The following is a 288,358-nucleotide window of genomic DNA, read 5'->3' as shown; positions in this document are numbered from 1 at the left end:
TCCGTCGCGGTTTTTTGGTCGCGAGCGCAGAGGGCCGTGGCGTGATCGCCCAAACACTTAACACATCGGGGGCGCGCGTGACAGTTACGGGAAGAGTGCCCGTACAATTGACAGTTATGGCACTGGCTAGGAGTGCCTTTTTTATGGGGGGCTTCGACAGCGATACCAGAGAGCCTACAGACGGTCTGTGTGTTAAAGATTTTCTTACCCTCGGGGGTAGGCTGGAGAGCGACTAGAACCATATTATATGGCTCCCTACCGCGACCGGTGTGCATGCGGTGTACGGAGTTAACCGGTAGGCCTTGTTCGAGAAGGTCGGCCTTGATTAGCTCGGCATCCAACTCTTTAGGGATGCCACGTATGACGACACGGAGTTCGCGCTCCTCCTGGAGCGTATACGTGTGGAAACTTATACGCTCCTTACGGAGGTAAGAAGAGAGGGCCCTATGGTCGTCGGGTGTTCGAACCTTAATTTGAATGCCGTTCGCGAAGTTACGGGCATTCGTGAAGTTGATATTTTTGGCCTTAAGGGCCAGGGAAACTCGATCCCAAGCTGCCTTCTCTTGGAGGATTACCGGGGGAGGGGTCTGGGTTTTATTTTGTGCCACCGGACGCGGCGACGGAGTGGCACGGGCTGGGGGCGCAACGGGAGTCTGAGGGCGGGGGCGCGACGCGTTCACGGCTTTGCTAATTTTAGCGGCCGCGGGAGCTCGAGACTCCGCGGCACGCTTCTTACCCTTCTGTACCAGGGTGAATCCATCCGTCGATGAGGCGGGGGCGAGGTCGACTTCCATGTCTGAGTCAGAGTCGGAGCACGAGGAGGCGGGTGCAGGTGACCTACGAGCAAGTGTAGGTGTTTTAGAGGGCGCGACGGAGGCCGCGGATGATCGCTCAGCTGAAACGATGGTCACGGCGGACGACGCAGCAGCTTTTCTCGCCAGTATAGGCGACACGGGAGCGGCAGGCACGACAGAGGCTGCGGTGCTCAATGCAGAAGCTCTGCACGCAGGTACAGGCGACGCAGGAGCAGCGAGCGCGGCGGAGTCCTCGAGAGGGCTCGCAGTGTGATTGGCCTTGAAGGCCAAAAACTCCGAGGCGAGCTGTGGGTGGCGAAGTCGGAGGAATTCCGCGAATACAGCGTCCATGATCGCTGAGTACCCAGGTGGGGCGGCCCCGGGTCTTGAAAACACTCGCCTTGCGGCGAGGCCCCAACTTCTCGGACCTCAGCGGTTCTATTGAACACAGGTGGCAATGCGGCGCGATTACTACAGGACAAAGAAAAAGCACAACAAAACAGAAATTACGAAAAGAAACAAAACAAATAAATACTTGCAGGAAACCACTTTGTCGGCAGATGTACCACGAACACAGAAACAACAAAAGGAAACAAAACAAATAAAAACTTCCAGAAAGAGCACTTAGTCGGCAGATGTACCACAAACACAGGCCGCGCGAACAATGGCCGGGCTAACAAAAGCCGGGCTAACAAAAGCCGGGCTAACAAAAGCCGGGCGAACAAAGACCGGGCGATCGAGTGGACGATGAGCACGTCCGCACGTGACGGGTGCCTCTATCGGAATGATCAAACTGATGTACGAGCCAACTCTAACAGCTTTGTTTTAACCCGCGGAGTTTCTCACCGGATCTTCTCAGCGGGTCGCGATTCCGATCCGGTAGTAGGTTCATTCGTGAAGCTCTTGCTCTTGAGTTGATAGGTCTCCTTCGGAGGCGCTCGGGTACCCCTCCTGGCTGAGCCTTTGCTCGCTCACCTGTCTTGGTGAAACTGGAAAGGCCTCCGGGCCATCAGTAATCCTTCAAACATAAAAAAAGCTTTGTTTTTTCTCGTATTACGTATTACGTAGGTAGTTCTAGTTGTGGTTATTATTCTTTCTCTCTCTCGATATCTGTTGATTGTTGTATATTTAGGTTAAGTTAATAAAACTGAAGAATCATTTCAAAGTAAATCTTTAGAAAATTATCAGGATCCGCGGGTGCTAGGTTATTTAAAGTTCACAAATTTTCTATCAATATGTAAGTTATCGATAATATAATATGTTTATGCGTACTTTATTATATTAACAAAAATGCTAAGTTTATTGTAAGAAATTCATATTTTGGGGGTAATAACTATGGGAAGATCTTTCAATGAGCAGGTGAAATTGCTCGGTAGACTGACAGTCCAGGTGTTGTGGTTTCGAACTTGTATAGATCTAAGTTTGTCATGAAAATGTCAAAAGCGAGATTCAGGCATCTGCCAAATATCTTGTGTTCCATCATAGCTACTGCCACACACCCAATAAGACATTCTTTGCGTAATCCTTGTGGGCAGGGAATGCTTCAGGACTAAGTTTTCTAAAATTATAAAATGTATAAGGAATTCCAATAAGACTTTTCATTTTGAATAGCCTGCCATTTTAAGGTATGTCACGAGTCAACTTGACTACTTGACAGATGATGAGTAATAGAAAAAATAAAAATGGAACGATAGGTACAAGCTTCGACAACGCATTTAAATTAATAAAATTTACTAAAAATTTCGGGTAGCAGTTCGCAAAACAAAATTATTTTGTGTCATCTCAGCCAGCAATTGTGAAACTGGTGGAAAAATTTGAGCTATTGATAAAAGTTTGTGATGTGAAGAATCGAACTCATGCATGGTTAGGTAGAAAAAAAGGGGTAATTGGTGAAAAGTTTCCTGACCGTGTGATTTCTCGAAGAGGTGATCTTAATTGACCATCGAGATCTGGTGATTTAACATCTAAGACTTTTTTTCTTTGGGGCTACGTGAAAGATAAGGCCCACGATCGATTCCAAGACTTCAAAGATGGAATTCGTGAAGTTATTCAGGATATTCAGTCGCAAATTCCCAAATTGGCAATGGAAAATTTCATGAAAAGATTATGTCTCTGAAAGCGAAGCCGTAGCGGAAATGTAGCTGTAATTGTTTTCCATTATTAATGTAATACCCTCCGTTTTACAATGAAGTAAACATACGATGATTTCGCTAAAAACAGTCGTTTTTTTACATCAAAACGAAACCTGTTAATGAAAAACCCTATGCAATAAATAAATAAAAAATATCAACGTGTGATTTCAAGCAGAGTTCTGTATTCTGCCTTGGCTAGAATCAAACTAAATAGTTTTATTTTACATTTTTTATCATGCCATCAGCAACGACTGCTTTCATTGTAGCTTTAGCTGCGAGTCTACAATATAGTACAGTATAGTTCTTTAAGAAGACATTCGCAGTTTAAGTATAAGTTCTATATTTTTTATTTCTACTTTATGGATATCGACGCTTGAAAGGCAAAACTGGAGCCCATAGACACCTACAACGTAAATGCGCCACCCACCTTGAGATATAGGTAAGTTCTAAGGTCTCAAGTACAGTTACAACGGCTGCCTCGCCCTTCAAACCGAAACGCATTACTGCTTCACGGTAGAAATAGGCGGGGTGGTGGTACCTACCCGTGCGGATTCACAAGAGGTCCTACCACCAGTAACTATGCAAATTATAATTTTGCGGGTTTGATTTTTACTACACGACGTTATTCCGTCACCGTGGAACTCAATCCGTGAACATTTGTTGAGTACGTATTTCATTAGAAAAATTGGTACCCGCCTGGGATTCGAACACCGGTGCATCGCTTCAATATGAATGCACCGGACGTCTTATCCTTTAGGCCACGACGACTACTTAGCGACAATAACTGCTTTATACATAAATGATAGGCAATAACTATATTCAATGCGCAAAAAAAAATATATTTCTAGGTCTATTAAAATCATTTCAATCCTACAGCTAGATTCGTTAAAATAGATTTTTTTTCAGGTATTTAAATTTTAAATTAGTCTATTGTAAAGTTCACGCATTGTCGCTTAGTCACGTTTGCCTTCCAAGCGTCGATATGGTCATCCAATAGTGAATGATCACCGTCGCTTCTATAGATGTCAGCAATCTCAGGGGCACAGCCAAGCTGCTGCTAATACCGAGGATCCTCTCTAAAACTCATTATGAACAAGAAGTTGTCGTGGCGCTCGCGAAGCTTAATTGTGGTAAATGCATTTCAAAGCCTGATAGATTGTACGTGTCAAAAAAGGTGTCTTAAAACTCACTGTGAATTGGTTCTAGATGAATGGATGAACTACTCTGTTTCGGTGGTAGGTAGTGCAATGTTAAAAATAATAATATGAAGTTATCAATTATGAACAATTTCTCAGAGCATTCGCGTTAACACTCGTAATTTGAATGGAAATATACTTGCATTACGAGTAAGTTAACCAAAAAGATTTGCTAGTTTTTAATGCCAAGTTCAATAATTAGAGAAGAGAATAGTGATCTGTTTGTCATATTTAATTATGTTTGAATACCATATTTATGATATTATTGGTATTTTCGGCGCTGCGACCTTAATACGGTTTGGACGTGGAATGTAGGAGGGTCATCGTTCTAACTATATTGAATTCTTCCTTTTCGTGGTATAAAATACAATTAAAGAGAATATAAATAATGTATTTGTTTGTCAATGATTCTCTTCTGCCAAAAACAAGATTCATGAAACTTACAATGGATAGATAATTTTTTGAGAAAAGCTCCGGGACATAGGGTAATAGAATATTTCCTCTGCGAATACAGTCCCGCTCAAATAACCAGAAAATTAAAACGATAATGAAATTCTATATTACTAAAGCCTTTAATTTGGTTCAGTTTTCGGAGCTTAAGGATAAAATTTGTCCGCTGTGAGTTCTCTGGATAATGTTAGTGCCTCTTACCCTTTGACGATTGTTATGATTGACTTAAAACATAACACATAAGATTTCTTGTGATTTTAGAGAATTACTAATGATTATTGAGGCAATTGTGATTGCATTAAACTTTTATATATTATGATTGTTATGTATGTAGTAACTTTTTGTCAGCGTTAGCTTTGCAAAAATTAAGTAACCTTTTATCTTCCCAGATAGGGTACTAGAAAACAGAAGTAATTATTTTAGTTTTTATTTACTTGTTTTTATTTCATTTTATTGCGTAATTGGGTGAGCTTAATGTAAGTAGATCAATTTATTGCGTAGATTCGTTTAGATTCCTCGATTATATAGACTGGTAGATCGTCGCCCCTGGTACGAAAAGCCTTAGCTTCTATCCGAAATCCTCTCGGGACTCTTATCAAGTTTCTTAAACCCAATTCATCCCACTGCAGGTGAACACATGGCAAAATAATAAATTGGTTTATTTGAAAGTTAGGCTTAATTTTGTGGCGAATTTTTTTTCTCCTATACATTTTCTACATAAGGATCGATCGATGATTTACCTGTATAAGTACGTAAATTTGTAAATGATAAAACTAAAATGTGTTAAAGTTACAAAAGTACTGCTTTTCCTTAAACTGTGTTAAATATATTTTACTTCGTGACAATTTTCATAATTACACACATTAACGCAGTCTAGTCCAATGTTTTTATAATGTTCTTAGACTCAACAAGTACTGATTGGTTTTCAAATATTTTTAACAACGCTTATTTTGTAGGCCATTTGGCTGATTACTAATTGAATTAGAAAAAAAAATGAATTAAAAATAAAATATTTGCACGGCATAGATTTTCAAAGTTCGAATTACAATTTACCTATCTTTTTTTTGTTAATTGTGTGGTGTAAAATTATAGTTTTTGTATACTTTTAATTTTAGAACAAGTTAGCAGTTAATTTCCAACTTATGCCACAATGTGCAACATACAGTGGGGCTATTTAATGTGAGAGGGAATGTTACCGGTAGTAGGCCTGCTTCAAACTGAGATTACTCAATAGAGTATTGTTGAGGAAATTGGAACAAAAAAAAGTAATATTATAAAGTAATCTTTATAATATTACTTTTTATAAGGTGTTATAAGGTGACAATAATTTGTCACCTTATAACGTGGACAATCAAATATTATCGCCATCCAGTCAGTTCAAAGGCTCCAGTTATAGCGACAGTTCCGTGTGGTGAATAAATATATATTTTTTCATAATATGTGAACGGAAGTATAGTGTTCTATAGATATTTACGAGTGACAAAATATAGTCATTTGTTGGTTGAATTGACTAGCATAGAAAGAAAGTAGAAATTTTTATGACGATTTTACGGCATTAATTTTAAACACCTCTAGAAAACAATATTACACATCGAGAAAATAGGCAGATGGACACAAAATAATGTGGTCCTATACTTAAGGGTTCCATTTTCGCACTAAGTATTGGAACTCTAAAAAGTATTATATTATGTGAGATAATTTCAGTTTTTCATCTAGAGTGAGTTTCCGACGCACTGTTTGAAATTCAATACGGATAATTTAGTACGAAAAATGATGAAAATCTCCGTAGTTTTTATGCGAAATCATTCAACAGTAATAGTAACGTTATCGACGGACAATGCTATCAGTTTTCACATCATTAGTTTTTCTGTGGTCACATCTCACTTTTTTGTATACTATCCTGTTTCCAAAAGATTCAGAACAAAGATAAATAGAAAGTTTTAAACGATAATAGTGTTACTGAACAAAGATGAGCTTTATATGTTATGTCATATTTAATTATGTTTGAATACCATATTTATGATATTATTGGTATTTTCGGCGCTGCGACCTTAATACGGTTTGGACGTGGAATGTAGGAGGGTCATCGTTCTAACTATATTGAATTCTTCCTTTTCGTGGTATAAAATACAATTAAAGAGAATATAAATAATGTATTTGTTTGTCAATGATTCTCTTCTGCCAAAAACAAGATTCATGAAACTTACAATGGATAGATAATTTTTTGAGAAAAGCTCCGGGACATAGGGTAATAGAATATTTCCTCTGCGAATACAGTCCCGCTCAAATAACCAGAAAATTAAAACGATAATGAAATTCTATATTACTAAAGCCTTTAATTTGGTTCAGTTTTCGGAGCTTAAGGATAAAATTTGTCCGCTGTGAGTTCTCTGGATAATGTTAGTGCCTCTTACCCTTTGACGATTGTTATGATTGACTTAAAACATAACACATAAGATTTCTTGTGATTTTAGAGAATTACTAATGATTATTGAGGCAATTGTGATTGCATTAAACTTTTATATATTATGATTGTTATGTATGTAGTAACTTTTTGTCAGCGTTAGCTTTGCAAAAATTAAGTAACCTTTTATCTTCCCAGATAGGGTACTAGAAAACAGAAGTAATTATTTTAGTTTTTATTTACTTGTTTTTATTTCATTTTATTGCGTAATTGGGTGAGCTTAATGTAAGTAGATCAATTTATTGCGTAGATTCGTTTAGATTCCTCGATTATATAGACTGGTAGATCGTCGCCCCTGGTACGAAAAGCCTTAGCTTCTATCCGAAATCCTCTCGGGACTCTTATCAAGTTTCTTAAACCCAATTCATCCCACTGCAGGTGAACACATGGCAAAATAATAAATTGGTTTATTTGAAAGTTAGGCTTAATTTTGTGGCGAATTTTTTTTCTCCTATACATTTTCTACATAAGGATCGATCGATGATTTACCTGTATAAGTACGTAAATTTGTAAATGATAAAACTAAAATGTGTTAAAGTTACAAAAGTACTGCTTTTCCTTAAACTGTGTTAAATATATTTTACTTCGTGACAATTTTCATAATTACACACATTAACGCAGTCTAGTCCAATGTTTTTATAATGTTCTTAGACTCAACAAGTACTGATTGGTTTTCAAATATTTTTAACAACGCTTATTTTGTAGGCCATTTGGCTGATTACTAATTGAATTAGAAAAAAAAATGAATTAAAAATAAAATATTTGCACGGCATAGATTTTCAAAGTTCGAATTACAATTTACCTATCTTTTTTTTGTTAATTGTGTGGTGTAAAATTATAGTTTTTGTATACTTTTAATTTTAGAACAAGTTAGCAGTTAATTTCCAACTTATGCCACAATGTGCAACATACAGTGGGGCTATTTAATGTGAGAGGGAATGTTACCGGTAGTAGGCCTGCTTCAAACTGAGATTACTCAATAGAGTATTGTTGAGGAAATTGGAACAAAAAAAAGTAATATTATAAAGTAATCTTTATAATATTACTTTTTATAAGGTGTTATAAGGTGACAATAATTTGTCACCTTATAACGTGGACAATCAAATATTATCGCCATCCAGTCAGTTCAAAGGCTCCAGTTATAGCGACAGTTCCGTGTGGTGAATAAATATATATTTTTTCATAATATGTGAACGGAAGTATAGTGTTCTATAGATATTTACGAGTGACAAAATATAGTCATTTGTTGGTTGAATTGACTAGCATAGAAAGAAAGTAGAAATTTTTATGACGATTTTACGGCATTAATTTTAAACACCTCTAGAAAACAATATTACACATCGAGAAAATAGGCAGATGGACACAAAATAATGTGGTCCTATACTTAAGGGTTCCATTTTCGCACTAAGTATTGGAACTCTAAAAAGTATTATATTATGTGAGATAATTTCAGTTTTTCATCTAGAGTGAGTTTCCGACGCACTGTTTGAAATTCAATACGGATAATTTAGTACGAAAAATGATGAAAATCTCCGTAGTTTTTATGCGAAATCATTCAACAGTAATAGTAACGTTATCGACGGACAATGCTATCAGTTTTCACATCATTAGTTTTTCTGTGGTCACATCTCACTTTTTTGTATACTATCCTGTTTCCAAAAGATTCAGAACAAAGATAAATAGAAAGTTTTAAACGATAATAGTGTTACTGAACAAAGATGAGCTTTTGTAGATTCGCTTGAATGTTCATAAATTTATAAAAAATAACTCAATTGCTGCGTTTCCTCATGATTTGAAAATATGATGATATAATGCGTGATGACCCTTTTTGAGTCGCTGTTGTAGATATAAGTTATAATATAATACTTCGACAATTATATTGTGTATTATTATTTATTATTATCTGGCCAAAGATAAATAAAAGCGTTTTCATTAAAAACTATTCAAACAGCTTGGGGCTTTTAAAATGGAATGGTATCTTAAATTTGGTTAATGTAAGAAGATTAATTTATTTCTTGTTCATGCCTATCTATTACTTGATCTTAAAAATAATTGTATATCTCAGTTGAACACACTACGCGTAACCTACGGAACTTGGCGTTTTTATCGGATTTTAGTTCATCCTCATAAAAGGAGGTGGTATCCGCTTTGAGACATCGTATATCATTTTTTATGATGTAGGTAGTATGGTATCCTGAGTGCTATAAAAATATGAAAAGATATAATATTTCGAGGAATTTCAGAGGAGGAATATAACGAATAGTACCATAGTGTTACTATAATTTGATATTGCGTCGGAGAGTCATCATCGGACACGAGTTATGTTGTAAAAAATGGCGTTACAAATTCAATTAAATGTGACAACTCTCCATTCCAGCTTATTAATTTGTTATAAAAAAATCCTTTTGTGGATTCAATTATAATATTCATTTATAAGTCCGTTTGAGTTAGAGCTAGAACCAACTTGCTCTCAATTGCCATACCCCCTTGGGAAATTCAAGAACGAGTAATCCAATGTCTAAGGCAATATGGCGAAACTAAGTACTACACAATATCAAAAAGTAATTTATTGTTATAATTAGTTAATTAATACTTAATTCGTTACTGGTGCCCAGGGTGCTCCAAAAGATATAATGAACATAATCGTCGGTCGGTATGTTCTAATATTTGTTTAAAACACTTTTTTACGGATTTGTATAGTTTTCTTAGAGCTATGATTAAATATAATAAATGTATAAAAATATTACAATTAATAAGAGCTCTAATTTGATCGCATATTGGAACGACAACATCTTAAATAAAGTATATATATTGGTATAATGTATTATAATATAAAGTAAGTATATGTGTGTATGTTATATATATATATGGGTGTGTGTGTGTGTGTGTGTATTTGTATGTATTTATATTGTTTTGTATCTTGTAATATGTATATATTATTATATGTAATGTTTACTGTATGCACTAGGTTTGTGTTCCTAATTCTTCTTTCCTTTTGCGGGCCTACCGGAAGAGATTTCAGCATGAAATAAGTAGTGCCCTTGTACTCTGTATCCTTATTGACGTGTCTTTTCTAACAGCTGTGTGTACAAAATATATTAAATAAAAATAAAATAAATAAGACAATTTAATAAATTTAAATCATGGTTTGTAGTTGAATTTAATGGCTATAGTGTCGAAAATCAACGGGTATTAATTTAGGAAAGTAGTTAAAATTTTGTACTGACCCGATCTCTGTCAAGATTACTATAAATGTTTGCGTTTTACCATTTTAAGGAGAAACTATAGTTTACAGGTTCTCGTTGCGTATGGATGAAATGAAATAGTTCGTGTGGTTATTGATTTTTTCTTTACCAACTTCACTAAGTATTAGCTGATCTGAGGAAATAGCAAAGGCCGTATAGTTAAACCCGCACGGATAGGTACCATCCGCCTGCCCATTTGTGCCGTGAAGATAATGTGTTTCGATATTAATGTGGTTAATGTCAATGGGTTCTGGTGACCATTTGACACCAGGTTGCCCACGGGCTGGTATAGCAGTCGTAGCCTAAAAATATAATATAATGTAAAAAAAATACAAGGCTCCTCGTACGCTGTTAAAAGTTTATAATGTGTTTTTTAGAATATAAAAAAAACATTTCCGACATTGATACAAAGTATCTAAGGTTAGCAGCGGAGAGGTTAATGAGAATGAGACTCATTTCGCATCCCGTCTCGTGGGCCGATGTGGGGCGAGTAATAAAGTTTTACGCTACGACCCTTATTACCCACCGCTCCCGACATTCGCCGTGCTCTTCGCCAGACAAGGTGATTAACAATACTTAAATTGATTCTCTTGCCAGATTTAATTGCATTGTTTACAAGTTCAAAAAAAAACATTCTAAATAATATATTACATATAGGTTGATTTTAGGGTATAGAGTTTATAGCGTATTAAGTAGTAACCGGAGACCGTAGGCATGGCATTTAATTTGAGAAATGAGATTAACCTCTTGCTTTCGAATATAGGCTAAATTTATTGTTAGTCGGAACACGTGATTGCTTTGTAAGTTACCAAAATAGTGACATTTACTTGAGGGTTTAGAACTCTCTACCACTGAAAACGAAATTTGAGCTAATGATTGAATTATTTTTTTTAAGAAAAGTCATTTAGGTTACAATCAGAGCTGTGTCTCGAACAGACGTATCGGCAAGGGGATGTCGGTTCATTAGGTCTTGCAAGCTAAAGAGTTACGTTGGTTTCCCCGCTGCGTCAGCGGCCGCCCCTCGTTACCCTAATGATAACGATTCTGTTCCACCGAAGGCGCACTTTTAGTTCTGTAGAATCGTTTACTGTTACCCTTCGTTAATGGCCTAATGTTTCGGGCTACTTCACGTTTATTTTCTTACTCAATCACTTCTATCTGGGGATAGGCAATAAACATTTATGTTCGATCTCAAAGTGATTAACGTATTTCGATTAAATTATACGCATTTTGCTGCTATTTCAATATAACAATCATTTATCAATAAATATATGTCATGTATTCTAATTATTTTCGTTCGAAGATATTTCGCGTTTCACAAATCGTTCGTCAGGTATGCATACCCTTTCCAAATTATGTTTATTTCAAGCTGAAAAACGACAATGTAACTGAATAAATTAAATCTTCTGACCCAAGATCATTCTAAGCAAATTAATTTGTACCTTTTTGTAAGCTTTGGTTTAATTTATACATAATGATGATTATGTACTTTGGAGTGAATAATTAGTGATGTACCGAACGCATAGATAAGACTATACTGCCTATTCCTGTTGCTTAGCAGACTTTTTGCCCGATTGAAAGATAGAGGAGGATACAATATAATTGATAATTCTTCCAATTCCTTCAAGTTCTCGTCTCCTTGGATTCCGGTAGGACTAGGAGGCTGTGAGTACGTCTCCTAATTAAGACCAATAGGCTTTAGTAATGTAAGCGTTGCTTATGAAATCCAAAATGCCATTTTAAAAAAAAGGACGTTTGTAATACTATTCTTAAAATTTAATGAATCAGGAAGTTCTTTTTTGCATTATGTAACAAATTCGGATTTTTTCCTTCATGAAAAATTTGAAAATAAATCTATTATACATGGTGCTCTTATACTTTTGTTATATTATATTATACAGTAAAATTTGGATTTCAAAAGCAATTACTTGAAAAAAATTAATGATAAAAGTAATTATTCACGAACAGCACAAAATGCTTTGAAGGCGTTTTTGTTTTCTTTAAAAGAATGTCTCTAAAACCAAAAAGACTATATCGATTTTTTACATTAATTGTTAGATAGAGCATTCGCCTGTGTCCAAGTTTGATATTGTATTTGTGGGACACAAATGTGTGTGTTTTCTTAGGCAGCGGCTTGGCTCTGCCCCTGGCATTGCTGAAGTCCATGGGCAACGGTAACCACTCACCATCAGGTGGGCCGTATGCTCGTCTGCCTACAAGGACAATAAAAAAAAACCCTATTTATGTACATGGTATATGTATGCTTGAGAATCATTAGGTAGTTTTGTAAGAGCTTTTCCTTTTTATTCGCTTTAGTGCGAGCGCCGTCATTTCCTGACTATGATTTATCTTGCGGCCTCTGAGTTGAGGGTCACTTTAATAAATGTATTCGGGAAAGGTGCTCCCAGAAATGGATGGGGAATGTTCTGGATGCAATAACCTAATATACAGAAGATATACGTCTGCTTGGCAGAATGAAGAAATATTAATTTATCTTTTTGAGGGGGAAAATAAATAAAATGTGTTACAATGAAGAGCGGACTTTATAGAGTTAAATATAAAATATAGTGGATACTTTAAACACAATGTGGAATGTATGATTCGTTTGTTTGTTGTTTCATTGTGTTGATCAGTTTTTTAAATAAATATTTAACGCTATATTATAATTATATTTTTAGTTTTTAGTTTTATACAAAGTAAAAAACATTATTCAGGTATATAAGACGTAATCTGTTTCCATTAAGCATCAAAAAGAGTAGTACTGCTTTCTTGCAAACGCAGAAAAGTTAGAAGAACAAATGCCTTTTAAAAATAAAAAGAGTTCGCGAAATAACCTATTATAAAAACACTGTGTAAATAAAATTCCAAGCAAAGTTTAAATAACCCAAATTAAAGAGCACAACAAATAGGACACTTCAAAAGCCTTGCCGGAGTTATTCATGAGAATGCTGGTCGAAATTTTTGGGATAAGATGTTAAAAAGCATAAAGAGTTAAAAGAAAAATAAAACTGCTCGGGATTTAAAACTTTTGTTCCTATTACATTATTACATAATGAACAACAATATCTTGTACAGACTTGAATATCTTAACGTTCTCGAATATATTGGTATGATCAATGTATGTGTACCGGCGAAAATTAATGTAAATACAATAAAAATAATTTAAGAATGAAATCATAATTTATAACGGAATAGATCCAACAGGGAGCAATCTCTGCCTCAGTGACTGAAAAATATATCGCATACTTACAAATACTCGTCCTCAAAATAACATATTAGGGAGTGCCGAGTATGACATAAATAGTGGCGGTGTGGAAGTCAGTTGACTATATAAAAATGAGGTTGTGAGGGATGTAACGATGGAGGCAGAGCGCCGGCGCCGAAGTTCGCTCAGTCGGATTCATACAGAACGTCGGCAGACTCGACGGCGCCGCAAGTGTCAGTGAGCGCAGTCTTCGTAGTCGCTCCGCGCCGCGCTGTCCCACGTTCCTTACGAAGATTACACATTTTTCGGGGTTCCTTGCCGTACATTATACACATAATCCGTTACCTGTTTTCAGTTGTACGCTGTGTGACGTAAATAATCCCGGAATGAAGGACAGTAAAGTTATAGTACAATTAAATTAAGTGTTTGTGTTTGTGTGAAGTAATTTGGAAATATGTTATGGATGAATGGAAGATTAACAAGCAGTGTCATGATTTGGAGCAATATGCGACATGCAAATAATTTTCAGTATCATATTTTACTGAATCCGGCATAAAACTGACCTGAGCGGAAAATTTTAAGATGGCCTTGTCGCTAAAAATATTTTTATTCGTCGCTATTATTTCGATGGTTAATGTAACAAATACTGTTTCAACCTTTTTGGAACCATGGGAATGTTCTGATAAATATACGTCGTGCGACAAGTGTTCTTTTACCATAACTTTAACGGAGACAGCAGTAGGGCACAATCATGTATTAGTTTGTTGCACTGGAACAGGAGAACAAGATTGGATTCAAAAGCTCACGAATAAAACCTACGTAGAAGTAGATATACACCTTGATCTTATTATGTGCAATGTGAGCAACATTGATTTCATGGTACCTAAATTTGATACGTTTTCGATAGCTATAAGAAATAACAATATAGCAAATATAAATTTAGACGTTAAAAATAAAAATTTACAAAGTATTGATATGTCTTCAAATACATTAAAATTTATTACCAAAGGCTTGTTTAATAAATTTTCAAACCTTCGAAAATTAATATTGAGTCAAAACAGTATCATTGATATATTTGATGGGAGTTTTGATGGGCTATCGAAATTGGAATCTCTGGACCTATCTGAAAACAAATTAACGATATTAACAAATGTTTTTACGCCACTGAAAAATCTCCAGCATTTAAATTTAAGTAGGAACAACATTGAATTTATTCACGAAAATTATTTCAACAACTGGTTGCTGCAACATTTGGATGTTTCACACAACAATTTAAAAAAAGTGGCACCAGGAGCTCTACAGCTTCTGCCAAACTTAGCACGACTTTTGCTGACAGATAATCCGCATTTAGGCATTACGCAACTAGACACACAACTATTGGTTGGCACTGGCCGTAGATTGCAGCAAATAGATGCGTCAAGGATTGGCCTGTATCAGGTTCCAGAAGCGTTTACACACTCTGTTCGTTTCCTGTCGCTAGTCGGAAATAGAATATCCGCAGTAAGGTGTGGAGATCTTGATAGCTACCCGTTACTACAATCGCTTGATTTTTCGGATAATAAAATAATGTTAATCGAAGATGATTCACTTGGTCGTTTGGAAATGCTTTTATTTTTGAATTTAAATAAAAACTTATTAACGGCCATACCAAGATCATTGCCGGATGAACTGAAATATTTTTCTTTGAACAATAACTTGGTAAAGAATCTTTCCATTCCTGATTTCAAAGGGTTACCAAACTTGCGCATAGTTCTGTTACAAAATAATAACATCAAGTTTATTGAAGATCATGTTTTTGATGATCTGTTGTCTCTCGAAATCTTGGACATTTCTAATAACCCAATACAAACATTATCGTCGAGTTCATTTGACGGCCCCCTATCTCTAAGGGATTTAAGACTATGCTATTTAAATCTGTCTTTACCAGTACAAGATGGCACTTTTCCGATTTCTTCCCCAGAAAATGTACAGATGCTTCATTTACAGTCTAGCCCAGGGTTAGCTAAACTTTTCCTGGCAGATTCAGCCGCCTTAGCCGCATTTTCACATTTACAATATTTAGACTTAAGAATGAATGATTTGCCAGAAATCAGAAAGGATTTATTGTTTTATTTAAGCCAATTGAAAACTTTAAGATTGCACGGTAATAAAATAAATTGCAATACTGAATTATGGCTCAAAGATTGGATGAATTGGAATAATACTTTGGCTGCAGAAGAGACATGCTACTACTCAAGTACGGAAGCGAAAACTGAAGTAACAAAGTTCAACTGCACATTCCCTGAAACATTCACAATCAGCGATAGCTTACCGCCAGTTAATTTATATAGCACTGAAATGATTAACAAGCTATTAAGATATTATGGATATTTAAACAATAAAACTGAAAGAACTAATAAACGTGGAAATCATCGACATAAAAAGAATGGCAAACAAGTTTTTGACAATCAGATAAACAATATTCCGAACACAATTGAAACTACTAAAGATTTAACTAGCTCCGAAAATCTTTTTAATAAATCTCAAGATGAAAACTTACAGCTGATCCAATATTCGAAACACGAATCATATAAATCGAAAAGTATCTTCAGGAAAAAAGATGATTCCATGGAGATATCCAAAAAAGGTGGATTGAGTAAAAGTTTAAATACTGCAATTAATGTATCTAAGAAGATTTTTGTTAATAGTTCTCAAATAAACATAACCAAGAAAAATGGAATTTCTAAAATGGTTGGTTCTAAAATTGGAGATAGGGTTTTGAACGAAAGTACATCAAGTCAAAACCTGAAGACGGAATACTCACCATACCAACTTAATCACCATCAATACGCTCAATACATTGGCATGTCCGCAGTATTCACCTTGATAATAATAGCTGTAATTATATGGGCGAGTTTTCGATTTAGGCAAAGACGGCGAGTTCCAGTCGTCAGCCCACAAAACGACGACCAAATAGAAGTATCAAACATTTCCGGCAGAGTGCTGTGGTGACATTTACGAGCAGTCGACCCGACACCTTTCGAATATGATTCTCTTCTGACGTAGCATTAATGTAAGTATAAGCCTGTTGTAACCTTATGATATTAATCATTGTATTATTGTATACTGGTAGCAGACAATGCAACGAGCCAGCATGCGCTGATAAAGCCCATCTGTCTTGTCTCGCTTACATTTGAGATGAAAAATAGGCGATATGAGAGAAAATATCTATTTGTGCTACCAGGCAATCATACCTTCCAGTTTGAAGGCTGGGGCAGTAGTTGTACAATAAAGTGGAAACTTCGACTCTGAAGTTAGGTAGCCAAATTCACATTATGATGCCAATGAACACCCTTAATCACTTAAATTCCAAGTGAGCTATTCGTCAGCCCATACAAAGGAATAAAATAAAAATAAAAATATAGTTGAGACCATTTTTCTGAATTCTGTTTACTGGTAGTTGGTCTACATAGCTTGTTGCTGCAGTGCATTAATTCTGTGCTACGTTATCAATGCAATAAAAAAAGTTTAACGTAGTGTTCTTTCATAATACTGTCACTTTGCGTGGAAATGTTACTTTCGATTTTAGTATTGATATTAAAATATTGGTGAATTTTTAAATTCGTAACATATCATTGGTCGCCTACATAAATTTAGATTGTATCATAATTATACCAATAAATAGTGAAGATATTTTTGTTCCAGTTCGAAACGGGCGACTGCGAGTAATATAGCTACGTTTGTGATAGACGTGGTAAATATTTTTCTAACAAATAAGTACGAGTACAAATAGAAAGGTCAGCCGAGAAAAAAATGTTCAGCTGAGTACTTTGTAAATATTAAAAACATATTTGTTCAATCATATAGGGATTTATTTTTGTGTAAAATCTTGGTAGAGTTGTTACGATAGATTTAGTTGGTGTGCATATTATGTACATAAGTTGAAATACGACGCTTTGGTGTACAAAAATGCTTCAAAAATGAACGATGTAATAAGTTCAGTAATTAGCGTGTTAGTAACAGTTAACACGGAAAATGGATCTACCATATATGTATTGTATGCATCAATTAATGATTTCACAAATACAAACGATTGATATTGTAGAATAACGCAATATGCAACGTGAATGTGTAAAAACTTTACTAAAAAGTCATGTCTTCCCTAATTATCCTTTATAGCTGTGAATAATAATTAACTCTTTACTTATAAGTGCCAAAAGTTCATCAGCCTTTCAGTATATACGTTATATATTTCGTATTTTATTTGTATCTTGAAAAACTACGCAGTTTCTAAATGTAAATAACAATGTAAAGTATTTTTATAGTAGAGTGAAATTTAAATACATGGTGTGACATTCATTATTCCTCTTGGTTAACGAATTTTGTTTTTCAAATGAATTTTAAAATGCAGTGGCCGAACATAGTGGTATCACTTGTAAATACTATTTATTAATATATAATGTGAGGTATTATATGCATACATAGTGTATCTAATTTAACGTGTTGCTAAAAAACTGGCCATGTTTAGAAGTTTAATTGAAAAATTCAAGCACTTCCAAATTTCATTACTTTGTCTGGAACTTATGGTTGTAACTTGATGTGTAAAAATTTTTCTGAGAATTATGTATAGATTAACGTTTTTTACGTGACAGTAGTTTCATATGTTATATTATAAAACCGAATAGCCAAAGATTAATAAACAATAGAAATTAAATGTGAGTTTTTTTCATGTCGTACATTCCAACTTGATAGTTAATTAATCTTGTTTTAAATTTAAGGATTGCTTATTAAAATTTGTATGAACAGAAAATAAAGGCCGTTTTTCGCTGTTATTTGTCCATAGAATGCTTGAATAATTTTTGTAAAGGGTCAAGAAGAAATTTCGGATATAGAACTTAATTTATAATACGGATTATCCTCATATTATATTATCGTGTTCCTTGTATTTTAGAAAATAATAAAATTTATAGAATAGAATAGAATATTCACGTTCTATGGGTTCTGGTAACCGCTTAACACCAAATGACTACAACAATAAAATAAAAACAAAAGCAAATTAATATTTTAAAAGTAACTTAAAGTACTTCAAAAGTTACAAATACAATGTTAGCTCATTCCACTAGCTCTTCAAAAGCTACACGTAAGTCAATTTACAAGTATTTAATTGCGTGCGGTCTAATTTTGGTTTCTATTTCGCATAGTCAAATGGTCGCCGACGCGAAGTTATGATGCTGTAAAACCTAACCTACATTCATTCATACGAGGCACGATGCGTGAAAACGTTAACAAGGTTATTTCGGATTGTTTACAGTGAAATGTAAACAGCCCCTTAGCTATTATGAGTCGTTGGTGCACAAGACAAACATTCTTGGAGCGGCGTTTGTGTCTCGTTTAAATATTGATATTGGGGCGCACTCCCTACCCCTCAGTCATTCAATCTAGGGTAGCGGCTTAGAAATAATCATTCAATTATTTTAATAATTCCGGAATATTAAATACGATCCGTGAAGTTGGGATGTTAAATTAATTTTATTGAACAGTTCGAATTTGAAATAAAGCTACGTAATTTTACATTGTGCTTTTATAAGTATAGGTTGTAATTATTGTAGAAATTAAAAAACATTTGATAGATATATTATATGTATAGAACACTGTTTGGTCTTAATATTTCTGTAATTGTTTAGATAGAGTAGTGTATTAAAAATGTAGACCGACTGATTTATTACAATTTATGTCATTTTGAATGTTAAAGTAAAGAAATTACTATTCGCAGTGTGATGGGCGGTATAATCCAATAACCGCCATCGTCGACCTGAAGTTGAAATCCCTATTGAATTGAGACAACTGGTTTCTTATTCTTTAAACGGGAATGTGTCTTTTTTTCGCAGCAGAAATAATACCGTATTTTCAATCTGTTCTAGTACCAATGCTTGTGACAACCGTTAGGCTACAGCTACAGCTACAGGCTACAGCTAAGACGTTTAATTTTAAAGTGTTCGAGTAATTGACATTTCCTCTTAAAAATGTCTAAGTCCATTTTTCTTGTCAATCTATTGGGTGGACACAGGTTGAAGAAGAAAGTAGACAAGTATACGGCCCACCTGTTGGCGAATAGTTACTGTCGCTCATAGACATCAGCGATGCCGGGGGCACAGCCAAGCCGCTGTGTACCGGTCTTATCCGGGAACCTCATTTGAAACAAGACGTTTCATACCAAAAGCCGGATGGTATGACGCAAAAAAGATCTCTGGAAGCGTACGGTGATTTATCTTTTGTAAAGTATGCTGATGGCTGCCGTTTTGTGGTAAACAAAACTTTCTAAATTTTATACTACTTAATCCATTGTTTTTAAAGTTAATGCATTCATTAAAATTTGCATATATATTTATGTGTGGAAGTTTCTTCGTTATGCACGATATTCTCACTACTTTGTACCGCTGTTTTTTAAAATAGTTTTTTTATTGCTCAGTACAAACTCACGACCTTACTGGTGTAAAGTTGTTATCAAACTATGTTGCTATATGTTGCTATACAACATGAATATATCCGTCCATCTGAGACATGAGCTATAAGCCTCAAATGTTTTTCATAATGTCTTTCCCCACCATAAAACCAGAAAGCATGAAAGCCTTATTGTGGAAATAGGCAGGATCGTGATACCTACCCGTATGGCTTTATAACGTGTCCTAAAATCACAATATTTAGGCGATTGAAGGAACCGCTATTAATCGTAGAAATAGCTTAAGCTTATTTTGAAGATGAAATGTTGTATTACTATTCTGATATTTCTAAATTATCATGAGGAATCAGAGCGCAGTTGCAATAGTTTTGAGATAATGGGGTAACTAATCTGCACACACTGAAGACGGCATAAATGGCCAGCATCTGGGTAGCTAAATCCGAACTCAAAATACATTATATCAGGTACCGTAAAATAAACGAATGTTTTAAGGATTTATCGGCGCTTAGATATCCGTGTAAATTTGTTTTAGTTTAATTGTTAGATACTGTAAATCATAATTGTAGAAGACAAAGGTCGTTAATCCTGAATGGTTTTAATTACCAACCCCTTTAATCCTGAACTCCAATAAAAGCATTTAATTAAAATGGTAGCCGTAAATACATCAACAAGGCAACGCGCCGTAGGAAGCCAGGACTGTGAGGTAAAATTTAATAAACACCGCAGAAAGTGATTGGGTTACACTGTAATTGAAGATGCTTTCAAATTTCACCAATAGGTTCATTATCGTTATGGCGCTTAATTTGTTTTGTTGAAATACTAGAAATATATTATATTTACGCCGGAATCAAGCGATGGGAGTACCTGATGATAATTAGTTACCGCAATCCACGAAGACTGCTCCTGGCATTGCTGAAGTCCATGGGCGACGGTAACCACTTACCATCAGGTGAGCCGTACGCTCGTCTGCCTACAAAGGCAATAAAAAAAAAAGACCGGAAACTATAGAGACGTAGTCAAGACGTTACCGACTCTAGAACACTACAAGTAATTAATTAACGTTACCACAAACAATTAGTCTCAATGTCCATTTAACTTATTATTATCTCATTAAAATTATCTATTTTGAATAAGATCCAGATTTTTCTATTTAATTCATCCTAATAAATTCGGGATTCTTCAAAGAAGGTAAGATTGATCTTCAATACAAAACTGACACAGCATATTGGAGCCCGACGATAGCCCGGGCCGTTTCGCTTGTAAGGCAATGAATAATTCATACTCCTACTCCTAACTATAGTTGCGATTCATTCTTTTGTCCCAGAAGTTAGCCTACATAAATACATAATATAAATATTATATTAATGTCGATTCGATCCTAGAAACCATTGTTTCAGGTTGTTCCGTGAGTCAGCAGATAATTAAGATAAGAGAGAAGATTGTTAATTAAACATTCAGCGCCTTCTTTCAAACGAACATTGTATTTCGAGTATTTATCGGCGTAAATGTTTGAATTTGTATACAAATCTGATTCAAATATTTGAAGCTAATTGAAAAAGAAAATCTTGCTTTTAATATGCTGTGCTATAATTTATTAAAAAACATACATTACAATTGCAGATACATTTAATAGACACAGATTCACGTCTTATCAATAAATATTTAAGTTAGAAACTATTTTGAGGAAACGTCTACGGAGAGAAGCTGATATATAAACCAGCAACACAATAAATTTTAAAATGAGTTACCCGGATGTTACTTAACGTCTAATGGACCCAAGTGCTTTTGTCTTTCCCACATAGTCCTTAGAATATTGTAGAAAGCATCAAAGTAACTATGTACCTGTTGTAGCGAAGTAGCTTCAGTAGGTATAAATTATAATTATTAATTAGTAAATACGTAATTAATAATTAATTAGTAATCACCAGAGCAAAGAGCTAATTTCATTGTTTTTCACTAAGAGAAATAATTACTATTAGTTTCATAATGCTATTAGTTCAAATTTTGTTCTCGAATTTTTATGAATTTCGGTAAATACTGAAAACTGAAACTGATGTTTTGTCCTGCAAAAAATTCCGTACAATCCGGCACGTATTTAAAATTGTGGCTTTTTGCATGTTAAAAAAATTGTTTTTGGATAAATCTAATAGCTTGATCAAGGGCGGATCCAGGGGGGGGTCATGGGGGGGGTCATGGGGGTCATGACCCCCCCCCTGAGCTGGTCCCAGGACCTAGGTGGACCACATATTGAACATAATGATTTAAGGACACAATACTTAGTCTGGCCATAAATACTGTTACAATTAAAAATAAACAAAATATTACATTTGAATTTGGAATCTGTCATTTTTATATGATTGCTCATTGAGTTTTCTCATTTTGGCGCCAATACATTGTACAATATTTTGAGATATTAAAATGGAGTGGGGTGATAAAGAAAACCGAATCGCTGTGATTGCATTACGCAAAGTAGGTATGGAGCCAAATGCAATTTTTAAAACTCTCCATACGCTTGGTATTAGTAAAATGTTTGTGTACCGGGCTATTATTAGGTGCAATGAGACCTCCTCTGTTTGTGACCGAAAAATAACTAGCCGTCCACGTAGTGTTCGTACGAAAAAGGTGGTCAAGGCAGTAAGGGAAAGAATTCGAAGAAATCCTGTCCGAAAGCAAAAGATTTTATCTCGGGAGATGAAGATAGCACCGAGAACCATGTCGCGTATTTTAAAAGATGACTTAAGACTTGCAGCCTATAAGAGACCTAGTGGTCATTTCTTAACTGATAATTTAAAAGAGAATGGGGGGTAAAATCGAAACAACTAGCAAAGGGAGGTCACAGAAAAATGTTGTTTACGGATGAGATTTTTTTTACAATTGAGCAACATTTTAACAAACAAAATGACCGTATTTATGCTCAGAGCTCTAAGGAAGCTTTCCAATTAGTCGACAGAGTGCAACGTGGGCACTATCCGACTTCAATGATGGTTTGGTGGGGTATTAGCCATGAAGGAGTGACTGAGCCATACTTTTGTGAAAAAGGTATCAAAACATCGGCACAAGTGTATCAAGATACGATTCTTGAGAAGGTAGTGAAGCCCCTTAACAACACCATGTTCAATAATCAAGAATGGTCCTTCCAGCAAGACTCGGCGCCAGGTCATAAAGCTCGGTTTACGCAGCTTGGTTGGAAACGAACGTTTCGGAATTCATCAGAGCTGAAGACTGACCGTCGTCTAGTCCCGATCTTAATCCGCTGGATTATGATTTATGGTCAATTTTAGAGAGTACGGCTTGCTCTAAACGCCATGATAATTTGGAGTCCCTAAAACAATCCGCACGATTAGCAGTGAAAATTTTTCCCATGGAAAGAGTGCGTGCTTCTATTGATAATTGGACTCAACGTTTAAAGGACTGTATTGCAGCCAATGGAGACCACTTCGAATAAGCTTTTTATACTTTAAATTGTTTTATATTTATGTATTAAACTAACACACTGTAAAAGTAATAAATGTTATTTGCAATAGAATTTTTTTTTTCCTTTGTTTCAGTATTTATGGCAAGACTAGGTATATTGTTGCTCCTTAATTAATTTAATATAATATAATAACTTTGTATGATGGCAAATATTTGGGAACGAACGCATCAAAAATTTGAATTTTACCGCTCCACACTCGCGCGCGCTTGTCGACTACGTAACGTCTAGCTAGGCCTAACCTCAAATTGAATCCTAAACTCAATCCAAGGGCGGATCCAGGGGGGGGGGTCATGGGGGTCATGACCCCCCCCCCTTAGCTGGTTCCAGGACCTAGGTGGACCACATATTGAACATAATGATTTTAGGACCACGGTTATGGAATATAAATAAACTGCCTCATTCCGGGCGTGATAGTGCTTCTCTGGATGTCTTCAAGAGAGGTTCATTGGCCTATTCCGCAAGGGAGAAAGCCGAACTTCTTGGCTCTATCTTTGCGGAAAACTCGACTCTTGACGACAGGGGGAACACTCCCCCTACCATCCCGAGGTGTGAAACCACAATGGCGGACGTCCGCTTCACACAGTGTGCTGTGCGGAAAGCACTATTCTCCCTGGATGTCAACAAGTCGAGTGGGCCCGATGGAATATCTCCTATTGTGCTGAAGGTTTGTGCTCCAGAGCTGGCACCGGTTTTAACGCGCTTATTCAGACACTCTTATGTCCTCGGCGTTGTCCCACATTCATGGAAGACCGCTCTAGTACACCCGATCCCTAAAAAAGGCGACCGCTCAGATCCGTCCAACTACAGGCCTATCGCTATCACCTCCTTACTCTCCAAAATTATGGAATCCGCCGAAATAATCAACCGCCAGCCAGCAATCCGAAATAATCAACCGCCAGCTCATGGGCTACCTGGAAGAGCACCAGCTGATCAGCGACAGCCAATATGGCTTCCGCAAAGGCCGATCAGCTGGTGATCTTCTGGCTTTACTAACTCACCGTTGGGCGCAGGCGGTTGAGAGTAGGGGTGAGGCACTAGGCGTTAGTTTGGACATTGCGAAAGCCTTCGATCGGGTTTGGCATAAAGCCTTACTATCGAAGCTTCCTTCCTATGGGCTTCCTGAGAGACTTTGTAGGTGGATCGGCAGTTTCTTTGCGGAACGGAGAGTTAAAGTCGTCGTAAACGGCTCATGCGCGGACCCCCGGACCGTAAATGCTGGTGTTCCCCAAGGCTGCGTGTTATCCCCGACATTGTTCATTCTGCATATCAATGATTTGTTGCATACCAGTGGCATTCATTGCTATGCGGATGACAGTGCCGTGGATACACTGTATTTCGGCTGCAGCAATATCTCTCGGGATCACGTCGATGAGTGTCGGAATAAACTTCTGTTTGAAATCGAATCATCCCTTGTGAAGATTTCCGATTGGGGGGGACTAAATCTAGTCCAGTTTAACCCTTCTTAGACTCAAGTTTGCGCGTTCACCGCTAAAAAAGCCCCCTTTGTCGCATCGCCACTCTTCGGAAACACTCACCTTTGTGCCAAGCCGAACATCGGCATTCTGGGCGTAGACATTTCGAGTGTTGTCCAGTTTGGCGGTCATTTGGAGAGCAAGGCTAAAATGGCCAAAAAACTCGGAGTACTCAACAGGGCCAAATAGTACTTCAAGCCGGCTCACCACCTTAAACTGTATAAGGGGCAGGTGCGGCCTCACATGGAGTATTGTTGCCACCTTTGGGCCGGGGTTCCGGGTTATCAGCTATCTCCATTTGACCGAATCCAACGTAGGGCATCTCGGATTGTCGACGATCCTGAACTTGCCGATCGGCTAGATCCTTTGGCACTGCGTAGGGATCTATCTTCCCTATGCATACTTTACAGAATTTACAATGGGGAGTGTTCCGAGGAGTTGTTCAATTTAATAGAAGCCGCTGATTTTCGCAACCGATCGTCTCGCCGGAACTATCATCCGCACCATCTGGATGGTTGGCGTTCCACTACAATGCGTTTTAAAAACAGTTTTCTGCCACGCACAGTAAATCTCTGGAATTCGTTGCCATCAGCGGTCTTCCCCAACAACTGCGACATTGGGTTATTCAAGAAAAGAGCATATTCTTACCTGAAGGGTAGGCAACGCACTGGCGTAAACGCTGGTGACCGTGGGCGGCGGTGAATCACTTACCATCAGGTGACCCGTCTTGCTTGTTTGCCACTTAGTTGTTATAAAAAAAAAAAAAAGATGACTATATGTACGCGTATATGTACAAGTTATTATGTGTTAAGTTTTTCAAGTGTACAATAAAGAATAAATATTTATAAGTACAGTACTTACGTACATTAATAAGATACCTACTTTTTACTTTTATCTATTGTTATCAAAGTTAAATTATAAGTTATTGACTTGACAATGACTATGTGACCCCCTCCTGGCACCAAAGCTGGATCCGCCCTTGAGCTTGATAGAGTGGTGAAGGTACTTTGGTATGACTCCAGTGCTGGTAAGCACCGGCGGCACAATATATTATACTTTAAACTTTATTATTATTATTGCTGAAGATATCGTTTAGAACTTAGCTACAATACCTATTTATCATAATCCACGCCCGTAACTAATGTATATATACAAAAAATCCTAATATACCCGCCCGTGTGCCAGTTTCAGAAAGAATCAAATAAAAACACGTTCTGATCTTTGCTATTTAGATAAAAGATCTTGACGTGACTGTCACCGAGTGGTTTCAACTTACTTTCAACTTTATGTACCGTAATGATATATGACACTAGTACTCTTTGCGAGTACTTTGTGGAGTACTCGTTTCATATCTCGAACTGAAACGACAAGCTTCGACATTTACCGCAAAGTACACAGGTAAACTTTTGAAAGAGGATATAATTTGGTAGTTGATTTAACGAATTTTGAAATCAGTTTTTGTGTTAAATTAAAGTAACTTGGAATAGAATAAATGTTTGTTCGTTCAAATAATATGGAAACCCAACTAAATTTTATTTCAAATAAATTTTGTTCTAAATAGAACAAAATTCCAACCTGTAAGGTAAAAGCTCCTAATACGGCGGTAGTCAAAATCGCTTCCTATTACGGTGGTATTTCTATTTTCGAGATTTATTCTTGTTTTATTCAGCTTAAGCTCACCAAAACGGAATCTATTTATTCTAAATCTATTACTTCATAACTTAACTGACGTTTTCAAGTGTAGCATATAAACAACACTACAAGATCTATCAGTTTGTATCACGGCATCAACGTGAGAGGAGTTTCCATACAAACGCGGAAAAAAAATATAAGTACACTAATATTTAGAAACTAAGTTTTTTGTATTAATAAGTCGTTCAACTTTGTTAATGTGTTATTTATAGCATTTCCCTACTATTAAACTTACTTTTGAAATAGCTTGTTTCATATATGTAACTCATTTTTTACTCAAAAAATAAGAAACAAAATACCGCCGTAATACGGTACGAATTTTATAGATTAATCCTAATACGGTGGTATAACTCCGTAATAGGGAATATACTGGGCATATTTAATTGTTTATAACTTTTAATTTATTAAGTTATTGAATTAGTTCCAAGTTTAGTTGGAATAATTATTAATCTTGTAAATTAGAAACCATATTCTGCGGTATGTATTATTCATTAAAAATCTAGTTAAATATGAAAACTGTCGAGTGCAAAATGTTGGTTTCTTAGAAGGGGTAAAAATAGGAACGTGTATTTTAATTTATCACAAATCATTTATTTTGTATAACTGTTGACTTGAGTTTTACACATCTGGGCCAAAAACTGTTATCGTTTGATTAAGTATTTACATTCTTTGTTTATCGAAATTTTGATGGGTCAGAATTAGGATTAAAAAAATACGAGTAGTTTTCCTATTACGGTGGTAGTTATTTCCAGGTAACTCTGTGTTAGGTTCTATGATCTTCTATTACGGTCATATTCATAGAACATAAAATTACAAGTTTTAGGATTCCATAAAAATAATAGAAAGGTTATTTATTTATACTTATTTTACACAAAAAGATATTTTTTTTTTTTTTTTTTTTTTTTTTTATTGCCCTTGTAGGCAGACGAGCATACGGCCCACCTGATGGTGAGTGGTTACCGTCGCCCATGGACTTCAGCAATGCCAGGGGCAGAGCCAAGCCGCTGCCTACCGCTTAATACTCTCCACAAGCCTCGTTTGAAGAAGGACATGTCATAGCGCTCGGGAAACACCGTGGAGGGGAGCTCATTCCATAGCCGGATGGTACGTGGCAAAAAAGACCTCTGGAAACGCACTGTGGATGACCGCAGTGGCTCCAGGTAGTATGGATGAACTCTACTCCGGTGGCGGGCGGTGCGATGGTAAAAACGAGATGCCGGTATCATCTCGAACAATTCCTCAGAGCACTCCCCATGGAACATACGGTACAAAATACAGAGGGAACCGAAGTCCCTCCGCAGACCCAGAGGTTCCAAACGATCCGTGAGACCGGGATTATCGACAATCCGAACGGCCCTCCTCTGTATGGAGTCAAATGGAAGAAGCTGGTATTTGGGAGCCCCGGCCCAGAGATGGGAGCAGTACTCCACGCGAGGCCGGACTTGTGCTTTATAAAGCAAAAGCCTTTGTCCAGGCGTGAAGTACCGCTTCGCTCTGTTGAGGACTCCCAGCATTTTGGACGCCAACTTGGCTTTGCCTTCCAAATGACTCCGAAACTGGACATCGCTCGAAATGTCGACCCCAAGTATCCCAATACTCTCGGAAGGTTGCAGGGATACTCCTTGGAATTGCGGTGCCATGACAAAGGGGTCCTTCTTCGCAGTGAACGCGCAAACTTGTGTCTTTAACGGGTTGAATTGAACCAAGTTCAATTCACCCCATTTGGAGACTCGCCCCAGAGAGTTCTCCACTTCAGACACAAGTTTTGATCGTCTCTCTTGCACCACGCTCCGAGAGAGACTCTGATGGCCGATATATCGCGCATCCCCCGTGCTGTCATCCGCATAGCAATGCATGCCATCAATAGACAGCATGTCATTGATATACAGGATGAAAAGCGTGGGGGAGAGCACCGAACCTTGTGGAACGCCAGCGTTAATGGTCATGGTATCAGAACAGTCACCGTCTACAACGACCGTGATGCTCCGCCCATCCAAAAAGCTAGCGATCCACTTGCAGAGACCCTCGGGGATTCCGTAAGATGGTAGCTTCGACAGAAGTGCCCTATGCCAGACCCTGTCGAAGGCCTTCGCAATATCAAGGCTCACAGCAAGAGCCTCGCCCTTGCTCTCCAAGGCTTCAGCCCACCTGTGAGTAAGGTATACAAGAAGATCGCCAGCTGAGCGACCGTGACGGAAACCGTACTGTCGGTCACTGATCAGCTGGCGATCCTCCAGATACTTCAGGAGTTGTATATTAATTATTCGCTCCATCACCTTGGAAAGCAAGGAAGTTATCGCGATAGGCCTGTAGCTCGATGGGTCCGACCGGTCACCCTTCTTGGGGATAGGGTGGACGTGGGCAGTCTTCCATGAAGACGGAACCCTGTTAGCGCAATAAGAGAGGCGATACAAACGCGTTAGCGCAGGCGTCAGCTCAGGGGCGCACGTTTTCAGAACCACTGCAGGGATGCCGTCTGGCCCGCTCGACTTATGGACGTCCAGGAGTCGGAGTTCCCGCCTGACTGCACACTGTGTAAAGCAGATCTCCGGCAGGGAACTATCACACCGGAGGATGTTCGGTGGTGTGGCACCCCCGTCGTCCACAGTCGAGTTCGAGGCGAAGAGTTTGACCAGAAGGTCAGCCTTCTCTTTCGCACTATGGGCCAGACTGTCATCGGACTTGCGTAGTGGTGGGAGACTAGACCTGCAAAAGTTACCTTCTGCAGCTTTGGCGAGCGACCAAAAAGCACGGCTCCCAGAGGGATAGCTCTTCAGTCGCTCGCCAATTCTAGCAACGTGCTCCGATTTCGCCCTGGCAATAACCTTCTTGTAGGACCTGGAAGCGGCGTTATATTTCCGCCTTTCCTCTGAGATGTTAGGATCCCGACGTCTCCTAGCATCATCCCATGCAACGTATGCGGACCGCTTGAGGTGTGCAGCATCCCTGCTGGCATTGTTATACCAGGGTCTGCTGCGACCCCCAACGGGCACTTCAGAGGAGGGAATAAACAATTCCATCCCCTGGAGCACCACGTCTTTAAGACGGTCCGCACAGACGTCAGGATCAGCAGAGGAAAAGCAGAACCGCCCCCATGGGTAGGATGCGTAAAACTCACGCAATCCATCCCAATCTGCTGACAAATACTGCCAAACTCTTCGATACCTGGTCGTCGTTCGACGACTAGGACGAGAGAGTGGTGTGGCAGCACGGATAAGGCAGTGATCAGACGATCCAAGTGGAGCGTCGACCACCACACTGTATCCGGCTGGATCGGTGGTCAGCAGAAGGTCCAACAGAGAAGGCTCGTGCCCCTCAATATCTGGGACACGGGTGGGCTGTGTCACCAGCTGGGAGAGGCCGTAGGCCAAGGCGAAATCGTAGGCAGTCCGACCCGGGAGGTCAGTGGTTCTGGACCCCAACCACTCTTGGTGATGAGCGTTAAAGTCTCCAAGAACCACCACCTCCGCAGATGGGTACTGCTCAAGCACGCGGTTAGTCCCCTCTTGCACATGCTCTATCAGAGCTGAACCTGCATCACTGCTGTGGGACCTGTACAGGCACGCGTAGACTCGGGTACAGCCCCCGTGATCTACGCGCAGCCACAAGAGGGACAGGTCCCGTTGTTCGAGGCTTCGTAGACGGCGACAACAGACATCAGCCCGGACGAATACACACACCCCGGCTTTACGCAGGAAGTTGTGCTCCAATACGTAGCCGGGGTATTCAAGGTACGAAGTATCATCCGGAGCAGATATCTGCGTCTCCGTCAGAAAAAGAAGGGCAGGCTGCGCCGTCTCAAGATGGTGGTGTACGGCGTCGAGGTTGCTATGTAGACCCCTTACATTGCTGAAATCCACATTAAATGTGGAATGGGGAGTCGCCGACAAAACCCTTTTCCTTTTTCGAACTTTCATTTTTTTTTTTTTTTATTTTTTTTTATTTGGAGAGTGGGATTGGGCGGGGTAGGATGTTCGAGGCGAAATCGTGACAATACCTGAATAAAGCGCGGAGCACAGTACGTGCTCGACCACGGGTTGCGTGAGCGACTGACGCAGGGCATGGAAGGGCCCCCAGTCCACCCTGCGTGCGATCGCCGGGATCCACTCCGGTCTCCGACTCCGGCACGACGACCGCACGACAGGATTTTACACCGGTTGGCGGGACAGCTTCCCGGGGCGGAGTTTAGTAGTGACACCCGGGTTCAGGTCCCCAACTGACCGGCGGGCGGCGGCGAACACCGTTTCACTGGGTCTCCCTATACCCCCGTCAAACAATCACGTCCCGCGAGCTCACACGCACGTCTGCTCCGCATGTTCCAGGTATCGCCAAGATTCACCCCCAACAAGGAAGAGGAAAGGGTAGGAATAACACTGGCTCTCCAACCCACACGCCGGAACACAGCTAGGCTATTTGGCGGCGGACTCTAGTTGGAGGGTGGTCGCCAGCCAGTCGGACAAGTCCTACCACCGATTATGTATTCGGCTCCCGTTTTGCACCACCCAGGGGTTACTTGTAGGGAATCGCGGGTTAAACCTACGGAAGCGGGAAGCAATCAACCCCCATAATACAATAAAAACAGATTTAAAGAATGTCTAAATACTATGTACAAAGGCGAGCTTAACTCTTCATGAGTTTTCTTCCAGCAAACCCTTTTCAGAGAGAAATACGATGTATAAGAGGGGAATAGTGTACAAGTGAAAGGTTATTAAAATATATTAAATACAGTGGAATTCATTAATAACGACCTCGGTTATAGCGACGTCAAACTTACGTCCCTTGAATTTAAAGCATACTTTCGTAAGAAATTCATTCGGTAAGAGCGACTTTGGATACTATAGCGTCAATTTCGGGTATAGCGATTTGTTTTTATGAACCATTTATGACAGATTCTCAGAAATCCCGTACGGATATTTCTATTGAGTCGGCAAAGGCACAAAGACTCATTCATAAAACTATTCAACTTTCTTATCTTTTGTTTACATTCACAGATGGTCAAGCAAATGCTTTGTTTGTTTGTTCCTAAGCAGTCCTCAATAAATTTACCATTAAGTAATTCTATTTTGTTCATCTTAAATTTGTATAGCTGTATTCAGACAGCAGTGGCAGCGGCCGCCGCATCAGCCACCGAACAGTTTTATCCTTTCAAGCGATACTGCTCTATAAAACAATGTAGATAAAGTTTAAAATTCTTTCAAAGCTGAAAGTGCTCTTCGCACCTTTTTTTTCTCCTACCAATGCTGATAGCCTTGACAGGCTATTTCAGCTTCCCCTTGACGTGTAGATGATCTCATGGGGCTCAAACCGGGAGTGTTGCTAACATTGACCCTACGAAGAGCAGTGCTTCACCAACTGAGAAGATCCGGTGAGAAACTCAGTGGGCTGCGTCTATAGGTTGATTTCTTCTTCGAGTTCTTCATCGCAAGCGACGGGTTCGGCGAGGATGGTAACCGGTTCTTGAGGTACCTAAAAGCACCGTTAATGGATCGGGAAGATCCGTAATGACGTGCTTAGGGCGACGTCGACTGTTTACCATTCGGTCCACAAGATCGGGTAGGCCTTCGCATCGCTGCCGACCGTTGCCACCGATGTCTGAATTGAGCCGAAAACTTCACTTACCTTAAGTTTACCATTAAGTTTAAGTTTAAAAAACCTTAGTTACTCCTTATATCATCAGCTATCTATTAGTGAAAGTCTCGTCAAAATCGGTCCAGTCGTTCCAGAGATTAGCCGGAACAAACAGACAGACAGACAATCAGACAGACAATTTTTACAATTGACAACAATTGTAAAAAATGTTATTTTGGTGTATGTACAGTATATATATTTATATGCATGTGGTAAAAAGCGGTTATTTCAATAATACAAACAGACACTCCAATTTTATTTATGTGTATACATTCGAAATTCCCTAGAATTCTCATGTTAAAATACAATCCAAATCACTTTTAAACGCGGTAAAAATGTACTCTTCTTTCCGAGCAGACCTGTGTGAATGCACGGTTATACTACATTTGTATTATAAATTTCATTAAAAGTGGTCAATTAATGCAAAACTTACAATTTAAGTTCTTCACATTTATATTATTTACTTAATAAATATTATATGTTCGGAACTTAATAAATATAATTTCTGACCCTCTGTATTAGGAACCGTCTACCGCAGTAATAGGCTCTGACCTCAATCATACCTCCGTATTAGGGAAAATCGACCCAGCTATTTAAAACATTTTTTAAAATAAGTAATTTCTAGAAAAGAAACATAGACTCAACAGTAATACGAAATTTAAATTCCATTTTTGACGATTAAAAATTTTTCCACCTTTAAAAATACTTACAAATGCCTATTTTTCTTTCTTACTTTCAAATTTTGCGAAATACCTCCGTAATAGGTGCTTTTACCTTATATTCTGTATTCCTGTATTTCTGTATCTTCTTCATCTTCTTTCTAACAAACAACTGACGGTATTATAGTTGAAAGTAGCTCTCGCTTTGTCGTAGGCAGGGCTCTACTGTTACAGATGCACTTCGGCCGGATGACACCAGCGATAAATATTACACACTGCTATTGTAGTAGTTATATGTGCAATAAATTCTAGGTATGTACTCTTAATTAGGTGCACATATATATATTTTATGAATTAAAGAAAAATTAAACAAAATGTTACGGAAGAATTTAAAACCTACGCCAATGTAATGTAGAAACCGTATAGCTAAAGTCGCAAGTGCTACTAAAGCGGTAGAGGAAAAAAAAAAGAAGTCTAAGTGAATTAACTTGTTTCATTTACTGGCACATAAATTACAATGTTTCGCCAAACGAAAAATGAGTAATTTATCTGAAGAATGAGATATCTGGTCGAGTTTGTTTTTAAGTGCGGCCGCTGGAGGCCGACTGTACGTTTCGTGCTCCTGAAGATGCTAAATTATTCAACAGTCGGTTGCGCTTTCATCTCCCTTCCGTCAGTTCCGTCACACTAAGTGTTCATTTTAAAAAAAAAGATGTATTTTAAATTCACCCCTATTCTTTACGGCAGACTTCGTAGTGCCTCAATCGATAAATAAAAGACCTAAACTTTTGTATAAAATATACTTAAAAGGAATGTACTGTATTGCAGATCTTGCAACAACTGAAGTCGGATGCTCTGGGTGTTGATGATATTTCGCTTAAAATGTTGTGTATGACATTGCCCTACAGTCTTACTTCTGTCACCAATCTTGTTAATATGTCAATTAATACATCGATATTTCCTTACACTTGGAAGACTGCTGTAGTTCGTCCTGTTCCTAAGAAACCTAATGCCATGACACTCAGTGACCTCCGACCCATCAGTATATTGCCCTGCTTGTCTAAAATTCTAGAGAAAGTAATATCTTCACAGCTGACGGACTATCTCGAGAAACATAACATATTGCCTGAGTATCAGTCCGGATTCCGGAGATCGCGTGGTACTGCAACTGCTCTCTTAGATGTGACGGATAATATCCTTGCTGCACGGGATCGGGGTATGTGTACGGTTCTGGTACTTCTGGACTTCTCTCGAGCATTTGACAGCTTGAACATTGACCTTCTTCTTGCCAAATTGAGTTTCTACGGCTTAAGTGCGGATACCATTCGTTGGTTCTCAAGTTATCTGACTGAACGATCGCAATTGGTGGAAATTCGTCGCGGTGAGGGTAACGTTCGATCCAACATGGCTAACGTCATTAATGGTGTACCACAGGGTTCGATCCTGGGCCCTTTACTATTTATCCTTTACAGCGCAGATATTGTTGGTCATATCAATCATTGTCAGTACCATATATATGCTGATGACATTCAACTGTACATCTCTTTTAAGATGTCCGAGTTTACAATGGCCATTGAGAAACTTACAGGGGACCTAAATAGAGTGGCGAATTGGTCGGAACAGAACTCACTCTTCTTAAATCCCAGCAAGACTAAATATATTGTGTTTGGAAATGAATCTCGATTGTCTAAGCTTCCATCACAACCTTTCAATGGGTTAAATATTCGAAATGACCCCATTGAGAGAGTATATGAGGTGCGTAACTTGGGCCTACTGATGGACGCAGGTCTCCGGTTTAAGAAGCATGTCACTGAGATGGTCCGCCATTGCTTCTATCGCTTGAAGGTCCTGTACCGCATCCGCAATTATCTCAGTGAAAAACTTCGGATTCAACTCGTTGAGACACTGATTCTCTCGAAACTGAATTATGCGGACGTGGTATACGGACCAAGATTACTTAATTCAACTGGGCGCATATTACAGAGAGTACAGAATGCATGCATGAGATTTTGCTTTAGCATCCCACCACGATCCCATGTTACGTCGATAATTAATCAAAGCAAAATGTTGAATTTAAAGTTGAGAAGGAAGTTGCATTTTGCTTGTTTATTATTTGGAGTCGTAAAATTGCAAACGCCGAATTATTTATATCTTAAGTTGACTTATTTAGGAGATGGCGGTAAGCAATCGCGACAACGCTCCCAAGTGTTTGCGACTCCTCGACACTGCTCTGCTGCTTTTAGAGGCAGCTTCCGCTACTTGGCCTCTAAATGCTGGAACAATATTCCTCCACCTATCCGGCACCAGAGAACGCTAAGGTCCTTTAAAACAAATTTAAAAGTATATCTTTTGAATATACAGGAAAAATTCGAAAATATCAAATATAATTACTCCGTACTATAATCAGTTGTGCTTTGCAACTGCAATTTTTATTTAATTAATTTAATAATGTCATTTTGTTGTCCTTTTCATAACTGTTTTTTTTTATTTTTTATTACTCATGTTCTTTTTATTTTTTAATATATTTTACAATGACGTGTATTGGTCGGTCTGATGCTGGTGTGCGCGTCACTCCGCAGGTGCCGGCGGAAGATCAGCGCCGCAGTACCGATTGTCTCGATACTGTTAGGCATTGCTGAGCCGGTAACCATTTCCAAGCCTCGTTATTTTTGTTATCTTTTTTTATTTATTTTTTGTACTTAATTTGTGTTTGGAATAAATGTTTATTATTATTATTATTATTATAAAACAAACAAAAGGAATCCGTACGACGGGGGGGACACATCAAAGGAAAAACAAATTTTTTATTTTTATTTAATTCCGAGCATTTTTATATTTATTTACCTTTTAAACCTTTTCTGGACTTCCACAAATAATTCAAGACCAAAATTAGCCAAATCGGTCCAACCGTTCTCGAGTTTTAGCGAGACCTACGAACAGCAATTCATTTTTATATATATAAGTATACATAGACTAGCGACCCGCCCTCGCTTCGCTTTGGAAACTAATTTATTATTGATTTTTTTACTATTTAATGGATGTTATTATACATATAAACCTTCCTCTTCAATCACTCTATCTATTATAGAAAACCGCATCAAAATCCGTTGCGTAATTTTAAAGATTTAAGCATCAAAGGGATATAGGGACAGAGAAAGCGACTTTGTTTTATACTATGTAGTGATTATATTATACATACTACCATCTCACTACTATATTATATTATCTAAATACCGACTCAAAAAAGCCCACACTGTTCAACGAAACATTACGTCACGTACTCCCGTGCTTTAAGTAGCAATATTGAAAGCAGTCCGATTTTTAATCCACTTAATACAAAATAATTTAATATCCAAACAAAAGAGAAAATGGAATAAATGAAAGCAATTAAAATCTTGACGCGTGAATGATTATGTTCAAATGTCGACTAAGGGTGAACTAATAGTTTTAAATACGCAATAAATCATCGGTAAAATACAAATAGAACTATAATCTGCCAAATTTTAACGTTATATTGTTACAGATTTATGGCGGTCCTAAAAAGGAAAAGGAATGTGGGAGTATCCTAAATTTTTAAGACGCACGTAAATATTATCGGCTTATCCCTGCGAAGTGGAAGCTCATATCCTCTTCGAAAAATGTTATTTATTTTCTTTGCCAATTCGCAACCCATCGCCATCTAATTTTATTGACTATTGTTCCTGTTATTTATGATTCGGTGAATTGTGTTTTGATCAGACAATAGCCGTGACCGCCCATCTTTCGTAATTGGGTTAATAAATCAGATACGTTTCTTTTGTTGTCGGAATTTAACTGGTATTCGGAGAGGAACGTAACAACACCAATGATTGATTCTGTTGTATGACTGTCGAAATATTTACAATTACTTCTTACCGTTCCCGCTGTAGCTCAAATTCGTACACCCCTATAGTAGTCCAAATATTATTTAACTTCATTAGTATAGATAGGCCGTCAAGGTCACAGCGCAGTGGCTATCAACCATAAAAAGAATGAGACCTGGAGTAATGGAGATCTTTATTACATTGTCATAAAAGCTATCGCTGCCATCTTATTAATCCAAATTACTATGTTATAGTTATACATTTTTTTATTGCCTTTGTAGATAAACGAGGGTTTGGGTCACCACCTACCGGATGGTGAGTGGTTACATTCGCTCACGGAAGTCAGGCAAGCTAGGGATACAACCAAATCGCTGCCTTCATACATAAATTAGTTTTTATATATTACTAGCTGATCCGGCAGACTTCGTAGTGCCTCAATCGATAAATAAAAGACCTAAACTTTTGTATAAAATAAACTTATAACAAACAAAAGGAATCCGTCCGACGAGGGACACATCAAAAGAAAAAGAAAATTGTTATTTTTTAATATATTAATCAAAGGTAGATAAATATGATTAAAATATATACATATTCATATATTTTAATCTACCTTTGAAGCCTTCTCTGGACTTCCACAAACAATTCAAGATTAAAATTAGCCAAATCGGTCCAGCCGTTCTCGAGTTTTAGCGAGACTAACGAACAGCAATTCATTTTTATATATATAGAAGATATATAGATATATTTTACAATCTGTGATTGAATACTTTAACTTGGATTCTGATCTGTTAGTTGCGGGACTCTTTGAAATGTTATTTAAATTTTTTACTCTATGTTATATAGGTGCGACGGATTCAGTCAAGGTCAAAGGAAAAGCTGAAATCTGTAATGGCAAAAGTAGACTGCGCTAGCAAACCGAGATATGAATCCGGAGACTACGCCTTTACTAATTATATTACTTCGGCTCGTTGAACTTGTTACCCCGTTTGGGGTCGTTTGATAACTGACCAAGATGTTCACTTGCGGACAGTTACGAAACAAACGGATCTTTGTGTTGCTATTAAGCCCTTACGTTCGTTGTGTAAGTTTCAAGATTAAAGTCTAAAAATAAGTTCCGTAGACATTTAAAATAAAATAAAATTATAAATAAAATAAAATAAATAAAAATAAGATAAAGTTTAAATGTAATTTTCCTCCATTCGTTTTAGTTTCATAGTTTCATTATAGTAACGCCAACGATCGATTGAACGCAAAATGTCATTTTCTGACTCTAAATAGTTAATTTTTAATAAACGAATTGAATAAATGTTGAAGGAAACCGTTCCAACTTGCGCTAAGTTCCTGTGGTGATTGTTGTCGTAGGTAAGTCAGCCAAGGTGTCAAACGTTAGCCTGATGTTCTCAGGACGGGCGCTAAACTTCGTCAGCTTTGGCAAGTTTGCTCTTGTCTGCCCCCACGACACCTCAGAATTTTAAACAGGCGCCAGGTGAACGAGTTTATTCGAAAATACTCAAATATTTAAAATAACTCTGAGATTTCTTGTTAGAAGTTTCATGTTAACGTATTCTGAAATGGAGGGCCTTAATATTTACTTTAGGTAAGTTTTGATTAGACCTCGAGTATACCCAGTTGACATTGTTTCGAGTTATTGTTTAATTTACGTTTATCAGCGATTGAATAAATTTACTACCTATTTTGTAGGTTATATAATTAAATTATAATTAATATATATAACTATTATTTGTCATACTAAATACGTTAGTCGATAGCTAAACATAAGAACTACAAAGAAAAATCATCGGTAAGCGTTTACCTATACTGGACGTCAGCAATAATGATATTTATCAACCATCTCGGCTATTACGTGGCACGCAGTTTAATTAACGAAAAAACGATACCATTGTTCTTTTTAGAGACGATACGAGCCAAACAGTGGCATTAAATAACCCAATATCTGCAGGGAAATACGATGTGATAGCATCGCAACGCGTTGCCAAATTACACCCTTGCGTTTTACAATAACCACAGCGGTAGAATTAGTGTCGGAGAGGGTTAAGCATCTATCTATGGAAATAACACGCACATTAAATTATGCTTAATTATAAGCAAACAATTCTTCTGTTTTATAAGCATAATCGTTACACTATTTTGCTCACAAATTGTGTTATTATGAAATATTGAATTTAAAATCAACCACGTACTGTTTGAGTGAAAACTCTAGAATTTAATGCGATACAATTGTTTTGTGCAATAAAGCGGAACGAAGAAAATATGTTTGTTTGTTGTTTTAGTCTCACGCCCTAGTTCACCATTGACTTATAGATAACATCCTGTCCAAGTAAAATTGATAGCTCCTGTGACGATCTACACCACATTTTTTGTACTTTTGGGGTTCCGTAAACGTTAAATGGGAAAAATAGTACTTCAATAGCTTAGTTCTATTCGCTCTCTTATGTTTGTCTGCATATCAGACCCATTTTGCTTGTAAATTATGGAACTGTGTCGATAAAAAATAAGTTCTATGAATCGCTCGAGCTAATAAGCCCTAATGACTAATACAATAAACACAGGAATCACGAAAAAATAAGTCGTGGTGTTGGAAATTGATGTTGATTGTAAAATTATTTGTTATAAAATTGTTTTTCTTATTTCATTCACTAAGTTGAGTCTATAAACCCATGCTATTATTAAGCTGATACCGGAATTACACAGAAATACACAGACACCATAACCCACCCAGACAATTTAATTGTCACTGTCACTCGATACATACTATGTTGAGATTAAGGAGGTCTTAATTTTGTGACAATAGCTTTTTAAGTCTTCAATTGGAACACACCATTACTTTTTCTAGAAACATGAAGAATAGTAGCCAAGCCTGCAATATGCCGTTAGTATTTATAACGGCATGTGCAAGTTGGAAGTAGGCAGTAATGCTGGAAAATGATGACTGGTGAATGTAGTGGATCGGTTCGAAATGCATATCATTTGAGATCTACTAACCGAATATTGGCCTAGAGTGTATAGCTAAGTTAAACTGGAACACTAGCAACTTTTGGTATGTTTACAAAGAAATCTGTTTCATAATCACTTTTATTCAAGAAATATTATAGTTGAAAATTTGCGTTTTTAAATCGCAAAACATCGCGTATAAGTACTAACAATATAAAAGCGACGCAAATTTATAAACAAAATATGTTACTGCAAAACTTAAAAATTAGTTTTCAATCAAACAGGTTTCAGTAACATATTATCTGTTATTTCATTTCTCAATTAAATATAACTAAAATATAGGCGATAAAAATCATTTGTTTTCAATTTTTTTTTAAATCATCTCTCACAATCACAATTCAAATAAGCTTCTTTAAAGCTAACTGTCATAATTAAACATAAATTCGATTACATAAATTAACACAACTACGAGTATAATAACTAACATCGAGTTATTGGTCTGAAATCTTCGCAACATCAGTTATTTAGTTCTGGAAAATTGAAGTCTTGAATGTACGGTATATTCGTGGGCATAATATAGCAGCAAAAAGTTGCATCTTTGCAGCTGCCAGGCAATACTTTATGTTTAACAGTAGCATAGTTTAAATAAATCTTCATTAAACCTAACCCGAGGAGATTCTCATATATATTTCAACGTGACGGTTTTAACGTTTTTACTGCTGCGGTAAACGGGTCTAGCAAATTCTCTTTATAATATTTTATCATAAAATATAAATGTTCTTTATTAGGCTTTCTAAGTTGCTTAGCGATTATATCTATGTGATGATCGATTTAAATTTACGACTACCTTTTCAGGTAATGTATATTATTCACAGTATACAGAAATTTGATTTGAAATGGCCACCCACCAACGAAATTGTAAATAATGTTGCGTTTTCAATTGGCTCTTTCAAATTAATAATTACAGTAAAATTGTTCATATTTCTTCCTGACACATTTGCATAGAAACAACATTTTCGATGCTCGCATACATAAATAGTTTATTAAAAAAAAACAGCGGGGCGAGAATACTAACAAAATGGCAATTATGTTGATAAAGGTTTGCAATGAATTTCTCGTATTTCAAAGCAGAATTCTTGGCGTCTAGTGCGTAATGAGATTGTTTCAATTTGACCAAGTTCGCGTCGTTTCCACCGGGCTATCCTTTTAACTTATTAATCAGCTTATCCCACCACACAGATTTGTGTGCGAAATAGGAACATTGGAATTGTATAAGTGACTATCTACTAATTTGTAATACGTGTTTGTCGGCGTACTAGGTTTAATGGATTTTGAATTTTTGAATTTTGTTTCAGCGTTTGCTACAAAAGAAAAACAATCAAAGACTGATTAAAAAGAAAAGGTCAAGTCACACCGAATGGTAACTGAAGTTAGGTGGGAATATGGTTCTTGGGTTCATTTGTATCATCGAGTGAATTCAAGATTCATAGGACAATGTTTTATAATAGTGTATTTAATATTAAAAAAAGATTTTCTGCTTTCTATAATGCCAAATAAACTACTATTCGGTAGAAAAAGGTGATAATGAATTGATGGAGATTTTGTTACAGTTTCTATAATGGTTAAGCGTAGGTATATAAGAATGTACAATATATTATACGGAGCATCTTGTTGAGTGGTTCTTCATATAAGTAGCGGTGTGGAGCACTTACTGTGCAGTTGCACTGCACCGCCACTTTAAAGCTGAATAGAGGCGCGATATTGAGCATAAAGTGCTTCTATGTAGATCGAGCTTGGAAATGTTCCTCGTGATCGCGTAGTATCCGAAACTATATAAACTAATTGCAGATATTTAAGAGGTATTATTATTATCTTTGAAATTATCCGAAGCTGCTATTTAAATAAAAATAAAAATAATGATTATTTAAATACATCAATCATACTTTGACATTTATCTTATATTTACTATTACTTTTATTGTACATAAACGGAAGAGCTTAAGGCCCACCTGGCACGAAGCGATCGTTTGGAAACAATGGAGAGCTAAAACGTAATATCAGCATACACAGTGATAAATAAGATAGAAGTCGTATTTTTTTTTATTGCCCTTGTAGGCAGACGAGCATACGGCCCACCTGATGGTGAGTGGTTACCGTCGCCCATGGACTTCAGCAATGCCAGGGGCAGAGCCAAGCCGCTGCCTATTGCATTGAAACATTGATAATTGTTCTTATCGAAGTTCTCAGTTAATTCAAGCCAACTGAACAATCCAAATGAATTAAAATACACATCGTTCGTCGTGTCACTCGTGAATACTCGTGATGGCATTGACGCGGAGAGCTATCTCGGTACACACACACGCGCAAAGGCGGTGGTTCCACAATAGGCTCTCGGGACATGTCACGTTTTCCACGTGCTCTAACAACAGCCTGATTAGGATCTCTTGCTCTCCACTGTACCGAACGTATTTCGTTGATTGCTTCACCATTGTATTTTCAGATTCAATTTATTAAATCTCATTATTCAATCATCATTCAATTTATTAAATTTTATTATCAGCAAAAGCTTAATGAAAGTGCTATCCGTTTATAATACAATAAAAAAAAATTGTTTGTCGTCGCTCAAGAATGATAGATTTAAACCAGGTAGTTTATAAAAAAATCCAAAAAACACCTTTCACAAAATAAGCAAACTGTAAATAAAAAATAACTAACAATTTATTTTTAAATAGAAATAGAAATAGCCAGGGTAGTGGTGTGAGCCCGTCCGGGATTATAATAGACCATACTACGAAGTATATCATGGTACGCTGGTATAATATTCGAAGAACGCTGCTGCCCATTCTTCACCGTATCTCTTAGTCCCTCGAATACTTACAACAAACACAAATTCACCTTACCTATTTGAAGTGGTAGAATCCAGCCCACTGAGTTTCTAGCCGGAATTTCTCATTGGGTCGCGATTCGGATTCGGTGGTGGATTCAGCGAAGCACTCACTGCTCTTGCTAGAGCAGATGTAAGCAAAGTTTCTCAGGTTGAACCCCCTACACGTTCTGTGAAGATAATACAACCCTTCATAAGTCGTCGTGACCTAAAGGATAAGACGTCCGGTGCATTCGTATCGAGCGATGCACCGGTGTTCGAATCTCGCTGGCGGGTACCAATTTTTCTAATGAAATACGTACTCAACAAATGTTCACGATTGACTTCCACGGTGAAGGAATAACATCGTGCAGTAAAAATCAAACCCGCAAAATTATAATTTGCGTAATTACTGGTGGTAGGACCTCTTGTGAGTCCGCACGGGTAGGTACCACCGCCCCGCCTATTTCTGCAGTGAAGCAGTAATGCGTTTCGGTTTGAAGGGTGGGGCAGCCGTTGTGACTATACTGAGACCTTAGAACTATATCTCAAGGTGTGTGGCGCATTTACGTTGTAGATGTCTATGGGCTCCAGTAACCACTTAACACCAGGTGGGCTGTGAGCTCGTCCACACATCTAAGCAATAAAAAAAAACCCTAAGAGCTTACTAGCAGTAGGTAGACAAAAAAATGCAAAGTAGTATCCGTATCTATAATTATTTTAGTGTTTGCTATATTTGTCAGGGCCCTGAAACTATGATACTTTAAGACAGACTTTACTTATTAATTTTCTGTATGGAAACAGCGACATCTTGTAGCGGTTGCCCCTAAACTTATATGTTTTTAAAATTAAGGCATTTAATTATTGTATAACTAAAAACAGAAAAAAAATATCATTCAAGTCTTTATTTGTTATAGACAAAATTTAGATAAAATTTTATCAATTTGTGGTTTCTGAAAATTTACAAATTCCTTCATTAAAAATAAAATATAGAATAGGTAATAAGTTACTGCCATCTACAAGAGTAATGAGAAACTAATCGAAGCGAAGCCATCTACGGCCGACGCCCGTAAACATTTTTGTTGAGTGCTTGAGTCGCTGATCTATAACTAATTTATATGTATTATCTATGATATTTGTAACATTGTTATAGTAAAATAACAATTGTAACATTTCTATAATTATAGTAAAGTTTCATAGTCTATCACTGAAAATGCTAATTGGCAGCGAATTCATTAAAAATCATGTAATTTTTGCATTGAAACAACAAAACAAAAGCACAACGTATATGAATTTAAAACTGTGTGGGTCTTTAACTGTCTCGCAATAAATGTAAATCACGTCATTGGCTGAACTATATTGGACACTGTGCCCATTGAATGCACTCGGTGCACGGTAAGCACAATAGTGAATTCATTCCCTATTGAATCAGTATTCGATTGTGTTCAACTTCGACAATTTTACATAAATTTTCGGAGTAAACTTCCGGGTCCCACTGATATTTTATTTTTACGTTCTAGTACTAGCTGTTAACGAAATTTTATATTCTAAAGGCTGATTTTTCAACACCAGCTTAAAGTCAGCCGTTTGAATATCAAAAGCAAATTGCATGTCGAGGAAGGGCTCGACGAGCGAGTTAACCCACAGATGCAGCCCACTGAGTTTCTCGCCGGATCTTCTCAGTGGGTCGCGTTTCCGATCCGATGGTAGATTCTGCGAGGCACTGCTCTTGCTAGGGCCAGTGTTAGCACCACTCCGGTTTGAGCCCCGTGAGCTCACCTACAGGTGAAATAGCCTATCTATATATTAATATGTGAAGCAAAAAGTTTATAGACCCCTTTTATGAAAATTGCGACACACACTTATAGAGAATATAGAAAAGTAGTGTTAATTTTTTTTTTTATTATGGTTTAAAAATGCATTAAATCAATTACACACACTACCATGTATTTCATACAACACATATAAATTTATTATTTATATTTATTGTTTATTGTCAAATTTTTGTTATTGTTTAAAGTATGTGATCAAATTGAAAAGAGATTAATATTGTTTGTCTTTAATATTATTTGTCTATAGTGCAGTCTTGGCGAAATCTGTGATTATATGTAGAAGTATAAGTCTTTTACAATAGAACCATAATAATGTTCAAAGTTATAATTTCAATTGATTATAGTCGAATTTCGACTACTGCAGGACCGCTAGTTAATCTATTTTATTTTATTTACAGTAGGAATCAACGCACATTTTACACATTGTGATGCCTTTTATATAACAACTGAAAAAGAGCCTTTATATGATAATCATGTTGCGGAAAACAATATTAAAATATTTTTATTTCAAGATAATTTCATATCAATATTCTCTTTCAAAATTGAATACCTTATAATATAACAAACAAATGAGAATAACATTATTTGAATTGGTACGGGAGGTAACGAAGAAAATTACTTTAAGCATAGAGTTGCAAAGATACTGTTCTGTGAATTTCAAGACAAGTTTATTTGAATTAAAGTGGAAAATTCAAGTTATTCATTAGTCTAATTAAGTCTAATGTAAATACATAGAAGGTTACCAAATTAGTAACTTGGTCTTGCTATCATTATCTATATTTATATTACAAAAAATAAGGCATGTAATCTTATAATCATGCGCGAAAAGCAGATATCATATAGGGCAAGCAAACGAACCGATCGATTAAAAAGAAAGTATGGACTGTCGCGTCTGTATCGACTTAGCTTCCCAAATCCGTGTGTCTGTTACATGGGTAGGTCCCTGCGGACGTCCACGGAATATTAACTCAGAATGGGATAAAAATGGCGGTGGCAGCCCGTGCTCGGCTCAGGTGACGCTGGAATTTGACGTCAGTAATTTGACGCCTTTATCCGGGTCACCTTTTCAACAAATGACGGATAGACGTTGAATAAGCGGAACTCTACGTTTCCCATAACACGACCGCGAAACTTAGAAAAAGTAAATTCGATTGAATACAACATTATCAACATCCTATCTAATTAACTATAAAAATAAAAGTTTATAAAATTTATTGCTCCCTAACTAATAATAATCTTCAGAATGGTTAAGCTAATTTCAAAGTGGCTTTTAGTGATTAACTGAGATCAGCTTGAGAAAACTTAATCAGTTGAAACATACAGGTCAAATGTCCGTGAAGGTTTTCATAGACGGAATTATCTAACGTTCGATTAACGATCGTTTCAGTTTTAAATTTACCGTTGATTGATGCATTTTTAGTTTTTCAAAACTATAGATATATTTATTTAGACTTTATTAAAAAAAAATTTTCAAGGAAATCTTAGATATAAAACTTTAATATTAATAAATAATAAGAATAATAATTTAATAACCAAAATATATTATTAAAAGGAGTCCCCTTAGGCAAGGTTCCGCAGATACTGGCAGCGTTCCCATTTGAATAGCTAGACTAATTCTTTGTCCAAGGTTGCTGCCAGCTCTTCGGTCTCCTGTGGTGTCGACTAACCTTTTTGCTATTTCTTTAAAAAGACTTATAGCGCTAGGACCCCATGGACCAAGGGTCTCGACACCGAATGGCATAAAAACATATTCCGAGCCGAGACCCCTGTATTTGCATGCTTTGGCTTCAGCCGCTTCACAAGCCGCACCTACTCTATTGTTGGTTCCATGTAGATGGGAAGGGGCCAGCGTGTCTGAATAGGTTGCATCCCATACCAGCACCTGGCCGATCTTCCATGGAATCAAACTCATACCGTCCGGTCTCTTGCCGTCATCTCTTGCAAAACCAGTCGGCTCAAGTAGACTTGGCTCGTTGACGGTGGCAAGGGACCGGCGTATGATATCATTAAGTGCGGCATGTCGCGAGAAGCGGCCTGCACTGGTATGACAGTCCGTGATGTCCTAGCTTGTCGACATCACTGCCACAGGGACATTTATGAGGAACACAGACCGGAACCCCGAGCCGTAGACAGGTTGCGATTCGGAGCGTGTCAGGCTCAAGAAATGTTCCTGTATTTGACGAAGGGTACGCGTGAAGCCAGTAGCCGGCAACGTGCGCACCCACAGCCAAAAGCCTAGCACGCGCCGAACCTGTACTACAGCTCAAAAGATTGTTATATGTCAATTTGCAGTTTATGTTATCCCAGCTCTTATGTGAATTTAGAGAAACTGGAAAATTTTGACCTGGGCATGCAATTAAGAAAGCGTTTCTAGCTTCTTCCAAGCCAGCAATCTCGAAGTTTGAAGGGGATGCCCTTAAAATTTTACTTATGAGATTTGCTGAACTATGGACAGAAGATAGGAAGGCTGGTAAAGCGACACTAGAAATTTTGCGAATCCCTAAACCACCAAAACGGATGGGTAGGGATGCTTGAGTCCAAGTTAGCTCGTTTAGCTGCATATAAAATCAGTCCGTGACCGTGCCGCGTTTATTCTCGGTAGACTCTACCCCATGATCTGTAAGCGGAGTAAAATGTCCCTTCGGAACAAGGTGACACTTTACAAAACTTGCATAAGGCCCGTCATGACTTACGCGAGTGTGGTGTTCGCTCACGCGGCCCGCACACACATAGACACCCTCCAATCCCTACAATCCCGCTTTTGCAGGTTAGCTGTCGGGGCTCCGTGGTTCGTGAGGAACGTTGACCTACACGACGACCTGGGCCTCGAATCAATTCGGAAATACATGAAGTCAGCGTCGGAACGATACTTCGATAAGGCTATGCGTCATGATAATCGCCTTATCGTTGCCGCCGCTGACTACTCCCCGAATCCTGATCATGCAGGAGCCAGTCACCGTCGACGCCCTAGACACGTCCTTACGGATCCATCAGATCCAATAACCTTTGCATTAGATGCCTTCAGCTCTAATACTAGGGGCAGGCTTAGGGACCCCGGTAACCGTACTCGTCGAACTCGACAAAGAGGTCGACGTGCAACCTAACCCATGCATCAGCCCGCTGAGTTTCTCGCCGGATCTTCTCAGCGGGTCGCGATTCCGATCCGGTAGTAGATTCATTCGCGAAACAATTGCTCTTGAGTTGTTAGGTCTCCTTCGGAGGCGCTCGGGCAGTTGTTAGCAAATCCCACCCCTCTTGGCTGAGCCTTTGCTCGTCCACCTGTCCTGGTGAAACTGGAAAGGCCTTCGGGCCACCAGTAAACTTTCAATCATAAAAAAAAAATAAAAAAAAAAAAAAAAAAAACCAGTGAACTCCAAGCATTACAGAAATCAGATTTTGTATTAATTATATATAATTTATTATTTATTAAATTATAATATTATGGGTTTACCAATTGTATTTACAAGTTGCTGCGTTATGTTATAAGTCTATTACTTATATATTACTATTACAGGCAAAATATTAAAAGGTAGCAATATCAGAACGAACGTGTAAATTAAAAAAAAAATAAGTAGACAGACAGGGTTTGGATATAGGATAGACCGGTAAACGAACTTACGGCTAACCTAGTGTGAAATCGTTACGAGAACCTACTCGTATGATCCTGTCGCGGCAGAAAGAGTCAGAGGAGAGGTGGTGTTAAATAACTGTGCGACCTACCGCCTTACCGCCAGTAATTATCTACGCAATATATTGTTATGGGTTTCATTTTTATTACACGGTACAGTATTCCTTTATTGTGGAAACCATACACGAAGATTTGGGAAATCACAATGACTACAAATCAAAGAGCAATTAATCGATAATTGAAAAAAGGTGAGTTGTAAAAGCCTTCTGACCATTTCGGAGGAAGCAATCTTCGAAATGACTATAATAGCTGTTGCAGATGAATGATTATCATTGTAGCAAATAAAGTTGACTGTTATGCTTTATATAATGTACAAGCGGCACGCTCCGGCTCCGCTCGAGTCTTTAACAAAAATTTCAAACGATAATTGACATTCTTTTATTTTTTAAAATAAAATAACACTCATTGCATTTATTTTATCATAAATAGTTTTCGCAGAGCACGCGGTGTAAAGAATATTTTAGGTAATTTTACACCTTGGATTATATTATTGGAGTTTTAGTAAGATCCCTAATTTTTTTCAAAAAAGATTATAGCCTATGTCACTCGGGAATAGTGTAGCTTTCAAACAGTGAATGAAATGAATTTTCAAATCAGTTCAGTAGTTTCGGAGCCTATTCAATACATACAAACAAACAAATCTTTCCTGTTTATAATATTAGTATAGATAAATTAGATCATATCGCTTTTAATTCCAAAACTAATAGTTATACAACTTACTCGTAACAGCAACACAAACAATTTTCTCTAAAAATCTTAAGGGTCTTTCATCTTAATCACATCTAAGTTTACCAATGTAATCTAAAAAGTGAAGTATTTGTAATTTTATCATTACATTTACATTACAAATATAAAAAAGAAGACAAAATTCTGAAAAATGATGTCAGAGTAAAATTAGACGAAGCCAAAACAAATTTATTACAGCTAATTTTGAAAATGGAATTCACATTTAATTTGAATACTCGTATTTGAACTCGGAAATGAGGAGTAAGTGTCATATTTGTAACAAAGTAAACAGTACTTAAAATCAGCAATGTCATTGTTATGAGCCTAATTAATATCCGAATAAAAGTGGCAAATCGATTAAAAATTATGTGTTATTTAGTACCTCATTAAGTTAGTACTCTAATTCATAAAATGTTCTCTAAGAAAATGTGTAGTTATATGACTACGTTATATTTAAGATTTTTACAGCTTGTTTAACCTTTTTGCTTTTACTTTACACTAACTTTACTAAACATTTAACTTCAGACGTTGAACTAATAATACAAGTAATCGTATAATTTAGTAAGTATGAAGAATAAATTTACCATCTCAGGCGCGAGCTCAATAAACCAGCGCAATCTGAACCAACTCTCTCGATATTTTCATAACGAAAAAATATCTTCAGATACGAAAAACTTCATCTGCAAGTTTCCTTTTTCCCTTTATTAGCTTCCCGCTCTTAACTAAGATTCTTCTGCTTTTTCTCGAAATTTAATTTCGCATTTTTACGTAGAAACTCACTGTTTTCTTCATTTAAATGTCCACTGCAGCTTTGTTTCGTTTTATAAGTTGGGCGTCTCGAGATACTTAACTATTTTAATTATATATATTTTTTCCTTGCGCAAGTTGCTTCTGTTCTAATTTTATGAAGTTACCGGTGGACATTAACGGAGAAGTTTCGAAGGCATATTAGCCTTCAAGGGCCGGCCGAATAAGTCGCCATCTGTACTCGTATGTATACCTACTACGTGCTCACGAATCCTTCTACGATAATAGCATAATATCGTGCAGCAAAAAAAAAACCACGCACTCCCATTTTGTAAACTTGTATATTTATGCTAGCATGACTTAACTAATCTGGCCATAAAGACTGTTACATAAAATCTTTTATTTTTTTCAACTTTTCAATTATTTTGAATTCTAACGTTATTTTAAAAACTTCTTTCGATTTTACGTCATTTCACATATTTTTTCGTGCTCATTATCAAATATAATATGGAATGGGGTGCTAAAGAAAATAGGATTGCAGTGATTGCCTTACATAAAGTTGGTGTGGAGCCGTTGGTCATATTCCAGACAGTTCAAAAGCTTAGTATCAGCCGTATGTTCGTATATCGTACTATCAACAGATACAACAACAACTCGTCTGTCGAAGACCAGAAAAGATCGGGGCGGCCGCGTACTGTTAGAACTACAAAGACTGATAATGCTGTTAAAGCCAGAATTCGTCGAAACCCCATTAGGAAGCAAAAAAATCTTATCGCGAGAAATGAAGATTGCCGTTAGGACCCTGTCGCGTAATAAACATAAGCTTATTGTTAAAATATATGTTAAGGAGAAGAAATTAGAGTAACAACTTATTAGTCAGTCACAAATCAGTTTTAAAAGAGCACTAAGCTCCCTGATCCAGAGGCCGTATAATTTGGGTCTAATCCGCACTTACAATGTTTGTATTTAAAGCCCTCAAACAATCTTAAGTCTGCTTAAAGATGTGGTTGGAACTATTTCTCAATTGCTGCTTGGGACACATCATATTTTTTTCTAAGAAGCATAAAGCATCAGTACCAATTGGACTACGGTCCACTTTTAATCCATTATCTGAATTGCTGTAAGCTAAAATTACCTTGGTACTAAAGTCCTGGCTACTTTTGCGACATTAACGATGTGGCCCACTTTGAATAATTTGAAATTTGCAGTCAAGCTGTATTTTTGCCAACATATTTTTCGGTAATTCTCAGATTAGGTAAGTCGGAGGTTATCTTAGAATTTTTGGAAATTATTGAAATTCGGCATCGCCATTATTTGAACGTTAAAAATCAACTATAATACTGGAACTGCGAAGTGAAGTGGAGTACTTCAAGTCGGTAAATTTTGAATACATACAGAAAAGGGTCGTTGGAACTGTCGATAGTCCGAGTTCTAAAGATTAACGGTAATTTTTGTGGGTCTATGGTGACTTGGATTCATAGTGATTTCTCTGACCAATTGTTTTTTTTATGATTGAAAGATTACTGGTGGCCCGAAGGCCTTTTCAGTTTCACCAGGACAGGGGACGAATTGTTGGACATGATCTTGTTACCTATCTTTTAACATCATCACATATACCATACCATTAACAATGTGCTGTGAACCGTTATCTTTCATAAAGGTATGTTTCATTTTACGCATCCAAAAATCATCGCTCATTCCTGACTTTTGCACCTGAATAAGACCCAATTTTATGTCACACTAAACGTCCAAAGACATATAAACGTCCAAATATATATTATTATCGACCAGAAGTGAGGTAGTTAACAAAAAGAAATAAATAACACAGAACTGGCCTAATTATATTTCACTGAATTAACAACAATACTTTTAACAAAATGATTTCAATTTACTGTTAACGAAAACTGTTAAAATTACACAAGTCTCAAACATGTTTCAACAAGAACCGCACACACGAACGCCACGCACAAGAAAGAGGCAAAGGCGCAGCGAGGGATCGTTTTTATAGTTTTAGCGCTGGCTCTCGGTCGGGGGTTGCCAGGATTCGGTAACACGGCCGTTCCTGACGGCGAGGCGTCCTCGACCGCTTCATCTCTCAGCAGAAGCATATCTCTTCCAGCTACGTCAGAGCTTGCATCAACAAGGTCACCCTCTGTAACGTAACAAAAAAAAATACACCCAGACCTTAATGCTCTAAAACTTTCTAAAATTTAGAATCCCTACTACAGACGCAAGCGTGCACTCTTACATCTGCAGCGAGGACGAGCCAAAGATAAACATTTGAAGTGAGAAGAATGGATATCGCACAACTGTCCCAAACTGCGCAATTTGAGACACCTGCACGATTCCTTTACTGAGTTAGCCCGTATAGGAAACGTCTAAAACAGTAGCGCGCTGTTGTCGGCAATATTCACCGATACAGATACTGAACATTACCGACACAACACAGCTAAACAGTAGGGACGCAAAATCCGGCCGAATCCGCATCTAACCATACTGCTCAAAAAATAAACGGGAAGTAAAGCACCGTCGTGCCCACCTCAACCTCAAAAATGGGAAGTAAAGCACCGTCGTGCCCACCTCAACCTCAAAAATGGGAAGTAAAGCACCGAAGTGCCCACCTCAACCTCAAAAATGGGAAGTAAAGCACCGAAGTGCCCACCTCGACCTTCACATATTAATTTCGAAGTAAAGGCTGCATGTCACCGGGGTCCACTCGTAAGGATGATGTGGAAGTAGGGCAGCCGTCCCAGCTCCAGTCTGCTCCCACGATGCGAGGCTGCACCACGTGTGGCGGGCGTCCCGCTCGACCGTCCTGATAGATAATCCGTTGGGTAGTCCGCAGTAGCAGGCCGTAGACTAAGCGACATCGCCCTCTGCGTCACTGCCAGTCGTACAGCACCGTGCAGTCGGCGGCATGCGAGCAACACGTGCAGTATGCACGTCAGAAGTAGGTGAGCGCGCGCATGCAGCGGCACGCGAGCAACACGTGCAGTATGCACGTCTGAAGCAGGCGAGCGCGCGCAGGTAGCGGCACGCGAGCAGTGCGCGCAGTATGCGCGCCAGAAGTAGATGAGCGCGCGCAGCCAGCGGCACGCGAGCAGTGTGCGCAGCCAGCGGCAAGCGAGCAGTGCGTGCAGCCAGCGGCACGCGAGCAGTGCGCGCAGCCAGCGGCACGCGAGCAGTGCGCGCAGCCAGCGGCACGCGAGCAGTTATGCGCGCCAGAAGTAGATGAGCGCGCGCAGCCAGCGGCACGCGAACAGTGTGCGCAGCCAGCGGCACGCGAGCAGTGCACGCGGCCAGCGGTACGCGCAGTATGCACGTCTGAAGCAGGTGAGCGCGCGCAGGTAGCGGCACGCGAGCAGTGCGCGCAGTATGCACGTCTGAAGCAGGTGAGCGCGCGCAGGTAGCGGCACGCGAGCAGTGCGCGCAGTATGCACGTCTGAAGCAGGTGAGCGCGCGCAGGTAGCGGCACCGTGCAGTCGGTGGCACGCGAGCATCTCATGCAGTATGCACGCCAGAAGTAGATGAACGCGCGCAGGCAGCGGCACGCGAGCAACACGTGCAGTCTGCACGGCTCTGCGCTCTCCTGCTGGAGCACGGCGCCGACTCGCTACTGACCTCACACGTCGGCGACAACGCCCTGCGTCTGTGAACAAATCAGACAGAAGGCGCCTCTATTGTCAAAGTTTAGATAGCACCTGCAATGCTCCAATAATCCTGTTCGTCACGCCGTCCATCTGCTGACCAGCACTGCTACACACACCCGCCGATTTGCTCGACGCTGTTCCAGGGTACTCAGATGCACATGCGTCACCGCCTTCGACGGAAACCGTTGCTGCTGGAGGCAAAAATAAGTGCGCGTGGCGTTCGGTACAAGAGTGCGACAGCGTATTGCGATCAGACGGTACTGGTAAAGTGGTCATTAATCTCACGATCTCACGAGTATAATTATGTTCCAAACAACGGTTTCACGGAACTATGCCAGGAGACATCCTGCGGCGTAGGTGTCTTGCTCTTCCTACACACAGCACGATCGCGACGATAATAATTGCAACAAACTCCTAAATCAAGAATTCGAGCGGTCATGACAGCGTCGATGAGATTGATCACGCTTGCATTTTCTAGATCGACGTCCCGTCATATTTCAAAAGCACGTGGTTTTATCCCACTTCTGATATTATCGACCAGAAGTGAGGTAGTTAACAAAAAGAAATAAATAACACAGAACTGGCCTAATTATATTTCACTGAATTAACAACAATACTTTTAACAAAATGATTTCAATTTACTGTTAACGAAAACTGTTAAAATTACACAAGTCCCAAACATGTTTCAACAAGAACCGCACACACGAACGCCACGCACAAAAAAGAGGCAAAGGCGCAGCGAGGGATCGTTTTTATAGTTTTAGAGCTGGCTCTCGGTCGGGGGTTGCCAGGATTCGGTAACAATATTATAATTATTATAGTCATAAATAAAAGTAAAATAAACATGTCTGCGTTTGAAGTTTTGAGGATTTGCGGAAATCGACAATCCAAAACTACATATAAAAATATTTTTGATGAATTCGTATTAAAACACAAATCCAAGTTATAAATTTCTTAATGTAATTAGCACAGTACATTAATGGATTTTCATGGAATTTGAATGAGTAGAACATTGGACATGTCTAAATATTTAAGTGTTTGGATCCTTCACAAGTATAAGTTGCGTATAATGAAATGAATGAGCCTTTTCTTTCTGGAACGTGCCCTATCAAGAAGCCTTTTTTGTTTCTGAAGTAAATAATAGTGATTTGGGTGAAACTCTTGTAGCTTTTATGAGACGTGACCAGTCCGAGTTTCATGATAAAATATGACTTTGTATTTGCTTCAAGAAACTTTCGGCTAAACGACATACACATCAAATTCTTATTTTATATTTGAATCATGCACGATTCAAAACTCAGAAAAGACGTTCAACTGTTTCATTTGAAATCGCGCAAAGATTTACGTTTTTGAGAATTTTTTTAAACAAACTATTAACTTATTGGACTCTAGCTTTATAAAATGCAATAGTGTAATTATATGTTCAATACATATATGGCAGTTTTCGCAGTTCTCAACAATTACTAAAGTATTGAAAATTATGTTATGTTAAAGCAGTTAATTAACATTAGCATTAGCATTAGCATAACATTAACATTAACATTTGTTTTTACTGCGACATACACCTGGCTCCCATCGAAGTATGAAGACCGTCATTTGTTTTGAGATTTAAAAACTCAAACGAACTATCAATAGGATTAAAATTCAGACAGACCCCAAAAATTGAAATGCTCGAATATATTTGTTTACGTATTTAGGTATCTTCAATTTGAATAAATTGAAATAAGTCGTACATGTATAGAGATTATGTACCTACAAATTTTGTAAAAATATTACAGTTTTATTGAGACGACGTGCCACGTGACTGATAAGCATCTTCCGAGCGTATCGGAAACCGTTTTTGTAAAGTAAAATACCCGTAGCTAAAAAAATACTAACGGATGCTTTGCGTAGAAAAACGAGAAAGTACGTTTGTAAAGAATTAAAATTCAATAGGGGGGTGTTCAAGTTTTCAATGTTTTTTTAAATGTTGATAATTTTACACTTTACTAGCTGACCCGGCAGACTTCGTAGTGCCTCAATCGGTAAATAAAAGACCTAAGCTTTGTATAAAATAAACTTAAAACAAACAAAAGGAATCCGTCCGATGGGGGACACATCAAAGGAAAAACAAAATTGTTTGTTTTTCTATAATTCCGAGCATTTTCATATTTATCTACCTTGTAAGCCTTCTCTGGACTTCCACAAATAATTCAAGACCAAAATTAGCCGAATCGGTCCAGCGGTTCTCGAGTTTTAGCGAGTCTAACGAACAGCAATTCATTTTTATATATATAGATTTTCAGAGTTATCTAGAAAATTACTTTACAATCTGTTAAGCTGCTATTTTTTAAAAACCATTAAATTAAAAGCAAATGTTTGCTATCATTGTATGAAATGCAGTTGAGAGTGAAACAGAGCGTTAATACTCATTGCAAAAGTATTTGAAACGTCGGAAACGCTCGTTACAGTCTGCTGCTCCCCGTGGTCGGGACTTCAAATAAAACGAAATGAAATCGCACCCATGATGCCACCGCTTATAACTACGCAACTAATACTATAGACAGCCTTTACAGGTATTTAAGTAGCCGCCTCTATAAAGAGGATGCTAATGAAACACAACGAAACATTAAAATATTTCTAGTTGTATTGACATTACAGTGCACATGTATAAATTTTATTATTATGGCTCTGTGTTTGCCGACTGACCGAAATTACCATAATCATTGCAACCTGAAAAATCAGATTCATTTTATGTCTCAGCTTTCCTGTTTTATTATTGATATTTTGAAGAAAAAAACGGCGTTTATTTACTAAAAGAAACATAAATAACACTAATTCGTTCGTTAATAGCGCTACTAAAAACGGGAAAAAGGAAACTGGTTGACAATCAGAGAAAATAATTGTGAGAAAAAAAACAGTTTTGTTTTTGTCTATATATTAGTACTTTGGTAGTATAGTTTGGATGTAAACTGAAATGAGAATCGATTAAATGCTTTGTTTTATTTCATTAATTGTACAATATTTTTATAATATAGTGTTAATTCTTGGTTAAGCCTACATTATTTTATTCATTAAACTGTTTTAAAGCTGTGACAAAAGTTTGTGTCTATATTGTACATGTTTCGCACCTTTATCTAAGTAAAGCATACTGGTTTATTTAAAAGAGATGTTCAGAAAAATATTTCACGTATTTCGGCCATTCCGACAATATTGGACAACGCGACTTTTCCGATCTAGATTTAAACAAGTTCTGTTAAATCGGTTTAACTTGAGCCGTTTGAATGCCGAACTCGTTTAGAGTTGGATGTTGTTGAACAATAAAGCTTTGTATGTATTTAGTTCCAAAGATCGTAGGGAGAGAGCAACGTGCCTTTGTAATTAAGCGTGGTTGTGTTCTATTAGACAGGGGTCATTAAAGCCTATGTGGATTAGCCTTCCACCATCGCTACGTGTATCCTTCGCTGTGTTAGTCCGCTTGCTTTTACGTTTGTTTGACATAGACTTTAATGCAACATTTCAATTGATTCAGTTATAATTTAAAATCAATTGTATTTTGTAAGATATCGTAGTCTAATATTTTCTGGTGGTATATTGGCTGTTATTAAGCCCCCGTTGGTCAAAGTGTCGAGCGTTCCGGCTTTAAAATTTATACCGTTGTCAATAAAGTTGAAATTTTGTCTACATGTCTCTGGGTTAATGGTGACGTCGACTTTGTGATGTGCTCTGATAACAAGAAATGGACGGGTGAATAAGTTCGTTCACATATTTAGTGCAATAAAAAGAACTAAAGTGTAGTTTAGATGATATTCGTTTAATTCCAATGACATACCTCTTCATTTCAAAAGCTCTGTTGGTAGTCATCGCGTTTTGCCACAGCTCCCTAGAATTAAAGACGCGGTAATTGCTAATGCCTAATTTGCTCAGTCGAGGTAATTGACCGACAAAATTAGTGATAATGATAAGCTTTCCAATCTCGTTTAGACAACAGCTCTTCATATAGTTAAGCATAGCTTAGATAGATAGATGGTTTTGTACATACTAATATACCTACTTTATATTTATGGTAGATATAGGTAAGCTTCAGGTAGCCAACTAATGAGAAAAGAGACTGGGGTCCGACGACATTTGAAACTCTTTAATATTGTAAAGCTTCTAGACAGACTCTACTTATGATTCAATCATTGTATTTACTATCTTATTATTGTGATGTCAGCGTTACAATGTAAATCCAACGAGATACTTAGTTTACCTTTGGCTCAGGCTCCACATATTATTATAATAATATCGTTTGGTCTTTATTCTAATTTTATCATCACCTTAGATCTCCGGCGGTGCGTAAAATGAAGTTTAGAAACTTGAAATTAGTTGGGGTCATAATCTCACATCCCACATTATATGAGCGACTAGGCAAACTCAAACTACAAACTCCTGTAGATAAGTTTGCTTGGCTATTTTCGGATCAGCGAGATATTGATAACATGAAGAAATTCGTCATATTAACCTATAATTTTAGTGTTATGTAATGAAGAAAATTTTGAAGTACAATGAGGTTTTTTCTTGTTTTTCGAAATACCTTCTAATTTGAATGAAAGTGATATTTAGAAATAATTTTTCTCGAAAACATTCAATATATTCGTAGCAGACCATCAAATTCTAATGTAACGTAGATATGCGGCCAAGTTTAGATTTAATATATTTTATTGCGATTGCGACAGACGAAATTACAATCTTACTTGAGGTATTAGGCTGGAGTCGCCATTATAGTGCGTAGTAGCTGTCTTCACCATTAAAACCAAAATTAATGTCTACTTCGCCGTACCTATTACGTTAGTACCCAAGCTCATAATACGCTTCTCTCCATCACTAATTACAATTATGTAAATTATATAAACCATGTTTTTTGACAGGTTTTACTTTTTTTTGTACGATGTAATTACTTTTACGTTGTACTAAAAAAGATTGGCGGATCAGAGTTTTTGAGTCCTGAAAAAGGAATCGTAGTTAAGGGGTGTATGTTTTTTTTATTGAGACAGACACCGCTTCCAATTAGACGGGAATAAGAAAAAAAATATAGATTGCCGACATTTGGGGTTTCATGTAAGTAGATCTAAATTAGATTTTCGCTATTTTTTTAGTAAAACGTTTTTCTGAGATAAGCTAAGATCAAGCTAATCTTGACCATGCCAGAAATGAATTACCTGCACTATTCATTCAGACGTGGACTGAAATATTCATATCAAATGAGACCAGGTCCGAGTATCGCATGTCTTCATCGCGTTCTGAATAACAAAGTAGCACAAAATGATTCAAAACAAAACGATAGAACGACCGTCCAATAGTTTACTACGACAAATAAATCTTTGTATCATGATGAAGCAAAACAATCCTTTTTGACAATTGAGTTTCTGTTCCCCAAAAACTAATTTACCTTCTATTGTTCCTCCATATTTACGAAGTTATGACATTACATTTGCCTTGAACAGATATTAAATTGCCTTCTTGAGAGGAGCGACCCTTCTTATAAGATTTGCAGGAGCACATGGGTATAACAAGATCCTATTATTTGTAAGCAATTATAGTTCAATTTATATTGTTGTCGTATTTACTCCGTCCACATAGATAGAATTTTTATGTAGCCTTAAATGACGAACAATTAAGAAATTTTCGAAACACGTTTGTAAACTCTAGTTTCATTGGTTATGAAGTAGAAAAATCTCTCTTAAGTTATAAAACAGATATAAACCTCGCATATTCGTGGTAATTATGAAATAGTCTGTTTCGGTACTTAACATGACTTGGTTAAGGAACGGTACCCATGTGGATGCGGTTTCATTAATGCGCATTGTTTATTGACGTAATTAATGAAAAGTCGACAAAACCATGATTTTCAAACCTCCATTCAAAATTTATTTTAACGAAATTAGATTTTTTTTTTTTTTTTTTTTTTTTTTTTTTTTTTTTTTTTTTTTTTTTTTTTTTTTTTTTTTTTTTTCCTACCTAAGCTGATAGCCCTAGCGGCTATGTCAGCGTAACCTTAACTTTAGTAAGTGAGCTCACGGGGCTCAAACCTGACGATGTTGGTAACACGAACCCTAGCAAGAGCCGTGCTTCGCAGAATCTACCACCGGATCGGAAACGCGACCCACTGAGAAGATCCGGCGAGAAACTCAGTGGGCTGTGTCTGAGAGTTAATTTACTCGTCGAGCCCTTCGTCGCAAGCGACGGGTTCGACGAGAACGGTGACCGGTGCTTGAAGTACCTAAAAGCACCGTTAGTGGATCAGGAGGATCCGAGATGACGTGTTTTGGGCGACGTCGACTGCTTTCCATTCTGTCCGCAGGATCGGGAATGATTTTTTTGCATAGATGATTTGACTATACTCTCAATCACCGGTACAAATGTAAAGTATGTACATATATACACGTATATAAACGTTTGAATTATAATTAGTGAGTTTCATCATCATCATCATTTCAGCCTATCGCCGTCCACTGCTGAACATAGGCCTCTCTGAGTACTGAGATTTCCAGTGCGACCGGTTCATTGCCACCTGCATCCAACGAGACCCAGCGCTTTTTACTAGGTCGTCGGTCCATCTAGTAGGTGGCCGTCCCACACTGCGCTTGCCAGTACGTGGTCGCCACTCCAGGATCTTTCTGCCCCATCGACCGTCCTCTCTTCGTGCTATGTGGCCGGCCCATTGCCACTTCAGTTCACTAATTCTACGGGCTATGTCAGCAACCTTCGTTCTTCTACGGATCTCCTCATTTCGGATTCGATCACGTAGAGAAATGCCGAGCATAGCCCTCTCCATAGCTCGCTGCGCGACTTTGAGCCTTCTAAAAAGATCCCTAGTGAAGCACCACGTCTCCGAGCCGTAAGTCATCACTGGTAACACACATTGGTTGTACGCCTTTGTCTTAAGGCACTGAGGTATTTTGGACGAGAAGACGTTGTGCAGTTTACCGAACGCTGCCCAGCCGAGTTGGATCCGTCTACTGATCTCTCTCTCAAAGTTGGACCTACCTAATCGAACTGCCTGTCCTAGATATATATATTCGTCAACAACTTCAAGAGTAGAGCTCCCAACAGTAACTATGGTGGGTGCAACATGGACATTGTACATGATTTTTGTTTTGTCCATGTTCATTTTAAGACCCACTTGTTGAGAAACCCTACTGAGGTCACCGAGCATACGCCCTAAATCTTCCAGCGACTCTGCCATGACCACGATGTCATCGGCAAACCGAAGATGAGTGATGTATTCGCCGTTAATATTGATGCCAAGTCCTTGCCATTCCAGAAGCTTGAAGGAATCCTCCAGAGCAGTGATAAACAGTTTCGGAGATATCACATCTCCCTGTCTCACTCCTCTCTTTACAAGGATTTCCTTCGTGCAATGCTCCTGTACTCGGACTGACATGGTGGCGTTATTATACAAACACTTCAATACTTCGATGTACCGGTGGTCAATACGGCACCGCTGGAGAGATCTAAGGACCGCCCATGTTTCGACGGAATCAAAGGCTTTCTCATAGTCCACAAACGCTAAGCATAATGGCCGATTGTACTCTTCGGTCTTCTGTACAATCTGCCGCAGCGTATGTATGTGGTTTATGGTACTGTAGCCTTTTCGGAAACCGGCTTGTTCGGTAGGCTGGAAGTCATCAAACCTGCGTTCGAGACGCTTCGTGATGACTCTCGAGAACAGCTTGTAGATATGGCTCAGCAGTGCTATGGGCCTATAGTTCTTCAATAAGGTTTTGTCACCTTTTTTGAAGAACAGGATCACAACACCCCTGCTCCATGTCTGTGGCGGTTTTCCATCGAGCAAAGAGGAATTGAAGAGCTTCTGAAGGACTTTCAGTACCGGCGTCCCGCCCGCTTTCAGAAGCTCCGTAGTAATTCCATCCTCGCCCGGTGCCTTGTTATTCTTAAGCTGTTTGAGAGCCATCCTAATCTCGTACAGGCTGATGTCCGAGATGTCTTCGGTGTAGTGTCGGGTTAGCTTGGCTCTAGGGTCTGCAGCTAAACCTTGCGGTTCAGCTGAGACCGAGGTAAACAGCTGCCCGTAGAACCTCTCTATCTCCCGCAGGACCTCTGACTTATTCGACGTTACACGTCCATCTTCGGTCTTCAGCTTCGTCAGCTGGCTTTGCCCAATAGAAGCGTCTCTTGCGACCACTTTAGAGCCTTGGTTTCGCTCAATCGTCTCTTTGATACGCTGAGTATTAAAGGAGCGTAGGTCGTGTCGCAAGGACTTCATGATACGTCTATTGAGTTGCCTATATGACTCAGCGTCCTCCGAAGTTTGGAGCGTCATCAAACGTCGACTAGCCATGAGGTTTCGGGTGCGGTGGGATAGTTTCTGAGGTCTATTCTTACGGTGGGTTTTGAAAAATTTGGACCCTACCGTACGGACAGTCTCTACCAGTGAGTTTACTACAGTTAAACTGAAATATTCGTAATGCCACGTTTAATGATACAAATCTTAATATTTATGGTACTCTTGGTGGAATACTCTCCAAAACGAGTTATGGTTTATCACGTAGTTTGCGCACACAAGTACATTCGACAAAAAAAAGCATTCATTTAAACAGTAATCAGATGAATAATTCGGCGATCTCAGTAAGAGATGGCTACTGATAATTGAAAATTCACCGACGCAAGTGAGGACTTAGCGGGAACAGATGAGTCAAACCGACGACAAGATAATCCTGGAAGATCGACATTATCTTTGATATTGATATTACAGCTATCATTGTTCTGTTTTTGGTACATAAAAGTAATTTATTTCACTTCCTTTCATGTTACTTTATTATATAACGTTTTAGTGACAATAAACCGTTCAAAATACTTGTATTTAATATATCTGGAACTTTGCATTCCATAAATTATCAGCGAAGATAGCAGACGAGCTCAGGGTCCACTTCCATTATGCAATATCAGTACGCCTTATCACAAAAACTTTACCAATGGAGATATTGCTATCGTGTTTAAACCATAATTAAAATAGACTTACCCTGTTCTCACATATAAGCTTTCATTATTTTTTTTGTTTAGCATCTGATCCTTATTTCCACTTTCGTAAAGCAAGTATTGTATGATATTTAATTGAATGCGTTCTTCTTTGTCTTATATTCAATTTAAATGTATTTTATGGCATTGGAAAATTTGCTCATGGTTCGCCTGATCTCAACCACTCCGGTAACCACTTACCGAAGTCCACAGACATCACAGTGGGAGTCCTCGTACTACCACCTGCCACCCTGAGACATGACTTGAAATTCTCACGGATCGTTTGGAACTTCTGGGTCTGCGGAGGGACTTCGGTTCCCTCTGTATTTTGTACCGTGTGTTCCATGGAGAGTGCTCTGAGGAATTGTTTGAGATGATACCCTCATCTCGTTTTTACCAGCGCACTGCCCGCCACCGGAGTAGAGTTCATCTATACTACCTGGAGCCACTGCGGTCATCCACAGCGTGTTTCCAGATCATTTTGCCACGTATCATCCAGCTTTGGAATGAGCTCCCCTCCACAGAGTTTCCAGAGCGCTTTGATATGTCCTTCTTTAAACGAGGCTTGTGAAGAGTATTAAGCGACAGGCAGCGGCCTGGCTCTGCCCCTGGCATTGCTGAAGTCCATAGGTGACAGTAACCACTCACCATCAGGTGGATCGTATGCTCGTCTGCTTACAAGGGCAATAAAAAAAACCAAAAAAATATTATTTTTATACAGTTTTTTTTTTCAGAGAACAAATGTAAGTAACTATTGACGATTGAACTAATTTTAACACATTGTGACTTTCGGGTAATTGAAGCTTTGCAGTTTGCTAATGATGGTAATTTATAATTAATGTGAAAAGCAAACAGCCTCCACGTTTGGGTGTGCGATGGCGCGGCATCACTGCACCTCGCTGCGTCAAAGAGGAAACTTCACTAATTAGCAAATAAACTAGATTGATCTTACGTTTTTCAAAAAAATCCCTAATTGAGTGAAGTCTCTTCTAACACATTAAAGTTATTCTTTGTTAATTTTAATTTAATCTAGAAGAACATTTGATAATTGATCGCGAGGTTTTCTAAAGAGAATATTAGGCAATTAAATGGTGCAACGTTCTTGATTTATTAACGTGTTAATCTAATTATATATAACGAATTATTTTATAATACAACAATAAAGAGGAAACACGGATGCGCGAAACAAATAAATTCTCCAATTTGAAAGAAAACCCCTCAGTGAAATGACTGGAATAATAAAATAGTTAAAGGCTTCGATAAAAAAAAAAGATTGTGAATATTCACAAACTACACTTCAGTGAACTACCGACGCTGCGCAGGTACGGAATTCATAGTTAATACGTTCTAAAGCCGTTTTTGGTGAATGACAAAGGCCTTTGATAAATTACAGTTGCATTGTATGAAAAACGTACGGTATCGTTTTTTGATTAGGAATACTTTGCAAGTTTGTCAAAAAACTACGTCTACATTCCATATTGAAAAGATCCGGAATTCAGGTACAAAGTTTTCATGAAGTTAAATAGTCAGTACTGTAATAATATAAATTCTAAGGTTTACGATGATACGATGACAACAATTTTAGAGCTCGATAAGATTTTGATTTAAAAACGTATGTATGTATTTAGTGAGTGTCGAGTTTTTCAAATCTCAATAATATGTGTGACCATTGATAGGATATACTGAATTTCAATTATTTTTCTACTGTGCGACGCGTTACTTCAAATTAACAAATTACAAAATATATTTTTTTGTGTTATTAGGCCATGGGGAAGAAATAAGAATGAATTAATAGAGTACTTTTTAACTTACCTTAAAAAAAGTATACAATAAAATACAAAGTCTTCAAATTGGAAAGCGCCCGGCAAAACGTCAAAATGTGATGAAATTAACGATGTTTCAAAGCCATTCGAGTTAGGTACTTATAAGTTTTTTTTGTCGTGTCCTTTGTTGAGGGTTGATAAACAATTCCTAATTTGAACTGTTCGGTTTCAGACACGCTCCCATAAATATTGGATTTGTTAAATTTTCTGAGTTAAGAAAGACAGCCCATTTACTGTCAAAATTGAAATTATTTATAGAAAGAGTTTTCTAAAATTTACATTAACATCAAATTTAACAGATCGTGAATAATCTTTCATCTTTTATCAATTCCAATAGGCACATTCATAGTGGTACATTCTAATTAGAATACAAAACTTTCTAACATGATTCCATAGTCCTAAAAGCTGTAATTTGTAAAATAACGTTTGACATTTATTTAAACTAAATCTGAAAGATATTTGTGGCTGTATTTAGAATTTTTTAAAAACTTCAATCTTGACATGACGTTTTTCAATGATGTGAAAAATAAATATTTGTATTCACAGCAGGCACGAGTTTCGTACATCAAAGGACCTTAATTCTCTGTGGCTGATGAAGAGTAATAGAAAAAAATTACACCAACAGAAATGTTTGTTGTAGGTACGTGTATAGCTGTGTAGGTTATTTAAATGAAACTGATTTACATGAATACAATTGTACCTACAATATACTCTGCTATTCTATCTTGCTTCTCGGAGAGCGGGTGTATTTGACATGGGATTTATGATTTTAATAAAATACAGTCTCGAGGCGATGGAGCTCATGAGTATTAAGTAGGGCGAGATATATATTCTTTCCTTTAAATATTGTGATTAGAAAAACAATATTACAAGTAGGAAGTTTGGTTTTGAAAATATTCGTTTTAAATACGCATTTATTAGCTTCAGACGAATGTATCGTCATGATCGTAGAATAATGTCGGATTTGAAAAAAATCCAAAATCCACTTTTTACCATATTTGGATACTACATTGTCTAAATATTATTGCTACATTAAAAAAAAAATTACATGTATTTTAGATTTCAAATTAAGCAGTCGGTATAATGACGGATTTGATAGACGCTCATAGTAAAATGACGCTTGTGCTTAATCGTCTCTGCACGACGCGCGCCCGGCCCTCCCACTCCCGACGTATCCACGCAACCGACATTGTTCCTCGAAGTTGCCCACGCGTTGTATTTAGATTCAATTTTTGTTAAACATTTACACTAGATTACCTCAGTTACCTTTTTATTAATTATTACGTATCTAGTCTTACGTACCGTGTTAAAAGGTGTGTCACAATGAAACCAGGACGATCAAAGCTTATGTTAAAACTGGTGGAAGAAAGAAGCAAAAATGCACAAATTACGAATTTTACTCATGAAGAGTGCACTGATGAGGAGGACTGTATACCAGGGACTCCAGGTAGGTTAATTAATTATGTATTAACTTTTGGTATTATTTAATTTTTGTATTAAAACCATATTTACTAAAGTAAATGAATAAAGTATCGGTTCTGACTATCTGTCGGTTTTCTACGGAAAATTAAAAATCATTTAAAAAATTTATTTACATAAAAAGAATGTTGGATATCGGATTATACATTATTCTGAAGAGTTTGTGTTATATTTAAAAAAAAATAGAATTTTAAAATTGTATGTAACTATACTACATTTTTCTATGGATATAATAGTGACGGGTGATCACAACCGACGTTATTCAATGAACATGTTTTTTTATCTAATAGTCGTATCTGACCATCCGACTTTGTTATTTGCACTAAATTCCGATCCAGCTTTATTCTACTTAAAAAAATGATTATTTGTATATATTTAATATATTTTTCTATAAAAAAATAATCCTATGTCAGTAATATTTTACCCGTATAAATAAAAAGAAGTAAATTGTTTTATTTCTGTACTTCCGAATCTTTTTGTTCTGAATCAATTTAAGGGTGTAAAACCTCACCTTAGGCGTAAACGTTAACTTGTGTTATTAAGAATTTATTTATTTTTTACATACTGATATGTTTTCAGAATGCCATTCACCTTTACCTCCAGGAGTACGCCATGCAATAGTAAAATGAACGACGTTTATGAGAATGTCTTTGCAGACGTTGTACACCGAGCAAACGAAAGTATTACAGATGAAAATAGGAATCAAAACATACCATCCTCTACTTGTTTTCTTAGAGAAAATCACTTTATAGTTGGATATCAAAATGCTTCCACACCAGATTTACTCTCGTCAGAAAATCAACATACCGTGTCCCTAAATATCAGCCCAGCTTTAAGCCCTTTAAATACCTCTATCTTGATATCAGATATATCACCTTTCCCACAACCGATTAATCGATTGCCATTACCAGCAAAAGGCCATGGCGAAGTCTGTAACGATTTTTGTTGTTGCACTCATGATGAAGCGGACTATAGCAACTGTCCTTTAATCAACACAGTTGTGTCCTCATGCCAGTCGTGTCCTCTAGTGCCTCGTATTCGATGTAGAGGTAAAAAACGAATCCGAAATTACGATGATTGAAAAGAAGTTACTAGAAAGCGCTTAATAATGCCGGGAAATAAACTCCTCCAAAAAGGGCCTTTTTGTTCCTTCAAAAACTATGGGTGCCTACCCAGTACTTGCGCGTGTAAAAGTAAATGTTACACTATGTTGACCCTTGAAGAAAGACAGGGTGCATTTGATAAGTTTTGAGAATTAGGTGATTGTGAGAAACAATGGTTGTATGTTGCGAATTATACTACAAAACAGCAGAATAAAAGGGGTCTTCAAAGAGCTTTAAAGCATAACCGTCAATTCACTAACAATTATTTTTTGCCAAAAGAATCATCAACAATAGAGGATTGTAAAATCATGTTTTTAAGTACATATTCGATTATCGAAAGGTTAGTTCGGACAGCTTGGGATAAGTATGACGGAAGCACTTTGATTGAAGAAGACATGAGGGGGAAACATAAAAATCATAATCGGATTGTTGACGATGAAATGGTAATGTGGGTTTGCACCCACGTTGAATCATTTGTACCAGTAGAGTCGCATTATAGAGCAGCGTCCAAATGGCTGTATTTAGGTGACTTCGGAGACTTCAGCATCGGTCGGATGTTCAATTTATACAAAGAATTGTCTGAACTCCAGCCTTAAAGAAAGCTTATGTAGGTCTAATTCCAATCAGTAATGATAAATATAACAATCTTATTAGTCTTTGCAATTCCTCAATAATACCCACGAAATATCATAAATTTTTCAGAAGTTTAACTCATGGACGTAATGTTACTGAAGCTGGTAATGAATCCGACTGAATAATTGTGCACTAGGGTTTTTTTTTATAATTTTAGTTATTTTATTGTTATTATTTTGATCTCTGAAGTTGTGATTGTTAAGATTTTTTTCATTTTAATAAATGTTTTTTTCTGTTCTTTATAATTAAATTCTATATAATGATTAGTATTTAAAGGGGATTGCCCACTCTCCATAGTGTGCTAGGCCCAAGATGGACATCAAATATTACTATAAAAATGTACTGATTCAAATTCTTAAATGTATTGGATATCTAAAAAATATATTGAAATTGACGCCACTATTATAAAAAATATAATAAAAATAAAAACTCGTTTTGAGGTTAATTTTATATATAAATAAGTGTCGGATTGTGAGATACTTCAAGAACTTGTCTTTTCTTAATGTTTAAGATGTTCCTAATGTATTTTTATCCAATAGGGTATAAAAACACACTTAATTCTTTAAATATCTATATTTTCTTCATCTTCATACACAATTAGTATCATCTAAAAATAGCAAAGGAGAGCATATACACGGTTTTAAATCTCGGTCAGGGTAAAACCACAATTCACACAATGTTTTTTAGTCGTAGTATGAAACGTTATTGATAAAAGTAAAATAAATCGAAGAAAAATCAAAACACATCCATTTTGTACGCAAGCACAACACCACAAGCAGCAAGCGAAGTATTAAATTCAGTGTTGTCAGTATAAAGAAAAATAATTACATGAAATTCATATATCGATTATTTTTTTAAATAACCGATAATTGATTTATATCTTAATCTTTTTTTTACGAGTACACATTATTTTTTATGTTTTTGTTTTAGTTGTACATATTTAAATAACAATACTAGTAAAGTTTTTTTTATTGCTTAGATGGGTGGGCGAGCTCACAGCCACCCTGGTGTTGCTAAGTGGTTACTCGAGCCCACATACATCTACAACGTAAATGCGCCACCCACCTTGAGATATAAGTTCTAAGGTCTCAAGTATAGTTACAAGTTAAAGTCCAATGGGTATGTCTTCGATGTTATTTTATGTGCATAAAATCCATTAAAATCGTTTGATTAATGATAATACTTAAAATGATTTATTTATATGTTTTATTTATATACTCAAAATATTTACTTCATACGTAAAAGGATTTGAAGCTGGCAATATTTTTCCCGCAAAAATAAAAATCCTTGTTTTTTCAATAGAGTTACTTTTTTTAAACTACTTATTGTAAACTATAGTGGCGCTTATTTGCAAGAAAGTAAATGCATATTTATTTATGACAAAATTAATGCACTAAGTATTTTTTCTATAATCTATTGTCCGCTTTGGGCCTAAAATGGGCCATCCCCTTTGTAGGTTAGTAATTTACCAAAAAATCAGTAATCATATCCAAATATAGTCAACATTATAGTCTGCTTAGTCTATATAGTAATAAAAGAATACCTACTATTGATAATAAATACTTAATTTAAGCATAATGTATATCATGTTGATTAAAAAAGAGTAAGACTAATTAGTCTGTGTTTTATTTAAGATATCCTAATCTGGTTACTTACTGACCACTTGCCGACCTATAATACTTACCTGCGGTTAAAATTTAAAATAATATAATATGACAAATAACATATCCGCCAAAATATTACTCTGTAAGTTAATAGAACATGATCATAAAGTAACTTCCGTCATTCCTTCAACAGTAACTTTCCGAGGAACAATGTCGGATAATACTATGTGACTGTATCAACTCCAAAGTAAAATGAAGCATGTGATTTTTCTAGAAAACTGTGTAATTTTAAGTTATTATTTTTATTTTATTTTAAAACGAATCCTTTTGTTTGCTTGTATGCCAATTTTCATAATTACAGAATTTGAATCTAAAAAGTTATGACAAAAAATCTAACATGACTATTTGAAATGGCTGCCCTGTGAAGTTTAATATTTGTCAGATCCGTCACTATTCTACGACTATGACGGTATGTTAGTAAAGGGTGTTTCAGAACGTTTTTTGTTTTTGAATTGACTACTCGATACTGCCATATGATCCGGACTTTTTTGGCTACAGAAATGCAAAACCAGTATGGCTACAACTGCAACACCTTTTTCCAGCAAGATGGAGCCACTTCTCATGTTACAAATGACTCATTAGCTGCTCTTCAAGATTTATTCCCTGGAAGAGTGATAAGTCGCCGAGGAGACATCAATTGGTCACAGAGGAGCCCTGATTTAAACCCTGCTGGTTTTTTCCTGTGGGGCTACCTAAAAAGTTAAGTTTACAATCCATTGCCACCCAACCTGAATGTTTTGAAGCAAAGAATCACGGAAGAAATCAACTCATATTTCTAGAGCGATGCTCCAGCGAGTGATTGAAAATTTTAGCTCCAGGTTAAATGAGTGTAAACAAGTGAATAGTGCGCATTTGCAAACGGTTGTTTTTCATAAATAAACTTCAAAAACTGCTCTTTAATTTAACAATAAATAAAACGAGTGTTAATAAATATTGTTGTTTTTTATCTAACATCGAAAAACGAAAAACATTCTGAGACACCCGTTATGTTAGTAATTAACGGAATCTTTGAACATGATTTTGACCCCCTTCAAAACGTTGGATTAACTCGAAATTTGGTATACTTATTAAGGACTGACGACAATACAATATTAAAAAAATATTTAAAAAAAAAATGAAAAAATTGAAATTCAACAAAAAAATGAAAAATAAATAATAGTTTAAAAAACTAACAAAATACGCTTTTATAGAAAGTCCAACTAAAAAATAGAAAATAAATTTTGTTAAATTTGAATAGTGTAAGAAAAAATGATTTTATTGTAAAAAAAGCGTGGGTCAACCTGTGGTGCATGGTATCAGTAGTTATAAATATTTTATGAACAGATATGAGTAGAAGGGTTATTTTGATAATATCCTGAAAAGCACCCCACGCTTTTTTACAATTAAATAATTTTTTCTCACACTACTTTTAATTCAAATTTATTTTCTATTTTTTTAGTTGGATTTTCTATAAAAGCCTATTTTGTTAGTTTAAAATTAAACTATTATTTATTTTATTATTAGTTTGTTCAGAGACGTTTCCTACAAAAATACTGTTAAATGAGTTGTGCTTTCGATTTCGTATGAGCAAGTATTTATTAATCAAATGATCTTGCCAATCAAAATAACGTGTTGACACTTTTATAATAGTAGGTGTTAGTTGAGATTAAAATTAAATGCTAACTAAGTGCTTGAGCGAACCCGAGAAACTGTTAGTTGGTTTTAAATGTACTGTGGGTAATTATAATTAAATATATCAAGAGATTGTGAGATGAAGTATAAGGAAAGACCGTATATAAACTCGTTCATCAGCTTCTTTGTAAGACGTGGGCTTCAGTGGCGTCGACGGCGGTCACACCACTCAGTCTCTATGAAGATGAAGATGATCAAGAGGCAAGAGCGATAGCTCGCTTTTAAACACGCGAGACCACTTAATTTGGGATAAGTTTTACTAACCTCGTAGGCATATACTACCGTTTCGATTTCAAGAGCCCGTAGGAAACCATCAAAAAAAAATCCCATTATTTTAAGTACACCTTTGAATTCTCTTAAAAAATTAAGAATATAAAAGATAAAAGTAACTTCTACGAGATGGATTCTAGGAATCTGCTGAAAATCGGATTTTGAATTAAACAAAGAAAAGAAATAGCTCTGTGGGTTTAAAAATATCGAGTCGAATTCTGGCTTCCATTTGTATGAGAGGGAGGTCGGGGCGACGACAATGAAACATTAGACTGTAACGTGTGTCGTTTATTTACAGCGGTGGAGTTAATGTTCTAGAAAAGCCTAATACATGTTATCCTTTTAATCCTGCCTGATAATAAACATGAAAACATCGCGTCAGTTACGTGATATGCGAGGATTACAGGCTTAGGGAGTTCATCAAAGTCCACCGTGGAGACAGTGCCGCTCGTAAGTACGGATAATATTTTTTTTTTTTACAATATGAATCTCTGTTTTATCAGGATGTAAAAGTGCTTGAACCAACATTGTAGGAGGTATGAATTTTACTCCCGCGACGTGTTACATAATAGTAGAAAGATAAGATAGTATTAGTAATATAAAGATAGTATTGTCATCTCCAACAATTCTTCAGAACATTCCCTATGAAACGCACAGTACAAAGCACAAAGAAAATTAATGCTGTTCCATAGTCTACACTAGTTGACTTATTCACAAATGATGTATGTTTTTTTTTACTATTAAATGTGACAGTTTTCTATTATATACAATAGTTTAATTGAGTTGATGTGTGACCAAGCCTAGGGTCTAATTTTCTATTAGGTATTATTGCACGGGAAAACGAGCTAGCAGTTCACACGGTGTTAAATTGTCACCAGAGCCCATAGACATCACGATGTGAATGCCGTCACCCATCTTGAGGCATGAGATCAAAGTTTCAATTGCATTGTGTTACAAATGTCTCACACTTCGAACCGGGCGAATTCTTCGAAGACTAATGATATCTATCCGTGTAGGCTTATGACACGACCAGTAAATACTAGTTGGCGATCAGTGAGTAGTTTTTTTACGGCATATGCGAGAAGATAAGTACTAGTCTAGTACTGTTCCAATAAGGTACAAATCGGCATGTCCCGGAGACAGAAAACAAAACCCAAGCTTAAAATTGTTAGATGTGGTTGAGCCTTTGTTGATATTTCATTATCTGAACGTTGTCTATCCCGACTCTGAAATTACATTATATATTTTTGCATGAATTCTGTAAAAAGCGAAAAGGTCGAAAATGTTTTCCATTATAGTCGACCTAATTTTTCTTAATCAAATTTTTAGGTGCCTTCTTTAATTAAAAATTCACTTTAATAATACCTGATAGGTATAATGAGATGGATAACAGTATTTGAGAGCTTTTTCGTTTGAAGAATTTAAAAAAGTTCTGTTTGTACATTTTCTTTGTTGGACTATTCAATTATTTTGTATTAATGGTTCATTTCGAATATTAATATAAGGTTTTTCGAGGGTTCTATCTCATAAGTCAAACAATTTGATGGGTGCGAGCGATGCAGGCGATCAACAATGCGCAGCGGTCGGCATACAAAGCCCCGCCAAGATAATGGATATTGCTTTCCTTGCGAGTTTCAAAGCAGCCTACTTCGAAACCTCTCATAATCCGCTTACAGCTTCTCGCAAGTACGTTGCTGTACTTTACTGGAAATATTTCCTTGAGAGAACTGCAAATTCGCCCTTCCAGTTATTTACAGAAGTATTGCAATTTTGCAAATTGGAAGGATAACGACATATCAATTAATATACTTTATAAATCGTATCATTTGAAAAAATTGGTTTGTATTACCCATGTAAGTAGTTTTCGAAGCTAATTTTATTAATGAAATAGGTTTTGTAAGAGGCTCCGAATGTGTTTGGCAGGTGTCGCAAAGACCACAGTAACTAGAGAGTCGACTCAATTATCCGCAGTGGGCGCCATAAATTTTGTGTCCGCACGCCGACACGGCAATTACTGTCGGCGCTCATCCGCAAAACGATGTTAATAGCCCTCTGATTCCTACATTTATCTCGGTTACACTGTATCTTTTTATTATTTCCATTGAATCATGTACTTCCGACGTAATCTGGACTATAGCAACGGCTTTCGATGTTCGTCTAGATTTCCATCGTGACAAAACTGGCAAGATAAAGATACTTAAAATATTAAATTACGAAATATATTTACTGTGACCTGCGAAATATTTTAAGCTTAACTAATTGTATACCAAACTAAGAAGTTCTAAATATTAATCGAAGCCGTGGTTAAATGAGCTAAAATGTTCATAGTTTGTGAAGCATAAGAAGTTCCAAAACTGGTATTCTATAGATAAAAAAAAAGACATGAAAGACCGATCTGTATCGATCCATTCGGACCAATATAAAAAGTAATATGGCTTGAATACAGTGGGATCAAAAATTGCGGTTTCTATAGCGGAAAGGCGAAAGTTTCGCAGTCTGCGAGGGTAGTACTCATTCGTTTCATCTCGAGGGACGTGATACAACGGGTGAACCGTCTGCTCCCATCATTGCCACCAATATGCCTTTATTTATCCAACATTGTTATGATATTTCCTGACCCGATGCTCTGATAACTTTCGATACAGCTTTCTTAGTTTATTTCCGTGGAAAACGAAAAGTTATTTCACTAGACCAATTTCATTCTGAGAAACGTGTTACTGGAAAAAAGTAAAACTGTATTATCGTCTATTAGCCACTTCTCTTCCTGGAGTCTAAATGTCAACAATAATTTTATTGACATGCAATTTAATACGACAGTAAATTGAGATAAACAAATTACCTTTTACTGAAAAATTCCCCGAACAATTAATTAAATTATTATTATTTTCAAGTTTGTAATCGAAATTGATTCAAAAAAACGAAAACAATGTTTATGAAAATGTCATCATAAATGACAAATAATTAGTTGATTTTGATATGACAACCATTGGAAGCCTTCGTAGAATAATAAAATTTGTGATTGTACTTGTTTTTTGTTTATGATAGCTATTGATTTTGTTTACTGCATGTATTTAATTTTGATCTTGTTGGAAAATTATACACTTTTTTAAACTTTTAACATTTTTTTTTGGTCTTCGCATATCTATTCGGTCAATTAAAGTTTGATAGAAACTGAAGGATCGTGCTTCTTAATGCAAGGTTCCGAAGCACTCGTTACCAAACCTAAGTGATGAATTAATTACGACTATGACATTTTTTAATTACCTCCAAATCAACTAGGAAATTATGTTATATTGTAAGAATGTAATGCAACGACCTCTTACGATAATGTAATTAATATAACTTACATTTACGTATGTAGGTTCTTCGATGTATTTTTTATTGTATAGATGGGTGGACGTGCTCACAGCCCACCTGGTGTTAAGTGGTTACCGGAGCCCATAGACATAACATAAATGCCGTCACCCACCTTGAGACATGAGTTCTAAGGTCTCAGTATAGTTACAACGGCTGCGCTACCCTTCAAACCGAAACGCATTACCACTTCACGTCTGAAATAGGCAGGGCGGTGGTACCTACCCGTGCGGATTCATAAGAGGTCCTGCCACCAGAATCCCAAAGCGTGACACAAATAGGCAGTGGTAGGCAGCGACTTGGCTCTGCCCCTGGCATTGCTGAAGTCCATGGGCGACGGTAACCACTCACTAGCAGGTGAGCCGTATGCTCGTCTGCCTAAAAGGGCTATAAAAAAAAAGTACTTGTTCCTAATTTAGTTAATCGTCATGTTGCCTTGTTAGGTAGGACGGATTACTGGTGCCTCGTAGGCCATTCCAGCTATGGTAGCCGTAGACATTTAGATTCTAATTGCAGCGAGGCAACAAAAGGATGGCCCATTATCTCAACAAAGGTTGTCTTTTGATGCGTTAAATTTAATAATTCGTCTTCTTTGTTAATGTGTAAAAAGTTGAATGTTCGTCTTCGTTAAATGTAGAGAATATTGCTTGAACTTTTAACAAAACTTGCTATAATGAGACTTCTGGAAGGCAAATTTGTATTCACTCAACCTGCACAGTTTTGAAATTTTATAACCGAGTAGTTAGTTACAATAATTTTTTGTCATACTCGTATACTTATATATTTTCATTTGTATGATTTATTTCATTGAATTATTTAATTCATGTCTTTATTTACTTTTTGCATAGATGCGTGAACGAGTTCCCGGCCTAAAATCAGAGTCTATAGATATTACATCATGAATGTTCACTTCACAATGTCTATACACCTTAAGTAATGAGGTCGAAGTCTTAAATGGACTGTATAATGGGTGTCTAGATAGATAGCTAGCCTCACCCCGATGGAAGTTAAAGACTTGATCAAAGACCTACGTCCTCGCAAGGCTCCCGGTTCCGACGGTATATCCAACCGCGTTATTAAACTTCTACCCGTCCAACTCATCGTGATGTTGGCATCTATTTTCAATGCCGCTATGGCGAACTGTATCTTTCCCGCGGTGTGGAAAGAAGCGGACGTTATCGGCATACATAAACCCGGTAAACCAAAAAATCATCCGACGAGCTACCGCCCGATTAGCCTCCTCATGTCTCTAGGCAAACTGTATGAGCGTCTGCTCTACAAACGCCTCAGAGACTTCGTCTCATCCAAGGGCATTCTCATCGATGAACAATTCGGATTCCGTACAAATCACTCCTCCAAATCACTTACTATTCCAGTAGAAACAAGTCCCTAATCGCGAAGAAGCTTCAGAGCGCAGCCCTAGCCCTAGGACAGTGGTTCCGAAAATGGCGCATAGACATCAACCCAGCGAAAAGTACTGCGGTGCTATTTCAGAGGGGAAGCTCCACACGGATTTCCTCCCGGATTAGGAGGAGGCATCTCACACCCCCGATTACTCTCTTTAGACAACCCATACCCTGGGCCAGGAAGGTCAAGTACCTGGGCGTTACCCTGGATGCATCGATGACATTCCGCCCGCATATAAAATCAGTCCGTGACCGTGCCGCGTTTATTCTCGGTAGACTCTACCCCATGATCTGTAAGCGGAGTAAAATGTCCCTTCGGAACAAGGTGACACTTTACAAAACTTGCATAAGGCCCGTCATGACTTACGCGAGTGTGGTGTTCGCTCACGCGGCCCGCACACACATAGACACCCTCCAATCTCTACAATCCCGCTTTTGCAGGTTAGCCGTCGGAGCTCCGTGGTTCGTGAGGAACGTTAACCTACACGACGACTTAGGCCTCGAATCTATCCAGAAATACATGAAGTCAGCGTCGGAACGGTACTTCGATAAGGCTATGCGTCATGATAATCGCCTTATCGTTGCCGCCGCTGACTACTCCCCGAATCCTGATCACGCAGGAGCCAGTCACCGTCGACGCCCTAGACACGTCCTTACGGATCCATCAGATCCAATAACTTTTGCATTAGACGCCTTCAGCTCTAACACTAGGAGTAGGCTTAGGGACCCCGGTAACCGTACTCGTCGAACTCGACAAAGAGTTCGCCGTGCAACCTAACCCATGAATCAGCTCGCTGAGTTTCTCGCCGGATCTTCTCAGCGGGTCGCGTCGCGATTCCGATCCGGTAGTAGATTCATTCGCGAAGCAGCTGCTCTTGAGCTGTTAGGTCTCCTTCGGAGGCGCTCGGGTAGCTGTTAGCAAATCCCACCCCTCCTGGCTGAGCCTTTGCTCGCCCATCTGTCCTGGTGAAACTGGAAAGGCCTCCGGGCCACCAGTAATACTACAATCATAAAAAAAAAAAAAAAACTAGCCGCTTGGGGTTACAGCATTTTTTTAACGCTCTGGAATTCGTTTACGGATTCCCGGTCGAGAGGGGTAACAGATCGGGTTATGTCGGACTCCGGCGCCTCCAGAGAAGAAGAGGGAGAAGACAAAGTCCTCCGCTTCTCCCAATTCCTACCGGGAGACTACGACTTGAGAAAGGCGCGCGAGGCGCTGCGCGGCGTCAACCATGCAGGACCCGCCTCGCAAAACCGACTACCGACTAAGCCCCATCGAGCTCCACCACTCCGACTCCACGAAACCTACGGTACCGCACAGTGCGCGCCGAAGTTTCGCTTTCACCGGTACCCGTCCTGACAATAGGACGGGATTCCATCCCCGGGAAGATCCCGCAGGACGTCGTCTCAGGAGACACACCGTGAGCGGCGCACAGGAGCCACCTTGCGCCGCCTCACCACGGAATTGGGGTTACACCTTACCGAATTTCTTTATAGTTTGGCATTCTAGCTGACCAGATAATCTCATTGTCAACCTGGCATTACGTGATAACTTTTAAATAGTTTGATTTGCTGTACGAGTTTAATACATATAATGTAGTTTATCCAATTTGGTGTTAGTACGAGTGAAATTGAACCCAGAAGATCTTACATGATAAGACTCTAACCAGATTTTAATTTAAATATGCTGATATTCCACCATGGCCCCAAAAGAACCTGTGATTTGTTTTCCATACGATGTTCTAACAAAAAAAAACCTTTCAATCCCGTCGTAACTTTACAATTAATGTCTGCCAACTGAAGGGGGCATCGATGAGCGCGAAGTTTTACTAACACGTTTCGAAATGAAGCGAATAACCCAGCAAGTTCCATGTAGCCAGATAGCGCGTACGTCAGACAAGAATGTCTAAACGAGCGTGGTGAGTAATGGTACAGAAGCTCGAACCATTCGCAGTTGATTAAGCGAGCCTTTGAAGTTGCACGGTTGACGCGATGATTAATAACTGTTTATGACAACCAAAATGGGGCCGAGACGATACAAATACACAAACACAAGTCTTGGGGAAGGTATTCACACATTTTCTCCATTCGAAAGCTTTGATAACGGTAAATTAATATTCAAACTGAATTCAGATCACTTGGGGCTGCGTTACATTTTTTCGGTTTCGCGAGGATACGATACAATTTTGCTAAGTTTCAAATCTCCGTTTTTCTAATCGTTTTTCAAAGTAAATGCTAACGCACCTAACATTTTTCGGTAATAGTTTCCGTCAACAGTTTTTCAGCTTAATTTTCTAATTCTTATAATTAGTAAGGGTGAAAGGGTATGTTGCAAGACCACAGAGCAAAGCTTCATCATGATGTGTATTTCTACTGCGAAGCAACCATGCTTTATGTTGGTATTCTATTAAATAGGTATTATATTTTGTTCTCCAATTTTGTGTCCCAATATCAGCCTTCATTTAAGATGAATCATGAGCTTATATGTCCAGCTAAGCTAGTAGAGAAGTGATTAACCATCTTTCCAATTGAATAAGTTTCAAAAATTGATAAAGCCAAGTAATTATGACAATACGAATATCATAATGATGTATGTACTTCAATGTGGATCTGGCATAATTATTACCTTGAATCGTTAATAGTTGTGGTTTATGTGTGAGCACACCTCGAAATTCTAGCTGTAATTAATAACATTTCCTTTGTATTATGTACTACAATGTAATAATGTGCGTGAATTATATAGGTTCCCGCGCGTATTTTTTTCTGTGTATTAAAAACTTAACGAATAAGCAACATAATTTTATTAGTAAAGTCTTTGAAATAATAAGTTTATTCATAATTTTCCTAAAGATGTGCTCATAAAACTCATGATATCAACTTTCTTTACATTATTATTTACATTTCATACAGGTGTCCGACACGAAATCAGATATCAGACATGAAATACATGTGACTTCAGGAACAACATTTTTTTTTCAGAAGATAAACTGACATTTTTGTAAGTGAAAGAAACGTCCGAATTGTAAGATAGTGTGGATGTAAGTGTGAACATATTCTTCAATAACAGAGGCCGAGGGGTTTTGAAAGGTCTTGTTGGCGATGCGGATCACGTGCGTATTATTGGCAGCCGGAATCAGAGACTGGCGTCAACGCGCCTAGCTACGCCGCACTAAGCCTCGTATTCCACTTCGAGTAGTTTATTTTGTGCTCTAACATACGCTTGTCATACTATATTAATGTGATGTTTACCGTTTTTTAAACTTTCCTATTCTATCTACGCAGAGGAATGTCTGTTTATCGTTTGAAAGTTTGTCTGTTTGGGAAAAAAAATGTATTTAGTAGTTCCCAATAAATACTACAGTAACAAAGTAAAAGTTGGTACATTAGTATATAAAGCATAGACGATGATGAAGGAAGCTGAGAATTCACCATGAATTTATTACAACGAAAGTCTCAATAAAAGATTATTAAGTTAGTTTACTTTTACGTAGTTGTTTACTTTTGCACCTGTTATTCAATAAATAAAATGAGACATCAGTTAGCAGAGTGCAGTGCTTAACAGTGCATTGACCCGTACATTAACATCGCTGACTCGAACCAGATTAGTAAAGAACGCTGTCTCCTACAAGGGCAGGAACTGGATATAAGTCCTTGCTGGCAAAAGTCCGCAGCAGAAGATCAGCTTCTATTTTAGCGACGAAGGCTTTATTTTATTCAATAAATAAAACGAGACATCAGTTAGCAGAGTGCAGTGCTTAACAGTACATTGACCCGTACATCGACATCGCCGACTCGAACCAGATTAGTAAAGAACGCTGTCTCCTACAAGGGCAGGAACTGGATATAAGTCCTTGCTGGCAAAAGTCCGCAGCAGAAGATCAGCTTCTATTTTAGCGACCAAGGCTTTATGTTATTCAATAAATAAAACGAGACATCAGTTAGCAGAGTGTAGTGCTTAACAGTGCATCGACCCGTACATCGACATCGGTGACCCGAACCAGATTAGTGAGGAAGGCTGTCTCCTACAAGGGCAGGAACTGGATATAAGCCCTTGCTGATCCGCAGCAGTCCGCAGCAGAAGATCAGCTTCTGTTTTAGCGACGAAGACTTTATGCTGTTTCTCCCAGGCGGAGCAGACTAAGTGCATAGCGTCCGCCGCGTCCCTGTCCACCATAATGGAAGCGACGGTTGGTTCCCTCTCTGAAACGCAGTCCAGGTAATGGATGTAAAAGCCTGACAGTATCTACATCAATCGGAATGCGAGAGGCTGTTGGTTACGGTTCAGTCAGTCCGTTAAAACCTAGAGCCATAGCCATAGCCCATAGGCTTGACAGCCAGTAAATTGGCCCGCCGAGACTCAAGTGCCGCGCTTAAAATAATCACACCCAAGTATACTTAGTTGCCGCAAGTCATAATGACTTACTTCCTTCTTTGCTCATAGTTACACAGTAAGTTAACAAAAGTTCTAAGCACTATTAGTGGGAATTGTTTGTGCAAGAATTGTTCTTGAACTAAGCACGATGCTATATTATCGCATGAACTAACTTGAACTGGATCGTAGACTTTAGCTACCCCGGGGTTCCACACTCGACTCACAAAGACACACGTATAAAAGAGACGTCATTATCGGCTCTTCGATCGTGGATTATTGTGCTTAGTGTATTATTACGAGGCTACGATAACGCAAAGAGCATCTATGAGACCTCGTGTCCTTTTACTAGAAGTAATTTGGAAAATACCATTCAACTAACATTTCCGTTTACTTTAAATACCTAAGATGCGTATTTAAATTGTTGTGGCTTAAAGGATAAGACGTCTAGTGGATTCAAATCTAGCGATGCGACTGTGCCGGTATTCAAATCCTGTAGGTAGGTACCAATTCTTCTGGTGAAATACGTACGTACTCAATAAATGTTCACGAATGACTTCCACGGCGAAGAAATAGCATCGTGTATTAAAAATCAAACTCGCAAAAAGTATATGTAAATTGCGTAATTATTTACTTCGTGTCAGTTTGACGGGTGGGGCAGCTATTGTTCTGTAAAAACTAAGAGACCTAGAACTCATGTCTCAAGATGTGTGCCGGCATTATATGAGTCATTTTGTTTAATAGCTTGTTTCCATTTTCTTAGTAGTAACAAAATCCCATTGCTGTGAAATTTTGAGATTTCGTATCAAAAACTACGTTATTACTTCGAAGATAAGGAAAAACGATATCCCCGATCTAATAAATAGTGGTGCTGTCAATACATTAGATTTGACTTTGACTTCGTCCGCGTGGAATAGTTACTTTGGGATAACGCAAAATTTTACCCGCGACTTCATTTATGCAGAAGGAGATAATATTTTTGAATAATAGACCGTTAAGGAGTTAAGTTACCAAAATCACCCTTTTTAACCGACTTCAAAAGAGGAGGCTATTGATTCCACCGCCGTTTTTTATCTACAAAATCGGTGTCGATTTCTCGAAAATGCTTGATACTGCCGATACTGATAATTCTACTTAAGGCCATTTGATGCCTATACAGTATTGTTAGATATTAAATAATAAGAAAAGCGATGTATGTTTTAAAGATTCACCCTTGCTCTCTGTAACTGTAGTGAATATATAGAAGTGATGAACAGCAACGCTTCGAGCATTATTAATAGGCACAAGAATGAAATCTCAGTTATATTAATATATTTGTAGGTGAGAATATTTCTTAATTTAAACCATGTTCAGTTAAGAGAAATGTTTACTACAAGCATATTTACAAAACGTTATCACATTGTGTTAGTTAATCAAATTGTTTTACATGTAAAACCGACTGAGTCTGCTTCGGGTTAGGGTTGTAGTCCTGAAACGACAGTAATTTAACAGTCATTATTAGCATCGTAACACATTATCGTAGCGGGCTGTATGCGGGTAATAGTCTGTCAGATTATAGCGGCACTAACAAGTGAACCGGGGTCAGGGGTCTGCGAGGATAACTCTCAGCCCGCGATAACAAACTTGGGGAGAGACGCGTCCGTTCTTGTTCTTAGAACAATACTAAAGATCGTTATCTAACAAATGTTCTTTGTTGACTTAATTAACTTTACAAATTGTCGTCTCTTTTATTGATAGCGTTCCGAAAGTTGAGGTCTCTGAATACGTTATACACGGACGAAGTTAAATCAAAAGGAAACTTTTACGCTGATTCCAATGAGGAAAATGATCGAACGGGTAATCAAAGGGATATAATCCGCAACAACAGGTAGGTACGAAGTAGGCAGAATTTAATGTATGAATAATTGAAAACAGAGGTAAAAGGTATGAGCGGGATCGTTATCGCCATCCCGGCGGGAAATGAAGCCGTACCAGATTTTGTTCGACTGGAAAAAAGTTTTCCGTTTACTTTGCACACATTTAGCTAATTCATTTGTATTTTTACCTTTTTTTATTGACGAGTTTATAGAATTGATGGTGGTATAGAAAAAAGACACTTAAATTCTCGTTAATCGTGGGTATTGTTAAATATTGATGATCACGTTTACAGCTTTTTCCAGTCTACCTGTTTTTCCAGTTTACCAGTCTCCGTCGTAGCATCAACCAGAATTTCTTACCAGGTCGCTATTCCGGATCCAATAGTAGACGCATCCGAGAAACAGCAACCCTAAGTCGTTAGGTCTCCTTAAGAGGCACACCCGTCATCTGACTGCCGGTGTCCCGCAAGGCTCCGCGCTCTCCCCGTTATTATTTAGTTTGTATATCAATGATATACCCCGGTCTCCGGAGACCCATCTAGCGCTCTTCGCCGATGACACGGCTATCTACTACTCGTGTAGGAAGATGTCGTTGCTTCATCGGCGACTCCAGATCGCAGTAGCCACCATCGGACAGTGGTTCCGGAAGTGGCGAATCGACATCAACCCCACGAAAAGCACAGCGGTGCTCTTCAAAAGGGGTCGCCCTCCGAATACCACTTCGAGCATCCTACTCCCTAATAGGCGCGTTAACACCTCCGCCGTTAGCCCCGTCACTCTCTTTGGCCAGCCCATACCGTGAGCCCCGCAGGTCAAATACCTAGGCGTCACCCTCGACAGAGGGATGACATTCCGTCCCCATATTAAAACGGTACACGACCGTGCCGCCTTCATATTAGGACGTCTGTACCCTATGCTTTGCAAGCGAAGCAAACTGTCCCTCCATAATAAGGTAACTCTCTACAAAACTCACATACGCCCCGTCATGACGTATGCAAGCGTAGTGTTCGCTCACGCGGCCCGCACCAACTTGAAGCCCCTTCAGGTTATTCAATCCCGATTCTGCAGGATAGCCGTCGAGTACCATGGTTCCTGAGGAACGTGGATCTCCACGATGACCTGGAGCTCGACTCTGTCAGTAAGTATCTACAGTCGGCATCATTGCGCCATTTCGAGAAGGCGGCACGACATGAGAACCCTCTTGTCGTGGCCGCTGGAAACTACATACCCGATCCTGTAGACCGAATGGTAAACAGTCGACGTCGCCCAAAGCACGTCATTACGAATCCTCCCGATCCATTAAGGGCTCGACGAGCGAATTAACCCATAGACACAGCCCACTGAGTTTCTCGCCAGATCTTCTCAGTGGGTCGCGTTTCTGATCCGGTGGTAGATTCTGCGAAGCACTACTCTTGCTAGGGTCAGTGTTAGCAACACTCCGGTTTGAGCCCCGTGAGCTCACCTACACACGTTAGGGTGAAGCTGAAATAGCCTCTCAAGGCTATCAGCATAGGTAGGGGAAAAAAAAGGAGGCACGCGGGTAGCTTTTAGCAAATCGCAAAATTTCTGGCTGACCCCGTAGTAGCTTGCGTGTCCTGACGAAGCTGGAAAGGCTTTCAGGCCACGAGTTACTTTTCTATCCTAAAAACGGCTTTGTCTCGGGTTTAGAATTTTTGAAATTTGGCATACCTCACAGTTTATGTAAATATCTAGCCTTCCGTGTCTTTCGTACCTGGCTTTAATAAAAACAAAATGTGATTTCATTTGCTTTTTACTCATTGACCTCATTTTTCTGGGTGGCATTCACATTGTAATATCTATGAGCCCGAATAATCACTTAACACCGGACGGCCCGTGAACTCGTTCACCTCTATAGGCTTTATAGCCTTGAATAAAGCTTGTATATTATGATAAATCTTTACCAACAAACATAGCTTTATAGCATTTGCAATTATACTAGTGTTCATTAAAATGAAAATTTTAATTCATTGCGTTTATATGTATTATCTATACATGGTTTTTCCTCTTGAGAAATGAAAAACAACTACTCTGGAAAGTGTAAGACAGATTGTAGAGTAATATAGAGGTAATATTGTAATATATGTATATATTGCATAGTTTAATTATATTGTAATTACTTGATTTAATTTCAGTTGAAGTTTAAAATACTTAAAACTATTTGCATAGTAACAAGAGTTGCGTTATGATATTTTGTGTGTTATATTTCTCCAGGGATTATTAGAACATCAAACCAGTCAGTACTTCTGCGAGATAAGGGGCGGTACTGCTCATAAGAACTTGATTATAAATTAATGTGCGACTAAAAATACTTTCAATAAATATTTTCATCGCGTCAATCAAAACATGATGTTATGTGAATATTTAAGCAATTCTATCTACATTATACAAAGTATACGATGAAATGGAGTGGTTTTTAATTTAATATCAATTTTATGTCTCGTTACAAAACAAATATTTATTACTATATTATTCTTTCTAAATGACATCATTTTGAACATCAGTATATGCATGATGTATTTATTAGCTTATAGAAATCAAACCACACCGAATGTGAAAAGCCATATTCCCTCTGCCATTTCTATTGTTTTGCGGGGGAGATAAAATGAAGGCGTAACGTTTTATATTTTTGTTTTTAATTCACGTAGCTGAAAGCGAAGTTAAAAAGCAGATAATAACCTTTACGCAGAACACAACAGAGCGAGCAAAAGCTGTAAAATGTGATCTTTTATTGCTCTTTTAATTACATTCTCGGCGTTCATGCCATTTCCTTTATTTTTGCTCATTTCATTTTCATAAAACGATCAGTGTTCTGTATTTTACTGTAATTTTTTTGGGTTTTAAGTGAATGGAAATTTCTGTAATTGTGAATTCTAATTGATAAAATTGTACAAAAATCTGTTATCGTTTGAAAAGCAATACGGATTCTAGAACAATATAATTCACAATATAATTAATTAATGTTTCTTTCGTTGCTACAGATAAATTAATAACAAAGTTTCTCGTGCTTATCTCGTCTTCGGGAACACAAATATTGACATAATTAATAACAACAGAGCACGTTCGCTCACTACATGGTTTGAATTATAAGAGATTCGCTTAACTCCTATTTCCTATGAAACGAGTTCAGTATATTATGCGCGGATAATTGCATAAACTTAGGGTCGTATAGATTACTATTGATTTTGAAAGTTTATCAAAGTTGATCGGGACGTGAAACTGAAATTTTTACGCAAACACGTAAAGAATATTTAATGTTGTCTGTCACGAACCACTATGAGCGACATGGAGAGATATTTTTCGGTTTTTCTGTAACGGCTTTCGATTTACTGAATACGAGTGCTCTTTCGAAGGGTTGGCGGAGGGAGGTATCACTCCGCATTGAGTCGAGTACATTCGTCTGCCAAATAAGGCGTAACTTAACTCCACGCCGCGAATTTACGGCGTCTATGAAACGAAAATACGTTTCGGCGCTTTATTTCTGCAAAATTTCAATTTCACACTGCGATGCCTCTTGGTTCTTGTACATCGCAAATCGTAAAACGAAGCGTTAAATTTTTATTTCTGGTACCGTATAGGGGGGTACGATACATTTGCTTGATAATTTAATCTAAAATAAATTTCCGATATTCATTTTATTGTTTTTTTTTTTAAGATTTTTTTATTTATTGCTTAGATGAGTGAACGAGCTCACAGCCCACCTGGTGTTAAGTGGTTACTGGAGCCCATAGACATCTACAACGTAAATGCGCCACCTACCTTGAGATATAAGTTCTAAGGGTCTCAGTATAGTTACAACGGCTGCCCCACCCTTCAAACCGAAACGCATTACTGCTTCACGGCAGAAATAGGCGGGGTGGTGGTACCTACCCGTGCGGACTCCCAAGGCGTCCTACCACCAGTGATACCACCAGTTACATTTATTATTTTATTATGCTTCAGTAGAACAGGTGAAAAGTTAACTTTTATTTTACCATCATCCCGGTGTTAAGCGGTTACCACAACCCACGCATCACAACTAGAATACGGCTGCCCACACTAGAATAAGAAGATTAAATTGTTTAGAATAATGACTGCTCTATATTTCAAATCGGAACGTACTGCAGCTTTACGATATAAAAAAGGAGTTAAGAGTTTCTAGCAGTTTCAGTTTTGTGGATACTGGAAATATACAAGTTGAGAATCGACATACCAAATCTTTTTAAAGATGTTTACTGTGATTCGAAATCGAACTGGGACTTTTATTACCGTTTATCCACCGTTACTGACTACTATAGCAACGAGGTGATCAAAAATTTTTTTTTTTTTTTTATTACTTAGATGGGTGGACTAGTTCACAGCCCACCTGGTGTTAAGTGTTTACTGGAGCCCATAGATATTTACAACGCAAATGCGCCACCCACTTTGAGATAAAAGTTTTAAGGGTCTCAGTATAGTTACAACGGCTGGCCCACCCTTCAAACCGAAACGCATTATTGCTTCACGGCAGAAATAGGCGGGGTGGTGGTACCTACCCGTGCGGACTCACATGAGGTCCTACCACCAGTAAAGATCAAGGATAACCAGGGAGATATTATGAATGTATGTACATATGTGTACGGTCGTATGACGTTTGTGCTATTCCACTTAACAGATAAGGCGAATATTTCTAGCGTACCAACATATCTATAATGGATTGTCCTACTATTTTATATGTACCTAAATTGATTTCTAATAAATTTCAAGTCTGTGATGAATATGAAAAGAGATAACGAGACAGGGCTGCCTCGTTCTGTGATCACTGCCACGAATTATGCGTGTTCGAGCCTTGAATGTTTAATGAGCGCGGCAAAAGTATCTCAATTTTCTTGAACTTACCTAAAATTACAGTTATTAAACCAATCGATTACTCGACAACATTTTCGCTAAATATCAATCTTGAACTTAATGAAAGATGTCAAGTCTATTTTTTTCGTATATAAAAGATGATGGATGTGGATTATGGCTAAATTATGCTTTGATTGATCTTAGGTTATTAAGTATTCGTAATTTTAGAAAACAGGGGCGCGGCTGAGAGAGGAGAGGAGAGCGAATCAGAGAAACATTACGTTGGCACTGTTTTTTAAGGCTTTACGTAAACTCTATGTTAAATTTATGAAATATTTTGTTTTTCTATTCTATTGGAATTCCGGTGTGGTTTGTTTGAGATTAATATGTCTTAGTGAACGAAATAAACGAAATAAAACAAAATATTAAAGTTAATGCATCGCGATTGTTGTAAATGCTATGAACTAAGTTATTAATTGGGCAATATTAATGGAGCCCAGTTTTATTTTGAAAAATAGCAAATTTTAATGGACATTTATATAATAGCTGTTTTTAATAATTAAATTATTGCGGTTTTATAAACAAAATCCGTCTCTAAGGATAATAAAAGGCATATTTAATTACCTTTGTTTGAAACTACATATTTGAAATAGGAGTGTCAATTACTATTACTAGATGAATCTAGTACTAGATTACTATTACTAGATCTATTACTATTACTAGTACTATTACTATTACTAGATGAATCTAGTAATAGTAATTGACACTACTGAATCTAGTCATTGGAAATGATACTAGTAATTGGATCTAGTAATTCTAGTACTTACTCGGAACGGAGTGCCACCACGGGACAGCCTGGCGGAGTGGTGGAGTGGCGTTGACGGGGATTCGGCGGAGTATACCTACGCTCACAGCCTACTCCACTTGGGAGGAACTGCGTCGTGTCCTTATCGAGCAATTAGGCATGGACCGGTTTCTGCCGAACGTTGTGACTACGATGCGTAGTATATCGAATACATATTTATATTTAAATACATAGTATCCAAACACTATAATGAAAAAGAAGTTTATTAAATAATTAATCACTTAGCCTTATCTTACTTGTGAATATTTATAATAATGCCCTCATTAATCACTTCGTCCATAAAATACAGATATAATAAGCCGTAGGTATCAAGGTAGCCTTTGCTCCAACTGCTCACGAAAATCCTCAATGGCTTAATGAAGAAATGATCACTTGGATTTCCTTGATACTCAAAAAGAATCGAAGTTTTACAAATTTTTTTATATGTTAGGATGCTTTTTAGTGGCTTTATTTGGCCATCTCAAACCATGAACTAACCGTATTAACGCTGTCGGGATTTTCTATTACGAGCTATCCTTAACCTACCCGATCGTCATACACGTCCAGATACTTCACTTATTCAGAAGCAGTACAACGTTAGCGGTAGAGCGAACGCTTGCAGTAGAGCATAGAGTTCGTCAACATCCAAAAATACACTTGAAAAAACATTAGAGACTCGATCCAATGGGCAATAACAAGTTGTTATTAATTATAATGTAATATATGTACATTTAAAAGATACGCCATAATATTTTTGATATAACCACTATTACATTTTTTTTTTTTAATTGTGGTCCAATAAATTTGAAGTCTAAAGTTATTCAATTGTAATGTAATAAATATTATATGAAGAATAACGTTGGCTCTCTAGAGGTGCACGTAATCTTAGGGAGACACGAGGTTGGATTCCAGGATTTCGGGATTAAAACGGGACGGTAGCAGACGTCAGATAAACCTCTTCGGATTTAATGTTACATTAGCGAGTTAGTTCCACGCAACCTAGCAGGAACTATAACAATACTATTAAAGTATATATCTAATAATTATTTGTTTGCGAAAGAGATGGGGAGGAGGAAAATTTATATATTATACATACGTAGCTTAAAGTGTAAAAAAATACGTATTAATGGGAAGACTAATAAAAAAGGTAAATAATTTATTTAAACTATGCGATTTTTCTTAAATGGCAATATGTATAAATTTTCATATTAATCGGATGTTTCGAAGTCGGTAAAAATTGGCTTGACTTCGTTAAAAAAAGTTAGAGGTCAACTGAGTTAAAAGTTAATTAAGAATACACATTAAGCGACACAGCAAGCGTTTTTTGCAAAAAAAATCCAACGCTGTGCTTCTAATGTCAAATACTACGTCCACTAGACGGGCAGGTACCACTAGAACCTATTTCTGGAGCAAATCTGTGTTCCAGTTTGAAGGGTAGGGCAGTCATATAAATTCAGATTCCAACCTCATGTCTCAAGGTAGGTGACAACATTCACCTTGTTATATTTATTACCTCCAGCAAACGCCAAGTGAGCCGTGAGTTCGACTGCCGATTTAGAGTAATAACCATGTAATAACACATTTCAAACACGTGAATTTCGAATTAATAGACAGAATAAAATAGAAAAACCAAACTATATAACGAAACAAAACTATAAAACTCGATAATCTGAAATATAAAATAATGATAAGATGGACAATAAGTTAAATCGTAATATTTTTTGTATACTTTGTACACACACTTTTTTATAGGTCTATAATTGTATGGAAAGAGATAAGGTACAAGTTGTTCTGCTTGAAATTAATGAGCGTAGCTAACTGGGAGACGTTCAGAAACGAACAAACATGGGCTGACGATGATGAAATGCAATATAAAATCTTGTTACGCATTTAGCTCATAAGACGTTATTACCTAACGTTGTCTAATATTTTAAGGGGGCTTATATAAATCTGTCAAAGGGCCAAAATAATACCTGACAGCGGTCCCTTTCGATTTATTAGTCGTGTCCCAGGGGGTACTTGTTTCGACTTGAACACTGATTCAGATATTTTAGGATTTTCTCGTACTCTGTTATTTGCGACATATGCAGAATAAGCTTGGTCCAGGTAAAAAGTCTCTAAATAAAATACCACTTAAAAAGATTTCACTAGGCTAGTCAGCTTAATTGATTAGCTATTTCGCTTATTAACAGGCATTCGTTCATACAGCATTTATTGATGAATGAATGAGCCTTTCAAATTTATAAAAAACAAATGGCATCGAAATTATAGTTTAGGAATTGTTTGAGCGATAACAAATAGGAGCCTTATTAATGAGATGAAATGCACAAAACGTACTATTCATATTCCTAGATGACAGTATTTTATAGACAACAGGCTTATTGTTTAACATTTTATATCACCATGAGTAAATGTGAGTAAACGTTGAGAATTGAGATGAATTTAACTCGTCAAAAAAAAGTTGTTGTATCATAATATTTTGTAATTTTGATTCCCAATGACATTAGCTAGTATTTTGGTGGCTTTAGGGTAATTCTCTATCATAATCACATTGATTCAGGTCACTGTATTTTTCAGTATTATTTCACTTTACCAATTCCACACTTCAGAGTCAGGGGAAAACATGTCACTTCGATCTGACAGTGAAAAACAGCCCTCGCATCATTTGTCAACGTCACCTACTCAACGGAGGGCAAAACATAATTTCATAAAGACATCCTTGTTCTTGTTACACGCAGTACCGATCCATTTTTTACGATATACCCATAATGAAATGTCTTCGACGAAATAAATATTCGTATTGATATGATTCGGCAAATTTTACAAAACACGTTATTAGTATTTTTATATACAATGTTTGGGCAAGATCTTCCCACCCAGCGGATGGAATTGCTCTGTAGACCGACGGTCCGAATGTTATTGTTCGGAAGTGCTATAAATGCAAACTTTTCTTGAAACATCGTTAGCGAGATTCAGATATTTATCAAATGCGTAAATGACTTATTATTTATTTATTGCTTAGATGGGTGGATGAGCTCACAGCCCACCTGGTGTTAAGTGGTTACTGGAGCTCATAGACATCTACAACGTAAATGCGCCACCCACCTTAAGATATAAGTTCTAAGGTCTCAAGTATAGTTACAACGGCTGCCCCACCCTTCAAGCCGAAGCTCATTAGTGCTTCACGGCAGAAATAGACAGGGCGGTGGTACCTACCAGCGTGGACTCATCAGAGGTCCTACCACCAGTAAAAAGTAGTTGCATGTCATACCAACTGACTAAAGATGTTTACTCTAGAATAAACCTATTCGGATATGTCACAGACATAAATTTGTTCTGGACTTTCAAGTCGAGGATATTGCGTCTTTATGCATTCATTCAGCTATATATACCCTCAAGTAAATTAGATTAAACAGAAGTAATGTTTGTGTTTATGATGCAAATGTCCAATTTTAAAGTTCCGTATAATTAATGAAACTAAATAGGGTTGGAAGTTTTTTGTAACATAACAATAGGTTTTCATATTTATACGTAAGTCATAAACAATTATTATGAAGGTGTGGCATTTTGTTGGAAATCGCAATGGCCACGGACAACACAAGAGGAAAAATGTTTCATGTTATTTTAGGAATGTTGGTAAGAGAGTATAACTATGAATGTGGAAGAATATAGAGGAACAGGTAGACCTAAGAACGGTTTGCGTGAAAAACGATTTTTGTAAGAGGCGAGTGCGCGAAGAAATGGTATATGATAGAGGAGTATGGAAGGAGAAATGCGCTGCGTATGCGCCGACCCTAGGTGACTGGGAGAAAGGCAGGAGAATGAAATGATGTTATTTTAGGAACGTTACTTATTTAATTCATTCAAAAACATAAAATCATACCGTATCCATTCATTTAAGACTAGATATTGTTTCGATTTTAATTCTGGTTTCTTTAATAAGACTTGAAATAGGAATTTAAGTGACATTAGATCACCAATGACTTTACACAGTTAACTTGATATTATTTGCTTTCTTCAAGTTTCATTGTAAATATAGTGAAATTCCATTTTCTATATTTTCTATAATATCATTTTCTATTTTTTTTAACTCTGCGTGTTGAATGGAAAAAATAAGTGCAACAATCGGTGATCGTTTTGAAGATTGGTAAACCTAAAATAGAGAAATCCGTACAAAGACGACTGATAAATAATTCAAACGCTGCAATGCGGTCCTCAAGGAATTGACGAGACATGTACTACATTGTACACGTTTGTTCGACGCCTCAAAACGATGTAACATAATGGTGCACTTGAGACATATTTGGTGAATATCGAAACCACACTACAACTAACGAGCTACACGAGATCTCCGAGCAGTAAAATTATCTAACTTCTGTTCTACAAGCTGTTTGTACATATTATTGGGATATTATAATTATTGCCGATGGAGATATAGTAATGGTACATACATAGAGCCGAGCTATAGTAGAAACCACTAAATAGAAAGAACTAGAAATAATTACATTAATTAGGCTGACCGACAACTCAATAGGTTATGCTAAAAGAGGCTAAATTATTTTAAATCAATAAATGTACTTAAAGTTCTTAGATTGCCTGCTTTGTCATTAATGAGAATATATAAGTCGATAAATTGAAATGTCTAGCATATTTTTAGGGTTTTTCAAACTCAAGTACACATTTGTGCTTAATTCGGGTCTTGTTGGATACATTGATTCCTACTTCTACGTATTGTTTGTTCTTGTTTGAAATGATTGTATTGGTGGTGTGGCAGCCAATGTAGTTAGTTAATTTGTCTATTGCTCGTCATTGAAACGCCATACAAACCCACAGCCGACAGTCCAGAAGCATAATCGATAGCAATTTAACTCACTAATGTAACTTTTTTATTTTTTCCTGTTAAGCATGTAATACGAAAAATAGTGAACATGAAAACTCAAGTCAAACAAACTTCAAAACGTCAAGATGCTATTAGTTCGTTTTGTTTGAAATTAAACTTAAAAATAAAATTAGTAGGTAATTAATAATTATAATATTCAAATGTCGAAAAATAACACCTTAGATGTCCGTGACCATGAAAACTGAACGAGATAAAGTATTTTAAACGTAGAAAATAAGACATGGATCATTGAGAAATGCGAGATAAAACCCAAAATGTAATTATACCTAGTCAGGTCATAAATTCTGTCACATGTTTAATGTAAAATAATTGAAACAAGTTTATTCATTATGTAGCCATTCATATACCAAAATGAACTTAACAAAACATAGATTCTTATGACACTAAGGTTTATTCAAAATGACCTCGGTGATTTTGAATACAGGCCTTCAATCTGCGCGGCCAGTCGCCTATCGCAGCACGAACGAGGTCCATGTCAATATCGGCGGCTGCCATAATCAAGGATGTCTTGAGTGACTCCAAATTGGGATGAGGCTTTGAGCACGCCTTTTCCTCCAAGTGTTGCCATATCTTGTAATCTAACGGATTCAAATCTGGACTGGAGGAGTGCCAGTCTTCGTGCCGGATGAAGTCGATTTCACGCGCCGCCAGCCAGTCTTGTGTGCTCTTCGCTCTATGAGCTGGCGCCGAATCTTGTTGGAATACCCAGTGCCTGTTATTGAACATGGTATGAGAAACAGGTTCCACAAGGTTCGTCAGGACTGTATTTTGATACACAACTGCATTCGTTTTTACACCTTTCTCACAAAAATGTACCTCTGTTAAGCCCCAATAAGAAACTCCCAACCATACCATGAGCGAGGATGGAAAATGACCTCGTTGGACACGCGGAATACGGTTGCTCGCTTCTTCACTACTGTGTGCGTACACCTTATCATTTTGTTTGTTGTAGCTCTCTTCTACGGTAAACATTTTTTCATCCGAAAAAAGAATTTCCCGATATTTTTTTCCCGCCTACCGCTTCAACAAAGCGCGGCATCTCTTCAGTCTCAGGTCCATTAGACGAGCATTCAAACGATGTCCTGTTTTTCTTCGATATGCCCGAAGCCCTAGGTCTTCATTTAACACCCTTTTCACCGTGGTTCTGCTTAACCCCATCTGAAGGGCCAACAGTTTCTGCTTACGCTTTACGTCCATATTTAAAAATGAGTAAAATTCTAAAAGTATACATTTTTATTTTCATGAATAATTCGAGATTCAAATTCAATAAACTTTTTTGTGGCCAGCATTCTAAAAGAAAGGTTTTTACTGTGTGACAATACTTATGACCTGACTAGGTATCTATGACTCGCGAATACAGAAAAAAATACTATAGTCCAGTCATTTTAGGTCAAATTAGGTGAATATCTCGGTAAATCGACATACCTAGTATATTACCACGTAAAGCTTGTATTTTGGCATCCTAAAACTATTCTCAAAATTGAGATTTATTTGGACCGGCGTAATTTTTAAAGTCAGGGGTCAAATAAATACGATTAAATAAATCAAAATTTCATGGTTATCTAACAAAAAGGTAGTTTCCATTTTATTTTATGAATAGCACATCATCTTGCTACCAGACAAATTATGGTAACATTTGGTGGTTCTGGGAAGCAAAAAGTTAAGTAATTAGCGTTTTAGAGGGAGAGAAGTTAGTTCAATTTGTGTGCACACAAACTGAGACGTAAATTAAATGTTTGTTAAACTATATCACTCACATTACACGCACCGCTCTGTTTAATGAAATAATTTTCTCTGTTTATACTTCTTCTACTTTATAATAACTGTTTCTCCTATTTGAGTCGACTATTATCAAAGGCGGCAATCTGACTTTTGGACAATGATTGGTAAATCAGAAAAACGAATTATTGACTTTGTATTCCATCGGCAGTCACAAAACTCTTCGGAACGACATCTTAGATAAATAACAGGCTAACTATTAACCTTTATTTAATGCAGGTTTTGAACCGTATTCTTTGAAGGAGACGATTATATTCAAATCAATCTGTATTGACATATCAATAATTTTTTTTTGTCCAAATGCACAGATTGCCACCTTTGATAATAGACGACTCATTTACAGAAAGAGGCAAATGCGACAACAAAATAAATGAATAGTTATCTATCTCGCTTCGGCTTATCGATCGATTTTTTCGTTTAGTAACTATTCACTGACTTTATTGATATCAATGAAATATTTTGAAAAAAGGTTTTCGTTTACTTGTCAAAACATATTAATTCCAAAATACTTGTAATATTATACACAAGTCTTAGAGTGACAGTGATTATTGTCGAATTTCGGGCACTGCGCCTTCTAGTGTTTTAAAATATGAGTTAGCGAATAGAAGTTCAATTCTACTAATGTATTTTAAAGGATAAGACGTCCGGTGCATTCGTCTTGAGCGATGCACGGGTCTCGAACACCAGGCACCAGGCAGGCGGGTACCAATTTTTACTAATGAAATATGTACTTACCATTTGTTCACGATTGACTTCCACGGTGAAGGAATAACATTGTGTAATAAAATTTAAACCCGCAAAACTATAATTTGCATAATTACTGGTAGTAGGACTTCTTGTGAGTTCGCACGGGTAGGTACCGTCACTCTGCCTTTTTCTGCCGTGAAGCAGTAATGCGTTTCATTTTGAAGGGTGGGGCAGTCGTTGTAACTATACTGAGGCCTAAAAACTCATATCTCAAAGTGGGCGGCGGCATTCACGCTGTAGATAGATGTCTATGGGGGCTCGGCTACCACTTAACACCAGGTGGGCTGTGAGCTCGTCCACCATCTATGCAATAAAAAAAATTAACAGAAGAGTAACGTATGTAAGTTGCACGATTCGGTGAATGTTTATATTCGAGACCAGAAAGTCTTGCATGATAAGTTTTTCAGGCTATTAATCGGCAATCAGAATTTTAGTAACTAATTATTCAATTTAAATTTAACGACCATAATCCGATATACACCGATATAAATTATACAGCTGCCGAAGTGATTCGTTAGAAACAGCTAACCTTTCTTAATGAATTTACAAGATTTTGAAATTCATAGAAATAATACGATAAATGTATTAAATGAAATTATTACCAAGATTAATTATTAACTGAGTAACCAGGAAGGTTATATCGTCATTGAATATTTAAGAGAGTAGCTTAGCTAATTATTATTCCGGTCAGATTCCGTTAGTTTGGTTAGGGAGCCCTCAAGAGTCTCTAGCGATTCCTTAAACAGGTTACCTAACCACATTTATATCGTCGACGGAACACAAATATTAGCATAATTAGTTCGTATAGCACGTTCCTTTCATACAAATCCTTACTTATCTAAATCTTTGTATGGGTAAAGATATTATTTGAGTTCTTGGCGAGAACGTACGAGCAATTCTACGTCTATAATTACAGTTTGTTTGAAATAAATTTTGCTGGTAATATAATAATTTTAACTGCTTCCCCACAAATGACTCTTCTTACGCGCATAAAGGGGAAGCTCTCAAATAAGAATCAATATTTGTGATTTACCTAAAATGCGTGCTCGCTGTGAATTAATCAAACAAATTTTCCTGGAACACTTTTGACGCTTGCGGGACCGCTTTTGTGTTCCAAATATTCTTCTAACGGAATCTTTATTTAAAATCTGTTATTAAAACACTTAAAATAATTGAAATACTCTCTTAACAAAGAAAACTTTACGAGTTGAAAATATTTCGGTACGATTTTAAAATGAAAATATCTAAATGAGTTTTTAGTTTCTTGGAAGCTCTGGTATTTAAAGAATCAGTTTTTAAGATCTAAGAAACCCTTAATTTTTTACTCATTGGAGTAAAAAAATCAAAAGTATCTTACTTGTTAACAGTTATAAGTTATATATTTCTTTGTGTTTATCAATGATATAATCAGTGTATATCCGTGTACTCGTACATATATATCAGTATATATCAATTAACTACAAAAAAGTAAAAAAAAAAACAAAAGTATTTTCTTACATGTTAACAGTTATACGTTATATATGTCTTAGTGTGTATATAAGTGTTTATCAGTTACACGTAAATGTAACTTCAAAAGTAAAAAAATCTAAAGATTCTTAGATGTTATCAGTTTATTTTTACATTATTCTGTTTACTGTGGTACTGAGTCTTATGTTTTTAAGTGATGGTGATTAAAAATTGAATAGCACCTATTACTCGGAAGTTATTATAGGGTAGATCGGCAGCCGAGCCGATGGTTCTCTTAACGAAAAATCATACTGAAGTGAAGAATAAATTATATCACATAGAGACATCTTCGTCTGTCTTATGTAATTTTAACTGATGATATCCGCTGTGAAAGTAGAGCTATAATCTATTTAACTCTAGATGCAACCTACAACCAATATTAATTAATAATTCATAAAATTATATTCGAATTGCTTTTGTTATTACATTTTCATTTTTTCATTAATTATTACATTGTTATTTTTCTCAGTCCACCCAGTAAAAGCAAGAATATGCTTTTTTTATTGCTTAGATAGATGGACGAGCTCACAGTCCACCTTGTGTTAACTGGTTACTGGAGCCCATAGACATCTACTAGGTAAATGCGCCACCCACCTTAAGAAGTAAGTTCTAAGGTCTCAAGTATAGTTACAACGGCTGCCTCACCCTTCAAACCGAAACGCATTACTGCTTCACGGTAGAAATAGGCAGGGCGGTGGTACCCACCCGGGCGGACTCACAAGAGGTCCTACCACCAGTAAAAAGCACCAACGTGCTTGGTTATATTTAATGAATTAGTGATTTACGTTTTGAAAGTGAAACGTATTTATTCGTTTATCTGAATTTTGTTGTACAATGCATAATATAATACCGGTGTTGGACGTTGCATCGCGATAACGTAACACGCCACGCTAATGAGCCGGCTACTGAGATAAAAGCTAATTTATTAACATTGCACGTATTATTTTAAGAGACTACAATAGCGTATTCTTCTTTCATTTCAAATTCAATTCATTCATTTCTGTTAAAAGGTTTTAAATAAAATTAGGTTATGGTAGACTTTTTTGCACACCAAGAAAACAATTACAAACAAAACAAAAGTACAAGCGGCGGTCCTATCGCTGAAAGCGATCTCTTTAAAGTAATAATTAGACGTATTATTAAATTAGTATTATAGGCATATTTTAAAATTGGTATAGATAGTAATGCTAGATAGTAATGTAGATAGTAATGAGCTGAACCAGAAGAAACAGATCTGCTTAACTAAGCACTATCAAAAGATCTGATCACACAGATCTGATTAAATTAGAAACGTCGCTATCAAATAAAATAATAGGAGGTAATTTTTTTTAATGGGTTAATTACCTCATGTCCACCTGGTTCTTAGTTGGTAGCAGATTCTATAGACATTATAAGGTGAAAGCTGCTACATATTTTGACATCGAAGTCTCAACTGTATCCGTTTAGGTATAAAATAATAAAACCGTGTAGGTATCGAGTAGAGGGAACCCACTCTCTCCTGCGTCAAATCTTGGGTGCGGTTCCGCAAGGCTCCGCTTTCTCCCCATTGCTATTTAGTTTGTATATTAATGGTATACCCCGGTTGCCGATGTCCTACTTAATCCTTCTTGGCGCTGATATGGCTATCTACTATTCGAATAGGATGTTGTCATTCATCCACCGTTAGCTCCAGATTATGGCCGCCAATTTAGGGCAGTGGTAACAGAAATGACGCTCGACATCAACCCCAAGAAAAGCACAGCCAAGATCTTCAAAAGGTTTCGCCTTCCCGACACCACTGCAAGTACCCCCTTCCGTATTAAGCGCGTTAATTCCATTCCCACTTTAAATATTATTGGCGAGCCCATAAAATGCGAAGGCCAATACCTATGAGTCACCCTTAACAGAAGGATGACTTGACAGAGGGTGGTAGATTCGACGAAGCACTTCTTGCGAGGGCCAGTGTTAGTAAAAAAATTTTTTTTTTTTTATTGCTTAGATGGGTGGACGAGCTCAAAGCCCACCTGATGTTAAGTGGTTACTGGAGCCCATAGATATCCACAACGTAAAATGCGCCACCCATCTTGATATACAAGTTCTAAGGTCTCAAGTATAGTAACGACGGCTGTCCCACCCTTCAAACCGAAACGCATTACTGCTTCACGGCAGAAATAGGCAGGGTGGTGGTACTCACCCGCGCGGACTCACAAGAGGTCCTACCACCAGTAAAAAGCGTAGCTCGAATAGCCCTCTAGGCTACCAGCGATTAGATAGGAAAAAGATTATCCAACCTTTCGAACTGAGTGCATCACTGCTTCACGGTAGAAATAGGAAGAATCGTGCAACGTACTCGTGCGAGGTTATAATACACGATGCCACTAGTAATTTTTTAACAATGAAACGTTTAATTTAAACATTGATAATTTAATTTTAATTTTAAAATATAAATTTAATACACTAAATATTAAAATACTATGGTATTCAAAGGTGTATTTGGGGCTCTTTGACCGAGTTTCACGAAAATCGACTGAATAAATTTGGGTTACATTTGGAAAGGATGTTCCAAAAGGAAAAGGGTAACTGTAACTCTTAGTGGACGGATTTTTATGTACGGAATAGTATCGTTTTAAGTTTGAAATAATAAAGTATAAAAACCGTTGTCATAAATTTCATAGATAAGGAAATACGACTTACCTTTTCGGGATTATTAGCATTTAATTGTAATTATATGACCATAAATACCACACTAAATGCTATTTTGGTCGCGAGACGCAGGTTCAAAATTATATAGATGAACGAGCTTGGTCGGTTTCACGGTTCACCTAGTAATTAGATAGTTAGCTGTTCTAATAGGCACCACTGCCGTCTTAGGACATAATATCGAGATTTCAATTATATTGTAGAAAGGTTTTTCCACCATAAAAATCGCAACCCTTGATTTGCTGCTGAAATATGCAGGATGATGCTACTAATCACGCGGGCTTTTTATTATTAAGTTCATATTTAATAAGAAAAATAGGTATCTACTGCAGTGTTTGAATCGTGGTATAGTCGCAACACTTGATCCAAGGACACAGTTCAAGTTTTATCCGTTAAGCTAGAAACGCGGTAAATGAAAAACAAAATTCTGTATTACATAAAAAAATATATGTACACACGTGTGACATATTTATTATTGTCACGAACGACGCCCCAGCAAATTAACATCTACCGTGATTCGAATCAAGTAGCAATCTCTACAGATACAATCAGCGCTGCTTTCAGTAGTTTACAGTAATCAGTATTTTGGACCGCATTGACTAAAGTTATAAAGCTTAAAACCCAAGCGAGTCGTTCATTGTTGAGAATTCCGCGGTAAACGTACCATAAATTTTACGCTCGGGGCAAAGTTAGTGAATAATTTTCTGTGTCTCTGTTTATTATAAGCCCGGAAAGTTAGCCGCGACTCGTTGCTCATAATCAACTCCACGAATGTGAATCTCGGTTCACTGATTACGGCCATTCGTACTAAACACGATAATGCTGTAAAATATAGCAGGACCCGCTCGAGAACTTAACAAGACTTTATCCGTTTCATTACAATGAAATCACTCGTGAAATAAGGCTCGACTCGTTAGAAAACAAGAAAAAGAAACGAGAAAACTTTTCTAAAGAATAAACAAAGTACATATACGATAAAGATAACTCTCTTTCTTTGTAATTGAGACAGCTCTCAAATCCTTTGCAAGAAACTTTGCATTAACTCAGTTACAGGGTTTCCAATTTTCTTTGCCGCAGCCCTTTTTAATTGACTATAATTTTGAAACTTCATTCGAACCTTTGGCTCTTGTAAATAAATGATAGCAAGGCATGTATCGTTGTAGAGCTGTGTAGCAAAATGTTTTTGGTGAAACATTTTTAACTTTAAATCAAATAGATTTACATTTAATATTTGCGCGACGAGCTGTGCAAGCATTGATGCATGCATGTACCACATGGAAGAGCACGATGGGTCATTTAACTGGCTTTATTTTTTTCTTTTTATGCAAAATAGTCCAAAATGTGCTCTGTAAATGTAAGTTGAAAAACATATATTATTTTACATATTATTGTGTGTACATATTATTATATGTACACGGATAGTGACTTGTAGATGAATTAATTTCAAAGCATGTAATTTAACATTGCATTAATAAACTTTAATTTTCATTCTCGATATTGAGGTGCCTTTTTAAGATTAAGTTAAATTTGACAATTTGATATTATGAACTATATTTACACTACTTATCTAATTCGGAAACGAAGTTAATTGTAGCACGCAGTGTAATCTCAGGAGATTCAAACATACACCTCTGCATACTAATACGTATATATATATTTACATATGAATGTACACGCATCATATGTATATACTATACTATACTATACTATACTATACTATACTATACTATACTATACTATACTATACTATACTATACTATACTATACTATACTATACTATACTATACTATAAGTTAAAATAACATGCATTTAAATACAAGTTTTTCAAAAGCAAACTCGCGAACGTTTAAAGAAATAGCAATCTATATGTTTCTTTAATAAGGCAGAGTTTATTTGTACCTACTAATGAATTTGCTTAATTTACAGTTCCGTTTGGTGAGTACGAATATCAAACAAATGGGCAAATAAGGGCAGTTATCTGTCAAACGTGCCTACACGTCGACGTTCAAACGACCCGACATTTGCACATCCCATATTATTTCACCTGTGAAGCAGGAATAATTAATTCTACATAAACCTTTATGTTAGCTTTTGTTTTCGTCTTGTTTACATGAATTAATTAAGCACAACAATTATTTGTTTTGCCAAGCATGGATATTATAATAGAAACTTTGTTTACGTTAGAGTCTGATAATTTTAGCCGTATTAATAATTTCGTTCCAAGCTTCTAGCTATTCTTCTATTCCATTTTTTAGTAACACATTTAGCTGGCCAAATAATGTTAAGAACGCGTGAAATTAATAAAATGCTAATAACATCTTTATAATAGTCAATTCTACGCAAGGGCTCTGTACCGAACATCTTCAGGATACTCAAAATACTATTAAGGCACTTATTATTCACACAGCACACGTACCGGGCGTGGCAAACGGAAAAATCCAATTAACTTCATACGAAGAGTTCCAGCGTGACTCCGCGCAGCCACAGTCGGGCTACGCCGAGCCCGCCACTTCACTCCACTCACACTAACGACTATTTTTCAATAACATTAATGGAATAGCATGCCCATACGCTTTTATTAGTGATTATGACATAGGTAAAACAACATTTATTATGTGATGAAATACAATTCAAGCAGCAAATGTTTTCGAGGTGATTCCTAACATGTTTTAAATTACTGTTTTGTTATGAAACGAAAGAATTTCAGATGTTATTTTAAAATACAGACAACACAAAGGAGGTTTCAAATACAAATAAGACTGGATTGTGACGTGGAACAACGGCAACGCGACCCCGGGGAAGTTGAGACGATGAAAATATGTACTTTGAAAATATGGAATTGTAAAATATTTCTGATGTAACTTAAAATAACACAGTAAAACAAATGTATTTTGACAAATCAAAGAACATCAAAAATATTCTAGAGGTGTCTATTTAATCACCGATAGCACTAATTTTATTTAGATAATGAATTACAGTTTAATCTAGTGATCGGAACTAAGGATCTAAAGATTTTTATCAGTTTAATTATATTATTAATGAATGTGTTACTAACATACTCGTACCACAGATTCTAAAATAAAACTACTAATTTGATATCAATTAAGGCAACTTTTTGTTTGGATGAAATTTGATGACAAATTATGTTAACTATCTGCGACAATACTTTGATTTTAAACGCTTATTATCTAAATAAATATCACATCGAAACTAGTGCGCTCAATACGAGGATTCCAAATTAATATTTCTCCCTTCGCTTCGTTCTGACTGAGCTATAAATATTGCGAATTGGAATACTTTAATCAATACGCTCCCAGACATGCTGCTGTGACAGTAGTAAGGTTAAAAGATAACAAATAAAACCAGCTCAATCGAAGTTAGAGTATAACATCGAATGACTTTAATATAATTTCGATTAACTAAAATCATGCGTAGAGTATAATAACCCAAAATCAGTTCTAGTAAGTTTGACTGTTTGATTAAAAAATTAAAAATTCCGTACGGGTCGAGCTAAATAAAACCGTTTAAAAAAAGATTTTTCGCAAAATATGCAAAGCATAAATAAACTCTTAACGATCATATAAATCTTGTAAAGAATGTTTTGGATTCGTGTGCTGCAGATTTCAAATAAAAAAGTAGATACTTCTTAATAAATAGCATATACTCCGCTTTTCTTCTTCTTGGGCTCTCGACCTGTAAAGACGAAAGCTTTTTATTTCAATTATCAAAATAAATGTTTTCAAAAAAACAATATTTTAAATGTTGTAGGGATAACAGATCATTGTGTAGATTCATAACATTGCCTGTTCGTATTCGAGCCATTCACATATAGCTTGTCTGATTGATTTGAAACTTTTCCAGTTATTGTTGACACTTCAACGGATGGTTTTGACATAGAACACAAACACACGATTGATGAATATCGAGTCGTTTCAATGAATGGGCTTTTTTCATACATTTAGCGATAATTATGGCGAATATTTACTATAATACAAAAACAATGAAGGTTAATTAATTAATCGTATGGTCACAATTAACGTTTCATTGCTTAAGATCAAATAGTATATTTTGGATTGTGGTTGACGCACTTCTGAGTAGTTCAGATTAGTTTGCGGGCTAATTTTAAGACATGCGTATATGACCCCGCCTATCTCGAGCATCTACTATTCACAAATCTTGGGTACTGGTGATAAGCGGTATGATTCCACGGTCTTCTTTATTTCTACAGTGAAGCAATGAAATATTTGTTGATCAAAAATAACTCATCATCTTCATAATATTGTTTGAATTAAAGTACTTTACTAGTAAATATGACTTTTATTTTCGCTATAGGATTCTAGGTAGATAGTTTATTTAATAAATGAAGGTAGAATGAAAGAATTATAACGAGGAATTCACCTGAGAGTTTAATTGAATGCAATTATCGATTGGATCAAGAGTGCTTCGTCTGCCCGATCCACGGCTCGATGGGGTCACGCGACCTGTCATTTGCAAGAGGATTTGCACCCCTTTAACGTTTTACCCGTCGATTTATTGCCAAAGTCGACCCTCCCTTCCGGACTTGATGAATGAAAGTTAGTTTTTTGACTGCAGATCCAATAAATTCTTACAACGATTTCATATAATGCCCCATTTTTCGCCTACAAATAGAAAACGATTCAAAGGAAATAGATTTTTATTTGAAGCGAAATATATCAGAACGCAACAAAGAGCATTGATTTACCTATTCAGAGTAAATCGTTTTTTGTTGGAGGAATGATATAGTAAGAAAATGAAGGAATATTTGAGACGTTAGGCTTGGACTTATCAGGAAATTTCCGGTCATTGAAGCCGTCCGACTATAAAGCGACGTGATTCGACAGTTATACTGTCTTTTTGTGAAGTGTAGTCATTGATGCATGAATTTTTAAACTTTAACTAGTATTACAAATGTAGCACTGCAAGAACGAGATCAGGCAACAAATAGAATTATGATATGATATATTAAAAAAAATCCCTAATTTAGTTAATAGAAAAAACTTCAAAATAAACATTGAACAGATTGAGACAGACGAGAAAAAATAAAAAGCGTTGGTCTGACAAAGCGGCTGATCATCAGAACACAAAGGGTCTACGTACGTCGACTGCGATTAGCAGGCGTATGCCGAACTTGGCAGTTTCCGAGCCTTTTATCTTCAATTGCCAGCAGACCCACCCCAAATATTATCACTATTCCAAATTAAATCAGAAATTGACGCCTTTTCAGGGAACGATCATGCCATTACGATGGATCAGACGAGCGAAAATTGTTTCTGTTCGATATTAAATAAATCATTGCAATTTTCTCAACGTGAGGCAGAAGAAACTCATTTTTGATACTAGAAATTACTCTTTGGAGTAATGAATTTTTACACATCTTTTTTTTACAGATTTTGATTCATAAGTAAACTTAGGCAACATTTATGTTTAGTATTGTTAAAATTCAATATTATTTGTTAAACAATTTACATAATCATTTCGGTATTTCATAATTATAACAGACGATTTAATGCTAATATTATGCTGTGCTATAGTGTATATTATGCATTTTACTGCAGGAAGAACTTATTTTGAGCTCACAAGCAGCTTGACTTAACAATTAGAACATATTCAAAAAAAGATCTATATTTGATAGGATCCGAATCAAAGTGTCGTCTCAGGGAACGAAAAGAAAATTAATGTTTCCAAACCTCGAACACCATTGTGGGATTCCCTCTTTTCCTTGTTTCCTACTTATTACTTACATTTTATTATCGGATTACCCGATTGTACACTTTACTTAACCGCATTCATAATCTTGATAGATGAAATAATTCATAATTTAATCAACACAGAGCATTTAAAAGTTATGCTCGTTAGAGAAGTACAAAATGCTTAATTTTACATTAAAATTTTTAGAATACAAATTCTGTATTTTACCCGCTCCCAAACCGGGTGTTGGTTATAACGATACCAGACGATAATACCTCAAAACACATAATTAAAAAAATCGTCGATTATTTTGTTTCTCTATTTCTTATTTTGTAGTAGTTGTGTGAGGTCGTAGCCGTTTGCATTGGATTAACGTCTATTTCACCCTCGAGACCGGAAAGCGTGCATACTACTAGGCACAAATAGCACGGACGTTAGTATCAACCGTTCGAGTTCACAATCATTCACTTAGCTTACAGTGCTTAGGCAGGAACATAATGATTATCATGTTGTGATGAATATTGGGAAGCTCGCACCAATAGCTAGCGGCGACCAGAGTCGCATAATTGTATCTTCTGATTAATAGACGGACTAATTTGTAATACGATTTGCTAATTTACTCACTAGCCTGTGGAAATAAATGTACAAAAAAAACGTTTTAAACAAATTAATTAAATGCAATTTTTATATAGGTATATAAAATATTATTTTAGACATCGCTAGTATTCGTTATTAGTTAACACTAAAAAAATAGTTAATGCTTAAAAATGAAAATGATATCAAGGAAAAACCTCCGATGCAAATTTTATTTATGATATACCTAAACAAAGACGGTTTAATAAAACTGAGGATCTAAATCTACAAGTCGTAAAAAACGACATAAATTGCACTTGTGTTAGGAGGCACGTTTTTATTATCCATAAGCTAAGTTCAAAAGTATAATTTCTATGAAAAAAAGGGTATAGGATCGTTTACATAATTTAAGACTATGCAGGTGTAAAAATATATTTTAATCAGAAATGATTTCTTTATAACTAATATGGGCTAATGTTGCCTCGGCTCAGTGAATTTTCACAAACAACGAACTTCTCAAAACCTCAAACAATTTGAATAAGTATACCATGTGTTGTTTGGGAAAACAATTTTCTCAAATAATACCTGCCTCTGGATATAATTTATTATTCATACAATTCATTTTCATATTTGCTAGTAACAGAGTGTGAATTGATTAATGACGGTACCAGCTTGTTTTCGACTCCGCTTTTAACGGGAAAAGAAGAAAAAAAACGAAATAAAGTCAAATGTATAAAAAAAAACCGGTATTTGATAGTAAGTCTATTTTACATTTTTATTCTATAGTTCTAATTAATATTTTCTAATTTAAATCGTATATAACTTACAAAATTTACATTATGCGACTTTTATTTTCACTATAGTATTTTGGTCTTATTCAAAATGAGCTATCGGCTTTATAAGCCCGTTGTAAGAAAACTGTCAAGCCGCGATTTCTGTGTATTTTTTTATAATTATGATATAAATTTATATATAATATGTGGTTGTGCACGCATCACGCAAAAACTACAACATAGATTTCGATTTAATCATGATAACTTTATTTAATATTAAGTTTTTTTTAATAGCCTTTTATTCCTAAGCATAGGGTTACAAGAGGTCCCTAAGTTCAGTGTGCCTTTTGGCAAAGACCGCCTCCGATTCTTCCCAAAGGGTCTCCTGTCCCTGGCTACTCTCAGCCAGAATGGTCCCGCTGTCTGTTTCAAGTCATCTTCCCATATTCTACTGTCTTGACGATATTAAGAATTACGAATATTAAGTTAATAAAGTTTTATCTATAGGTGATATTAATTTTCATAATTGCGCTATGGTTATGTAATATAGTTTTATATCTTCTTATTATGTGTTTATTAATGTCCGATTACTAATTTTATATAAGACCGTTTGTACAAAACTAGTTTAGACTAAGAGAATAATTCTAAACTAATACGACTATTGTCATCGTTAAGTGTATACGAATGAATGTAGCATGTCGGTGCGCTGTATTCGGTTTCCATATAATTAAAACTTGAACAATTAAACACAGACGGGAAGGAAAACACAGGGAAATTGAGATAAGATTAATTTCTGACTAGTCCCGCGTCGGAGTTTGCTCAATAGCTTTACGGAAAAAGCTTTCTTTGCGAGGATTGCGATACGTGTATACTAAGTGGTTTCGGAAATTTTTCACTCAGTAACAGCTAGTATGTAGATGATTAAAAATATAGCGAAGAGAACAGTTAATAATGTGATCATTAGCGTAGATCAAATATCTAAGCACTAAACGGAGAAGATTAGATAATGGTTTGCCCGTTTATAAATACAATCACGTCGGCGCTGTGTGTAATTACAAGGACAGGTCACCGGCGAAATAATGAGAGCTGCCGTCGAATAGGTCATTAGTCTTGTTGGAATGAGGTCAAGGCATCCAATAATACCAAGCTCTAGCTAGCGCTTGTCTATTAATTTCTTTTTGAAATTCATTGATAATCTATTAGGGAAATTAAACTGGTGTCAAGTATCTTTACACAAATGCGTATCACTACAAAAATAATGCTAAAATTGTTATGTTTAAATTTTAAGTTACTGCAGAAGGGTAACGCTTTAAACTCTACAAGAAAAATTTATATATTTCTCTTTTTTTTTCTAAATCACAGTTTCAAAGGCATTTTTACTGAAATATAAAAAAAACAAAACTGTGCGTGAGGAAACCATAGTATTTATTATTATGTTTACTGACAAAAAAACGAAATAATGCGATTTTATTGAAATAGACGAATTGAAATCCGTAACGTTGTGTCTCTGTACAAGTTTAATTAGCCAGTACACACAGGTACGTGCGTTTCAATTTAAAGGCCGTCAACGTCAGTACGGATCAGGCTGGGTTGAATCATGGGCGGCCGTCAACCTACTTGTTTATTTATTACTTTATTACCCCACTCAACGTGGAGTGGCAAGTAGAGCCACAATGCGACCCTATACTGATTGAATATTAAACATTCTACTATCTCTACCGGTGAACTTGTTTAAACACACGATTTCTTTTGGGAGGTTTTTTTGTAGGGAAAATTGCATTCAGTAACGTACCTGGTAATTTAAATATAAGCTGTATAGAGTTCGGTTTTGAATTGACAAAAACGGAATTTTGTCTTATTCGGTTGTTTGTATGTTACATACTTTTTTTACTTGGAGGCTATTTTCATATTCTCGTCTATACTAATATTATAAAAAGGAAAGATTTGTTTGTTTGTTTGTATTAAATAGGCTCCAAAACTACTGAACCGATTTGAAAAATTCATTTACTGTTCTGAAGCTACACTATTCCCGAGTAACATAGGCTATAATCTTTTTTGAAAATAATTAGGGATCCTTACTAAAACTCCAATAATGTAATCCAAGGTGTAAAAAATTACCTAAGTCCTAAAATATTCTTTACATCGCGTACCCTGCGAAAACTATTGATGATAGAATAAAATAATGTACGACGACTTTATAGAACACATTATTATATAAAAAGTGTCGCGACAGCACATGTCTAACTATTATAGTTATGCTGCAATAAGTGTTCTTAATGTCAAATATCGTTGAAATTTTTGTTAAAGACCCGAGCGGAACCGGAGCGGGCCGCTTGTAGATATGTATAAGTAAAAATATTTTTCTATAAACACAAATGGAAATATAATAGAACACAAAAATATAACGAAATTTATTAAAACCCACTAGTGTTGACTGTGGCATGACTCTATGGTGCTATATTATATTATTGATTATTATTTTGATTGCATATAGGAATAATACTCAGGGAAGAATATATTTGAAAATAATCTTAAAGCGTAACTGTACAATTTTAAAGTGTTTTAAATACACAAGAAAATCTTATACGAACGTATATTTTCTTCGTGAGAAAAGCGGAGAGGTTGTGTTAAATGTGGAACTGCCAGTCGACATTTTCGGCTATTTAAATTTCAGAAATCACATCTCAGTGTGTTCCTGAGGTACATTTTTACTCCATTGATACGGATTTTTTTTCACCGTCACACACATTTTCACAAGTACTACATGACTTAATCTAGTCGTAGTACTTTTTAGTAAAATATATAGCTATGTGGATTTAATTTAAGAAAGTTTAGTAACTTCGTAGGATACTGAAAAACCATCTAATCACTAAAACATGGAAACCCTTTTATGATGTGCAAACTAGTTGAAAGTATTTAAAGACAAGGATGTCTCGCTACTTATTTATAATAAATCGATAGAGCGGTCGTTTTCGCGAGGAAGCTTTCTCCAATTTCAAATTTTAATTTTCTATAAAACGGTCAGATCCTTCGAATTAAGGGTCCATTGGAATAGCTTCCTTGCCATCCAAGGTGATGGAGAAAGTGTTAAGTTAACTCTCAAACCCTGAGGTATCTTTAGAGTCGTCAGGCACCATTACCGATTCCTTCATGGAAATATAGCTTGCGACCTTCTTGTGTAGCTTCCTCACTTATGTTCTTGCCACATACTATCAGTCTGTGGAATGAATTGCACGGTGATTTCTGAATGCTTTGACAGGTTCTTCGAACGAGATTTGAAATGAGCGACAAGCGATGGCTTATCTATGCGACTGGTTTTGTTGATGTAATAAACAATTATCGCACTGGCCGAACTCAAGCCTATTTATGTCAAAGTATTAGAGATAAGTATAATTCGAAACTCGAAAAAGTTGGGCATCTGCAGCCCTAGCTTTTTAACTTGAAACTGGAACGAGTGGAAAGTCCTGAAAAAATAATGGAACTTAAAGTAAATTTTAAGGGACAAAACGAAAATTGCTAAATTTTGCAGTCTTTTACATAAGTAATATTATGAGCAACAGTAGTAAATATCGTCTTTTCGCATTAAATGTGTACAATATCCAAAAATATTCGAAATTGAGTTTAATATGCGGAATCATTTGGTATCACCAGTATTTTTATCATTAATACTGTCAAAAGAGCTTACTTTTAGTTTACTTATGTTTTGACTACTATTAACAAAATTAATACATAAATTTATTTTATTTTAAAAGACAGATAATGTAACAGGTAAAAAATAAAAAATAAATGTTGCAAAAATGATTAATATGAAAAATATCACATGTTAAACCTTTAAAACACTCTCCTGTAAGATTAGTAAATTTTGAGATTATACAGTTTTAATGTGAGAAGACGATATGACAAGATCAAGGGTCAAGATAACAAGATCATCGTCTGCAAGAGGATACCAAACGCGAAAGTTACTGGTGGCAGTACGTATAGCTGGTGGTAGGACGCATTACTGGTGGTGGGATGTCTTGTGAGTCCGCACGGACAGGTATCACCACCCTGTCTATTTCCGGCATGAAGCAGTAATGTGTTTCGGTTTGAAGGGAGGCGCAGCAGTTGTATAGTAAAAACTGTGATCTTAGAACTCAAAGTGGGTGACGGCATTTACGTTGTAGATATCTATAGGCTCTGGTAACCACTTAACACCAGATGGGCCATGAACTCGTCCAACTATCTAAGCAATAAATGAAAAAGTAGCTTTATACGTTCGGTTTTAAAACTCGCAAATGAACACGTGCGAAAGTGTTACCTTATAGATATACCTGATAGTTATACCTTCCCAGATCTTGTAAGTTATGTCTGTTCAATACTTTCCAATCTTTCCCTGCTTGAACTTTTCAATTGGTCATCCATATCAATTTAACTGGTACTAGCTGGTATCCGACTATGCACTTAATTCGTATGTGTAAAAAAAAATAATAAAAAGGCATATCGTCAGCCTTCATGCCTTAGTACCAGCTTCTTGCCTATTTCCACCGTAATGTTGCTATTTCCAGGCAGTAAAATACTAAGGCAATAATATAACTGAACACTGAAAATGCTTTGACGCAAAACCGTAATAATAGTTAAAATGGATTTCTTAAAACATTTTCTTGGCATTCATTTCGAACTTTTTTCAAAAGGAAAAGTTACAAAGTCAAGAAATAAGGAATCGTTTGCGCGCGAAGTCGGATTAAACCGAAGGCCATGAGCGAACAATGGAAATGAAAGCTCTAACGGGGCCGGCTTACTTAGATTGTGTGGCTTCTTGAAATCCTGGTTGCGGATTAAACTAGACACGTTCCGCCCACAATATAAATTTCGTCTTAACACCTCATACGTTGTACAAGAATTTAACTAAACTTCCTTAAGTAGTGGCTACAGCACAAGTACGTCTCAAGAAACAATTTAACTTGTGCTTGCTTTTATGCTCTTGCTTTACTTTATATTGTATGTGTTTGTCATTAATTGGTCCAACCCCTTTAGAAAGAAAAACAGCTTTTTTCAAAGCAGTTTTTTTGCAAAGACACTAAATAATTGACTGAAAACATTACCTAATTACTTCTTAATCGCATTTATTAGGGGAGGGGGCGATGGATGTGGTCCAACAGTAATGGACCGCACCTATCGCTTCCTCCAAGGAAACCTGAACCACTCCGCCAGAGCTCAGGACATGCTGTCTCAGAGCATGGCGGAGCGGTCCATAGATGTGGCTGTGGTCGCCGAGCCGTACTTCGTTCCCCCAGCAAATGATTGTTGGTTTGGGGACGACGGCGGCCTGGCGGCCATAGTCATACGAAGAGACGCGGCGATCCCCCCCCTGGCGATGGTGACCAGGGGTCAAGGGTTCGTCGCGGTGCAGCTGGAAGGGACCGTCGTGATCGGGGCGTACTTCTCTCCGAACAGGCCTACCGTCGAGTTCGGGCATTTCCTGGGCGAGATCGGGGCGATTGCTCGCCGCCTCGCTCCTCGTCCAGTGATTCTCGCGGGGGACCTCAATGCGAAGTCTATCGCATGGGGCTCCCCCCGCTCGGACGCTCGTGGTAGGCTACTGGAGAGGTGGGCGAACGCGGCCGGCCTCTGTTTGTTGAATAGAGGGTCGGTTGCGACGTGCGTGCGGTGGCAGGGCGAGTCTATTGTGGACGTTACGTTCGCGAGCCCGGCCATCGCGCGCCGTATCCGCGACTGGAGGGTTTTGGAGGGGGCGGAGACGTTGTCAGATCACCGATATATTCGGTTTGATCTCTCCGCCCGCTCCGCAGTCGCGGACGCCCTCGGGGACCACCCCCGTGGTGCGTCCCGGTCATTCCCCAAGTGGGCACTGAAGCGCCTGAATAAGGAGCTCCTGATGGAAGCCTCTACAGTGGCGGCGTGGGCGCCCATGCGTCCACACCCGGTCGAGGTCGAGGGCGAGGCGGGGTGGTTTCGGGACACGATGCGTCGCATCTGTGATGTGTCGATGCCCCGGATCGGCCCTCGACTTCCTAATCGCCAGGCGTACTGGTGGTCGCCCGAAATTGCGCAACTCCGCGTGGAGTGCGTTCGGGCGAGGCGCGAGTGCGCCAGGCATCGCCGCCGCCGCCTGCCGCGGCGCAACGATCCAGTTGCGTTCGCGGCGGCAGAGGCCCGGCTGCACGCCGCATTTCGCGTCGCACAGAGGGCACTGCAGCTGGCCATCAGAAGAGCCAAGGATCAACACATGGAGGGTCTCCTGGAGACGCTGGATGAGGATCCGTGGGGGCGGCCCTATCATATGGTGCGCAATAAAATGCGCCCATGGGCCCCCCCGATCACGGAGCGTCTCCAGCCTCAGCAGCTGCGGGACATCGTCTCGGCGCTGTTCCCGCAGGAGCGGGAGGGATTTGTCGCGCCCGCTATGGACTCGCCGCCGGAATACGACGGCGAAGTCCCTGCCGAGGTGCCCCATATAACGGGGGCGGAGCTCCGTGTGGCCGTGCGCAAAATGTGCGCGAAGGACACTGCACCCGGCCCGGACGGTGTCCATGGCCGGGTTTGGGCCTTGGCTCTTGGTGCCCTGGGGGACCGACTCTTGAGGCTTTACAACTCCTGCCTCAAGTCGGGACGGTTTCCTTCATCGTGGAGGACGGGCAGACTCGTGCTGTTGAGAAAGGAGGGGCGCCCGGCGGATACTGCTGCCGGGTACCGTCCCATCGTGTTGCTGGATGAGGTGGGCAAGCTGCTGGAACGCATTCTGGCAGTCCGCATCATCCAGCATCTGGTCAGGGTGGGACCCGATCTGTCGGCGGAGCAATATGGCTTCCGAGAGGGCCGCTCAACGGTAGACGCGATCCTTCGCGTGCGGGCCCTCTCGGATGAGGCCGTTTCCGGGGGTGGGGTGGCTTTGGCGGTGTCACTCGATATCGCCAATGCGTTCAACACCCTGCCCTGGTCCGTGATAGGGGGGGCGCTGGAACGACACGGAGTGCCCCCCTACCTTCGCCGGCTGGTGGGTTCCTACTTGGAAGACAGATCGGTCACGTGTACCGGACACGGTGGGATCGTGCACCGGTTCCCGGTCGTGCGCGGTGTTCCACAGGGGTCGGTGCTCGGCCCTCTTTTGTGGAATATCGGGTATGACTGGGTGCTGAGGGGTGCCCTCCTCCCGGGCCTGAGCGTAATCTGTTACGCAGACGACACGTTGGTCGTGGCCCGGGGGGGGAGTTTTGCTGAGTCTGCCCGTCTTGCTACGGCTGGGGTGTCGCATGTCGTCGGCAAAATCAGGAGATTGGGCCTCGACGTGGCGCTCAGTAAATCCGAGGCCATGTGGTTCCACAGGCCCCGGAGAGTGCCACCTGTCGATGCCCATATCGTGGTTGGAGGCGTCCGTATCGGGGTCGGGGTGCAGTTGAAGTACCTCGGCCTCATTCTAGACAGTCGTTGGACCTTCCGTGCTCACTTTCAGAATCTGGTCCCTCGTTTGTTGGGGGTGGCCGGCGCGTTAAGCCGGCTCCTTCCCAATGTTGGGGGGCCTGACCAGGTGACGCGCCGTCTCTATACAGGGGTGGTGCGATCAATGGCCCTATACGGGGCGCCCGTGTGGGGCCAGTCCCTGGCCGTGGGGGTAGCGAAGCTGCTGCAACGGCCACAACGCACCATCGCGGTCAGGGTCATCCGTGGTTATCGCACCATCTCTTTCGAGGCGGCGTGTGTACTGGCTGGGACGCCGCCTTGGGTCCTGGAGGCGGAGGCGCTCGCTGCTGACTATCAGTGGCGGGCTGACCTTCGTGTACGGGGCGTGGCGCGTCCCAGCCCCAGTGTGGTCAGAGCGCGGAGGGCCCAATCTCGGCGGTCCGTACTGGAGTCATGGTCTAGACGGCTGGCCGATCCTTCGGCTGGTCGTAGGACCGTCGAGGCGATTCGCCCGGTTCTTGTGAACTGGGTGAATCGTGACAGAGGACGCCTCACTTTCCGGCTCACGCAGGTGCTCACTGGGCATGGTTGCTTCGGTGAGTTCCTGCACCGGATCGGAGCCGAGCCGACGGCAGAGTGCCACCATTGTGGTTGCGACTTGGACACGGCGGAGCACACGCTCGTCGCCTGCCCCGCATGGGAGGGGTGGCGCCGTGTCCTCGTCGCAAAAATAGGAAACGACTTGTCGTTGCCGAGTGTTGTGGCATCGATGCTCGGTGACGACGAGTCGTGGAAGGCGATGCTCGACTTCTGCGAGTGCACCATCTCGCAGAAGGAGGCGGCGGGGCGCGTGAGAGACGCACAGGCCCGCCGCCGTCGAGCGGGGGCCAGGGAGGCGGATATCGCCCAAGCCCTCTAAGTGTTTCGGGTCCCCTCACATGTCGGCCTGGGGACCGGCGAAGGGGGCCTAAGAAGACGACGTGCAAGCTGCTCTGCACGCGTTTTATGCATGAGCATCCGGGTGATGGAAGGCCGGCTATCCTCAACCCACGCTGGTTCTGACCCAGCGGGGTATTCCGTAGGATAGACCATTCTAACCGGCGCCATCTAGGCGGGCTTCGGATAGCCTGCCGACCGAGAGGGCTGGTGGTCGTGGCGCCGACGACCGCCAGTCCGGCGTCCCGAGGGGGAGGGTGATGGGAGAGATGTGCTCCGCACTAAACGCTTCACTTTCCCCCCTTTGCCTTTTCATGAGTTTTGTCTCATGCGAGGTTTGGACGTTGGTTGTTGAGAGACAGGAGGTTTTAGTCGGTTCGACTCCGACATGCCCCGCCCTTCATCCCCAGTGAAGGGCGGAAGTCCGGCGATTTCCTCCTGACAAAAAAAAAAAAAAAAAATCGCATTTATTAACACGAATCACTTACGGGGACATGTTCTATCAATTTTTCAATCGTTCAGTGGGTTTTAATTTCAATTTGAATTTGCAATGAAAAGAAATTGTTTTTCTAATGAAGTCATCAATCTTTTTACTATATTTTTTCCTAAATAAATGAAAGACGAACAAAATGGCTGATGAAAAGCCTTTTAGTTTAGCCTGAAATGAATAGCAATGTTTTTAAAAGTAGCAATTGGTGTCTGTTTCAGAACAAATTGTACATTCAGAATTTCACTAATGAGAACGCGGAGGGAGGGTTGAATTTTAACACAAGCAAAGTAGAGGACAGAGAGGGGGTGAAGCCGGGAACGGGGGGCTGTCTCCAAGGACTATATTTTACGTTTAATTGACGCACAGCTGTCAGCTAATGAGTCCTGGATTTTTATAATTTTCCTTTGAAAAAATCGTTTCCCCGTGTAATTAAAACAACGAGGCAACACAAACTCTCGTAACTAAGTTCGAGAGGTGTTTGAGTGTTTATTAACTGAGCTGCGATGAAAAGTCGATTTTCGTAGAAAATAAAACTCCGTGATTTAAAAACGTGTTCGGAATACAGAAAAATTCCTTTCGGGTTTAGTACTTTTAGTATATATTTATTATCAAACAACAATTTAGCTAGTGACCTCATTCGATATCAAATCAAAACAATGTTGGAAAGATATTATTGACTTAAATAGTAATGTATAAGGTATGATGTGTCAAGGCCTAATCGTTCAAATAAAATCAATAGTTTGTACACAGCATCATATTGATTATTTCACGCATTCTGTAGGTTCCTACTATTTCTGCGTGGTCAGTGACCTATTTCTACGTTATGCCATCCGTTACAATTTGTGGAAAACTTATAGTTCACTCCTTTGCGCATGTGATAATGTTATTTAGTTTTAATAATATTTCTTCAATTATTTGTTAATTTTTGTTTTTAAATTTCAATGTATTCATTAATTATTGCCGTATTTTGATTTACAAAGAATAATAAAAGTTATGTTGTTCATATATATATGTATATCGTATATATATTTATTTATTATTGTGTGTGTTTTAATGTGTTTGAACAGCTAGGAAATTTTATGAGTTTACTTTACTCTATTGTTAGTTTCATTATAATTTTATTCAAAAAGGAAGTCTGAGAAGACTGCCAAGCAATTTGGCAGTGGCGCTTCGTAGATATAGCGTTATTTACAGCGGCTATTGGAGTCGGCGGTATATCGTAACTTCCACTTAAATACCTTGTTACGGCTTGGTCTGGCCTGCAAGTTACGTTTCCTTCATTTACTTTTGTTGTTAAAAGGAACCGTAACCGGTCCAATCTCAAAAACTGTAGGATCATTTCCTTTAAATTGAGTTGTAGCTTCATGAGATGCAAAAAAAAACATAAATCCAACTCCAAATATTAATCATCAATAATACTTGGTATTAGTTGTTGAACTTTTGAAATCGTACTTAGTTCTAATGTAGTTATTACATAATGCATATAGCATTGTTTTGATGATATAGATATCTTGAATTAATTGTTTAAAAATTAAAAATATAAATTTTATGACAAGAGCGAGAAAAATGACAAGGAGAATTAACTGGGTATAAAAACAACTTTTGCAAATAGTATATCAATTATAATATTTAAATACGTTACTTAATACAGTGTTTGTTTGTATATTTTCTCAAACACCAAAATTGTCTAGAATATATATCATAAAATCATTCCCATGGGTATTATTTAATAAAACAAAATTAAGATCTATAAATTTAAATATGGCTGAAGGTGAAACACGAACCGTGCGATATAAATTTATCGCTAAAACATTCCCTTTAAATTGTCTCCAGTGTAAATAAGCCTCTTACGTTAATTAATTAGATCTGCGAGCGTTCAGGTCGACGACGCAATCGGTTTAAACTGCACTGAAGTTCACCCAAGGCGGTGAGTACCACCGATCCCCCTGGGACGTTATTTAACAGTGAATGTTTGAGAATCGCAAAAGCGTTGTAATGTTTCTGTATGTAATAAACGCTCACAACATATGCGGGCTAATGTCTCGTTACGTATTCATAACACAGCCATTGTGTCGAGTAGCACACACACTGTTGATTCTATTAGGTTGCGGAAACGAAAGCTTGTCAGCCAACCGCGCTTGTTTTGTACTACTGTCGGATTAGGCGACGAATATATTTTGCATGATGACTCTGTGTGATAAGATTTTAAGCCTCTACCAGATTTTGAAAAGATTCCATTTTTTTTCCTACCTAAGCTGATATGAGAGGCTATTTCAGCATAACCTTAACTAGTAGGTGAGCTCATGGAACTCAAACCTGACGACGTTGCTAGCACGAACCCTAGCAAGAGACGTGCTTCGCAGAATCTACGACCGGATCGGAAACGCGACTCACTGAGAAGATGAGAAGATCCTTCGAGAAACTCAGTGGGCTGTGTCTGTGGGTTAATTTACTCGTCGAGCCCTTCGTCGCAAGCGACGGGTTCGACGGGAACGATGGCCGGTGCTTGGTGTACCTAAAAGCACCGTTAGTGGATCGGGAGGATCGAAATGAAAAGATTCCATTCAATTCTAGGTTGCAAATGAAATATGGCAAGCTACGGCCATGCCTGATGAATGAGTTATTTTTTTCTTTTCTTTTTTTATTGCTCTTATAGGCAAATGAGCATACGGCCCACTTAATGGTGAGTGGTTACCGTCACCCATGGACTTCAGCAATGCCAGGGGCAGAGCCAAGCCGCAGCCTACCTAGTCTTAGGGTCATACAGCTATACCGGGACTCGATCGTTGGCCTAGTACTACATTATCCAAATAAATTTATTGAATAAATATGGATCAAATATTTGTTAAAAATTTACGAAATTTTTCCTAGGTAAAGGAACAAGATCATGAAAATTAAGCCTGTTTCAGTTTGCATGATTAGATAGTTTTCGCGTTTTGTGAGCCCATACCGATCGGCTAAGAAAGGCTTATTACATTACAACTTATTTATTACATTATAATTAAGTCTTCATCCTTATGTTTTAATTCGTATCCCAACATATGTTTGTGATAGTCTAAAAATCTTAATTTTGTATTAACTCTAAGAAGGAAGTGAAAAAAGATAAATTACTTATACAAATCGACAAGAGATCCTTTAATGAAGGTAAAATGTGTTGACAGATTTACGTTTGGATTAATTTAACTGAATCTTTATAAGCCGTGCTGATTAGTTTGATCCTTTGTTAATTCATCCCAAACTGTTGAAAGGGTTATCTTAGAGCAGGGAACCAGGGCGATAGGCCGGCTCTCGATCAGCCGTATAGTCGATTTGATGGTATCTACGGTAGACGGTAGGAAATACGACAATCCCCTCGCTTTATTCAGTATTATTTCTACGATTAATAGATGTTGACAAATTGTACATAGGAATAAAGATAATTAAATTTCTTAATGGTAGGCAGCGGCTTGCCTCTGCCCCTGGCATTGCTGACGTCCATGAGCGACGGTGACCACTTACCATCAGGTGGATCATATGCTCGTCTGCCTACAAAGGCAATAAAAAAAATTAAAAACTATAAATAATCGTTATCTTTATGTTCCATCATTCATTCCATCCATAAACTCCATTATTGCGTATGTTTGAAATTGTTTTTACCTGAAGATAAGCATTCAAATCTTTGGACATGTTAAGCGTTGCAATTCCGAGTGGATTCACTCTGTCTACCTATGTGTAAAAACATCTATTTGCTGAAACTACTCACGCTTCACCCATCATATTTGAAGATAGTACCTCACAAGCCTTCCCAGAAAACAAACGTACATAGTTTCAACCTTTATTATAGAATCGAGGCGTGAACACGTAAAACGAAAACAAATAAACCAAAAAAAGTTACTGGTGGTAGGACATTTTGTGTGCCCGCTCGGTTTAGTACTTTGCCTATTTCTGCCATGAGGTTATATTATTTTGTTTTATTATTTTTAGTTTATTTTATTTATTGGATCCATCCAACTTATTGTGTTGATGTTGGTATCCATACCAACATCAACACAATAAGTTTACTAATCTTAAACTAAGCGCTAATGCAATAACTGATACCAACTGCATTTGTTATTTTTTATTGCTTAGATAGGCGGACGAACTCACAGCCCACCTTGTGTTAAGTGGTTACTGGAGTCCATAGAAATCTACAACGTAAATGCGCCACCCACCTTGAGATATCAGTTCTCAGGTCTCAAGTATAGTTACAACAGCTGCCCCACCTTTCAAACCGAAAGGCATTACTGCTTCATGGCAGAAATAGGCAGGGCGGTGGTACTACCCGCGCAGACTGACAAGAAGTCCTACTAGACATATTCTCGTTAGACGAATGAAATACACGTTTAACAGCACTATTGACATCTCATTTTACAATTTGGGTGGCCTTATTCACGTTACAATGTGTAGAGGCTCCGCGGTAAGTATTTACCAGGTACACCACGAACAAGTCCGCTTATTTTATACTATAAAAATATATTCAAATAAAATCTTAATTTAAATTAAATTAATCCTAATCAATTTATTTCTATAAAACAGTCGAGAAGAACATTCACTATCAAACCGCAAGTTAAATTAGGAAGCTCTGCATAGCAGACTTCCTCTGAATTCGGATTTCTGACAAAATTGCTCTTTTCTCTTTATCTCGCTTAAATTATTCAATTAAAAGTGAATTTACAACAAAATTCATATCAAGAAAATAGTGGAAATATGTTTGCCAAAAGTTTACGTATACTTCGCAAGCCAAGATTCAAAAGTCGTTACTTCTGGAAAAAAGTTAGCGCAGTATGAATTCTTGCGTGAATTAGGAACGCGATGTACTTTCATCAAAAAAAAAAAGAACATGAAAACAAAAATGCTGAATCATTCCAGTTCGATCCGAAGACTCGTATCTTAAAGGCAATAGAGTAAAAATTTCATTGCACAGAATAAAAGGATCAGCGAATAAAGTCTGTTCGTGATACATGATCTCACTCGAAACTTTTATTTAAAAGTACTCGCAGCCATCTGGAGTTAGGAGGCTATCAAACACCATCGTCGAAGTATCTCTATTACTGTTTGAATTCAAAATTGTGGAATACGCTGAGCGGTACGGTTTGTTTCTGAGAGCAATTTATTAGTAACCGATTCTCGTAAAACTCGTTTTCGTAGTCGTCGTCGTCGTTTTAAGCTACGACGAGATTCATTCTTACTTCGAGATTCATTCTACTTACTTCTATTTCATCTTCTACTATTTGACGTTTAGGACATTTTGATATTCTTTTTTTACTAAATATTACTAGCTGACCCGGCAGACTTCGCAGTGCCTCAATCGATAAATAAAAGACCTAAACTTTTGTATAAAATAAACTTAAAACAAACAAAAAGAACCCGTCCGACGGGGGACACATTAAAGGAAAACAAAATTGTTATTTTTATTTAATTCCGAGCATTTTCATATTTATCTACCTTTTAAACCTTCTCTGGACTTCCACAAATAACTCAAGACCAAAATTAGCCAAATTGGTCCAGCCACTCTCGAGTTTTAGCGAGACTAACGAACAGCAATTCATTTTTATGTAGATAATTCGTTCGATTATATGATTATAACTATTAAAATACACGGGGTTTCTTTATCTGTTAAGAATGATATATTTTATCACACCTATTAGTATGTCCTTAATTTATACTATGATATATTTTCTATGTTTATTTAAATCATGCGTTCATAAACTTATGACTCAATAAATTTATTATAATTAACATCAGCCCACAGTCGTCCGCTGCTAGACAGAAGCCTCCCCCAAATTACACCACTTGTGTATATTGAAACAATAGCTAAGGGTAAATGCACAAAACAAACTTTATTCGACGTTAAAAAGTTTAGACTTAACAAAGACGTCGTGTTGAGATGTTTCATTATTTCAACATAGGTATAAATATGTATTTGAGAACAACGAACTTCTTACGGGCTATACCTTCGATCAACAATAGTAACTAGATAAAGGGATACGTACAAAATTAAAGCAAAAACTGTCCGCGTGAATATATACTTATATAGCTACATTCGTTTACTAACAAACGGAGAAAAAAGATTTGAAACACTTTTACGTTCAAACTAATAACAACTATGGCACCTAGTAATAAAGTCACAAATCTCCAAAACATTATCTAATACTTACGATCATTCGTCACATAAAACGAGCAAAGCAATAAATTACTCCTGTCACTTACCAATAAAAAGACATATTTTAAACAACTTTTAATGTTAAATCAATCTTAAATAGCAACAAATAAAGTAACTTTTCCCTTAACTGCTCTGAGAACTAACATCGTTTTGCTTTATTTATTTTTGCTTCTTGAAATGCCGATTTCTATTTACTACAGGAGGTAAGGGAGTCGCGCTTAACACTAAAATAATTTATTAATGAATTAAAGTAAAAGTTTAGTTGTTTACTTTTTATGTTTTGGAAATGTATGTTTGTTGGTATCTATACATTACTTATTATTTTATTAGCGTTACGTTTTTGTGTAATATATATTTTTAAGTTTTCGCGACCAGTGCACATAATAAAACAACGTTTAAACGGTTTCAAGCGCGGTATTTTTATTACAATGTTTCGGCCACGTTTCAGTAGCCGTGAGCACGGAAGGCAAAGATGTCCAGTGTCAATAAGCGGAGATCTTAGCTGGCTTATAAAAGTCATCTCTTGTTTCTCTGGCGACAATCGAGATCCATTCTGCACACGTGATTGATAGGAAAGCTAAAATAAAAAATGTGTGTGTGTCCGCTCCGACGCACTACTGGAGTTTACTGGATATAAAAAATTAAACGAAACAATACGAGAAATAGTTCTATATTACGACAACACGATACACTACAGATTATTAACAAATTAACGAGACACAAAACAAACGACTAACAAATATATGAAAATACAATAATGAGAGAAACGCGCGATCAGTACGAGGCTTTGTGGCGGACTGCCGGCGCAGCAGCCCGGCGTCACCTGCGATAACGCGGCCGCGCGTTGGCTCCTGATTGGCGCGCGCACGCATCACGCAATCAGGAGCCAATCAGGCGCATAACGCATTTCGTGTGACATGCTAGTACGATTTTCATACCCCGGGCCTATATATGTAAATCGATTCTAAAGGAGTAAACTCCAAAAATGGAAAGCTAAGTATCTAATGAGAGTCCAACAAACAGACACAAAAGCAGCATTAACCAATTTTAACCAACTAATTTTGAAGTGCTGCTAACAAATTTTAAAAAATTATTACAACACAAATCTACTCCATGCATTTACTGTTCTGTTAAGCAAAAGTTTGTCCAAGTGTTGGCCGAGCCTTGGCCAACATTTGTAGCGGTGGTTAAAAATCGGTAATTTTGTTCAAAATTTATATTATTTATAAGTTTAAAGCTTACAATATAGTTTATACTTCATGTACTTACCGAAAGTAAGATATTCCGGCCGTTAAATTGCTTTTTCGGGCCTTATTTTTGCAACTTTTGAATACACACTGCGGTATTGTGAGACGGGTTGACATTGGCTGTGTTTGAAGTGAACTAAACAAAATAACAGCTCACATTTCAAGTGCGCTGTTATTTGACGAGACGGATTTTATGCACCGACCCGAAATCTAGTTACTATTGTTGATCGAAGGGCTATACTTTGAAGTTACGTAAGCACCGACTTCAGACGTAATCGTTATTTATGGTTTCCTCTGAATCGAAACATTCCTTTTGATTCGAGCGCATTGTTAAACTATCCATAGAATAGGTATATAAAATAAATGTTTAAATGTAGATTTAAATAGTCAAATACATATTTGGTAAAAGTACAATTTTCATGAAAAATGTTTCAGAAACAAAAATGAAAATCTTGTGTCTGGAAAATCCAGTTTAGAAATTTGAATCAATAACATATCAGACGAACATAGGCGGTGGTATTCAGTTGTCGTTTCTACGGATACCGTTACCCGAATCCACTTATCGTTAAATGGGCCGGGAACTTATCATCTGGAATACGATGACAAAAAAATCCCAAAATCGAAATGCTAATGAATTATTTTTATTTACTAACCTGGACTAAATTATTTATGGTTTTAACAAGTTCATATATCACGACGAATTTGGTAAGTTGGAAGACAGCTGACGGACATTAATCACATCCGACTGCGCAAATGCTATCTAAAAATACATAATGTTTTTGATACCCTGAACCTTGATGGTTCCCTCTGTATTTTGTACCGTATGTTCCATGGGGAGTGCTCTGAGGAATTGTTCGAGATGATACCAGCATCTCGTTTTTACCATCGCACCGCCCGCCACCGGAGTAGAGTTCATCCATACTACCTGGAACCACTGCGATCATCCACAGTGCGTTTCCAGAGATCTTTTTTGCCACGTACCATCCGGCTATGGAATGAGCTCCCCTCCACGGTGTTTCCCGAGCGCTATGACATGTCCTTCTTCAAACGAGGCTTGTGGAGAGTATTAAGCGGTAGGCAGCGGCTTGGCTCTGCCCCTGGCATTGCTGAAGTCCATGGGCGACGGTAACCACTCACCATCAGGTGGGCCGTATGCCCGTCTGCCTACAAAGGCAATAAAAAATAAAATAAAAAAAAAACCCAATTTTATATATCGAAATTGGATCAATAGTTTGGTTTTAAATCAGAATAAAATTCTGAAATTATGTTTTGTAGTGGTTAAATTGATCTGTTTTACTGCTGGAAGCGGTTTTCAAGTTTTTTTATTACTTTTAATGGGCTTATTTATGGGCCCTTTGTATATTATTAACGGAGGCCATAGATATTAGAAAGCGCCATCGCTGAAAAGGAAATGAGAGTGCTCTTCAGACAGTACATTATGATTTGACCCAAAAATGTGGGTTACGTGTTGTTCCTCAAACATTAGGGCTTACAACAGGCCCTGCCAATACTAAATAAGAAAATTAAGGCTGGGTAGGTATTAAATGTACTTGCAGACGGTATTTTTATTGTACAGATGGGTGAACGAGTTCACAGTCCCCTATCCGGTATAAGAAGTTACTAGAACCTATGTACATAATAAAGTAAACCTAAAAATTTCTGTTTAAAGTAAGCCCACCTTGAAACATGAGGTTGCAGTATCAATTCTGTTGGATGGCTGCTGTCCCAGCCTTCCAACCGTAACACATGACTGCTACCTGACGGAAATAGACAGAAAAGGTACCTTCTGTGGGGGCTTATAAGACACCAACACCAATAGTATTGAAAAATTACTAAATTTTACGGATAGGTTTATTATTACACTGTTTTATACCTTCACTCGTTCATGAACATGTTCAGTGCGTATTTAAATATAAATATCAGTACAAAGATACTGATATTTATATTTTCAGGATGTGAATACCGGCGTAATCGCATCACTTGATAATATACCAGGCGTCTTAACTTTTAAGGCCACGATGACTTGCGAATATTGATTGACAAAGAAAAAAATAATTTATAGTTAAAAAAAACTAACAAAATACGCTTTTATAGAAAATCCAACTACAAAATAGAAAATAAATTTTAATAAATTTGAATTGGATTGGATTGAATTGAGTTGGATTTTCTATAAAAGCGTATTTTGTTAGTTTTTTTTAAACTATTATTTATTTTTCATTTTTAGTTGAATTACAATTTTTTCAATATTTTTTTTAATATTGTCATCGGTCCGTAATAAGTATACCAAATTCGAGTTAATCTGACGTTTTGAAGGGAGTCAAAATCATGCTCAAAGATTCCGCATACAAACATACATACTAACATACATATGTCTGAAGCTAATAAAAGCGTATTAATAAAGTATTCCCATTACTATGTTACATGATATAGAATTATAAGGCTGTGAGTGTATCAACAGTAAATATCGACTTTCATAAAAAAGTTTATACAATATTAAATTTAAGTTCATTTTTTCATAATAAAAATAAACTGTAAAATGGTCTATACGTTAAACATATGTACATATTATGTATTCGTCTGAAAACAATGTCGTTAATTTCATACATCTTATATTGTTTCGAGCCTCGGTTCCACTTAGTTCGATATTGATCCCTCGTCTAATCGCATTGCCAGTCGTTGTGGCCCAATCACCGAAGATAACTGGATTTTACTCCCCGAACATAGACGGGACACGTGACATCACCCCGGGATATTAAGTGCGAACTCCATAATATAAGGATTAATTAATTTGATATTCAACACTATTTAATCTATTTCAAATGTTGAATTGAAAGAGGATATAGTAAATCGATAAAATACATAACCCACCTACATAATATGTGCTAGAAAAGCACTATGAGACGAATGCTTATTTAATTTTAAGATGAATATTTATAATTTTAGCTATAAAGTGAATGTAATGAAACATAAAATCTATACTAATATTATAAAGAGGAAAGATTTGTTTGTTTGTTTGTTTCGAATAGGCTCCGAAACTACTGGACCGATTTGAAAAATTCTTTTTCCATTAGAAGCCGACATTGTCCCTGATGAACATAGGCTACTTTTTTTTTTTTTTTTTTTTTGTTTAATGTGTATTTTAATGTTTCCGAAGCGAAGCGAGGGCGGGTCGCTAGTTTGTAATAAAGTTATTCCATGATCAGAAATTATCCACAAAAAATCTAAAATGATTCAACCAGGTTGATTACATTTTTACCAACAGCAGGGAGTAGATGACAAACTACATATCAACTTTTCCGGGTTCGTAACTAGACTAACTCAAAACTACTAGTAGAAGCTTGAAGATTTATCGACAACTTTATCGACATGTTCTTAAAGATATAACAACAATAATTAGAAAAACAAACATAAAAAAACATGTTTTCTTTTTGTCGGTGCATTTTTACAGTACTAATCTCCTTAATATCTCTCTTGAAAACATGTTTATTAGATGAGAATTGATTTAAAAGATTTAATTTCATTCCATGGAAACTCAATTTATAGTTTTTAAGTTATCAATAAATTTATTTTTGAAACTAATAATTCACCTGTTAGTTGTAATAGAATACAAGTAAGTTTAAATAGGTACCTCTGGGCTTTGGATTCGACTTTATTATGCTTTCACTAGGTAACTAAAGTCTGACTATAGGCAACTATAATATTATTCTGTACTAATTACGTAATAACCTAACTATCGCACTTCATGCTACGCATACTAATATAACTTCATTATGAGGGTCCGTTCAAGTAAGGCTTTGTATCTTAATTAATTAGCAATAAAGCTTACTATTGAAACACTGATTTTTTTGGTATAGTATTTGTACAACTTATCGGCTCACTCTATGATAAGTTTATTTTCTTTAATTCAGGTCAGTTTTCCTTTAATTAGTTGTTGACATTTATTTACTTTTACTTACTTTTGTTCACTGTTTGAGTGTTTTTTTCATGTGAATTGTGTAGATTAATAAATATTTATCAGTGAAGGCCATTCTAAAAGTTATTAAAATAGCAACATAGCTACATTTAATTCGTATCAAAACAGGTCACAAGCCTATTAAATTGGGGCATTAGAGGCCTACCCTTGTAGGCAATAATGCACGTGCGTAAGCTCCTAAAGCCATTTAATGTATTACTATTGTCACCAGTCACGTCTGCCGCAATTAGCAAACTATGCCTATCTACAATACATTACTTAAGATATTCTCTACGCCTGCGTCCACTGTCTGTATTCTTACTGAAAAATTAAGAACCATCAGAACTTCAGAACATTCATTTCTAGTGAATTAATTTTCTTAACATTGCCTCGCAATAATTCGACTCGTTAGCTGGAAGTCTTAGTGAATATTGTAAAATGTAGTCTTAGATGAGTAATATTTCGTATTCAGAGTTTGGATGCTTTTTTATGAATGTGGGATTACTGATGGCCCGGAGGCCTCTTCAGTTTCACCAGGACAGGTGGGTGAACAAAAGCTGAGCCAGAAGGGGTGGGATTTGCTAACCGCTGCCCGAACGCCTCCGAAGGAGACCTAACAACTCAATGGCAGCTGCTTCGCGTATGAATCTACTACCGGATCGGAATCGCGACCCGTTGAGAAGATCCGGTGAGAAACTCAGCGGGCTGATACATGTGTTAGGTTGCACGAGTACGATTACCAGGGTCCCTAAGTCCACTTCTAGTGTTATAGCTGAAAGCATTGGCTTGGATGTACATACTTGTCATAGTTCCTTTTATTCTGGAATCCATCAATAAAATCGAAGCATGTACTATTAAAATTTACACTATTAAATCTGGCTGTACTAAAGTCATGGTATATCACTTTTGTCGCCAGTGACGTCAGTCGCAATTAGTCGGTGTTGTGCACAGAAGCAAACGTACCGAGCTCCTCTCGCATACGCGTGGCTTCACGCTACAGCCAATTTGTACCGCATTGTTACACTAGGCAACATTCGAGCCGGCTAATGCCAATCAATGCACATGTATTTAACTATTCCTAAGAATTTGTTTTATGTTATATACGTTCGATTTATCGGACCGTATTTATTTTCCTTTAAAAGTATTTTTTTCGTACTTAGTTAAGACATTAATTACCCGCCAATAGACATAAATAGCGTAAATGCCGCAAGCCACTTTGACAAATGAGTTCTAAGTTCTAAAGTAGATATATTATAGATAAATATACGTATATCAACATAAAAAATATTTTTAAACATAAATGTTCAAAATTAAACAAAAAGACATAAATTAAAACGAATATTTAAGTATTTTAAACAAACAGAAAAAAATGGATTTTATCAAAGCACCGGCTGTCAGATTATAATCCAAGGAATAAACCGCCGAAATTCTTTTGCCTCGCAAATAACAAACAGCTCAAAGTAACTCCCCTTACAGAGGGAGCTAGCTGTAAACAGCCCGATTTCTTTGTTATTTTTAATATCGACTTTTTTACGCTCGAACGGTGGTTGCTAATGGATTTTCAATATTTGTGTTGACAGACAAACAAGGGGGCTTATAAAGTAAGCTCTCGAGTTTTCTCCCAGAGTCCATCCTTTGCTGTATCTCAGTGCAATCGACCACGATTTTTATACGACGTTTATTATGTTTGCTCGCGGTTAACGCCACAGATTAGTGGTTTAATCTAACGCCACTATAACGATCTTGCCACTTAGTTAACGTTTTAGCTGAACTCAATGATTTGTTAAATTACTTAACACAAATTTAAGTGAAACTAAAATCTATTTTTCACGTTTAGCGGCCCCGAGCTGTTCTCCTATGCATATACCAAAATGTATTCAACTAAACATTAGTAGTGAGGATCACTAATCGCTGAACAGGCATGACGATAAATTTTAAAAAGGGGGTCATTTACACGAGCTTAAGTAAAAAAAAATGACCTCTCAGCCAGACTCAGAATATGTTCATAAAGCTGATCTATACAAGAATTTAAAGGAATGTTTTCTGAAATCATCATAGCTTTTTTTAGGAGGGAGCGATTACTGGTGGCCTGGAGGCCTTTCCAGTTTCATCGGAACAAGTGAGTGAGCACGGCCTCTGCCAGGAGGGTCGGCATCGGTCGGCATCGAATAGTGGCCATCGACTTATCCCAGTTTTAATCCGTTTGACTATACTTTATAGTATCTCGTAGATACATTTTCATGGCTTAAATGCCTTGAAATATACCATAACGAGTCGCATTACAACACGAAAAAACGAATATTTTTTTAAAAACTACGTTGGAGGTTTCAATTGTGATATTGTCAACCGTTAATTTATTCTTGACCGGTAATATAGATAAACTACATAATTATAAACTAAATTCATGTTATTGCTATAACATGTTTAAAATTTGGTCTTATTCTTTCAGATGTTACAGGTAAAGAGGGTTTAGAAATACTTTAGAATATTAATCCAGTTTTTTTTTCAAATAATCCTAACCAGTATCGAGTACGTAAGCACGGTTGGACATCAATTTTTTTTATTTTATTTTTATTGCTTAGATGAGTGGACGAGCTCACAGCCCACCTGGTGTTAAGTGGTTACTGGAGCCCATACAGATCTACAACGTAAATGCGCCACCCACCTTGAGATATAAGTTCTAAGATCTCAGTATAGTTACAACGGCTGCCCCACCCTTCAAACCGAAACGCATTACAGCTTCACGGCTGAAATAGGCGGTACTTACCCGTGCGGACTCACAAGACGTCCTTGATAGATTGCTATCTAGATTTTTATACTATGATAGATTGATTTAAACTTATGCCGCTAACACTAGGAATCTGGGTTATATAATTAGAACATAAATCAGTTACAATAAAAAAAAACGTAAAGAAAAAAATAAACCAACAATAACACACTTAACGCTGTCGTACTTATAATATACATGTCAAAATACTGCTGCTATCTTTCTATCGCTAATATATAAAAACTACGACTGGACCATACAATTACAATATTACACCAACGCGATTGTCGGAAGCCCTCATTATTCGTTATCTATTTGTATTCTTGTCAAAAGATCTAACTTAGTGGATAGCGAGCATAACAATAACAATAAACTCGTCTGAACAAGTTTTAATTAACAAACAATATAGGGAGCCTCTGTTATAAATCCGTAGTTGCTACAAGATATAATAATCATTAAATTCTCTACCAACTCTGTTACTGAACCTCAATGTACTATCAAGTAGTTAATTAAACGTAGATACACTATAAATATGGTAACAAAAGTAAATATATACTGTGTTGATAGGAAGTGTCTATTTATTCGTAATTATATTTTACATACCGAAATTCTTTGTGTTTATACAATACAAAAGAAGAAAAAGTAAATAGGCGCGCGAAGTAGATTGTAATTCGCAGATACCATGCGCCCACGTCGCGCGGGGATGTCGGGAGCAGCTTCGATTCCCAGCTCGAAAGAAACGAAGTAGGTCCATAATATTGCTTTGTAGGACCATCTTGTAAAAGTACCATTATACTACTTATAATATTTACTGGTGGTAGGATGGTCTGGACTGGTCTTGTGAGTCCGCACGGGTAAGTACCGCCTATTTCTGCCGTGAAGCTGTAATGCGTTTCGGTTTGAAGGGTGGGGTAGCCGTAATAACTATACTGAGATCTTAACTTATATCTCAAGGTGGGTGGCGCATTTACGTTGTAGATGTCTATGGGCTCCAGTAACCACTTAACACCAGGTGGGCTGTGAGCTCGTCCACCGATATAAGCAATAAAAAAAAACCTCTACTCTTAAGATACAAATTGTTCATGAAATTCAACACACTGATGAAAATATAAATAATATAAAAACACGCTATGCGAATAAACTACAGCGGCCATTAAAGACTTTAAAATTATATTATACCTACATACAATGAAACAATTTCATAATATATAATACAGCAATTCAAGAAAAGGAATTGAATTTAAAGATTCATCCAAGTCAAGTAAAAACAAAAGTTATGCGTGTTCCAAGCAAGTAATATCTCCTGTTTTGTGGTGGTACCAGAAATTAACATTCAAGATAAGTTCTAGGAGACCTAGAGATCAAACACCACATATATTTCACGAAGCTACTGACCTGGAATAACATTTCGACCCTGTGATTATCAGAATCACTATTCCAACAAGGGAATAGAATAATAACAAAAAACTGTTATAAAATAGACCACGCACGCATAAATTGCCGCAAGTTTTATACAAATTTAATAATGTGTGTATTTTAGTAGAAGTTAAAGTTTTCGAAATAGCCCAAAACTATCCAGGCAGTAGTTATTTGGAGCTAACATAGAATATCCATTATTTCGCAGCTTTCAACTCGAAAATTACTGTGGACCGGCGAATCCAGACAACCTAATGAGCATTAATTGACGTTTACGGGGTATTTTAGTTAATCCGTAAAGTGCTATCAAGTAATGTCGAATGAAGAGCACAAAATTATTATATATACTACAAGTAGTTTAGTACCTTTTTATGCAGTTTGTCAAGCGATTTTGTATTATTAGTTAAGTCAAAGAATAAAAATAAAAAATATGGAAACAGTTGCTTTTTTTTTCAACTTTTACAACATATAGTTTTCATATCCAAAAATAAATGTGAAAATTGAATACATAAATTGAATCGAAATCTTGAGCTATCAACAATTATGGTCGAATGTCGAGTAGTTGACCAACATTTGTAATGTATAATAGCCAGAAAAACTATCATTTAAGCATTTAAGGTCGTTGTGTCTGATACATGACTTTTATAAATCAAATGAGTAAAAGCTAAAGTTGACATCTACATACGTAACTAATTTCTTTGGACCTTTTTTTTTCCTGAACGGGGGCCGAACCTAGAGGAATTTTAGGGCCCTACCCACTAAACGACTCCCCTGCACTCTTACACCCGATGTCCGATCTCCGTCCGGGGTCAAAACCCGGTCAGAGTAGGGGGGTTCCCGCGGTCAGCACTACAACCAAACACGCGGCGCCACCCCAAGGACGCCCGACCGACAGGGTCGTCGAGGCGATAGTCGACGACCAACGACGTCGAATTTCTTTGGACCTACGTTAACCATTAAAATAAGAAAAAAAACCGAATATTTCAGTTGAATTTTCAATAAATAATCGAGATATTTTATTGTAATCACTAAATGATTAAAATTTAAACACAAGTAACGTGTCTGTTACTAATGACTACCTGAAACATTAATTAACGAAGAACCGCTTCCATATGTGCGGAGTCTATTATGTTGATCTAATAAACCCCTATTATAAAATTATTGATATCAAAAAGATCACAGTAATTGAAATTAGTTCAAGAAATGTTATATTAACAATGAAATTCCGTGAATTTTATGTTAACAAACCTAACCACTAGAAGTGGTTTTTAATGACGCAACTTTCAGTGCATACCACGCATAAAGTTGAATATACCTCTGTGGTCCGCAAACATTTTACATTTAATATTCAAACTACATATTAACATATTATTAATTATATTATTACATTATTATTACTGGTGGTAGGACCTCTTGTGAGTCCGCACGGGTAGGTACCACCGCTCCGCCTATTTCTGTCGTGAAGCCGTAATGCGTTTCGGTTTGAAGGGCGGGGCAGCCGTTGTGACTATACTGAGACCTGAGAACTATATCTCAAGTTGTGTGGCGCATTTACGTTGTAGATGTCTATGGGCTCCAGTAACCACTTAACACCAGGTGGGCTGTGAGCTCGTCAACACATCAAAGCAATTAAATAAAAAAATATTACCGAACAGCCCACTGAGTTTCTTGCCGGGTCTTCTTAGTGGGTCGCGTTTCCGATCCGGTGGTAGATTCTGCGAAGCACTGCTCTTGCTAGGGTCAGTGTTAGCAACACTCCGGTTTGAGCCCCGTGAGCTCACCTACACACGTTAGGGCGAAGCTAAAATAGCCTCTCAAAGCTATCAGCATAGGTAGGAGAAACCATATTAACGTAAAATAAATAGTCGTTTTACTGAACTCCTTATTTGTTTTAGTAAATGTTTGTTTCGTTTTATCAGCTTTTATTTAACTTGAAATCTGTGTGTGTATTTTTTTCTTTTTATGTCAAATCTGACGACTTGGAATTTCCTTTAATCCAACAACTACGTAAATGCCGCCACCCATTTTGAGATACGAGTTCTAAGTCTCCGTTTTACAGTACAATGGCTGCCCTTTAAATCGAAAAGGATTACTGCTTTACGGCAGAAATAAGCACGGTGACAGTACCTGCCCGTGCGTGCTCACAAAACGCCCTACCACCAGTACAAATTTAAATAACTTATGTTATATGTCTTTTGTATACCTAGTTAACATTGGACAACTAAATTGAAGGCCTTACTTAGAATTTTAGCTCGAACACAAAATACAAAAAGGTTGCAGCAAGGGTTTCCCTCAGAGAATAATTTTTCAAACTACGTTGGTTTCTTGGTTTAGTTACTTACATGAGTGATTTACCAAGGGGAGTTCTCCGGAACGAGATGTTTTTGGGATGCCACAAGTGATTTTACGTAAGCCTGAATATTTTCGAAATAATAACAAGTCGCAAGGTCGAAAATATTACGTGAAAATTAATGAAAACCTATTACATAAAATGTTGAATACGTGTAAAACCGAAAAATGTTGTTTGAAATTTTATTTACAAAAATATATTCATATTTTAACATTGTTCTAATAATATTTACACGTGCTTAATTCAGTTTTATAATTATTGTAGAATACACTATAGAGCATCTATAACTAAGAACATAACTAATTATTAAATTCTTTCATTAAAATAATTGCGATTTACCAAATAAACTAGCATCAAAATATTATAGATATTAATGTTTGAATAAGACACGTTTTTCATTATTAGCTTCTAGACACTTGATCCGGTCGCCGTATCAGCGTGAGCTATAAAAATAAATTGAATTGTTCTCCGGGCACTAGTTCAGTGCAGCATCATGATGCGATGGTCGCCTTATTGCAGTCTATGGTTTTAACTTTACGACTTCATAGATGTCTTACCCGCTATAACCCCTCATCTAACTTTAAAGAAAACAAATATTAGTGCTTCGAGGTGCGCTATTTTTAAAAAATAAAGATAAAGGATAGCAAAAAACCACCTCCAAGTAATCTTAAAAAGAAATCCTAACCTAGTTAGGAAACACAGTTAACTAGATATGAGTCGGTATCAGTAATGTTATTCAAAGCTTCGGTATCAGTTCTTGCCTCAATATTGCGATTAGGGTGGCTACAATAAAACTTGGACAATTAAATGTAAGTCAACGCCGACGGAAGCGGAGAGATAAGACCTAGCGACGCCCCTTAACGGGGGACTTTCGGAATTAACAGGGTGGCCCTGCACGTACGCGGTTACAAACTTTATAATAATAATCGGGAACACGGACACACTAATTAGTTTAAGTGTTTCCTGATCTTTATATGTATAATTGGTCACAAGTGCCAAATTATGCTGTACTTAACGAAATGTCGAAAAAATCAATCGAACCGTGACCTAAAATCAACGTGAGCTCAGAAGTGCCGAATATTCTATTTGAAATGTTACACAAACATAAAATAAAGCTAAATATCAATTAAATTTTTTACTGAACCCAAAGCCGCGTGTTGTTTTACGATATTTAAGCAGGAAAAGAGATTTAGAATTCTTACGTCATCATGGTCACCGTAGCTATAATTGGTACAAGTTTTGCTAGACCAGGACGACGGCTGCGGGAATGCGGCCAACTTTTACTTATTCAACCATAATTACTTTTATTGCTTTTATACTACGAACAATTACAATTTCATAATTCAAACTTCATAACTCCGGTGAGACGTAGATATGATGATTTTTTTATATTTTAAACTCCGATATGATGATTTTTTAATATCCGTTTTTTTTTAGATTTTTTTTTAAAAACACTATTAAGTAACTTTAAATCATTTTAAAATAAAATTTTAAATTAGCTAAGAGTATCTACTGGCTTCAGTTTTCGCAAATCCTTGACATAATTAAAAAGATAATACGATTATGTACTCGTATAATGACACTTAAAAACACGAAATTAAGCCGTAAGACTAGTTTTAATTATATTTAAAACTGCTTTATATTCTCTTCATTACAACGATATTATGTTTCGATTTTAAGTAAGTAAGTTAAGATAATATAGATAAGATAAGATAAAAGATTTATTTTAAGAAACCTACGAGTGATGGCATTTTTACGATAATTACCAATTCAGTTAGTTCCATCAACAAGATTGTTGGGGAAAAGATTGATGATACTCGTGTCTTCGTTTTATTTCCCCGCGGATAATCTCGTTGTCTCCGGCTTAAGGACATGTGAGCCGAAAATACGACAGCAATTTTCCTCCAACTATAGAAAAATGAGTAACGCTTAGCGTCGTGCATGAATGCCCGGTAGTCAGGGGTACCGGTTTATTCTCCGTGGCTTACCACGGCGCTTGCTGAATAACGACAATTCTTATCCCTTAAAATCGTATGTATTGTACAATTTCAGACAAAATCATGAAATGCAAAATGCAAATTTTTTGATTTAAAACGGATGCAAAATTAATATTACTAGTGGCCCCTCTGTAGTCGAAATTCGACTATAATTAATTGGAATTGTAAGTTTGTACGCTATTATGATTGTTTTATAAACTTCTATAATCACAAATTTCGCCAAGACTACACTATAATAAATATTAATAAAGACAAACAATATTTAATCTATTCTCAATTTGACCACAGACGTCAAGAACAAAAGTTTGACATTAAATAAATAGTATGCATGCGTATGTGCGTCAAATACATGGTAGTGTGTGTAATGTTTTCTTTATTGATTTAATGTATCTTTTAAGCATTACTTTAAAAAAATATTAGCATTGTGCACTCCTTCTCTAGATTCTCTATAAGTGTGAAAATTTCATACTCATCCGTCCTCGCAATTTTCGTAAAAAGGGATACAAAGTTTTTGCTTCACGTATTAATATATAGATGCGTACTGTTATTGAAATAAACTGTGCTATACTATATAGTGCTAGTTAAAAACTAGCAACAAATCATTTGATGTGTTTTATGTTAAAAATGTAGTATAATCGACTTTCATGAATCATGAAAGTTGTACGAAAAATAAAAAAGAGCGTCATCATTCAGAGGAAAAAATGTAATCATTCTTTCACGGTGTACTGGCACGGTTTTGGTTTGAGCGATGCGCCCCGCGGGCCTGTGACTGCCTGTGACGAATGTCTTGATTACATTCCTTTGACTGAGGACTAGAGTGTCTGACGGATGACCACTTCTTTTATTGCCTGCCTTAACTAACGGCAATAAATAAACTAGCCTCGTATCATCCTTATTAATTTTCATTGTTGTTCTTGAAAATAATTGAACCTCATTAAGTGATAAAGCACAACTTGTTCTATGTGATTGAGCCCAAACGATTTGGTATTTCATTATGAAAATTAGTTAAATACTGACATTAGATAAAAACACTAAGTCAGATGGACATACGGACATATTTAAGTGTTACGCGTCTAGTTCATCGTGGAGACATTATTGTTAGGTCTTTGAACCTATGAAGTTGCAGATTGGTCTGTTTTTTTTGCTTAGATGGATGTACGAGCTCACAGCCCACATAGTATTAAGTGGTTACCGGAGCCCATAGACATCTACAACGTAAATACTGCCACCCACCCTGAGATATGAGTTCTAAGGTTTCAGTATAGTTACAACGGCTGCCCCAACCTTCAAACCGAAACGAATTACTGCTTCACGGCAGAAATAGGCAGGGTGGTGGTACCTACCCGTGCGGACTCACAAGAGGTCCTACTAGATTTTCTTCCTTCACCGTGGAAGTCAATCGTGAACATTTTTTTAGTACGTATTTCATTATAAAATTTGGTACCCGCCTGCGGGATTCGAACACCAGTCCATAGCTAAATACGAATGCACCGGATGTTTTATCCTATAGGCTACGACGACTTCAGTATATAGAAAGTTAAAGTATTTGTTTATAAATATGTATTTTTTGTTTCTATTAATCAAATTATGCACCATTACTAGTATTTTCTTCTGATTTGGCAAACTGGTAGACGTAATGAAAACTCCTACTTAATATGTAGGTATATATAAAATAAACACGTTAACACAAAAAAAAAACTTTTATATAAAAAACGTAATAGAAGCGCAAAAGTGGTGTAAATTACATTAATATGTATTATGTAAGTCAGCGCTATTATTAATAAAAATTATGATATTCAGTTTCAAATGCTAATCTAATGTATTACGTACGAAATGTCATGTCACATCCGCTTGTACAATTTTAATAAATAATGAACAGGAACGGGATTTATTACAGACGAATAGGTCAACGTCAAAAGCTTTTAAATGTAAGCAGATGAAATATTAAAGTGATATACGGCACACGTGAATATTCGTCGTGAATGACGTAAATGAAAGCTCTGACTCCGTAAGGAAAAGTAAATATAGCTAGAAAGACGTTACTCGCACAATTTAGATGACAACGTTAAAATGCCAGAAGGTGGTAGTTAGGGTGGCTGGGGGAGGCACTCGGTGCGTTCACTTACAATCGTTTCGCGCTTGATTTACGCCGCCTCTCCTAATGAGATGTAATTTAACAAGACCTATTTATTTTTGTTTGTTTCCTTCCCGAAACACTTAGGAATGTAACTAAGAATATTATGTTAATGCAAAAAATATCCATAAAAACAAATAAAGGAACATTGTGAAAAATAATCTGACGAGCACATTATTAAAACCACTTTAACGTGGAAAAGGAAATGTAATTTTTTTTATTAAATATTGGCATACATAACACCACCTATAGCGTAATTAAATCTTTTACCAATACAACATTCACAACATGTATTTATTTATTTTTATACAATTTTCCTAATTAATAACGCTTAGGTAATTTTCCTAATTAATAACGATATAACTAGTCAGGTCATAAGTATTGTCACACAGTAAAAACTTTTCTTTTAGAATGCTCGCCACAAAAAAGTTTATTGAATTCGAATTGTTCATGAAAATAAAAATGTATACTTTTAGAATTTTACTCATTTTTAAATATGGAGTGGACGCTTAAAGAAGACCGTGTTGCAGTTATTGCATTGCATCGTTGCGGTTACGCGCCAATTCAAATTTTTAACATACTGAAAATTTTGAATATAACCAAAAGTTTCGTTTATCGTACCATCAAACGATACAATGAAGACTCTAGTGTAGATGACAGGTCAAGAAGTGGTCGCCCTCGGTCTGTTAGAACTCTAGCAGTGATAAAAGCTGTGAAGGCGCGAATTCAAAGAAATCCCAAACGTAAGCAGAAACTGTTGGCCCTTCAGATGGGGTTAAGCAGAACCACGGTGAAAAGGGTGTTAAATGAAGACTTAGGGCTTCGGGCATATCGAAGAAAAACAGGACATCGTTTGAATGCTCGTCTAATGGACCTGAGACTGAAGAGATGCCACGCTTTGTTGAAGCGGTACGCGGGAAAAAAATATCGGGAAATAATTTTTTCGGATGAAAAAATTTTTACCGTAGAAGAGAGCTACCACAAACAAAATGATAAGGTGTACGCACACAGTAGTGAAGAAGCGAGCAACCGTATTCCGCGTGTCCAACGAGGTCATTTTCCATCCTCGCTCATGGTATGGTTGGGAGTTTCTTATTGGGGCTTAACAGAGGTACATTTTTGTGAGAAAGGTGTAAAAACGAATGCAGTTGTGTATCAAAAGACAGTCCTGACGAACCTTGTGGAACCTGTTTCTCATACCATGTTCAATAACAGGCACTGGGTATTCCAACAAGATTGGGCGCCAGCTCATAGAGCGAAGAGCACACAAGACTGGTTGGCGGCGCGTGAAATCGACTTCATCCGGCACAAAGACTGGCCCTCCTCCAGTCCAGATTTGAATCCGTTAGATTACAAGATATGGCAACACTTGGAGGAAAAGGCGTGCTCAAAGTCTCATCTCAATTTGGAGTCACTCAAGACATCCTTGATTAAGGCAGCCGCCGATATTGACATGGACCTCGTTCGTGCTGCGATAGACGACTGGCCGCGCAGATTGAAGGCCTGTATTCAAAATCACGGAGGTCATTTTGAATAAACTTTTGTCATAAGAATCTATGTTTTGTTAAGTTCATTTTGGTATATGAATGGTTACATCATGAATAAACTTGTTTCAATTATTTTACATTATACATGTGACAGAATTTATGACCTGACTAGGTATACCTATAGCTTCAAATATATATTTTTATAATTAAATTACAGAGTCATTTATTGAGTGTTATATTGACGCGCGCGACTTCAATACACGATACTAATACACTAGATGTGTTTTCCCAAATGTGCCAAATGAAGTATAACTTAGAAGATAAATTATTATGTAAATTTTATGAAACTGATAAGCGAAATCTGAAGCACAAGTTTAATGCATAAAGTTTCAATAGTAATTATACAATTTAAAACAAAATTGGCGCACAAAATTCGCTTTCAATGAAATAGGCGCTTATTCTATCCTCCTCATGAATAATAAATCACTTTCAGACAATTCAAATCATTCTGTAATAGATACGCAGACTGAGTAGCTTCAGTCAGTAATAAATGATAAAATCGCTACGGGTACAGTTTCATTATGCTACATTCATTGTATTCAGGGTCCCTAAAGAGCACGAGGTCTTTCGTCTCGCAACCGTAGGTAAACCCTTTTATTCGTCGCAAAAAGTTTCGCGACTGCAAAAAGTATCATAATAATGGAGAAAAATGGTGAGCAAATGGAATTTTCGTTTCGTGCAGTGAAAGACTAAATCACTTTAAATATTTATTTGGTAGATTTAAGTTTTTATATTATTATTAATTTACATACCGAACATACTATGAAATAATAATGGCTTCTACAAGTCGAAGTTAACCAATCATTAATTTTTAAAACTTATTAGTTTCAATATTTTGTAAAATTTATTAATAGAAGTTTGTTATCGATTCTTTAGAATTTTACATCTTAACATCACATCATAACATTATACACATACCTACAGTAAAGTGGCAAGATTTTGTAGCTTCTGTTTATTAAAAATTTATTAGTATATAATTTATCCATTCTTTTTCAGTCTCCGTCTCAAACAGGTTGAACTAATTGATCTAATTACAATTCCTCATCCTACAAATTACGGAAGTCAAACGAACACAATAGATTATAAAACAAATTTTGCTCGTTATTCATCAACCATAAACCTCTGTATCTAAAACAAAAAGCGTGTTAATTGCTGTTTTTATCAGAGTCAGGAGCGATGTTACTTCCTTAGTAGATCTTTATAAACATTTCCCTATTTTCTCGTTCACCACCACGATGTTTTATTGGATCCAGAAAATTAACCTAAAACCAAAGATCAATTAAAAGTATCAAAGAATATTTATCCAGCGGAGAAAGGGTCACAAGGACGAGGGACTACCAGTCAAAATAAAATTTCCTCGAGTGAATTAGAACGTTTTTAACATTAAATAAATTATTTACTTACTTAAGGAAATTATTATTTGTATAAAGTAAAGGGGATGACCGGAACATTTCAAACGGTTTCATGGGAACATTACAAATGAATTAATGACAACATTTATTTTAATTGTAGTTCGTCAGATTAGTTCATAGCCCACATGGTATTATGTGATTACAAAAGATATGTCATAATGTGAATGGCGCTATCCTCATAACTTCGAGGCTACAATAACAATTGTACAATTGTATTGGCTACCTCAACTTTGAAAACAGAACGCAAAAGAACTTGCGGCAGAAATGGGTATGTTGGTGGTATTTACACACGACATGCCTTACCACCATTTTTTACGATATTCAACTCGTTCGTGAGTATGTGTTAGATACTTATGTGCTTACTATTTGTAATTGTAGACCAGAGTACAATGGGCATCTTACTCATTAGAGTACGGGTACTTCAGTATTTTTACTTTTTGTATCGTTCCAGATTCTTTTGTTATGCGATCCTATTTTATCTATAACCTAGTTTGTGGTAAAGAAAGATTGAACGTCTAACCAATAATTTGAAACTTATATTGGTTATTAAAGTGCTAAAAACTAAGTTATCAAGTTCACATAAGCGAAAAGAAAATATATGAATAAATCGCCCATAATGGCCTCAAATATTTTCTAACCTATTATTTGGATGTTAAAAGCGCTAAAATCTAAGTTATCTGTTGAAAATTATGATTATCTGTGTTGTTAACATATTGTGTATTTCATGTGACAAAATGAACAATAGGGATAAGGAGAAAAACAATATTAAAAGAAATGGCCTATAAGTTAATATATGAACTGAGCTGAATTAAGTCAACCAATTAAGTCAAGTAGAAACATTATTAGCGGTACTAATATAACACTGATACTGGATTTATTTACCTATCATTAATTTGCAACTATGAAAGTTTACATTGTGTTCCGTACGCAAATCCATTGGATGTCGGGACCATTATCCCTGGCGGGTGGCCAATGTTCAGGATAAGTTCTGGCATGGCACCAATAGCCAGGATTATCTCGTCCCGCTAGCAATGGCCAGCACGCAAAACCCAAGATTTACAGCGGCTTAGTATTAGGTATGTGCAGTTTAGCCAGTATTATATAGTATAGGCAGTGTGTTCAAGTGCTAAGGCACCGATCCATAGTCAATTACCTACTGACAACAAAAACTAAACATACATGTTTACTTAACTTCAATATACATACCTTTTCTCGTAGTATAGTTTAGGATCAAACATTAACACCACATTAATAATGGACGGGCGTTTTGTGAACTCGTACGGGTAGATACAACCACTCTGCTTATTTCTCCCGTGAGTCAGTATCCCGTGAGTCGTCGTGGCCTAAAGGATAAGACGTCCGGTGCATTCGTGTTGAGCGATGCACCGGTGTTCGAATCCCAAGCGGGTACCTATTTTTCTAATGAAATACCAGCTACTTCCATTTAACTCCATACAGAAACGGGCTGTTTGGATGGTCAATAGTCCTGCTCTCGCGGATCGCTTGGAACCTCTGGGTCTACGGACTTCGGTTCTCTCTGTGTTTTATACCGTATGGTCCATGGGGAATGCTCTGAGGAATTATTCCTTTTTATCATCGCACCTCCCGCCTTCGGAGCAGAGTTCATCCATATTATCTGGAACCCCTGCGTTCATCGACAGTGCGTTTTCAAAGATCCTTTTTGCCACGTACCATCCGGCTTTGGAATGAACTCCCCTCCACGGTGTTTTCCGAGCGCTATGACATGTCCTTCTTCAAACGAGGTTTGCGGAGAGTACTTAATGGTAAGCAGCAGCTTGGCTCTGCCACTGGCATTGCTGACGTCCATGAGCGACGGTGACCACTTACCATCAGGTATGCTCGTCTGCCAACAAAGGCAACAAAAAACAAAAAAACTCAACAAATGTTCACGATCGACTTCCACGGTGAAGGAATAACATCGTGTAATAAAAATAAAACCCGCAAAATTATAATTTGCGTAATTACTGGTGGTAGGACCTCTTGTGAGTCGGCACGGTTAGGTACCACCACCCTGCCTATTTCTGCTGTGAAGCAGTAATCCGTTTCGGTTTGAAGGGTTGGGCAGCCGTTGTAACTATACCTACCTGAGATCTTCGAACTTATATCTCAAGATGGGTGGCGCATTTACGTTGTAGATGACTATGGGCTCCAGTAACCGCTTAACACCAGGTGGGCTGTGAGCTCGTCCACCCATCTAAGCAATAAAAAAAAGCATTTCCGTTTTCGGGGCAACAGTTGTACTATAAAACTGAACCTTAGAACTCATGGTGGTATTTACAATATTAATGTTTATGAGCTCCGCTTAATACCAAATGGAGCGTGAGCTCCTCCACTAATAAAAAAAAAATGTGTGCGTGTACTAGTGTACACACGTAAGAAGTGAAACTTCTTTATGGCCTTATTTTTCGAAAAATGATCTACATGCAACTTTCTAGAAATTGGTTAAATAAAGTTAAATTAGATAAAGTTTAAACAAAAGGATTTTATTATCATAGACATGAATACAAAAAAGTTAAATTAGATAAAGTTTAAACAAAAGGATTTTATTATCATAGACATGAATACAAAAAAGATGGCGCGTAACGGAAAAATGTGACACGTAACCGAAAAATGTGACGGTAAATTTTTTTCCAACGCCGATAAGGAAGTTTCACTTCAAAAATCGATTTTATATTTCCAAAGCCTAAGCTATATAAGGCATGGATAAATTAATGACAACAAATTTTCACCATTCAACTTCATTCAAGGCTTTATCGTTTAATGTTTTAATATGTACCTGAACTGATTTTAAAACCGTCTGTACACTACAGGAATGGATGCTGTCATATACTCCAAGAACTGTTACAATTATTAAAACAATATGAATCGGTTTTGTACTTGTCACTGCTGAATTATGGAATAGGATCGGCACACACGCTGAACTATATTTAGACCCATAATAAATGAGGAGGATTCAACAATGGCAATTTAATTGGGGTACCTGGACATGGAGGTGCCAAGGGAAATGAAAAAGCTTACGAGCTAGCGAAAAGCTGACATGACTTGAAATATGTGAAAGAATCTTAATGAGGATGATGAATAATCCATCTGTTTACTCAATCCCTAATGAAATAAATAAGACAGGACATGATGGATAAATTATAGCTGTAGCCAATTCATTTTTGTTATTCACGTGGTCAACATAACTGCTGCATTCACCCACAGTGTGTTTCAAATACATATTTTAAGCGTAATATGGGTGCTATAGTGATTGGCACTCAGGATTAAAAAAAAAACATAAAATAGTAGTTAGTACTACCAATTGATGAACAACATATTTTTTGTACAAAACTTTATTTTAAGTAGAGACAATATGGAAGCCAATAAGAAAACACCCTCTCTGTGTATATTTATAATATTCACATTGCCTTGGTAACCGTAAATGTCTAGTTCTTGATAGATTTCAAAACCGAGCCCCTAATATGGTTATTTAATCAGTGTTTCTTTCTTTAATATGTAATTTTTTCAACAGTTTCAGAGGGCTTGTTTATCTTTATTTATCGTAGTGTTGATTTCCAACGTCGACATCTACCTGAAAATTGTTTGTTTCTGAACGAAAATTCGTTTCGCGGGCTTTTAAATGTCATGTCATTTTAAATGTCATAATATAATTGGGTGAACTTTTATAACCTAAAAAATATTCAAAACAAAACAGCTTTGTAAATATTTATTATTATAATACTCTCGGATGTAACAATCATTTGATAAAATGATCATTTCCTGTTGTGAATAGTGAAAAGCCAAGATCTTATACGAAGTAAAATAATTTGTACATACCATTTTCAATAAATAAAATGTCTTCATTATTATCAGCTGAACTTTCTGCTACTTGCAATGCCCTTGGAACTTTTGACAAAAAAACCGGTAAATACTTAATTGATGAATTTACCATTAATACCGTTAAAGATCTTATTCGATATTTGCGTCGCGATGGTGAAGATCATGAAATAAGAAGGCATTTGGGCCAAACAAAAGTGCTACAAACTGATTTACTTCGGATGTTAATAGATCATTGGGAGAATGCTGAACTGTTTGATGTAACTCTAAGGTAAATTCTTTAACTTCCAACTATCTGGTCAATTTGAATGGTATCCGATTAAACAATGTCTGTATCTTTCAGACTTTTAGTAAACTTGACAAACCCAGCTCTGCTCTTGTACAGAGAAGAAGTACCAACCGAAAGAACAGCGAGACACAACTATTTGCAAATACTCACGCATTTACAAGCATATAAGGAAGAAGCATTTAGCAAAGTTGATATTTGGAATGTTTTCTCACAAAAACTAGCAAAAATATTAGAAACTGTAAGTTACAGTAAAAACAATTTATTGTAAGATATATTTAATAAGATTCATTGGAATTGATCTTGTCAGTAAAATTTTATTCCTTGCTCATATGAAAAAATTTATAACTTAGGTAATCCACAAATGAATATTAGGTAACTTCTAAATACTCAGATATTGTATGTTTGTGATGATGATAAAATACCTTCTTAATGTTAAGATGTACATCATTAAAAAATAATAATACTGATCATCGTGAAAATTTATACCTTAAAATTTTACATAGGTTAGAAAACAGATAAAAATAACCATAATAATCGCAACATAACTTTTATTTAACTTATAACTGCTCAAAGTTGGCAGACACAGCAGTTATTCTTAAACAGGTTTCTCTCTCGCTATGGTATAAAATATTAAAAAAAAACTAACTGTTAATTTATAAAAATATTACCTGTTTATCCACTTCAAATATTACAATGCAATATTGCACCAATAAAGCAATGATAGGACCTGAATCATATATAAAAATTCTAATGACAGTTGCCCATAATGTACTGAAGGACTAATCCAAAACTGAATGCACTATGTAGTGGAGCAATGCCTCAGGGTTAACACATACTCATAAGTTTCTATGTGAATCTGACTATAGAGAAAGCCAGGTCTTGTAAATGTTAGCCAAGAGATTTGGCTGGCTATTTTGACAGGCCTTCATAGAACATTTGGGCTCAGGGGCATACATAAGATGAAACTTACTGAAAGTGCAACAGGCTGCCTTTAAAATCAAAAATAATTTAAAAATCAATACTTAAACAATTTGAGTATTTTTATATTGCATTATCATACATTGAACAGGACTGGTCAGAGCGAGATGAGGACACAGGATTGATAATTGAAAGAATATTAATTTTAATCAGAAATGTGTTACATGTTCCTGCTGATTTAGATAAAGAGAAAAGGCCTGAAAATGATGCTAATATACATGATCAGGTAAATAATAATTTAATTTAATTTAATTTAATAAAGAATACTCTGGTATGTACCATTACTGTTTGATAAATGTATTTTTTTTATTGCCCTTATAGGCAGACGACGATATAGGCATATGGCCCACCTGATGGTGAGTGGTTACCGTCGCCCATGGACTTCAGCAATGCCAGGGGCAGAGCCAAGCCACTGCTTACCGTATTTCATGCATTTAGCATGAGACTGATTTATTAAAAGACCTTCTCTATCACTTCAATTGTATATTGATAGTGTGTCAGATAATTTCATTATATCAACTACAAGAAACATTCTTAAATTACGCAAAAATACAATATATATTTCATTCATTTTATGAGCTTTTATAATTTGCGTTAGCTGGTTACTGTCAAACTATTAAAAATAATCTAAAATGCACATAAAACAAATATACTCAAAATTCTATTACACTAAAATTAAATGTACTTTTTAGGTATTAATTTTTTAAAATAATTTTAGGTTTTATGGAGCCTAAATCAATCAGGTATTTTAGATATTATTTTATACATGTCATCAGAGAATGAAAAGCAGTACTTTATGCATATAATTGAAATAATATCACATTTATTGAGAGAACAAAATCCAAGCAGTCTTGCTGATGCTGCATTACAAAGGAGTGTGGATGAAAAATTAAAAGATGAACAGGAATTACTATCTTTAAGAATGACAGAAAATAATCTAAGACTCAGCAAAATTAAGCAGTACTCTGCCACAAGGTATCGTAATAAACATTGTTGCAGTACTAAAATAAATGAATAAAATTCCTTCAATAATGAGTTTATTCATAATTGTTAATCCAAACCTGATACGATTAGATGAAAGGAATTTACTTTGCGTTATATACAATTAATGATATTAAGATAAGGGTGATTATTCAGAAATATTTAAATTTGTTTTGCTCCAAACAGCAGACAAGTTTCCTATGTCATTTTTCCATATAATATTTTAAATTAGCAATTCAAAAAGAAAATGATAAATGACTGTAAAATTTTGAGAGTTATTAATTTTGTCACCAAACAAATAAACCTACAACATTTAACTTCATATTTCATATGGATTATCTCTTCCTTTAATTATAAAATTATGTGGATTTGTTCATAAAAGATTTTCTTATATATTTAAACTTTTTTTAAATAAACTGTGAAAATAAAATAGCCTAATGAAACTTAAAAAATTATAATCACAGGCACTCTCGATTCGGAGGAACATATGTTGTGCAGAACATGAAATCTATATCGGACAACGAGATAATTAGCTTGAAGCCATTAAACGACATATCGAAATTAGATTTTAGCGGCGGGAAAAAATCGAAACTGGTGAAACCAAAAAACAGGAGGCCAATGGAAAGTGGAATGTTAGAGAGGCGGTCCGCTTTCGCGATAAGGTGAGCGCGCGACGCTTCCGATTAATGCAAGGTTGCAAATAAGACGACTGTAGCCAAGTGTGCCTAGATCTTCATTATTCTGCTAGAGTTACATTATACATGTTAATTTCGAATCAATTATAAATTTTGTCTCAATGCACTCTCGATTTTTTTTTGTCCTTGTAGGCTGACAGCCTTGTGAGCAGCATACGGCCCAATGATGCTGAGTGGTTATCGTCGCCCATGGACGTCAGCAATGCCAGGGGTAGAGCCAAGCCCCTACCTACTATAATGACCATAATCGACGAAATTCAGTCGAAAATAAAATCTAAAATCTAAATAAAACAAATTCTTTGACATAGGTAATTGCTTAATTTGAAAATCGCTTAGTTTTATCAATACAGATAATTTTATAGCCGTAGATTTTCTTTCGTACACCAAGTAAATAACTTGTTATTATTTTAGATTATTCTTAAAAGAGTTTTGCATTGAGTTTTTAAACGGCTCCTACAATTCACTCATGCATTACGTCAAGGACGTACTCGTCAGAGCCAAGGCCCAGCAAAACGACGAGTCGTATTACTTGTGGGCGGTTAAATTCTTCATGGAATTTAATAGAGGACACAATTTTCAAGTTGGATTGATCAGGTATTTTTGTTATTGTACTATCGAATGCTGGAGGCCGTGTGTGACGCCGCACGGAACGGTGTGCTTAGTGCGAGTTTTTTAACGTTCTCGATAGCGTTAAAGTTAAGCCATTTCTGTATGCAATTGGAACAGCGCCCCTAGCGGCAAACCTACTGAAGAAGAGATTTTTCTTTTATTGATTCAATCACACGAACAACTGAATTTTAGTAATTGGCAGAAAAGAGATATTGTCTAAGACCGCTCCCAATGGGTGATTAAATACGACTGACTGAGTCTCGGTCGGTAACTATTACTAAGTGATTTCTTACTATGCTTACTCAGCATCAGTGGTTTTTAAAAAGGATGTAACATCACTTTAACTAGCACGGGGAGTCTGTAACAGTACGCAAACGACCCCATTCCATACAAATATGAACTAACTTTTACGCTATCGTTAAAAAACTCGCACTAAGCACACGGAGCTTATAGAACACATTATAGTGCTCAGGATATAATTATACAGGGAGGTCATCGCCCTCAGTTCCGAGGACAGCGAAGCGAGGAGGAGGAGGATTATCAATTAGATTTTGCAACGTTCGTGGTGTACCGGTATAAGGCTCTGCGTAGTGATGTAACACTAACGTAGCTATGCGATTATCTCATGTTTCATGTGTGAACCGAGATCAATTTATACCTAAGCAACTGTTGTGACTTGATAAAAAAAAACTTCTATCATTATTGTTGTATTAGTGGTACTGTATAGATAATGATAAGACTGGAGGAACACGCTGACATGATTAAAGAAAAAATTACTTGAATCTAATTACACTAAAAGGTTTGTCAGAAGAGAATTGTGCTTGCTCGTACAAGATACTGACATGGATATTTGAAGATTTACAATCCAAATTATAAACTTGTCATAATCAGCATACCGACATTCACTGCTAGATAGACCTCCCCAAGGTTCACCACAATTACCTCTTTCATGCAGCCGACATTCAGCAGATTTCCGCGACCTTTAGCAAATAGTCGGTCCACCTCGTGAAAGCGGCACCCACATTGGATATTTGCACTCTTACACTAACTAGTATAACAAGACCTATCCCGATATTTAGAATGAATCTATTAAACCCATTAACTCTTTAGTGACGAGACATCCTCAAGACTCCTCCGTGCAACTCAACATTTTGATATTTTATTGTGTCTCTAAAAAGTTTTTATATCTCTATGTCCAATGTAATCGTTACAAGATCACCGTCCTCCCGATCCACTAACGGTGCTTTTAGGTAACTCAAGCACCGGTCATCGTTCTCGTTGAACCCGTCGCTTACGACGAAGGACTCGACGAGTAAATTAACCCTCAGACACAGCCCACTGAGTTTCTCGTCGGATCTTCTCAGTGGGTCGCGTTTCCGATCCAGAGGTAGATTCTGCGGAGCACGGCTCTTGCTAGGGTTCGTGTTAGCAACGTCATCAGGTTTGAGCCCCGTGAGCTCACCTACTAGTTAAAGCGGCGCTGATATAGCTTCTCAAGGCTATCATCAGCTTAGGTAGGGCAAAAAAAAAACAAGTTTCGTTCTTATTTTTTACTATTACCTTCGAATACAAACGTGCTACCGTTCCATTTGACGGTTACTTGTCACCGTTGCTTGTGGATGTTGGCAATGCCAGGGCAGGTGCGCCTAAGGGTCCCTTCACACAGACCGGCCCGCTTTTTTTCTTTTCACACAGACCGGCCCGCTTTTTTTCTTTTCACACAGACCTGCCCGCTTTTTTTCTTTTCACACAGACCCGATCGTCGTCAGACTTTGAAATTGGCCGGAGCGGAGCCGTCAACTATTTCACACAGACCGGCTGGAAGAGATCTGAAAGCGAACGCACACGCAATCTGAGCCGGTTGACTCCACTTATTATTTCACACGCAGCGCGTTAAAGCATTCTTGATGACAAAAGCAAATTCACATGCAAATATAAACTTTACTACAATTACTCAAAACTATATTTCCAACGTGATAAAAATCTGCTCTCCTCCCCAAGCTGGTCTGTGTGAACGTACCCTAAGTATTACTTCGTTTGGTGAATGACTGATAAATAAATAAATACTAAGTACAGTAAAGGACGAAGTTGGATCGTACGTCGCAATGATGTTCTTTGGGGCGGCACACAGGATAACCCTGACGATTCCAGGTAGAGTGGTATAGTGCAGACACAAGTTCGTGTATTCGGCCCAAGGTCCGTGGAGCTTGAACTGTCTCCCTTTTCAACTGCTTTAGTGGAACAACAACGACAATTTACGCAACATATTTCAAATCCAAATGATATGCAAGTTTAATAAAATAAACGTGTTTTTTTTAGCGAAACTATGTCAATTCCTATGTTCCATTACGTGCAACAACAAATGGAGAAATACTATGATATGATCAAAGTTGAAAAAAAGAAGTTCGGAGTCTGGGTTAGGAGGTTGCACCTGGCGTTGCGCGCCTACAAGGAACTCCTCTACACCTTACTGGCCATGGACAAAAGCACCGATCCAACGGTCAAAGAATCCGCTAAAGTATTAAAGAGTAATATATTTTACGTCCTAGAGTACAGAGAGTTCATACTAAACACATTTCTTAACTACGACGAAAATAAAATGCCAAGGTACTCGAACCCAATCCGAACGGATAATTATCGAATACACGCGCCGTTGGATATTGAGCTTAATTGAAGTATGTTTTTAGGTCTTATTTAGTGGATTTAGTCGAAACTGTACATTTATTCTTGAAAATGCTTGAACATTATTGCAAGAAGACCGGATTAGTGGTGCAGAAGAAGATCAAGAAGAAATCCAAATCTAAGAGTGAGTTCGTGTTTGTTATTGAAACTTTTGTTTCCAGCAAATCCTATGAATAAGAAATTCGATGTGTTGTTGTATATCCTCTTAAGACTTCGAAATGGCTGGAGCGATTTCTATGAAAACTTCAGATCAGTCTAGCGGATGATTCTGTGAAGCTTAGTAGTGATTTCATCAAACTCAAATCAAAGATCGCCCGGGTTCGACTAGAGCTAATTTAGACAAGTATGTGCTTAACAAATAAATTTACATATGTATAGTATCAGGAAATAGACACAAAGGAATCTTAGCATTTTTACTCTTTCACGATTAAACTTATACTTCATTAAAAGCGAGAATTTACGATTAATGTACATATAATTGTAATGACGATATCAATTGTTATAGTTATGCTAGTATAGCAATTCGACTACCTATTAAAGTTTATGTGCATGCAAACGGCATTTATCAAACGCAGTTTTTCATCTTCACCCTCATCAAACTGATCGGTTTTGCGATACGATAACATGCCTGCTATCCAATATAATGGCATTTCCGCTACAAAAACGGTATTGTGTTATTACATACGCGATGTACCTACATTTATTTTGTTTTAAACAGTATTATATTATATACACACTATTAAAATATATGTTATAAGCTTAGTACAACATGTGATTTGAAAAATTCTTTTTCCATTAGAAGCCGACATTGTCCCTGATGAACATAGGCTACCTTTTTTTAATTTTTTTTTATTTTATTTTTTTGGTTTCATGTGTGTTTTAATGTTTCCGAAGCGAAGCGAGGGCGGGTCGCTAGTAATATATAATACTAGCTGTACCCGTCCGCTTCGCTGGGCATTTAAAATTAACATTATTATTTCTCGCTCCCATAAAGATTCTCATCATTAACACCCCCGCATCTGGTGTAGGGAGTCCAACACTCATATAAATATTAGCTTATCCATTAAGTACATGTATTTTCTACATGGATACCAAGTTTCAAGTCAATCGGACGCATGGCTCAGTAATTATTACGGAACATCCGTAAAAGCACTGTAGATTTATATATTAGTATAAATATAAATTACGAAAATATGTAGTTTTCAGCCATTGATTTGGCTTCTAGTTGGGTTACTGAATTTCAAGCTCATGTTTATTGGTTATAGATATGCTAATATGTTATGTGTGGATCGTTAGTTATGTGTAAGCTCGCTCAGGTACTATCGCCCTGCCTATTTCTGCCGCCAAGCAGTAATGCGAGTTTTTTTTAATGCATAGATAGGTGGACGAGCTCACAGACAACCTGGTGTTAAGTGGTTACCGGAGCCAATAGACATCTACAAGGTAAATGCCGCCACCCACCTTGAGATGAGTTCTAAGGTCTCAGTATAGTTACAACGGCTGCCCCACCCTTCAAACCGAAACGCACTACTGCTTCACGGCAGAAATAGGCGGGGTGGTGGTACATTCCCGTGCTGACTTACAAGAGGTCCTACCACCAGTAAAAGCCATTATATTAGCCAAAAAAGTAGTAGCCATTATATCTATAATACCATTGGAACTTCAACCGGGTCTATGGTTACCGGTTCGCATTGGGTGGGCCGTGAACACATCCGTTTGGTAACCGATTTAGAGGATTAGGTAGATTAGTAGCAGCAGTCGCAGAAAATACATAACTTTTGTAATTGAGATCTAATTTTACTCAACCTTCAAACAGATTAATAAATCTTCATCTGACCCAACAAAAAATAAATGTAAAGGAAAGATTTTCGCGTGGGCTTCAAAGGATTTTCTAGACGCTTCGTCTACAGGGATTACAATATAATATTATAGGGAACAAACCGAGAGCACAAAGAGCTCCGCCAACGGAGCCAGGAGCCCCCGCGTGGGAGGAGGCCCGGCCTCAGCTGGCGGCCGTGCTGTCCGCAGGCCCGGAGGAGTACCCGCCGCCCTTCGACGCCGCCTCCGATGTTCCGATAGACCAGCAAAAGTAAACAATTACTTGCTTAAAATTCCTAAGGGAATAGTTCGAAATTAATTAGAGGTCATTAGTTAGAAAACCGGTTCGCGCACGTCATTGTTCCAGATTGAATTTCAGCATTTTATGTTTAGGAATATTGTGAACCGGTTGATACCATCATCTATACTTATTTCTACCATGAAGCAATGACGCGTGACGATCACACAATACGATTATAGATTTTATCTCACGTTCCAAGATGGCTGACGACATCCTCATCGTCTATAGGCTCCATCAACCCCCCACCATAATGTGGCTCAATAGTGGCAGATCAAATCTAGAAAAAACAATAGGTTATTATTAATATAAAAAAATTATAAACTAATTTAAGTAAGGTTCCATTACCATTTAATTATTGTGAAAGTTAGTACCGAATACTGAGTTTCATTAAATAAATTCATTAAAACGAAACATACAGGATCAAATTAAAAGTGATGTCAATGTTTGTCTTTTTGTTCAACAAAACAGCTCCAAGGTATAATAATCCTTTGGAATAAGTTGGTGCGGCAACGTTATTTTAATTATAAAGTTCTCCGCCTCTCGCGGCATATTGTGTTATATCGGGTAAAAACGTTAATTATTTTCCAGGGAAGATTGCATGAGGAACATACAGAAGTCGATGCGGGAGTACAAGTTCGAGAACGCCGTCGGGATGTTCAGGGCTGCGAGGTATGCGTGGCCGTATAAGGCTTCGTCAAACAGAATGCGTACTTAGCGCGCGTCAGAGCGCTAAACTGACGGCGCGCTATGATGCCGAGATGTGTTGTACATATGTAACATACTGTCAAACAGAGCGCCACCGCTAGCAGGACGCTCAGTCGCGGCGTTAGGACGCTTTCACGTCAGGCGTTGTAATTTTTTACAAATTTCATTTTAGCGTTCGAGTGAATGTGTATTAAAATACTGGATAATGCCCGAAAAATTTATAGAATTAGTTAGAAAATACTCATGCTTATACAATGCCACATCTGAATCACTCGACATCTTAATAAATTTCTTAATCTTTCATCTTAATAAATTCAAATTTTCACACTGCTGTCGAAGGCACTATGGTTTGGCGAATGCGTTGCGTCAAGGAGCGTTGGACTCATCTAGTCAATTTATGTGACATGAAAAGAGCGCGACGTTAAAACGCAGCGCTAAGTACTCGTTCTGTTTGACGAAGCCTTCAGTGCGAGTGTTTTAAGCTTCCCTTCGTTTGCCGCCAGGGGCGCTGTTCCAACTCCATACAAATTTGAGTTAACTTTTACACGATCGAGAACGTTAAAAAACTCGCACTAAGCACACTGGTTAGTAGTCGCGCGGTACCGACCCCGCACCGACGTACTAACGACGACTCGCGTTTTGTCCAGGGAGGTGTGGCCCGAAGACGGTATTTTCGGTGCTAGCGACATCGCTGAAGACGAAGAACTGAGTATGCTGGAAACGATTTATAACACTGATTTGGGTGTTGTGACAGATGTCACAGGTAAATCCGTTTGCCTCATTAGGTTTCCGTGTCAGGGATTCCCGATTCGTTTTTTTTTACCCTTATTTTCATTACGTTAATTTGCATTCTATGAAACAGAATTGTCTATGACTGATAACGTGATCAGTAAATTTTATATCGTCTGTGTCTATTGACGATTCTGTCTATTTGGTTTTGAATTTTGTATGTTATATATACCAGGGTCCTCTAGTCGCGGAAACCGAATCAATAAAACCCGATGTTTGTGTTTGGTTCTGTTAAAAATGTGTCGTTATAATGCGCGTGATGACGCGATCAATGAATTTGATGATTGACTTTGTGGCCAGATTGAGTGTCAAAAACTTTAATTGTGATAATAAACTCACATACTCACAAACTTTTTATACAATATACAAAAAAAATCCATAATAATATTGGCGTATTCACTTATGCGTTTGATTCACAGAAATTGACGAAGTCGACGAAACCCAAGGTTCAGAATACGAGGAGGAAGGCAAGTAATGTTTTTTAGGGCTTTGAGTAGTAGTGTGTTCCGCTGTTTCACTTTTTTTTTATTGCCTTTGTAGGCAGACGAGCATACGGCCCATCTGATGGTGAGTGGTTACCGTCGCCCATGGACTTTAGCAATGCCAGGGGCAAAGCCAAGCCGCTGCCTACCGTTTAATACTCTCCACAAGCCTCGTTTGAAAAAGGGCATGTCATAGCGCTCGGGAAACACCGTGGAGGGGAGCTCATGCCATAGCCGGATGGTACGGGGCAAAAAAGACCTCTGGAAACGCTCTGTGGATGCCCGCAGTGGCTCCAAGTAGTATGGATGAACTCTACTCCGGTGGCGGGCGGTGCGATGGTAAAAACGAGGTGCCGGTATCATCTCGAACAACTCCTCAGAGCACTCCCCATGGAACATACGGTACAAAATACAGAGGGAACCGAAGTCCCTCCGCAGACCCAGAGGTTCCAAACGATCCGTGAGAATGGGATTATCGACAATCCGAACGGCCCTCCTCTGTATGGAGTCAAATGGAAGAATCTGGTATTTGGGAGCCCCGGCCCAGAGATGGGAGCAGTACTCCACGCGAGGCCGGACTTGTGCTTTATAAAGCAAAAACCTTTGTCCACTGCGATGATTTTAATACTTCCCTTTGTAGACAAACGAGAATACGGCCAACCTGATGATGAGTGGTCGCCGTCGCTCATGGACATCAGCAATTCCAAACTATTACTGCTCGAAAAACAAACAAACATACAATCAATCACGCTTCCAATATTCTAGTGCTTTTAAAATCCGTATTCTCTAAACATCATGGTAGTGCACTGCGGGTGCGGGTGCGGGTGCGGGTGCGGGTAGAGCGTATTACAGACCCGCACATTTCTGCCGCGAATCACTCATGCATATAACTACAACATCATTGAGAACTCTGCTCCATGTCTCGAGGTTGCGATTTCTACCACCCATCAACTGAACATTGAGCTCGTTCACGTAAATAAGCAACAAACAAATTGATATCAATAACATTACCTAATTTCTTTCAGAAGAAGAAGAAAGGTCGACTGCCATTGTCGAGACTGATTTCGATTTTCAAGACTTCGTTCAAAGGTACCTTTTAGTGCACATTGTATAAAATTATACATTATATGGTCACACTCGAGCGACGCAGTGACCACACGTAGCGCTTTGGCGGGATTAACGACACTGTCCCTATTGCAGAAGTTAGGAAGAAGGGAGAAAGCTTAATCTAAAAGATTGACATAAAAATAATAATATTGACTTTTAATTTAGGAAAGTTTTTTTTTTATTACAAACAATATCGTCCCAAATGCTTTTCTGCGTTAGTGATCATAATGATCTGAAAGAATATATTTACACTATATTAAGATAATAATATTTGTACAATTTATATCGTATGTGAGCTCGCATGGGTGCGTACCAACATCCTGTCCGTTTCTGCCATAAAGCAATCAGGCGTTCCGGCTTAAAGAGGGGAAGGGCCGTTGTGTGAATGTCCGAAATATCTGTTTTTAATTAACTGCGCCATATGAGCCACCTCCCTTTGTATTTTTATTTTGTTTATGGCAATATATCATATAATTTATTATTTCATAAAAAAAACACAATACGGAAAAAAATCGCATTAGCTTCGCAGCCTAGTATGTACACCCGGTAATATATTATCACAATCAGGAAATAATAATAGTAATAAAAAATCTACATTTTCCAAAACATTAACGCAATTGCTTGGATCGTTACAATTCATAAAAGCGTCTCGTTAAATGAAAGTTCCCATTGTACCTAGTTTCATAGCTTAGTCACTAATGAATGGATAATGCTATAGAATTTGTGATATTAAAAAAAAAACCACTATTAAGATAATTTCGTAATTCTAGCTCTTCGTTCTTATTACGTTGTGGTAAAATTACGACAATCTGAGAATACATTTTACACTGTCGAGAAACATTACGGTAGATTACCGTGAGCACTCAGTTCGTATGAGATAATGGTTAATATTTTATCAGTACCTGGTGAAAACTTCGAATCTCTCTCAGTTTAAATGAAAATAGGTATATTTTACCTGGGCCTTAAACATACGTAATTAACAACGTCGTCGTCATGTAACTTTACTTGGAACTGTTAATAATAAGTTTTTTTTTGAACACGACTTTATAAGCTTGATGTATATTGTTTATTTTTATCGACTTCAAGACGTCTGGTTAACTTAAAAAAATAGCGCACGCGTTAAGGACCGATGTCAATACAACAGTTTTATAACTTCGCTCTGATGTCCTGACCGATATCGACAAGATAAATAAAAAAAATTAAATTAATTTTATTGTTAGTATCGTTTTGCCATTTAAGCTGCTTGTTTTTTTTTTATAATACATATTTACATTTATGAAATCTCTAGTTGGATAAACTAGCGCACGACTCCCATGTAGTTATATGGTTATACATAGACAAGAGTAAACGTAATATGGTTATACATAAACAAGAGTAAAAGTAAATTCCGCCATCAATTTTGAAATATGAGTTCAGTCACAACTGTATTGTATTTCACCTTCCAAACTGGAGCCCATCAGTGATTCGCGGCAAAAATAGTAGGGACGGTGGTACCTTGTCGCACGAGCTCACAAGCCTCACCATCAGTTACTTTAATTTCATTATAATTGTACTAAAACAAATTATATTTATATAGTATATCATATTAAATGATATAAGACAAACTCGGCTCGCTTTGCTAGCTTCGATCGCTACTAAGCTACAGATGCCTACTAAGAGTTTTCTTGAAATTTTCACTGTCGGAATCGGTCTTACCGAGTTTATGGGAGTATTTTAGGGACACATCCACTACTTCTTATGTTTGCCATAGATATACAAAATATAAAAAACAGTATCCCAGAACAAGCGAAGTTGTTTTGCAAACATACGTCGTGTGGTTGGTGGAACGGCTATAGAGTTCTTTGTTCGATTAGATCGATATAATATCATATATGACGCACAGGTCAGTTCAAGCCTAAGTAAATACGATTGCGTTAGAATGGTTAGCGAGCGGCTTTTGTACGAGTATAACATTAAAAGGTGTGCTCCCTCCCCCGGGAGTCCTCGTGAAAATTGGTTAAATAATCTTTGTCTGTTTGCGTTTGTGATAAAATCACGTCCCAGTTGGAAGCGGAACATTTGTTCATTGGGTCAGGTCGCACTGTGTACATTGCTTCCAAAGGTAAAACGACAATTAGATTATGCTTGTCTTTGTGCTTAAAAAAATTGTAAGTAAATTACCGTGACATAACAGCTTAATGTACACACGAGGTTGGACTAGTCTCGGTCTTGAATTTTTTTTTTTTAATTGCCTTTGTAGGCTGACGACCATACGGCCCACCTGATGGTGAGTGGTTACCGTCGCCCATAGACTTCAGCAATGCCAGGGGCAGAGCCAAGCCGCTGCCTACCGCTATGGTAAGCCGCTGCCTACCGCTATGTCTATGGGTTAAAACGGTTAATTCGTTATGCGTAATACAAACTAGAATGTCGTTTGTATTTAAAAGTATTTTAAAATTATTTCAAAAGAACTCGGTTAAAAATACAAAACATTAAAAGTAATCGATGAATGAACAATGTTTATACATCGTAATTTACATATAACGCAATTTGGCAAGCGCACTCTGCCATTAAAGTGATTTTATGAAAGCAATCATTTATGCTAGGAATAAAAACTTTTTAAGCTTTTTGAAACACTGTCGATAAAGAAAAAAAATGAATCCATATTTTTTATAAGTTCCTGCAATGTAATTTTACCTGTCTTTTAAATTTTAATAAGCCTTAGTATTATAATTTTCCATTTCATTCAGTAAAGCGCATACCATAATTGGAACTATATAATATCTAAGTCTTTCGTCTCATTCTTTTTTCTATAGTATACTTATAACTAACTGTATTGCTAATTATAATAGGTCGCAGGGAATAAAATAAAAAATTCAAGTAAACGTTCCATGCGTCCAATAGATTAAATTAAATATAAACAATAAATATAAGTAAGGGTGTTCGCTCCACTAGTCTGTCCTATGAATGTGCAAATTACCGGTATCTTCTAATATAGGCAGGCGTCTTCTGTCAATCTTGCTGTGTAATCCATTCGTCCCAGGTGCTTCATGTTCGACAGGACTCCATATGTGTTATACGTAACGTTTAGTATTTCTAAGTGCGTTCACTTGTGTGACGTGCTGACGATATACTTGTTTCTCCAGTAATTAGCAACTCAAGGCCCGCCTAGAGTTAAGTGACTACTCGACACCGTTACGTGAATACAGACGACACCTACACTGAAACATAAAATCAACATCTTATTTGAAATAATAGTGTTATACACGATCCTGAGAACCACGCGTTAAACAGTCGCCGTCGCCCAAAACATGTCACTTCGGATCATCCCGATCCACTATCGGTGCTATTAGACATTACAAGCACCGGTCACCGTTCTCGTCGAATGCGACTAAGGGTTCTTCGTGAATCCACAGATACAGCCTATTGAATTTCTCACCGGATCTTCTCAGTGGGTCGCGATTCCGATCCGGTAGTAGATTATGCGAAGCACTGCCTTTGCTAGGGCTGGTGTTACCAAGTCACCAGACTAAGCTCCGTAGGCTCGCCTGCACGTTCGCTAAAATTAAGATAACCTCTCGAAGTTACTTTTTTTTTATTGCTTAGATGGGTGGACGAGCTCACAGCCCACCTGGTGTTAAGTGGCTACTGGAGCCCATAGATATCTACGACGTAAATGTGCCACCCACCTTGAGATATAAGTTCTAAGGTCTCAAGTATAGTTACAACGGCTGCCCCACCTTTCAAACCGAAACGCATTACTGCTTCACGGCAGAAATAGGCTGGTGGTGGTACCTACCCGTGCGGACTCACAAGAGGTCCTACCAGCAGTAAAAACTAGCATAGGTAGCCAAAAAAAGAATAATAGCTAATCTACGGTTCAGATTTGAATCAATGATGCAGAAATAAACGAGACAATACCTACCAGTGCATACGGCCTCAATACACTACTACCCAGGATAGAAAATTGAGTAGATGGTGCTAGTTATGAACTTTTAATGTAATATCCCAGTTTTATTATTACGAGTGATTGAAATGTAGAGCCCAGTGTTGTATGTCATCTTTTTTTATTATTAAAACCGAACACAAACTGTTGTCATGTAAGATCTTCTAGCCTAATTTAGAGTAAACAATAACAATTAAATGTGGTGTTGGGATAATTTTAGGTTTTGTCATCCAAAAGTTGTGAGCTCATGCGTCTCGCTGTTGGAACGATACGACAAAAATTTACCCCACACAAATCACTGTGCCATCAAAATGCTGCACAGAGTCGCTTGGGATTGCAAACGACCCTCCATGATGTTTCAAGCCAGCTTGTTTTTGATATTTCAAAAAATATTCAACAATCCCATGCAGCAACATAAGGTATTTAATCAACGTTTTAATATTTTAGACCTCGAATTTTTTAAAGTAGCCAATCTAACTAGGGTCCGCCGCAAGTGGTCGTAATCTAATTATAATCTGACATCTCAAAATATTAATTCATTTTATATATTGTATTACATTTTCTGCTTTATTTTGTTATGGTCTTTTTCTTGTCAAAGTGGAAAAAAAAAATTGTTAAAAGAAAAGAATAAAAGCCGAAAAAAATACTAAACCCTTTTGTGCGTCTAATTTAAAATAGATTTTTGTTCTTATACATTAGCAGCGAAGGTTTACATTTATAATACGCTACACGATCCCTTGACCTAGCTTTGTACTCTGAAAATTCTGTAGAAAAATATCGCCCTTAATAAACGTTAAGATATTTTCAATAACCGAAAATATATTTTTCTTATATTCAATTCTCCTACGTAATGCAAAACAGATAATCCACTCGTAGATAACTATAACTGTTTCTTACTCTCGATATTTTTTCGTTATTACAAGTTACGAGGCACGTGTGAACAAAATCAGATGTTTCCGTCTCGCTCTAACTCGGGGCTCGACCGGGAATAGACCGGGGGACAGATTTTATCGCCCCTCGTAGATTCGGGGATGTCGTTCGTGCCCTCGCGGTGTATCGAAAAATCTAAACCTTCGCAAAATTTGATTTCTATCAGAGCACAAAATAAACGTCTTTTATACACAAAAGCGACATTAGATTCATTGGAAGATATCAGTTGATTCTATTAACTGAATTACAAAACATTATAGATAATTAAAAATTAATTAAACATTTCGACAGGAATTAGAGAAGTTCGGTATATATATTTTCCGAAAATTCACCGAAATAGCCTCTAAAAACCCGAAAGCCTTCATAGAACTGTTGTTCTGGACAAATTCCAAAGACGCATTGGACATTGAATACGGATACGATCCCTACACCGACAGCAGGTAAAAGCTAATTATTTATAATATCAAAAATTTTCGACACCAATAAATCACTATCAATTTATGACAACCAGCTATGGTAAAATTAAATGTATTATTATTATCTGGACTTCATATTAACCTCTAACGGCTTAATATGTATTTTAATACAAATACATTTTAATGCAACAATTAAGAAAATATACAATATACGGTAGGCAGCGACTTGGCTCTGCCCCTGGCATTGCTGAAGTCCATGGGCGACGGTAGCCACTCACCATCAGGTGGGCCGTATGCTCGTCTGCCTACATGGACAATAAAAAAAAAAAAAAAAAAAAAAAAAAACAGCTTTCTAGGACTTACAAGCGACGCGATGATGTACTTATAACTTTTTTTAATGAAATTTTGATTATTTGAAGAGACAAACTGGGCAAAGGCGTTTGGTCCGAAGAACAAGAAGAAGAACTCAGACGGCTTTACATGGAGAATCAGACCAACCCGGAAACAGATCAAGGTATTCATAACTTATAATATTTTGTATTCAAGTTTAACAATATCTGCTATGTATGTGCTATGTGCACTACTATAATTCTCAGGTTGTATTTGTTATTTTAGCTGGTCTACACACACTCATCACTTTTAATTATTATTCTAATAATCCTCTCGCAGGTCTGCTGGAAGAGATTTCTTAAAGAAATAAGCAGTGCCTTTGTACATAATTTTCCTATTACTCTGTACTGTGTCTTCTTTTTTGTGTGTACATAAATAAATAAATATATATATTTTTTTTTTTATTGCTTAGATGTGTGGACGAGCTCACAGCCCACCTGGTGTTAAGTGGTTACTGGAGCCCATAGACATCTACAACGTAAATGCGCCACACACCTTGAGATATAGTTCTAAGGTCTCAGTATAGTCACAACGGCTGCGCCACCCTTCAAACCGAAACGCATTACTGCTTCACGGCAGAAATAGGCGGAGCGGTGGTACCTACCCGTGCGGACTCACAAGAGGTCCTACCACCAGTAAATTATATTTATAATATAACATTCATTTCGCATCATTACATCTTGATGCAGTTATTTAAGTTACCATTTGGTATTGACGATTTAAAGTTAAAGTGGGTCAACTCTTTTTTTAATGCACATCTCTCTTTTTGTCCAAATAGATAACCGATTTTGTTTTAGAATTGAATGTTTTTATCAAAATTAACTGTTTTTTCCTGGTCACAGGAGTATATGTAGTTTAAATTTAAATTAACAAATTGAACACCTCCCTTGTTAATTTCGATGGGCAATGTAAATTTAGGTTTCTGCATTTATCATATATTTTTAAAATAATTCAGTATCCATTCATTTAATATAATTCACCTTATATTTAATAACACTTACCCTACGATAAGTAGGTTTTGAGACAAATTTTAGGGTGTCAAAATAAACGTTTATACAAGTTTATAGTTGACTATCTCTCACTCCGAGGTTCTTGTCCTTATTTCATTAATTTAACTGGACTAATGTAGAACGATCTACGGAGATACGTGATCATATTAAAGTCGATGGCTCAATAAAGACTATTTATATCACTTATTTCAGGCAATAACTTAAGCCCTTAAATATCAGACAATGCGCTTTGACCCAGCGTGAGACTTAGAGTCATCGAACCGAAATGCATTACTCTTTCGCAACTTTAATAGTGTAATGGTAATGAATGGTGGGGGCATTTAAAAAAAAATCAAATAAGACAACGTTCTGTCACTTCGGCCTGAATGGAATAAATCTCTTGAATATATTCGTGACGACTTTTAAAAGTAACTAGTCTGGCCATAAATACTGTTACAACAAAACTTTTCTTTTATTTAACTTTTTAATTATTTTGTAATTGGAACACGTATATTATATTATTTTAAAAACTTCTTTCGATTTTCGCCATTTCACATATTTTTTCGTGTTCATTATCAAATTACAATATGGAATGAGGTGTTAAAGAAAATAGGATTGCAGTGATCGTCTTACACAAAGTGGGTATGGAGCCATCGATCATATTCCAGACACTACAAAAGCTTGGTATCAGCCATATATTCGTATATCATACTATCAACAGATACAACAACACTTGGTCGATAATTTGGATTTTTCGAATTTGAAGCTATAAATTTATTTACATTCTGTATTACGATTGAAACATTTCATTTATAATAAAAACAAGTACGGACTTTGGATGCCGTAGTCAATGTATTTCCTGATTAACTAAAATACGAACATTATACCTACGAATGTTATATATCAGAGCCTTTCCCTGAGTGTTAATTCATAATATATCTTTTATTCTGATATTCCTTTGGGATAATAGTTGAACTATAACAATATTTTAACAAAATTTCAGTTCTGAATTTCATGAATAAATGACACGGCCTTAATAGTAGAACGGACTATAATATCGGTAATGCGTTCCCGTCGGATTATTATTTTAATAGTCTTTTAATTGGGTCGCAATTTGATATTAGTTCCGATTTTCTTTTTGGATTTCGTAGGCGGCGATTTATATCGCGCTATGGCTTCATTACCGTTGCTTATTAACTCATAGACACAGCCCACTGAATTTCTTGCCGTATCTTCTCAGTGGGTCGCGTTTCCGATCCGATGGTAGATTCTGCGAAGCACTACTCTTGTTGCTACTACTCAGTGTTAGCAACACCTATACGTCAAGTAGAAGCTGAAATAGACTCTCAAGGCTATCAGCATAGGTATGAAAAAAAAGTTATTTATTTAAGGGAGCAGAGTATTAATATTAAAGATTCTTTGTTCCAAATAAACTTAAGGGTAGTCCATCTGTGTTTTATGTGATAATTTTGAAAAGTACTTGGCTCACTTTACGGATTACGATTTATCTTAACAATGGCTATTGTTGACAATTACCCTTAATAAATCCCAGGGTCAAACGCTATAAGTCTCAAGAATTCATCTGGGCACTCTTTACTTTTCACGTGGCATTCATTTCACATCTATATCTTGGCTGTTTGAGAGTATCAAGAGCCCAAAACCTACACGTACAAGCTCAAAATAATATATCGTACAATGTGGTGTATAGATCTGTATTGCAATAAATTCTCCCATTCGCTGCGATGTTGGCAACATAGATGGATTATTTTCTGCTGCGTTTACAAGGTTCAAAGATATTCGGTTTATTATATGATATTCGGTGTTTATGTGTATTTATTTAGTTGCACCAAGAAAGTGATCATCAATAAAAACATTGACAAATTGACAATAAGTACATGACAGATGTCACCTCAATTATTATTGTAATATAATAGCTATAATATAATAATTATCTCTCTAATATTACGTATAAATGTGCAAAATATTTCCATGTTTTTTTTAAACTCAAATCTAATCAATTGAACGATTATTTAGATAAAATTCTCATTTTGAGAAATTCATTTTAATCAGAGGCCAAAGCTTGTTATATCAAACAAAATATAGAAACGCCTATCTCATATAAAACATTTGCCCTGGATTTCTCGTGGCCCCTCAACAAAATAGACCATTATTGATGTTAACATAAAAAAACAAGATTCACCATTCCGTGCAAACATTGATGTTGCGTACGTCGGCGAGGGGTCGCGCGAAATGTAATAAAAATGAATTAGGTGCCTATATCTAATGCAGCATAAGTAATGCCACCATCATAATAGGATGATGTATTTGTTCAGCGGAAAACAAGACATTGTCAAGTTTTAGGGCAACTTCGGAGCTTAGAAATATGTTTCTTGATAACGTACACGCATCTCAATCTATGCTTCCAACACGTAATATTAAATTATGTTATGCTTTTGTGATATCGTTGTACCAACGGCTTAAAAGGATAAAAGAACGTTATTACTTTAATAATCTTCATCACAGACACGTGATTCATCTTCCTTTGAAAAACCTTTCATATAGTGGCATTTGAACATGAAAGATCCTTTAATTATTCTTTGGATTAATTATACAATATCTCTCTAAATACACTTTAGATTTAGCTTGCTTTGATCCCTTGAATGAGATTGATCGATGTAGGTCTTCGGAGTGAAATTTTAAGGAACGAATGATCATAGGTGTAACGAAGATACATTGGGATAAGGATATATCGGTAGGCAGCGGCTTGGCCTGCCCCTGGCATTGCTGACGTCCATGAGCGACGGTAACCACTCACCATCAAGTGGACCGTTTGCTCGTCTGCCTAGAATGCGCGGACAAAAAAAATAATTAAAAAGTACTCACAGAAGCTTTGTAAGAAACTACCATTGGTGATAGCTTAACAACACGCGAGGCGTATGCTTGTTACCTCTGCTATTAAAAAAGTACATGCCAACAGATGATCGCTGTATATTTACTTACCACACTGTTTTTTTTTTACTTTTTGCTCTCTGTTTGTGGTTTGGCAATTTTACGATATTACTACCGACCATAACAGAGTTCTAAAATATTGATGACTTATTCAATATTCTGATATTACAACTGTGTTAAGCTTTTATTCCACATGTATTGGAAACAATAGCATTAAGCGCAGCCTCAAGCCATCAGCCGCCCCAAGGTAGAAGAATATTGTGCTAACCATCATCTAATTCTCTATGGAAAATTATACTACTGTAAACCTATTCGAAACTTCTGAAGTAATAAACGTGAGATTAACCTGTAAAAGAAGTAAAACTTCTTTAAATGCGATAAAGTTTTTAGTCACAAAAACGAGTCGAACAAATCAGAAATATTTTAATTTATCCTAAGCAAATAAAATCTAACAAATCCGTTCAGAAATCTGGTCTGTGTGTAGAAGAAATACCCTCTGACTAAAGCTAAAGCGTTGAAATGATTTAAAACGACTTTATTCTTGACAAAACAAAAGAGAGAGTTGACGTGATCCGCAACGCAACACCTGTAGAGAAAAGTACTTCATCGCGCCCCGACTGGTACATTGTATTCTACTATCCCGTACTTGAATACCGATAATATCGATTTATGTATTGCATACGGAATACCGGAAATTATATACCAACATGCACTGACCACTTAGTCTCAAGTGCATTGCAATTACGGCTATTGTAATTTGCCGATTGTCATGCGTCAGTATTAATTAGAACCAACCCCTGCAGCTTCGCAACACTTCGTACCAAAACTAATCAATATTAATGTAACACTTTCAATCTATATTAAATGTATTTTCATACTACAGATGTCAACATTTTCATCAAAACTGATTAATCAAAAATTAATCACACACGCCTGAAACATTAATAACATACATCAAGGTGATGTCATCAAATAAACCCTTTGAATACACATACGACAAAGCAAACACGTTATACCAATATTATCTGTTAAGTCACACTTGATTACATTCGCAACTACATATATACGAAGCTATATGGATCCATTGTACAAATTCAATAATTATATAATACAACTCAGTATAATAAAACAGTAAATATTTAAATTAGTCGCCATTATTATTTACTCAAATAGCGGCTCTCTCTGATATCATTTTTACAGCTATCACTACAACGTCAGCCTGTTTTCAGTATATAATACGATAAAAATAACCTTTCGCCAAATTCGTTTTCCATTGTCGTTTCTTTGGTCACATATTAGGTACATTTTTTTTTTATTGCTTAGATGAGTGGACGAGCTCACAGCCCACCTGATGTTAAGTGGTTACTGGAGCCCATATACATTTATAACGTAAATGCGCCACCCACCTTGAGATACAAGTTCTAAGGTCTCAAGTATAGTTACAACGGCTGCCCCACCCTTCAAGCCGAAACGCATTACTGCTTCACGGCAGAAATAGGCAGGGTGGTGGTACCACCAGTAATTACGCAAATTATAATTTTTGCGGGTTTGATTTTTATTACACGATGTTAAATATATGTAGCAGAATTGTGTTGAAACCATTTACTAACTCAAATGTAAGGCAGGATTAGTGTGTGAGCCGTGAGAAAGAAATCATTCTTAAACTGAATCCTTACCCGAGAGGTAAGATCCGTAATGAAGCCCCTCATTTTGTGAGGGCTTCTCTAAACGGGTACAGAGCTATCAAAATGATCGTATAGCGCTCGTTTCGGTAACACTTCGCTTTGCTGTGCGAATTGAACTGAGCTTAAGAACTCCTTAAATTATAATGTTATAGTCACATGTTTATGACGTCATTAAAGAGAACACTTAATTAGGCTCTCGAATACACGAATTAGCTAAACATGGTTTTTATTGTTCGAATTATTAAAAACGACTTGAAACACACAGCTAACAGTTGAATAGTAAAATTGAATATTTTAAATATTATCATGATAGGTATCTATTTTTATTGTTTAGTGAGATAATAACGTTATTGTATGGGTTTAGAGTACGTTTGTTTGTGGGAGGATAGTAAAACTGCCGATTATACTCGTATATTTTAGACATGGGCAGATGAAATGCCACATCGTGAATGCTCTCGCTTGCCGGGTACATTAGGCCAAAGTCGGAGTTGTATTACCATAACGGCTAGCCAGCCTTTCAGACTAGAATGTATGATTGATAGACCCGTTTGTGCTAGAAAATTTGCAATTCACCATATCTGTTTTAGTGTCCAATACAATCTACAGTAATAAAATCTTTTATAACGACAATACGATACGCAGATTATTTATAATAATTTAATAAATTCATCATCATCATCATTATCCTGCCCTTCTCCCAGCCACCTGGGGTCGGCGCAACATGTTTTCTCCTTCCATACTCTTCTATCATATACCATTTCTTCGCTCACTCCCCTCTTACCCATATCGTCTTTGACGCAATCCATCCATTTCTTCTTAGTTCTACCTCTTCCTCTATATCCTTCCACATTCATAGTTAACACTCTCTTACGAACCTCATTATACCAATTTAATAAATTATTTGTTAATTAATTCATTCGTTATATAAAAAATCTTGCACAGAAATTAATGTATAATATCTATAAAAACATTTAAACGTTATTTAGACGTCATCGATTGGATCCTGGAAAACCTGATAGACCGTACTCGAACCCGACGGTCGGTTATAAAGAAACTAAAAGAACTAGGACTCATATTCAAAGCTCCTACGAAGCGCAGTAACAAGGAGCGAGCGAGAGAGAGAGTGCCCAAAGAGTTCAGCCCAGAAGAGGACGAAATGCTTCAGGAACTATGGCCGCAGTATGCCGACTCCACTGGTAAGTGATGTATTGCTTAGGTTCTCGAAAGTTTTGCATTTACTGCCAATAAAACCGCGTACAGCGACGAAGCTTTTACTTTGTAAACTTAATTGCAGCGAGAGCTTCCTGTTTCAAGACGGCCGTGAAATATAATCGCTTATTGAGTGTCGTTTAAGTATTAATGATAATGTTAAAATACTTGTAAAATTTCGATGTTTTTTTGTGACTTCGGCTCGTCACCTTAACATCAATTTCAAGCACAAGCAATAAAAACACGATTGAAATTACAATTACGTTAGGGATACGAATCTTAAATGTTAAATGAAATTCTTCGTTCCGTCGAACACAAAACATTTTTTTCTCTCATCTCAATATTCGATGTTGCAAAGAATTCAACAAAAATGGCCGTCAGACGTCAACAATACGTTTTCAATCAACAAAAACAAATATTGGGCCCTCTAATATATTTTCTCTCAATTAACGGTCAATGTAAATAAAAGGCCTTTTGTAATGGCGACGAGAACTGGATTTTACATTTCCACGTTCGCTGACATAGAAAAACATTTTTCACTCGATTAATTAGTGACTTTACCTTGTGGGATCATGTTGGATGAAACACCGATCCAGCCATTGACGCGTTTAAAAATCACTTTCCTTTCTAGATGTCTCTAAATGAATATTTAAAAAAAATCTAATATTAATTTTTTTTATCTATTATTAAAAGAAAAAAAGACATACCCGCTGAGTTTCTTGCCAGTTTTTCTCAAAACAGAGACTAGTTTTTGTGAATTGGTGGTAGTTCTTCTTGACGTTCAACAAGTATGTAATTTCATAATTTTTTTATTGCTTAGATGGGTGGACGAGCTCACAGCCCACCTGGTGTTAAGTGGTTACTGGAGCCCATGGACATCTACAACGTGAATGCGCCACCCACCTTGAGATATAAGTTCTAAGATCTCAGTGTAGTTACAACGGCTGCCCCACCCTTCAAACCGAAACGCATTACTGCTTCACGGCAGAAATAAGCAGGCCGGTGGTACCTACCCGCGCGGACTCACAAGAGATCCTACCACCAGTAATTACGCAAATTATAATTTTGCGGGTTTCACTTTTATTACACTATGTTATTCCTTCACCGTGGAAGTCAATCGTGAACATTTGTTGAGTACGTAATTCATTAAAAAAATTGGTACCCGCCTGGGATTCGAACACAGGTGCATCGCTCAACACGAATGCACCGGACGTCTTATCTCTTAGGCCACGCACGACGAATTCAAAATTTATGTTTAATAATTTTTTATTGATTTTTGATTTGATTTGATTTAGATCCAATGGCTTTCATCATGTCTCGTATGCCTCGAAAACGGCAGAAGAAAAGCTACGTGGAGAGGTTATTGGAACTCGGCCTCGTAAAGGATAAGAATGAGTGTCGTAAAAAAAGACAAAAGAACTCCGAAGGTAAAAGCACCCGCTCGGGCGACGATAAATCGAACGGTGAGTCTCTTAGAAACTAAATTCTAGTCATCGCGTCTGTGAGTCTGGGATATAAAACTATAAATATAATATACTATAAAGAAATAGATAGTTATTTTTCGATTTTAGGTCAACGAATATTATAAATGTAAAGAAAAAAAAGGGTGCGTGTACTTATGTACGCGCGTAAGAAGTTATACTTTATTTTTATTAAATTTTTTATTTTATTTAAATTTTAATCAATTTGAAAAAAATCGATTAAATAACATCCTCAAACACGCATATTGGACATCCCTTTTCTTGACATCGTATAAATTCGGTAATTCTCGGTACAGTTCGGAAAGTTCACCTGCGGCTATATTCAGACTCGCCAAGTTACGTCGGTCGTATTGTAATGAGCAATTTAGTGGGCAACTTCATTCTGTTAATTTTGTGTAACGGTGCGCGCGCATCGTAAAATTTCACTCTCATCAATTTTTCATAACGCGCCTAAAGAAGTATAACTTCAAAAACCTTTTTTATTTAATTTTTGTATAAAACCTTTTTAGTTTAAAAAAAGGGGTTTTCTTATATAGATTGATTGATTTTGAAGTCGTCGTGGCCTAAAGGATAAGACGTCCAGTGCATTCGTATCTAGAGCTGCACCGGTGTTCGAATCCCGCGAGTACAAATTTTTCTAATGTGATACATACTTAAATGTTCACGATTAACTTCCACGGTGTTTAAGGAGCGGACGGTTAGCGTGGTATGGACATGTGATGCGTAGAGAGAAGATGCATGTGACTAGGAGATGTATGGAAATGGTAGTGCAAGGTAGAGGGGGAAGAGGTCGACCGAAGAAGACATGGATGGAGTGTGTGAATGACGATATGAGAGAGAGAGGAGTGAGTGTTGAGATGACGGCTGATAGAAGAGAATGGAGGAGAATAATTAGCTGTGCCGACCCCACCTAGTGGGATAAGGTGGAGAAAAAGAAGAAGATTAACTTCCACGGTGAAGAAATAACACTGTGTAGTAAAAATCAAACCCGATGTATATCGGCTGCCCCTCACTTCAAACGCGGCAGAATTAGGCCTTTTCATACAATGTTCATGGAAATCATTTGACAACACGTGTCAAGTACGTATTTCATTAGAAACATTGTTATTCGCCTGCGGGATTTGAACACGGACACGGTCGCATCGTTCGATACGAGCGCACACCTGCCCTCTTATTATTTAGGTCATAACGACGTTAATAGTATCCTTACCTATCTTCCTCCTAATTCCTATCTCAAGTACGGACGCTAAGGAATATTAAAGACCGCAGCCTATTCCGACAACAAAGCAATCATAGATTAACCAATGCTGTGGAGATTTTTGATATTTTATCGCTAAATGGACAACAGCTCGATATCTTAAATATTAGGCGGGTCATTACAGCATTTTTATTTCCTTTGATTCGTCAAATAAAAGAAAGTCGTCTTATAGACATTCGGTTGGAGCGGAATTTTACTAATTTTTTTTGTGTCTTTGTATTGAGTAATGGTTAAATAAAAAATAAAGGGTCCGTATAAAATAATTAAAATAATCATAAAACGTGAATAAATGCGACCTGTTTTATATCACTATTTACTTACTTATGCAATAATTTATTATTTATTATGAATATATAAAATATTTTTGATTCTTAGATTAGGCTTTTTGAGGCACTTTCCGATAACGCAAAAGATAATGCAAAAATATGACAACTTTTGGTGTAGTTATTCACTGTTGCACTTTTTTCGGTTCAGCCTCTCAATCAGCAAACAAAACGTGCGATAGGGAAGTACGTTGCAAGAAAGCTTTTTCGTTGATTTTGCTAAGCAGTTAATAAAAGCAAAGAAAGATTTAAAATGCTATCCGTTCAGAGCAACACTATTCCGTTGTCAAAATGTAATGCACTGATTATTTTCGTGTCAGAGCCCGTTGCTCGTCTTTCCGTTCTCTCATTAGGCGGGTACAGGCTTAAACTTTTTTTTCTGAAGCCTTCCAATAAGTCTCAAATAGACTATTGGAAAGTAAATCCTGCGTGAAATTTGTTCCTTACTTTCCTTATATTTTCTCTATCTTATTATCAACGTAAATGGGATCTTGAAAACGACATGGCGCGTTGCTCTTCAAGTTTTATGACTATTGAGCAATTTAAACATATTTGTTTATGTTAATAAATGGAAAATAAAAACAAACAGAAGGATTTTTGTAATAGTAAATATGCCTTTTACTACTAACTTCCAGGAATATCTGAATAACTATAATAATTTTGATAATAACCAAAATTTAAACAAAACCTTCAAAAACTTGATTTTCCTGAAATTGTAACCGTCGACTTTAATCAAATTTCATCTGTTTTTTTCTTTGGCAATTCTAGCAGCGAAACTTTTCGCGTTATTTAATCTGAAATTTTCAAATAGGACTAAAATTAAATCACTAGAAATATTATGTTTCAGACGATGAATCTTCTAGTTCGGGATCCGAATCGGAGAGCGATACCAAACGCACGTCGTTCCCGTCCAAACAGACGGCACCAAAGCCCCGCAAAACAAAAAATCAGACAAAAGCTAAACGCGTGGAATTGAATGCGAGCCAAGTCGCCAAGTTGTTGGTCAGCGCCGTCGACAACGGTAAGTAGCAAAAACTGATGAAAATTATAATAATAGCCTAATAGTCCGATCGTCCAGTGGCTTGGAACGTCGGCTAGGTAACCACAAACAAGCCACTGAGTTTCTGGTCGGATCTTCTCAGTGGGTCGCGATTCTGATCCGATGGTAGATTCTGCTAAGCACTGCTCTTGCTAGGGCCAGTGTTAGCTCACTCTCTGAGGTTTAATCCGTGAGCGCCCTTACCAGACATAGCGTAGCTGGAATAGCCCCTCAGGCAATCAGCCAATAGGTAGGACAAAAAAATCGACTGCAATAATTAATCACTCAACAAAATTAAAATCACTAACACGAGGCCACTTCACACCCCACCACCAATAAGCGCCTAATGGGCCCATTGACTTTCAAATAATTTGATCAAATTGGCTTGTTCAGAGAGTTTGGCATGGATCATCTAATTGGCATGAATGTCTATTGGAAATTTTGATCAAATTTAATGAGCAATCAAATAGCTTGAAAAAATATGAACTTTCGTATTTTTGTTGGTCCAACAGTTTGATCAAACTCTTTGATTAAAAATTTGAGAGTGTGTGTTCCGAGCGCTCAGTTGATGTTGCGGAAGTGTTCCTGTGCGGATGTGCTGCATTGCATAATGTCGAACCGCGATGTATTAGAAGAATTCATACAAATATATAGAAGTGAATCATGTTTATAGAATATAAAAAATAAACACCTCCATAATAGAGATAAGCGGAATGCTACTTATCGTAAACTAATATTTTTTTTTTAAGAAATATACCCAAGTGCAGACCGTAGCCTAGATTTATCATTAATCATTATATTTAATCAGCTTTAGAGATTTTTAAAGAAGCACAACAACTCTTTGGACGCTTTGATATTGAACTGACGCCGCTTCAAATCTGCGTGGAGGTTTGTGGTTGCTTAGAAGATCATGCCAATTTGATCAAACTATTTGAGCGAGCCAATTTGATCAAATTATTTGAATAGACGTTCTTAAGATTCGCATTTGAAGAACAAATTTCACAACAATAATTTTAATGTTTTGTTACGTTTGTTTCTATTGTCACCAGTGACAGATTTAGGTTTGATGCCGCCCAAGTCCTTGTTTATCGCGCCGCCCTTAATTTTACAACAAAATTTTTATCCAATATTTATATTTTATATTTTAAATAACTTTACTGGTATTCGTCTCTGAAATTTTGGCATTTCAAAAATTTTGCCGCACCTCAAATGATGCCGTCCTAGGGCCGGACCTCACGGACCTAAGCGTAAATCTTTCACTGACTGTCACAGGAGCTTTGTCACGTATATTCATCATACAGTCTTGGTAGTATACAGTTTCGTTAGTGTAACTCTTATAGTCCCAGTTAAAGTCGTTCGTGAACGTGCGTTAGTTACAGAATTAATTTGGAAAGCCGATACCTGCCCCAGGACCGAACAAAAACTTTCGATCCTCCTAAAATAATCAAACTTAATACGTTATTGATATAACATTCGTTAGTTTGTTTGTGTTCCCACATGTTTCGTCCGTTCTGATAATTGTAAATCGTGGGTACTCGCATCAAAAGTTTTTTTTATACCCTACCCTTTTTTTTTTTCGGGCCTAGGGCCGAACCTCCTACGAGGTCCCCGCGCCTAGGGGGCGCGCGGGGTATGTGAGACTCAACGATCTGCAGATGTTGAGAGCAGACCGCGAACCCTTCGAATTAACCCATAGACACAGCCCACTGAGTTTCTCGCCGGATCTTCTCAGTGGGTTGTGTTTCCGATCCGGTGGTAGATTCTGCGAAGCACTGCTCTTGCTAGGGCCGGTGTTAGCATCACTCCGGCTTAAGCCCCGTGAGCTCTACTAGTTAAAGTTCCGCTGAAATAGCCTCTCAAAGCTATCAGCTTAGGTAGGAAAAAAAAAAGAATCTACTGCCGGTTCGGAATCTACCCATTGAGTAGATCCGGCAAGAAACTCAGCGAGTTGTGAATAAAGTTTCTAACTTCTTCTAACTAACTTGTAACTATACTGAGACCTTAGAACTCATATCTCAAGGTGGGTGGCGGCATTTACGTTGTAGATGTCTATGGGCTCCGGTAACCACTTAACGCCCGGTGGCTGTGAGCTCGTCCACACCAATCTATGCAATAAAAAAGTGCCACAATACTATTTCATTTCTTTAATGACAATATCGAAAAATTAAATTCCTCTGTAGGATTATCCGGAGCATTAAAATGGCTGGCGGAAAATCTAGAAGAACTAGCCCTGGACCAAGAAGCGGAGGGCTACGATCCGAACTCTGAAGGCACACCGCTGGTGCCCATAACCGATGAGTCAACCGAAGCCATGGACAAAGAACTTTTCAAACAAGTACTGCTGGGGATCGGTGTGGTCCCGCCTAATGATGAACAGGTATTTTGAAATACTTTTCGAATAAATCTAGCGTTTGCATGAGGTGGAGATGCGAATGTTGAGAAGCATGTAAGGAGTGACAAGAGTGGATAAGATAAGGAATGAGTATATCAGAGGAAGTGTGAAAGTAGCCACGGTAAGCAACAAATTAAAGAGCCGACGGTTAGCGTGGTATGGACATGTGAAGCGTAGACAGAAGATGCATGTGACTAGGAGATGTATGGAAATGATAGTGCAAGGTAGAGGGGAAGAGGATGGAGTGTGTGAATGACGACATGAAAGGGAGAGAGAGAGAGAGAGAGAGAGAAGAGTGAGTGTTGAGATGACGGCTGATAGAAGAGAATGTAATAGAAAAATTCGCTGTGCCGACCCCATCTAGTGGGATAAGATGGAGAAAAAGGAAGTTTATTTCGTACACATCATAATTTATGCTATTTCGAATACTCTTCGTTTTCACGGATAATTGTGGTACAAAATCTCTGTTAAATTGTAACAGAAGTGTGTCTGTATGTAAATTTTGTTTACAAGTTTAAGAATAAAATTTAAAAAATTGCATACGTCGCTTTGATGACGCCAACCGGAGATACGAACCAAGATATGATTATTGTTAAAGAAAATAGCAGTTATTAGAGGCTACTTCAGGTCTCTCTTCAAATATCCATTCCTAGATTTATATCTAGTAATAAAGATGGAACTTATTTGAAGTCGTCGTCGCCTAAAGAACAAGTCGCGCGCTGCATTCGTATCGAACGATTCGATTGTCCCGGGGATCGAAAACCGCAGACATGTACCAGGTTTTTCTGATAAAATAGGAACTCGACACATGCTCAAGAACGACTTCCACAATGAAGGCGTAATATAAATATGTAGTTTAATAAAAATCAAATCTGCAAAAATTGTAATATGCGTAATTACTAAACAATCGTGAATAGATCTAGAGTCTTATGCTAGATGACCCCATTCACGTTGTGATGTCTATGGTTTCTGATAATCACTTAACGCCAGGTGGGCCTCGAGCTCGTTCACTTGTCTACGCAATGAATAATTTAAAAAACTGGTTGTACATTGTAATTGAGTACATTCAATCATATTGTTTTAAATGCAAACATGGTATAATAAGTAAAGGGTGTCCCAAAATTAACGTAAGATTTGAATTTGTCGCCATTTGTGCAGTGTACTATTGGCAACCCTAAAAAAACAATTCGACAGCTGACAGTTTAGGGTTAGTACAAATGTAGTTCAACGATAGAACAATGTATCTTAGTTATTGAAAAATATTTCTAAAATAATGAAAGCTTGCCGGCGACTTTCAAAATTTCATACAAAATATAGACACATAACTATGTCTTACAGCTTAGAGATATATTTTATTAATAATAAGACTAATAAATAATTTAAAGGAATCACTAAACTATAAAAGTATCTTCGGTCCGTAGAAATCGTAGCGTTATAACGATTTGAAAATATCACAATTTTTTAAGGAATCCTACTGGAGAATACCGAGCTGTTTACATTTTGAGACGATCAGAAAAAGACGTGAGATAATTATGAGGGCAGTTCAAAGGGAACTAATAATCGGTCCCTTAAATGAAGACCAAACTGAGAAACAATTACATGAAATTGCTGTAGACGAATCGAGCAACGACGATGATCTCTTTAATAACTTGCGTAAGCTTAGAGAAACAAATGCAGATACGAAGAAAATCATACGTACGGAAACCGCCAACGACATTACTAAATCTAACAACAGGAAGCGCGGTCGCACAGAATCGAATCAAGAGAACAGAAAACAGAAGCTAACCAAAATCGATGAGGATTACGAACACGAGCTCACGGAGGACTCTGAGGACGTACTCTCCTTTGCGAAGAGAACTCTGCAACAAGACACACCGGACACTGAAGAAATTTTAAACAATATATCTAAATTGACCAGCGGTAAGATTTATGGACTAAAAGATATTAAAAAAAAAAAACGATTTGGTTTTGGTTAAAATTTTTATAGTTTAACCACGCACGACTAATTCGGTTAACTGCAAAAATTTTAGTGATATACCGTAGATTGAATTTATTTACATTTTTCTATTGTTTTATAGCTGTGTGATATGGCCGATCATCCACAAGGTGGACAGACTTGGTTAAGTTATCTACGAAGTGTTCCCTTACTGAATGTACACGTACCGCCACAAATAGATAGAGATGGAGAAGTCTCTCAAAAGCCGCAACCAAACATTAAGATATACGTAACCACGACCACTCCGCCAGGAGTGTACGACTGAGAAGAAGAATTACCAATACAAATTTTTTTCGGGTATGGGTCTTATTCGGGCTGTCCCTTACTTGACGGTCTACATATGTTCGGAACGGACCGCGGGCTCAAGGATATTTTAGGGCCCTACTCACTAAAGGATTCCTCTTGCAATCTTCACCCTACGTCCGATCTCTTCCCGTAGTCCGAACCCGAGAGTAGGGGGGATGATCACACTAACCTTTCTAATGACCTTTACTGTTTGTGACTCAAATTAATTCATTGCTTTGCAGACAATAGTGGTGACGACGAAGACATAGTACCAATGAAGCGGAATTCAAAAAAACGTCGCATCGTCATCGAAGACGATTCGGAATGATTTTATTTGATGGTTTCAAGAGATGTTTTAATAAAATAATTATCTAATTACATACCTACTGTGTTTTTTATTTATTTTATTTGAAAACCGAATAGGCAGAGAAAAGGATTGCGGACAAATACCCGAAGGATGTAAAGATAAGACGTTAGGAGGAAGTTAGTAATCACATTGCGTTCAGCTGAGACGTTTCAATAGAAATGTAATCAGACAATAATGAACATCGAAACGTATACGGAGAATCGATACACACAATTCTATTCAATTCGAATGTATAGGTAAACTCGAATTAGAACGAAATGAATTAATAATTGAAAGTAAACAGTGAAAACAATTTATGCAAATACATTTTACGTATTCAAAACAAGCTGTCGTATGAAGTCTTGTATACATTATTATCTCGCTAGGAATTCCAATATCGTCCCGCTATTGAGCGGCAATATACTCTTATGGGGAGCTCGGTGCCGGCATTTTCACAGCATCTCGCGGACCCTCTGTTTCAGCGCATCCGATATTGCACACGTGCAATTCGAATACAGTATAATTAGATTGGGAAGAATAGGGACAAATCTGGGAAGTCACAATACTTTTGTTGAGTTGTTAGATTTACTTTGTTGAACTGAAAATGACTTTAATTTAGTGTTTACGAATATTAAATAGTTTAATTTAGTCATCAAAGTTTTGTAACTCATTAAAGATATTAAAAGTTAGAATTAGAAGTTAGAATTACCTAAAGTTAGGTACCTACCTAACAACTTAATAGTGGCAGCCCTATCGAACAACTTATTGTTCCCTTAAGCGACCCGATTCGTCCCAACGCCTGGGTGAATAGGGACAAGTGAGTTTTTGTAACTGTTTATGATTATTCTTTAATAAACTATATCTTAATGCATTATAAATGAAAAAACTACTGGAACCATTATGATCTTCGTTTTATTACTATAACTACAATTAAAAAAAACGATAAAAATCAATGTCGAATTTAAAAAGCGTCCCGATTCCCCCCATTTTAGGGTACATTCACTTCAATATTCAAAGACAAATCTTGTAAAAAGACCTGTAAAAACTAGGTAGCGATTTTTAACAAAATTAAATGAGTTATCTCTCAGCATTGATATAACCTGTTACTGAAGCATGTAGACAGTAAAACCAAAAATGAGAGCTATCTTAAATCCTTTAAGCAGAAACGCATTACTATTACTAAGGAGCAGAAAAAAGGCACACTATTCTGGCATTGCCTAATGAAGAGGAATTATTAATGTAGCTACAACTGTGTTCCATTCTAAGCATGCATTCTACCTATTTAACAGATTTTAGACATTGAAATTCTACAAGCAGGTAGCAATTTACGCAATGAAGGACTAACATATCGGGTTCGAATCCCGCCAAGGGAATATATTTGTATGATAAATTTAAAATGTTTTTTCCAGGGTTATGGATGTATATTAAATATATGTATGTGTATAATAAAAATCTTACATTTATTTCCGTTATCTGGTACCTGTAACACAAGTTCTTTACGAACTTAGCATAGACCAGTTAACGTGGCGTGATCGTTAGTAAATATATATTTATTTATTTATTTTAACATATATAATGAAAATCAAAGTCGCAAACATTCTAAATTACCGTAAAACGATTCCGCACGGGTAGGTATCACCATCCAACTTATTTCTACCACAAAGCGATGCGTTCCGCTTTGAAGGACACCAACCAGCCGTTAATACAATTGAGACATCGACCACATATCAAGGCTATATTCAATTTGTGATGTCTATAAGCTCCGATAAAACGAATTAATACTAGACGGGACATAAGCACGTCTAGTCTTTTTTCTTCTTTATTTTTTCCTACCTAAACTGATAGCCTTGTGAGGTTATGTCAGCGTAACCTAACAAGTAGGTGAGTTCCCGGGGTTCGAACCTGACGACGTTGCTAACACTAGCCCTAGCAAGAGCAGTGCTTCGCAGAATCTACCACCGGATCGGAAACGCGACCCACTGAGAAGATCCGACGAAAAACTCAGTGGGCTGCTGGTCATTTCATCTTAACTACTCTAAAGAGTCCGGAGTTACATATCCGTTTCTTCTAATAAATAATCTGTTACTTTCATGTCATAATATCATGGAGTCTTCCTTAAATAACAAATTTTGTGATATGAGATCTAAATCTAATTTCTATTGTAATACTGGCTGTTTTTAACCGCCAAACAGGAGCACAAGCTTCAAAGTATGGTAGTATGACAAAGTTACCGTGCCGTGGTACCTGTGAGTGCTCACAATATACTTTACAACCAGTAAGGGTAAATAGGGTCTAATTTAATCCACAAATGACCCTCAACATAATTATGTATTGCCTGATTACCTCGTGTATTCACCCTCCTAGATATATGTTGATTACCCACACACTAAATCTTTTCACTCAGCATCAGATAAACGGGCCGACCCTCCTAAATGCATGTTTGTTTTTCGAAACATTATCTTAACATTGTAAACAAGGCACCGGAAACCGGTGGGAAATGTTACCTGAAACAACATTTAAATTTAGCTAAGCGATTATTCAGATTGTGTAAATTTGTAGGTACATTCTCTTATCTTCTAAGTGTAAATAAGTGGCAATCACATAGATTTAGTAGACGTTATTAAAATATGATTGTTGATTAATTTTATCCCATGGGTGTTAATTCTGTTTAATTAGATTATTAGTAATGTATAGTCCCTCAAACCCCTAAAATAATGTTACATAAAAAAGACAAAAAAAAATGTTTTTTAAGTTCATGAATTGTAGAATAAATAAGAAAAATTAAAACAAAAACGTACGGTTTATTCGCGGTAAAAGTAAAACTTGTATTCTATCTCATTGTTTCGCAGGCTCATATTTTTTTTAGATGTCTGATATATGTCTGTATCTTTTTAGTGTCTCTTATTCATTTTATCGAAATTGAAATCATAACAATGCTAAAAAAGTTTTCACTTCGGAATCAGCTGAGCCGTGCAATAACGCTTTGTTTGATGTTGCAGCTGCGTTCACGTTACGACAATTGTTATTCGTGCCTAGTTTAGTAAATGTACGTTGATTTCCCTTTATATTAGGGTAAAAATTTAATTTTTGGCCGTTTAGGCTTACGGTTAAGTTATGTTTTAAAACGGGCGTTGTTTTCACAAAAAAGTTTTTAGCAACATTTTCTGTGCGTAACAATACGTTATATTCTTATTGATTTACATACTAGTATTAAAAAAAAAATAGGGAACGATCGACGTACGTTGTAGAACTTAGTCGATATTTATACAACTATTTTTTCATTTTTTATTGCTTAGATGCTCACGGCCCACCTGGTGTTAAGTGGTTACCGGAGCCCATAGACATCTACAACGTAAATGCCGCCACCCACCTCGAGATATGAGTTCTAAGGTCCCAGTATAGTTACAACAGCTGCCCCACCCTTCAAACCGAAACGCATTAATGCTTCACGGCAAAAACAGGCAGAAATGGATGGATGAACGCAAATACCTTATTTGGTGTTTTGAATTACGAGCCAGAATATACAAGCATAAATCGAAGGTAATTTATCAGGTACGTCGATTTATCGTGGAATGAGAACAGTAAAGCTATTATGTATGAAATAACAAATATAGCTTACATACTTTATATATTTTCTTTATCCTACGAAAATGTTATCGAAAATAGAATACCAAAAAAATAAAAACGTTCGTTTGATCGTATAATCCCGCAGGCTATCGAAGATTTCTTACCCGAACGTTTCGTAAGCAAATTTAATGTTTTAGCACTGCACACCATCAATCTTTTCACAGTTTGAACGTGAACCATTACAGTCTCTTGCAATTATCCACCCGAATAAAAACGTTTTAAGTGTTAAATTAACGATATCTTTGTGGAACGAGTGCTTGTCTGACTAAGTGATTAATTCTAGCCTGAAAAAGATAAAGGATCTGCATTCAAGTGTAGCTATATGACTTATTACGCTTTTTAAGCTTTTAAATTCACAGCACAACCGAGATTATCATTTTGTTACTAATTAATGAACATACGGTCCTAAACTTAAAGATTAAAGCCTCAATCTGCGTTTTAGTATATTATAATAAAGTCATGCAGATTTTTATGAAGTACGAAGCCAATAAATCTTGGGTGTACAAGAAAATAGACAAAGTGATTGTTTATTTAACAATTATTATTAACTATGTATTTAATATAAAATGAAACATTATATGGACTATTTATCTCGATTTGCAAACTGAAAATCTCTGCCACGAATGTGCACCATTCGTAGTCACTTAACTGCGTAAATATAAACAGCCGCCATTCTTCTTCTTTACGCGCCTCAGGCGGAGAGAAAAGAATGACAAACGAGTTAAAGAATAATGGAAAGTAAATGAAAACAGTAAAATCGCTTTTGTCAACTGTTTTTCTTTTCCCATTGTCGACATTCACAAGTCTTATCCATCTCGAGTTAAAAAGGCTGAAGGAAGGTATGGTATTTCGGAAATTCTTAAACAATGATATTTTTATTATAATCATTTCATCATAAACGTGTAGGTACGAATATTATATTCGACTTGTAATTTTGTGAGAGTATTTTCCTCGGATTTAAAAAGATTCTCTGATTTTTACATTTCTTAGATATTATCACCTAAGCAACGTAAATAAAATGCTTAAAAATTAGGGCAAAAATTAAAAATGTAAATTATTCATTATTTAAATAAGTATCCCAATACAAAAACTAATGCATAATATTCTCAAACGTAATATTATTTCCTTATTCCGTTATGGTTTTTTCTAAATCATTTTGCAAATAACGACAATAAAAAATACGTCTTTCCTTTAAAGACCTTTCACCGAGCGTATTTTTTTTCGCTGATAGCCTGGGGGCTATTCTAGCTACGCCATGTCTGGTAGGTGCGCTCACGGACTCAACCTGAGAGAGTGTGCTAACACTGACCCTAGCAAGAGCAGTGCTTAGCAGAATCTATAATCGGATCGCAATCGCTACCCACTGAGGAGATTCGACGAGAAACTCAGTGGGTTAAACGAGCGTATATAATTGATCGGTAAGCCGACGATCTGATTGCTATTCTTCGGAACATGTATGTATGCAAACGATATTCAGGAAGTTGTCAAATGCTGAGTTCTCTGATCACGCTACATCATAAATGAACTAACCTACAAAAAAAAAAAATCCAAGAAATTACAATGACAAAGCTTAAGATGATTGAATGGTGATTTTTCTTTTTGATTGTTGATTTTCTTGACCTTCACTGCTGAATTCCGTGAATATACTCAATTCTCATTTCCATGTCTGTCCACTGACAAACTTTTGAGACCCGAGACGTACGCCCGCACATTAATGACAAATTTTATTTAGTCGACCCAGTGCGTGCTTTTTCCTATTGACTTTACTCGCTACACTCAGTCACTAGACCGATAGCTCTCAATTAGTAGTAGGCAGATGGTTGAGTCCATAGACAACACAAGGTGAATGCCGCCAACCATTTTGACACATGGGATTGAAGGTTCCGTCGTATTGTGTGACGACTGTCTCACCCTTTAAAGCGGAACTGCACAATAGATTTATCACCAGGAAATGTCAATGGCAGTATGCTGGTAAACTACTTCGAGAACGCTGCTATCTCTCCGCCAGTAAATCACGAAGGATCACACTCACGGAGAAACCTATTCTAGGTCACTCTGTCTATTAACTAATAATTTATTAATTGAATTTTTATTATCTGGGATACGGACTTGTTAAAGTACTTTTAAAAATTTCTAAGCTCTACAACCTTTCCTTTTGTAAGACAAATAACATCACCAATTTCCAAACGTATATAATAATAGCTAGTACATATGTATCTCGGAAAGTTAATTTAGGCTTATGATACCTAACTCTCAGATATAATTTCAGATTTTGAATTAATTATCTTGTAGAATAGCAGACATAAAATGGCTAAAATAAGCAGTAAAATACCACGTTTATGTTTCCTTACCAAGAATCCAACAACATTAAAGAGAGGATACGAGGGTTCGCACGAAGCACCCTCAGGTAAAAACCAAATTGAATTTTCCCTCGGCCAAATAGAACGGTATCGCAGAGATAAATCTCGAGCCTGCCTCATCCCGTATCTACAGAAAACAAAGTTTAATAGAAAAGTAAATAGAAAAAGTGGAAGTGAAAACACTGAATGTTCGAAGTTTAAATTTGTGCCAACCCTCTTTCGCCTATTCGATCTAACTTTTGATTCATAAGCTTACAATCACAATGAATATTTTTGTAAAACCTTCTGTTTTCTGGATTGAAGCGGGTATCTATTTGTACAAAATTTCGGTATATTTCGAATAAAATATAATTTTAGGATTGAGTTTATAAGTTACTAGACATATTTTGCAAAAGCCACATAGCATAGATGTCAATGGATGTTTACATGTTATGAAAAGAAAAAACCACTCGTAAGCGCGTTGCTTGAGAACTACAGAACTGATTTAATGTTTATTTTTTACTGATAAGGTATCCAAGGAAAGAGAGAAGAAAAATCGGAAAAAACCCCGGGATTATTGAGAGTTTCACAAATCGATCAAGCACCTTGTTATCATCGGTTTATATTGGCTATTGAATATATTGAAAATATATTGATTTCTAATCAGGATTTAAACGGAAGGTAAACCAATAGCTATTGTTGCTCACACAAAGGAAATTCTGAAGAATTAGGCTTATAGCTCTACAAAACTCCAGTATGCTTAATGAAGTTTTCATAAAATTGACATTTGATCATATTTGACAATGTGCCAAACGCAAAGGGAGGCGAGCATAATTCATTTAACTACAACTGAAGATACAAAACTAATTTAGTAACAATTCATTTATTAGGCTCATCAACGCCGACCATTTTAAAGTGGAACATTAAAGCGACATTACACCTAATGAATTCAAAAGCGCTTCGTATTTTGTGGAATATTTTTTCTTTAAATGGGTCCGTTTAATCGACTTCTTGTGGCAGCTTTAGCCAAATAAATGTATATTTTCAAGGACGTGCAATTAATTTCATTGAATGGAGGTTCTACTAAAGAAAATTGAGTTTCGATAAACAGAATATTTTAATGACGACGCTTGCAGCTGAAAGTAAGTATTGTACTTTTTGACGAAGCATGTTGTATTTTTAGGTTAGGAATATTGTGTTATTTTTTTTTATTACTTGAATTAAGTGATTTATCTATCATTAAATTTTGTATTTTAATAAGTAATTATTACTTGTTGTAACTATTAAATGAACACAGTTTTACAATTCACTGCTAGTAAGGCGTCTTGTAAGCTTGCACGTGTAGATAACATCTCCCTCTTTATTTTATTTATATATTGTTTGGAGGGTGGAACAGCCGTTACACTATACAACTGAGATCTAGATCACCTGTCTCAAGTTACGGGTGGCCGTATTCACGTAGTGATGTGTATAGGCTCGGTAACCACTAAGCGCAAAGTGGGCCGTTAGCACGTTCACTCATTTAAGCACTAAATATTTTTAATGAATCATTACTATGATGAATCAAACTAAATCTTACCGAATGTTAATCTCAAAGCTGAGTTAGGGTTAAAAGTGGTGGTCTGCTCCCAACGTCTACAGACCGTCAAGTTTCACATACCCCGTATGCTACCTAGGCGCGGAAACCTCGTAGGAGCTTCTAAAAGCTACCCGAAAAAAACGGGTTAAAAAGAGGTAAAATAGTCCTACTTTTACTTTGAGATTATTTGTTTTTTTTAATACGCTTTTATATTTGTTGATATTGGGCCATAAAAATCGTTATTATCATCAGAGATATCTTTGACGACTGCCAATAATGAAAGCTTTCCAAGGTCGTAAATTAAATCGATCAGCATTAAACCTCTTTATCGTTATAAATATTCAACATTCTATAAAAAAAGAAAATTAACAGAAATCGAGTTTTCTAAAAGTTGAAAGTATTTTCTACGAATAATTAAAAAGTGACCGGTTACAACAAATTTAGGACTATTTATTAATCGAAGTGCAATGCGGAAGTATCTAAGCTGCTATTTAATTATTTCTTTAAGACATAAAGTAGCTCAAGTAAATATTTGTGGGTAGAACTATTATTAGAATTAGTATTAATATTATTACTATTAGTAGAATTATTACTAGAAAAAAAAAACGCTTTTGCGTATACGTACCCAAGCAATTAAACAAAAATCAAAGTATTGGGGTATTATATTTTCAATTAGAAATGAAAAATACAAAAAGCTGTCCGTAGCCTATGTTAGATTTCGGACTTTAAATTTGAATAATTTTTTGTTGTGAGACAATTTGAATCTCATCATTAAATTATAAAAATGAGTTATAATTGAAGAGGTTTGTCGCAAGCGTTCATAATCTAGAAAGAGAATAATGTCAAATCAATTAAAAGTTGGACTGTCGGGCATAGCGCCAGTCTTCGCCAAAGTTGATTCATTAGTATTGGGCGCCCCTGCCACCGACTGCCGGCGATCAAGTATTTCACAGCATTACCAGTTATCTGCGCCTCGCACACATCCCGATCTAAAACGAACTTATGCTTCAGGATTCACGTTTTCATTTGAATTTAGGATACAGTGTCATTAAATAGGAACGTGGAATTCGGAGATAATATGAATTTATTGCTGCCAATTTTTTATTCTAAAGTTTGTTTTAATAAATGATAGGATACATAAAATAGTAAAGAAGTTAAATGATTAAAATGAATTAAAATGTTATTATCCTTGTCACTAAACATATTGCAGATAAGTACACTGTTAGCTAATTAACTTTTTTGCACATCTAATTAAATTTTAAAGGACGTTTAAAATAAAATAAAATCTCACTCTTCCCTCAAATCTGTAAATTTTTGCTTCTATACTGAATATCTAAAGTTTGTTATAATAAATGATAGGATACATAAAATAGTAAAGAAGTATTGATTAAAATGGTATTATCCTTGTCATTAAACATATTGCACATAATAAATACTATAAGTACATCGTTAGTTAATTAACTATTTTGCACGTATAATTAAACTTGAAGGACATTTAAAATAAAATAAAATCTCACTTTTCGCTCAAATCTGTAAATTTTTGTTTCTATACTGAATATAGTATTATGTATGTAGTTTTGTTATTTAAGTTTTCGCGCATGATAATCAACCTACACAAAACTAATGAAGTATGCTAATAACGATATCTAAACCCTTCTCTACATAAGGATAAACCCACATGCTACAGTTATTAGTTCAATTTACACTGATTCGCCCTGTGTAGTAATTTGTGGGTCCCATGTTTCCTTCAATTGTCAAACCATTATACGAGTATAGTATAATGTATCTACATCTATCTAGATGTTTACGAGTGTTTTGCTTACTGGGTGCTTGACTCCTTGGGCTACGTTCCCTTAGCAAACGCAATAACATTTGCATAGGTCCCGTCAACTGCTGGCGTGCTCATAAAAGTAATACGAAAGGGATCACACTGGCGCTCCGTAATAGTGAAACTTTTCCGGGGATCAGCTAAAGTAATTCCCTTCTCTGACTTTGCTAAACAGGGCTTATTTACGGTACCAACCCGTTAGGACTCTCAGCTTTAAACGCTTGCTATAAAAAGGGCAACAGCTGACTTCGGTATAAAATTTTGCATACTTTTCCGGTGAAACAAACAATTATTGGTTTTATAAAATGTGCAGACAGAATACATTGTTATACGATAAACATTAACAATTAAAATACAAGATTTTGCAAAATATGCGCTAATAGCCCAGCGTTACAACCTGACTCTATGGGCCTTTTTCAACTCCAGTCCAACTGGACTCAAAATAATATTTATACGTATCTTAGAACTCTGAGATTGGTATAATTATAAAAATGACCTAAGTCGGTTTTGATGTATCTACTTTTTAGATGATCTATCTGATGTATCTATCCGATTTTTTGTTTGCATTTAAGTAATTTTACTTGTTTGGAAACAGTAAATTAATTTTAATTTATATGGTCATATATATTTACTTGATAATATATTGTATAATTTAAACCAAAACAAAATAAATCTATTTTAAATTTACTTCTATAAGTTAATTTGAATATCCTCTTTTTTCAGGTTATAGTAAATTTATCATCTAAGTTTCTAATCTATAGGCAGCAGTTCATTCTCTGTATTCTAATTCTTTAATGCTATAATTTTGACTATACCAAGCACCGTTGAACAATTCCTACTCTCAATATAGAATGTTCTGTTTTCGCGTGTCGTAAACATAAATAAAACCACTTTTTTGAGGTCCAATCTCGCCTTTATTTACTCGACTACGGAAACTGTAGGGTTTTGAAATGTCGGAAATAATAAATAAGTTTTTTTTATTGCTCAGATAGGTGAACGAGCTCCCGGCCGATCCGTTGGTTAACGGAGCCCATAGACATAGTTTTACAGTTGCCCCACACTTCAAACCGAAACGCTTTGCTGCTTCACGGCAGAAACAGGCAGGGTTTTTAAACCTTAAAGGCGTTTTCATTAGTATTGTTACCGTTATGGAAAACAATTATGAAAATTATTAGAATATCTATTTGTGGCTGATTTTATGAGTACAAAATCTTATTTAATTTCCCAATGTTGTAAGGCGTACAAAGAAAGATTTTTATTTTTAGTAAAGATTTTAAAATAAGAAAGCTTTTCGGTTGTTTCAACGCGCGTTATAATTAAGTACTTTGTGGTTGTGTCAGTTAAGACGGGAGGTTAATCTTATTTAATTGATAACTAAAATACCTTTCTTGTGATGTTAAAATTCATTCAAGTATGCTTAGAAATTTTGCCTTATTCATTTTAAACGATTAAATCCAATTAAATAAATAAATCTGTATAAAAATGTTAAATTGTAAATTTACTTATTTGTATTAGCTACACACCTCAAAGTAAGAACTTACATAGCTTTACGTGTTTTTAAAATAACGGTATTTTTTTCTAAGCGTGACAGAAAGCGATTTAAACAAGTGTTGGGAATCATATTTTAATATGATGGATAGCTATAAAAATATGCATGCTGTCAAAATCATTTTAATCTAAAAATTAAATTAAGTTTAGATTTATATATAGCTTAGATCTAGTTTTAGATTAGAGTTTTAATTTAATTTTTTTAAATATCTGTTGTTGAGCTATAACAATAAATAAATAAAATGTTAAAATCTCTCAGTAAAGTTGTACTCAGCTTAGTTAAGACTGCCTTATAAGCGTCGAAATGCAACGTAAAGTGTGTCTAAGAGTGCCCACGATTTGTAGTCTGTAGGCAAGTTCAGATTATTGATAATATCAATGAGGTTGCGCTTAAACTGTTTGACTGCCGGCAAAACAGTAAAAATAACATGCGTCCTTAACACTAAAATTAGAATAGCATTATTGTATTTAAATGATATGTTCGACCTTCAAATTACTTACCCTAACAATCATTTTTATTAACATCCAGAAGCATCAATACTGCCAACAAGTTTGCAACAAGAAAATATTGAGTGTATGATTATTTTGTGAAAATATTTTACCATTATAATATTATTTCTTATGCATATATTATAAAATCGCGGTCTAGCTGTACTTCTCGTTTCGTATCTATGTTTCCCGGCACCCATATCTTAGTTTTGTAGCCGTTGAATATGCTCTGTAACTCAGTGTATGCGACAGTAGTAGCGAAAGTTGTTCAACGCCACAAAGATAGAGATAAAAATAAATATAGATTTTTCCTCTGGTATTTTTGGACTTTTTTGTGGAAAATTCGGCTGTAGAAACACACACTCTCAATCCCTCATTGTTATACTCAAATTCATCTTGAAATTTTACTCTCTACGCGCCTATGTGAAGTAATAATTAATCAGCAGGAGTAGAGAGCTGTATTATCTAGGTCAAACATGAGGAATCAAAAATCTAGTTGCATTGCTTAATAATTCTGGGCATGTGATATTGATTGATTCTATCAAAGAGATGTCTAGGATGGCCGGAAACTTGAGCCGGTGGTTTCTGAAAAAAAAACCGATTTGGCGATCGATTGAGCTGACGTACGTAAGATTCAGGTAACCTGACTTGTGTAATGATGGCAATTGAAGTAAGACTTAAACAAATCTAAAGTACGATGTACCATCTATTTTATTCCACTGAAAAACAAGTTACAAATTAAGTTAGGAAGCCGAAAATTATCGGTAGTAAAAATGAATATAATACAATACAAGTTAAAGGCTTATATAACCACCGCGAGCGATTTATTCAAACGACCAATAAATATTCAAGAGTAATTAACCGGCACGCTGCGTCGATACAGGCCGAAATATTTTTCCTCGACGATTTTACGTTAAACTTCGTGAAAGTGGATTATGAAGTGTTGCTGCGTAAAATCGAGGACCTGGAAATACCTACAAAGTCGAATTTGAGTAGAAAACCGTTGTTAAATTGTTTCATAAGTACTGCTTTTGTGGTATAGCAATTCAATTAACAAAAAACACCTGTTCTAAATCTTGATTCGAAAAGAAGCTCTATTGGTTTATTTCTTGTTTTTATTTATACTGCATTCGTATTTTTTTCAATCATCCTTTATCAATTTCCACGATTACATAACAACGTCAAACAACAAATCGTGATTACTTTTATTTTTTATTCCGGTGTATGATACTATATCCGTTAGTGGGATATAGTCAGTACTGGTCAATACCGCGACTCTTTTATTACGACTGGAAAGCAATAATGTTTGTAAGGTTTGGGAAACAAATAAATGAAATCAGTAAAGTCATACCTGGCTCTAATTCTATTTTTGATTTCCCAATATAATTTTTTAATTATATCTTTTTGGCTGAAACTTTATCTTAGCTAAATACTATTTTTCAAACCAAATCTTCATTTTCATATCAAACTATTTCGCAATAGTTTTAATCTTTTTTTTTATCAAATAAAATTAGTGACGAATCATAGATATTTAAAGTCAGATATAAAGCAAACAAATCTGTTCAACACACGAATGATTGCCCTAGTTCAATAATATCATAGATAAATTACAATTATAATTTTTAATTAATAAAAAAATTATCATATTCAAATTTTAATATATTTATAAGTTCGTGTATTAAACACATAGCAACATAAAAATGTCTATGATGTTGGCTATACAAGAGCTTTCTCAATCTAAGACGAAAAGCAAAAGGATCACTTGACACAATAAGTGAAGTTTGAAAACGAAACCTCGCATCTATTCCGTCTGACGTGAGCTCAAAAGATCCAAGCCAACGTTGCCTGTGAGGCCGAGCTCGGTTATGTTGCAACTCTATTGTCCGTAGACATCTGACGTCTTCGTAGCCGGTACCTTCGTACTACGTTGACTCAGGAAAAAAACAGCTACGATAAAACTTGTGATGCTTTTTGTTTTCTTGCTCAAACCAAACTATGTCTAATCGGTTCTGAAATTTTATAATAATATAGAAGGATTTAAATTTTGTATTGTACGAAAAAATTCGGAATGCGAAAATAATAAAAGCTTTGATATTAGTTGCAATTAACAAAACTCTATTACTTAACGACAAAAAACTCTTCGGGACACGACCTTCAGCAATGAAGAAAGCGACGAAGAATAAGAAGAAATTACTTAATGTACAATACTTAATTAAATTTTAACTACATATTAATACAAGTGGCAGAACTTCTGAAATTCGATAATAGTTATTTTTAATCTAAATAATTTTCATCAAACAACCTAAATTTTATTAACATTTTGAAAATAACATTAGAGTATTATATCTTTACTGGCAGCATACAGCTCTCATATGTCCCCCCGGGGCCTTTATCTGAAAATCAAACGATCACGCGAAAAACTTCCAACTATTTCTCCGCGTTCCTGTACTGTTCAGCGTTTCGAAACTATTAGCAGGATTATTCCCAACTGGCATTGTTTGCGGCAATCTGCGAATCTGTAGTAATTGAATCGAAAAAGTCTGCCTATGTGGCTACTTGTTCAATTAAAACTTTTCAATGCACGTTTTCGTTTTACGAGATATCACGAAAAAGCCTTTGCGTGAGAACCTTCATTAACACAGTAAACGTGTAAAGCATCCTAATTTTAGAAGATTTCATAATTTTTTACATACTATTATAGTAAATAAGAAGTAACCTTATTGACCTCAACGAAACGCCTTCCGTTGCTTAGTACATGAAAGTCTCACAACCACGTAATTAATGACTACTTTTCAAATCAAATCGCGCCGCGGATTGTGTCGCTTCGGAAGCTTTTAATTTGATTTGACAGTTATTTTGACCATTCAGCGCAGTATCATAGACAATAACTTTAAAACATGGCTTCGTACCCGTGAATATAAAAAAGGAGTGTTTTTTTTTTATATGAAGTATCCTTTTCTTTTATACCTGAAAACGTGTATGCAAAATTTCTAAATTTTTTATTTAGTATTCAAAACGTGAAAGCGTAACACATGGCATTTATACGTAATATTAAATGTAATTAATTTCGGGTCAGATCCACTTAACATTTTTTTTTATCATTTGTTTCATTTTCAGTGACTTTTAACATAATTTGTGTTGAGTAACATTATTAGATTTACTCAAAGATTTTTCGTTTGGTCCGAAAACTAAAATAGTATAATATAATATATGATTTTGTCGTTCCTGTTACTAATTTTTTTTTTCATATCTTAATTCATGGTATATTTCCATCGGAGTGTTATTCATAATAGAACATTTATTTTCACTCTCCACGCCACGTAATGGACGAGGTTAATTAAATGGACGTCGGAGACCTCCTCGGCAATCTCGTTTATTAACTTTTAACAAACAACCAGATTTTCGAAATGCGTGTTTTTTCTATTTTCTTGAACATTTAAAATAAAAAAAACTCATGCATGTGTGAAGATTGCCTTTGTACATAACATTTAATTTTGTAATTTATCTTTGTAGAAATGTTTCAATGAAGAACACATGATTAATTTTGAAATATCACCGCTATACGAGAAATTCATAAAGGCCGCTCACTACATATAATTTCAATAGCATATGTATACACACTTGCGCAGGCGGGTACCAATTTTTTCTAATGAAATATGTACTTAACAAATATTCACGATTGACTTCCACGGTGAAGGTATAACACCGTGTAATAAAAATAAAACCCGCAAAATTATAATTTGCGTAATTACTGGTGGTAGGACCTCTTGTGAGTCCGCACGGGTAGGTATCACCACCCCGCCTATTTCTGCCGTGAAACAGTAATGCGTTTCGGTTTGAAGGGTGGTGCAGCCGTTGTAACTATACTGAGACCTTAGAACTTATATCTCAAGGTGGGGGGCGCATTTACGTTATAGATGTCTATGGGCTCCAGTAACCACTTAACACCAGGTGGGCTGTGAGATCATCCACCCATCTAAGCAATAAAAAAAACCACATGCATAGCACACAAAAACAGATTATAATTTATTACAGACAAACGAGCATCAAAAAAACTTTGGCACACAATTAAACTTTTTGCGATCACAAATTAATCATTAATTGGCACATCTGATCGCCTGCAAGACGAAAAGTAGCATGATCCAGAAAATAACCCAGTTCCTGTGTTGAATTTTCTGCTTTGTTAGGTAGCGCTTCCAAAGTTTTACGAGATGAAGATTTACCATTAGTATTCATTTATTCCAAACGGTGTTAAAGTTTTCACTCTCCAGCAATCTTGCGGTGCAATCGAAGTAAAGTATTGACTGAAAGCGATTTATTGTTTTTCACTAAATAATGTGTTTTATTTCACTTCAGTACGAATATTACTTTATTTGATTACATAAAAGTGAATGAGCTCTAGGCCCACGCGGTGTTAAGTAGTTACCGAAGCGCGTAGACATCAAAATGTGAATGCCGTCACCCATATCGAATCCAGAGGTTTATGTTTCAGTTGTGTACGGGAAATCGCACTCTTCCAACCAAAACGGAACTGGCTCGCGTCGGAAATAGGCCCGGGCTTTCAATGCGGCGTACCAGTAATACGCAAGTGTATAAAATTTACGACCTGGATTTTCATAACACGTTATTCAATCATTGTGAAAATCGTTACTGTGAACATGTGTCAAATAGGAGTTTCACTAAAAAAGATGATACTTGTATTTAAACGCGGGCTTAGACTCATCAATCGGTATAAGTAAAATCCAGGGATCTTATCCTTTAGGCCACGACAATTTCTAAGAATTCAGTTTCAGAGTAAAATATTTAATAATCATAATATTATACACTTTATACAATTGTCATCTGTAGACATACAAATATAATTTCTATCTACAGTTATTATTGAAGAGTAGAAACGTGTCCTTCTTTTGTTAACTGACTTAAGAAAGGGATTTCTTAATTCAACTCCTTTTTTTATGTGTACTTTATTTTAGGTGAACCCTGAATTTTGACATATTTTTATTTTATTTTATTTGAAAGGTTTTTCTTCTCGTGTAATCCCATTTTAATTTTATCATGATCTGACCAGTAGTTTGAGCTTTCCTTAATAACGCATATTAACTTGCCTTCGCCTACATTGATGATATCCACATTTTAATTTTTTGAAGACGATTTTCTTTTTTGTTAATTAGAAACCGACCTAACAGAGACACAATAATGTTACGGGCGTAGTATAGTGAATCGCTGTTAGTTTACAACTTATTCCGAATTATCCACCACGTGTATACGCGGAGATCGTTCGGTATACCGAGTACCGACCCCTCCGGCAAACGTGATGGGCGTTCGTGAGCAAACCTTGCCGATGCGGGGCTGGATCTCCTCCGGCTATTGATCACGACCGAATACGACAACACTAATCTTGGTAAGAGCAAAGAAACGCTACCCTAGGCGATTTATTTCAAACATATTTTACTTAAGTACTCTGCTTAAGGACCATTGAGTTATGGATATGAAATGAATGAATGAATGTTTTTTATAAGTTTCCGCTACTGTAGGGTAGGGCATAAGCGCAATCACTCAATCTTGATTATACAGATAAACTAAAAATAGATCGGTATGAGCTTAGTCCATAAATATTAAATATTACATTATAGTTCAGTCAGAATCTGCGACGTTTTGAGTAACTTGCCCGAGAAGAGACGAATTTCTTAGAAATCCATGTATTCACCGTGCGGGTGGGTGCCGGGTTCGTTCCTTTTGCAAAAAGGAATTTATACGAAGAATGCCAACGAGTTTGCTAGGTGGATGTTTAAGGGCCCCCTATCAATGCACATTCATTCACTTCCATTGTCATAATTCCGCTCCGTACATAATCCGCCTACGTAACGAGATAAAGTATTAAAGAAATCTCAAACAAAAAATCGTAAATTGCTAAGCTAAATCGTTTATATTTCACTATTGCAATCGGAACACTTTTTTTAAATGTCCATACATGTTTTTGAAATACAATGCTGCTAATATTAAAGTTTTTTTTTGTTATATTAAAGTATATCAGCAGTGGTTATCAAATAAAGTGTTGAGGAAAGAAAGCGACGGAAGGACGAAACTTTGTCACAAAGATGATACTGAAAATTCTGAATGCATGTTGAACTTACATGAATTATTAAGTACTTCCAACCCTACTTACTTCTTACGCAAAGTAATCAGGCGTCCCATTTCAGTGTACAAACAGGGTGTGCCGCTGCTATGCCAAACGAATATAAAGTCTGTTTAATAATATTTAGTACAAATAGAAATTTTACTCATATTAATATTTTATTTGAATAAAATACATTCAAATATTTATATGTTTAAATCAACGGGAATCTAGTGTGATAAAACTGCCGGTTCTTTAAAAATATTTTAAATTTTTATGATAACATTTCAGGGAGCCGAACTGGTCCAACATAATTCGGATGAAATAAATTCCTAGTTTGAAACATACTTTTTTAAATTCAGTAATGAATTACCTTACAATCTGAACTATAGACAAAATGTACTATCTAAGCTCGCGGCATCTTCATCTTTTCAATACAATTTTGCTAAATTTTTTAGTCATTAACCACCTGCCTATTCATTTAATAATTCTGACATGAAAAGCACCTATGATTATGATTATGATGAAGAAAGATTTGTCAAATTTAATTTACTACATACCTACGAGTATATGGGTATCATGAATACGATAGTTGAGCTATGAAACTTTCATGCGATACTACCGTTTTGAAACTAAGTGTTCTTACGAGCTCTTTTCTATCATTAAGCTGCACCATATTAATATTCAGAAAGATTTATACATTGCTTTAGATAGATAGATAGATCTTACACATTGCTTTAATATACAATTAACGATTTGGCATTTATCAACTCTTAACGCGACTAGTGATTAGTAAATATTGTACTTAGTTGGTTGTTACAAAGTCAAAGAGAAGAAACGGACATCCGGACCTTTAGCCACGTTTACTATCCAGCGGATACCGGATCCGTAGGAAAGGGTAAAAATCGATATATAACTTTATATATAAAAGAGAATTTATGTGTGTATGTATGTATGTTCATCTAAATCCCGAGAGCCGGTAGCCCAGTTGATTTGAAACTTTGCATAAGGACAACGTAACCACTCCGATGAACATAGTCACGTTAGTGCCTGACAGGTAGGTGGCGCTGGAAGCATATTTTTCCTACGCTCGGACTGGAATGTGACAGTGATTTTTATCTTTTGAACCATAGGTCAAATTGATATGAAATTTTGTATACTGTAAAAGCTCCTTATTCGCGCATCCTTCATTCGCGTTTTCACTATTCTCGGATAAAAAAAAGTGACCCAATTCCTATATTCACGACTAAAGATTTATTTATTCGCGGATCTAATCGGTATATCAGTATATACACATTGATAAAAAGGATTCCAATATGTAAGTATCCACCGAATATCCTTTGTTAACGCGTCGTCAAATGTACTAATGTAAAATAGGCCTTATTACGATTATGCCTAAAGTATGTTGCATTCAACACTATCATATCATTTAAATATCGCCGCTGTATTGGTTCCGCCTTTGAAACAAGTCGTCTTCGCGTTGGTCGGCGTTTTTGAGAATGTAAACAAACAGAACGAAATCAACCTTAAAACTTAATACATAAAGTATGTACTTGTTTTTTTATTTTGTCACCTCGATACGTATGACGTCTTATCATGTATATGAAATTACCAATCCCTACTCACGATTTCTGTATTCGCGGCATATTTACGGAACATTTACTCCTTTTCGATATCGAGTCGAGGGAACCCGCTCCTCCCCACGATCTCTCACAGCTGGAGTCCCGCAAGGCTCTGTCCTCTCACCCCTCCTATTTAGCTTATTCGTCAACGATATTCCCCGGTCGCCGCCGACCCATTTAGCTTTATTCGCCGACGACACGACTGTTTACTATTCCAGTAGAAACAAGTCCCTAATCGCGAAGAAGCTTCAGAGCGCAGCCCTAGCCCTAGGACAATGGTTCCGAAAATGGCGCATAGACATCAACCCAGCGAAAAGTACTGCGGTGCTATTTCAGAGGGGAAGCTCCACACGGATTTCCTCCCGGATTAGGAGGTGGAATCTCACACCCCCGCTTACTCTCTTTAGACAACCCATACCCTGGGCCAGGAAGGTCAAGTACCTGGGCGTTACCCTGGATGCATCGATGACATTCCGCCCGCATATAAAATCAGTCCGTGACCGTGCCGCGTTTATTCTCGGTAGACTCTACCCCATGATCTGTAAGCGGAGTAAAATGTCCCTTCGGAACAAGGTGACACTTTACAAAACTTGCATTAGGCCCGTCATGACTTACGCGAGTGTGGTGTTCGCTCACGCGGCCCGCACACACATAGACACCCTCCAATCTTTACAATCCCGCTTTTGCAGGTTAGCCGTCGGAGCTCCGTGGTTCGTGAGGAACGTTAACCTACACGACGACCTGGGCCTCGAATCGATCCAGAAATACATGAAGTCAGCGTCGGAACGGTACTTCGATAAGGCTATGCGTCATGATAATCGCCTTATCGTTGCCGCCGCTGACTACTCCCCGAATCCTGATCACGCAGGAGCCAGTCACCGTCGACGCCCTAGACACGTCCTTACGGATCCATCAGATCCAATAACCTTTGCATTAGACGCCTTCAGCTCTAACACTAGGAGCAGGCTTAGGGACCTCGGTAACCGTACTCGTCGAACTCGACAAAGAGTTCGCCGTGCAACCTAACCCATGAATCAGCTCGCTGAGTTTCTCGCCGGATCTTCTTAGCGGGTCGCGATTCCGATCCGGTAGTAGATTCATTCGCGAAGCAGCTACTCTTGAGCTGTTAGGTCTCCTTCGGAGGCGCTCGGGTAGCTGTTAGCAAATCCCACCCCTCCTGGCTGAGCCTTTGCTCGCCCACGTGTCCTGGTGAAACTGGAAAGGCCTCCGGGCCACCAGTAATCTTTCAATCATAAAAAAAATAAAAAAAATAGGAACATTTACTATGCGAATAAAGAGCTTTTACTGTATGTGCACGTCGCAGCCTTGGAACACCAATTAATATGGTTTTTAAGTGAAGCGAAGCGCACTGTGTACCAGCTAATATAAGTATATAATATATGTACAAATGCGGTATTATAGAAAGCTAGTCAAACCTGACCCGCTTTGCTGATCGACTGATGCTGACTGAGGCTGATTTGACTTTGATCCGCTCGGTACCGAATTTCACAGGATCACCCCCTGGGCGAATCTGAAGATTTCCTGGAAATTAGTCTAACCGGGGTGTAAAGGGAACATACACACGCCGACTTTTACACATATATATGTATGTATATGCGCACATATGTATTTGTAAAAGTGGGCCGGATTTGACTAGTTTTCTATAAATACCACATAACATGACGCTTTTTTCTTAACAGAAATTAAAGCACTGTCTTTTTGTTATAAAATTAGCGTTCATTATTAGTACTGCTTACAGAAAAAATGTTTTTTTTTAGTACACATACAATTCAAATTTAGCTAACCCCATGTCTCAAGGTGGGATCGCCACCCTACACTGTCTATGGACAACGGTAACTGCTTAACGTAACGTGGCGTGATTGTTAGTAAATATTTATTTATTTATTTAACACCAGGTGGGTTGAGAGCTCGTTCAACCATCTGAGCAATAATAAATATGTACAATATTTTATTTATTTATTGCTTAGATGGGCGGACGAACTCACGGCCCACATGGTTTGAGGTGGTTACTGAAGCTCATAGACATCTACAACGTAAATGCGCCACCCACCTTGAGATATAAGTTCTAAGGTCTCAGTATAGTACAACGGCTGCCCCACTCTTTAAACCGAAAAGCATTACTGCTTCACGGCAGAAATAGGCAAGGTGGTGGTATGGACTCACAAGGCGTCCTACCACCAGTAAAAAAAATACCGGAGTTAATAGAATTCAATCAGTATTAGACATCAGAGTGTGAATAAGTAAGAATAATACTACTACTACGAATGGCTGATAGGAAGACAATAGCAGCAGCTCGAGTAGGCCACGGTCTCACTCACGTATCATCTGATTACTGATTTGAGGTACGGCCAGTAGTAGTTACGTTAATTATTTTTTTATGGCCTTTTTTTTATGGCAGGCAGACGAGCATACGGCCCACCTGATGGTAAGTAGTCACCGTCGCTCAAGGACGTTAGCAATACCAGGGGCAGAGCCAAGCCGCTGCCTAAATTATACGACTTTAATTTTTACTACCCATTTTACCTTCATCGTGGATCATGAATACGTACGACACATTAGCTACGGGTAGATACCGAGATCACACCTGTTTCTGCTCCGACAGTCTTACATTTCGATTTGAAGGATGCGACAGTCATAATACAATACATTGAAACATGAAACTCATGTTTCGGTATTGATTTTATTCACGTGACGATGCCTGTGATCTCCGTCCAATTAACACCAGACAGGCCATTACTTAATTTACGTATCTAGTGAATAAAACACTTGTGAATTGCTCTAGTTGCTTAGTTCTCATTATTTAAACAAGAACTAAGAACTGTTTAGTAGATTCTAATTGTAATTCATAAATCATTGTTAAAAACGATTTAAAACAAGTAAAATGAAAACGATTTGTCTTGCTTTATGTTTGAAAGTTGAAGTATATTTTAACAACGTTAGCTGAACCAAATGTGACCCTGTCTCATTGAGTCGCGGAGATGCTCCCTTATTTTCGCATTGTTAGTCGAGGATCAACAGAACAATCGAACTCGTGGCATATTTGTTTACTTGTTCGGTTGATCTCCTGTGAGTCAGGGATTGATTTGTTCCCTTTAGATCTCGTCCTTGTCTTCTTGGTTGCAAGACAAAGTTATCTGTCGGCTTAACTGGGGTTACCTGAGGGGTGAATTTTTATCCGTCCTTCTTAGTATTCAAAGGAGGTAGGCTTATAATTCGCTCGAGGGTGCGACCACAAGGGGTAAAGCGCCCACACGTCTAAAGGCTCGCTCAAAGCTTCTCTTGTCCAGATCTTGTAATATTATTGTGATTACGTAAAATGTTTTCAACAATCATTACGCATTGAATAAAATCGAGTTTCGAAGTTTAACACAATTTATTTGTAAGAAAATATTGAATATAACGTAATTTAGGTAATAACTAAAAAAAAGACCGAGAAGACCACTCACCCAGAAAAATATAGAATAGAATGAGTAATATGGGACTCGCAGAACTGATACATATATTTAAATATGTTTATATATATACATTTATTGAACGTCAGTAGTTCAAGTTAGTAGGCAGCGGCTTGGCTGTGCTCCTGGCATTGCTGAAGTCCATGGGCGACGGTAACCAGTTACCATCAGATGGGCCGTATGCTCGTCTACCTACAAGGACAATAAAAAAAGACAAAAAGCAACCAAACCAACCTGGTGGTAGAACCTCTTGTGACTGGTGGTAGGACCTCTTGTGAGTCCGCGCGAGTGGGTACCACCACCCTCCCTATTTCTGCCGTGAAGCAGTAATGCGTTTCGGTTTGAAGGGTGGGGCAGCCGTTGTGACTATACTGAGACCTTAGAACTTATATCTCAAGGTGGGTGGCGCATTTACGTTGTAGATGTCTATGGGCTCCAGTAACCACTTAACACTATCTAAGCAATAAAAATAAAAAAAACATGTTCATTACAGGAATGTTTGCCCGATGTTAGTATCGAATTCACGTCTCTCGGCCCAGCAGTCAGAGGCGCTCCCTACTGGACCACCAACTCGATCAGGTAACTCGAATATTTTTGAAACCAACAAGTCGTCTAATATTATAAACGCGCAAAAAGTATACGTAAATAAATATTTAAAACAAGCACACTAGAGCAGGCAGCGATACCTACATTTTTATCGCACAGCTGAGTCATACACATTTTGCTTTAACAAATGTTTTACGAGATAAATGAAACTTGCAACATTAGCACCCTCTGCTTCGACATAACGATTACACAGCGACTGCGATTTTTCACTGTTACCGACCCCTGTTGCTCGTGGGGCAAAATTTATGAGGCGCGGAATGATTTTTCAACGTCCATAAGTTTATAATTTAATAGCTAGAGCACAACTCGAAAACGACTGAAGGAAGTAATCTTATGTCATTACGAATTTAAATTGTTAGTCATTAAACATATAGGTACCTACGTAATTTTATTTATCACTAAATTAGTCAAAAATAAAATACATTTACCGTCGAATTTACTTTTGTGTTTATTCAATACCGGATAATTGCAATTTCAATACAAAGCGCAACCTGCGTCCACATACAGCCCATTAATTGAACGAAGCCAGAGATAAATGCTATGTAATTTATTACAGTTCGTAACGAACTGCCGCAGAATAACCTTTAAAATATATATCTACAAGTAGGTACATGTAGAACATTCATTGTTCCGCCGAAATGTTTGGAAACATTTCTATATACCTATAGTATATTAGGAACTCGTGCTTTTATATTATTATATTTTAAAATTTTATGAAATCCCTTTTCAACGTTGCTTATAAGTTCAAACGACACGTAATATTATTTAAAAAATTTACATGTATTAACGGAATGACGATACTGCTAGACGCTTAATATACTGTGTACCTACTGCTATGATCTCCGATTTCACAGATTTGCACATCACTCATAGCACCACATTTGCTCATGTCATACAATACATTCCGAATAGTTCGGCAAACTGACCTAAGTAAACAGATCTATTGTCTATTTAACATATCTGGGGCGAACAAGCACGGGACACATCCGGCCGCAGGTCCCAAACACCCAAATCGAGGACGCGCATGAAACACGCTTGCAAATATTCGAGACTGTATTTAATTTGATTTACTACGACCGTAATATAATGCTTGAGTAGTGATTAAATAACGATCTTTACCCGCTCTTTGTTTCGTCAGCATCATTATGAAATGTTATGTTTCATTAAATTTTGTGAAACTATTTACTTAACATTTCGGTACGCCGTAACACGTATCCTCTGCGTGTGGTATTAATAATACCGAACGTTAACAATAGTAGGTCTTGTTAGGTACTGTGTAGGTGTGTTAGGTAATGTTTCAAACGAATTTGCCGTAGAAGACCTATTGAATATCGTAATATTTACGTAATACTTTGAGATCCATTAACGTTGGATCGGCAATGAGTGAATTTGCTTAAGAGAATGTAACGTTCTTTTTCGCTGCTCCGTTTTCGCATCTTGAAAAGAACAACTGGTCCACAGAACACTGGTCTTCTAAAGTATCCGACGGGCGGATTTTTGGGCGTAGTGTAAGTGAGCCTCGTGTAGACTGCAAAACCGAGTGGGTCAACGATCTTTGCGTGAACAATCGCTGGTCCGACGTTGTATGCGGTGGAGGTGGCACAATCTACGTGAGTGACGGTTCTCGCTCTCCTGCCTTTTCCAAGCTCTGTCTTGGCGAGGATCGAATGCTAGTGTATAAAAGTAACGAAATTGAATCTTTTTTTTTCCCTACCTAAGCTGATGATCTAGAGAGACCATGTCAGCGTTACCGGGCTAGTATGTAAGCTCACGGGGCTCAAACCTGCCGATGTTTGCTAACATGAACCCTAGCAAGAGCCGTGCTTCGCAGAATCTACCACCGGGGCGAAAACGCGACCCACTGAGAAGAACCGGCGAGAAACTCAATGGGCTAATTTGAATCGTGAGTTTAACTCTCTTTCACACGCCACTTCTCACCGCGCTTTTACTTCCAGCGCTTAAAACTAGCGACAGGCAAAGTATGCATTTCGTTTTGTCAATCAATTTAAACGAAAATAAATATATGAATCCGAACCTTACTTTCACATCACTGAAATCCTTATCCAAATGAATACTTAAACTATAGTGGAAATTACTTAAACAGAGTAAATTAATAGACGAAGAATCTATGCTTACTGTTTAATGTGATTATAGTAGGGCTTATAGTGTTGAGTTGTGATTTTATCATAGTCGCCATTTTGAATTAAATATAACTTACGCAGTTTAAGTTTTAAATTATTTTTACGCAAAAATTGTAGCTTTTTTATTCAAAAATTTACACCTTCTGCATTTTATACTGCTTTTTCATGCATTCAGCGTTTAAGTTAAACCTCTAAAATTATAGTAGATTTTACGCAACGACGAACGCAACAGAAACTGATTGATTGATAGATTGACTAACAAAGGCACTGTCCACTACGTTCGTACCAAAAAAAACCTACATAAATACAATCAAACACAATCAAAACCAGGTAATTAAGTTTTTAACTCTGACTTAAAAGTCAAAGTTGAAACCCACAATACTTATAAGACAACTATGGAATTAGCGTCACGTTTTAGCGACAATACAGACTTTTCACAAAATCAGTACGACAAAAAAAATAATGGCTACCTTATAATTTATTCGTATACAACATTAATATATATTTTCCGCTATCTTGACATGACTCATCTAGATGTACCATCAGAATTAAATAAATCATGTGAAACGGTTACAGAAGAAGACAAAAGCCCGCCTAAATCTAAGCAAAAACAAAAATACTTCTATAGACACTGCGTCTTAACGAATTATTTTATTAGATAATATATTCGGCGTGATTTAATGCTGGCAATACTGTAATTACAACACTTTCCCCCAAAATTATGTGAGTCTAAGTTTATTACTGTAGCTATTTGCGATGACAGTGCTACCCTATGTTTAATACATAATTTAGCCTTTATTAAATTATGCTTGATAATTTTAAAAAAGTAGTATTTCCTACAGTTTTCACGGGTCATAGACACCATTAAACTACTTTTAGTGCTTAGTATCTCGTTTTTTATTGTCATTAAATTATTTGCGATGTTCGAATACTTTTCTAAAGTTTTCGTGGACACGACGACTAAGTATATTTTAAATATAGCTTATCATTTAAAGCACTTTCATGAACTATCTCTACCGAAGGTTATATAAATAATACCTACTTTCAATACATATGCGGTTATGACCGATAGTTTTGTTTGACATAAAAAAACAATAGGTACTTCAACTATTAAATCAATATCAACGGGACAGCCGTTATGTAATACAATTGAATCTTCGATCTCGTGTCTCGGAGGGGATGACGGCATTTACGTCACGACCTCTTAATAGATTCATTCTCCGGTGGGCCATGAGTTCGTCTGCCCATCTGCGCAAAAAAAATACGACTCCTTCTTACATTATTATTTATGGCAATTTTTTCGGATTATAAATAATTTAATACTCTGTGAAAAGTAATTGGGTACATAAATATATCCTTTGAACGCTCGGCGAGAATGAGCCGCGCAGAGGCAGAAATCGTAAAATTTTGCATGTTCCGTACATCGCGTGACCACTCGGGCAGAAAATTTCACTTCTATACGCAACATTTACGACTTTTTCACGACGTTCCGCAAGACCGCCTCAAGCAACCATAAAATCTCACACCCTCAGGAGTTTACCAGTAGAAAAAATTAAATATAGACGAAGCACAAAAAAGACTACCTACAGCGACCTATCTTAAGTACCGTAAAACATTTCCCGGCGGCGGCATTAATTTTGCAATAGCTCGTTTGCCGCTACGGTACGGTATTGGAAACGTTACGCATTCCGTATTGAATTTACTTCACCTTAGTCCTTTAATTCTATTATTAATTAACTTTGATTTTCATAGTTAACAAAAGCATTCGTATTGTATAAAAGAGAATATTAAATATGTAACCTAATCATGATTTGAGAGGCCATACATAGTGTAAAAGTTGGCCGCAGATTTTGAAATGGTAAAAAGATATTAGATACTGTCATGAAGTCAAAGAATCTTTCATGAAAGAGCCGCAAAAATACGGAACAACTAGGACACTGACTCATCAACGCAATGAAAAAAATACCAGCTAATTTAAGCTGTGGAAAGTATGAAAATTATGTGGAACATATATATTATGTAGTCTTATTGATTCTTATGTTCATTGGTTATGATCAATCAGAAGCATAAGTTTGTGTATACCTACGACTGATATTTAAAATTTATTGTAATTGACTGCTTTTTTAGTTTTGTCAGTTTGGCCATTGTCAACATTTAGATATAACACAAATGTGGAATAGGTTACTGAATCGTAGTAACCGCCACACAGATAATCATATTTTTATGCATGGTGCGCCCCTGGTTTCACCCGCAATAAAATGCAATTTTATATTAAAACATGAAAACCAAACATTTCAAAAAAGCTCACTACTTAAGATTATTTTCGATGAACATACATATATTTTCTTATATTTAAATAAATTTACATTTCATATTGGTGCAAAAGATAAAAATCACTGCCACCAGCGCCACCTATCCGGCACTAATGTAATTAAGTACGTCGGAGTGGTCATGATCCCATTTTTAACTAAGCAAAGTTTCCAATTGGGCTAACAACGGTTACAGACATGTACATACATTCACTTTAATTTAAATATGTAGATAATATTTTTTGTTTGCATATATACGTACTAATGTGCCCGACGGATTTATTATCTTTGGTTACATTATTTTCAAACAATACACCCGTTCAACTGAAGAATTTAGATCGTACAATCGACATAATCTTGATCATGGTGTAATTTTGCAAAAAGCTTCACGAAACTTAAAAAAATATTACAATATTTTACTATTGATATTATATGCACTGCCCACCCCAATTTTAAAGAAATAAATGTTACCATGATCAAATTGTCTTTCTATTATCGAGGCGGTCGAACATGTCAGACTCTCTCGTCGTGAAACAATGAATGACACGCGCGATATCATGTTTGTACCTAATTCTATTGCTACATTTCAGGTTTCATGCGTGTCATGGTGTCATGAGTATAACGTCAACTTTCACAATGTGAATTTGACAGAATTGGCAAGCGAATGAGTGACGCGGGAAATGGAGAGAATAAACTAAACGAATTTAGAATTATTTCACCAGCAAGATGAATACCAGCTTGTTCCGTTTTATTTAACTTTGTTTTGTGTTCTATTTGACACTTTAAAATATATTTCACTGAGAAAATTAACTTCGATTTTTAATCCTACCTAAGTTCAAGAATATGTACATTGTACATACAAAAAGGTTTGAATAGGTAACACATTCTACAAATTTCATAAAATTTTATAATATATTTAGGTAAACATTTCTCTGTTTCACATAGAAATAGGAACTTTTACTGTATAAATTCCTACCAAAACTATCGACGTTAGCTTATACGAACTCATATTACCCTGGTCTGTTTGTTGTCTAAAAAACAACGAAATCATGCACCAGCAGGAAGTTCATTCATAAAATATTTGTTCTGTTAAAAGCTACAGCTGCATGGTCCTTCATCATTTATTTTAAAACGACATACACAGTATTGTTTTTAATCCGAACATATTGCAGGCGACATTTTTTCAGAAAGCATTCATAGGATGATGTTTGTTTGTTCATCGCTTGAAATTGTGAAGGATTGCATAAAAGAACGTCAAGACCTACAGTTAAACAAATAGCATGCGGAATACTGGATACATTGCACTGCAGAGCCTACTCGACGTAGATTTATGTCAGCACATCACATGAAACCAAAGCTTGTTGTTACAGTAAAAGTTGAAACCCTTTGTTCTGCAAACCGCAAATTTCAATAATATATTTGTTACAACGAAAATTCGATATTGTCGTAAAATTATCAGTTTAATTATAATAATACATATTACTATAGGTACATTTTGTACAAAATATACTTGTCCAAAGAGATAATAATTTGATTAATGAACAATCAATACTAGTTCAGTAGTCAAAGGACAGATTGATTCAACTGCCTTAGCCCAATAGGCATGATCTAAAAAATATCAGTTACCGGAAAACGTTAGTATAGGTATATTATACGCAATGATAGACAGGGAGTCCAATGCGCAAGTCTAAGCTATCTCTCAAAAAAAGTTGGAGCTGTTACTATTGCTTTCCACTACGAACATAGTGCTTAATATTGTACTAGATGTTCCTTTATACTTAAATGGAATAAAATGTGGGTGTAATCAATATAAATATAAGAGTGCATCAATATAATGTGTAGGATTTTTTTATTACATTCATGGCAAGAATTAAACTGTTAAGCAAAACATAACTTTATAGGTTATTAAGGGTACCTACTAAATATCATATTTTGTAGAGATAAGTATCCGATATCGGAAATTTCACATCGATTATCTAAATATTTAAATGTACTTATAACACCAACGCAAAATTTCAATTCATAATTCAGTCCGACCAGAAATACATACCTAATATGTTGAAGGGTCTCCAGTCTTGTATTTTACAGTAGGGTTCATTTTATGACTGTACATTAATTTATTTACTATTTCGTTCACTCTCCTCGGTTTATTACTAGGTACCATAACACACTTGATCTGTTTTAAGGCTATGAACTATGTAGTATTGAATTTCATATAGGTACATATCAGCGTTTATTCAACAATACACAAAGATGTTGAAATTAAGGTTTGTCGCCTAAATTCTCTTTTGAATAAAGATCCTACAATTTTTTTTATTTTAATTATCAACAACAGTACATAATATTCAACCAATATCACGTAAAAGTGGAAGAATAAATGTTCCTTTTCATATGCAAACTTGCAAAAACGGGAAAAATGCACATGAATGTCTATTTACTTACCCAGACGACCTTAAACTATTTATTAGAGCCATTAAAAACCTTGGGATATATGGTGGATGTTTCAATTTTTTCGTTTTTTATTTATTTTTATTGCTTAGATGGGTGGACGAGCTCACAGCCCACCTGGTGTTAAGTGGTTACTGGAGCACATAGACATCTACAACGTAAATGCGCCACCCACCTTGAGATATAAGTTCTAAGGTCTCAAGTATAGTTACAACGCTTGCCCCACCTTTCAAACCGAAACGCATTACTGCTTCACGGCAGAAATAGGCAGGGTGGTGGTACCTACCCGTGCGGACTCACAAGAGGTCCTACCACCAGTATTTCGTCATAATTACACATTTTAATATTAATGAAATGATGTTCTTCTGTCACCTTACCGCATTTTCGAACCAAAAATTTGTACCAGCTCCAGTATTTTGACTCCGAGATAAATTTAACACAGGATTATTAGAATCATTCATGAAATAGAAATGGCACAGCTCATTTGTCAACCTAGATATTTCAAATTAGAAATGAGCCCCAATCAATTCTGATAGTGAGTTCGTTGAGCACACGTAGGTTTGTACTGCAATATTCAAGCAGTCACTAGGGTAGTACAGCAGTCAATTAGACTATAGCTCTGCGTATTATTATCATTTCTCACCAAGCAGTCATGCTTTTGGGTGTTTAGGAAGGGAAAGCCGTTACTCCATTGTGGTTAAGAATCCAATCCAGTGTCAGAAAGTAAGAAGCGGCATTCAATCTGTAAAGCTTTGATTATGGTTTGGTATACTGATTCGCGTGTTACGTCAATCGTCAATAAATCAAATGTAACCACCAAGACTACTTAAATAAAGACAGTATTTTCGATTTTAGATGTTCGTATTGGTTTCTTGCCCATTTTTAGCAAAGCGTACGAAGTTTAGCCGTTATTTAATCATATCTCAAGACGGGCGACTGCATTGACGTTGCGAATTAAATGGACTTTGGTAACGAATTAATGTGAGCTGAGCCGTCAGCTAGTATGACAATCCGTGCCAACAACAAAAAATCTAAATATATAAAGTCAAGAAAACAAAACCCTTAAAACAGGTACATTTTATTGAAAAAAAAAATATGTACACAGCAAAACAAATAAATAATCTTATATTGTATATTAGTCTATAAAACATTAATTTCATCGAAATAAAATCTATACATAACTACAGAAGGATTATTTACATAATACCATCTCATAGGGAAGTGCTATTCGACTATTTTAAACAATTACCATTTAACATTAAATACTATGTCAATATCTGAACTCATATTCATTTATCATATTATTATGGAATCTCTAAGCTTTATTAAAATACGACATTATAAAACAGTACATAAGCTATGATTAATTTTCGCTATGTTTTGGGACATTAAACATATTCTGCATATCGCGAACAAACTAACAATGACTGACAATAACAAACATCTAGTTATCAAAGAAAAAATAAACTGATTGACGTGTACAATTAAAAATCTACCTAAAATTTTCAAACACCATTTATGAACTATAATATTAACAATAGCTTTTTTTTTGTGAATAAAATATTTTTAAAATAATCTCCCTTTTACCACAATCATATTCTTATCAATTATTATCACTTCGAGTGAACTTATTCTTTACGATTAGAACTGAAAAATGACGACAGTGGTTTACTATCTACCTTTACTACGATGTGATTGGTTCGGTGATGGAAATTACATTCAAAACAAAACTTAACTCTCACACACACTCTTCTGAACCGATGATCAAAAAATTCGAAACTAATTTAAATAAAATATTATGAAAAAACTTTATAATATTATGTTAGTGATATATTTTATAAATTGAAACTCATAGTTGGATTGCCGAATTTCAACTTACTGAAATGTAGCCCTTATATTTATACATAGAATATTAACAAAAGTATAAAATTAATAACGCAAACAAGTAGCACAATGTCGAAAGTAATAATGTTCTGTACATATTAATTATTAATTATTTAATCGGAACAGCGTCGACGCGGGGCCCACGCCACACACAAGCCTGTGTTATTGTCAATTACTTCATCTATATGTAATATCTACATTTTTATTATATGCTCAATATTTTGACTAGAAATCATGTTAAACTTATTACTTTCTAACAAAAAACACAATTTACAAAATTTATAGCATAATTTTTTAATGAAATAACATTTCTCTGTATTATGTATTAATTGTACCACATCATAAATGACATCAAGAAAACACAGTTTTGACATTGACAAGCCTAGGTACTTATGTTTAACTACGAATTAATCTAAAATACATACATATTATTTTTAATAGTACAACAAAGATTTTAAATCTCGTCGTTTAAAATATCTACTCGACAACTAGGTACTTCACATTATATAATTTCGCGTTTAATCAACCATTGCTTTATAATATATTGATTTCAATAGTGATATTATAATTTCGATTTAGTTTATTAGGAACATCTAAAATTCAAAAGGACTTGTCTGGAGGCCGACGCCGCGTCGCCGGCAGTTGTCTGATGAACATGACGCAAGAAATCACTCGTCATCGCAGTTTGATTAGCTTTGCGTTGTATAAGTGAAGTATATGAAATAGAATCTCAACATAATTGAACTATCTAAGATAAACGTTTCTCTATATTATTAATTTCTTTTATACAATTAGTTTCACTATAATGTATGTGATGTCGATATAACGTGATGATAAATGACAAAAGTTCATTTATGCAGGGTCTAATGTAACGGTTTCCTTGGCCGAAATAGGAAGAAAAATACCTATAAAAAGCGAAAAAAAAAATTTCATTTGTTAATCCAAACTATCGTGCTAGCTTTTAATTTCGCGAACGCGCAATTTCGTTCATACATACGTTCGACTCATCGATCACTGCATCTGCGGTTTTTCCATGCGGTCATAGGAGATCCTTTTAAATGAATTCAAAATTAAAACTTTAGGCTTCTTTCCCCATTTTAATTCATTTATTTTGTCAACTAGCAAATTAAACTTAATTTTTAAAATCTTGTGTATGTCTAGAATACCATCTTAATAATAATCTGACCATTGTGAACAATTTGTGCAGATAGTTTTATTTTTTTTAGATTAGACTGCCAGTTTTTTTTTTGTGAACGAGGCGTTACTTGACCCGTAGTTCTTTCCAGTTTCACCAGAGCAGGTGGGCGAGCAAAGGCTCAACTAAGAGGGGTGGGATTTGCTAACAGCTGCCCGAACGCCTCCAAAGGGGACCTAGCAACGCAAGAGCAGCTGCTTCGCGAATGAATCTACCACCGAATCGGAATCGCGACCCGCTGAGAAGATCCGGCGAGAAACTCAGCAGGCTTAAAGCTGCGTGTAGGCGCTATGCACGACCGCGGCTACAGAGGTCGCTGGCCTTGACATTTGCATAGATTAGCAAATGAATGTTATTTTAAGGTTATGTTAGATTTTACTGTTCCTTTTCGGCGTCCGGAAGGCTTTACCTTACACCCTGTATATGAACAAGGGACACCTTTACTTTGCTTAATAATCTTACTCTTACTATTCAAGGTAAAGGTTCAATGGTCGCAATGGTAGACGATCTTACAAACGTTACACGCGTGACGTCACCACATCGCTCTGCCCGACGCAGCTACCTCGGGGCGAGTCTCGAGCATACAGTGAGCTTAGTGCGAGTTTTTTAACGTTCTCGATAGCGTAAAAGTTAAATCAAATTTGTATGGAATTAAAACGTTTGCCGCTATAAGCGCTGTTCCAACTGCATACAAATTTGGGTTACTTTTACTCTATCGAGAACGTTAAAAAACTCGCACTAAGCACACAGTAGTCTGTATAATCTACAGGAGCTCGAAACAAATAATGTCAGGTTCTCTCGTAGGCAAACGGTTGACGCGTGCTGCCAACATCGAATAGAAAAATAATGTACAACTGCCCCTTTTGTAAATTGTTCGTTGTAGTTCTCATTCATCAAACGATAATAATGAATTATTTTACACGAAAAGTAATATACAAACATTTATGTAATAATGCTTGTATTTAGTTAAAGAGCCTTTAGGTCGTGTCCACTGCGGCAGCGTCTTCACTGTGAGCTCCGTAGACGAGTATCAGTCGGTTTGTTCCGAGATATTTTAGCGGCACTCTTCTTCTTCTCTTTATTTTTGGATTTATCACGTTTCCTACTCTTCTTCGGAGTGTCTGTGAGGGAGGGGGCGTCGCTGTCCCCCTCGCGGTCCCGTTCCCGCTGCGCGACGGACGCGCCGGTTCCGCTATTTTTATCGAGTTCCGCCATCGCTTCCTGGATCGCGTTCTCCAATAAAGTATTCAATTTTCTACTCCTGCTTCGACGAAAGAAAATAAAACATAAATATTTATCTACATCGTGACGTCATCGGGTGCGATTTCAGCTTCGAATATTCGAATAAACAAATTACATAGTTTCTTTGGATCGGGTTAGCGATACAACATGACGTTACTATAAAAGGTTTAATTATGCTGTCATAACTAAGAGAGCGGTCGATACAGTCATACACAATGTTCTCACGCTATGCAAGTCTAATGAAATATAAATTGTGCGATCTTGGCCACGGTTAAATTACGTTTATCGACTAGTACGTACGTTGAAAGAATCTATCGTACTGTGATATTTCTGGGCACCGATAGGAAGGCGGTTCGACAGGGAATGTTCTGAGGGAGTCTGTGAGGAAGTCTGTGAGGGAGTCTGTGAGGAAGTCTGTGAGGGAGTCGGTGGGGGGTCGGGTCCGGACTCACTTCCTGTGTCGCTCTCGCGCGGCGTGGTGCGCGTCCAGGCCGTCGGAGAGCGCGAGCAGGCGCGCGGGGTGCAGCACGCCGAGCCCGCGCGCCCCGAACCAGCGCACCTCCCAGCGCCCGTCCGCGCGCCGCCGCTCCAGCTGCCCCGGCCACGACGCGTGCCCCGGCGCCGGGCCCCACACCACCTGCCCCCTCGCGAACTTGTCCCCTCTGTCCCTCTGTCCCGCCTCGTCCTCCGCCTCGTCCCCCGCCTCGCCCTCAGCCTCGCCCTCGGTCTCGACATCCTCCTCGTCGCTCTTCGCATCTATCGACGTTACCCGCCACTTTAAGCGTTGACCCGCCTCCAAATTCAACGTAAGAACGCTATTCCTCTTTCAAAACGATTCTATCGTGTGTATTCTAATTAAATATACATATTTGAAATCATTAAAACAAATACATTTTCTGAGTATCGAAAGACCCTAATGGTCGACATAATAAAAAGCTAAATATATTTATAAGTTGATTTTTCGCGAAGTCTTTCTAGGTTTTATTTCAAAGAATTAGTAATTACAATAATTTATTTTAAACACAGAAGAAATAATATAGATTCGAGGTACATATATGTGTGAAACGTGCGTACTTACAACGACGAGCGGATGGAATGATGGCTTTACAATGATGCGTTAGTAATGGTGTCCCAATTTGTGAGCCAATTTTGTTACTTCATAGATATGGTGCAATGGAAAGCGACAGAAAGCCTGGGTGAGAACGTTTGCACGCTGCACATCGCTGTTTTATTCTGATTAGTTTCCAGTACACCCTTAATATATTAACAGCTGTATCTTGTATTAACCCAACCAAAAGAAAACCAATGACCGATAGTATCGCATTATGTAGAAGCTGAAATACACCACAACACACGTCAGTACGATGTTTATTATGTCCGATTTTTACGTATTAATATATAATTACAATTAAATCATACATCCTGATTATATCAAGCAATCCATAACCAATACAAGACACAACAATTTAAAATTTGAATTTTGTTAGCTATGACTGAAGCATGAAATGACTGATAGAAATCCAGAAACAAGGGGGGTTTCGTTTGCAATTTATTTACAACATTTTTAAAGATAGAATGATCTAATTAGATTTTTTTAGCTAACAATTTAATTAAAAAATTAAATTCATTTAAAAAACACAAGTGAAATCAGTAAATGTCAATACGAAAACAGTCATTAGAATCGATTATTGTGAACCAAGGGACCAACATTTTCGTTAAGTGCATACAGTCAGATAAAAAACAATATTTTTATTATAGATAAGATAAAATGACAGCAAAGGGTACAAGGAAGCACAGTAGTGAAGGGGGAAGGGATAAAGCGACGGCAGGGTCTCACTTACCGTCGCCAGAACTGAAATTGTGTCTGTCCGACGCGGCCTGGTAGTGCCTGTAGCTTCGGTCTTGCGAGCTCACAGTCATAGCGCTATAATCCAGGTCCTTTGTCAGTCCGTGGTTAACGCCGAACCCGTTCGTCCGCATTATCTTATCGGATCTGTACGAGGACCCGTCGCCGAATTCGTTTTTCCTCTTGTACGGATGCATCCTCTCGTAGTAGGCAGATGCGGCGGGCATCACCGTCTGGCAGTTCAGCGGCGACGAGCTCATGTTCGCTCGCAGCAACGGTACGTTCGACATCAGGTCTGCGAAGCATTATACGAGGTTCTTTTTTTGATGTGAAACATCTATAGCCGCACGTAAAACCGATTTCTGGCGTGGCGACGCATACCGTGGCTACGCGTCGCCATGCGCAACCGACTGTGCGACTCTCTCCCACTCGATCCGGCGTTAAGCCATCTCTCTCGCTACACTGAGCTCGGATACCTATAGTGTATACTCCGTAGTGTATACAGTGTTGTTTACTACAGTAAACATAACCTGTGTTTTACTTGAAAACAAATTATTTTTTCGTAATATTTTATTTTATCATTATGACATATTTAGTTCCTATCAGAATGTTCTTTTCTGCATATTACTTTTACAAAATAATGTCGGTGTTTTACATCTGCCAGGCATCCCGTGACGGCTCACATTTTTTTTTTAATTGCCATACCCGGATTTAAACTTTTTACAATGTATATTCAGTGTAAGGAAAAAACAACAAAACTTTCAGTTGTTTATATTGAGCAAGCTAAAGACCAATATAGAAGTTTTGTTTTGTCCAAACACAAGATTGTAAGGCAGATAGAGAAACTTCATGTAAAGGACTTCAAGCTAACCTTTTTTGTTGTTTTTTTTTATTGACCTTGTAGGCAGACGAGCATACGGCCCACCTGATGCTGAGTGGTTACCATCGCACATGGACTTCAGCAAAGCCAGGGGCAGAGACAAGCCGCTGCCTACCGAGTTATACTTTAATCTAATTAAGGTCGCAAGGAAATCATTACCGAAGTCTATAAAAATACTGAGCATAAACATTTAAGCTTATGTTTTCTTTTTCTGATATGGGTGAACGAGCTCACAGCTCACCTGATGTTAAATGATTACTGGAGCCCATAGACAGCTACAACGTAAATGCGCCACCCACCTTGAGATATGAGTTATAAGGTCTCAGTATAGTTACAACGGCTGCCCCACCTTTCAAACCGAAACCTGCTTCATGGCAAAAATAGGCAAGGTGGGACCTACCCGTGCGGACTCACAAGAGGTCCTACCACCAGTAATTACGCAAATTATAGTTATATATATATTATGTTAGGTACGTGTTTCATTATAATAATAGATACCCGCCTGGGATTCGAACACCGTTGCATCGCTAGATACGAATGTACCGGACGTCTTATCTTTTAGGCTACAACGACATTCATTTTTGGTAAGCACCTATTTGGTCGTGCCCCTGGCATTACCGACATCTACAGACGACGGTGACCAGTCAGGTGGGTCATATTTTCGTAGGTAAAAATGCAAAGAAAAATCGATACATTTTCAATATTTCTAAGTTAAAACTTATATGTAAAGTTGGACAAAGTAATAACCCATAGACACAGCCCACTGAGTTTCTTGCCGTATCTTCTCAGCGGGTGGCGTTTCCGATCCGGTGGTAGATTCTGCGAAGCACGGCTCTTGCTAGGTAGGGTTCGTGTTAGAAACATCGTTAGTTTTGAGCCCCGTGAACTCACCTACTAGCCCGGTGATGCTGATACAGTCTCTCTAGATCATCAGCTTAGGTAGGAAAAAAAAGACAAAGTAAATTGACTAACTTTGTGAGTCCGTGTCGGACGGGAAGTCATTGGGCGCGGGCCACACCTGGTCCCGAGATTCGGTCATGTCTTGCTCGCTACTGGACACGCATTGAACCATTGCCTGAAATGTGAACAAATTTTTAAGGTATGTGATTTATTTATGTATACTCATATTAATAGATTTCAGTCGGCAACGTAAACCTTATATATTTGTTGTTCCACTATCAGTAGCCTTTCTTTTATTAAAGGTTTGACATATATGTCTGAAAAATTGCTAGACTCATTTGTATGTCCCATAACCCTCACAGATAAAACACCAGCTTCATACCACCTTTTTTGTATTATATGTTGTTCGGTATGATTAGTTTAAATACATTCAGTAGACGATTTTGACTACGAAAAGCCAATAAATATTAAAATTATCACATATTGCAAAAAATAACAATGTCTATACAAATGATTCTATTGAATCGGTCGTACCATTAGATGTTTCTTATTTTATTTTTTATTGTTTCGGTCATAATTTTCGATATGTGCACTAGAGTTCATTTTGATTTTATATATAATATATTTTTTTGTACCCAATTAGTGTTTTCGAAACATTTGCTCAGCTGAGACTTAATACCAGATGGCTAAAAACTTAGACAAAGGCTGAACCCGTGTTATTAAAATAATATAATAATCTTAAGGATTTTTTTATTTTTTGTGTTAATATTGGTTAAATTTGCGTTAACTTGTCTAATTTTATTACTGGCAATTTTTCTTTAGGCAAGGGACTTCAGTTTTGTGAACTGTTTTATTCTGTTGATTTAATGTTTTTTCAGGTTTAAGTGTATAATAACGTTATTAACTGTTTAGCATCTATTAAAGGGCACAAATGTCAGAAAATTAATCAAGCCGCTAAACTTAGCTTCTCGGGTTCTTTCAAAAAGTCCACTGAATAAATTTTAATCTCAGTAAATAGCCACAATTTTACTAAGACTTCGTTTCATTTAATTTCATGCCAATTGATGAAAGTCTTAAATTAAGCAACTTCATCTCATTTCGCTTCATATTATGTATTATGGACCTTTCATATTATAAACAGACTATAAGAAGAATATAAAAAACTTGACTTTAACAACCGTATCTTTAGGTCTCATTACCAGGCCGTAACATACACAGAAAAGGGAAGGTAAACTTTTTTTCTTTAAATATAAATGCTGTTGCTTATTTAACTTTTTAAGTGGGGTAAAACTTTTACATTTGGTCGTCATCTATGTTACTGCAGTAATTATTGTCTGAGAAATCAATGTGATAGATGAGTTGGTGAGTATATGGTATAGCACAGAGCACTGACCGAGGAGCTGGTGTCTGCGGGCTCGGGCGACTCCGTGGTGGTGTCGGGCTGCGCGAGCCGCGTGTCGGCGCCGAGCGGGCTGTGCGTGGTGGTGTCGGGCGGGCTGCTGCCCGGCGACTTGTTCCTCGCCTGGTTCAGCAACGTCTGAGTAGACACAGAGTGCCGCACGTGCCGCAGCGTAGATTCGTTCTCCTCAGCGTTCGCTTCCTCTTTGTGCTCTTCAACAGCCTGACTCCTCTGAATCGCGCTTTTGCCCTTGTGCTTCTTTCCCAACAGAAGGTTCGGATCTAAGTTCAGTCGAGCGGAGGACGTCGGAACGGACGCCACGTGCACGTTGGATGAATTAGACACGAGCGTCGTCTGCTGCTGAACAATAGTGGTGTTTTGTACGAAGGTCGACGAGGCGCGGTTCGGCGCGCTCGATATCGAGATTTGCTTCGGCGACATCGGGACCATTAACGTTTGTCCACTTTGATTGGTCTGAAGGAACTCCTGAGATTGCACCGCGCCGGGCCGCAGCTGCGGACTCGCTCCAAACGTGACATTAGTTGGGCTTAGGTTCGCCAGCATCGGACTCAGTTGTCCATTGAAATTAGGACTGTTCATCATAACCTGTCCGTTCGGTGACAAAAACTGCGCCCCGGGACTGTGTTGTGACTGTATCATTTTTCCTTGTTGGTTTTGAGCGCGTATGACCATGCTGCCCCCTGTGCCTGCCGTGAACACCCCCGAGTTCTGGACGGGGGTGAGAACGTTCTGTCCGTTGACGGCTTGCAGTTGAAGTTGCATGGGCATTCCGGCAGAGTTATCTTGAATTAGAGCTGCACCGTCGGCTGTCATCACCATACCACCAAGATTTGGTACGATAAACTGTTGGAAGGCCGGGAAGTTTGGCATTACGCCTCCTGCATTGTTTATTAGATTGACGGGCTGTAGTAGGTTTATTTGTTGAGAGGGAGACGTGTTTGCTAATATTTGTTGAGATCCATAACTATTGTTGTTACTTTGGCCGTTCATTACGATGTGAGCCGGAGTTCCAGACTTACCAGGAACTATGGTCAAAGCTTGCAGCATCGGAGTTGGCGATATATTATTGTTCGGTGATAGTTGAAAACTTCGGGGAGAGAACTGTGAATTGGAATTGTGTTGCGGTGAAGAATGATGAACCATCAAATTGTTGTTCTGCTGAGGGGCTGCAATTTGCAACATGCTCGTTATGTTGGCAGTTTGGTTTTTCTTTTTCTTACTTCTCTTTTTTATGCTCTCTGGTGATACCATCGTAACACCTTGTACGAAGTTCATTTGATTTTTGACATCAATGTTCCTTGCATTTTCGTGCGACGACTGAGCTGACACAATTCCCCCTGTTACGATCTGCGGCAAAACAGCATTTTGCTGAACAACCTGACCGTCAACCGCCATCATCGACGGTTGGAGGACGAATGGCGCCCGTAAGGTATTGACCACAACAGCCGGTTGATTTACGAGCGACTGCACACCACCGACGGCCGGTATGACTTGAGTCACGGACGCGCTCACATTAGTACTTGAAGTGTGCAATGACGATGACGTGGTTGTTTTCGGAGGCGGTGGGGGCATATGATTATTGGACACGATAATTTGGCCAGTTGAAGATATAAGTATCTGTCCTGGAGTTGTTGGACATGTCCTTCGTATTTGAGCCAAAGAGCTCGTTTGAGAAATATTGATGTCAGATTTAGGAGTTAAATTCCCAATGACATTCTGAACCATTTCTAATGGAGATTTGGATATCATATTCTGTGCTGTGGTTCCCGCAATGTGCAGCGGGTAGCTCGTTGGTAAATTAACTGAATTAATAAACGGGTCTGGTTGGTTATTTGGAATTGCATAGGAGGTCGCTAAATTGACGCTGGGCGGCGGCGGGGGTCTCACGAAATTCGCCTGTGAAGCATTGATGGATGTTGTAGCAGTTTTTGCCTTTCCGGCTAACACAGACGTTACAGTGTCTCTAGTCACAGAGAAGCCACTGGCCATTGTTGTCACAAAAGTCTGTACATAGCACGTTTGTATCAAGGAGTGCGCAGGACCACCGCCCAAATGCGGCGGCGGACAGTAACCGGGCATTGCATTTTCTGTCAAATGCCGGTGCTCGAGTTTATAAATCTCTTGCGGAGTTTTCGTGCCCGACTTCACTCCTACCATTGTCGATATGTTGTCTACCTCCATAAGATTTTTATTAACATTGTGATTTGATATAAAATGCAGCATTTGTGTTCCAGTGATGGACTGATTACTGACAGGTGGTCCTGGAGAGTTATAAGGATACATCTGACCGCTTCCTGGTGTCGAAGGATTACTGCTGAAACTATCTCTTCCAGAGCCAGTGTTCGAATAGGCCGGACTCGGTAACGTATACATCGAATTAGATAAAGCTTGGTTATTAGCACAACCGCTACTGTGCGGGGTGTCTGTATTGCGAGAGCTATTCGATAGCGTGGGCGATGGTTCGGGAAGTTGTAAGGTTTCCGTTATTGAACTGGTACTGACTGTAGCTGCCTGTATGGGTCCATTATTATCGCCTAAAGAGCATCGCTCTACGAAAGTAGATGTTATTGGATTGTCTTCAAAGTTGTTTTTCGTACTTGACGTCGTATTGTCGTGCTCCAATTTGAAAATATTGTGCTTGCTGTATTTAAACCTCGACTGATTTTCGTTGCATTCCGAAGCTGGGGGCCGCCTCGATACGTTACACCCTTTACAGCATTGTGGTGTGTTTTCTGACAGCACACTGCTGTCTGGCGTGGACGTCGGAGATAAAGAGTGATTCGGCACATAACTCCTTAGCACGTTGGACGACTCCACTGATTTTGATGCCGATTTCTTTTCAGAGTTTTGTGCTCCGAAACAATTAGAATTTACAGAATGGTCGTACTGAGAGCTTTCGTATGTCGCGTTTATGCCCACTTGTCTGGAAATGGTATTGTTTAGCAAAACGGTTTGTTGAGCTAGGTACCCATTAGGATCATCCATAAAAGAAGGAACATTAGTGTTCGGTAGTTCGTTTGTGTTTCCTTTCGAATCGTGCACCAGACGAACTCCGTTATTACCGTAGGACAGCATTTTATTTTCCGTGGGAGGGTTTTTCTTTTTACTGCCTTTACTGTTGGGTTTGTTTCGTTTCTTGGTTGTGTCCATAACAGGCCAGTGTTGTCCCAGCATCGAGTAGTGCTGCGGTAGCGGCGGCACCCGGGAACATACGGTGTGGTTTACTGATTGTTCACTGGAAAACGAACTGTAGGAACTTGACGAGTCCTCCGATACGTTTGTGTTCGCTTCTTCGCTGTCCAGATTATCAGACTTGCTTGCCTTTATACCAGGGCTTGTCATTGAATTCGCAGATTCATTTCTCTTCACTTGCCACGGTGGAGTTTTCGCGGGATTGGTTTTAACAACGGCACCGTTTTGTATCACTAACTGCGCTTGATTGTATTGATTTTGATTTTGCGATTTGTTTTGGTTGCCGTTATCCGTCAATTGCGATCGGAAACCTTTCATGGCCATTTCTATTTGTTTTTGATTTTGTTGAATAAATATATGTTGTTGTTCGTTTATTTTTTGCATAACTTCTGGCGTTAACGCTTGATTAAGACCGCAAAACATTTGAGATTCCTCTTCTTTATAAGAATGTTTTTGATGCTGTATGTTCATTTCTTTCTTTTCGTCTTTCAGTTCCTGTGACGTTGCGTTCGAGTTAACGGCCATATTATTCTTGTAACTTGAATATTTGCTGTACCCTGTATTCACGCCAATTATTTGACCATTGGAACCTAATACTGGTGTGCCATTAAGAGATGGTTGAACAGTAGTCATCGTCGAATGACTCGAGGACTGTCCATTGTCTGACTTTTCTTGGTGTTGGGAAATCCAGCCACTGTTGACAGTTAGGTAATGGGAACTTCTTGGAGGGTGTGCTTCGTGTCTCATCTCGTTGCCCTGAGGTGCAACGCCCGAGAGATTTTGTTGAGATGACCCGTACGCTGATGGTGGACACGGTTGGTTGTTAACGACACGTTGAGATGTCTGAACAATTTCTCTATTGAGTTCAGTGTCATGGAACTGAAACAGTAACATAAAACTAAATTAATTTATGCAAATTTTAATTTACCGCTGAAACAACTTAATAGAGCCTCGTTATTGTATCTAAGCCGTACTGCATCAGCTACATTGATAGGCAAAACATGACAGTTCGAAAACCAGTTCTTCTTGAACTTACTTTTCTTAACAATTTCGAATCTAGATTATTAGATAGCGTAATTTATTTTATCAGACAAGAATGATTTAAAAACATTGATAGGATGTACCTTTACATCGTGTAGCGATAATTCCCTTTGCACCATGACTTGTGACATAGTAACATTAGTTGGGAGTCCACCCCTTCTCTTAGTTTTCTTCTTCAGCACAATCTCGGTACTCATAACTGTAAAATATAAAGATAAAATTTAAATGATCGTAGATTTTATCACGACTAATTAAACATCGTGATTTTTTTTATTTCATTGCTGCACTATTGGTAATTGGACTATTACACAAAAAAAATTATTGAGTGGTAAATCAATACAATCAGTACTCAGTACTTTAGTGAAATGTAACGTAAGCATTAAAATTTTTTACTATTAAATTAATTTCAATTGAATAAGGCGCATTTTTCATGATGTCTTTCAGCCACGTATGACGTCATGCCTTCTCAGTTACGTATCTTTTGCGGTGATCTTTTAAAATAACATCTAGACAGGTTAAAGTACTTGGAAAGCTTTATTTTTCCTATGCTAATAATTAATTTAGAACGGTCCATTATTTGACGAAACTATTCGAACAGCATTGACCAAATACCTACACCAAGCACACTGACATTGTTAAATCAATGGTAATTATTTTATTGCAATTACGTCAATCGATAAAATATGGCAATAGGAAAATGCATTTACAAAGCAACGCGTCGATTTCCATTCAAGTCTGTTGCTTACCTGCCCGACAACGCTAATAATTTTAAAATCATCGCCGCCGATTACCCGTGAATATTTATGAATGAGTATTATGTATTAGTTCACATCTTACGAACACTTTTTAATATGAAAATGTATTGCTTATTTAATTTCCCAAATCACAAGGCCCCCAATGCTAACAAAATAGACATAATCGCGCCAATGTGAATGTCTTTCATTGAACGCAATGTCATTCATTAAGGTTCTTCGGACTTGCTGACATTGGATTGCTCTCCAGACGACCCTTATAACTTTATTATACTACGCTTATTGCGAATAATAATATTAAAAATTCTAATGGAATGAATTTTGTGAGAATATTTCATAATTTAATTAAATAGAATATGTAGAGAAAATAATTAACACTATAGGAATGTACGTGTGCTAATGAAATTATTTAAATCGGCTTTTAAAGCTCTTAGATACGAACGCTTAAAGTTATCAGTGGGGAAAGTACGTCTAGAATTAAATTACAAGCGCTCATAATAGTAATACTTACCTTTTTTATTTACGGATTAAATAAGCAAAGCGGTATCAACCTATGCGAGCTTAGAACATTACAACACAGAGCCAGAAATTTATCGTTTAAGACTCCTTGTCTCAGAGTTCAAATAATCTATTATTATATTTTTTATAGTTGTGATTTTCTAGGAATAATCGTTATTGTGTCCTTTATAAAAATTACAAGTATTCATGATTTTTTTTTTTTTCATCCGTCTATTGTAAACACATTGTACAAGACTATCATCAAGATTTATTAGAGCTAGAAATATGTAGATAGAGCTACAAATAGATCAATCTGGAGATTTTATAGTCTTCCATAATTAGTCAGCGAGTCGAGTATAATGCCGTTATCTATTAGCACATTTTCTGGCAGATTTGCAATTAAAATAGGGGCCATGATGGTTGGGCGAGCCGAGGCGAGGGTGGTCCCCGAGGCGCCAGCACGGGGTGGGCGCACGAGGCGCAGGGTGGTCGCGACTCGTCAGATCAATAGTCGGCGGGGCGCGCACCCATGCTACCGGCCGCTTTGCACCACCGCCGATTGTTTCAAATTACTCTCGTCTTTGTTACCGCCACTGATCGAGTCGCCAGCGTATTTGTTGTTTCTCAAAGGTTGTCTTTCTTTTCTGTAATTACGCGATTCTGAGGTACGCCGTTTAAATTTCACTGCTACATACCGGTTCAAAGTCATAATTTAATGTCATTCGTCGATAGCTGAGCCCGGGTTGTAGTTGTCAGTCGTAATTTAGTTTTAAGGAGAAAACAAAACATTTTTTTCTTGAGAATTTATAATAGTTACAATGAACTTATTTTATTTCCGATTAACGACTTCATCTAGAGTAAGAAAACTTGCGAATGCCACTAAGAAGGTTTCAAATCATAGTAAATTTCTTTTTTTTAAGCTTTTAACTAAAAACTTAGAGGTCAAATGAGTTCGGGCTGCTTGTAGGTTGTTACTCTCGGGTCTCGGACGGAGTGCAGTTAGCTTCTATCTATTCACGTCGCACAGAATGCACCCCCGCCCCCACACGCCGTATATTGCCACTTAACAACAAAGAGTCGCTCAACCCTTTGTTACAAAGAAAAACTACGACAACTTACCATTGTTGCTTTTGATACTTTTCAAACACTTACTTCGTATGTGGTGCTTTGACTATATTATTATTTAACGTTTTGTGAATCGCTTGGTTTCGTTTAAACATTTTTAGTCGTACTCAATAAAATTGACACAGTTCGATATTCAGATGAATACAAAGACTTACAAAAATCTAACCGTGATTAAGATGTTTGACAAAGAAATGTGGGAAACAGAGATTTCTTGACTACCTCGCTGGGTTCACACTCAAGTAATTGGATGAAGGAGGGCCGATTACGGATATTGCGCCCCGGAACACCCGCCCGCTAATCGGATAATAATACTCGTCCACGATCTGCTGGATGAGCTTGTAAGCCACGCAAGTATGATCCGTGTAAAATATACAACTAAAGTTGAACACGTGTAACAGATTCTCCATGAACAATAAACACTCGGTGTCAGCTCATTAAAACACTTTTATCGTGGTCTTAAAGATAAAATCCGCTTATTATAAAACGTTTTAATGTTTTCAGATATAATTCACTAAATGGCTCTTTGAGACTAAAAGTTGCAAAAGGTTAAAATGTATCAATTAACTGTCCAGTTGAAACATTGTAAAACATTGGATTTATTCATTTTTTAGGAACTCGTCTCATTTGCTTATCATGAATTTAAATGATACAGAATCGCTCTATTACACTTAACATAACATTTTACGCTCTGCTATTCTGAATAAAATTGAGTTTTCATTCGACGATCCGGCCCTTTATTTATAACTTGATCTTATTTCTCATTCTAATTGTTTCTTTTTTATTCGCCGAAAATTCGGAGGGGAACTACATTTTTCAGTAATTATGTGTATTTTTATGATGCATTTTTATTTTAGTTTGAATTCTGGTGATCGATACGTGTTTTTTTATTAGCTTATATATGTACGTAGATGAGAGGAGTAGTTGGGTTAATTGTGAATGTGCAATCAATTAAAGAATACCTCTCTTTTGTTCCATGTTTTGTGGCGGTGGAGTGGCGGGTGACTGCGACCTCGACTGCAGTGTTGCCAACAATTTCCGCTTATGGTTGCACAACTTCGTTGATTCGGCCTCGGAAGCGGCTTGATAAGGTTTACTGATCACCTAAAAAATATAATGATATACATAAATATTTTTGTGCTCTTCGCAAGTTAGATTAATAACATTGAATTAGTAAAAAGAGGCAAAATATCAAACGAATTGCAGCTAAATAATTGTTGAGAGCGTGTAGGTGTGTAAAAAATGACCTGTTTATTAAAATGGTCTATTCTGTTTCATAACAGCTTGCTTGAGCGTACCAAAGCTATTCTTTAACTTGAATCTCGTTACAATAACAGCCAGAAATTAAAGCAAATGATAACAATGCTAACGCTTCGAGTGCTAGCGCTTCGAAGAGTAAATGCTTAGATATATGCTGCATATGATTTATCTATTCGACTCTTTTACTATTTGTCGCTAACGATTATTATTATTCCTCTTTTTGCAGTGTAAAATATTATTTATCGACTACCCATTTTTATATTACTTCAAAGTTTAGCGTTTACACGTACAAAAGTAAAATTTCTTGTCTTTCGCATTCTATCTACGGCAGGACCAAGCGACTACCAAGGCACTGTGTAAACGTGCGTTTCACAAAATTCCATTTCCTGATTTCGTACTGCCAAACAACCGGTTTTAGTCCAAATTCCTGTCGTAATTTATCGCATTGAACCTGTTTCTTAGCGACGTGCAGTGTCTTATAATCTTTTTAATGTGTTCCAATTAATTTACTCTCTATATTCACTCATCAAATGTAAATGTATTCGCTGATATTCATATTTCCACGTATACGGAGGTAGCATATTTGACGAGCATTTAAAGTTCAAGTGCATATTGTATATCTACGCCGATCCAAGAAGGCGTCTTGCATAGAGTATCTATTAGACTCGCCAAATTTCCAAAAATCGCCTTATACATTCAACTCTATTGCTCACCGTAGAGACCGTAGAGAGAAAGTGCATACAATATGCCCTCAAATTTAAGAACGGTTTCAAGAAACAGCTACTACAAAGTCGTTAAAATGGCTAATAAGTAAGTATTGTAAAACAAATGAAATCGTTAAAGTAACGTAACATATGCAAATATTTTTAATTATTACCTACATAAAATTCGATACTAATAAAAACAATTTACATATTACCTATTATTTATTGTAAATGAAAATAGTTTGGGACAAATTGTGAATACGGATATATATATGTACGTGATTCATTTAATCCGGTGGACGCCCACTGTGCACGGCTTGCACACGCAAATTGCTCTACAGTTCGCCCGCTGACACAGCTGCGCACAACTTGTATGCCCAGTGTTTGTACAAAATGAGGAAATTGCCGTTCTCACCATTACAAGTAATTGATGCGTTAACGCGAAGCTGCTAACGTGTTCACCGCAAGATGCAAAGCTACACGCATCATGTTAATTGGATTAATTTTGAATAGTATGTGTATTAAAACAAAATTATTCATCATTGACTATCTTTCAAACATAAAAAATTACTAAAGTAAAATAGATAAGTTTCCGTTTATTCACGGAAGCTCTTATAAACAATATTAATAACTTCTCAGTAGTTATCTTGCTGGTTAAAATAGACACTCACGGTTAGTAGTCGTAAAACACATTAAAAAATAACAAGTCATTATAGTTTTTAAGATTCCTTAAATAATAATATTAAATAGTAAACGATAAAATTATTATAATTATTTTGAATGTAAAACGAAAGTTGTGTTTTATGACCGTCATAAAACATAAATATGTAATTAGCTGCAGCATTTCGAATGAATATAAATTAAACGTTGCAGTAAAAAGTAGCTTCAAGTCGTATAACAGAAGGTCGCGTACGTCCTTGTGCTAGATAAAGTACACTGACATCCTCAGACAAGAGACGAATGAATAAATACTTATTAATTGCAATATGTACTACTCGCCTGCTATGTATGTTAACAAAAATAATAAATTAAATAGTGGGGATATGTGTATTCCTGTTTTATTAGTTCTGTGAATGAATATAAAAAGTATTAGAATATATTGGTCCTAATCGAAACTAGAAAACTATGCTACCGTCATAGTTCACATTTGTGCACATTAGGACGTTAACTCAAATCACAGAACAAGTGAAATATCTAGTCTCTCAGGGCTGCGCTGATTGGGCAGACGTACTTTGCAGGATTTAGATACAAGTTAGTACTATATTTTCGTACAATCAGTAATATAGTGTATAAAAACAACACCAAACGAGACCTTTGATGTTTAAAATTAAAAAAAAAAACATTGTACCGTTTGGTACCAAACGATTAATATGTAGATCAACGTAACCAACCACTTTACGTTGTTGATGTTTATATTGTTATTCATATCGAGACATGAGTTCTAAGTCACAGGTTTTTACAGTACAGTTATTGCACCACCCTTCAAACCAAAACGCATATATGCTTCACAGAAATAGGTAGGGTGGTGGTACCTATTCGAGCGAACTCACAACACACCCTACCACCTATAATTACGCAAATTATATTTTTTTCGTGTCCTATTTATATTACACGGTGTTATTCCTTCACCGTGTGGAAGTGGTTCGTGAACATTTGTTAAGTACGTATTTCATTACAAAAATTGGTATCTGCCTACGAGATATGAACACGACCATATCCATCGAACGATGGAAACCAGGCGTCTTGTCCTTTAGGCTTACGAATTCTAATTATCACAATAGCTTCATTTTATAAATAAATAAGTTTTGTTTACTTATGAAATTGCCATTTTACAATACTGGCCATTTGAAACGTAAATTGTCTATGACTGGCAATAAATTATAAATTCAGATGAATTTTGTTTAAAAAATAAATGCTATTTTTCCATTTGGCCATTGGTTTATTTATTGATGTTATGTTTTCACTAAATTTGTCTCTTTTTCATCATGGACACAATAAAAACACGACTGGAATAAGAATTCTAAGGCGGTAGCAATGCCGCATAAACTGCTCACAACATTAATGACGTGTACGCAGTGAACACTACAAACAAACGTACGGCTCGTTAATGGTTTGAATGTTGATCTAAAAAATGAGCCTCGTGGTCGCCCGAAAACTAAAGTGGACAACGACGAATGCAAGCCGATAGTGAAAGTTAACGATAGTCAATCAACCGCTGAATTAACAGCAACAGGTTTCAACGATAGAATCAAAACACAATATTCTTCCATTTACGTAAAAAGGGTAAATAAGGGGGTGTCGCACCAACTGAATGCTCGGCAGCACAACAAATGCGTCAAGGTTTGCCTTGCGTTGCTATTGAACCGCAATGTGACGTGTGACAAAATGGATTATTTTTCATAATGTTAAACGGTAATCAGACCCTAGTTCAGCAGATAGGCAATGTCACACACGAAAACTTACCCCTAGAAAATCATAGCCACTCTTTGGTAGTCTGTTGCCGGTATAATTCATCACAGCTTCTTACCAAATGGAACCACTATTACTGCGGATGTGTACTGCGAGGAACTGGACACAGTTATGGAGAAGCTCGCTAGTCTCCGGCCAGCCTAGGTTCATCACTTGTCCCCGTTACATGACAATGCTTGATCTCGTACGGCACAACAGACGATTTCTAAGCTACAAGAGCTAGGGTTGGAAGTTTTGCGTAATCCACCCTAATCAGCAGAGTTTTCACTGGCACACTTCCACTTATTCCAAAGTTTGACAACTTTTTAGCAGGAAAAAAATTTATAGCCGAGAGGCCAAATGTATTTGAAGAGTTTGTTCATCTGGACTGACAGACGGATTGACTGATTGATTGATTGACTGACATCTGACTTCTTCAAGAAGGGCATTCAAAAATTACCAGTGCTCCAGTCTGGCTGAGACGCATCGATATACGATAATTGTGGGAAGTTAAAAAAAAAACATAGAAAAAATTAATAAATTTCTGTATATTAAACAGCAATTTGGTAATTATTCGATAATTCAGTAATTTCGGGAATTAAGTTATTAATAAGCACGTTTACTGCAGTCATGTAATCGACAGATGACGTTATTCGTTTTCTGAATCGATCTACGGTTATCATTTTACATGGTTTAATTAAAATTTGCATTTCAAATGAATGTACATAAATACACGCCCTGAGAAAAAAAGGCTTCTTTCACTCAACTGCTGACGTGTAGTGTAGTCCATGCGGGCGAAGCAACCGGTGGATGGCTAGCTTATATATGAAATAAATGAAAATAATTTACGTCCAATGTCTGAGTCAAATATAAATAAAGAGTAAAAATCAAGATTTTTGACACCTTTATATCATTTTCTATGGACAGAAATGATAATCTCATTTGTTCATTCAATTGGATTTTATTCTCTATTAAGTCCATGCATCGATAAAAAATGCATCAAATACTTCAACACGAATCAATTAAAATGGCAAGACATAATGCACAATAAAGAAGCTTCTGTTATCCATCCTCAGTTAAAGGGTCAATTTGCATATATACCACTGTTGGCATGATTCGATTTTTTAATAAACAAATATACGTTATAATGTGTAACTTTGGTGTTCATTTAACTCTGTTCATGCCTCAGCTAAAAGTTTAATTTTTGATTCAAATTTCGCAAGTTGTGGTGACGAATTGAAGAAAAACGTCAGCAGATTGAATTACTTACTTTATGATCGTCATTAAATAAATGTTAGGGAAAGATGTTTTGATTATGATTACGTTTGGGTATGACAAATCATTTCACACATTTCTTACCCAGTAAGATACCGCACAATTATTTACGTCAAATATAAATTTCCTATTGTGTATTTAGAATGGTCAATTTATTTTGCTATCGGTTTTACGGTTTTGATATCAATGTGGCGAACCCGGCCACGATACGCTGTGCCTATCATTCAATGTGTGAAAAACGCCATTTGTTAAAGCTACTCACGCATTCTCTTGTTTGCTCTTTCGCTTAGAGTAGTTCCGGTCACTGACTGCGTGCCATCTCTGCAAATCGTTTATATTCGATACGACATCCCTAGAATTATCGAGAATATTTCACACAAGTCGAGTATTGTGTTTCCGCTATCTGACAGATGACGTTGTACTTCTCGAGCGTTCTAGATGCTACTAGATCCTTCGATATTCGTTTGACTATTCAGCGATAGATGGCGTTACTCTTAACGTAACAGTAAGTTGGTGGTATTATGACAAAAACCTTCCCTACACTGTCAGTACTGTCACTGTACAAAGAGTCAACTCAAGGGAATAGCTACAAGACGAACTTTTTTTTTTCCTACCTAAGCTGGTAGCCTGGAGCGGCTATTCCAGCGTAACCGTAACTAGTAGGTGAGCTCACGGGGCTCAAACCTAACGACGATGCTAACACGAACCCTAGCAAGAGTCGTGCTTCGCAGAATCTACCACCGGATCGGAAACGCGACCCACTGAGAAGATCCGGCGAGTCGTCGTGGCCTAAAGGATAAGACGTCCGGTGCATTCGTTGTTGCGATGCACCGGTGTTCGAATCCCGCAGGCGGGTACCAATTTTTCGAATGAAATACGTACTTAACAAATGTTCACGATTGACTTCCACGGTGAAGGAATAACATCGTGTAATAAAAATCAAACCCGCAAAATTATAATTTGCGTAATCACTGGTGGTAGGACCTATTGTGAGTCCGCACGGGTAGGTACCACCACCCTGCCTATTTCTGCCGTGAAGCAGTAATGCGTTTCGGTTTGAAGGGTGGGGTAGCCGTTGTAACTATACAGAGACCTTAGAACTTATATCTCAAGGTGGGTGGCGCATTTACGTTGTAGATGTCTATGGGCTCCAGTAACCACTTAACACCAGGTGGGCTGTGAGCTCGTCCACCCATCTAAGCAATAAAAAAAAAAATAAAAAAAAAAAAACTCAGTGAGCTGTGTCTGAGAGTTAATTTACTCGTCGAGCCCTTCGTCGACAAGAATGGTGACCGGTGCTTGAAGTACTTAGAAGCACCGTTAGTGGATCGGGAGGATCCGAGATGACGTGTTTTCATTCGGGCGACGTCGACTGCTTTCCATTCTGTCCGCAGGATCGGGAATGACAAGACGAGCAAGTGCGAACAAACGACATAGCGAACAAACACTAAATGTAACTAACATTGTTAAATCAAAATCTAACGACGGTCTAGACATAGTTGTTGACCGTCTCCAAAAATTTACCAAATATTACATTATTCTTACACGGGCCTATAGAAGTCAATAGGGTCTGTATTATACTTTAATATACTTTAATAAATTCATTTATTATTTATTATTCTTCTGTATTGTAAAATGAAGACTATCTGAATTTAAGAACGATAACAAGTTAATGACTATAATTCATTCATTCGTTGAGTAAATAAATGTGAACAAAACCGCAAATACCACGTTTATTCAATCAATAACATTAAGTTACGTAAGACTTAGGGTGAGGGCTGTATTCCTTTTTGTTGTATTGAATATCGACGACCTTGACCTCGATGAATCAACTCAAGGGGGACGGACTTTTGTCAATACTTCACACGCTTAACGTACTAACGCAAAAAAAATATACAGATGCGTAAAAGTAAACAAAGGGGTTACATTTTAAACAAGGCAAGATGATAAAAATTGATTTAATAATACTGTGGATTTCAAAATACTCATAAAATAAATTGTTACTTTGGAGTAAATGCCAACAGATTACGATTATACAATTTAATCAATACTAATGTTATACTTGTACTCGTAATTGTGAAAGTTTGTATGTTTGTTAGATTATTTGTTATAAGAGTAGAGACAGATATAAGAGAGATAGAGAGATGGGTAAAGATATTTTGTTACTTATAGATTTAGACGAATTTTTTTACAAAATAATTTCAAACTTGGAATGATAAGTAGGATATTTTTATCATGATAAATGACATTACCCGGGTTTATCTATCATTATAAACACGGCAGGATTCGCCGGCACGTCATTTTATGAATCTGCAACTTTACTAGTAACTTATGGACAAGAATGACACAAGTAAAAACGTATCGCGAAGAAAATGCAACGTGTTTAATTCGTTCTGAATTAATGATAATTTAAAACGCGGGTGACAGATACCGCGTTGTACATCTGGTGTTTTCAACATAACAACGTTAAAATGTTTTAACAAACAGTGCAATATGAATAAGTTGTGCCGTAATATCCATTAGACGTACTGCTACCCTACTTTGGGTATCTGCATCAGTGAAGCGCGACGTTTACAACCGAGGGCTAAACAGTATAATGCGGAATGGCATATGCATATATTTTAACAGTAGATAAAAAGGAAACTGGCAGATAACTACAATTTTATTACTCGTAAATTACATTTCCCATTTAATATAATACGTACATAGGCTCCATATGTAATAAATGTACAATTTTTCTAATAGTCTGAAATGGGTAGAAGCGGTACTGACAGCTTTTCATTACCGAGATATAATGTAATTCGGTCCAAGGGTCTACTTTAATATATTGTATTGCTTAAAACGATAACAACTATTTTTATAACACTGACTGACTAACAAACAACGCAACACTAAATCCTAGAGCTTGGGTCTAGAAGTATGAAATTCCTATAGAATTTCCTCTTTTATTATTGCCTTTGTAGGCAAATGAGCACAGGGCCCACCTGATGGTGAGTGGTTACCGTCGCCCATAGACTTCAGCAGTCCTAGGGGCAGAGCCAAGCTGCTGTCTACCGAAAACGCTACGTGACACTAGAGCATAGACTTTCTTTGATTTCATACCCTGTGCTGGTCGAATAGGGTATGAAAATATGTAATCACAAATTAAAAAACTATACTGATTCAACTACAATGCACACTGTTGGTATACAAACAAATACCTAATAAAATACATATCCTGGTCTTTAAATATTGATCAAATAAAAATAAAACGGCAGAATTTGAAACCATTGTGGTGTAAATAATCATTACGTTTGTGCGCCAATTTTTGTTAAAATAAATAATATTCTTCTGATATTATAATTGAGTAAGGTGAAAGCAAGAAGTGAATTACTGTAATGCAATACACAAAGCCGGTATAAACTCGTACATGCAATTTTTGAAACTCTAAGTCCGATTGTTCGAATGTTCATATATGTTTAGTGGACTTATGGTTGTAAAACGTTAGCTGTATGTCAGTTTTTTTTTTCCCTACCTAAGCTGAGAGCCTTGGGGGGCTATATCAGCGTAACCTTAACTAGTAGGTGAGCTCACGGGGCTCAAACCTGACGACGTTGCTAACACGAACCCTAGCAAGAGCCGTGCTTCGCAGAATCTACCACCGGATCGGAAACGCGACCCACTGAGAAGATCTGGCGAGAAACTCAGTGGGCTGTGTCTGAGAGTTAATTTACTGGTCGAGCCCTTCGTCGCAAGCGACGGGTTCGACGCGAACGATGACCGGGTCAAATATCTCCTAGTATTCGTGCTAAAATAACGATAAATCAATGAAGAGGAAAGAATATAAAGAAATCTAAATCTGAAAGCATACTATTTTATCAAGAAAAACACAACGTTTATAGAATTGCAGCAATAGGATTAACACCAATTGAGAATATTTTAATGAGCTTTATATTTTTTTAAACACTACAGATACTATACATAGCAGATAGTGTGAAGCCGAATACAAACTGCAATAACAAAAGTTTCTTTAAACGAAAAAAAAAATGTGTGCAATTCACACGTGGTAGAAGTGAAACCTTCCAAAATTAAAATACAATTATCCTAAACGTCTTAAGTATATGTAAAATTTTGTCATTAGTAAATAATTGTAAGGTAGCGCCCTCTGTGAATTGATATTTTAATTTCACGTATAATCCTAAATTAAAATTCACTACAAGAGCTTTCATACACACGTTAGTATTAAAAAACTCACAGATGGCGCTGTATTAAATAGTATGTATATTTCTGTCTCATTCTTTGCTGGCTTCATCCTACACATTTTTGTATTTGTGTCTCTTACCTGTCGTTTTTTCCGTTGCATCCGGTTGGAAATCACAACGATTCTAAAGAAGTTTTAAAACTTAAAAAAAAAAAAACTTCTTACTACATTTGGCAAAACGAAGTACAATAGACTAATAAAGTCTGGTACGTTTCGCAAATCCTATCGCTAAGCAATATGACATACATATTTGTTGAAACGAATCGCACACTACCTATTGTACTTTAATGGTAGGTACCGTGTAAAACTTTCACGCGAGTGCAACTGTGCAAAGTTTCAACACTTAACACCAGGTGGACTGTGAGCTCGTCCACCCAACTAAGCAATAAAAAAAGCAAACACAAAGGTACAGAAGACGAATAGACAACCCTTAACAATTTCATTATAGGAATTAGAGTAGTCAAAATTAATTAGGTACAAATCAGTTTACATTAATTTGAATTCCTAATCAGACATTCAAATTAACTTCGCTTTGAATATAATTTTAAAGCATTTACTACGGTAATAAAATTGATGTTTAATAGTGCAATGTCTCGTAATAGAAGTAATTATACAAATCTTAAAGTGTGTATCGATTTCTAAAGCACCAGCTAAACAAGGTTCCTAGTTTCGGTTCGGAATGTTACGTACTGCCCTGTGTACGATCGCTACTTTCACCTCGCTCTCTGGGAAAGTTGGCAGCATTTAGAAACTAGTCAACGTATTATTTTATAACCAGTAAATAGATAAAGTGTAACGGAATATCCTACAATAAATGTACAACTGATAAAATAATGCAAAGTCATGGTTTTGCTTTTATCGAAATTATTTTCTAAATTATAAGCACGGGTTCTAACATATAAGTTGTCAACGCAGTTACTTAGTTTGTTTATTTAATAAAATATTTTTATGTAATTATATATACATAATTTATATCAAAGGAAATATACCACTAGTAACTCTACTTTATCAAGAAGTTTCAAATCTGCTTATATAAAAAAAATACATAAAATATTACAATTATCCTTAAATGGAAACCCTTTAATCTTAAAAACTAATTAGAAGATTAAATCAAGAATTTGTGTCTAACTGATTACTATATTCATACATAAATATTGAATTAATTTGTAACCTTTACTTTATTGTAATTCGATTTATTTTAATGCCATTTCTAGATGCTCATAAAAATGTTAATAATTGTAGTTTCAACACGGTTATCTATTTCACGGTGACTGTTACGACGAAACACTGATGAAAGCGTGTGCATTTCGCAAAACTTTTTTGACAAAGATGTTTGTCTGAACAACATTTTGTTATCCAATTTAAATTGGAATTATTACAAACTTAATACGACAAGTCATTTCGAGTAATCAACGATCTTTTTAAAATTTAATTTGTTTGATCAACTGTACAAATAAATGGGATACTAATTATGAATTTTTTACAATTGATTGACGGTGAATTGTTTGTTAGAGCTTTCTAAATTGCATTAGTGCACCTAATCTCTTTTGGAATATATATTTAATAATAACGAATATACATACTTATATGCTATATTAGTTATTAAATGAGTAAAACCATAATTTATTTTCATGCACAAAAACCTACAACAAATACTAAGTACACGTAGTTTGTCATTATAGACCAACGTTTATTAATTCAACTGACCTTCAATGCTACAAAAACTTGTTTTTAACAACTCTGTAACCGAGATAAGATAAATAAGTCATACTACCTAAGTGCGTCTTAAATATTTCGTTTCTTTGCTTTTTTTTGTTTGATTTTGTATTGCACTACATATATGAAAAATAAAATGACATTTCTACAACATACAATTGGAGTAAAAACACATTTTTAATTTAAAATTATCTTTTTTTTACTTCTCCAGCAAGATTAGAAAATTTACAAATACCATTTTGTAATCAAGCAATGTTTTACACACACACAGAAAGAGAGAGAGAGAGAGCAGATAAAGATAAGTCTGCACTCCCTCCGACAATAAATGGTAAACGTCGCTAATGGACAAAGACAGTGTCAGAGAGATTCTCACAGCACATCTAATTCTACGGATTTGAACTATCAAACCGTACGAAGCCTAAACGTCGCTAAACTAAAAGTGGGAAATAATGCCGCGATTGCACCGACGGGTACACATATGGCGAGGCAGCTGAATTCGGGTCCATGAACAACAAACGACCGACTAAATTTCACAAAACCTACGCGGGCCTCATGCCAAACTATCGTGACATTTGGGTATTTCAAAACCTTACTCTCTCACCAGATGGTTTAGAATGACCAGATTCATTGCAATACACGGAATAATTCAGGAATACAGCTATGACGGCAGGAATAAATAAGGTACCCACTAGGACGAATATTCAGTAGGTAGGATTTGATAGAACCACACTACAGCTCACCAGTTGAAATATTTGAAATTAATTGACGAAGAATAATATATGTAAATGTGACATTTATTCTCAAAATTATCTCTACCTTTAATCTTTATCAATCAAATACAAAGAACTTACGATAAATTGGTAATGTTTTAATTTAATACTGATGATAACCTGACGATAAAAGTAGTACGAGTATTTTAATTATTCATGTGAAAAATAATATTTTTAGTAGATAACTATAAAATTTAATAAAACATGATTTTTATCCAGATGCGTCTCTTCATTGTATATTTGAAATTTCAATTGATTTAATTATACGTCGAGCTGTGTGACTCCATTTGAAATTGAGATCTTAACAAATGCATTTTAAGTCGAATGTACTGAAACAAAGAGGAATCGATGAATATCGGAGTGTGGGTACAGGAGTCGAGTGCACCGACCTCCTCCCACCCTACGGACCGCATTGCAATTTGTTCATTTCAAGTGCACACAAAGGAAAGGCGAGGAGGTCGCAGTAAGCTTTGACAGAATTAACTCGTCCGTCACACTACTGCAACGCTTTACCTTTATTGGATTGTTGTCACGTATATTATTTCGTTACTCAAATTTTTAAATGCAAAATTTAGCTGTACGTTTCCTACTTCTAAGTCGAGCGAAATTTGAAATCTTGATTTTATTATAAGATTTCATAATTTCAACTTTTGTTGATTTGCATTTTAATCGTGTTGTATCATCCGTTTATCCGATTGGGTTAAAAATTGTAGTTGTTTTTAGCATAAGTAGGTGAGACTTGTTTCAAAACATGCAAGTTCATCATTCATTATTCATACACGATCAATCAATAGTACTTAATAATAAACAGTCAATGGTCAGGGTAAACTGTGGTTTGTTTATACCTTCTTCATTATAACTGTGTTTGTTTATTTGTACTTAGATGGGGGAATGAGATCACAGCCCACCTTGACTTAAGTAGTTACCGGATACCATAGACATCAACAATATAAATGCTGCCACCCACCTTGATACATGAGTTCTAAGTCTCAGATTTTACAGTACAACGACTGCCTCCACCCTTCAAACTGAAACGCATTACTGCTTTATGGCAAAAACAGGCAGGGTGGTGGTACCTACCCGTGCGAGCTCACGAGAGAGCCTACCACCAGTAATTACGCAAATTATAATTTTTGCAGGTGTCATTTTTATAACACATTGTTATTATTTCAGTGTGAAAGTCATTAGTGAACATTTTTTAAGCACATATTTCATTAGAAAAATTGGTACCTGCTTACGGGATTCAAATAGCGGCATCGGACGCCTTACCATTTTAGGCCACGACTTTAACGGTAAAAAAGGTCTAAATCAAATTGTCTTAATTTTGAAGTCGTCGCCTAAAGGATTAAACGCTCGTGTACTAAGAGTATCTGACGATACAACTATGGTGATGTCGAAATCCCGCAGGCTGGAACTAATTTTAATAATGAAATATGTACTTGACAAGTGTTATATGTACTTGACAAAAAAGGATCAACTTCCTGTGATACAAATAGAATTAGCAATATTTTTAAATTTGGAATTTCTGGTTGTCTGGTTGTAAAATTTGCGTAATGACTGCTTGTCGGATGTATTGTTAGTCCGGTATATTTCGACCGCGAAACAGTCATAAGTACCGGTTTGAAGGGTGGGGCAATTGATTTATAATATAATTGAAACTTTAATATCATGTCTCAACATAAACAAACGAGCTAGTTCACATATCAATGCAATTAAAAAGAACTTCTAAAATTCTAAATAATAAAATACAATATATGCAATATCTATGCGAAATCTCACATAACGTGTTTTAGTTACAGATTTAAAAATTGTGTTGGAACGATTTCTTAATGTAAATAAACTGGTGGTCCCCCATTGACGCTGTTCGTCCTGTTTGCTATCAACACGTGTGCTAGCTGACGCAGATATTATACAAATAATTGTAAAGCATGAAGTTGCTGTTTAAATTCTGCATAAAACGCAATCCATAATCCACAATTTGATTTCAGTAGAAATTGATTGAGTGGTTTACGTACTGCATTATGATGTAATTTGCATACGAATTCAACAGACCAGACGATTGTATGACGGTCGTCACTCATGTATATCGATCTGCGATATCGACACAGTGAAAATACTGTATAAGTAAGTATCTGTCTGCGACAGAGGACCTTTGTACATGCTTGCTAGTAAAATCTTTGTTAGTAAAGAAATGGTTTTGCCTAGATGAGTTACAAACAAATTCATCAGAAAAAGGCGTGCATACACATAAGGCTTGTCGCCTTTTTATAACTTACTTTTACGAGTAATTTCTATATTTTACTAGCTGACCCGGCAGACTTCGTAGTGCCTCAATCGATAAATAAATAAAAGACCTAAGCTTTTTTATAAAATAAACTTAAAACAAACAAAAGAAATTCGTCCGATGGGTGACACATCAAAGGAAAAACAAAAATGTTATTTTTATTTAATTCCGAGCATTTTCATATTTATCTACCTTTTAAACCTTCTCTGGACTTCCACAAATAATTCAAGACCAAACTTAGCCAAATCGGTCCAGCCTTTATCGAGTTTTAGCGAGACTAACGAACAGCAATTCATTTTTATATATATAGAAGAAGATAGATAGATAGATATATTTAGTTGATCTCAAATCAAACGTATACAAACACTAGTCTTCGAGATAGGGAACCGTTTACATCGACGACTGACGCGATGACGGTTGCATTAACATAGATCAATTATTTAGCTCCTGCAAGAGTTCAAGGCAACGTAACACGATAATTGGTCTGAAATGATTGTTCGGCACACCTTTCAAAACGGGCCCCTTCGCTTGTAATTTAGCAGCAATGAGTTTAAATCTACTTTGTCACTGTTTTTATTTTAAGTGTGCCATTTTACTATGATATTGGCACCTTTTTATAATAATAATAGTATTTTCATTTCAACAAATTATCACAAATAAACAATAAATAGATGTGTCATCCGTATTGGTAGGCAGGGTGCAATCGAAATGCAAATTTAAAAATCACTAGAGGTCCCGCAGTAGTCGAAATTCGACTATAATTAATTGGAATTGTATGTTTGTACACTATTATGATTGTATTTTATACTTCTATAATCACGAATTTCGCCACTATAAAAATATTAACAAAGACAATTTTTAATCTATTCTCAATTTGACAACAGACGTCAAGACCAAAAGTTTGACAATAAATAGTTTGCATGCGTGTGTGCGTCAAATACATGGTATGTAGTGTGTATAATGTTTTCTTTATTAATTAAAAGTATCTTTTATGCATTATTTAAAAAAAATATTAGCATTGTGAACTCCTTTTCTATATTCTCTATAATTGTGAGAAATTTCATACTCCTCCGTCCGCGCAATTTTCGTAAAAAAGGGTACAAAGTTTTTGCTTCACGTATTCATATATAGGTATATCGATTCAGAAGTGTCAACCTAAACCAGTTTTTTAGAACATTTATCTAGTTTTTCATTAAATGACTTCAATATTTCAATTAACTGATTTTATTAATAGTCTAAAGGCAAGATTCAGAATTATTACTTTAGAAAGCTCCGATTTTTATGGTGTTATTGGACGTGAGGGATAATCGATAATAAATGTAATTAATAATAATAATGACTGTACTGAACTGTAATTTATTATTGATTTCTCCACTATTTAATGGATATAATATGTTTTATACTATGTAGTGACTATATAATTAATACAAACTTTCTTAGAATGAAACATAGAAACGTTTTATCCTCCGATCATTAAAGCAATATTCTATAACGCGATTTTTCATTAATTGCTGCTAGCTGCGACAGAACTATACATTTGAGAAACGAGAATAATAATGAAAAAGAAGTTTCGATACGTTATTGTCCAACCGGCTGGCTACGCGTGTATCATTCTCGACGCATAAAAAGTGGTACGGCTAAACAGAGAACATTCCTCTCGGCGATCAATTGATTTGCGAAATAAAGATACCTACCTATATGAAACATAATGTATCAATATGCTACTAAATGGAGTAACAAACCACAGATGCCTTGTAAAAGTTAATTCAGTATTAATCCGTATTTATCCTTAAAAATTTACTTTCTTATATTTTTATATGAGTTTTCTAAGGATTAACCATTTGAAATTGGAATGCTATCTATAGGGTATTATATTTTAAGTATTTTCAAATTTTTTCAATCCATGATTTGTTAAACGTGTTTTACTTACCTTTGGATCGAAACTAAAGGCCATTTCCGGCCTGAGCGGACAAGGTAAGCCACACTTGCAGGTGCCAGCAGTCTGTAGATATTCTCGCAATTGAGGCAACGTACTCAACGCTGTCCCACTCGGACTGAAACAATAATAAAACATTATTTTACTTCAACATTTTTTATGTTAATTGCCCCTAATTATTTTTACCAGACGGGTAATTTGGGGATTTATTTGTGAAGATATATTGTTGATTACAAATTTAGAAAACTTAAATTTTTAATTAATAAATTAAAGTAAATTTAAAACGAAACACGGTCATAAGCTTTTATGATTAGGGTGTAAGGTGTTAAGCTATTACCGATTTTTAGTGTCCTCATGAAATAAAATTGAAAATACGACTGTGTTTAAAAAACAAAGTAGTTCTTTCTAGATTTCCTCTGATGTTTTTATGACGAATTTTGATGTTTTGGATAAACACTAGTAAATAAAAAACTGAATAATCTATTTAAAGATAAATTGTCCTCGCCATCAGCGCAACGATGCGAAGAAGATGATTAGTTATAAGAAAAACAAAGATAATGACCGTCATACTAGTCGACTTGAAATAATTACAAAAAAAAAACATGAACTGACAGGGAGTGAAGCAATGAGTCGCGGAAACGTGTATTGACTGGGCTGTTAGCAATGCAAAATCACCTATAGTCAAACGTACTTTGCCCCCGGAAGCTCAAAACCCAACGACACCGGCAGTAAGCAGATGAAAAAAGCGAAAGAGTTACCTATTAATTATATCTATTTTCCGCTCTCTTTTTGTTTTTGGAATGAAATAGATATGAATTAGGTTTTATTAATCAATTCTTGGTCTTGACTGGTTGTTTTATATTTTGGCATACATAGGTGAACAAGCATACGACCCACAGGTCGAATACGGTTTAGCTGCTCTCCCACCATATTTATGTATTTATCTACCATACGTGTTTATGTATTATTTAATCCAACAGCTATTATTAGTAATAACTATACTCAGAATAAGTTCAGTATTGATAGTATTATTTTCTCATAAATATTCACTTTTGCCCTCTTGTCTTGCCTAGCTTGTTTTGTCTAGTCTATTTTACATTATACAATGAATGAAGTAATTTGAACATTTAAAATTTGTAATTTCTGTACATAAAAAAGAATAAAGATTGGATGATTGTTTTAATATATTTAACATCCATTCTAACCACTTTGTTTAGAAAGTTTATTTTTTAGTATATGTTTATCCATTCCGGGGACTACGTAGACATGAACTTCGATTATCTGTATTTTCCATACGAGAATATAAACAGTAGAAAAGTTAAGCTCAAACTGAATTAGAGAGCGGTACTTATTAAGCATTTTACGTATCACAATAAAACAACCCATGGTTATGTATATAATAGGCCTTTACAAGTTTTGAAGAGCCATTTACAAACAACAAGCTGTTAACAATAACAAGGGCGGGCCACGCCGACATTAATATACCTCGATCCGTTTTACAAATAGCTTCTTTCATAAATGCTTTATACATGATAATTCATCATAATTGTTCACGGTCTGGTTCATTCAGGGAAAGGTAAAACATGACCACAAAGACCTTAATTGTTTACTGGACTTTATTAAGGCGGGACCTATAGTCAGATAATGTTCCAAAATAAATCTTTCTGGCTAGATCATCACAAGATTCGTATGAATATGACCCAGTTTCGTTCAATTATTACCGTGGAAGACTTTTCAGATACCCATAGTGTATTTTCACCTAACTATAAACTTGCCTTTTCTATAATTCCTTTCGTGGCCTACCAATTGTTAACCTCATGTCTTTAGGTGAATGACGGCATTCTCGATGTCTTTTCTATACGCTCCGATAACCAATTAGCATCTAACAAGTCGTCGTGGCCTAAGAGATAAGACGTCCGGTGCATTCGTATCGAGTGATGCAACGGTGTTCGAATCCCGCAGGCGGGTACTAATTTTTATAATGAAATACATACTTAACAAATGTTCACGATTGACTTCCACGGTGAAGTTATAACATCGTGTAATAAAAATCAAACCCGAAAAATTCTAATTTGCCTAATCACTGGTGGTAGGACGTTTTGTGTCCACACGGGTTGCAACCCGCACCACCTTGCCTATTTCTGCCGTGGAGCAGTAATGCGTTTCGGTTTGAAGAGCGGGGCAACCGTGGTAACTATACTGAGACCTTAGAACTCATATCTCAAGGTGGGTGGCGCATTTACCTTGGCTACAACTATGCCTACTAAGACAGCTATGTCTATGGGCTCCAGTAATCACTTAACACCAGGTGAGCTGTGAGCTCGTCCACCCATCTCAGAAAAAAAACTTAAGCTTTAAATCTATACTATACTAGTTTATTATTCAGAGTTGAAAAACTAAACATTTTCATTGAAACAGTTCAATCGTTAATGTCGTCAAATATATAGAACTAGAGGTCCCGCAGTAGTCGAAATTCGACTATAAAATTAATTGAAATTGAAAGTTTGTACACTATTTTGATGGTATTTTATACTTCTATATTCACGAATTTCGCCAAGATTACACTATAAGAAATATTAACAAAGACAAACCATATTCTATTCTCAATTTGACAACAGACGTCAAGAACAAAAGTTTGACAATAAATAGTGTTCATGCGTGTGTGCGTCAAATACATGGTATGTAGTGTGTGTAATGTTTTCTTTATTGATTTAATGTATCTTTTATGCATTATTTAAAAAAAATTTTAGCATTGTGCACTTGTTCTCTATATTCTCTATAAGTGTGGAAAATTTCATACTCCTCCGTTAACGCAATTTTCTTAAAAAGGGATACAAAGTTTTTGCTTCACGTATTAATATATAGATACATCGATAGTCACAACGCGCGCGCCACCTGTCGCACATTTCTTCTCGCATTAAAACTGTATAATCTCAAAAGTTACTAATTTTACAGGAGAGTGTTTTAAAGGTTTAAAACATGATATTTTTAATATTAATCATCTTTCCAAAACTTATTTTTTACCAGTTACATTATCTGTCTTTTAAAGTAAGATAAAATTATGTATTAATTTTGTTAATAGTAGTCAAAACACAGGCAAACTAAAAAAAAAAATGTGAACCGTCACGGGACGCCTGGCAGATGTGAAACATCGACATTATTTTGTAAAAGTAATATGCAGAAAAGAACAGATTGTGATAGGAACGAAATATGTCATAATGATAAAATAAAATATTACGAAAAAATTATTTGTTTTCAAGTAAAACACAGGTCATGTGTACTGTAGTAAAAACAAAAAACAACACTGTATACACTACGGAGTATAATACATTATAGGTATCCGAGCTCAGTGTAGCGAGAGAGATGGCTTAACGCCGGATCGAGTGGGAGAGAATCGCACAGTCGATTGCGCATGGCGACGCGTCGCCACACCGTACACACTACTGCTTAAAGATTGTATACCATCATATAGCGTGGCGACGCGTCGCCACAGCATGCGTCGCCACGCCAGAAATCGGTTTTACGTGCGGCTATAGATGTTTCACATCAAAAAATTAAACTAAACTACACTCTTTTGAGAGTATTTATGAGAAAAAAACTGATGATACCAAATGATTCCGCATATTAACTCAATTTAGAATATTTTTGGAATTTGTACACTTTTAAAGCGAAAAGACGATTTATGTTACTCTTACGGAAAACTTTACACTGAATTTGGCATACCGGAATCAAGTAGACAGTTTCAACCGAATTAATTACGTATAAACACACAAACACATTTTGTTCAATGTTTGTCAAAATGTAAAAAAAATGTGTCTATTGAAACCATTCTATTTACAACCGGTGCCGTTTTAGTTTCAGTTAAATCAAAGTATGTAATTTACGTTATCTTAAAACTAAGTCTCTAACAAGAGCTCGACTCTGCCATCTCATCATCATAATATCAAGAAAGGATGAATTCAATAAATCGTTTTACAAAGACCACATTTAGACACAGACCACAATGAACACTGATCGGACCAATTCGAGATAATATTCCATCAGAGATGTGTCACACAGTGAGTTCTTGGAAAACAAGCCACACAAGTTACTATGCAGTCTATCATTCGTAGCCTTGAAAAATACTCGTGACTAATCGACATCGCATTTAATTTATCCTCGTTGACGAGTTTAGATATGTTTTTAACAAACAGTTGAAGTATTTAAATACCAGTTTATGGTTCTTGTGATGAGATAGTCTTAACGATGTTCACAATTTTTGAATAATAATTAAATTGAGAATTGGTAATATATTATTTCTATAAATTGTATATATAGTATTGTATATAATATACTATATTTAAAAACTATAAAAATATAATTTAACATTATTTAAATATAAATTTACTCTTTCTCTACGCATTCAATGGTTCTTTAGTCGATTCTATTAAGGATATTTCGACACTTGTATTCAGTTGAATTTTATTGTTTAATCAAAATCAATTGTAGATAACAAAATATTTGATTTGATTGACAAAATATTCTTGAATGACTGTTTTTAAAAATAATCAAAGAGGATAAAATACTGAAGACTTGAAACAGAAATCTCTTTGGGATACCTTCACAGGCTTCCGTAAGGCTTAACATCAGGAGGCCGTTATTTCATCTTTTCGTTTAAGCTAAGAGAACATCTGGTACGATATGTTTCAATTTGCTATATTTATAATATATCTCTGGTATATGAACAACGAGTGAGTTAAATATTTGGCACAAAGCCAAAGATGTTTATCATACGTATCACGACGACATTTTGTATTGCACAGAGTTTTAGAACTTTAACAGTTTTTTGGGTTATGATGATGACTGTCGATTTTTAATTAAATGGAATATTTTCTAGCTCGAAATATCTACATTCCCGTGACATTATTAACTTTATGTTATATCTTAGCTAACATTTAACGCAACCATAAATGAAAATCGTATATATTCGGGCTTATAAAATTATTCGATTGTTTTTTGTTTCGCTAATCAAATCGATCTATAGTTTTTGAATAATTTAAATTTATTCCTGTATCGTAATGGAAATTAACATTAGCATACAGATACATATACATACATACACACACACACACACACACACATACATATTTTATAATATCAACATCAACAAACGGGGCGAGTGTCGTTTCGATGCCTCTTTCGGATAACGAGTTGAGTCACGAAAGGGTTTCCCTATATGACTCAGTAAAAGTCCAGTAAGCTTGCAGGGGTCGAATAATATAAAATGGGATTCAAATTCACGGTTTCATGATTTTGTTGTTCCGTTATATTATTTTTGTAATAATTATACAGCAAAAAACCTTTTTCATTTACAGATTTTAAAAAAATACCCAAAGATTCTGGTCTTAAGCCCTAAGAGCTTATCTTTTACTAAAGGTCATCAGTACAACTAGCTGCTTCGTGAAATTTTGTTAGAAAGCAATGAATTATCACATATTTCGTCCTCTTTATTTAATTTCATTGGAGTGCGAAATCATTTAACGTCTACTTTGAGACACCAATTACATTTGGAAAAATGTTATGCTGTCAGCGACTATTGAGCACCGTTAGTTTATATTACCTAAATCTATAGTTATAAATATGTAGTTATAAATGAACTATTTAATTTTTAGTAAAGTCGTATAAAACCATTTGTTAATAATCTATCCCTGCCTTACCGTTGTTAACCAAAAAGGCAATAGTGACGAATAATCGTATAAATTTTTCTGTCTGTATTATTAACAGAAATTATTCTGTCAGGTTGTTGTCATTGTAAACTCAATATTGTTTCTAGAATTGCACTTTGAGATTTTGTTCTTCAATGATGTTTCCAATTTAATTTCACATTTCTATGTTTAGAGGTATCCTTTTAAAATTCGTTCCATACCAATTCCATCACAATTGATTCCACAGTTTTTTTTTTTAATAATAATAGCTGTAAAATATATGCTGTTATGTTTTTTACCATTGAAGTCGTTTTTTTTTACTTTTTTAAGTCAAAACCAAAGTATCAAAAAATTATTGACTACGTAGTGACGTCACGATAGAAAGCAACGGGACCGGGTATTTTTCAGCTGGAAATGTGAAAGATACATGTTCTTTAGAGTAATTAAATAAAACACTAGTAGCCTAGGTTGCAATACCATATTTAGATCATTTAGCGCTTTTAAATAATATTTGGAATAATAATATTTTATAATTTAACTAAACAGACATTAGACACTGTAATTAAAAAAATCGTTGTGCAGTAAAACAATTGACCACATATGTATCTTTTTTATTTGCTTCAACCTTCAATAAATTTCTCACGGATTTTACGTTCCAGTTTTTTATTCTTCGTTTTAACTTCTTCTAAGTTGCACTAGATTGCAAAAACCGTCTCCTTGTAGACATCTAAATATGGATAAGAAATGACGGTACATATGTTATTCCAATGGACTTTTCATTTGAGGTAACTCCAAGAAGATAATTTTGCAAGAAAGTGCTGTTTAGACATTTCGTGCATAGCATTTCTTTGTTATGAGCACACTCATTTTTATAGTTTTAGTTTACATTAATATTTAGGATTCTTGAATCAAGACAAAAAAAACTTTAAGAAGAGGAAGACTTAATATGTAACGTTAAAATGTTGAAAACAAAGCAAACTGGTAAATAGATACATATTTTAAAAAAATAGCGTGACGCACATTATGATTTAAAAAACGTATCACATTTACCCATCTGACATTTAATGTAAAAACAAATATCATAGGCAGTTCAGTAAATTAATGTGACACAGATTTAAACGTTTTAGAAATTATCTCAAAAGTAGAATGCATTACAATACGAAATGTTTAAATTGAAACGCTTCTGTTAAATACGTGAACCACAAATTGAGTTTTTATTTATTCATGCAAGGGGAATGAGCTTAATATGGGTCGGGGTCAATCCACAAAGGACGCTAGTAGCTATACCGTTTGCTTAGGGATTTTGGTATCTATGCAAGTGCTTAGTAATTAAATTATGTCATTTTTGAAAATTAGATTAATTGTGTACAAATATGACATATTCTTCATTGAGAGCATTTTGATTATGATTACGTATTTTCCAATACATTAAGGCCAACATAATGATAATTACTAAAACTATTATTATCCAATACAGGATCGACTGTATCATCCAGCTAACAATCAGAAAAATAACTAGAATCCCATGTAACAAGGATTTATGATAACTTGAAATAGAAGCAGGTGAATGGCCGAAGTGAGACACTGGCATGCGAACTACGCGCAAGTCGTTACCTTCAGAGATTAGTCAATATTGTATTGGTAACATACCTACTGATATATTATTGAGAATTGTGAAATTGTTTAAAATCTTGATTTTTACAAATTTGACAGAATGAAACATTCGAGTTTTAATATTGATTTTGTACTTTAAAATACACAATATAATAATTAAGAATAAGAAATTATATCGTTTTTAAAGGTTCGTGATAAAAGTAAAATAACTGAACGTAGGATCGGTAATTTCTTCATTGCTCCAAACAAGCATATTAATTTTAATGTTTTTGTGATTTATGTAAATTTCTGTAAATTAACTGCGTAGCGCAAATGTGGAAAGCAAGCGTAAGGTTTTTTAATCACTATTATGTAAAATAATCATATTATGGTTTAAGAAGAAATATGGAATAAGCGGGTATTATTACTCGTTTATCTATTACGGACGAAAAGACCAAAGGATTTTTGTTGACAAAAATTATCAATGGGAACTCAGATACATTTTTGAACTTGTCTTGATAAAACTCACTCACAAAAATTAAGAAAACTAACTTACTGGTCTAGTAAAAATATTGAATTACTGTATTCAAATAGCTACATCTGTAATAATTGTTTTACGACATAAACAAGTTTTAGCTAATTCGAAATCAAGGTCTATTCATTTTTCGTTATTTATAAACAATTGATTTATTCTCCTACATACATAAATGACGATACAATTTATTTCCGCGCGTTGATCTTGAAGACATATTAATCTTATACTTAAATTATAAACTTGTCAAGCAGGGTTTCACATTTTTTTTTGTTCGAGTGGGAACGATTCAAACCGACGCGACGTTTCATTTCGTTGGGTAATCTGCAGTCCATGTGAGGCATGTGCATCCGGTAAACTATTTAGAACTTAATGTAATCTATTCAGTTACAGTGTTTACTTTATGTCACATCAAGTTTGTTTAATCTATATATTAATACGTGAAGCAAAAACTATTTGACACACACACGCATGCATACTATTTGTTTATTGTCAAACTTTTCTTATTGCTTATAATCTGTAGTCAAAAGCATTAATATAGTAAGTATTAAAAGGTATTTGTGTGAAGTGTAGTCTTGGCGAAATCTGTGAATAGATAGTGGTCTTTGACAATAGAATCACAATAGTGTACAAACTTTTAATATTAATTATAGTCGAATTCCGACTACTGGGGGACCACTAGTTTGTTATCAATATATGTACTTCATGCAACGAAACACAGTAAAGTTTACGATTTAAGATCGTTGTTATCAAATCGATAAGAAGAGAATTTTATTTTAGTTTTATATTATCATAAACATTTTTGATTAGATGTCGTTGCACTTGCATTCTGTATTTACTAAAAAAAGGAGGTAAGGTGTGGTGACGAGAAAATAAAAAAAATAGAAGATGGCAATGACAGAATTAGTCCAGAGTTGTACAAAAACTATTTTCTTGGGTTGATATTAAATGGGAATTGATTGGAATTTATCATTCAGTTATATAAATAATCAGCATAAGTTTTGTTACCTATGGTCATAAGTGAAAAAATAATAATTGCTTTATATAGTTTATATAGGCAGAGAATCCCCGGCCTACCTAATGTTACGCGATTACTGGACCTCGTAGATATGATAATGGCATAGGTCTTAATAGTATTGTAAATTTTAATACGGTTTAACCCATCGGGTTGCAATCTGCCAAATACCAACGAATATGATTAAAATTATATAAAATATACCACTCAACAGCTTTATCTTATATCTAAAACAGACAATAAAAATGTAACATAAAGCAAAATGTAAAAAATCTTAACATAATTTATTTGTGATTTGCTTGAGACGTTTCCACCCAGTGACGACGGTGTGCCTCATTTAATAGAGTAATAAAAAATGTTCGACTTGGCTTACGTAATCCGTATTATTTCCGTGTCGAGTCTATTGTGGAGGTCAATATGGGTACGATTTGGCATTTGAAAGTAACCTTTTGTAACTTTAAAAATAGACTGACATACTTTTGTATTATATACTGACAGTAATATTGCGGTCAAATAAAGTCTATGGTATTTTAAATACAAATTCTTCAAAACTTAGCAGATAAATTTTATTCCATTATAAGAAATAATTGTTAAATTAGACTTAACGGACGCGAGTTAAAATGTATTTTCCTGTAATTTCTAGATTTGTGATGCAATATGGGTCATTGTAAATTATTATTACATGCAATACCTATTTTGAACAGAAGTTCATGCTTGTAAATCATTTCAATGTAGAGAAAAGTTAAATTCGGTTTAAGTTAAGTAAAATACAATAGCCATTTTTTTATTAGTGGGTGGTAAATGGGTATAACAAAGTCGTAAATCTCATGTTAGGGGCATTGTAAAAATTTACTGACTGTCGGCATTCACAGGTAAGGAACATATTTTATTATAATTTATTATTGTACTATTGCGAAAAAGAATTGTTATTTAGAATAGTGACAGTACCTATACAATACTTTAATTTATTATTAATTTATACATTATTGTGAATGTAGCGGCATCCGCCACAAGCGAAAACTGTAAGTTTGCTTACTGGCTATTAGAAAGTTTTACGTTACTTTTTTTTACAATTTAATTATGAATCTGTGATGCCACATTGAAAAATATATGATTTTATGTCACATTAACATATACTTATCGTTGCGTTAAAGCAAACATATATTCGACAAAGTTCGAAATTAGATAGACCAATATGTATTTTTTTAATACTGCATGCACAATTAACAGAATCCCACATGCTTTTCTCTCTCTTTTTTTCATTCTCTCTTAAGCATTTTTTATACTCCATTTTGTCGCAATTTACAGAATACTCTAAAATCATTTATAGTCACGGTGCGTGTAATCTCTAGTATAAAATGGCTATGACGTACGGCCTCCCACAGGACGGTCGCGCAAAGACAGATATGCCGATATTGTGAGGGTTCGGTTTCCGATGAGAACCTAAGAAACCCTTGTTTGTTCGTTTTTGGATGCTTTTCACCTTTTTTAAAAAGATTTTGACAATACCATAAATAAAAAAATAGTTGCGTGTTGTTAAGGAAACAAGGAAAGTGAAATAAATACGAGAGTAAATCTTAAAGTGTTTCAATAACAACTAAGCCTTCTAAAAAGCCTATAAAAATTATTTACTATTGCTCCGTTTTATCGCATTAGTATTTACGAATAAGTCTTATTTTTAAACTCTCCCAAACATTAGCACTAACTTAGCTGTAATAAATGTAGAAATAAAACAATCATTTGTTTAAAGAATGTTTAAAAAGAACATTCAACTTAGTGAAATATTGATAGTATATTTTATTAGCAATAATACCTATTATATTAGTATATAATATATTATATTAGTAGTATAAGTCGTATCTTCTGATAAAATATATAATGAATAAAAAGCATTAAGTAGGTCTTTTAAACAGTCTAGGCCTAGGCAGTGTGCTAGCAAGTAAGCATTATAATAATTTTTAATGTATTCACGTATGAAAGTATTCATGTGTGAAATATTATTATGCCTTCAATATGCAATTAGAGAATGATATCCTGAAATATAATAAAATGAAAAAAATTTGTGAATCCTACAAGCATAAATATTCGAGCTTTTTTTTTAAATTGATATGTCCATATGGGAATGATGAATAACATGATTATGTATTCTGATTAAAAAGTTGAAAATGTTAATGTTTAAGTGTTTGTTATCTTGATTAATTCTAATTAAAAATAATAATTAGAAAGACTACCTATGTTTGAATGAAATACAACCCAATGAAAATACTATTTTTGTTAAAACATGTTAAGTCATGATTTACATCTTTTTAGTTTATGTAAATCATTGATAAATTACTAAGATTAATTACAATTACAATTACAAATAATTAGAATGTACAAAATGTTAACATCGAAAACTGTATACAGTAGGAACAGTGACCAGCACAGTTAAAATTGATCCCTGAAAATAGTTGTAGTGTTTTTTGAAATGAATTTAATTATCAACGAATATTATTCCGAGATTCGCTTTCTTTAAAAAGTAAACGAATAGGTATCGACCATCCGAATCGGTTCTGACGTGAAGTCATGCGTTCAGATTTGAAAAGTAGGATAGCCGGTACCGCAAATGCAATTGACCTCATGTCTCAAAGCGGCTGTATTTGCGTAGTTAATGCCTATAACCTTCGGTAACCGCATAATGTATAAATATTTCACGTGTCCACAACAATTGCAACGTTATGTCCTAAACAAAATATATCTAGTGTTCTGATGTTGCTATTTTAATATTATTTTTTAACATTGTTCCTTAAAATAAAACTTCTCAACATATTGAAGATAAAATCTCAAAATATGTGCAGAAACGTTGTCTATGAAACTGAACGTAAGCCTAATACAAAAACCAGTGACAAAAGTAAATGTTACATAAACAATAACTATTACAAGAAAATAAGACCTAATTAGTTCAACATCTAAATAAATAAATAAATCGTTTCTATTTATTATTCATTCTGTTTCTTTAACACGAGAGAATATATCATAATAGGGAACCAAAAGAAAGTTGGAACGAATCGTAAATCCAATGAGAGCACCTAGTGACGCCCATCATGTTTCGAAATAATTCAGACGAACCATATGGATGTCGAAGAAGACTGAGCGCAGTATTGTGCAATCAGAACAAAGGAGGCCAGTGAAATCCGTGCACGTAGTCGTATTGCGACTTTCAAAAATAAGAATTAACAAAACAATTTTCTTAAGCACCGCGGTCATTGTTAGTTTTTTCTAAACGAACTAAATACATGTTAGCGCAAGTCATGTTATGACCATAGTAACGTTAATATAATTGGGATTAGTAATTTAGATTTTGTAAATGTAAACACAGATTTATATTAAATTGGAAGGACTAGTGATTTATTAAAATTATTTATGTTAAATTCAACAATTACCAATAAAAACTACTGACAAAGCGTCCTTTGAAATGAACGTTTTTGTCTTTAGTCTTAGAACTAAAATTCTAAGACTAAAGACTTTCGCATAAGTACATTTAAATTTAGCTTTCAGTTTATTGCAGCCACTAAATGAATATATTTGTATACTTATGAATTCTTTACAAACCGATTTTTGCGAATTAGTAAAATACTTGCAAAAACACCGTCTAATAACTTTGAAATCTAATCTTGCTCTATTTTTCGCGTCTAATTTGAATTACGTAGTTTAATCAAAGCGCACTTTAAAGGCGATGAGTTTTCATTTAATACATACTTATAGCAATCCCATCGTCTTGCACAGCTGTCGGACTGGTTTGTCCACTTGCATCCGATTGATTTAGCGTTAGCACACGATACAAGCCGATCATTCAATATACATTAGGTATTTTAATGATTATAAGTGTATAGGGAAATACTTACAAGGTAGTATTATGAAAACATGAAATTACATATAAAATTCCAAAATTTCATTGCTATTTTAATATTATTTTTTAACATTGTTCCTTAAAATAAAACTTCTCAACATATTGAAGATAAAATCTCAAAATATGTGCAGAAACGTTGTCTATGAAACTGAACGTAAGCCTAATACAAAAACCAGTGACAAAAGTAAATGTTACATAAACAATAACTATTACAAGAAAATAAGACCTAATTAGTTCAACATCTAAATAAATAAATAAATCGTTTCTATTTATTATTCATTCTGTTTCTTTAACACGAGAGAATATATCATAATAGGGAACCAAAAGAAAGTTGGAACGAATCGTAAATCCAATGAGAGCACCTAGTGACGCCCATCATGTTTCGAAATAATTCAGACGAACCATATGGATGTCGAAGAAGACTGAGCGCAGTATTGTGCAATCAGAACAAAGGAGGCCAGTGAAATCCGTGCACGTAGTCGTATTGCGACTTTCAAAAATAAGAATTAACAAAACAATTTTCTTAAGCACCGCGGTCATTGTTAGTTTTTTCTAAACGAACTAAATACATGTTAGCGCAAGTCATGTTATGACCATAGTAACGTTAATATAATTGGGATTAGTAATTTAGATTTTGTAAATGTAAACACAGATTTATATTAAATTGGAAGGACTAGTGATTTATTAAAATTATTTATGTTAAATTCAACAATTACCAATAAAAACTACTGACAAAGCGTCCTTTGAAATGAACGTTTTTGTCTTTAGTCTTAGAACTAAAATTCTAAGACTAAAGACTTTCGCATAAGTACATTTAAATTTAGCTTTCAGTTTATTGCAGCCACTAAATGAATATATTTGTATACTTATGAATTCTTTACAAACCGATTTTTGCGAATTAGTAAAATACTTGCAAAAACACCGTCTAATAACTTTGAAATCTAATCTTGCTCTATTTTTCGCGTCTAATTTGAATTACGTAGTTTAATCAAAGCGCACTTTAAAGGCGATGAGTTTTCATTTAATACATACTTATAGCAATCCCATCGTCTTGCACAGCTGTCGGACTGGTTTGTCCACTTGCATCCGATTGATTTAGCGTTAGCACACGATACAAGCCGATCATTCAATATACATTAGGTATTTTAATGATTATAAGTGTATAGGGAAATACTTACAAGGTAGTATTATGAAAACATGAAATTACATATAAAATTCCAAAATTTCATTGACGGTCCACGTTTTCCTTTGCTAACTTCGAAAAACAAATTTGCAATTTATGGTATAAGAAAACGAAATTATTTATTTTAAAATTTGAATTTTTTGTCCCAATAGATAAAGATTTCTCAAGCGTAATTTGCTCCTGATCGTATTACGAAACTCATTTATAAGTGTTCTCGAACCTTTCCTTTTTGTTAATTTGCTGTGTACATACATTACGTATATGAATAACTTTAAACCTATGCCTGCAATCCTTTCAGTGTTAAGATGAATGAAGTAACGAGTAAACGAAGGAACCCAAAGGAATCTCACTCGAAATAGAACTATTTTATGTTGAGAAATGAATGTGGCACTCACAACCATGTCGCTTATTTAAAAAGGTAACCGCAGACTTTCTGCTTATAAGAGCACTGGTATTTATTATTGAACCGATAATTTAAAATGAAGATGGTAAAATTAAATGCGCATTATCCGTATTCAGTGATGGTTTCTTTCGTAGGGGGTTTAGATATCAATGAATAATCATATTTTTGTGGAGCAGTTATCAAGACTTACCCATTCTATCCAGATATGATTCTTAAATGGGTGATCAAACTTTTATATTGTCGTGAGGGAGACGAGAAAAAAACGTATCTTCCTAGTAACAATATTTACTTATGGCAAATTATTGGCATGATCCAAATATAATTTTTTTGCATTTTTGGATGAACAAGGTCACAGCCCATCCGATATTGAGTGGTTACCAACCAGAGCCCGTTGACATCACCAAGTAGGTAAGTAGCGGCACCTTCCTTAAGACATGAGGTTGAAATCTCAACTGTCTTACTGCATATCGGCTGTCCCAATCTCTTCGGACTGGAATGTTTCACGGCAGAAATAGGCGGGATGGCAGGCACTTGCAGGTTAGTGCGTACTTACGAAATGCCCTACCACTAATTATTACGCAAATTTACGAATTTTCCCGGGTTCATTTTCCTTACAGGATGTTATTTCTTTATTATGAAAGTCGGTCGCGAAAATCTCTTATGTACTTACTTAATTTGAAAAATTGGTAACTGCCTGCATTATATGAATACCAGCATAGCCAATATCAGTTGATACAAGTACACCGGATTGTCTTAAGGTATATAAAGATATAAGTATATGGCCTTTATGTCCTAAATCAAATTAGACACTTAAAAAAATCATGTCAGCAAATGTTACTCTATTTAACCACCTTAACGACATGTATGATTTTGAACCATGACAGGGTATCTTTCAAATTATACAAGTTTCATCCTTCCTCCTTTTATAACTAGTTATTTTAAACGAACAAACCCTGTATTTCAAGGCCGAATGAAATTTGAAATAAAAATAATAATGAAACACTATTCAATAGCTCTCTTAGAGAAATGCTTGGTTTTGTCAAGGAGTAAGCTTATAATTCACTAGTCCAAACCTAATTTCTAATTAAAATCCCATCACAAAAGTTGTTAACCAACAAATAAAAAACCCTCTTTACAATTTTTACACTAAGTACCCTATAAATATTTCCGTGATAAAAGTATAATAGCTAAACATATTCTTTGAGAAATTGTTTTTTATACCAACAAACTTTAAATGACTCTCTTCTGTCCAAGTAAAAAAGCAGACATCTTATGACCCACTAGATGGTAAGTGTTGATGTAGCTCGTGGACATCAGTAATTCAAGGGGCACAGTTAAGTCACCACCCTCAATGAAAAGTTGAAAATAACCTATGTGAAAATTTAAAAGCTTAAGAAAAGGGAAAAATAAATTGATTCATGTCAATTTGTTGAAGAAATTTGGCAAAGGTATCTCTAAAAGCAGTATTCTAGTCCCTAAATGCATGTTTCTAGTTTTAATTCAAGTGGGGTAAATCCAAACTTGGTGGCATAATCGGTATTTATAAATTATTAAATAAAATACCTACACCTAGCCAATCTAAAACTAAAACATTCATGATGTGTTGTCTTTTTTTTTTTATAACAACGAGAGGCAAACAAGCAAGACGGGTCACCTGATGGTAAGTGATTCACCGCCGCCCAGGTCACCAGCATTTACGCCAGTGCGTTGCCTACCCTTCAGGTAAGAATATGCTCTTTTCTTGTATAACCCAATGTCGCAGTTGTTGGGGAAGACTGCTGATGGCAACGAATTCCAGAGATTTACTGTGCGTGGCAGAAAACTTTTTATCACTGGTTTCATTTTTAAGTCTATTTTTGTTCCTTTTGCAATGGACATAAATAAAAAAGTGTGTTTGTACATAATTTAACATTTTTTTTACCATTTAAACCTCATTACTCAAGATAGATTTTAGATTGTAGCACTGCTATTTCTAATGACTGCTATATATAAATGTGGATTGTGATCTATGTACCCTAATAAACTTTATTAACAAATATTTCATTTCAATCTATTATATGTTGTTAATGTATTTAATATAAAGGATGTTAGGTATAAATAATGTTAGTGATGGATATGTACTTTCAAAAATAATTGTATGAACACAAAATAAGCTTTAACACAAGTTTGATAGCACAATCAAGGTGACAATAAGAATAAGAACTGTTTAAGATAAGTAGCATTAACCACTTACCACCAAGAAGGCCAAAAGTTTCAACTGATTTACTAGATGGAAATGTAGTGAATTAACAATTGAATTTAGCACATTGTCCATACAGTTATCATCATCATTTATATATATGTTTAATCTTGTTTCTTGTATTCTATATGCATTATTATACTATATCTTATGCCATTTTTAACTTTACTGCTTACAACTTATCTCATAGTTTAAAAATATATAAAATTTGGTACTTGTTCAGTAGTATGATATATTTTTTAAATGTATATTATCTTAAAAAGATTGAATGCCCACTCACCTAATATACAACACTGACGCACCATTGACTATTCTCCTCCACCCTAACGGCACTGTTATAGAAAGTGAATGTTCACTTTGTTGATTCCTTGAGTTGTTTTCTAAAGAATCAAGAGATGGTACAACAGGTGCAGGAAGTACTGCTAACACAACACCATCAGCAGTCCGAACCAGTTGTGGACTGCTACTGCTATCTACTTCATTAGCAATTCCATTGTTAACCCCAACTTGCTGGTTTAAGATACTTATACTTTGATTTACTATTGACTGATGAGAGACACTCTGTTCTAAAAATTGGTAGTTCACATAACTCTTTCCAATTGATAATTCTTGCTCACTACAGTTGGCTACTTCACCACTTTGTACTGTCACACTTTCACAAAACTGATTTTGCCCATGATGAATGGCCATTTGTTGCATATGGGGCATAGTACCATTGGAACTTCCCGGAATGACACATCTCAATTGAGTAGCGGTGTCTACAGTTCCTACAGGTAATCGAGCACTGAATGTTTCTACACAACCCAAATCTGAACTAAGTGGACCAGCACAGTCCTCCTGCCGATAGTTGCTTCCACTAGACCCTTCACTTTTTGTTTCTTCTACTTTAATACAGGAATCTTTGACATACTGCTGTGATACAGGATATAAATCTGGCAACTGAGTTATATTTTCAATAGACCCTAAACTGTCAATTTTATCATCACTGTCATTAAAATTCTTGTAAAACAATTGGTTCTGGTGCGATCTTTGTTCAACTCCTTCTGATTGTGTACGATAAAAAGATGATCGCAGCTGCGGCTGCAAATTATCAGGCAGGTATAGGGATTCCAGTGGCGAGTGTCGAAGGGTGTCCAGGTCGGGCGGTGCGGTGCCGGGCTCTAGCTGGCGCTGCTCCGCCACGTACACCAGCACGCGCGGCGCACCCGCCACGCCCGCTCGCGACGCGCCCACATTCGCGGGCTTGCCCGACATCGCGAACATACATTACACGATGCCACACTTTGGTACTCATTAGCTGAGTGCACCACAACGTGGTCTTCCAGCTGCCCAAATTGAACTGTTAGCAGCATAGCTCTGAATCCCTCGATCATATCTCGACAGCCTCCTATCACTTTGAGGCCGATCCACCATCGTCGACTAACACCTTTTTTTGCACCGATGTCATGAATTTTATTTTATGGTTTTATGACGGACTAACGACCCACTGATAGTTTTATGGCGGAGCCCTTTTCAACCCCATTGTTTATGAATGAGATTAGTAGAAAACAGTAGCAGCTACTTTTTATTGTATACAATTTCGGTGTTGGAACAGGCTACACAACATATTGTATTGAATATTGATACACTTTCGGTCTGTTTAAAAGGTCATTGAATTAAATGTCAGCTTCACTTCACCATCAAATCAAACACACCATTTCCATTTTCGCGTTTTGTAAAGTATTTAAAGTTGGCTTGTGAAAAAAACAAATGAAAGGCTGCTATTTAAAATTTCAGCATAACATAAGTTTAGTGGAACACTGAAAAACGACCGAATGAAGTGATTCGTAAATCGTAGTTTATAGTTTACTGTTGTTCAATGACCGTGTTCAGTGACTTCACTGTTCACTCACTGTTCACAAATTTATTATCGAAAGTATCCTTTGGAACATAAACGAGGAATAAGTCTCATTTCTCAATAGTACTCTGGAGCTTAAAAAACAGCCAACGCTTATGTTCTATCTTCTTCTGTAACTGAAAAGAGGTATTAGGAAAAAAGAGAAGCAAATATGAATTAAAACAACAGATCTCAAGAGTCAAACGCAGGTAAGCGACATCTGGTATTATCCTGCCACAACATGAAATGACATTCTCGTTTTACGAGGTTTTTCAGCTAAAGAATTATGGTTTTGTAAATGTGTAGATTAAAATTGCATGAAATACTTTTTCTATAGTTGCAGTATGTACGTGAACAAATAAAATGTAAATCTGCAATTAATTTAGAATCAGTATAAATTGTTTAATTTCAAAATAAATATAATGGGCTTAATTTTGTCTTCGTACAATATAAGCACGACGTGAAATACGTCAATGTGACAAATTAACATGGCTCTTCATATTCAAAACCATTAACATAAAATAATAATTTCCTACAAGTATATATCCTACGTGACGGACTAAGTTTCACTCGGTACATGTATCTTTACCTTACGAGCTGATTTAACGTCACTATGGCCGTTTTCCAATTACAGAGCATAATGCATAGACCTATATAGTATTCCTACTTCATTGGCATAATGCGACTCAGTGACGCACAATGCCGAATTATGCTGAAGCTTAGTCGAGCATTATGCCGCATAATGCGCTCTTGTGCTGTTATTGGAAACGGCCTGCGTATTTAATTAGGAAAAAAATCAAATTCTCGTTAATCCTCTGCTTTTATGCTTTAAACAATTGAGGTGGGTATAAAGCTGGTAGCCCTGTTAGAGAGTAGGATTCTGTTTATATAAGATATGTGAGTTACAGCTATAACATAGATTATTTATAGCAGGTATGGCTAAGTTCCTTTTGCCTGACCATTTGACCAATGTAAAAATTAAATAAAAAATTCAGCGCACAGCACAGCATGACCAGTGACCACTTTTTATTTGTAATATTAAACTTGGAAGTAAAAACGCAAATTGTTTTCTGGTCAAAAACTTCGTTGTTACTGATCTGTAAAAAGTAGACCATAGTGTCACCCTTAAATATGAAACGTAGTTCCAGAAACTTTAAACACGAGATTAATCCTGTCAAAGATGAAGAATCACGGTGTGTAGCAAGTTTTTTTTGACCAGGCTGTAAAACTACTCTCACGAATTGTTCGGTGCAGATTACGCTCAATTACGAAACTATATAATTTTTAACGTAGCTTACTGTAAAATTTTAAGAACATCATTATAACCACAAAACCTGTAAACATGATAGTAAGAGTAAATGTACATAACGGACTATTTAGATATAAGGGTTTTCGAGATGTTTTATTATTTTAAAATGAACATTTTTTATAAAGTCTCCAAAAAGAATTTTTTATGGTAATTATAGTCTGGTCGGTTCCTGTGGCACTTTCAGCATGGTAAAATGAATATTGACTACATACCTACTAAACTTATTAACAGTTCCTGTTGATTTCACTTTTTCCTTTCTATTCTTTTACTTCTTTTATACCAAATATAAATAAACAAGTCTAATTACATCCATTGCCTCAGTAAATACAACTATAATCATTTAAAAAAAAGTGTCATCTAATCATTTAAAAAAAAAACATGACTAAAATGAAACCAACTCTCAATTACCATACTGAAGTTGCCAAATTATTTTTGGCTAACATTTGAAATGCAGTGGTGCCATATATAGGTCCCATGCAAATGATAATCAAATAAAATGGACTCCCTACAACAGACTATTTTTTTTAGAGATTCTGTTGTCATTCCTAAGCACAGAGAATTTTTATAATATGAATAGACTGTAACAATAAAAAACATTGTTTGATAAAGAGGGCTTTGTGAAAGTATACATTTTTTATATCTATAAGGCTCATTTGACTGAAACTGGATGCTACACTTTCACACATGTTGCCGTTGTCTTTCTTTAACAGATTAGATATCACATTTGATATGATCCATAAATTTAAAATTGTAATTTACAGGTTATCTCAAATACTTTTTACCAAGAAGCAAAAATTAATAGATAAATTGAAACCTAATCAAGAATTATCAGACAATATTGATTTAAAGCCAGTATGGACTGATGATGATGATGGTAAATATACTGCAGCAAATATCATACCTCAAGCTGTAAGTAATGTTCAGTACACTGAAAAACTTAAACAAAAATATAGAACTATCGTGGGAACACCCAGTTGGGCGGAAATAAAGAAAAATACAGATTGTGAAGATGATGACAAACTGATGAAAACAGTAGGACACATAGTTAAAAAAAAAACCAAAGAACTAAAAAAAGATTTCTTGGAATATAAAATATTACCCAAAATCAACAATGATATTAGTAAAGAAGGTCCTTTGATTAAATGCATAGAATTCCATCCAAAAATGAGTGTATCATTAATAGCTGGACAATCTGGTGTTGTTTCTTTATATTCAATTGGAGGTGACAAAAATGAAAGACTTCACAGTTTTAATCTAAAAAAGTGGCAAATAACTGCTGCACATTTTACACCAGATGGAAAAAGTGCTTTTATAGCCTCTAAAAGTAACCATTCTTACTGTATTTATGATTTAGTGAAGGCTGAAGCTAAACTTGTGCAGTTGCCACAAATCTCAAAGAGGCCACATATTTTTCAATTGTCACCAAATGGAAAATACTTAGCAACATCAGATTGTTTTGATGAAGTATACTTGATAGATACAGCATCTCAAGAACTAATAAGGGTGTTAAAAAATAGCACCAATATAAAATCAGCAGCTTTTAACAGTAACAGCAGTGAATTATATTGCTTTGGTGACCAAGGAATAGTTACAGTTTGGAGTTTATGTACATTTAAATCTCTGAAAAAATTCTATGACAATGGATGTGTAACTGCATCATGCATAACCACTAGTGCATGTGGAAGATTGATTGCTACAGGAAGCGGAGAAGGAATAGTGAACATTTATAAAACATCTGACCTAATGACAAATGAACCTATCCCTTTGAAGACAGTATCTAATATAACAACAAAAATTACATCATTAAAATTTAATTCAACCACAGAGATACTAGCTGCATGTTCTGCCTACTATCCTAATGCTGTAAAATTAATACATATTCCCTCATATCATGTTTACCAAAATTTTCCCAAACAGTCCTTCAATTATAATCATATTCAAGTAGTAAACTTTTCTCCAAACAGTGGCTATATGGCATTTTCAAACAACAGAGGATCTGCATTTTTACATCGTTTGAAATATTATAAAAACTATTAAATTTTGTTTCCAAAAATTGTAGTTTTACTTTACAATATTCTATAGTAACACATACTAGTAGCATGACTAGACCTTTGACCAGTAATTATTTAAAAATAAAATCCAAAACATTCACTACAGTTTTGTCATAATTAAAATCCATTTATGTCTGAATATATTTTATTATTTTCAAGTTAAAACTATTTGGGTTAAGATTTCTTGTTACATTTAAATTAAGTCACAACTTATCACAAACAACATATAATTATTGCAGTATATTGATGATTTTTCTCATTTTTCACAACATTAAATAAGAATTGAATTAATGTACTAGTCCACTATGAAAAAATTTATACTGTTAACTCAAAAACATTTAATCACATGCAAAGAAGAGACATGTGAAAAGAAAATGAAAATTACTGTTATTTACTTCACTATTAAATTAACATTACAAACAAAATATATATAAAAAGCAATTGAGTACATTAGAGAATAATTTTATAAGACATGGTATAATAAAAAAAAGAATAGTTGCTTAATGTTGCAAATATTAATGAAACTCAAAATGTAACAATAATCAGAGCCCAGGTGTGAATGTGATTTTTTTGTGTATGTGTTTTTGTTTTAACCAAAAGAAGCATTCGACATTTTGAGAATATTCTTAAATAATTTAAACAATATTTCAGGATTAGCTGGGGCTAAAAACAATTTAGTATGTAATGTATCAAATCACCATAAAATTTAAGATTTTGTGTTGTCCATTGAATATAGTTATTCTATAAAGATTTGATTGAATGCTAAGAACTAACACACTGTAAAGTTCTTGAAAAGATCTTGAGGCACACTTGTAAAATTTAAATCATTAAGGCTAACCAAAAATCACAGTTTTTATGTCAAACTAAAAAACCTTTATCAATGGACCCAGATTTTCTATAACTAATATGGATTTTATGTGGATACAAAATCGAAATTTTTCTCGAATTTGCTTTTAATAAATATATGGTACATGGTATTTGAATGTTAATTGTCCTACTTAAAGTAAAATTGCTACAAGTAAAGCTAAGTAGCAAATAATGGAAATGTTTCTGATTCATTTTTCAGCAGCATATGCCTAATACTATTGAAATTTAAAACATATCAGGTCCACCGAAAATCCAAACACTGTCATAGTAACTTTAGCTAGTTGCACATTGGACTCTGTTTAATCCAGGATGCTCATCATCTTCGTCATACGCGTTGCCTCGTTGACGGTCTCTTCGCATCTCTTGTTCAGGAACGAAGTCCATCAATTGGCATTCTTCAGCCAATTCAGGTATTTCAACCTAAAATTATTACATGTATTTATACAAAATCTGGGGACTTTAATATAATCTATTTAATATTCTATTATAAGACAATAAATATATGCCAGATCTTGTGCTGCTCCTGCTGATGCTACTACTACTGCTAAACCCACATTGTCCATTTATCGAAATAATATCTCCATCTAATCGGAAATTACTACCACTAATTTTATTATCACTAACAGATGTCACTGTAGGATGATAGTATACTGGTATATTCTCAGAAAGCTGCAGTACATTCTCCAGTGTCCATTTTACCCCACAGCAAGATATGAGATGGTGGTAGTTTTGGGCCAAACTCACATTGTCAGTATTGAAACGGAATGTCGCCATTCTAAGATCAATGTATTCACTTAAACAAGTGTTTTTTTATAGATTAGGCGGAAAGCCCACCTATATGCAACATAAACCGTCACTCACTTTGAGAGGAGTTATAAGTCAGATTTTATAGTACAATGGCTACCTCACCCTTAAAACTGAAATGCATTATTGCTTTGCTGCAGTAATGTGCAGGGCATCCACCCATGTGAGCTCACAACATGACCCTACCACCAGTATTACATAGATGTTTGTTTTTAAATGTGTAGACTACCAATTATCTAATCCAAACCCAGAGGTCAATAATGATCTGCAGGGTCAGTTATAGAGATGGGTTATATGATGCATGAGTGGATCCGGTCACCGTCCTCGTCGAACCCGTCGCTCAACGAGCGAACTAACCCATAGACACAGCCCACTGAGTTTCTCGCCGGATCTTCCCAGTGGGTCGCGTTTCCGATCCGGTGGTAGATTCTACGAAGCACTGCTCTTGCTAGGATCACCGGATCGGAAACGCGACCCACTGAGAAGATCCGGCGAGAAACTCAGTGGGCTGTGTCTGTGGGTTAATTTGCTCGTCGAGCCCTTCATCGCAAGCGACGGGTTCGACGAGGACGGTGACCGGTGCTTGTGGTACCTAAAAGCACCGTTAGTGGATCAGGAGGATTCGTAATGACTTGTTAACTTCAATAATTGCAATGCATGCAAGAAAAATTGTCTAGAAAACAAAAAGTCATAATACTATATTGTGCTGACTGACTCTTGGCTATTAAGTATTGCAACCGATTGTATCAATAATTTTAACTAACATACAACCTTTATATTAATAGTAAATATAAATTTAAAAATTATATCTAATAAGTGAAATACTCGTGTTTACCCTAGGTCGAGCAGGTAGACAGTTTTCCAATGCAGGAATTAATTCTGGCGGAACACGCGATGGGAAATTAACAATGAATTGTACAATCAGTTGTCCTTTTTCAAATGGATTTTTGTACATAGGCATTCCTGAAAATAAAACAATCAATTAATTCATTAATTAAATTAGATCTCTGGAAGCTTTTCTCCAAAATTTTTTTTTGTTCTAAGAATAACTGAACGGTTGTAGATATAGTGGGCATTCACTATAGCACATCTTATACTGGGCCTTTAAAAGTATAGAATTGGATGATATATTCACTAAAAATTACACAAAACTTACCTTCGTTCAGTACACACTTGACTTCACCATGTTTGGTAACCTCACCAGGCATCACAGTTATAACAATGTCTCTTTCATCCAGAGTCCTTATTACTTTTTGGAAACCACACAAAGCTTCCACAAGTTCTATGTTCATGCGTAAAATGAGATCATTTCCAGAACGTTTAAATATCTGAAATTTATTTGTTTATATTTATATCAAACAATTTATCTACATTTTGTATACTTGGTCGTGTGTAAATTAAATATTCTTAATATCTGATATTTATATTCTTTTAATCTTATGGTAGATAATAATTCTAGATTATAGTTTGCGGATTATATTAATCAACAGATTGGAATATCCTTCGTAACAGAGGTTGGCAATGTGAAGTATTAGTACTAATACATATTTTTACAATTCATACAATTAGGAAATGAATGTACTTATGTAGAGTAACAGTTAGAAGCTGGTTGGGCAGAAAGAGGTGCGGATCGCAGCCTCTGATCCTGCTTAGTTTGCTACACTCAAAAGCGGAGTAGTAACACTGATGAAAGTTTCTCTCTATAATTTCATATAATATAACTAAACATCGTCAACTATACATGACTGGACTGATGATGATGATGAACCAAATATCGTTTATTAATCTTTCAATAGAAGTTATGGCAAATTTTAAGTAGACTTCAACATTGAATCATCAATGTTGTAATGAACTACAACAAAAACATTTTAGGCAAAATTTCCACTCAGATACAATATTTTACAACAATATTTTAGGGAAAATATTAAATAAATTAAGTAAAATAAAATTTTAATCATGGACATGGTTATATTTCTTTAAACTTTTATAAAATATTATTGATCTGAATTCAAATACATTAACATAATTAAATTTAATATCAGAAATCTTAAAATAGCTAATATATTTTATGTACATTACTAGCTGACCCGGCAGACTTCGTAGTGCCTCAGTCGATAAATAAAATACCTAAACTATTGTATAAAATAGACTTAAAACAAACAAAAGGAATCCGTCTGACGGGGGACACATCAAAGGGAAAACAAAATTGTTATTTTTATTTAATTCCGAGCATTTTCATATTTATCTAGCTTTTAAGCCTTCTCTGAATTTCCACAAATAATTCAAGACCAAAATTAGCCAAATCGGTCCAGCCGTTCTCGAGTTTTAGCGAGACTAACGAACAGCAATTCATTTTTATTTAAGTATCTACATTATAGTACAACACATGTAAAAGTAATTGGTACTTTTAATGAAAGAGAGACATAGTGTATCTACACATGCAGTAGTATCGTCTAACATCAAAGGCGTATCTCAATTGTATGGAGTCTAAAACTGTGATAATACTTGGCCATAAAAATCTCAAGAGTCAAATAGTCAAGTAATTTATTGTTTAGGAGCTAAAATTTAAGAACCTAAGCGTATACTCAAAGTATTTTCCTATTAAACTTTCTCTTAAACTCAATTTTGACCAATGATTAGTTTTTCTTCCCTTGTACTTTTTTTCTACTGTAAATCAATTCTGTGCATTAGTTTGGAGATTACGAATTTGAGAGTTTTGAATTTGTATTGAATTTGACAGACACATATTGAGTATTGAGTTTAATAAATAATTGTTTAGAGTAAAGAAGTGCTTTTCACTTACTCCATGTTCCTTTTCATCCAAAACAATAATGAGGTCGCCAGGTTCAAGATTTGGTTCTTGATCACCTTCTCCACTAAACACAATCTTTTGCCCATCAACCATACCTTTATCCACATGAACTTCAAGAATTTTACGATCACGTACTATTTTACGTCCCTGTAAGATGATATTTGGATCTTTTACAGTTATTTTTTATAAGTATATAACAGTATGACAAAACCAATTTTCTCATCTGTTTATCAATGACTTATCTCTATTCTCTTTTCTCTGATAAAGAACATTCAACAAATTAGGTGGAGAGTAACAATGCATTGCAATAAAGACAATATTTTCACATAATTCTCATATTTAAAATCAGGTAGCATACAAATTTATGGCTGTTAAGGAAAGACAGGGAGGCTAACTGCCTCTAGATCTTGATAATGAAAATTAGTAACTGATATCTTAAATAAAATTATTTTGATTTTATAATAATGTTTTGCATACCTCACAGACTTTGCAACGGTCTTTAGGATCTACAATCTCTTTTTGTCCACGGCATTCGCAGCATACTGTTTGAATCTGCTGTATCATACCCGGGCCTAGCTGTTGAATTTGTACTTGCATACCAGAGCCACGGCACACTGGACAAGTTTGAACTGCACCCTGTACATTTTATTTTTATTAAATCTTAGCATAAGTTTGGTTAAACTAAATAAAATTCTTAATACTGTTAGTACTATGATAAAATCAGTATCAAAGATTTATATAACCGTACACAGTTTCTATTGGCAGGGTTTGACAATACTTGATTATATGTTTAAGGGTTTTAATAAAAAATCCTAACTCTTTTTGAAGTATTGACAATTTCTTTTATTCCAATTATATAACAATTTCTTTTATTCCAGTTATAGATATTTTGATGATTTGGCAACTAATTTAATTATCCTATGGAACAAAGCATTTTCTACAAAAAATTAAGGCTGTTGCAACATAAATTAAATTTAATCTTTACAATATTTGAATATTGTGCAAAAGTCAAATATTAATAATAAATATATTTTTATATTAATATTCTTGTACACAGAAGTCTAAGATGAGATTTTATCTTTACAATACAAGGGGGGTTCCAAGTGTTGCATAAATGTAAATCTTCTTCTCGATTACTATTAGGGGTTTTTTACCTTAATAGTTTCCATTTAATGTATGTTGAAATAAATAATTTTCTTTGTGAACTCATAACTTTAAGCCTCAAAGTTAATGTATTCTGTACCCAGATACCTGATAAACTGCTTCATAGCAGAAATAAGTAGGACAGTGAATCCACCCTCTGGCTCTTGCAATATGCCCTAACCATCAAATTACCGTAGTTAGATTTATAATACACTTATTATTTTTTTTAGGTGGAAAATCTTCATGACCACCTGTTAAATGCATATTTGCTTTGCTAAATCAGCATCTATTATATATTTGAATACCAGCACAATTAAATTCTTGATATGTGTACACTGAGTGTTATATCATTTAGGCCATGATGTCTACATATAATATTTTCTCATATTGGTCTTGTGTTAACAAATTATGGTTATTTTACCTTTTTACCACCACGTCCCTCACATTTCTCACAGATCACGTTCTTTTGAAGCGTCAGTTTTCTGACTGTGCCACAGTACAACTCCTCCAATGTTACTGATAATTGATGAATTACATCTTTGCCTTTGCGTTCCTTGCGGCGTCTACCTCCACTAAATCCACCTCCAAAGAACATGTCAAAGAGATCCATTGGTGAAGAAAATCCACCACCACTACCACCCCCTTCCTTTAATGCTTGTTCACCACCTGATACGTGATTATAAAAACACTTTATATCAAAAAGTTATGTGAGCATCACTTTTGCACAACATACTCATATTAAAAGATAAAAATGCAACAATAAATTTGAAAAGTGCATTACTTAATACTCTTATTAAGCAAGAGCATTTTTATAATATGTAAAACAGTATTAGGAATAATCAAGTTTAGAAAAGTAAATAATATATTACAATAATTTAAATTATTAAAATTCTCAGAATATAACTAACCTTGATCATAAATTCGCCTTTTGTCAGGATTCGAGAGCACCTCATAGGCCTGAGATATCTGTTTAAATTTCTCACCCTCATTTGGGTTCTTGTCAGGGTGGTATTTTAGAGCTAATTTTCGATAGGCTTTCTTTAATTCATCAGTGGTGCAATTTGGTTTCACGCCCAAAATGTCATAATATGTGGTCTCCTTAACCATTTTTATTATGCCTGTATGATACAATAAAATTATACTAATATTTGGCAATCGAGAAACTTCTAAGTTTTTAGGTTATAATTTTATTGATGTGGTAGGGTATTGAAAGTTGAAATCTGGCATCATGTCAATTAAATCTTGTTTTAGAAACGTAACAAAGAATAAAAATACACATACTGCTAGACAACAATAAGTTTAATTATTTTAATAATCTTACTATGTAATTCGTAGATACTCAGCGAAAAGTACAACCACGTTACGTCAATGGTTGTATGGACAAGTTGCGTTAAATACTTAATGAAGGTTTTAATATGCATAAAAACGCAAATCATGACAAAACTCAATTTTTTCTTGTGGCCAAAGCTTAAACAAGTTACACTTTCTCCCACTATTGTGTAAAGTTGAAATTTGCTTACCTAAGTATGTTCACAATTAAATGCACAAATCACAAAATTAAATATCGAATCGGCTGTTATTTCTAAATAATTATCACTATTATACTGTATTTAGCGTGAAAAGAAAGACACGAGGATACTTTGCTGCACGTCAGACAGAGATCTCTGTTTAATTACGAATGACGTTTTAGTGTTTCATTCGAGAATCAAATTCGACAGTTCAGCAGCTATTGTCAAACTGTGGCTTTGATAAATCGCAACACATACAACCATTTAAATCGTGAAACTGTTGCACTAACAGATCCATATCATTATAGAACATAAAATAACAATTAAATTATTATGCAGTCGGAGATAAATCCCTCACGGTCACATGGGTCCAAAAGAGGATTCCCAGCACTAAGCGAAACAGAGACATATTTATATACGTTTAAATGCATACAAAGATCAAGCATATTCGTTACACGAATGTGGGATACGATGATGTGGGATACGAAACTGCAACTCTCACCATAAAGAATGTGTTTTAAAACTTTTCAGAAATGATTATGACATTTTTCCCCTTAGTTGTTGTTACTTGTTTTGGTTTGACGAGTTTTACAGCCATTATGGAATATATATGAGACTAAGGGCATTTCACAAGGTAAATGATGACACTCACACAGGTGATTCCTGTTGGACTCGGTATCCACTAAACACAAGGTGGGGGTATTCATATTCACAAGCCTAGGTGAATATAAATACTGCCATTTCGAGTTGAATTTAAAATGTTTGTCTTATTTACCAATTCTATTGCCAAAAACCTGTAAAGAAAGCAGTTGGACTCGTGATTCTTTTGGCTATAGGTAATACAATGACTCGCCGTCATTGTATTAAGTCAACTCGCCGCTAACCCTTGAAAAATAGTTTTCAAAATTCATCTTTTACCTAAATGCACAGGTAAGCAGCACATGCCTGATAGAAGCGATTGCTTGAAGCATGCCATTTGACTTTGAACAAAAAAGTTTGACGACCACTGGTCTAGTCTACAGCTAGCCCAGTTCGGTTTATTCCAGAACATTCCACAACGTTTTTGAGGCAGTCGAATAAATTGCGTATTCAACCCCGTTTTGTGCTTGTCTCTTTCAGTCCAATGAATTTCTGCAAATGCTATCGCCGCATTTGGTGCTACCGTACAAATAGAAGGTACTATTTTATCTAGCAGTATAATATAATTGATTCTTGGACATAAAGTTTTACTTTCTATTTGAAAGACCAACTAGCAAAGCCAAGGGATTTTAGACTAAACAGCTTTTAATAGAGTTTTTATACAAAAAACCTGTAAAATATTAGTTATGGACGAAATAAAAGTTCTTATTTTGTTATTTGGAAATGAGTGAAAACCATATAGAAACACGCAGACTTATTATAAATTTATGTTTTTCTATTAGATCATAGATTAAACAACATCTTGTAAAAGTAAAAATTGCGAAAAATATAATAAATTGAATTGTTTTAGCAGTACTGAGTATCTGTTACCATTTGAATACTTTCTAATCAAAATGTTTATTTTCCTTTAAGATAAAAAAGAAGGATGCTATATTTCCTATTTATAATAATAACATTTATCATGAAGTTGTTTTAAATGATTGATTATAGCGTTTCAGTTTAAAGAAAAAGAAATATTTATCATAATTATCAGCACAGTTTTGGGACAGTAACAAAACAAGAATCTTGGATAACAAAATTGGAAATGTAAGGCTTAGCATACACACTATGACACACATTGATCATAAAATGAAAACAATGAGGGAATGCATATAGAGTCCCTTCTTTATTTCGCCTGGTCGTGTTTTATGTAATTAACACCACAGTTGGAACAATATAAATTTTATTGTTGTAGCGGCATAAAGTAATTACATTAAATTAGTTATTTAACTCATTATAAATTATTTTTATGTTTTTCATATTTGGCGGTAAAAAGGTCGTGTCACAGACTATATTCTGTTTCCCACAACTCGTGCGTTCCGGCTTACGCATCATAAAAAGGTGCGTACTTAAACGCCACAACAAAATAAGTAAAAATCAAAACAAAAATTAAATAATTATTGCAAATATTATTCCAAAATCTAAACTTTCATTGAGGAAACAAATAAAAACTTAAACCTTCTAATTATTATTTTTTTCCCTACCTAAGCGGAGAGCCTTGAAAGGCTATTTCAGCGTAACCTTAACTAGTCGGTGAGCTCATGGGGCTCAAACCTGACAACGTTGCTAACACGAACCCTAGCAAGAGCCGTGCTTCGCAGAATCTACCACCCCATCGGAAACGTGACCCACTGAGAAGATCCGGCGAGAAACTCAGTGGGCTGTGTCTGAGGGTTAATTTACTCGTCGAGCCCTTCGTCGCAAGCGACGGGTTCGACGAGTAAATTAACCCGGAACGATGACCGGTGTTTGAGGTACCTAATAGCACCGTTAGTGGATCGGGAGGATCCGAAAGGACGTGTTTGGGGTGACGTCGACTGCTTTCCATTCTGTCCGTAGGATCGGGAATGTAGTTACCGGCGACCACGATGAGAGGGTTTTCATGTCGTGCCGCTTAATCGAAGTGGGCTTCTAATTAATCAGTTGAGTCTTCATTATACCTAGTCTTGCATAAATACTGAGACAAAGGAAAAAGAAAAATCTATTGCAAATTACACTTATTACTTTTACAGTGTATTAGTTTAATACATAAATATAAAACAATTTAAAGTATAAAAAGCTTATTCGAAGTGGTCTCCATGTACAACGTTAATTTAGACCTCAAATTATAATTAAATGTATTATTTATTCTTCCTAATTATATTAATCCTAATCCAATTTTCCTGCCTAAGCCTTATCTAACTTATATTTTCTGATTTGCTTTTTGCTTCCTAACCTTTATTTTGAAAGTGGCAAATAACACTTGGTGTTGGGTCCAAAAAGAAAAAAAAAACCTAACATTATCATTATCAGAAGTGTCAGTGCAGTGCAGTCTTTATCAGTTATTAGACATAAACTAGGGGAGTCGTGCCTTTTCTAAATTCGTAACATATTAATTTAAATATTTTGTCCGCGATTGTAATATTTTAGATATGGCAGATAAACAGCCAAAGAACAAAGTTTGCATCGTTGGATCGGGAAACTGGTGGGCAATTTTTTTTATTAACATCATAAAAATGCGAAATTCTATTTTACATCACCGAAGCACGGAACTAAGTGTATAACGTAAATGACCTTAAATGTTATGCTGATGACATAATATCGAAACGATGAAATCTCTGAAAAATGACAACATAAACATGCTCAAGAATATATTCCATTGTGGTCATTACTTGGTCATTATATACCTATTTACAATATTTTTTACAGGGGTTCTGCTATTGCGAAAATTGTTGGTCGAAATGCTGCGAGTCTATCAAATTTTGAGGATAGAGTTACAATGTGGGTGTATGAAGAAATAATTGAAGGAAAGAAGTTAACTGAAATAATCAATGAAACTCATGAAAATGTTAAATACCTGCCTGGCCACAAATTGCCTTCTAATGTTGTAAGTAAAAAAAAGTTCATAAATAATACAACAATGAAAATTTACTGCTATTGTCTAAATAAGGATGTCAGGGGATTCTATTCTTACTGTTCTTACTATACTCAAAATGGAAATTGTAATAAACCCACACTGGATTCTATTTAGACAGATAGGCCATTGTATGCAAGTTGGTGTCTCAGAGGACTCATAGCTTTTTTTAAGTATTTATTATGGTAATTACCTACAATCTCTGACCCACCTTGTTTCGGAAGTCAAGCAAACTTTTGTTGACACTATCAAGAAGCTGATTGAATAATTAAGGTGTTAACCTTATGTTTATGATTTTTATTTGATATTCTTAACTAAAACTTCACTAAAGCTTCTTAAAATTAGATATTGAAACTTTGTATTAAGAATCTTCAATGGAGGGTAAAGGAGAATCATTGCATATGATCAAACTGAAGAATAGAAGAATTATTGGTAGTAAGGTGTCTTGTGGGCCAGATGGTATGTGAAAAAAATGATTTGTAGAAGCACATTGTCAAGGACACAGAGATCATATATAGTAGCAATGAACTCTATTCTAGCAATATGTGGTTTGATGATAAAAAGGAGATAACACAATCATCTCAAATAACTCTTCAAAGCTCTTCAATTGTACACAAATATATATGGGTGTGTACAGTTGTAGACCAGACAAGTAGTTGGTACATACTCCCTGTTTGCATGGAGGATTGGAACTATATTGATAGTAATTTATTCCCATTTAGTATACTAATAAATAATTTTGCTCAACCAACATATTTTACCACATCATTAGCTTCAAGTCTTGGCTGTAGTCAGAAATTTTGGTAAAATTATTTGGCCTTCAGGTTGCAGTTTTTAGATTAAGTTCAAAAGAAAATAGGCAATGCAAACAACACCTGAACAATACATATATTGTATGTTGGATGTTTCTGAAATAAAACTAATTTGCTAAAATTATTAAATTATTCACTGTCATAATGTTCCTCATTTCTATATATTCCTATATTATCCTATATATTCCTTGTTCTTATTGCAAATTATAAGTAAACTAGTTGAACAATTATATTAAGAAGTACACAGAAAATACTGGTTACTAATTTGTTTAAAGGAATTTAAGATTGTTTTTTAACTTTTTTTAAATTTACATTTACATCGCTTGGTTACCTATTTTAGAAATTATATATTGAACAATAGGTATTTACAGGTTGCTGTTCCAGATGTAGTTGAAGCTGCAAAAGATGCTGATCTTTTAATATTTGTGGTGCCTCATCAATTTGTCAGAACTATCTGCTCTACTTTGCTTGGAAAAATAAAGCCAACTGCAGCTGCTCTGTCTTTGATTAAGGTTAAAAACTAATTTAAATTATACTACCCTCTTAATGAAATAATGTACCAAAACAATTATTTAATAATTGCTTTATTCCAAACTTTGTTATCAGTCTGAAGTTGAAATTTGTGTAAACAAGTAATTATTTCATCAATTATAATTCTTAAAAAAAATATCAGCAATATTTCCAAAGATACAAGTGAATTTTTACATTCCCTGCATACAATAGCTCATATTTTAATACTTAATTGACAGGGATTTGATATAGCCGAAGGTGGTGGCATCGATCTTATATCACATATTATTACAAGATGCCTAAAAATTCCCTGTGCTGTATTAATGGGAGCCAATATTGCATCGGAGGTATGTGCCAAAAATTGTCATAAATTTATTTCATAGATGTAGCATCTAAAATATATATACATATACTAATGTTTTATTTTTTACTTGTATACATTAAATTATATTAAAACAATACTGTTGGTTTCTACAGTAGTATGTCAATTTCACATTTATTATATTAAAATTTTTTGATGTTTAAAAAATGAAAAATCCCTTTCATAGTATGAATTTTAAATATATTTTTCACAGTTTAATCTCGCGTTTTTCATTGCCATTATATTATTTCTGACGTCTCGAATATTTTGCAGTCACGGATGACCGTGACGACGAAAAATAAAAGTAGTTTTAATTATATTATTTAACGAAGGTTGCTGAGGAAAAATTCTGCGAAACGACCATTGGTTGTCGGGACGTAATGCTGGCTCCGTTAATGCGGGATATCATACAGACAGACTACTTCAGGGTCGTGGTGGTGGACGATGAGGACGCAGTCGAAATATGTGGAGCGTTAAAGGTCGGTACTTCTTAAATTAAAAAAAAACAACAATTCGAGTGTTCCGTTTTCAAATCTGAAATACAAATTCCCTCAAAAATGACTTTTTAAAATTTTAAATTTTGTAGGGACTTGATAATTTCATTTTTTTGCCATAATATTGATGTAAGTTCATGTCAAAGACTAAAAATGAATGCGAGAACTATTTGTAATTTTGCGATAATCTTCTTTATTAAAACAATCTAATTATTGTTGTCCCGTTTACAAGAAAATCAAGGAGGATTTCGATATTCTGCAAAAATCGCCAAACGATGTAACATATTGGCATTAAAAACCTCATTTAAACTTTTATTACAATTCTAATATCGTTTATTAGATATTCGCGTGTGTTTACGATTGTAATTAATTAACTCTGCTTATACGATCAATAAGGATCATTTTCATTTAAATACACGTGTTCGTTTAAACTCTGTTAGGGTTCATTAAGTTTTCTATGAAATAACCAATTAATGTCCTTCTGGTATAGAGGTTTTTTTTTTAAATAATGTTAGCGTCATCTTCAAAACTATTTCGATAATTAGAAACGATTGCGGTTAATTGACAACAGTAATGTTAGTAAGACTATCATTGCCAGTGAGGTCATTTGGGGTAAAACTCTATGTACAATCAACACTGCAATCGACCGGTCCGTTGGTAGTTGGAATAGGTAGTGGAAACAAAAACTGCTGTCGTTAACGTATGGTAAACAACGTAGATTTTTTTCTCTTGATACACAGTGGGTGAATGCAACACTAGTAGAGATAAATTTTAATCTGGTACCAGGTGGTGTGCGCTAATAAAAAATATATATCATATCAAACAAATCCTCGAGGCACTCTCATAAAATAAAAAAACCCATCAAATACTGCAATAGTAATGACGTGGTCGAAATTTGGGACTGCACTATTGTGTGTCTTGCATCGTAATGGATATATACTTGCCTAGCACAAAATCATAAGGCTTTCTATTATCAGACCTTTATTTATAGTTTTTTTTTTAAATTATTTCGTAGACGGGTCAACCAGTACCTTCTACTCAGTGTTAAATTGTTACCGGGGCCTATAGACATGACGCTTTGAGACACGAGGTTGAAGTCTACGGAATCCGAAACGCATTACTGCTTCCCGGCAGAGAAAGGCAGGAAGACCTGTGCGATACCCGTGCGCACAATACGCCCTGCCACCAGTAAGCCAAAGTAACCAGGAAAGGTATGATAGGCGATTTTTTCTGGGTTTATATGCAAAAATTTTATGTGTCATTATCATTGCCACGTTATGTGAAATGTATCTATGTGGTATAGAACATTGTGGCAGTGGGTGCGGGTTTCGTGGATGGCCTCGGCTACGGTGATAACACAAAGGCTGCTGTCATCAGACTCGGTCTCATGGAGATGATCAAATTCGTTGATGTGTTCTACCCGGGAAGTAAGCTGAGCACGTTCTTCGAGTCATGCGGTGTCGCAGATTTAATAACGACCTGCTACGGTGAGTACATTACAAGTTTTAGTTGCTACTACTATTTGAGTCCCTCGGAAATCAAGATGCAGTTATAAGACCGACCCAAGATGCTTTGGGGTAATGGGAAATTAGAAGTAACAGTAGTGACTCGAGGAGGTCGGACTTGTGTTTTGATATTAATGGTTGCAAGAACTATTTGTCGTGTGAGATCCCTTTGCTCACACCATTCCATCAAGAGTGTTTTTCAATATTAAATTTAATCATAATTTAACCATAAAGTGCCAAGTTTAACCATAAAAACCATAGAAGACGGAAAGTGTGAAGAAAATAAAATTAGAAACAGTTTATTTCCCCAAAAGTCGTATGTGTAATAGGTTCGTCATTGAATATTCAACGTTTTTGTGTACTGTGTACTCTGCACCGTAACGATTTATTGCAATTCGACAGTAGGCGCGCTTATTTGTCTTCGTGAACGTAATAAAAGCGAAATTTTGCGAAACAAATTTTGTTTATCTTTTTTCGTACACGGACTGATGCAATAATTCACGATAAACTTGATAAATTACGCTTGATAACGTTTAGGTAGTATTGAAATTGTTCTGTAACATGACGTTTTAATTTATTTATGATCAGTATCCTGATTTTTTTATAAATTTCGTCGATGGTTTCACAAAAAAAAAAACGGATAGTGAAACTAAAAAGTAATTATGAATATTAGAACGATATATTGTTCATATGTCGAACATTACGTTGTGATGTTCTATATGATTCGGTAAATACTAGAGGGGCCGTGATTTTGTTCACAAATCTAGTGTAATAAAATACTAATAATAATAATAATATTAGAAGTGGAAAGTTTTTAAAATGTTCTAAATGCCTAGAATTGTCTCGTTAGGCCATTAATTAGTTAATTTGTGATAATGAGCCATAGAAGTACCTAAAATTTTGATAAGGGTACTATTTTATTTTCATTTGTTTTCGAGAGTCGTGTACATAATTAAAACTACTTTTACAGTTTAATCTCGCGTTTCCTATTGTATATATGTATGTATAATTTCCGATGTTTCCGGTACTTTACGGATTTCGTGGTCACGGAGTCCGGAAATTGGTAAAGTAGTTTTAAATAAGTGCAATGTTTTTCATTTATGCGAAAAATCACATTCTTAAATCGAGTACAAAATTAACTTTGCACGCTATTCACACTCAGAAGCTATGCTCCCGAATTAAGATTTGATCTATTTAATAATTATGATATGGTAAATTAATATTATATTCAGTGAAATACATTCCTATACGTGTCAGGGCCTAATTTTCAGTTAACTATACGAATCGTTAATAATAATAATTATTATATTTTTGAGATTGCCCTCTGCTCGATCTTCGAGGTCTGTATACAGAACTACCGGTTCGAAGCCCGCAGGAAATAAGTTGTAGTGAAAAAGCTCTTTCCTACCATAGTAACAATTGTTGATGTATGGAATACAAACATAAATAAATTTGTGTAATGTTTATATTGCAATTAAATATTGTATGTTTAGTATTTGTAAATAATTATTTATCTCTGTGTACGAGTGTACGTACATATATGAATAATAAAATATTGATTACTAATTAAAATTAATCGTTGAACGCATTGCGTAATCGAGTCCAAGGTACAGCGGTTGCGATAAAACGAATAGTCGTTTGCATTTCTTGACCTCACTGACTTAGCTCTTTACTTATAAACATAAATAATATATTGAATACATTTCTGCATGTAATTAAAGTCGGTAGGGCGTGTTGAGAACTGGTAGAGAGGTGGTAGGTACCATCACAATCAAGATGGTGATCGCATTTATGTTGTTGTTGTCTATAAACTCCGGTAACCACCAGGTCGGCCGTGAGATCGTCCACTCATCTAAGCTATAAGAAGGATATGTTCAGCCGTCCTGCTAGCAAAGGAACCACGCGTCCGCCTATAAAGCAGTCCATATCCCAATGCGATTGTATTATTTGTGGCATTTATTTTGCAGTATGTTCCGGAAAACTTATAATTTTTTTTTATTGCCCTTGTAGACAGACGAGCATACGGCCCACCTGATGGTGAGTGGTTACCGTTGCCCATGGACTTCAGCAAAGCCAGGGGCAGAGCTAAGCCGCTGCCTACTAGAATTAGAATAGATTTTACGTGAACTCGCCTGTCCAGCGACGCCAATAAACTAACAGATAATATAATTAAAAGAAAACTTCTAAGTTTGGTGTTAAGCCGCGCGGGCAGGCGCCATCTTGTCTATTATTGTCGCGAAGCAGTTATATGTTTTGGTATAGCAGCTCTCAAACAGTAGAATTGAGACTTTTCCTTATTTTCAGGGGGCAGAAACAGACGAGTTGCCGAAGCGTTTGTTAAAACGGGACGGTCAATAAAAGAGCTGGAAGACGAAATGCTTAACGGTCAGAAACTACAAGGTCCTATCACCGCGGAGGAAGTAAACCATATGCTCGCTAATAAAAATATGGAAAACAAGTGAGTATTTCAATAAGTTATATAATATGAAACGGTAACTAGTTGAATAGAAAATGAATCGATAAATGTATAATTGAGTCAGAATATTTTGTGGCTTGGAGAAGTGGAAAAATATGGTATTGCCGAATTAAGTAAATTTATTAAACTATTGTAAATTAATAACAACAACACACAAGTCGAAAATATAATACCTATTGAGTTTTTTTTAGATATAATGATCAAGATTAAATCGCAATGGGAATTAAAACTTTTTTATTTAACTTTCAAATTTCGTTTCTAAGTTTACGTTTTCAATCACAAATGTATAAAACAATCGTTTTTGTGTATATAAATCTTTAAAAAATATCCTTATCGATTTTGTTCCCATCTGATGACTATTTAACTTTTGTGTTTTGCAAGCTCTTTATAGTAGCGCAATCTTATTGAAATGGTACAAATGACCGACAGCTAATATTCATGGTCATCGAAAATAACTCGCTCGCACTCTCTTATATAATCGATACGTACGCATCGCGTTGAACATTACACGCGACTGTAAAGTGGCTTAACGTTAAATCGAAATGTTTTCTGCAAAATTTCTTATTTTATAATAAGTATTTTTGTGTATCGTAAAATTATCCCCAGTGTGAACGTTTAGTGGATATTTATTTAAAAATATTTTTCGACTGTTCAACATTGTATTGTTATAGTTCAGTTAAAATAGTATCTCTTGGCGGGTATCCACGTCCCGGCTGAAGCCAACGACGACTTTAATTGAAGCATTTCGTTGCGTTACCGCGTTTTGCTGTTTTATCACGATACAATACGCGATAGCCTTGTGATGTAATTATAATTAAATAATACGATATCTTATGTTTAATTGTTTTTCTGGTTCACAAAAATACGAGAGTATTCTGGCTTGCTTCATTGACTAGAATGTTGTATAAATAATGCAACGCAAGAATTAAGATAAAGAAATATAATTATCTGTAAATATTTTTAGGATTTGCATATTATTATTCGGACTGATAGAGGAGGAGAAGATTATTATTCACTTATATAATAATAACAACGGTTTTAATCGACATACTCTTGTAATCGCTTAGGTCGCGACTAATTGATTGATGTTGTGTTGTTTAAAAGTTGATTGTCCTTATTTATAAACTCTTGCTAAATTTTAATTAATTATCTATCAAAAAAATAGCATATTTTTCACTCGCAAATAAAATTTATCGATTCATAAATAACACTAAACGATTTACAGGTTACAGGCATACCGCAATACCGCATAGAACTAGTTTAAGCATAGTTTAAATGTTTATCGAAATCGCGAGGTTGATTCTTTTATATGGACACGGAAGTTGTTTTAGCTTGTTCACTAGATAAGACGGCCTGTGTACTTATATCGATCGATGCGACCATTCCAGGCTTCAAGTAATAGTGGCCAGTAACATTTTTTTCTAGGGTACCTAATACTAAACACGGAGTCACGAAAATCTTTAATGTAAAAAGAAAAGCATTATTAAGGATAATTAAAAATAACTCAAACTTGTGTTATTTTACGTAATTATAATTTGTGTAATTCCTGCTGGTAGGACCTCTTGTGAGTCCGCACGGGTAGGTACCACCGCCCTGCCTATTTCTGCCGTGAAGCAGTAATGCGTTTCGGTTTGAAGGGTGAGGCAGCCGTTGTAACTACACTGAGACTTTAGAACTTTTATCTCAAGGTGGGTGGCGCATTTACGTTGTAGTTGTCTATGGACTCCAGTAACCACTTAACACCACGTGGGCTGTGAGCTCGTCCACACATCTAAGCAATAAAAAAAACGTTATTAGTAGTGGGACGTAGTATGAACCCTCCTAAGTAGATACCGCCATCCTGTCTGTTGTTATTGCGAAGCTGTTGGACGAGTCGCTTGGAAGAGTTCTAAAGTCACTAGTCTCTTATCCGACCGCGACGGGGCAACGCAAAGCCGCCGTCGCCCGAAACATGTCGGATCCCCTGGATTCACTCGCGGCGCTTTTAGGCCTCTTAAGCACCATTCACCGCCCTCGTCGAACTCGTCGATTACGATGAAGAGTTCGACGAGCGAACTAACCCATAGACACAGCCCACTGAGTTTCTCGCTGGATCTTCTCAGTGGGTCGCGTTTTTGATCCGGCGGTAATTTTGCTAAGCAATGCTCTTGCCAGGGCTAAAAAACGTAACCAGCGAATGGGTAGGAAAAAAATATCACAATTTACACAATATAATTGATACCTCATGTCTATATTTGCTGGTGCAAATATTGGAATATTTCTCATATTTCTCAAGTCTCAGAAACCCATGTTTGCTTTACGAAACTACTCATTACTCTTATCTTAGTCTATTAGGGGCTGGACAAACAGTAGCGTCATACTTTTGAACCTTGAGATTGCTTGTGACATTACTTACTACTACTACTACTACTATTCCGATCTCATGTCTCCGTGCTTACGTGGCGGCATTCACGTCAACGAGTTCCGGCTCTAGTACTCATCTACAATATGCCGGTGACTACCAACCTAGTGCATTAAGAAAATATACTTCTTTCTGAAGACATTTTAATTATGTTTTCGTTGATCGGCTGTATGTATCGTAAGCTTTTGTGTAAGGCGAAAAAAAAACAACAGGCAGATATTCCTTTTTTTTATTGCTTAGATGTGTGGACGAGCTCACAGTCCACCTGGTGTTAAGTGGTTACTGGAGCCCATAGAAATCTACGACGTAAATGTGCCACCCATCTTGAAATATAAGTTCTAAAGTCTCAAGTATAGTTACAGCGGCTGCCCCACCCTTCAAATCGAAACGCATTACTGCTCCACCGCAGAAATAGGTAGGGTGGTGGCACCTACCCGCGCGGACTCACAAGAGGTCCTACTACCAGTAATGCTTTATTGCAAAGGAAAAGTTCTTACAGTCACGACACGAGTTAAAATATGTAATTGTCTGCGATTTCAGGTTCCCTTTGTTCACTGCGGTGTTCCGCATCTGTCGCGGAGAACTCAAACCGAACGACTTTATTGATTGCATTCGCAGTCACCCGGAACACATGTAAGACACAAATCACCTTGCCTCCGCTTCCTTTTCTGCCTAGCTTCTAGTCTAAACTATAATATTAGAGGCTGTTTAATTACATTCCTATAACTTATTATGTAAATAACATATTGTCTATGTATGTTTATTTTACAGGGTGCTAGTACTTAGATGTAAAACATTGTTTGTATTAAAATGTAATGTGTAACTAATTAAATGATTGCGACGTTGATACCTTGCCGATCCATCGTGTGTGACCGTTATATCGGCTATGTACTATATACACTGACGCTTTCATTTATTAACTATAATTGTTTGGCATAAATATGTTGATTATAAAGAGAATTTATTTAGTTAGAACATTATCGAGAATTGTATATATGTACTTATCGAGATATGAATACTAAAATTGTTTGAAAGACATATTTTATGCCGGTAGTGATTGTCGTTTCCCGTTGCTATAACACATTGCCGGTATTAAATAAATATTAGTGTTGTGTTATATTTATTATCTGTCCGCTAAGCTAACAAATTTCATAATTTTGGATACCGTTATCGGCTTTAGGCTCGTAGTTCCAGATTAATGAACATATTCGAGTGGTAGCTTGTTGAGATAAAGTATATCGATGTTGATGTAAAGTCTGGTGCGGGTATTATCTATGTATATAAATCTATATAGTAAAATAATATAATAGTACTCTCCTTTTCCTGTTCTTCAAATTTTATTTTGATTTATTTTTATAAATGTCTTTAAGTAAAAATTAATATGCACATAATATTGTTTTGCACCTTAAACTAGTACAATAAACGAATACTTATGAAAGTATATAGTTTCTAACAGAAAAAAATTATTAAAACAAATAAATATATTTTAGAGTTGTATTTTTATTATTAACATTACTACCTTTCCTTCTCTCTGCTGATTAAGTTCTCTTGTTTCCTGTCTGTTTTCACTCTCATTTCATAATTTTCAGATTTGGTCCAAAGAACATTAGTATTTATTAAAATGAACAAAGAAACAAATTTAATATTCTTTCGCTTGCTGTTCTGTTTTTCCTGTTACCTTTTCTTACTTTTGTGGTGTTGACGCAGCATAAACTGCATAAATTTTTCTATGCTTTCTGCAATGTATCGTTTTTTTTAGTACGCCATATTATGATTTTGGTGGCAGTAGATTTTTATGTTTTGTCGTATAATCGAATTACTGTGCATGTTTTTTAAAAAAAAAAAAATCAGTCGTACTTAGTTTGATTTTGTGTGTTTATTTTGTGTAAAAAGTTTTCTTTCAAAAAAAGTTTCAATTTAATAAATAAAATAATCTAATAAACGAATGGAATAAGATTGACGTGGTTTTACCTACAGACAGGCACTGGTAAATGGTTAATTTATAATAGAAGTGGAAAAAATAAACAACCATAAGTCCTAAATAATAAATATTTATATATTTAAAGACTTGGTGATGTTAATTTTAGTAATGTTGTACGAGTTTCAATGTGACAACGAAGGCTGGATTTGAGTGTATATGGTTGTAAACAATGGAGACATTTTTAATCTATTTCTCATCTGAAGACAGGTTGAAAACATTGGAGACAAACATAGTCTCATAATATAATTGAAACTGAAACTTAGTTTGTGCTGAGTAATGAACTTCCAATTGTATTTTATACAACTAACGCATGATTTCTTAATAAATTAATTTTATAAGTAGGTATTTTTAAAGTGAGGTTATATCTAGTAGGCTTTATGTAATCCAAAGGTCATTTCGCATGACATTGTCTTAAGTTTTCTTGGAGTACTTATTGACATTTAAAAATAATATGAAATAACGTTCATCTTATCCTATTCGTTTGATGTGATAGTTATGATTGCAATCACTACATCGTTACAGATTTTGTTCCTTCAGTAACGTTGTTGTTTTTTTTTTACTAACGTTTTAGGAAACTGCCCTTGGTCAAATGTTCACTGTGACCCGACTGAGCTGCCTCTGCTGAGTGTCTCTTCACTCCACCTGCACTTATCATCAGCTATTCCACAAAATGCATTTATTTTGTACACGCAGCTAAGAACACAGTTTTGAAAAAGTATATCACGGCCCGCTTAACACTAAACATATCATAACAAGTCAGATGACCCATTTTGAATTATTGCATTGAAGATGCACGTATCATCTTATTGCTTTTGTACATTTGACTTCATGACTTTTTATTGCCAATTAATCCACACTTATTATACTACTTCTTTTTGTTTTGTTTTGTTTAGAGTAATACTTGTCGTGTACCGTTACCACCCGCTATGGTAGAAATAGGTATCAGTAAGTGTTGGTATGATTAGTGTTAAATTAATAGGCAAATAAATTGAGTGCTTGATTTGTGAATAGTCTAACGTTATTCCTTCGGCTGTTAAATTTTATTAAGACTATAAAATATAGTTAGAAAAAATACAAAGTTATTAAAAACTGTGTCCTTAGCTGAAATGGCTTTGTTATCATTTAATCACGATCCGTGTTTTCTTTTGGCCGGTTTATAGAATATTCTAAAAATATCTCTTATGAGTTTTTTATTTTACTTTATTATTAAAGATAAATGTAACGCCTTAGAATACCTACGGTTTTGACACTGTACGTTTTGTCATTGCATACTGACTTTGGGGAATTAAGTACCTAAAATAGCTTTACAGTGTTTTGTACTAATAATAGTTACTATTATCAGTCAATTTGTAGTAATGACGTTAGGACGTTAAAAAGTCTCTTAAACTAGTCTTAAGACAAAAATTGTTATGTATCATATGTTCGATTTTTTTAATTATTAAATAAAACATGGTGCGCGTGAAACTTGGTGCATGTGAAAGTGAAACTTCTTAAACGGTTTGTGATTTTTTTCATTTTTCGTCCATATATCAAATTTCTCCAAAAACGACCTAGCTCGCTTTGTCCTTTCCCACTCTCCACAGTTCGCGAGATGCCATCTATTTTCTCACTTTTGCTCTTCCTAATCCTATCTTTTCTCTCTATCTGTAACGAATCTGTCGCGAGTTAAATTTTACTCTCAACGCGCATAGAGAAGTTTCACGTCAAAAAAAAAAAAAAAGTATAGAACTTATTTAAGAAATTTTGCAGCATTAAATCCATTCTCACCATGAACAAAGTGATATGTATATCATAATTTGCCATATTAAATTGAATTCTGTGATTTTAATGTTTCATTTGAGTAATGCTGAAAACAGAAGCCTTAACGATCGAATTTATATTTTATTTGTGGTATTAGATTCGTTATTTTTTTTTCAGGATACGGATAGTTAGAAAGTCCCATTGCTGTATATGCTAAAATTACAAAGGTAAATCGTAAAGATTAATGCTGTTGTTAAAGGCTTCTGTTTAAACGGATATGCTTATAAAATTAACACTGGTCGACATGCTACACGAATAGTTACCGAACATTTACTAATGTCGTCCATAAAAAGACCGTTTTGCACATGGACTCAGTTCCGTTAGGTACCTACATCATGTTGTACATTCTGTATTTAGCTATGAAGTTTTCATCTAACTTGAAAAGTGTTTTGTGCTCTACATACATACATAATTGTTTTATTAACCATGGTGAGTATAGTTTTATATTGCTTCGAATGAGATTCGCTTTGGTTTTATGAAATTAAGCTACCTAATAATTTCATATCTGAGAAGATAATAATGCGTCAAACTCTTTATAACATTAACTGAACGAGTATTTTTCTCAGTTTTATTTGTATGAAGTAGAAATTATCAACAACTCTATAAAAGTGCTGGTATTTTCTACAAATGTTCAGTTATTGGGAAGTTTTAATGAGTTTACGCATTATCCTCTAATTTTTTATGTTTACTTTATCTTTACATGCATTATGGTACCTCATCGTATTTATTCTTATTTATCATATTTTTACTTTCAGGATAAAAGTCAACCTCAAATAATCGCGTTCTGGTATAGTAAATTGATCACTGTTAATTAGATAGCTGTTTTTGTGCAATTCGTTCACATTTGAATATGTCCCACCGTTACAGTAGTTTAATTTGTATGTCATTAAAAGGTACGTATTTAAAGATTTTAAACTCTGCATATTGGTAATGCAAATCAATAACAGAAAAAATTCAAGAAAGTGTGTCCGTTTTCACTGTAATATTATGTACGTTATGTAGGTACGTCTTAGGTTTAAAGTCCTCCGTTCGTAATTAGTTATTATTATAAAATGTTATTACTAACCTTTGAAATGCAATTATTCATCGACTCGTTTTTTACTGCCGTAATATGAACGAATAATTGAATGGATGATATACCTACTCAATGTAACAAATAGGTACCTACCTTTGTAAATCTTCAAATAAAATACAGGTTTAATCGTAGATTTGGATCTTGGTTAACTATTGTTTGATCATTTAAAAATAAAACTAATTTTTGCATTAACTATGTTTTTTATTTATTAAAAAGCTATCCTCCATCTTGTGCTATTTAGAATCATTTATCCAAACTTAAATATAATCTAATCAGGTACCAACGATAACTTTTGCCCGTTTTTCGACAGCCAAATTTTTTATATAACCATTGTAGAAGTCTAAAGCAGATATTTCCTTTTTCCCTACAATTCTAAGTGACTTAAAATAAATATATTTCCGATCTTTACACAATATTCTTATTGCATCCCTTTTCTTACAATATTCTACAGTACCTACTGGGCTATACAAATTTTCTTCTGTGTCTTCATCACTCAAAAAAGCATTGAATAGTTTCAAATGTTTATCTTTATACTTTGTTGATAGAGCATACAATCCATAAATTGCTCTATACAAGTTATAAATATCTCTAGAAGTCATTTGTGCCCAATTCACTTCACTTATACTCTTGTTGATTTTCTTTGCTGAAACATTTTTTCTGGTTAATTCTTATCAAATGGATTCTTAATAAATATACTGGTAAGAAATTAAATTATTTTAACATATCTATTTATAAAACGCATCAGAAACAAATTACATTGGTTATAGCTACCAGATAACCCCAATCAGGACTAACAAAGCTCAAACTATATTAGTTCATCAAAATGGATCCAACTATTTTCTTACTTTAATTTTTTGTAAAATTCGTTTTATTTATTTGACTAAATACTTAAAAAAGCTATCGACGCAAATTTTGCTAAGTGATTCTAGAGACCTAGAGACAACACAAATGTGAATGTCATCAGTAATCCTGAGACGTGAAGTTGAACCCTAAATTCCATTGTAAGCACTGATAAAGTCCACCAGCAGGCAGGAAGCAGCTTGTCGTTGACGAAACCAGCACCCAGAGCTCATGCAGTATTTTTGAACAGTAGAAACTAAGTTTCCTATTACATAATAGATCATAAATATAGTTAGGATGTAAACCTTTTCATTTCACTTAACTTACCATATGTAACACCCTCTTCACTTTGTGGTTTTGCATTTTCAATACTCTGTGGTAATGTACTAATGCATTCTACAAGCATTTCAGCACCAATATCCGATAATTGTTTGGTGAGTTCTGGTAGTTTTATATTTTTAGATACGGGTACTTTTCTTTGACTTATTATTTCTCCTAAAAAAAACTGATCATTTTGACAAAGTAAAGAACAATCTAAATGTGCGATATAAACGAAAACGTGAAAAATTTTATTGAAGAAGACAAAACACAAGCATACAACACTCCTGATGGTGAGTGGTCTCATTCATGGATATCAGCAATGCCAGCGTAACCGATTCATATTTATATAGCTCAGGGACTCAGAACTGCATAGAACACATTAAATTGATATTTTTTAGGATTCAAAAAACCACAACATTTACCTGTTTGCACATAACTTTTTGGAAATTATGGAATAATATTCTAGAATAAAAATTCTATAACAAGATTAATTTTTTTTAGCATATATTTATTAACAGTTGCGATTAAAACACTGACCTGCAATGTTAGAGGCCTTTGACTGATTAGGTTCTAGTCTGGCCTAGCTATACCCAACAGGGTCCAAACTTTTTACAATGTATACTCGATGTAAGAAAAAAAACCAAGGAACTTTCAGTTGTTTATATTGTGCAAGCTAAAGACCAATATAGAAGTTTTGTTTTACCCAAAACACAAGATTGTAAGGTAAATAGAAAAATTTCATGTTAAAGGATTTCAAGCATAACTGACTAAGTCCAGCCGCTGGAAGATAAATAATTGTATGTAAGTAATGCTAAATAATTGTATTACTATAATCTTACCCACATCAAAAATATCCGCTTTTATTTTCATAAGAGTAACTCCAGTAATTTCATCTCCATGCAGTAATGTATAAATTATTGGAGCTGCACCACGCCACCTCGGCAATAAGCTTGGATGGACATTTACCATACCTCTTTAAAAAAATACTAATAAATATCTTGAGTGTTTTAAAAAATCTAGATGAATTAAATATGTACCAAAAGTTTATACTTACAAAGGAAATTTCTTGAGAAGATCTATTTTTATCAAATGGCCAAAGGCTACAATTAATCCCATATCGTATTCTGCTGGCTGTAAGTCCTGGAGGGGCCATCGCACAGTTTTTATGTTTTCGGATTGGGCATACTTTTCAATTTCTAGTTTAGTTGTAGAGTTATTATTGGTAACCAAATCGAGGCAATCAGTTGTTTTCCGGATTTTCCTGGAAGAAATCTGTTAGTAGATTTTGATAAAAATTCGTTCAATGTAAAAATAGAATTAAATTACCTTAACATTTAAAACTTACATTAATTCATTCACTTTTCGTAAGCTACTTAGAGCTATAGAGTCTGATCCAAAGAAAAGGAATTTGTAACATTTCTTGGTATGAATTTGTTTGAAAAGTATGTGATTTTGTCTTATAATTTTGTTTAATATTGGATTATAGAGGTTAGGAAACATTGTTGATTGCAGTTAACAATGTTTGACATTGACAATTTCATTTTATTGTAGTAGTTCTACTTTTCTATCTGGTAAAGCAAAGGCTCTCATCATACATCTAATCTTTTTTTTAAAATAAATTGGAGCTAAATGAAATATAGTTAATTAATTTGAAACATTAATCAATTGGCATGAAATTAAATAAAACTAGATGATTGGGGATGAAATATAATCTCAGTAAAATGGTGGTTATTTACTGATTGATACTTT

At 36.2% G+C, this 288,358-nt stretch overlaps 7 protein-coding genes and 8 long non-coding RNA genes across 27 annotated transcripts; 8 read left to right on the top strand and 7 right to left on the bottom strand.

Annotated features, from left to right (window-relative positions):
- The first annotated feature begins 13,605 nt into the window (after nucleotides 1–13,605).
- On the top strand, nucleotides 13,606–18,179 carry LOC101745032 (toll-like receptor 3). Its single transcript, XM_012689607.4, has 2 exons — nucleotides 13,606–16,538; nucleotides 17,171–18,179. Exon 1 carries the CDS (start codon nucleotides 14,069–14,071, stop codon nucleotides 16,475–16,477), a length of 2,409 nt encoding a protein of 802 aa, XP_012545061.2. The 5' UTR covers nucleotides 13,606–14,068; the 3' UTR covers nucleotides 16,478–16,538; nucleotides 17,171–18,179.
- Nucleotides 18,180–55,499: 37,320 nt separating this feature from the next.
- LOC134199420 (uncharacterized) lies at nucleotides 55,500–64,140 on the bottom strand. The gene is made up of 3 exons (XR_009973910.1): nucleotides 63,963–64,140; nucleotides 56,962–57,012; nucleotides 55,500–55,862 (listed from the first exon to the last, which is right to left on the bottom strand). It is a non-coding gene; the product is annotated as an uncharacterized LOC134199420 (long non-coding RNA).
- A 336-nt stretch (nucleotides 64,141–64,476) lies between these two features.
- On the top strand, nucleotides 64,477–71,563 carry LOC134199421 (uncharacterized). Its single transcript, XR_009973911.1, has 2 exons — nucleotides 64,477–64,613; nucleotides 71,092–71,563. It is a non-coding gene; the product is annotated as an uncharacterized LOC134199421 (long non-coding RNA).
- LOC134199417 (uncharacterized) lies at nucleotides 64,927–68,804 on the top strand. Its single transcript, XR_009973907.1, has 2 exons — nucleotides 64,927–65,420; nucleotides 66,032–68,804. It is a non-coding gene; the product is annotated as an uncharacterized LOC134199417 (long non-coding RNA).
- On the bottom strand, nucleotides 71,067–73,899 carry LOC101739868 (uncharacterized). The gene is made up of 2 exons (XR_209709.4): nucleotides 73,633–73,899; nucleotides 71,067–73,510 (listed from the first exon to the last, which is right to left on the bottom strand). It is a non-coding gene; the product is annotated as an uncharacterized LOC101739868 (long non-coding RNA).
- A 7,375-nt stretch (nucleotides 73,900–81,274) lies between these two features.
- Nucleotides 81,275–87,640, bottom strand: LOC134199363 (uncharacterized). The gene is made up of 2 exons (XR_009973821.1): nucleotides 87,430–87,640; nucleotides 81,275–81,390 (listed from the first exon to the last, which is right to left on the bottom strand). It is a non-coding gene; the product is annotated as an uncharacterized LOC134199363 (long non-coding RNA).
- Nucleotides 87,641–143,557: 55,917 nt separating this feature from the next.
- LOC101740051 (protein timeless homolog) lies at nucleotides 143,558–176,861 on the top strand. 3 transcript variants are annotated; one of them, XM_021347338.3, is made up of 22 exons: nucleotides 143,558–144,047; nucleotides 144,120–144,303; nucleotides 145,135–145,269; nucleotides 145,762–146,018; nucleotides 146,489–146,686; nucleotides 147,131–147,313; nucleotides 149,648–149,935; nucleotides 150,016–150,134; nucleotides 151,943–152,099; nucleotides 152,718–152,798; nucleotides 153,482–153,597; nucleotides 154,043–154,090; nucleotides 155,134–155,194; nucleotides 159,358–159,556; nucleotides 160,359–160,507; nucleotides 160,903–160,997; nucleotides 167,483–167,692; nucleotides 169,001–169,168; nucleotides 171,615–171,788; nucleotides 173,987–174,183; nucleotides 175,665–176,118; nucleotides 176,722–176,861. In XM_021347338.3, exons 1-22 carry the CDS (start codon nucleotides 143,794–143,796, stop codon nucleotides 176,805–176,807), a joined length of 3,813 nt encoding a protein of 1,270 aa, XP_021203013.1. In that variant the 5' UTR covers nucleotides 143,558–143,793; the 3' UTR covers nucleotides 176,808–176,861. The 3 variants fall into 3 exon arrangements, with proteins under 3 accessions (XP_021203013.1, XP_012545048.1, XP_012545050.1); XM_012689594.4 differs by having other exon boundaries at nucleotides 155,131–155,194; XM_012689596.4 differs by lacking the exon at nucleotides 175,665–176,118 and having other exon boundaries at nucleotides 155,131–155,194.
- On the bottom strand, nucleotides 151,976–183,576 carry LOC134199359 (uncharacterized). Of its 3 annotated transcripts, XR_009973817.1 has the most exons (7): nucleotides 183,397–183,539; nucleotides 182,804–182,939; nucleotides 180,557–180,736; nucleotides 179,169–179,329; nucleotides 158,172–158,412; nucleotides 152,321–152,406; nucleotides 151,976–152,124 (listed from the first exon to the last, which is right to left on the bottom strand). It is a non-coding gene; the product is annotated as an uncharacterized LOC134199359 (long non-coding RNA). The 3 variants fall into 3 exon arrangements; XR_009973816.1 differs by lacking the exon at nucleotides 180,557–180,736 and having other exon boundaries at nucleotides 151,985–152,124; XR_009973815.1 differs by lacking the exons at nucleotides 151,976–152,124; nucleotides 152,321–152,406; nucleotides 180,557–180,736 and adding an exon at nucleotides 156,063–157,544 and having other exon boundaries at nucleotides 157,678–158,412; nucleotides 183,397–183,576.
- On the top strand, nucleotides 183,527–205,311 carry LOC101740184 (uncharacterized). Its single transcript, XR_001139595.4, has 3 exons — nucleotides 183,527–183,933; nucleotides 199,939–200,024; nucleotides 205,092–205,311. It is a non-coding gene; the product is annotated as an uncharacterized LOC101740184 (long non-coding RNA).
- A 2,700-nt stretch (nucleotides 205,312–208,011) lies between these two features.
- Nucleotides 208,012–258,170, bottom strand: LOC101745326 (uncharacterized). Of its 5 annotated transcripts, none has more exons than XM_038013097.2 (9): nucleotides 256,373–258,170; nucleotides 239,549–239,672; nucleotides 223,884–224,025; nucleotides 220,633–220,748; nucleotides 216,290–220,387; nucleotides 214,969–215,071; nucleotides 213,112–213,411; nucleotides 211,723–212,026; nucleotides 208,012–211,292 (listed from the first exon to the last, which is right to left on the bottom strand). In XM_038013097.2, the coding sequence occupies exons 1-9, from the start codon at nucleotides 257,353–257,355 to the stop codon at nucleotides 211,034–211,036; spliced, it is 6,429 nt and encodes a 2,142-aa protein (XP_037869025.2). In that variant the 5' UTR covers nucleotides 257,356–258,170; the 3' UTR covers nucleotides 208,012–211,033. The 5 variants fall into 5 exon arrangements, with proteins under 5 accessions (XP_037869025.2, XP_037869024.2, XP_062526053.1 ...); XM_038013096.2 differs by having other exon boundaries at nucleotides 208,012–211,289; XM_062670069.1 differs by lacking the exon at nucleotides 211,723–212,026 and having other exon boundaries at nucleotides 210,970–211,292.
- On the top strand, nucleotides 248,438–253,964 carry LOC134199422 (uncharacterized). Its single transcript, XR_009973912.1, has 2 exons — nucleotides 248,438–249,250; nucleotides 253,749–253,964. It is a non-coding gene; the product is annotated as an uncharacterized LOC134199422 (long non-coding RNA).
- A 734-nt stretch (nucleotides 258,171–258,904) lies between the features above and the next one.
- Nucleotides 258,905–261,330, top strand: LOC101740273 (U3 small nucleolar RNA-associated protein 18 homolog). Its single transcript, XM_004925147.4, has 2 exons — nucleotides 258,905–259,161; nucleotides 260,039–261,330. The coding sequence occupies exons 1-2, from the start codon at nucleotides 259,100–259,102 to the stop codon at nucleotides 261,312–261,314; spliced, it is 1,338 nt and encodes a 445-aa protein (XP_004925204.1). The 5' UTR covers nucleotides 258,905–259,099; the 3' UTR covers nucleotides 261,315–261,330.
- Nucleotides 261,331–261,763: 433 nt separating this feature from the next.
- Nucleotides 261,764–268,598, bottom strand: DnaJ-2 (DnaJ (Hsp40) homolog 2). The gene is given in 8 exon segments (NM_001046827.1): nucleotides 261,764–262,615; nucleotides 263,835–263,962; nucleotides 264,156–264,327; nucleotides 265,803–265,958; nucleotides 266,289–266,447; nucleotides 267,376–267,620; nucleotides 267,863–268,072; nucleotides 268,475–268,598. Coding segments are annotated over 7 exon segments (1,206 nt in total). The 5' UTR covers nucleotides 268,062–268,072; nucleotides 268,475–268,598; the 3' UTR covers nucleotides 261,764–262,468.
- Nucleotides 268,599–271,361: 2,763 nt separating this feature from the next.
- Nucleotides 271,362–285,640, top strand: G3pdh-1 (glycerol-3-phosphate dehydrogenase-1). 4 transcript variants are annotated; one of them, XM_012689573.4, is made up of 9 exons: nucleotides 271,362–271,604; nucleotides 271,829–272,006; nucleotides 273,217–273,357; nucleotides 273,595–273,702; nucleotides 274,049–274,195; nucleotides 275,514–275,697; nucleotides 278,020–278,173; nucleotides 281,133–281,225; nucleotides 285,129–285,640. In XM_012689573.4, exons 1-9 carry the CDS (start codon nucleotides 271,552–271,554, stop codon nucleotides 285,148–285,150), a joined length of 1,080 nt encoding a protein of 359 aa, XP_012545027.2. In that variant the 5' UTR covers nucleotides 271,362–271,551; the 3' UTR covers nucleotides 285,151–285,640.
- LOC101740404 (methionyl-tRNA formyltransferase, mitochondrial) lies at nucleotides 285,629–288,147 on the bottom strand. 2 transcript variants are annotated; one of them, XM_004925148.5, is made up of 5 exons: nucleotides 287,955–288,147; nucleotides 287,664–287,870; nucleotides 287,449–287,582; nucleotides 286,616–286,783; nucleotides 285,629–286,091 (listed from the first exon to the last, which is right to left on the bottom strand). In XM_004925148.5, exons 1-5 carry the CDS (start codon nucleotides 288,107–288,109, stop codon nucleotides 285,721–285,723), a joined length of 1,035 nt encoding a protein of 344 aa, XP_004925205.2. In that variant the 5' UTR covers nucleotides 288,110–288,147; the 3' UTR covers nucleotides 285,629–285,720. The 2 variants fall into 2 exon arrangements, with proteins under 2 accessions (XP_004925205.2, XP_021203016.2); XM_021347341.3 differs by having other exon boundaries at nucleotides 287,936–288,117.
- Nucleotides 288,148–288,358: the final 211 nt, after the last annotated feature.

The sequence above is a fragment of the Bombyx mori genome, chromosome 9, assembly GCF_030269925.1.
Source record: "Bombyx mori chromosome 9, ASM3026992v2".
Lineage (NCBI taxonomy): Eukaryota > Metazoa > Arthropoda > Insecta > Lepidoptera > Bombycidae > Bombyx > Bombyx mori.
The sequence above is the reverse complement of the archived record's forward strand: the minus strand, read 5'-3'. Positions and strand labels throughout refer to the sequence as shown.

Coding starts and splice junctions, on each gene's coding strand:
- LOC101740051 (XM_012689594.4), top strand. CDS start 143,794: ATGTCTTCATTATTATCAGCTGAACTTTCTGCTACTTGCAATGCCCTT. Junction 144,304..145,134: donor TAGCAAAAATATTAGAAACT/GTAAGTTACAGT, acceptor TACATTGAACAG/GACTGGTCAGAGCGAGATGA. Junction 150,135..151,942: donor GAAGAAATCCAAATCTAAGA/GTGAGTTCGTGT, acceptor ATAATATTATAG/GGAACAAACCGAGAGCACAA.
- G3pdh-1 (XM_021347331.3), top strand. CDS start 271,552: ATGGCAGATAAACAGCCAAAGAACAAAGTTTGCATCGTTGGATCGGGA. Junction 274,196..275,513: donor AAATATGTGGAGCGTTAAAG/GTCGGTACTTCT, acceptor TATGTGGTATAG/AACATTGTGGCAGTGGGTGC. Junction 275,698..278,019: donor TTTAATAACGACCTGCTACG/GTGAGTACATTA, acceptor CCTTATTTTCAG/GGGGCAGAAACAGACGAGTT.
- LOC101740273 (XM_004925147.4), top strand. CDS start 259,100: ATGAAACGTAGTTCCAGAAACTTTAAACACGAGATTAATCCTGTCAAA. Junction 259,162..260,038: donor GTCAAAGATGAAGAATCACG/GTGTGTAGCAAG, acceptor TGTAATTTACAG/GTTATCTCAAATACTTTTTA.
- LOC101745326 (XM_038013097.2), bottom strand. CDS start 257,355: ATGTTCGCGATGTCGGGCAAGCCCGCGAATGTGGGCGCGTCGCGAGCG. Junction 215,072..216,289: donor CCGCAGACACCAGCTCCTCG/GTCAGTGCTCTG, acceptor TTCACATTTCAG/GCAATGGTTCAATGCGTGTC. Junction 212,027..213,111: donor CAATTTCAGTTCTGGCGACG/GTAAGTGAGACC, acceptor TAACGTCGATAG/ATGCGAAGAGCGACGAGGAG.
- LOC101745032 (XM_012689607.4), top strand. CDS start 14,069: ATGGCCTTGTCGCTAAAAATATTTTTATTCGTCGCTATTATTTCGATG.
- LOC101740404 (XM_004925148.5), bottom strand. CDS start 288,109: ATGTTTCCTAACCTCTATAATCCAATATTAAACAAAATTATAAGACAA. Junction 287,583..287,663: donor CTTCTCAAGAAATTTCCTTT/GTAAGTATAAAC, acceptor ATTTTTTTAAAG/AGGTATGGTAAATGTCCATC. Junction 286,092..286,615: donor TGAAGAGGGTGTTACATATG/GTAAGTTAAGTG, acceptor AAAATGTTTCAG/CAAAGAAAATCAACAAGAGT.